This window comes from Cygnus olor, chromosome 1 (genome assembly GCF_009769625.2).
Source record: "Cygnus olor isolate bCygOlo1 chromosome 1, bCygOlo1.pri.v2, whole genome shotgun sequence".
Lineage (NCBI taxonomy): Eukaryota > Metazoa > Chordata > Aves > Anseriformes > Anatidae > Cygnus > Cygnus olor.
Genome location: NC_049169.1, coordinates 110,263,565 through 110,551,922, shown reverse-complemented (window position 1 = coordinate 110,551,922; position 288,358 = coordinate 110,263,565). Strand labels below are relative to the sequence as shown.

The window sequence follows — 288,358 nt, the reverse complement described above, 5'->3', positions numbered from 1 at the left end:
TTTTTTAGCAGTCTAAATGCCGCTACCCATTTCTCCTCGTTCTCTAAAAGTGTAACAAAGAGACAGTTTCAGCCCCAAATGTTTACAGTTGAGGTTTCAGATGAGGGATACTGAATACAACAGAAAAGGGGCACATGAGGTTACAGAGAGGGAGCACATGAGGTAAGGGAGACACTTGCGTACAGTAGTAAAGGCAAGGCTACTACGGTCCAAGGCACAACAGATGCCTAATCGTTATCTCTACCCTATGACCTGAAGGAGAGGTTAAAGGATGGTGAATGAGGGAGGAAAGGCTGTTGAGATGCAATTATCTTTCCACTAGTTTTAATTTGCGTAATTTAATCTGCATAGGCTTTCTAAGTAGTCCTCCATTGCCACTTTGCAAGGCACAGCAGCTGCAGGCAGGCTCAGACTTACTGGCTGGGTAGCACGACCTAATTAGAGGAAAGGAGAAGAGGGATTGTGTTGGAGCAGAGGCAGCACCCTATCTCCAGTGGCTCTAAGGTACAATATTTTACTTTCCCACTATCCTTGAGGATGCTGTACCATGAGAAGGTGTCTCTGGGGCCCTTGGGCAGCTACAATGCACACTTGCCTGCAAGGGCAGAGGAACAACAAGGGAGGTCAAACACCAGCAAGTACTAGACTAGGTGGCCAGTAAACCTAGTTTTCACGTTGAAACCATTTTGAGCAGCCATGGCTAAGGGACACAACTGGGCAGTGCCCTGCAGCAGGCTGGAGATGAGCTGTCTGGACAAAGGGCTGGGTCCTGTGCATGGGCTACTGTCTGAGCTTTCTGAATGCACAACAAAAACATGACACGGGGAAGATTTCTTCTTGGTGAAAACTGGTGTAGGAATACTAAGGTACCAGTTGCTAAATCAGCCACAGGACTCATCACTTGCTCTTCCTATGTTCACTGTTTTTATTTGACGGACTGTTTTCTGCCTCTATTCTTGTAGAAATTAGGACTGTGTGGTTGTGCTATCCATACAAACCTATCTGTTGGTCTCACATAAAAAATATTGTCCCTATTTCCCAGTTTCAAGTAAATTTAACAGAAAAGGGTTTTGAGTTTTATAAACCTGAGAAGCTGGGTGCAGAGGGCAAGTCCTGTTAAAACTGTTTTTTACGAGAAAGGTAGCAGCGTAAACTCAATTATTACACAACAGAATCCATATTAAAAGTGGCCTTATGAATACTCCAGCTGTGGGAAGCTTTTTGATGAGGGCCAGTACTTTTAAGTCCCAGGAAATACAACCACTTCACAGCGGTTCATCTGGAAGCAGGCTTCATTAAGTTGGCTGCTCAGAGAACTACTTTTCTTCGCTGACCCTCTGGTGCTCATAAAATAAGGAAGTGCTATGGTTTCAAATTGCCCTGGAACAGCAATGAATGACCTCTAAAGCCCTGGAAAGTCACAAACCTGGATGTATTAGGCATTCTGCAAAATTAACATGAATAGGACAGCCAGTGCATTGTGAAGTTGTGACCTGAGCAGAGAAATAGAAAGGATCCTAAACTTTGGCAGGTCAACTGTAAAAATGTCATAAAGAAGAATTGCAAAAAAGCGTGTTTTTTTCTTTTTTTTTTTCTTTTTTCTTTTTTCTTTCTCTTTTTTTCCAGACACGGCAGATGTAGGATATTTGCCAGAAAATATGAAGATCTAGTAAACAACAAAGGCACAAAAGGAATGAAAGCTCAAGGAAGATAAGGAAAAAGCAGAACATCAGAACAATGAAATGATGATTGTATGAGATCTTTCTGTATCTGTTTATCGTGGGGAAACACAAGGGTATTCCCATATTGAAAGGCTTCTTTAAAGGGGATGCACCAGAGGTTCTGCCTCAAATGAAAACTTTGGACAAAATCAGAAATAAGACTGATGAAATAAGGAGCCACAAATGTCTTGGACCAGCTGGAGTTTCTAAGGATCTTAATGATGAAAGTGTGATGAGAAACTGCTTGCATGAGACTGTCTCCATATCACAGAACTGCAGGGTGGTTAGAGAGACCTCATGTAAGAGAGAGTTGTGATCAAAAAGCCTGATACCTCCACTGGGCAGCCTGGTCATGCTAGACTAGAATGAAACAGTGGGTGAATAAATAAACATAGAGTATTGGGAAAAATCAGCAGAGCTTTGGCAAAGGGAAGTCAGGCCTTACAAATCTTTTGGCCTCAGAAAGAGCTGGTGAGCACATATACCAAGAACAGCCTGCTGATGAGGCTGGCACAGATTTACAAAGGGAAAAAGTTGCCTTGCCAGCAGCTTTTTGAGAAGCCAAGCAGCTACAGAATGGGAGGCAAAGACTGTATGTCTGGAGATCAGCTGAAAAATAGAGGAAACAAAAGGTAGGAATAAGTGGCTGGTTTCACTCTTGCAGAAGGTCATTTATAAAGCCCTTCTTAAAGGAAAGGATTTCTTTTCCTAGGAATTCCTTTCCTATAGGAAAGAAATGAAGAGGCAGGTGGCAAAGGTTGCTGATGCTACTAGTTAACATGATACTAATGATACAAGCATTTGCACCTCCAGGGAAATTGCTACAACATGTACTTCCATAATGCTAAGTTGCAATGGGCATCCTTGGATGTCCCAAGAACTAGATGCCAACACAAGGGCTTTTGAAGTACGTTTTGTCTTTCTTTCTTCCAAAGCATAGCACAGTTTCAGTCAGAGAAGGAGGAATATAAATAAGAGCTATGTAAGAATGGTAAATTGCATGAAAGAGTGTGAAATTAAGATCAGTCTTGTCCTGTCTGATCAATTCCCTAGCTAATCCAACTAAATATCTGGAAATTTACAAAGGTCTCTCATCTGCAGTGACATTATTTGGACACCTAATTCTTCAGTTTCTAGAGACGAAGAAATAGTGATTTTTAGTATGTGGGAAACCTCAAGGTTATAACAATTGTGAAGTTGACTTTCAAATCATAACATTTTAGGAATGTTGGCTGGAATGGACCTCCAGAGGCCAGCTAGTACAGCTTCCCACTCAACACAGGACTAGATGAGGTCAGGGGGCTTTCTCTGACCATGTCTTGAAGGATGGATATGACGGATATTCTACAGCTTCTCTTTGTAACCCAGTTCAGTGCTGTGCCACTTCTGGAGGGAAAGAAATAACAAAACTAAAAGAAAGATGCACATATCAAGTTATTTTGACTCTCTTTTATTATTATTATTATTATTATGATCCCTGAGAGATTTCATATTAAAGCATTTATTTGTAATGCTGATGGCTAGAACAAGAATTCTTCTTCAGAAAATTAAACAAACGAACAAACAAATAAAAAACAAAAACAAACAAACAAACAAAAACCACCACCAACAACAACAACAAAAAAACAACTCAGCTTTTCCTACAGACAGGTGACTTCAAAAGCTAAGCCTCTGAGAAGCACATATATGACCATATGACTTGTGAAAATTTTCCAGACTTTGCAACCCCACTGTTATCAACAGTTATTTTTATTCATTCCTAACTGAGGCTAATACAAGCCTGACAGAAACCTGTGCTGTTCTGAAACATTCTAAGCTAGAATTTCACTTCTACAATCTCACCAGCCAGGCAGATAATGAATGACTGACAGATATCTCATGTCACAAATAACACAGTGTCGGTATTGTATTAAAATAGTCTTATGAATTTTAAAGAGTCTTTTCCAAGCTTCAAGACAGTGGTTTATAGCTAAAAATATATCAATGCAAATTAAATATTTGCATGACAAGGGTGACTTTAATTAAAAACCCTTGGTATAATTTAAATCACATCCATGAAAATAGTCATTGAATAATGAAATGTCTTATAGCAATTGACTCTTATAGTTGAACATAATTGGAAGGGAATGTCTTGGGCATCACTCACTGTACTGATTTCATACCTCTGCAGAAAAGCAGATTGCAAGATTGTTTTAATAAACAGTAAAGTATCTGAGGCAAAACTAAAATATAATTCTGAAATGTAATTTTATATTTGCTCAAAATGAAAGTGATTTTCATACAGTACAGGTGGGGTTTTTGCACTTCAAATAAAAAGCCCACAAGTACAATGGAGGTTGCCATATTCCCAAGAGGTTTCCAGGGTATTCAGAAACTCGGTTGGATGAAACTCTTGAATATGCAGAAGTTCCCTTCTCTTCAGTCACATTCCCCAAGGAAAAAGAATTTGAACATTCTGGGTTTCCTAACTGTCTCTTCCAATGCTGTATCTTCTCTGTATCATTGCATTTATAGATGATATGGTAATGCCTTGGTGTGTGCACACCACTTTTCTTTCCTAGAACTAATCAAGATCTGTCAGACCTATTCAAGAATGTGGAGAGGGGGAATGATCCTAGGTTGCACTCAGGGGCTGACCTAGACTTGTTTGCCATAATTTTGCTTTATAGCTAACAAACATCCTTCTGAGAGATAACATATATTCCCCTTTAATTCTGGGGCTTAAGGCCTGCATTTTTAAAGCTATTTTTCATCAGTATATTCCCCCACTGCCATCTGCAAAACCTCTGCAGTGAGTGTGCGTGGAATTGAGGAACAGCCGTGGAACTGGTGGTAAAATCATTACACACACAATCGTAGAATGTGTTAGAGATCTGAAAAGGCTCTGTTCAAGCTCAGTATGTCTTGAGAATAAATTTAATGGCTAGATATCTTTCAGATACTCACGAGGAGAGTATAATTTGCCCTTTACTCCTGCCTGACGAGCTACTGAATACTCAGGGAGAAGCAGGCTGTGGGAACCTGGACCATGCACCATCACTGTGAAGAGGTGGTTCCTCTTAGTTTTCCTTTCTCCCCTGTGACCGCAGCATTATCTTGCCATCTCTGGCCTTCTACAGCTTGATAAGCAGCTCAGAAGAACCTGCACCCTGTCATTGGTGATGGCAAGGCAGGAAACGCTGCAGTATACCGAGGCAGAAAACAAAGCAAAGCACGTTACTGCGTCGCAGGGAATAACCTAGACTGCTCAGGATACAAATCAGGGAAGAAAAGGATGATATGTTGCTGTCAGAACTCTGTCTGCAGAGTGTATGACTGCAAGAGGTTATAATTATTTAACATTTTGATTTTCACTTTCCTCAAGCGGTAAAGCCCTCACTGTCTAACTGACTGCCGCAGCTCCTCAGCAGATTCACGGCAGCAAATTTCAAGCATTTCCAAGTAAGCAAAAGCTGAGAATTTATGGTTATCATAAAATTTATTAATCTGTTTGCAAGTCTCTGCATGCACTCAGAAATATGAGCATATGGTTTGTGTGGAGACTGTTAACATACAAGCTTGTAGATACCCCAGTTTTCCAAAGCAGGTAACACTATACATGTGATTCCCAGAGGTGAGGAGCAGTCCTGAATCCTGCTGAAGTTGATGGAAACTGCAGCCTTTCAGGCCCTGGAGCAGGAGTCTGTGCTACATGGGGAGCAGCAGCCACTCTTTAGGACAGGTGCTTCAGACCTGGAGGGTCAGATTCAGACAGACCCCTGTTCATCTGCTGAGCTCATAGGCAGTGTTAGGCAGGTTGCAGATATCTACCTCCACAAAAGGGCTAACTTCAAAGGCAAGAGGTGTTTGATTTTAGACTGGGATGTTAGTGCTATGAGGATAAAGGTACTGAAGAATAGGAGGTGCTCAAATACAAGGACGAGATAAAAACTTGAAGCTGTCAGCATGCTGGTATCTAAAAGGGGTACTGGGTCATCAGGCTGTAGTCTGCAAGCCACCTTGGAGAGCTGGAGGAAACTATTACATACAAATGAACACAAGGATCCTTTGCATTTTGGGAGAAAACGGAGCAATAGCTGTTACCTAAAGCAGTGAGGCAAATCAGTACAGCTTAAAAATGAAAGTCTCTGTTCATCTGAACAATCAAAGAGCCAGTCCTGTTAAAACAACTCACAACTGCACTACATGCCAGTTAGACGCCTATTTAGTTCATATGGCCCATAGTTTCTGTGCTGTTCTGCAGTGCAGTTCCTGGCTTTAACCGAGCCCTGCTCAGACCAGGTAGCTGATGGAAGGGACGTGCAGAATTGCTGAAGTCTTATTTCCTAGAGCCTTGGGTAAAACAGCTCCTTTGCCTCCTTTGGAAAAACTGAATTTCACAACTTAACACTCAGCAGGGCAGTCTTGGAGTAAATCTCAGTCTTTCTTGTTTTGGATTTTCTACGGTTAATAATTAACTGCAATTGTTAACAATGGTTTCTACCTGTGTCCTACAAGGGACAAGTGAAATCTTACAGGAGGTGTCCCCAACCCCTGGACAGCCAGTGCCAACCCACATGTCATTGTTCTCTTTGATCTTGTTAATTATACTGCACCTTCCATATAGTCCAAATGAAATGGGAAAAAAAAAAACCACAAAACCACAAAACATACATCAACAGCAAAAAAACACCGTCTCCCAAAACCCAGCAGCAAATTGAAAACTTCTTCTTAACCTAAGCTTTTTTTTTTTCTTCCTTCTTTGCTTTCTTCTTTTCTCTACCTACCTCTCTTGCTTTCTTTTCCCTGCAACTTAGCTAGTTAGACTACAAACACAGTTAAAAAGCAGAAAAATACTCGCATCTACTGTGCCCACTCTTACTAGCAGTACTAAGATGCTTTTTGGACTAGTCTCTCTTCACCAAGCTAATCACCTGCCTCAATACATATGCCTTTTCATTGAGGTATAAGTACAGCCTACTTCTGACCATTATTCCCAGCCAGCTGCCCCAGTTACAGACCTGGCACTAATTATGAGGCGAACAACACTAGGTTTAGCCTGTGCACAACAGCTTCAAGTCACAAGCAGGGCAGGCTAAGGCCATAAACACGGACAATTACTGCTTATCACCTGATGGGTAGTGAGCAGAAAACTGTTGTAACCCAAGGATGTTAGAATGGCTCTAAAGGTTTCAGAAGCACTAACGAGCTATATCACCAAGCATACCAAAAGGCTCGATAAAATCCTGATTCCTCACACAGGCCATAACATTAACTGAATTATCTGCCAATGTGCAGAACCTGCATTTCACGATGATAACAATCCAGTTGTCTTTGCTGAACACCGATAATCTGCTCTCTGAGGTCAACACTGGAGAATAAGGCAGCACACTCTGTCCATCCAGGAAAGATCTGGTGGGGTTAGAATGCACCTGCTCAGACCATCACCTTCTTGTAGTGTCCACTGAAGACAACGCCTAGGAAATTAGAAACATACTAAGCAAATAAGCAAAAGTAGGCTTAGCCTGAGAGAGAAGACCTTTTGGTTTAATGCAATTTACACCTTTGTAAACATGTGGATTAATGGTGATTAAAGCTTTATTTTGTCCTCAATCATTTTTGAGGCAAGCTATTTATCTTCCTCTTGTGACGCATTGTCTTGGTTACTAGCTTATTACCAAATTTTCATTCAGAGCGTGCAGAAAAACAGGAGTGTTTTGTGAAGGCAGAAATGAGAAATGAACACAAACTGGAAATCTTCATAGTGGCGTAACAAGCATGCACTATTGAAAGACCATCCAGAGTTAAATAACCAAACATAACCGGGCAACATTAGGCTAATCTGCAGATCAGGTGACATGACATGATACTTTTGGAAATAGAATGAATGTATCACATGGTCACCTAACAACTTCCAAGATAAGATTTTACAGCTGGCAAAAACCTGTTCTAGAGCCAGGTGATTTTAACCATTGCTTAGTACTAGAGTAAATAAAAGTTCTGGAGAGAAACACCTTTTCACAGATTAAAGCAGCTGGGAGACGGAACTGGGGAAGAAAATCCCTGCAAAAAACATCCCTTGAAAAAGTCCTCTGTTAGCAACCAAGAGAGCAAAACTACTGAGAGATCTTTGTTAAAATATCTAGAGGACTACCAGCAAGATGGTTAAAACTGGAAGCTTTTATATGTCTTCTGGAGTTGTTTATATGCAATTGTAAATTACCTGGAAAGTGTTCATCTACAGCAGCTATGGGTAGCAGGCAGTAGACAAGACAGGCTGATTTGGGTAAGGAGACACTAAGCGGTTGAGGGATGCCAAGTGGTGCTTCAAAACTGTTTTGTCCTTTTCAGCAGAACACCGGTGGGAGGTATCGCTGTGCCCCTGCAACACATGGTGGATTTTGGACTGCGACGTTCCTCCTAGCATGGTGCTGCAGAGCCAGGATTTGGCTAACTGTTTGGTAACTGTTCACTAATGTGTGGGCCTCCAGAGACCCTTCTCACTGGTGCCTATGGAAAAGTGTTGCTAATTGTATGCTACTGGCTCTTGTATCGTGATAGAAGAACTTCATTAATTGCATCCACACTTGTGGCCAGTGCTTCCTTTCCATATGCTCTCACCACAGAGTGATGTGCTTGTCGGTTGTGTTGTTACCAAAGGATGAGCTGTTCTCTGTAGTTACCTTTAAACAGGGAAGTGGAAAGTTTGTTTTTTCCTTCAAACAAAATGAATTGTTTTTCCTAATGCATAAATGGTATTCACACGTGTATGTATTTATTTATTTCAATTTACACAAGCCTCTCACTTTTTAATAAAAAGAGGGTAAAACCTAAAAAGAGACATCTTCCCTTCTGTATAGCTGTCAGATCCCCTCCACAGCCACCAGTTGCCCACCAACTGTCCCTCCTTGCTCCTTTTACTCTTTGTGCAGCCCCAATTTCTTACGGAGAGGAATGAGTCAAAGCTACCACACGTAACTTCAGGATGCGGCAAGAAGGAGGGACAAAATGAGAATTGAAAACAGCATGTATTTAAAAGCACTGTCTGTAAAGATGCCCGGAAAACAAATGCTGCCAGATTTTCCTAGAAGTGAACAAAGTGAACAAATTTTTCATTATGCATTTCATAATGTTGTTCATTAAATGAATTTTCCTGCAATTGAAAACAAAACTGAATGGAATGACTTTTACTGTTTTGAACCTTCATAGCACCCTGCAGATGGGCAACTGGAGCCCCATCTGGGGACACTGGCTGCTGTTGTAGTGAAGCCAATAATGTCATCACCAAGGTTTCTGTTGTCACACATGTAGCAGAAGCAAAACCAATCGAGTGGTCTAGGTCACAAAGGAAATTTTACATCCTTTGAACATGACAAAAAGGTGATAATGTTGAAATTACCACTCTATCATTTATTTCTCTAAAACTGGTAGTTTATAATTGTAGGTTATCCCTTCATTTCCCTGAAGTGTCTTTCCACTTTTAAATTCACATCCTTATGTATGTTTTGCTCTGTCTTCCCTTGTTGGGCAGTAGAAAACTTCAGATGTGGCTGCATACCAAGATTAGGTGTTCTATTACCAGTATACACAAAAAAAGCCTCATAGGCTTGCTGAAGACCTAATATTTTCAAAAGAAGGACAACAAATTTTCCATTTTTGCTAAATGCTGATCATGGGATGTGACAAATCTGTCTTTTCTCAGGGAGTGGTTAGCGATGAGGAAAAATCATGTTCCTTCTCAGAGACAAGCCATTACTTAAAGAAAGCAATATAAATCCTTATGCAGATTATGCAGCAATTCTGGCCCATACTAGCTGCTGGATTTGCTGATCCAGCCACCCACTTATTTTAAGCAACTTCTACTCATTTTGCAAGTTTTCCACTTTCTCATTACCTGCTTAGATTTTTTTTTTTGTGTTAGATATGTCCTTGAAAGCTACTGCTAGACAGAAAGAAAACATGACTCAGGAAATAAAAAGTTTTTCTGTTGCTTGATTAACTCTATTTTCTTTTTGCATATGCATAGATGTGTTGCAGTTCTGCAATCTTGCTTACATGGAAAAGTAAATGCTTATTAATGGAAAAATGTTGCTAATTTTAGACAGAAAACTCTTGATATCTCCAGGATCAGCAATATCAAACTAGTTCTGCCTGTTAAGAAGAAACCATGAATATTACCAGAAAGAACTGGGTGCAGTCTTGAGCCAAAGGCACGTGTGGTGAGTCCATGGGGCTGGCATTCCCTACGTCATCAAAATCCAAGCAAATACGCACATATGTGCACATGCACAGGGTGACAATAGCTTTGCCTCCCGGCTGAGCTCTGTGATAAACTACCTGAAACTAAAAAACAAGAGACCTGCGAGAGCCAAGAGTTCTGCGCTGCCTGTTGGTGAGCTCGCCATGTCGCTGGATCCGAGCAGCTCAACACTGACATCCGATGGCTGGTCCCCAAAACCCCAGCTGCTCCCACTCCCTGGAGGGACAGTGATCTGCTGCACCGAAATTAAGAAAGCACTTAGACTGTAAATGCCAGAACAGGTGATTTTTTTCCCCGTATAGATTACTATGGATAACTTTTCTCTTTTGGCTGCTATTTCAATAGGCCAGGCTTGCCGCAAAATAGTGATAGGTTCTATAATTAAGGCAGTGGAAACTTTGGCCCCATTTGAGCAAAGAGAATTTTTGCCATGAAAAGACTGAGACGAAGAGGATATCCTCCTTTACACATTTTCGTATATATTGCACCCAGAGTTTAGCTGAAGGTATTTGTTTTAAATACCACCTTTGGTACCTAAACAATAGATACAACATTTTAAAAACCAAAATGAAAGAGTAGTCAGCTTGAAGCAGCTTTCAAAAAGTAATATCCTACTACGTTTTTCACCTCTGATTATGTAGTATACCAAAGACTGAACTTACTTGAAATGGAATGGGGCAGTATCCATCTTTTTACTTCCTTTTTATGCAATTAGTTGCTCTGGTTTGTCTAAGGAATATTTATAGATATATAAGGGTAAAATGATAAGGAGAATTTTAGGAAGAACACAAACGCAGATGTAAAAAAAATCATTGGCTAATTCAGAGTTTTGAAAAAAAGTCTGCTTTTTTTTTTTTTTTCTTTCTTTCTTTTGTATTATATGTTACATTTGCAAAGGAATTCTGAAAGCAAATGGATCTGACAATAGGCTGGAGATCTTTATCAGCCATTGTCAGATTAACTCCTTTTTCCAGTTGTTAATTAAATGTCTACAATTTCATGCAGTAGGACAAAACTTTGACCCAGAAAATAAGGACACAGTCTAAATCAGACTCAATAAAATTGAGATACAAATCTGAAAGGAATCCATTCATTTCCTAAAGAAGTTAGGAGACAGTCAGAAGTGGTATCTTGGGCTGATTTCAGGAATCAAATTTGCAGCATTTAACCCAATTTTCTGAGGTCATATTTTTAATAGTTTTATAGAACGTGCTGAGTGCTGCTGGGTACAGAAGTGCCCGGGTCTTTGATTTTGATGCATATTGGTGACATGTTAATGCAACTGTAGAGTTTAAAGCAACAAGGTCTTGCATATATGTTAGGGATTTTTGAGAGCCTTCACTTACATGGTGCATGATCTTACCTGAATCCACTAATGGAAGAGTAACAGTGCACCTAGACCTAAGAACTGCACTCCAGCATGATTTCTTATTCAAACCAGCCCATAGCTGGCATTTTCTATTTAAAAGCCTGAGACGCAGTTACAAATATAATGTCTGACAAATCAGTACTTATCTGTTATTTTAAAAGAGAAGTCGTATGGTTATGAGTGAGCAAGCAGTCCTTCTCACTGTAATGGAGATTACATATACATCATATCTTGAAAGCAAAAAGTACAGTTGGCCCTATCTCAGGCAATCTTAGTGAGGATACATTACACCTATTGGGACAAACATAGAAATTTTGTATTTCCTTCTTTTCTGTATCTTTTCAGATATGAAAATCCAGACATTCTGTAGCCTGGATCTCCCAAAACTCCAATTAATTTTGTGCAGACCATGGGTATTTTTTCCACCTCTGAAAATCAGATACTGCCAAGAGATTGGCAGTGAGGTACCCTGTTTTTAGGCCATATTTGAAGATATTGGTCTTAATAGGCAAAATATTTTGATTGCAGTGTCTCCTACATCACATTTCTTTTGTAGATTAATAAAAGACTTTTGTCTTCAGGAACTTCTCATCGATCAGAGTCAATAAGATATGGGTGCCCAGTTCTCTTTCCTCCTTAGTGAATTTTCACATTGTTAGTTTTTAGGTACTTAATATATTATGTGTTATATAACACTGATAGGGCAGAGAGGATCAGGGGAAAGTAAAACACATATAATCCAAAACAGCACCTCAGAACTTTGTTATTTTCTCCAAAACCAGATGAAATAAAGGGAGGGTCTTAAACCAAGAATAAAAACAAACAAACAAGCAAACAAACAAAAAAACAAAACAAAGCACAAAAAAAAAGAAGACTTTTTAAAAAAAATAATGGAGAAATCTAGAGGGGTTTGGCTATACTCAGGGTAAGCAATACTTGGAAAAAGAAATCTGAGCTGCCTAAATGACATTCAGGGCTGCCAAAAAGGAATCGATTGTGTTAACCACTTTGAACAAGTAAATTGATTCCTTTGCAGTTTCACCTTGGGCTGGTCAGGAGCGTGCAAGGTTGCCTCCTGCAGCGAGCTCTTCCCATGGGGCGTGCTTGTCTGGAGGGAGTGGTACCCAAATTACTCATCTTAAATTGTCTCACACCTATTTCCAGAGCTTATCCCTTGCTAACCTTGGCTTTCAGGCAGAGTGCCTTTGTCTACCAGACATTCCCTGGCCATGAACACTAGAGATAGCAACGGCTCCTTTCTGAGAGGGCTTGGAACCTTGCAGGACCAGACTGCTCATGCCCTTCGTACATTGATAATTTGAATGGCATTCTGGAATATTACTGTCAGGTACAAGATCAGTGAAATGAATCTTCCAGAGTGCTAATTTTTTTAAGAGTCTTATGGCCTTTTTAGATCTATATAACACCACATGTTTCATGCCAGAGTGGATTATCTCTTCTACCTGAATAAAAGGGAACTGAGATAATTTTAAAAACAACTTTAAATCAAAGTAAACACTGAGTCATTAAAATGCTATGATGAATTAAGTAATTGTTAACTTAAATGTATTGAATTTTGTGGTTTACTAAATCAAGAGTTGTTGTAGTCTCCATGGAAAAGCAAGATCCATTTGCCAACCCTTATATTTATGTGCAAAAATATTGGAGAGGGACCAAAACATTCTCTGGCTGTAATTTAAATTTTTCTCATTTTAAACTTTTACAAATGAAATACATTATTTTGACACCTTTTGTATTTATTGTGGTAACGATTCCTGCAAATTCCTTATGCAGTCATAAATTCAGGATACAACAGCTAGAAGGCAAATGCATCTCAAACAAGTAGTGCTTAGGCTCCTTAGACCTGAGACAAGCAAATATCTATTCAGAACAGACAGAGTTTATGCCACAGTCAAAGACATTGTCACTGTCAACCTGCTTCAGGAATTTTGGTGGAAGGAAGACACTTTTTCAGTTTTGGTTGATCTTCTAACAGACCCACCTAACTCGAGAGGTGGTATCCCTCAGGAATCAAAAGCATATTCTCCCCTAGGAATATAAGAACAAGCTGCTCAAGCATGCATGGAGGGAAAACCCTGTTTTGCACTGTGTAATCTCTTCAACAGCAGAACTCCTGCCACTGGGACCACGAAGGAATTTGGGCTGATGTCTCATTTTAAATCACTCTATCATGCTCAACACTGACTAGGGATTTTTTTTCCTCTTCTCCCCGTTCTTTTTGTTTTTATATATCAGTCCATGTATGACTACATTTGTCATATCAAAGCAACTACAGAGGGAGTCCTAAGGCAGGGCCTAAGGCTATTCCTCAAAGTTTGAGTCTGCAATCTGAAATGATGTTGTCTGCATGTACATATTGGTCTGGTCACAGGTATAGACTGTGTATTTCACAGCTTTATCAGTCATAGCCCTAGAATAAGCAGGCAGTACTCTAGGGAAGCAGAAAGGCATTTAGTACAGTTTTTCTTATAATGTACTACAAAGGGAAATATTCTTAAAACACAAAGTAAAAATGTGATCCAGACATTATTTCGATTTCAGGTTGCAATGTTCCTTTCTTCTTACACAGACCTGGTCACTGATGACTGACACATATATATATACAGTTTGCTGCGGATGCATATTGCATTCAACATCAAGCATTGACAGAAGAGAAACTTGAAACTGTCTAACGTGCTTGCTGAGAAATTGAATGGTTGCAAAGCCAGTCTATTCCTTCAATTGCCAAAGCGTATTTTCTTCTTACTGCTCTGCCGATAGAGGCATTCTCTTCATTTACAGGGAAGATTTCTCTAATCAGCATTAGTGATTTGTTACACGGTAGGCTTAGTAGTCCAAATAGACTTAGAAAGAAAAGAGGAAAAGGACAGGCACCTATTTTCTGCTTTTAAAAGTATTGGAAGATTTTTTTGCACAGCTGGCGATGGTACTGTGATGTGGAGTAAGTGCAGATATTACTAACCGCATGTAAGTGGTGAAAATAGAGAGCTGAGAATGATTACAGTGATACCTTCCTTGGCACAAGGCCTGCCTTTGCATGCACATGAATATTTGGCAACTAGCATGGAAGAGCTCCCTTTTTATAAATGACATTGTGTATCATTGTGAGCATTTCCTAAATAATATGAGATAGAAGACAGAAAATACTGAGCTCAAGGTTCATTAGCTTGGCTAAAGCTGTCAAGCTAACAATTTCCATATTTAAATTCTAATATCATGCAGGAGTTTTGGGTAGAGACAGAGATGTTTTAAATTTAAAATTACATGCTACAGCATTTGAAGCAGTAGAAGAAAGATGACAGTGGGAATGCTGCCGTAGGTAAGTGGAGACTGGGGAGACTGCAGGTGAATGGTGAACTAGAGATGCAAGGGACTTCTAAAGTAACCTGCAGCCTTTGAGATCTTAATTGTAACTCTTTGGGGCTCTTTTCAGCACCTGATTTGTCTGAGTTTCTCCAACTGAAAAACAAAACAAAACAAAACAAAAAAGTCCCAAATTCAATTCTCCAAACATCCAAATACAGAATCTCTAAAAAAGCATGTTGGAAGAGTTAGACTGTGGCTTTTAGGAGGGTGAAAGAAAGAAAATCAACCAGTTCCTTTAGAACTAGCTAGAAGGAAAACAAGCCACAGCAAAGTCAGAAAATTTCTTTCAGGCATGTTAGTAAAAAGCAACTAACAGTCTTTCAGCAGTGATCAAAGTGAACTCAAAGTGTTGATCACACCATTTTCACATTTGCCCACAACTTCCACTATAGTAATGACTAAAACCCATCATTAGGCTGTTTAAATTCAGACCAAAAAAAGCATATAGTTGTGCTTGATGTAAGTTACAAGATGGCACTCCGGGGAAAAGATGTCACTCAGCATTCTGTGACAAAAATATTGGTATCTTCTGTAGCACTAATTGCAAGCAAAAGACAGTAACTGATAGAAATAGTCATTGGCAAGAAAACTGAAATCTGTTTCAGAATACAGCCTTTCCTACCTGTTAGCCTGAAGGAATATGGACATTGTGCATAAGAACACTTGAGTCAATGCATTTTTATTAATTGTATCTTTTATATGAGCACTTAGACAATGCATTAAAGTAATTGCTTTCAGTGAAGCAGCATTTAACTGTTAGCTTTTGTTTCTGAGCTAGAAAAAGTCACACAGCTCACTGACAGCAGGTAATCAGAGCTCTTCGTAGCATCATTTCCCTAAAAGCATGCAAAATAGTAGATTAAATTATTTAAATAAGGGTAGTTAGAAGAGGAAACTATATCCATTTTTTTGTGCTTTGAAGCCCACTTCAGCAAACATTTAAGCGCATGCTTAACTCTAAGTACATGCTTGTATACATTACTGAGCAGGCACAGGTTGTTTGCAGAGTGTGAAATGGAGCAGCCAGGCTGTCAGCTGGGGTAAACCCATGCATTGCCACTGCCTGAAGTCAATCTGGGAGCCTGCCACGAGGTGACTCGCAGCACAAAACTGCCAGTAAAATCCTGCCTGTAGCCATTTAACAGTACAATACTCATTGGCTTCAACAGGCAAGAGTTTTGTCAGGTTGTCTATCTAACTCCTGAAAGTGCATTTTAGTCTTGGGGAGAACTACACAAAACAATAAATAGTTTGCCTGAGTCAGTCAATTTTTGTTGATATTTTCATGCTAATAAATGTATCATTAAACTATACACATGAGATCCAGAGGAATCTAGCTGGCTGCATACATTTGAAAGGAATAATTAAATTTGTCGTGAGGCATTCAGGCAAGTCAAGGAGGGTACCAAATACCATACAAAAGAAAAAAACAGACCTTACACAAAATACATCCTTGGACAAGGCTGCCAAGAAATTCACCAGCTGCTTCATCAACTGGGAATTTCAAATCCTGATTTAAAAACTCCAAACTACGAAGAAACAAGCTTTAGGGGGCTCGTATTTAATGAAACCCCAAAGAGAAGGTAATTCCGTTTATAAAAAAAAAATAAATCAGTGGGAACACAGCTCTGTCTATTGTACATGGTTTGTTTTTTCTTCCAGGGATATTATTTTTGGGCTGTCTTTTTTTTCTTTGTTGAATGAGGAACTAATATTGGCATTAACTTAAGCTTCATTACTAGAGAGCAATGCAGAGCACTGGTGGCTCTGCTGCTTTATTGACAAGATACAAATTGAACTGGCAGCTGCAGTGCAGACTTTGGTTTGCAGATGGACACCTTGCCCATCAGAGACCGTTGTAGAGTGTGCATCGGGGGAGATTAGCATGCACAGACCCTCTGCACTGCCTCCCAAAAACAAGGCATTGCCATACTTGCAGGCCTTCACTGCTGGTACATCGATGCATTTATTAACTCGTGGTGGGCACTGACAACTGACTGGACCCTATGGATTCCCCTTGTTCAAGGCAAGCCCCAAGGGTGTGCTTGGAGATAAAACTGCTCACCAGAGATGTGGCAGTAAGGGCCCATGTGCAGTAGTGGAGTATATCTGAGGTTTCTACAAGGTGTGTTTGTGACTAGGCCTGTGACCTACCAGGAAGCAAATCCCAGTCTAACCTCATGTCTGTTTTATCAGGTTCTTCTAGCCGCATCCTGCTGGTTCCCAAAATCCCAGAGGAGGTTTCTGCTTCTCCAGCTGTGCAAAGCCATTGTCTCCTCTCCTTGTGCAGCTCTTTCATTTTAACTGTTAATCAGTTTGTTTTCCAGCTTGACTTCAACAGTACCTTCCCAGACAAAATTAACAGCTCCCAGTTTGGACACAGTATAGTGGAAAACAAACTCAATCAATCTGTTGCAGCCCAATTTTCTCATTTCCAAACTGTGATACAGTTAACAGCTGAAAAACAAACAAACAAACAAGCAAATAAACAACCACCACCACCACCAAAACAAAAAAAAAAAAAAAACACCAAAACCAAAACCAAACCAAAACAAACAAAACCCCCCTGCATATGTATTTTAAACAAAATGGAAGATTAAAGTTCCTTTTCTTTCCTTTTCTACATGTGAAATGGAATATATGGAATATTTTATGAACTATAAGGGACCTAGCAGAGAAGATGAATGACAGTCAGGAGAGCAGCATCAGTGCCAGCAAGCTTACTGTTGCAGTGAATTTAAACAACTTGCAAGCCCTACTCAGCTCAGAGGCACCTAAAATATTTTACAAACCAGATTTACTAGAAGAAATAAGGAGACTGTAATCTTGTTTTAGCACTGTGGGGTCTTGCATCAGGGGGATAAACCCATATAGGTGGGTTAGTCACATTAGAAAACTAATGTCAGTAACATGGCTAAAATCCCAGGTGGGGTGAATTCAAAGGGAATATTAGCTCCTGGAAGGGGAAGGTACTGCTCGGTGTGTTCTTGCTAGCTTGAGTACAGCTGCTATTTCTCAAAGAATTTAATTTCAGAAAAAAAAAATCTTTAATATTTTTCCCTTTTCAAAAAATGTATCTCTTCATTTTCTCACATGTGTATAAAGAAGGCTGTAAAACTCGTTTTTATTTTAAAACTTTTTTTTTTTTTTTAATGAAATACTTTCTTTGGAGGTATTGTGTTTGTTCTAGGTAACAACGTTTTTAAAAAATACATATTTTTAGCTAGTTTCAGATAGAAAAGTATAGTTTTAAATGGGTAACAGGATACCTGACCATCATTTAAATGTTCAGGTGTGCTTGTTTTCTAAATGTTCTGAACTCCAGAATTACCAATGGGCTCTGAGACACACTTAGCAGGTACTAGTGTGCTATCAAGATAGATAAGTAGTGCCTAGCATTGCTTGATGATACTTGTGTTGCTGGGGAGAGCTGGTAACCTCTAGCCTGCTCCAGCTCCAAATAGCTCCACCATGCTGGTAATGATGGGAAATTGTCACACTGCATCCCTGGACAAACAGTGGGAGTTCTGCAGCCAGGGAAAACTGGTATACTTCTTTAAGGCTGATGGAGTTGTGCTAATTTTCCAGCAAAGTACAGAATTTTTCTGAAGGAGCATTCATTCCTTCAGTCAGTGTCCAAGGACTTCATATATGATCACATTACATGCAAGCTTAGCTGCCATAGCTGATAAGAGCAACTGTTAGCATAAATAACTCATGATCAAAGCTTCCAAAATAATGTGAATAGCAGCTTCCATTAGGACTTAGGACTCCCTAAGCAGAGCAGAAAAGGAGATGGAAAGCAAATGCATGCCAGTTTCAGAAATGATGCCAAGTGAACGGGCACAGAGATCAAGGTATTCCTTTACTCCCAGGAGTAATTGTGAGGACAATCACTGAAAAAAAGATGTAGCAACACCTCCTAAAGAGTCTTTCATATGCCCACTACCTCCTGCTCTATGACAATTCCCAACTGTATTTTTACTTTTACATTAAGTGTTTGTGCTCATTTCTTACCTAATAGCAACTTATTTTTTGTAGCCTTTTGCTCTGAAATCTTGAAGGGGTCCCTTTGCATTTCTGCTTTTCCATTCACAGCCTATGGTTGTGTTTATAACCCCAAATTTCATGAAGCCACATATTGTTTCTGTGTTGCCCCTCTGCTCTAGGAACACAAGTCATTCTACTCTGCTTTAATCTTACTCTGCGTTGGTCTTGACGATGCCATGAATCACAGAATCACAGAATAGCTGAGGTTGGAAGGGACCTCTGGAGGTGATCTGGTCTAACCCCTGCTGACTCAAGCAGGGAAACATACAGCAGAATGCCCAGGACCACATCCAGTTAACTTTTGAATGTGTCCCAGGAGGAAGACTCCACAACCTCTATGGGCAACCTGTGACAGTGCTCCATCGTCTTCACAGTAGAAAAGTGTTTCCTGATGTTCAGATGGAGCCTCCTTTGTTCCAGTTTGTGCCCGTTGCCTCTTGTCCTGTCATCTGGAACCACTGAAAAAAGCCTGGCTCCATCTTCTCTGTACTCTCCTTTCAGTTATTTCATAAAATCATATTGATCATATAATGGCTTGGGTTGGAAGAGACTTTAAAGATCATCTAGTTCCATCAGTAAATCTCCCCTGAGCCTGCTCTTTGGGCTAAAGAGCCCCAGCTCTCTCAGGCTTTCCTCATAGGGCTGATGTTCCAGTCCCTTCATCACCTTTGTGGCCCTTCCCTGGACTCTCTCTAGTAGCCCCACGTCTCTCTTGTACTGGGGGTCCCAGAACTGGACCCAGCACTCCATGTGTGTCCTCATTAGTGTTGAGTAGAAGGGAAGGATCACCTTCCTCACCCAGATAGCAACACTTTGGCTAATGCAGCTTAGGACACCATTTGCCTTCTTTGTGGCAAAGGCACATTGCTGGCTCATGTTCAGCTTGATGTGTGCCAGGACCCCCAGGCCCTTTTCTGCCAAGTTGAAATTCTCCTGAGCTTTGGAACTTTAATATCCCCTTTCTGTTATAATCAAACTTCAAGGCATCATAATTTCTCCTCCCTGTTAAATTTAAGAATCCCTTCTTGATCTAGTGCTCTTGAAATATATAGTATTCTTGTCTATATTTTCAGTATGCAAGCTGACTAGTTCTTAGCACATGGCTTCTCAGAGTTCCCTCCACATTTACATGTACAATTTATATATATCTGTACTTTGTGTAACTGCAACAAGAGATTAATCAAAAGTATATAAAAATTGGTTTCAGGTCAATTTTAACCATTTCAGGAACACACTTTTGATTCAGATATTGCAAACAAGTCCACAAAAATACTGTACAATCTTTTCCATCTCATGTTATGCCTTTTTTGTTATTTATGGTTCGTTGTGGGTAGAACACATTGCATTCCTCTTTGTCTCAACTGCATATCCGACAAATACATTTGGTAGTTGATTGCAAGTATGGTATAATCTTAAATCACTTGTTTCAATCACGTAAAGTTGTGTCTATAGCAGCAACATCTACAAGAGAAAGATTTACACACAGGATATTTCTTCTATCTAGAATATTAAAACTCATTTCCAGATGGAAAATATTTTTGTCATAAAAGCTGTAATCTGTACAAACAGTTAGAAGCTTGTTTACTACTTGTGTTGTCATAGAATAATACTGTAGTGTATAGAAAGTAGTGAAAGGAAAACAATAAAACCCAAGTGCATTTGGCCAGCATTATAATAGAGAGATGCCAAGATCTGGATCCTCAATTTCAATGTTCATTCCTCTGGATGGCTTCAGTCTTAAAGGACCTTATAAGACCAACTGTACCGCATCAGACCAAAAATCTTTCTACCCCTTCTGTTGTTTCTGATGTGATCAGAAGTACTTGCTCAAGGAAATAATATTATAGCAAGTGGAGAGTGTTATTCCCTGCAGTTTGCGCTCTCTGTTTTCAGCAATCTGCATTTTAGGGATTTCTTCAGCCAGAGGTTGTCATTTGAGCTTCATGTTTGACATTGCTGCCACTTCCTCTCTGAATTTGCCCAGTCATAACCCGTGAATGCCTGCCACAGTTTGTGCATTTTGTGGAAAAGTGATTTTTTTTTTGTCTTAACATGCCACCTGGTAATTTTCTTTGGTGAGTGATAGCTTCCATGTTTATGGAAGTAAGAGAAGATTATCCCCCATTTACCTTCTTCCTGCTGTTCATGTTTTCTGCTCTCTTTGCTATTGCCTCTTTTCTGAACTAAAATGTCCTACCCTGTTCAGCCTCTCCTTCTTCAGAAGTCCTTCCCTACTCTACCTCCTTTCACCTCAAGTTGTCTAGTCTTGTTTCATACTCCTGAGGTGACAGGCCTGACAGGGTTGGCACACAATATTCAAGATATCGGGTGAACTGTTTATATTTTCAGTGACACAATGATGTTGTCTATTTTCTTCATCTTTTTAAACAGTTCTTAAAGACCACAGCTGAGCAGAAAATTGACTTTTTCAACATATTTCCAACAGTGATTCCAAGATCATTTCCTGGCTATTTTGAATCTGATTACTTTGTGTACTTGCATTTATAGTCACATAGGTATGTGAAAACACATGGGAAGAAACTGTCCCTGTTAAAGCTGCTTTTACTTTGCATTTGCCTCATTTGGACTGTCATACAACTTTTCAGTATCTGGTGAATAGTATGAAGGGTTGCAATTATCTGACATATAAATATCTAATCTTGTGGTCACTATAATGGCTCTTACATAAAGAGAAGACCCACTTTCATCTGTCAAGGACAAAAGTGGCAGACCTCTTGAAGCACATAACTGATCTCTTCAAAAACAGTAGGGATAAATGTCAACAGTGTTGTGATGGTCAGAAGAGATGTGGAGACGAAATCTAAGCGTAGGTAGGAAGAGAAGTTCAAGCTTAGCAAGCCCACACATGGCAGCAGATGGAGAGGTAGAGACTCATTGCTTCATTGAAAACACGCTGCAGGGAAAGACAGCTAAGATTTATTACTGTCTGATTTATTACTCTGCGGACAGAGTCTGTGTAATCCAAATCTGAACCTGATAACTGATAACTAAAATTAAAAAGGTAAGGGGGAATTTTTAAGCTAAGACTGGAAGAAAGTCAAGAAATGTGAAAAGAGCACGTAGTTCAGGATGGTGTATTTCACAGGGATGAAGTACAAAACTGTTATATCCTCAAATAAAGGATAGAATGGAAATGTAAAACGCAGAAAAACAATAGCAAAGTGCATCTTTAACAAGCAAATCCCCATTTCAGAACATACACAGAAATTGGTGAGCCAGCTAAGACTGAATAAATGTGTTTGCTTGTATTAGTGTTAGGGCTCTGAACCAGTAAAGATGGAGAAACTGGGAAACTAAGTATTCTATCTGTGTGAACCATTATTACAGACTCCCTCTGGGCTTTAGTTCTTTGCCACTGCAGAAAGAATACAGTCATACTGAGCATTCCACCAAGGTGGGACAAAGGCGATAGTGTGGTAAGAAGACCAAGAGGCTACCAGATTAGAAATCCCAAAGACTTCATGTCTTCCAGATAGACTGTCATAATAAGACAAGTAGCAGAAAATATTATTTTAAACATTGTAAATGTTTGCTTCTTTAATTAATTGGTCAGAAAATCCACAAAGAAAAAAATATTCTTGATTTAGTTTCAAGCAGACCATATAACCTGTTTAAGATGCAGCCACTGAAGTTCTCCTTGGTAAAAGAGCCTTAAAGTATGCAAATTTGACTTCTTCTAGGTCTGAAAAGTCAAAACACAAATTCGCAGTAATAACATAAGGTGTGAAACTATAATCAAGTAAAGAATTTTACTGAGAGGAAATTAAAAGGAACTGCTAACTGGGTAAAATGTTTACAGGTAACCTGAAGACTGCTTCAGGACATTACCATATTCCACGCTGGGAATAAAAATTTAAAATGATTTTCAGAGAAAAAAAGCAAACTAACAAAAACCCAACCAACAAACCAAACAACCAAAACAAAACAAGCAAAATTAACCCCCTAAAGCAAGAATGATTAACAATTCAGTGTAAGAGTAAAATAAATATATTTTCAGAAGTGGGAGTTGTATCTGTATTGGGGAAATAGGCAAGTTAATTGTTGGCATCAGGAATTATACATTCTGGAGAAGCTTTCAGAGATTTGCAACCTTCTCATGAGGGCCACTGTATTAGCAGTCTGAGGTAATAAAGGCCTTCATCTATGAGGAAAAAAATGCTAAAGGAATTTAGATATGAAACTGCTAACCTGCTAACTGTTGTAGGTAGCGTGTTCCCTAAAGTAGTCTTGATACCAGTGTGAGAGGGAGTGATACATGATTAAATACAGGGTTTGTTTGTTTGTTTTTGTTAAAAGACATCCCAGGAAGGAGAAATTCAGAAATCACAAACAAATAGCCCCAATTTCCTTACTAGTAAATTAGTCATAACGGTGGTAAAACCTAAGTTAGTACACGTATAAAGAGATAATGAGAATGTATTAATATGACTTCTGTGGAGGAACGAAATGTCTTGTGAATCATTTAGATTCATTTCAAATTAACAATGAGGCTAATACCTGGTTAATAAAAGATGGATGAGTTTTTTTTCCTTTTTATTGTTATTTTAAATTGCCTTTCAGAGAAGCTGAATCTCTGTACGTCTCTGATTTAATTTGGAACTGTTTCTAAAACAGCTCAGCATTTTAGAACTGCCCCAGAGCACATCAAGTTGGCAATAAAATACTGACACATCACAAGCGAACATGTGTCTTCTCTGAAAAACTGTGTTGAGTGTCTGGATACAACCTACATTTTCTAAGATGCAGCACTGAAATAATGTTAATGTTTATTGGGAAACACAAATCACACACACACAAAAAAAACATTTTAAAAATTTGAAATTTTGAAGGTTTTTTAGTGATAAATTTAGAATTCATCACGAACATCAACTTTTTTGTTTGTTTTGTTTGTTTACCAACTATGGTATGTAACTGTCCACTTGTGCTATTCTATATCATTGACATTGACTAAATTTTCTTTGTATGTCTGGAGTTATCTTCTGGCCTTTGTTTAGACCAGGTCTTGAAAAATTTCCATCATTGTTGAACTTCCTTGAAGTTGTTTTCATTTCCCCCAGAAGACTGCAGATTTTTACTCATTGTTTTAATTTGCATTTTCTGTAATTCCAGTTCAAACCTAACTAGACGATTTCATCAGGAAAAACAAGAACACTACTCAAAAAGTAAAACGAATAATGGCAAAAGCAACAAATTGTTTTGTAAGGGGCTTTAAATGTTTATTCCAATGTATGCTGATTGTGCCTAAGAGCAACAAAATGTAAATTGAATTAGTAGTCAAGTATATCATTAGGAAACAAGCCTTTTCTTTAAAAAGGAGAAAACCCCCTAAATTAAACCCAATGTGGGTTAGACCCACCCGTTACATAAGCCACTAATCTACATCAAACCCTTTTAGTAACATATGGGCCATAATAATTTCCGGTGCTCTTTACTTCTTAAGCGTAACAAGCTGTTAACTGAGAGGGACTTATATTTGCATTTGTAGTTACTAAAGAGATCAAAACTGGAATTTTCCCATAAGGGTCATTAGAGCCCATTAAAAAGTCTGAGATTCATGGCTAAGGTTATTAGTTAGCAAAGAACAGTGTTAATGCATCAGGAATAAGCAATCCAAATCACAGTCCCTCATGGAAATGCAATGGCAGAGGCACAGTTTGTGAGCAGGATGTTTTGGGGGTCCTTGTAAAATACATGTAGACTGTCTGCATTAACATCTGTCGGAAAAGTTCAGTGGAGACAGAGAAATGGTGGATATACTTTGTTCCTTTTGTTTTCAAAATGCGAATGCACTGCACGAGAGCATTTTTGTAGCATCTAATAAGTTTAGATTTATTTTCTTTAGAATACAACCTTTGTATTACAAACAATACTTGATGATAGAGTATCCAATTAATTGCTAGCTTTATATGCATACAGCACATAATGAATTTACATGAGTGTAGAAAAACAAAGCAATATTCATCCTGAGTGTAATCCCACTAATTATGGATGTATGTCTCAGTTTTCATCTGTTCCATTATTCAGAGCACCCATTCTCCTTCCATTCATTCTTTTGCACCTCTCAAACCTTCCTCCACGGCCATGCTGCCTCTTAAAATAGCCTCTCATTAAGACATCTTGTAGCCTAGATGAATGAAGTAACCACAATTCCTCATGAATGCCTAGAATTTATTTTAAATTGTGAGATATCTGCAAGTGCAGTTTGAACGTGTCACTTTTCTCTCAAGCTGTTCAAGAAAATATAGGGAAATCACTGCAACATATAATATATCTCTGCAGGAAAGAGAGTCCATGGTCACCTCTTTGCTCTGCATGGTATAATACTGGTCTGAAAATAAGAATTGGAGATTTGAACTTAAATGTTAAGCTCTGAAGAGAATGAGATGGTTTTTCATTTGCCTGCAAAGGGCCATGCTCACCTACGGTGCTACAGGAACCAGAATAATAGTCACACACAAAAAAAAAAAAAAAAAAAAAAAGTAGATGTAGGCAAAAAACTGGCATTAACTAAACTCTAATAGCTACTGCATTGACTACACTCGAGACAAAAAAGATAGAAATTAGTCACCCTAGTGAAGAAAGGGGGAGGACCTCCAATTACAAAGCTGATTTTGTCCTCTATTAGTATTTAGGTCATTTAAAGGTAAGCCAAAGATATAAAAGCCATTTTAAAATGATTTTATTTATTTATTATTTTTTTTTTTACAATCTGTTCTAATCTTGTTCAATTTACTAAACAGCACAGGTGAAAAATTAGGAACAACTGTATGGCAATGACTTTCCTGAATGGAAAGAAAATGTCAAATAGGATTGCTCTGCATGTGTGTGTACCAAAGAGAGGTGGTGGATCAGCCTCTGTGCCCTCTTCCAATAGGTGCAAGAAACTCCCATGTGACAGTCTTGGTCACATCCTCCGAGGACCTGCTGGGTTTCCCTAGCATCACCTTGGCAGGGAGCTTCTCTTACTGCTTTCCAAAGTATAAACAAACCCAGCTGAGTTATAATTCTGGCTAGAAGGTCTTCATTTATCAGATAGGATTAATACACACATACACAAAAACCAACCAACCAACCAAAAGAAACCTGAAGCCTTTTATTGCTTTATATTTCACCTCTCATTTGGAGTACCCAGTATTCCTCCTACCTTTTTGTCACCTTAGGACTCCCCTGTGGCAACCATAGCACTGTCTGAATAAATATCAGCACAGCAGAGTGTGGAAGTTTAGGAAGAAAGAAGGATATGTGCAGCCAGAGAGCACACTCCCTTTAAAACACCACTTAGTTCAGCCAGGTGTTGTCAGTAACATTTATTTCCTGATTTTCCCCACGGCTTCTGTCCTCTCTTTCAAGGCAGTGTTCCTTCCTGAGGAAAGTGAACCAAACATTAAAGGCCCTTCTTCGAGTCAGTTCTCAGAGCAGACAGCATCCTTTTCCAGTCAGAAAGCGTGAAGATTGATGGCCAGACAGAGCTGGTTCCTGCAGAGTTGATGGATAGGATTTCCATGGCCCTTTCACAGATTCTGTCACTGGCATGGAACAATGCATATTTTATGTAAAAGATGAGGAGTTTGAGTCAGGGAGAAAAAAAGTGCTTGGCCTGCAGAAACTAAAATCAATGGAGGTGAAACACAGTGCCACAGAATGGTCCCTATGTATTGTAAAAATTACCTTCCATTCTGGGATTAAGATTACTGAACTGTAACAATCCACCAAATCTGAGCAGAATGAACATTTTGTGATGGAAAGTGAGCCAGTATATCCTTACGAAAGTCCAGGTAATTGCTATGAGGTTACTGAAGCTGTTATTTAGAGATATAGGAAGAGAATTTTCTCTACATTTTACACAAAATTGAGAGAAGTCAGCCTTACAGAAGTAAACCTAGCAGAGACATTACCAGCCTTATTGTCTATCAATAGGCATCATCCTTCACTATTGCAGTTATCACATCCTTTTCCCTTTTCCCAAAATGAAAACGTCCCACGAGGCACTGCCCAATGTCTAATGGAAGTACTCTTTCTGTTCTAAATTCTCTGCTTGGGAATGGAGTTGGGTTTTGTTCTCCCATTTCATTTCTTGGTAGTTAAACCTGTATTTCTGAAAGCTATTATTTTTAACTAGGAAACATCACTTTCAAAAAGTAAGCCTGCAATGAATTTACCAGCAGACAGTCAGGCTGTGGACTGAGTACCCAGTTCATTGAATTAATGGGATCAGTGTTCTTGTTCAAGCTGAAACTGAAAGCAGTGACTGTAGCCCTTTGCAGCCATGACATACAGTGGAGAGTAAAAAACAGATGCTCACGCTGAAGTGAAATAGGAAGAAAGAAAATGTGACCATTGAAACTCACTTTCTAGGTCACAGGTACCACAGAACAGTTACAAACTCTGTAAAAACCCTATTCTGCTTTTCATTCCACCTATGCTGGTATCTGAGAGACCCTCTAGAACTAATATGAATGGAGCAAGGTTTTGACACTGCATGGCCAAGTGATGATCACATGCTACAGAAATAAGACACTGTGAATACAAGTAGGATAAAACCTAAGGAGAAAAATAAGTCAAAATCAAGCTCCAGCAAACGTATTCTCCAAAAGAAGGCAATCCCAAACTGCTAGTTACTGTCCATTTTGGAAGCTATTTATTGAGCACATGCTAAGTATTCTAATATATGTTTCTCAGCATATGAAGAAAAGAGGCTAGATACAGCAATGCAATATTGTCTGTTCCCTGAAAGAAAATGCTGGGGAAGCAAAGTTCTAGACTTGTGTAGCTTACAGTCTGGCTCAGGAGTTTTTTAGCTACCAATACATTATCTGGCCTATATACCCTCTTTTCAAATTACTTTGGAGTGAATGAGTGAAATAGCAGGTTTTAAGTGCCCAAGGTACACTGGGAGCTACACATATGGATGAGGACCTCTTCCCTATGTGCTTAAGCTATTACATACATAGTTTTGTGTTCCTGCCCTAAAAATATATATATCTGTTAGGACCAACTGAATTCATTTGCTATAGACTCCTGCGTAATTAAAAGCCTGATTGGCTATTAAGCAGAAGGCTTAATTTCTTCCATCTAGCTATTTAAAAGTTATATATTTATACTATTAGGTATTGGTATCTTCTTCATGGTAAAGTGACTACATCAGCAAACAGTTAACACAACTTAATTACACGTCCCCAGATATTCAGTAGAATAGAACCCCAGCAGATATATCTAGCTGAGCCCATATAGGCCTAGGAGAAGTCAGCAAAAACAGCTTCATTCAAATCTGTTTGGATTTTGGTCTAAGTCAGAAGCTAACACTGCAGAGGGCACAATGCCATTTTAACACTTCAAAAGAACATAATTGAAATGAAAGCAAGTAATTATGACATGCAGATAAAATGCATTTTAATGCATACAAATCTACTGAAGTTCAGCTTTAAAGAATGTCATCGACTGAAACAAATTCTGGTAATATCTGACTGTGACAGTATTCCCTTCTGCCTTTTCCTCTGTCTTCTACTCTTCCCCCCTTTACAAATTCAAACTGAGAAAAACTATAATGAGTAAAATATACCAAATCATTACAATAACATGGTTCATCAGGAATAATAGATTTCATTGATTTTTCTGCTTTCATTTTAAGAATTACTGTGCAAGAATTCAGAGGAGCAGCAAAAAGGGACATGTAATGCGAAATTGTGTGTACTTCAGACACTTAGTGAATTTGTTTCTCATGATAAAGTAAATGGACTCATTACACTTTATTCTTCAGAAATTTATTATAATATAATTATATTTTAATTATAATATTTATTATATATTATTATATATATTATATAATAATATTATAATTATAAATATTTTCATTCCTTGTGAAAATACCTGATTTCTAACAGTGAAGATATGAATTCATAACAGCGATACTACTAACAATTCACACGTTTTTTCCCTCAGAGAAATATCGTTCATCATGCTACACCTGAAAAGCTTTAAGTGTTTATGAAAATTGTTTTAAGGGTGGACTTTGAAAAGGCAATAGCTATAAATCATGTATTTTAAGAGTAGAGACACATGATATGGCAATTAAGGTTGTGCTGATGCTAGAGAAATTTGCTTCCCCAAAGTAAAAAGCACTATGCAGTGTTTGACATGATGCCAGCTAGTCATGTACAAGAGAAAGAGTTAAATCACTAATGTGGAGTCAGATGTTTGGTTTGGATTTTGGCTTTCCTGTTGGGTTCCTTCCAATTTGGTGCCAGGTATATATACTTAATCCCTGTATGCACTGTTTTCTGTTAGAGAAAACTAAAATAAAAGTACCCTTTATTATGATAAGTCTTTCTTGCCCCACTCCGTAAGCTCTTTTGGACAGGTATTGTTTCTTAACACATATTTATGTGGAGCCTGAACATGGGACTCTGAATTTGACTGACATCTTAGTAATAATAAAATAACACTTTCTATTGATGCTTCTCTGTAGAGGGTGCTCCTGGCAATAAGATCTGAGGATCTGAGTCAATTCATCCTAATTTACGTCATTCTGTGCAGTATTAGCATAACATCTTGCAGTGGCTGACTTTAAATAAACATGTTCAGAGGTATTACAATGCATGTATATTATCTCGAATGCTGACTCCACAAGGACAGATGAACATCGCGTATGCATGCTGAAGAGGAATATGTAAGTTTAATTTGTGACTGTGCTCTTTCATGTAAAACAGGGCTTAAGGATGACGAAGATCCACTGGACCAAGAGCGCATGGCTGTGCTCGTGCAGATGTTATTTCTTCTGATTGTCGTTTTGGTGATAGGCTGAAGTAGAATTAATGGCTTAACTTAAACCAGTAGGCACACTTTGTGGCTGCTGGTCCTGACTAACTTTAGGTGCTTATTTACTAAGCTCATATCCTAGGCTCCTCCTTTGGTGAGAACAGTCTCCTGCTTTAAACTGTCCCCTGGAAGAATATGTTTCTGTTGACTGCAGAGGGAAACTACTTCGTTCAGACTTTTTAAGGTCAATGACACGTGTTGTTCAGTATGAAAGACACACTATAGTCCTGCCTCAGCTCCATGCTTTTTTTTTAATTCTACTTCAGTCCAAAGATCCACTCTCAGCCAAAATCTTCACAGTGGTAAATTAACTTGTCATCAATCTGATTACAAGATATGACAATATCTATTAAAAATACTAAAAGACTCAAATATCAAGAGACTTAATTAGAACAACTTTTGTTCTTGCAGTTGAAGTGTGGCATCAACTTTTCTGGTGTATTATAACAATTTTATGCAGAACACATGATGTTAAATGGCAGGTATTCCCTGCACAGCCAGCTGCTGGTGGCAGGAAGCAGCACAGAGCACAGGTGGCATCCCAAGGAGTACCTCTCTGACCTCAAGTCATCTCTGTCTTCTCTTCTGCCATGGCCACCTCAGCCAAAGTCAGGTTTGACCAGTACCATTTATGACACTTGAATGATTCAGCTACCATAAATATGCAACCGTTCTGTGGCTCCTCCTTGCTCTTACTTTCTCAGTGGGACAGCCGTCCTGATAGCATTATTTCTGTGGAGTACTACCCACCACTGGGATGCTTTCCTGGCTTTTAGCAAGGCTGTTTCTGTGAATACAGCACTGCTGTTGACATTTGACCCTCTTTTTCCTATAGTTTTTCTATGGTTTAGATTTTTCAAGATTATATTAATTTTGCTAAATGTCAGTAAAGATTCAGTTCTCTTTTGGAAACATTGTAAGAAAGGCCTAACACCATTTGAGCATAATTCACTATTATAAATGACCACTTTATGAAGGGCCATGGTTTTCCATCCAGGAGGAGAGTGCAAAATAAATTGCAGAATGCAATATTTTACTGAGGTTATATGGTAAATGCCAACATTTCTTCATTGTCTTAATTTCTTACAATGCCAGCTGCCGCTGGCATCTAAGTGCTCTGCAATAAATACTATAACATAGTACTTTGAACCTTTTCCTCCTGCAATGGGAATTTCGCTTGGCTAACAAAACATGAATTACCTCTTATCTCTAGTACTTCTATGGCATATAGCAAGTGATAACTTTTGAGAAATAAAATACTTCTTTTGACGTTTAGATGAAAGTAACATATTCTGTTTTGTTCTAAAGGTATTTTCATAAGGGCAAAGTACTGTTATATTCACAAAGACAGAGTTCAATGTTGGTTTACAAGTACCTTTTATATCTGAGAAGACAACAAGTCAATTGCAATAGCATCCAGATTCAAAGGGGACAGTCTTGCCGCCACAAGCAAAACAGGGTTTTTTTGTGTGTGTGTCAGAAAACTTTGTTTTCTTATATAGTTTGGGATTAAAATAGGCTTATTTATTTAAAAAGTCATAGGTTATTTTAATTGGCAGGTTATTCAGACAAGAACATGAAATGTCCTGTAGTGTTTTCACTGGGAAAAGGTAAGGGCTAGTTTTTGAGACAAGACAATGGAGTTACCACTCCAAACTTCCTTTGGATGGACCAAGAAAATGAGAAATGGGGTTTACAACTGAATCAAGATAGCAGCCTCTAACTCCAGTGCCAATGAAGGTAGCTCTCAGGATGTTAAGTGTGAATATAATGGGTTTGACAAAAGCTAAACTGGGACTCTGGGCATGCTTAGATTTCTTTCATTAAGAAGTCAGGCTGCAAATAATGTTTGACTAATCATAAGGCCATGTCAAAAACAGTACCAGCCTTGGGGGTGAATATGAAAACATTGCGTAGGTGGTGCTTCAAAAATTGATAGCAAAAAATATGAATTCTGGCCACACATTCTACTGCTCAGTTCTAAAAAATTGTCAAAACTGTGAAACTGAGAATAGATTAGGATATCTGAACCTTCAGAATTTAAGAAAAGAGATTAAACAGTAATACTTTCTGTTAAGGAAACAACACACCCTTAGTAACAAGATGTAAAGTGTCTTAGTAACTAGCCCTAGAAAAGCCAGAATAATCACATATACTGGAGCAGCACAGCAAGAATAGGCAGTGGGGTGGTCTCTCAGCACGATGGACAGAAAACAGCAGTCTGTGAATACATTTACTTGAACTTTGCATTTAGCCAAGCTGCCATACAGGTAGCATTTTCATAGCTATTTGACTTTCCTACAGAAAATGCTTAACAGCATATTACAGAATGGCCGATCTTTGTGAGCAATAAATGGTAGAATATGAGTAGCTTTCATCAGAAAAGTGGCTAAGTAGTTAAGTAAACAGGAGATAAACCATTAATGCAATGGTTTCCCATCAGCTTTTGTGTTAGACACCATGTGCAGAGCAAGTGAGGCAGAAGAGGGAACTTTATACTTTCCTCGAGGACTGTGGTTGTACTACCTGGAAAAGTGGGGATAGGATTTAAAATAGAGTAGCAGAAAATCTAATTCACCTTTTGGATCCAATGTACCTTGTCCTGTATCTGATACAGAAAACAGCTTCCTGAACAGCCCTGATAAGAGTCCTGATCCTGACAAGAGCCCGTATATATAGACAAACAGCAAATTTTCTCATGCAAAAGAGATTCTAACCTCCCAGCAATTTTGGAGGTCCATTTCTCTTCTGCTGATACTCACATCAGAGTGGCCCAGTATTTTATTTTGAAGTTCAATATCCAAACGCTTTTTTTTTCCACCTAAAACTTCAGTTTGTCTCCCATTTATCTACAACTTGTTGGTGAAAAACAACATCAGATTATTAGGGCTTATCTAAAGGTCATGAGATCATGGACATTATAGGTCTGCATGCAAAATCAGTGCCTTCCCTCTTTTTCCGTGGTAGATAGATGAGACTAAGTTTTATTTCAGTGCTGCAAAATTTGTCCTCTGAAACATGAAGCTCTTCAAAGAAAGATTTGTGATGTTTGTCTGTTGTTTTATAACATCAGGAAATATATTGTTTGTTTGTTTGTTCTCTCTTGGAAATAGCCAGACTGCTTCTTGCTAACTTTTCAGAAAATGTGTTGGAAAACAAACAAATAGACAAACAACAACAACAACAACAAAACAAGCATGGCATCTTTTGAAATTTAGTCAAGTCCTAAGAATTAACATTCAGAGAATTATTATAGAAAATATTAATCAATACAACTATTAGTATCAGTACTGGACCATCATTAGTGCTAAAATCAATTTTCAGGGTTCACTGAATTCCTGTTTAAAGTTATGGAAATTGATTTGAAAAATAAAAGTAAAATTTTGCATAGATGTTATACAATAAGTTATATATTTAATAAGGGATATGCCAAGCCAGAATCTGAGCTGTAGTTCTTTTCTTTAATTTAAAATAGAGAATCACCACACTACAATGAATTTTAAAATCACATGTCTTCCTGGAAAACTTTTAACTAAAATTACTATGATTAGAAAAGATTAAAGGAGATAAATATTTTATACTTATTTTGTGTATTCTGCACTATTTTATGCAGTGAATTTCTTTGGTATATGTGTTATCTTATTGCTTTTTTTTCCCCATGTCCTTGTCAACCAGTCTGTTTTTCCTTTTTATGTGTTTATAAGGAGGTTGGCAAGCCTTAGGCACCATGAGGAGTACTCTTCTTTCTCAGATTGTTCCTCTGAGTTCAGTTTTCTTCACCACCTAAATAATGAACAGATTTTGGAGTTTGCTATTGCACTACATTTGGGAGAAAAGTCAGGAGACTGGTGGTCTTTGAAATACAAACCTATTTCTTTGTAACAGGCTTAATGAAGTTAAAACCTGTTAATTTAGGTGGACTTCTGATGTGCTTGGGCTGGGGGTGAGATGAAAGATACATCTCTGCCTTTTTTTCCAGAACTAAAGTATTAACAGGATGATCTGAGGCTGTATACAACATTCAGACAGCCTACTCCTCCAAGGCAGAAAGTTTTTACACCTACATTTTTTTTCTAGAAAACATCATGACCCTTGACTTGTTTCTGTAGCTGTGATAGAAGTAACATACCTGTGTGAAGCATACATATGGACAGTGTCAAAGAGTTGGCTTCACACTGGATTAAATCTTCACAAGTCCACTGAGTTTGGCACAGCTGCAGTGAGAAGTCCCTGGTCCACACGTGGGAAGAGCTGGGATGGGGGGTGAGGGAATGCACGGGCCAACATCCTCCTCATGTGTGCCTCCTCTCACATTTCTCCCCTGTGATTCTGCTGTGGTCTTGCTGAGATACAGGCAGGATATAGGGCTCACGAACCTGCAGTCCAACCCTTGGCAGCTGTTCTCATAATCATTTCCTTAATTTGATTTCAAAAGCATGTCAAACTCTTGTGTTCACATTCAAAGTCTCTAAATTTGTCTCGGTGTATGCTTAGGACAGGGAATTGCTGTTCCTTGTAATTCTCTGTAGTTAACAGAGGAACAGAAGTCCCTAAAAGTCAAATTTTACACAAGAGAGTTGGTCTGCAAAGATAAGAATAGACATTGCTCCAGTTTTAGTCTTTTAATATAACTGCTTTCCATGATTTTTTTTTTGGTTAAACCGAGAGCAATAACCGGTCAATATGGATTAACGCAAACATGTAAGAAAATCACAGAGAATGAACCAGTTATGAGATGGGAGCAAAGGTTCTGAGCTCAACAAAGCTCAAAAAATATACATATTTTAAGGTTTTGAGGTTTACGAGATTTGCATGGGCCCACCTCTCAAACCTGCCATGCCTTCCCTCCCTCCAGCTTGTTGACAGCACCACACAGCTTGGTGTCATCGGCACCAAGATGAGGTGAGCATGCACTCGATTTCACCATCTATGCTACTGACAAATATGTCAAATGGCACTAGTCCCAATACTGACTCCTGAGAAATGCCACTCATTGCTGGTCTCCACCTGGACATTGAGCTGTTGACAGCATCTCTTTAAGTGGAACCATCCAGCCAATTTGTTGTCCACCAACTGGTCCATCTGTCTAATTCATGTCTCTCTGATTTAGAGACAAAGATGTTGTGCAGGACAGTGTTAAACACTTTGCACAAGTCTAGGAAGGTGATGTCATCTGCTTTTCCCTTATCCACCAACACTGTAACCCCATTGAAGAAGGCCACCAAATTTCTCAGGCAAATTTGCCTTTATTGTAAAAGCCATGTTGGCTGTCCCCAGTCACTTCTTTATTTTCCGTGTGCTTTAGCATAGTTTCCTCCTAGAACAGGAAAATAAAGCACAGTTTCCTCCTAGAATATAAAGCATAGTTTACTCCTAGAAGAGGAAAATAAGAGGCTCCATGATCTTGCAGGGCACAGAGGTGAGACTGACTGACCTGTAGTTCCCTGGGTCTTCCTTTTTTCCTTTTTTAAACATGGGGGTTATGTTTCCCCTTCTCCAGTCAGTGGGAACTTCACCTGACAGCCATGATTTCTCAATATGATATGATAGATAATGGCTTAGCAATGTTATCATCCAGATTCCCAGACCCTTGGATGCATCTCATCAGGTCTCATGGACTTGTGCACCTACAGGTTCCTTAGATTGGTCTCAAACCTGATCTTCTGCAGTGGGCGGTTTTTCATTCTCCTAGTTTCTGTTTCTGCCTTTGCCTTCTGTGACTCAGTTAGAGTTCGTGCTAGTGAAGACTGAAGTAAACAGTCATTGAGTACTTCAGTGTTTTCCATACCCCATGTAGCCAGGTCTCTCATTTCCTTCTGAAGAGGGTCCACATTTTCCCTTAGTCTTCCTTTTATCACTGACATAGTTATAGAAGTCTTTCTTGGTGCACTTGATGTCCCAGGCCAGATTTAATTCTGCTGGGGCTTTGGCTTTCCTAGCCTGACCCTTGGCTGCCTGGACAATTTCCATTTTCCTCCTCCAGGCTACCTGTCCTTGCTTCCACTCTGTAGGCTCCCTTTTTCTGCTTGAATTTGGCCAAGAGCTCCTTGCTCATCCATGCAGGCCTCCTGGTGTTTGCTTGAATTCTTCTTTGTTGGGATGCATTGCTCCTGAGTTTGAAAGCGGTCATCCTTGAATATTAACTAGCTTTCTTGGGCTCGCTCTCCTGCTGAACCATGACCCTTCTCCAAGCTCTGGGCACCTGTTATTTTCACTGGCATCAAACTGCTAATAGTGGATGGATTGAGGTTCCCCTTTCCCCTCCCCTGGCACCTTTAGTTTAAAGCCCTCTTCACCAGCTTGGCAACCCTATGATCAAAGATGCTCTTCCCCTTCTCTGACAGGTGGACCCCAGCAGACTGAGTTTCTCAAAGCAAGTCCCATAGTCTAAGTAGCTGGAGCCCTGTCTGTGGCACCAGTCCTGTAACCATCTGTCGATTCACTGGATTTGAATGGCCCTTTCAATCCCCTTCCCTTTGGCTGGCAGGACAGATGAAAAAGCTACCTGTGCTCCTGAGTCCCTTACTGCCTCTCCCAGTGCTCTGTAACACCTCTTGATACTCCTCAGACTGCTCCTGGCTTCATCATTGGTGTCCACATGAAACAACAGCAGTGGATAATAGTCAGTGGGCTGTACAAGGCTTGGTAGTCTCTTACAACCCTGATACAAGTCTCTGGTAAGCAGAACACCTTTCTAGAGAGTGTGTCAGGCTGGCAAATGGGTGCCTCCATACGTCTCAGAAGAAAGTCAGCTACCACTATCACATGGCTTCAGATGGCTTCTCATTTGCAATATGGCTTCTGAACATAAGAAAAGACCTCTTTTACTGTAAGGGTGGTCCAATACCAGCACAGGTTGCCCAGAGAGCTTCTGAAGTTTCCATTCCTGGAGGTGACCCTGCTCGAGCAGTTGTGTTGGGCCAGGTCATGCCAAGAGCCTTCCAGCCTCAGCGATCCTCTGATTTAGAGGTACAGATGCTACACTGCTATGAATGGGAAACCCACACCCTAAAATTTGTTTCAATTTTTCTTAATTATGCAATTAAAATAAAAACTTTTGAAAGTCAGAAGGAAACAAACATGGAAACACGGAAGTAAGACAGTATGTTATTTAAGTACTTCTTTTTTTTTTTTTTTTGACTAACATTTCTCTGAAGGAAAGTTTTCAATTAAAAGCTCTGAAAATTCCACATGTGGAAAAAAAAAAAACACTGATCTGCTTTTATGTGGTATAAGTCTACCTGGGATACAAGCAGTCTTAATGATGAAGACCTGACACTTTTACAGATTTGCTTGTGCCCTGGAACACTGGAAAACTTGCAGGTGCTTTTTCTTGGAGAGGTAATGCTTTGGGACTGAAAGACTCCAACAACATCAGGAACCACACATGTTCTGTGCTTTGGTTCTAGGGATGGCCACAAAGGTTAGCCTTGATCTATTAGTCTGCCCCCCTTCTTCCAAAGCTGCTTTTATTCCTTCAGGAAATTCAAGGTGATTGTCATAAGTGGACACTTGGAGGACATGTTAGAATAGGTTAACCATGCCATTTTTTTCATTCCCTTTTGTGGATGTTTTCAGTCAGTTTTCCATAAGACATCTACACATGAAGATAGTGCAGCAAAGTTATAAAAAATTAGTAAAGCTAATAAAAACTATGTACTGGAGATGCAGCCCATATAGTATCAGGGAATATGTGTGCTTAATGAGCCACTCTCAGAATAAAGCCAGCTCCACTGAAGTTAAAATATACTTTAGTAAACACCCTGAGGATCCTGATTATAAAAATATCAAAAGAATAAGTGAAGATTTTGGCCTCTGCATGCTTTCCGCACTATATCTAATCTGAGAAAATGAGATTTTTTGAGCCCAGTGCCACCAATTTAATCCCAAATCCACAAAAGCAAATACCTCATTGGTAGTGGTAAGATGTATTTACTCAGGCTGTTTTTTGCTCCATGGATATTTCTGCTAAACTTTAGTATATATTAAGGAGCCTGAAAATACTCCTCACTGCAGCAAGGGGATAACACTAGCTCAGTATTTTTAATGGCACTTCTCCAGTGAGAGAGTAGGATTTTTGGGTCCCCGGACTGTAGTGTTTTAGGATAAAAATCTGATTGGTTTCAAGTCATTATGCCTGGATTTCAAACTGTTTTGGCTTGTAACACTAAAGTCTTAAATCAAATGGGAAAACTTCATTAATTTGGAAGATTTAATATTCCCTTGCTGTCATTTAATACAACTCCAGATACACACTGTTTTAAAATGCAGTTGGGTGGTAGCTGGTCTGTGTCCTCATTGGCATAAGTTGGCATAGTACCAATAAAGACATATGGAGCTATACTGAATTATCTTGTCCTAAGTTCTATATAGAATTTTAATACTGCCAATGTGGATAGTCAGGGAGGCTTGCAAATATATCCACTTAGGGGTGCAAAATAATGAGCCTTTCCCTAGTGTTTTCTTCAATATTTTGTTTAGTGTCTTCTTTCCATTGTTTATAAGTCTTCTTTCCTCTTTGGTCAAATAGGTAAAGCCAGAATTAACAGAAAAAAAAGAAGGAAAAAAAAAAAAAAGAAAAAACTATCATGGTGAGAAAATCAGCATATTCACAGCAGTGCTTAGATTGCATAAGGAAAAAATCAGGAATTAGCGTGAAGGAAGCCTTAAATAATCCAAAGCAGTAAAAATAACTATTTTGGTTAATTTGTCAGCTTGTCTAAGTGTATTCATTCCTAAAAACACTACACTACGTATCATGGTCACAGATATAGAAGCTGCCCTACATCAACTGGACTGTTTCAATTACCTATAGTTCAGGCTAATTAAGAACCACAAGTCAAAAGAGATCTCGGAAGGCTGACAGAGAATTTCTCAATTACAACATCATTGTTTCAGATATGATCATCTTCTCCTGACCCTGGCTTTGATTTACATAGCTAGCAACGTCATAGCTAGAGAGGGAAAAAAAAAGTATGCTTAGAGCCAATTTGAGTCTTGTTATATATAGTTTCTCCAAAGGGACATTTTAGCAACCGGCGATGCCAGCCCTAATTTTTTGACAGAACACAGAAAACCAAGGATTTTGGTTGAGATGTATTATCCTCTTCTGTTTCCTACAGAAAAGGCAGTAAAGTGCTTCTACTAGGTCAAATAATGGGATAGTCATCAGCTAGTTGCAGAGAGCATTCATGCAGCAACACAATAGAGTGGACAGAATGTGAATTAGTCAGGAGTCAGGACAAAACAACCCAGACAGCAGTGGAGAATGTGGAAAATGTGACTGTTTTTAGCTCACAGTGTAGTGCCAATACCAAGGTCTTCAGCATCATTAGCTATATGAGAGACAAAAAGCAAAACATGCAAGAAATTGGTTTACAGATGCAATCCAGCAGTTTAATTTGAACACTGCAAAGGAGAATGACTTAAAAAATATATCCAAGTTGTTTTTGGAAATGCAATTTGTGTAGGCTTTGGGTTATTAAAACAACCGTAAAAGAATATCGTATTAAGGCATAGGTTTTCAAGTAATGCAATTTCTTCGTACATAGGAACTTCAGGCTAACTCTGAAAGAACGTTTCTCCTTAACTTGATTGCATTTAATACTGGAATTGTTTTCATGCATAATTCCTTTAGTAATTATAGGAAGTATATTATATGAGGCTTACTTCAAACACCAGAATATGAAAGAACTTGATCCAAACCCCAAAGTCAATGGAATGGGCAGCCCCCCAAGGAGCTGGACACAGCTGGAAATGAAATGTTCAATCTCAATCCCAGCAAGACCAATGTGATGTTAGCTGCAAGGGGAGGACCAGTCAAAAGCAAGCTCCAGTCATTGTCTGTTCAATTTACTGTCAGCATTAGGGTAAATATCTGCACTGTACAATCTATCAACAACGAGACATATGGGCCAGCTCACACAACTCATTATCAGACACATGGATATGAGGTACTGGCCACACTGCACTGCCCCAGGTTTTATGCACTAATAAGAAATGCAGAAATTGGCCTGAGCAGAGCACTGTGTTAGTGATATTCCACATCGGAATGACACAAAGGTGTCTTTACATGGAACAGCCTCAGTGACAAAGGAGCCACAGAGGCATGTTAGCTTGCTTTTCCCATACATCTTGCCCAGAGACATGTCCTCCCCATTGCACACTGCACCTACAGCACCCTCCAGGCCAGATCTCTGCAATGCTGTGGGGTGAGAGGTGGGAGCTGGGAGCAGCACTGGGTCATATCATCTAAGGGCAAGCCTGAGGTGGCTGCAGGGTGCTCATCTCATATGCCTGTGTATAAGTATAAAAGTACACATACACAAGTACATGCTGATAAGCCTGGTCTGAACTGGAGGAATCAAAAAAAAAAAAAATTCTCCAGGACCACTCAAGACTCAGTGCTGCAGCAGTGCTGCCTGTCTGTAGACACTTGTCTTAAAGTGGAAATCTGGCCTTGCTGAAAACCCAGCAATGGGCAGTATTTATCAATACTAACAAAGTTCTTGAGGGATATATTGTAGAGAGGCCCAGGTGGGTTCTCACATTTCAGCACAGAGCTGTGCCATGGAAAATACAAATGGGGACTGCTAATGAAAACTCCCTCTTCAGCCCCCAAATAACAAAATCCTTCCCCTCCATCTGCCACATGCCAGCCTCTTTGTGCCTATTTCAGGGTCTACTTGATCCTTGGATTGCATCCATCAGAGAATACTGTTTCCAAGATATATGAGACTCTAAATATTTCTTGTCTGCTTCTTAATGTCTCCACTCCAGCCTCACTTGCCTTTCGTTCTTTCTTCATCTTTCCTTCCAGGACTTCCATTTCTCCCCTCCATCTTTCATTCTTAATAGGCTTCCTTCTACTTTTCCCTTCCCTTGATACTTGTACTCATAATTCATTTTTCCAGTATTGCCACTAACTCTCTACACCCATAATAAAAATTAAACATGATCAACATAAAAAAAAAAAAAGATGCTTTTTCGTGTTTGCCTTGACCATAGCTGTCTTGCTGTTGAAGTACGGTGCTTGCCTTCCTGCTCATCTGTCTACTTTTTCTAATATAAGCTCTTCATAGAGGGAGAGGAATCTCCCTGTGGATAGTGATTGAAGAGGGGAAGCAGCAGAAGCAATCCTGTATTCAACCAATTCCTCGCACACACAGGGAGAGGAGATGAAAGTCTGCTATACATGGTTGCAGAGTTCTGAGCAGTGCTGGCATGGGCACAGAGCTGCACACTGCTTCATTTCCAGCACTGCCTGCATGTGTGCACTGTGACAGTGGAACCCCCATCTGGGCTGAAAGTGCTGCGCATTGCCACCAAAGAAACTTTAAAATATAAATAAAGAAGACCCAGTGACTTAGATGAGTAAGTATATATCTGTATAACATATATGCATGTATTATCATGTATAGATACCAAGCATGTCTATACAGATATTAAAATCTTCTAAGTAGGTTTTAAAATTGTCCTGATAAGTAGGTGTATATAAAGCTATTTATCTACACACAGTCAAAATCCTTTACATATATATATATATGTAGTTAATCACACATACCATGCCATTTTTATTATTTGTGGATATATAAAATAGATCATACAATGTCAAGTAAATGACAAAATATTCACAGAATAACACAACATCTGTGATCCTTAGGGTGTAGAGCTTTAAAAGCAAAACCCTGCATCTCTGATTTAATTTTGCCAGGTGCTGCATAAATTATGATATGAGTGATCACAATATAAATCATACATGTTTAAAATGAAACTTTCTTGTTATAGACAAACTTACATTATTTCTTAAGCAGCGGAGAATCTTTTCCAAAATCCTGATTCATATCTGTGGATGAGTGGAAAAAGGCCTACAAATGCCAGAACTGCTCTTGGCATTCCTTGCTACTACTCCAGCTGCCCTGGGAATAGGAAGCATCTGGGTCTGGAATGGGACTGAGGTGTACAATGGAGACAGTGACTTGTGGAAAGCATCAAGGCATTTCTGAGGGACACCAGAAGTTTGCATTCTCTAGGATCTGCTGAGCAGGGAGGTAACTCACATACCAGTGCTGCCCCAGCTGGTAGAAGGAGGTGAAATGTCTGCTGGAGTCCCTGGGAGGGCAAGGAGAAGCCATTCTGTCCATTCTTGTGTTGCTGATTGTGTTGGAGCAGGAAAAATACATCTCTGGAGAATCCAGGGAACTCATTCTCCTGCTCTTGTCAATCCAAGAAGAAAGGGCAGAAAATAGAAGGATCATAATATTCTTCCTCCCTCAGGTCCCAGTCGATTTAATCAGTGCTAGGGTACTACAATATTAAAGTGAAATACTCTCTTTTTGACATTTAAACCACTCTTTGAAATAAATGTGGAAAATGTGAGTCAAGACATATTTTAATAATACTAGGTAGAGATTTGGAACAGTCATTAATTTACGCCCATCAACTTACTCATAATTAATATTAACTCAATGGCAGAAAAGAGAAATATACACTGGGGAAACTGTAAATATGACACAATGCAGTTTAATAAAAAATAGTATTAACTCTTCTCCCCTTGGCACTATCTGCTGAAAGTTTTTTTTTTCTTCTGTGAAAAAGAAATATGAAAAGAACATTTTCAATAGCTTCTTAGGGTAGAAGTATTGCTCTTGGTCAAATATTGGAAGCTCACACATTGACTCCATTCATTTTAGTGTAAATTTCTATATTTCTGTTAATGCAATGAAGCAGAGTTTGATAAAAGTCTCTTCTTCCAGGGAAGATGTGCCACCACTCTTTAAATATATACAGCAGAAGCTTTCTTTTTCAAGATGTCTCTAGTATATCATTTATTGGAGAAAAAATGTAATAAGTCTTTGGCTGAGAAAGATTTTCAGTGGGTTGCATTTGAGTTTCAGCTTATTTATGTCTTTTAGCTAAATAGTATGGTGGATAAAAGTATCTACTGCTCAGGGAAAAGCAGTTTTGCAGATTAATGTTGGGCCAGTTCAATGGAGTGGATCAAAGTTAGTTTGTTAAGAGATTCTCTCTAGTGTTTTTAACGAAAAGAGTTTGGAAAGGGGAGAACTGCATTTATGGGTTTGGAAACATAAATAAAGAAAACACTTGAACTAAAAGGAGCTTTTAAAGTGTGATGCATTAACTTGCTGTAATCATGGTGCTATTTTCATTGGGGGGAATAATTTATATTAACTGTCCTATGTATTATGATGCTTCAGCACAGATACTCATGCCTTGATGTTTTTAAGTTTAAAAAGTAATTTAACCCCCTCCCTTATGTGAATTCAGTGGTGGTTTGGTAACATTGTTAAAGAGGGAGGAAAAAAGATTGTAAAAAATCATCTCTGTTGACTTCACCTGAAGCAAAATTGAGGGCAGGCCAGGGGGATCTGGAATGATTCCCCTCAAACAGCTCTCTCCCTCCTGCCCACACCTGCACAGTGTTCCATTACTCATATCCACCAGCCCTGCTCTACAGATCAAATGTGTCTCATCGTGCCTCCTTCCTCAGGTCTCAGCAGCAGCTTCCCTGCTATAGCTGTTCTTTACGGGAAATGGCACCCTCAGAGGCCATAAAGGTTATTTGTGTTGCCTCTGGCTGCAGGGGTGCCCGGGGCGTGCTCTTTGTGTGTTCCCAGTCAGTCAAGAGGTGGAAATGTTTCTCCTCTCCTCTCCTCTCCTCTCCTCTCCTCTCCTCTCCTCTCCTCTCCTCTCCTCTCCTCTCCTCTCCTCTCCTCTCCTCTCCTCTCCTCTCCAACTTCTCAGGCACATGGCACAGTTTCACTGTGATGACAGCAGCTCAGTGAGGCGAGGTCTCTGTGAAGGGGCAGCTCTGATGCTGGCCTGATGGTCAGACATGAAAGAACATGCAAAGAGGCAGGGAACATCAAAACGACATCGGAGCAGCCAGGCCCAAGCCTGTCACGGAAGGAGACTCAACAGATGACGGGGCTCCAAAGATGAATAACTTGACAAATCATTTAGGTTTTCAGATCCTGTCTCCTTCGGAGTGATATTTATTTTGCAAATGATTTTGAAAGAAAATGTTTGAGCAAGTGGAAAGAGAAAGGACAAGAAAGGAATGTTCTTGTCTCTCTTTTACCCTTCTGCTTCAGCCTTGTTCTAAGGCACACTCAAAGTGAATATTTTTGAAGATCACAGCTATTTGTTTGAAAAGCAGAATGCTGATTTGCTGGGTTATTTTTTAGATGATGCCATCAATTTTTGTGTTATCAGGTGTTGCATGTAGTTTGTGAAAGATTGGGGAAGTCTGATTTATTTGTTTCCATTTGGAGCTTTTACTACTGTGATATTCTACAATCTATTTTCGAATCTTGAACTGCATGATGGTAGAGGGGTATTGGGAGACAAATGAGGAAAACACAGCTTCCCCACAATGATTGCTAACTGCAGTCTGTGGTCTGCACTCAGAAAGAAAGTAGTATAGACTGGATAAGGTCTGCTTGAAGTACTGAGGGAACAGGACTGTAACACAACGCTGCCAAAATTCCTCAGGACTTGACCAAGAAATTGAGAAATTTTCCAGGTGAGCCTTTCCTACAAGTTGCACACAGATATTTTGAGTACTGATATTTTGACTGACATCCAAATTCAAAACTAGAATTCTAAAATGGATGCAAAATGTGAAGGGGATGGTTTACATTCTCAGATTCAGTCTTGAGACCCTGACATTAGAAGTGGTTTTAGCTATCGGCCACGCTGTATTATTTGAACAGCAAATTGCATAATAATCACACATTATATCAATCTGGAATTTGAAGTTGTGAACAGGAATAAAGCCCCCAAATTCCTGTGTAAAGGACTCCATCTTACTATTTATAATATGCTATGCGATCAGAACAGACCCTGATTACACAAGGCATATTTCACTTTCAAGGTGTTCCAACACATCTTACTAATAAATTCATCTAAACATTGGCAATGCAATGAATGAGTAAGCAAATGTGGTAGCTGAGTAACCGCTCACATGCTAATGCTCTGAGCTTTCAAATCTGCTTAACTGGGGAAAAAAGGTTGGCCAAAGACTTAGGATCCCCTGTCCTACTCTCTCTGAATAAAGTCCAAAAAAGAGATTAATGATCCTGTGATATCAATAACTGGAGACCTGCAAAATGAACTCTATCGAGACTTCTAATTTTAAAATATCATCCAGAAATAAAACAACATTCCCTGTAAAGCATGCCATGATTTTGTTGGATAGAATTTACTGGGTGGCTTACTACTTGGCAAGCAACAGAAGAGATGTATGGGCTAGAAATTAGAAACCTGAATGATATTTCCAGGGCAATTTCAGTTAGTTTAAAACTTTTTCTGTCCTTTTGCATTTCAAAATGGTCCCTTTCTCAATCTAATATATATATATATATGTAGAGCTATTTTGGGAAGAGGAAATATTTTAAATCTCAAAAAGGGAGGCTCAAGACCCTGCCCCTGCCCCTCAGCTTTCCTGTCAATAATTCTGGAAATACAACCTTCCATTTCACATCTGCTCAGGCCAACACAGGACTCAGGGGTCATATACACAAATAAAAACAGAAAACTGGGCAGGAAAGGTATTTCACAATAACAAACAGACTATTTCTCATTTTAAAATTTGGCTGGTGTTTGCCGAATAAGAGCCAATTTGATTTTTTTTTTCCGTATTTGTTGGCATCTTTTTAAAGGCAATCGCTCCTTTTGTATGAAGTCGTGGAAAACAATCCAGGTAATGTTGAACTGCACCCTGAAGTAGAAACTAGCGCCTATTTCCAGTTCACTATGAGCCCCTCCTGCCTCAAGGGGTTATCAGACTTTGAGCTGTTTATGTTTCTCCCACTGGCAACCACACATCAGCAAACCTCTGCCACCCTTTCACAGTCATTATCACGCTCTTATTTTCCTATTCTGTTCAGCTTGTGCTCTTAGGAACTTCAACAACAGTCTAAACCAGTGGTATTTTCAAAACCATATGGTTCTAGTTGACTTCTTATCTCACTGCAATGAATGCTGAGTTGTCTTTGACTTTTTGCAGGAACCTATTTACACTGAGGACAAGCGATTTGGGAAGTATCAGTACGTACACGTTCCTTACGAAATAATTTATTTGTTTTCCTTCAGAAAAGTACCATTTCTTAGTAAACTGGAATTAGTATGATTTCCCTCTGGAACTGGCACCTGCTTTTATATCCCTGTTATTAGCCATGCCATTGTGACTAAAAATCAAACTTGCCAGTCCAGTCAGTGCTACCTCTACTGGCTGGTTTTGTAGTGGGTGGATGTGTACCTGATGTGCAGCTGTTGTCACCCACTTCTCAGCCACTGAGATTTTCCCAGATTAGGTGATGTGCTCCTTCTCTTGTGAATAGCAATTTGAAAGGGGATGATAGATTATAAAATAGTGCCGAAAAATTACAGAGCCATTCAGTGCAGCCCAGAGTGGTCTGATGGGTTCCCTTTCTGTTGCCTACATGACAGCCTATGCTATAGTTATTAACTACATGAGTGATTTAATATAATTGTCACCTTTAGCTGGTGTGATGGGTGCTAGACAGGAAAGGGTGCAGGCTGAGCCCCTCTCTCATCCTATGTTAGGGCACATCCTGCATCTTGGAGATGTGTGTAAAAAGAAATGCAAAGTGGTGCACTAGCTAGTATCCTGGCTGGGCATCTCAGTGGTGAGAAGTTCTGAACAAGCACCGAGTTACTCTGCAAACGGTAGAGGCAGGCTTTTCAGGAAACCTTTGAGGCTGACAGGGAGGTGGAACGCAGACGCTTGCATTTCCATTGCAGTTCAGCATGTGCTGCGACTCCTCTGAGGAGTTAATTTCTGGAACAATTGTTAGACAGACTGGAGAGGAATACAAAATAAACAAATTTAATCATTTCAATTTTGGATCTCAGCTATGCAGTTTTAGTTCTGTTGCTAGGTGGGAGTCATTCTCATATTATGATTTTTTTTTTTTTTTTTTTTTTGTTTTAAGATTAGCTCAGGACCCATATGTTTATTTCGCAGTGAAGCATTTTGACTTTAAACCTTTAAAGCAGACCTCAAAAACAACTTGAGAACATCGAGTCGCAGTGGAGAAGTGATCTGCCGGCTAAGTCAAGCATGGGAAGCGTTATGAGCCCTGTGCCCAGCCGTTCAAACCGGCCTTGTCTTCACAGGTGGGACTTTGCCAAGTCCCGACCCCGGGTGCGCAGCCCCGCAGCCCCCTTGCTGAGGCTCCTGCCACACTGGGGGAGATGCGCTGAGAGGATGTGTCCTTCTAATGGTCTTGCAAGCGACCGCCATACATTGCGCTCCATCCCCTTATCCCACACCCGGACCCCAAAAGGGAGCTGCGCGCACACAGGATGCCTCCCGCCTCCATCCGTGTGTCCGTGCGTCCGTGTGTCCGCGTCCCCGCGTGTCCCCTCCGGTGCCGCCCCGCCCCGCGGGAGGAGCCTCCCCCTCCCTTCCCCTCTCTTCCCAGCCCTTCCCCTCCCCTCCCGGCGGCGGCGGGGGGCGAGGGCAGCGGCGGGAGCGCGGGCGAGGAGCCTCCGCACCATGGGCGGGCGGCGAGGAGCGGCGGCGGCGGCGCGCAGCCGGCCCCGCCGGGGGTATCAGGGGGTAACCGGGGGTGGCCGGGGGTGGCAGGGGGTGGCCGCCCTCGCCCCGCACCCGCGGAGCCCGGCATGAACTGAGGCGGGCGCGGAGGATGGCGAGAGCCCTCGGCCCGCGGTGGCCCCGGCGCCCGGCCCCGAGTGGCGGTGGCGGTGGCGGCGGCGGGGGGCTCCTCTTCGTGCTGCTGTGCGCCTCGGCGGGGCTGCCCCGGAGCGGCCAGCAAGTGCTGCGGATCGGTGAGTGCCGCCCGGGGGCTGCCAGCCCCTTCCCCTGCGCGTCCCCTCCCTCCCCAGTGCCTCCCTGCATCTCCCGCGGGGTGCCCCCCGTCCGGCCCCGGGGGGTGCCCCCACGGACCCCCCTAATCGGGGCTCGGCCGCTTCGGAAAGTTTTGCGGCGCGGAGGGGAGCGGGGGGACGGCCGGGAACGGGGCTGGGGCTGGGGGCGAGGCGGGGCCGCTGCCCACCCGCTCGGGACGGCGGGGAGAGAGCCGGCGGTGCGCTTCGGCGGCCCCAAAACGTGCCCCGAAAAGGGAAACGGGGATCCCCGGCTCGGGTCGGCAGCCGGGAGAGGCGAATCGCGACCTGGCGGCGTTTTCCCCAGCCCCCGTCCCGCTCTGGGGATGTGGGTTTGCCCTCCTTTGGTCCCGGCCCCTAACCCTGGCGCGGGGGGGGAGCGCTCCAGAAGTGCTGTACATACGTGTGAGCCCCAGAAAACAGGGATTTATTTTTAAGTTGAAAACCCCGCACCATGGAAACAAGGCTTGGTTCACAGGAAGCCTCTCTCCCGACAGTGGGTTTCTTGTGTCAGTCAAGTGAGACGGTGAATGCAAAGTATCGCCGGAGTTAGGGGTTAGGGAAAACTGCGGAAAAGCTGTGGGCAGAAGCTGTCGCGCTTCTGTTGCCCTGCCTGCCCCTCTCCGGCTTGGCGAGCACCGAGCACGGAGCTAGTAAAGAGAGGAGAAGCCACCCGGGAAGATGCACCGGTGAAGGCAGAGTCCTTCGCGAAGCAGGAGATTGATGCCTGTTGACCTGCAAGCGTTAACCCTGCTCGGCTTTCCTCACGAGTGCTCCTTTAGAAATCAAGTGGGAGACGACTCCTAGACTTAGAGAGCAAGGGAGCTGATCACGGAAGCTTTTAGAAAAATTAAGGGGCACAGTCCCTCAAAGTGCTGAGCAAAGGCAAGGGGGGAGGAAAAAAAAAAAAAAGAAAAAGAAGGAAAATCTGAAGGCACTCTGCAACTTGCAGCTGAAAAGCTGTATGTACCCAGCTGCTCACATTCAGCATGCTCTCACTTCTTATTTTTTTCTCATGGGGTGCAGCTGAACTTTGCTGCTTTCTCCGCTCACTGCTGCCCATGGAGCTGTGCCCCATTTGGAGCTGGGGGGGAATGGCTGCGTACATGCACGCAGCACATGAAACGCCGAGCTGTGTGCTCTCACTGAGGAGGAGATTCAGGGCCAGTGAAACTTGGGGGAGAAAGTAAAACCTGCTCAGATAACTTGGACGCATGCTGTAGCAGGATGCTTTGGCAATACGCTTGGCATGATTGCTGCTGCTAGGCTGCCTTAACTCACTTGGCTTTACCAGGAGTAGCCTCTGAAGAAAGTGGAGCATTGCAGAGTTTAAAGAGAAACATGTTTGCCTGAACGTAGCCTGAATGCTTCACTCCATGCAGGGTGAAACCTCGGCTTCCCAGCTGGCGTCGGCATCGCAGGGACCCAGGCAGAGATTTAGGGTGTGCACTCTTCCCTCTGTCAACCTCCCCACTGCATAACTTGCATTGCCGCTTATGTTCGGTCTAGCGAGGCGCCCAGGCAGTTGCCCACATTGCTTTCCCCGAAAATTGCTCTGCACGGCTTGCAGGCTCTCTCCTGCGAGATGTGTGTGTCACTCCAGTGCAGATTCACTCCGACAGGGCGTGCGGTGGTGGTACCCTGATACTGATTATGGTCTGCTACTTCTGCTACACTATAAACAATAACAAGAGTGGCAAGCTGCTCAGCTTTCACTCACAGCAACAAATACACAACAAAGAGATGCTGCCAGAGAATGAATCCTCCTTGTGTTACGTGGATGTGAATGCATAAAATATGAAATGTACTCTTATTACTATAGTTACTCTGCCTATAAAGTAATGGTGTCATAAAATATTAATCCTTCACATCCGTTAACAGGGGCAAGTTTCTCCATGGAGTGTGTCACTCTTCGAGGTGACAAACAGAAGTACTGGAAATAACTCCCGCAGCGCTCTCGGTGATAACATAATAAAATCATCCCAAAGCATTTCTGAGTGAAGAAAATGCTATTAAGCCATCAGATTTTCTTCGTCGTGTTTTAGTTAATTAAGGAAAGGAAAGCACTGCTTTACAATGGTGCTGCAGTTTGCTGCCTGAATTAATACACTGGTAGTTTAATTGCATTTTCCACTGTTAGGGAGCGTTTGGATTTTTGTGATTTTGTTGGCTTATAATACAAATGAATGGATTCTTTTGCTGGTATTTAATTAGTTGGGAAGGGACATGCAAGCGATAGAAATTCTGGCTATTTCTCAGCATCTAGGTGATGATTACTTTTCTAGTCCTCTAAACAAGAAAATGAGGGGCGGCAATATGAACAGTAAAACTGATTCACTAGGACAAAATAGTGGAATTTGAGATAAGATAGAGTTTTCAGTTTCTGGTAATACAGTACTTGAATTTTAGTGTCTTACTGAATATTTCTTTCACGTTAATGCTAAAAAGCTTTTTCCTTGATATATGAACTAATTGAGCTGTCCAAGGAAATACCATCTTTATCTACCCATAACCCACTAGACTACATTATATAAAGGTATATTTAAAGTTCATGACCCTAATATTTTTCATTTAATACCAAGGAATTTCTGTTTTTTCACATTGAGTCAACCTAACCTTCTGGCCTATCCTACTTGTACCACTTGCTTAAAATGAACGAGCTCAAATAAGAGAAGGGAGAATACAAATTAAGACAAGCAGGCACTGAGTTGCAGAAACAGCCTCAAAAGCACTGAAATCTCAACAGCTACAAAATCTGATGTTAATGCTGGATGCAGAGCTTTCTCGTTTCTTAGCGTATGTCCTTTGGGCCATTACAACTTAACCTTCTAACTAGGCTATAGGAATATACTTCAGCGCTATCGCATGGTAATTTATAAATAGTAGTCATTTAAGTTGTGCTCTGGATTAGACGTCAAGAATAGTTGAGAAACTATACAAGTTATTAATATATCACTGAAGTTAATTAGAAAGAGAATGTGGCACTTTTCAACAGATACATGTAGGAAGTTACACTTGGATAGATCTTAGAATTAATCTCTAAAACGAACAATTCCTGAAAATGAACAAATGAGTAATTCTTAGGTTTCATAGAAATAGCATTAGTTGGTATCAACTGAAGAGTATCTATTTCATTAGAAGTAATTTGCCATAATATTTTGTGTGTTTCTGTAGTTAAATGGAATATTTGAATACAGGTTCATGCTCTGCACTGATTTATTCCTTACTTCAGCAAAATTCCCAGTGGCTTAGCGAGTTGTGTTTTCAAAGATGCAAGTCGAGCCCCACAATATTTCTCTCCAATTGAGAAATATAGATTTAAAACAGAAACAGAAATCAACCTAACCTGCAAAATAGGGTTTTTCTAATAAGTTGAAATTTTCAATATAGATTTGAAAATATCTGTCTATATTTCCCCAAGCAGGGCTAGAGCTGGGAGGTTTTTTCCTATGTGAGTTAAGCATTCCAACACTGTGAGAATGATAAAGACAAAAACCTAATTAATTTCACTGCGAATTTGCTACATTTTGTCAACCCTTTTCAAGATTTTATTTGTGCAGGGTTGTGAAGGGAATGATATTAATACATATTTGGGCTTCCTCAGTGTGACATGACAAAAACTATATTTAGAAAGTTCTGTCATATTTTACCATCATTAAAAATGCTAATTAAACAAACAAAGAAACAAAAAATTTAACAGGTGTGTAGAAGTTATTCTGTTCCATAATGTTGTAGGAAGTGTGACTGCATTTTATATCATAAGAAGGCATTAACCTCATCTTGTTCACCAGATCCCAAATGCTCAGAGGCTCATCATTTCACTACAGTATGATTTGCTTGAATTTCCTCATTCTGCACTTAACAGAAGACTGCTGTGCTACAAGTGCTTCTAAAGGATTGCTACCAAAATGTCCAAACATCAGTCTTTATGCATCTCTCTCCTTGCTGGATTTGACAGTACTCCACAAAGTGTGAGACAGTGCAACACTTTGCTCATGTGCTCTAAATGGTTAATCAAGTCAAAAATAGCCAACAAGAGGTGGAAGAAAAATGTATTGCTAGCACCTTAGCAGGGCACTCCAGCAAAGCTGTACTTGGGCACAGAAATGTCAATGGAGCTCGGTGGCCTCGATGCATAAGGTGATCTCAGGGAAAATACTTGACTGCATTATGATTTGCATGGTTGCAACCTAAATTTTTAAAATCAAAATCCCATTGGCAATTTCTTTGTGTTCTGCCATTTAGGTTTGATGATGCAGAGGGGTGAATTACTTTGGGTTCTGTACAATTGTCTTTCCAGGCTTTTGTATCATGAAAAATGTTGGCCATACTGGGTTGCTCCACTGGGGAATATTAAAAAGTCATGAAGCCAGTGCTCAGCTGATGTAAATTGGCATCCTTTTATTGAACTCAGGGGAGCTATGCTGGTTTAAATTGCCTGGAGAGCTGTTTGGACATACTTAATATATTAGAGGGATGAAACACTCATAATTCCCCAACTGCCCTGCCTGCTTACCACCCATCCTATTGATAGGTAGGATCAGACAAAATCAGGTCTACATGTCTTGTTATCCTTGTTTTCTGACAATCTGTTCTCCAGAGCATTATTGGATGGAGCTGGGCAATGGTGGTCACTGAGTGTGTGCAACTTACTGGTGTTAGGGTGAGAAATGTGGTGTAACTGTGGGTGTTAAACCACCAGCTCCTGGTACCTCAACAGCAGCACTTGCTGGATGCCTGTGGCATTGCTAGAAAATTGTTATTGCTGGGATGGAGTGAAGTGCTGTTCAATATGTGAAGAAGACTGTAGAAGAGAGGTTCATTTTCCAGAAAACTGGCAGTATGTTTCTCTGTTGTCAGAGTATACCTAAGTCCTACATATCTGCTTTAGCATGAAATAGATGAGCTGTAAAAGCATAAATTATAGTCTTCAAATAGCATAGAATGCTGCGGCTTGATGATTATGCAGCAGGCAGCCAACCACTCACAGCTGTATTAACAAAAACTCCGAACATGAGTTGCTTCTGTCCTGGAACACTTGTCAGTAGAGGATGAAGGAGAAAAGCAAAAAAAAATGGTCCTGAGACCAGAGCTAGGAGGCTTCAGATAGTACCGAGGGAGATGAAAAACAATAAAAAAAATATGCCACAAAGGTGCGTTACTGCTGCATTTCACATCTCGGAAGATAGGTGATTAGCTATGGCACATTTGATGTAGCTATCTTTGTCAAAAGTCAAGTGGGTTACAGGAAAATGAAATGGAAAACAGCCAGGTCATTGATATCTCTGCTGTAATAATTTGTTATATTCTCTTAACTTATGCAAGGTGTATTCTAACGGACAAAGTATGTCTGTAGTGCTGCAGTGAACTCTGTGTGGGCGGATAATAGGACATCCTGCTGCGGTTCACCAAGGCTTCAAATGCATTTATATAGCACATGTGCAGACATGTTCAGACAGTTAGGACTTCAGTAAAATAAAGGATGAAATCTTCACAGCAATGAAATTGATGAAATTTTGCCAAAGGATAAGTATTTTTCATCAAATATTTTGTTTATGCAAAATGATTGACACTTAGCCTAGTAATTCTTCACATTCATGCACAGTGCAGTGACCACTGGAAGAAGAACAATCCTTGTAAATAAAAAAAAATTTATTTTCCTTTCCTGCCTAAGAGCTTATTTCTCTTCAGATGTAATCGATTTTTTGATTACACCTGCATCCTTCCCACAACCTAATTTTACATATTCAGGGGACATTTGCCTTAGCATCAGTTCTTGCTGTAGCTATAAGCTCCTCCATATGGCCCTGTCTTCACTTAACATTTTCTATTCAGACCACAAGTACAATCTCAATACTGTTTTTTCATTATAGTCTGTTTTGTATATCCTGGTCAGTAATAAAGCTTAAATCCTGTCTGTCCGTCTTCCCCCTCTTCTGACAATATTTTAAACAACTGCCTCTAATCTTCTTTTCTCAGAAGGGCTTGATTTGACCAACTAGACTATAGATTGTACTGCAATAAAAAAAAAAAAATCCTATCCAAGAACTGATTAGTTTTACTCTACAGCTTTGGATCTGTAACCTGCAAGCCCAGTTTGTCCTAGTTTTTGTTGACTTTAGGTTTTAGTTTACAATAATGAGTTTATGATTACGGGAAAGCTTTACAGTGGGAATGTTATTACCCTTACCTCTCTCTTTCTTCCTCTTTCTGCTCAAGGTGATTCAGTATTACCTAGAAAATAATTAGCTTTTGAGTGATATATTTGTTCTCACTGAGAAAAATCACAATTCAAAATTAAAACTGTTTCATTATTCCAAATAAGCATCCTTTTCATTTCAACCAGAAGAGTGTGTATCTGATTGGGCTGTTAAAATATCTTCTTTTTGTTTTTCTCTGGCAGTGCAGAAGGTTCCTTGTATTATTTTTACAGCATCCCCTGTACCTGCACGCTAAATTAGGGTGGCACAAAAATTGGGAAACATGAATGAATGATACAGCATGGCAGTATGGTCAAAGAACAGGAAATGGTCTCAAAGGCTTAGTTTTGAGCTTCTTTTCTTTGGTCCATCATCCTCTTCGCAATCACACCTTCTAGTTGCTTGTGTCTGTGAGCTTTCAGATTGTAACACCAAAAATTTAAAAGATGAGTGTTATAAATTCTGGTAGCATTGAAACTGCTCCCACATGCTGCCATTGGATCTGCCCATGCAAACTTTGTCTATTTCAAGGAAAATTATGTTTCCAGCACATTGATTCTGGCTAGGGTTCAAGACCAGCTATCCTTCCATATTGCTAACTGGCATGGAGGCCCTGGTGAAATGCTGAGTAGGTGGAAGTGACAGTCAGAGGAGTATTTCAGGAAATAAGGAGCAGAACTTGTTTAGAGTGAGCAAGTGTGAAAAACTCATTGTTCTACATAAATATGAAGGGACAGCAAAATTTCCCTTATCTGTTACACCCAAACAATACTTTTGCTAGAAGTATTATCACAGATGTGAGGCTTTGCTTTGTCTGTCAGATGGAGAAAGAACAGAGCCCTTTCTGAATTCAGTGGTACACCACTGAGACCTTAAAATCACTGTGATTTTGTGTCACAGTGATTTTAGCATACAAAGAACATTTTTTAAAGCACACTTTTAAAAAGATCAGACATGCTAAAGTATAAAAACATTCACTGCCCTGTAAGTAATACAGGCTTTTCAGTTCTAAATGGTTTGGATAGAATAAGCAGGAGAGATGCTAGTGTATGCTGTGGATCAAAGGATTTGGGGAAAAAAACAAACAAACAAACTATTTTAAAAGAACGACATTAGGTAGCTATAAGAAAAGAAGAAACAATATTTGAAGATACAAGTTTATTTTCCACTTCCCCTGGGATGTGTGATGGAGCAGAGTCCTGCCGGGATGTTTATACTGCCCTTGCTGCCACTCATTTCTACTAAAGATCACCTCCCCTTCACCTCCCAGGGAGAGATGTGTCATTAATGTCCTCAGCGTGCAGGCCAGATTCCCAGGTGATTAATTAGGCTTGCCTAATCTGCTACTGCTGTTTCTGCAGTTAATGGCAGTCTGTACGTCAGCCTAACATATTGTAAGTATTACTTTAGCTGCATATTTCTTTAATGCCAAGTATCTTCTCCTGTCTGAGAGCTTTGGCCTTCGTGGTCCATGAAAGCACATGCAGAAGCCAGTAGGTTTCTAACTCTCTGCTCTCCAACAGTGAATAGCAAGAGCAACCCATGTATCTGGTCTCACAGCTATGCCTCTAAACAAAGAGGCTAAGAAAGGCTACTTCTCTTTACAGACTTTGTCTTACTTATATCTTCAGACCATTATAGCTACTTTAACACTACTGCAGTATATTGTAGTGTAATAGAACAATTAAATGATGAACAACTTCTATGAATTGTGCTATTCTTAGGGAAAGGGGTATTATATAAATTGGGTTTAGCATGATTCTGCAAGATGGTACTGAGAAGAAAAGCTGCATGTACCTTATATTTTGGGCTCATATAATTTGGAGGCAAATCCATGGAAATTGATGTTTATGGGGTCTACCATGCAATGAAAGGTGGAATTGGGCTAGTTTCATTACTGCCATAATTCATGTAGTATTAACAGTATTGCATTTCAACAAGTATTGTCATGAATAATAATAACCTTGAGATCTTCCAGGCACTAGAGTTCAGAGTACCTCACAGAGCTTATACAGGTAGTTTGATTTCATGGTTGGGGAAGTCAAGGCCAGACAACTGAAGTGTTTTGCTGGCAAACTTGTGGCAAAGCTGGGAGTGAATCCAGGTCTCTTGAGTGCCACCACCTTAGACCTTCGTCCACTGCATTACAGCTTCGACATTTTCTTAAAGTTTGTGTATTAGGTGAATGTATGCATAGATCTCTGGAAATTAGTGGTACAAAGTGCTAAGTGTTGCTATGGAGGCCTAAGTGTATTTAACTAAAAAAATTATAGGTAGCAATGAGAAGTCGCGTCTCATGTCCTGTCCTGTTAGCATACACTTGGAGCTTAGCCCTGGATATGCAGTATAAAGTAGACAGCACAGACCACCCTGACACCGGTGGATTCTCTGAAGAAGCAGAGCATTTGTTGACTTGTCCCAGTTTAGGTAGAGACCAAATATTAGGTGCTGTATCTGACCTTAACCAGAAGCCCCTCAGAGGTCACCAGTGTCCATATCCCTCTTAAGTGCCTTTTCACTGGTTACATTTCTTAGCATCTTTTCAGCATGGTTTGTCATATCCTCTCCACCCTCTGCCTTTGCATCTGCTCAGCAGAGTGGTGTTCTGAAAATAAGGTATGATAAGTATTAGCAAAGGATGGACGCTTTTAGGACACAGTACAATTTCAATTTTTCACCCCCTTATATGGCATTTGAGCCGTATACAGTGATATAGACCCAAACCATTCTATGATCAAAACTGGTCAATCCTTTATCAAATATTCAGATATTCTTATAAAATCTACAGCCATTCTAGCAAGGGATTACATCTGGCTTCAGGAAATACACATCTCAGTGCTTACAGTTTTTTGCTTTTATTTTCTTGATCTCATCCCTGACAAAGACATGAAGAACTGAAAATTAGATGCATTAAGATGTTAACATTGGGAAGAAAAAGAAAAAAAAACACCAAAAAGTGCAGCTTTTGCTTTCTGAAAAATAACCTTTTCTCTCCTTACCTTCCAGAAATATACAAGAGAAGCCAAAGCCATTTCAATCCTCCTTCCTGCCACACAAACTGCTTTCTCCTAAATGTCTTGGGGGCGCTGTGCCAAACTAGTCATTTTTATAAAGGTTATGAATAGGAAGCTCAGACTTGATGGAATGTGAAAAGTAGTTTATGTGAAATAGTTACTTCATTTCTGAGGAACTGCAAATTAATCTGTATTTCTCTGGAATGGTCCCAAGAGATTAGTCTCAAGACATCTGAGGCCATATCAAGCTTAGAGACTCCTATCAGTAGTCAGAGGAGAGGAGGCCAGGTTGCTGCAGCAACAGCATGACATATGTAAAACTCTATTTGATTATGTTGGTATCACAGAGAAAGCTGTTTAAAAGTTAGGTCAGGTTTTTAGCTGTACTATACTTTTCCAGAGACTGTCAGTCACTGTCAGATTGGCCAATGAATCAAAATGCATGATGAATAACTTAAGCAATCTCTTGTGTATAGCATGTTTGCTGTCCACATAAAATAATTTAGTAATAAGATATTGGAGAGCTATTAAAGAAACTAGTAAGAGGCCACATAAGAATTCTTCACTGCAATTTGGAGACAAATACAATTATAATTTCTGTTTAAAATATTCTCATGTTTTGCTTTTGAATGCTTTTATTCATCTTAGGCTTCAGAGAAAGCATAGGAAATTACTTAAATTGAACAGATGATCTTTGATACTCTGTTAGAATGGGAGAAAAATGAGTAAATATACAGGCTTCAAGAAGGACATAGACTCACTGCTGTTCCTTTATGATTGTTCAAATGTATTTTGCATGATAAGCAGTGCTCATGCTAAACAAAATTGTTTAGCTAATAGAATTTTATGCCCCCAATTCATTCATCCATGTTTAAAAATATTAAATGTAAAAGACTTTAGTAAAAGAATGTAGTAAATGAGGCAGAAATCCTGTAGAATAAAGTATGTAGTTAGGTAACAAAAGATGGGGTTTTGAAGTTGTTCAATATTTCTCATCTTCTTGGTTTTCACCTTATAATTTTATATGTTTATATAAAAAAAGCTTCTGGTATAATTTTCTACGACTATAAAAAACAAGCAGAAAACCCAGAAACATTCCCTTGATGCCCAGTGGGCATGGCAAACACGACTGGTGGTGCTGGAGCTCTGTGACGCTCTATAGAGACCTGTGCCACCCATCGCCAGTAGAGGTGGCTGTTCTACAGACCCAGCCCTAGAGAAGAACAAGACAGGCTTCTTCTAGTGTTTTTCCAGAAGTGTCTGTTGACGAGAAGCCAAGAGGCTGGCAGGCAGCACTGCAAAGGGGCAGCACAGTCTTCTGGCTCATAGGTCTCCAGGCACCATAAGAGAAAAGGGACAGGTTCATTCCTGCAAATGAGGGCAAAATGCTCACAGTGCAGACAGGTAAGGTCTGTCCATTGGTAAAACACCACCACTGACTGTGTCTGCATTAATAGCACTAGACCATCAAATTTTAAGTCCCTGCATGAAGATATTCTCAGTGAAATGATTATCAGAATATTTGTAAATCAGAAGAAAAATGAAAACAAAAAAAAATTGTTTACTCTCAAGAACAGCTAAAACCTCCTGTGTTCAGACTGATGCAGGATATGGGAAATGTCACTTGATGACATGACTAATATTTGACAGTGTTATAAACAGCTAGAGACACAGTTGTGTAGTGGACAATATCAGGAGTCCTTTCTTATTGACAAATGCTACAAGGTCTTATTGGCAATGCTTACAAAAGGTGAGACAGAGCTCCCCTCTGGGAAAGGTCTTTCGCTTTTGCTGGGTATGAAGCACTTACAGTGCCTAAACGATCAGCCAGCATCATCCTGGCCAGCCATGTAGGTCTGGTCTGGATGGTCAAAGTTTCAGGTCTGCTGTCTGGTTAAGGACCTTGGAAATTTGAGGTGTGGTGAGAGGATGGTGGCAGCAGCAGTACTGACAGCTGTGGGAGTGCAGTCTGGTTGTCTAAAACAGACCTGCTTGGACAAGCCAACATGGGCAATTCTTATCCTGACATTTTACACGGTGAAATACTGTGATCATTACAGCAATATGCCTTTCCTTCATGAGAGCTCTGTGTGCTCAAGTAAGACCACTAAAGAGGGGCATTTGTTCTTCCTCGAACAATTTTCCAGTTGTTTGCCTGCTAATGGCCAAGTAGTGCAGAAAGGAGAAGTACAAGGTTTCCTCCTTCTCCATTTGGAAGCAGTTCAAGGAAAGTCCCTGTAAGGACACACAGCATCCTTGTCTGTAACACACATCCCTAAGCCCAGTGGCAGAGATCTGGGCAGAGAGGGAGCTTGCTTCAAAGAAAAGCGTAGTATTCAAGTATATGAGCCAGCATGTAGGGGGACTTTGAAAAGAAACCATTTGGTCTGGGCCTGCGCCGAACTTTACTCGGGATGATTTGCTATTTTGTGATCTATGCTAAGCTGTCACAGTGGTGGTATAAGGATGACTTCGGCACTCACTCGCAGCTTGCTGCCATACACAAAGCCCCACGGAGCAGAGCAGAAACAAACACAAAGTTCACCATGCACACGACTAAAGGTTTTGTCCACAAAGCCAAGGGAGCCTGTGGTTGTAAGGAAGCCAAATGTCAATGCAGTTCAGTGCAAGTGGATTGCTTGTCCGTGCAGGAGCCTTTAAACTTCCAAGCCTTGCTCCTTTTGTTTCTGCTTCCCCTCTGTTTGACAGCTTTACCCTGGCCACATGCTCCAGGTTATGGTTCAATCCTGCCGCCAAGGCCACTTTCAGAATTTTGATGTAAATGATGTCTTTTTTTTTTTTCTCTCTATCTCTGATCCAACAACTTGTACACAAAAGGCTTTTTATTCTTCCAAAGCTGCTTGCTTTTAACTATGCCAAACCACCTCAAAAACTTATCAGTGGGACACTGTAGCTGAAGTCTAATATGAGTTGATGCTTTTTTGACTGTAACTATCTTAAAAATTTTCATTTCACGTCCAAATTGTTTACTTATCTGCTAGAAACATATGTTACGAGAAGTTAAAGCTCTGTTGCTCAAGGTGCATTTTAATACAGGAGAAGAACTGCTTCGGATATTTCACATTACATCTTCTAGCTTTATCTGCTGCTGTAAATTATAAAGCTGCTCCATTGAACTGAATGAAGGTTAAATTTTTGAACACTTTTTTCTGAAGAATGCAGATTTTTCTTTTTGAAATTAAGAATCTGTCCTGCATCAGTGTGGCTCACTTCACACTTTACTGCCCAAGCCTTTCTATTTTTCTACTAGGGTGCCAGGCTGTTCCCTGGGGACCAAGTCCTGTTGGTGATCCGTGTACTGACATTAGAAAGCATCTGCAGATGGAGTGAGTGTGGGATGTGCCCTGAACAGCAATTGTTCTGGGAAACTAATCCTTTTGCTGTCATCTTGACACCAGATCGGTCATGAAGGAAAATCAGCTAGAGATGTTTATCCTCTCATCTACACCATCTCATCTAGACCTTCTGTAGTTGCACAATGTAGGTATGATATACAGACGTGTTTAAAAAAAAAAAAACAACAATGGTTGCCTGCACCTTCTAAGTGAAATACTTTTGGACTGCTGTTTTACTTAGACAGATGCCTCTATCAGGCTGAATTCCTGGCTTCAAGCCCTCTTCTTTCTCTTAGCTCTTCCGAAGTGGGGAGATCTCATGTATTTCCTTCCTTCTGTGCCTTACACAGCCCCCTGGCAGGAAGATGAGTGTGTGCCTCCTTTAAAGCAGCATAGTACCAACAGGATCAAGTATTGAAAACAGTTCTGTTGCCTTTGTATAAAAGGGTGAATTTAGTCCCGTTTCCTCTTATGAATTGTGTCGCATGCATGCACACATGCACACAAAAGCCAGACATTGCAGCTGCCCCAAATGCTGTTCGCTCAAAATTGCTACATGATTATTAGACACTACATGGGGCCAGAGGACATTAACCAATGCAGGAAGAACAGTACCACCAGCATCATGGTTCCCCATGGCCTCTCTTATATGTTGCCCTGGTCACCTTCATGGAGGGGAGACACACTAGTTTGGCACCTCTCTTCTTTCCCCTATGGCAGCTGCACTCCCCTCCTTTCAGGAGCAGTACATGGAGGAGCACCAGCATTTTCCTTAGGCTGAAAAGAAAAGAGTGGTCACAAGCATGCCTGGGACTACTGCAGGCAGCATCGTCCAAGTGAGTGTGTCGAGGCCCCGTCCACCATGTCAAACCCTCCATTGACAGAGACAGACAGGGTGGCAGCATAGGTCTCACTCAGCCTTTCTAGGAGCGCTGCAATTTAGCATGGAGTCAGAGGAAAGAAAGGAAAGTGTTTTCTACTAATTAGACAGCTATATGCTTTATGCCCTCTGGTTCTTTGCATTAGATGGGGGTGTTTCCCTGTGCAGATTACTTCTTCTGTATTAATCAGGGTGTTTCACAGACTGCTTTATGTAAGCAAAAGTCAGCCCAGGTTTCCATAGTGTATTGAAATACTTCGCACAGCAAGATAATGAGAAAGAGTGATGAGGGAAAAGATAATTCTTGTTTATAAATCCAGAATAATTAATACACCAACTACTGTCCTATGATCACTTATGTATTAATTCATTTCTGCAAGTCCATAAGCACCCATAAGGGTGCTGAGATCACACTTTTTCTTTCTTTTCACAAAGTTAATTCCAGGAAGCCATTGCATGAGTCTTTATCCTGAGTATTTCTATGAGTGCTAAATTTTTATTATGCGTGGTCAGCACAGCAGCCAAGATGATGGCACCTTGGGGACAGCCTGGGGAAGAGAGGGCAAACACCGCATGACAGGGGGTGGTGAGGGGAGCAGTGTGAGGAATGGCCCTGCAGACACCCAGGGGAGAGCAGGAGGAGAAAGAGGAGGACAGGAGGTGTCCCAGGTACCCAAGCAGAGATGCCCCTGCAGCCTGTGGAGAGCCCACGCTGGAGAAAGGAGAAGTTAGGGGAAAGGTGTTGTTTTAATTTGTGTTTCTCACTGTCCAAATCTACTGGCAATAAATTAAATTAATCTTCCCCAAGTTGAGTCTGTTTTGCCTGTGATGGTAACTGGTATTTGATATCCCTGTCTTTATCTCGACCCGTGAACTTTTTTGTCTTGTCCTCCTGTGCTGTTGAGGAGAGGGAGTGAGAAAGCATCTGGGTGGGCAACTTGCAACTGGCCCAGGTCAGCCCACCACAACTGGTAGGGAGAAAAACTGGTAAGTATTATTTCCATGACATATATATTGGAATTGCTCATTTTTAGCGGCATCTAAAATGAGTGTTGTGAAGCTATTTCTGTCCAGTGGCTTTTAACTGCTGTTGTAAGGGCTGGAGTTTCTTAGGTGGGAGACTGAGCTGCTCATTGATACCAGTTGACTGTGTGTTTGCACAGCAAGAAATGGGATTTTTAAATAATTTAAATAACTAAGTTTAAAAGATGCAGAACTGTATTTCCTAGGAAGCTGTAATCAATGCTGGAATTTCTGGCTTTTGTATTTGCAGCTCAGCTATTTGCAATATCAAGAGCATATTTTATTAAAATTCTTAGAATGACGCAGTGATTTATGTTATTTTATAATTAACATGAATATACATTTCAATTAATGCTTCACTGGTTGTTGACCAATAATTCCAAATACACAGGAAAAAATCCTACAGTTACTGCTCATGTCAAATTGTCACTTTTTTACATCTTCTTATCACTGCTGAATTAATCTGTACTGCAGAATTAACAAAAATCAAAGAAGCATTTTAGGGGAAATATTTAACATATTCACTTTCACATTTTGGAATATTAATATGTGCAAGTCTGTTCCTTCATTATTTCTGTAAGTTAAAACAGGCAGGATGCAAAAAGATGATGGTCAGCCATACTTCGAATTTAACCCGTTGGAAAAAAAGCTTATCATTAAAATATTGATTCCTAGTAAGTAAAGTAGTGATGACAAGCTCCTTTAGCATATGGCACATTTAAAATCACTTCCTACTTTTGGCTGTGCCTGAAGGAAGAGGGCACAACCTTTCTCAAAGATTCAAAACTCAATCCTTCTGCCATAGTAGTCAATTTATTATGAACTTCATGGGCAACAGGTAAAGCCCAGTGAGTGCACAGACAGCTTCTCCAGGAAGTTTGATTTGACATGAGCTTTAAGCTACCTATCTTCAGCAGATAAAACTGTGAAACTTCTTTGAAAACCAAGCTTTTATCTATGAGTTCTTATGAAAAATCTATGAGAAAACAGGGTACAAAATTATCTCTCCTGATCCTCAGTCCTTTAAGTGAGAGATCACTTGGTCTCAGAAAAAATATGACCCAGAAGCTATTTTAGCTCTGTTTCTCCCAAAGTCAATGAAACTGTTCCAGTTTATACTGATGAAATTCTGGCAAGTGTATGATTCTGACAGGAGAGAACAGTTGGACAATTTACTATCGTTCATCCAAATTGCAAATGAAGTTCTGGATTTCATTAGTTTGAGGAAATCAATGGTAAAAGTCCTCCTCCTATTTCCTTTTCCTCCAGCTGCTGATTTTACTGAGATCTCCCACTTTTGCAAAGGTTTCCATCTCTGCCCTGCTTGATCTCACCAAGGCAGAGGCATAGAAAGAATGTCAAAAATCACTGGTTTATAGTAAAAAGAGATGTAGTCAGGTGTACATTATTCCAGCTACTGATGTGCTATAAACAGGCTTGAATAAGAAGAGACCTGGAATGTCTTCTAGCCACCATTTCTAGAAATAGCATAATTATTTACATACAGTTATGTGACTGGAGCTAGCACAGCAAACACTAAAAGCACAAACCTCAATTTATATAGAAGAATGTCTTAGAAAGATCCTTCCCTTCTCTGTACAGCTTAGCTTCTGAATCAGTACACGAATATATCAAATAAGGTCAAGTATGATACAGTTCTGGTGTCATGCTGAATTCATGGTAGAGCTAATATTGTTACAGTCCTGTCGTGACTGACATAAACCTGTCACATTTTCAATAGGATGATTCATCAAAAATACAGAAGAATCAATGGAGATAAAAATCGGTAATGTAATAACGGCATCCATCTTATAATCTTGCTTGTAGTGTACTGAGTAACCTGATTAAAAGAGTTGCATTTAATCGTAATCTGGCAAAACTGTTCATAAAAAGTGATTTAGGGAGAAGGAACCCAAACTGATCAGCTTTGCAGGTAAGCCATGGGGTAATATATCCGTCTCCACAGGACACATGGTCCCTGTTGCTGTCACTGAGCTCTCTGTGAATGGGGGCAACAGGCAACTCCCATATCTGTGAAACCTCCTCTTGACTTGAGAACTGCAGGCAGCCTGGCAGGTTTCCGTTGATGAAATTTCCATTTGGTGAAATAGAAGGACCATGAATAGTGTGCTGCAAAGTTAAAATTCTGGTCTGTATTCACACATAGGATCTTACGGGGGTTTCTGTGTCCTCCTTGGACTGTGATTCTGCCTGAGTATTTAAAGGTGAAAAAAGGTCATCCTGTGCCTCCTACAGCTACTAGGAATTGTGCATTCTGTATGTTTGGATGAATTAGCTCCTGCCAGTCTCCATGATGTACTTGATGGACTCTGGAATGTGTTGCTCAAAGAAATGAGAGATAACTGTGAACAAATAAAATACAAGGTTGCAACATAGGAGACATTTCTTCTCAGAAAGAATAATCAGGCATTGGAACGGGTTGCCCAAGGAAGTGGTGGAGTCACTGTGCCTGGGGATGTTCAAGGAAAGGTTGTACCTGGTGCTTAGGGACATGGTTTAGTAGGTGACATTGGTAGTAGGGTGATGGTTGGACCAGATGATCTTGAAGGTCTTTTCTAATCTTAATGATTCTATGTTTCTATGTTTCTATAGTTATCGTTTACTGATTTTATTTTTTTTCCTACACATTATTCATCTCAAAATATACAGCAGTACTTTGGGTGCAGTCTGATAAAAATCTGAAGAGTTCCCTGACCTCCAAAAGCCACATAGACTTATATCATCCAAGGATCTGGGTCTGTTCAGTTTGTTTGTATTCCATACTAAAGAATGAAATGTAACTGCTAGATCCCTTTTGCTAGATAATGATGCTGCAATTATTCTGAGACACACTAATTGTATAAAGCAAGTAAAAGAAGGGAGAAGGAAGAGAAAAATAGAAAAAGAAGAAGAAAGAAAGAGGAGAAAAAGAGAGAAAGAGAAAAGAGATAGAAAGAGAGAAAGTGAAGGAAAAGAAAAGGAGAAAGAGAAAGAAGGAAAAAAGAAAAGAAAAAGAGAAAGGAAAAGAAAAAGAAAGAAAAAAAATAGAGAGAAAAGAAAGAAAGACACTTATTTAGAAGGATCAGGAAAAAATGTGTTTGATGATCTAATGAACCCCAGAATTGTCTTCTGCTTCTCCCCATCCTGTAGTCACTATAACTTCAGTTGCCTTTCTTGTTCCTTCTTGAGAGCCTCCCCACAGCAGCACCCGTAGTTCTTTTTCTTCTCCATGTCCAGACACCTATCCCCCAAACTACTAGCTGCCAAGAGGCAGTAGAGCTGTCTCCAAGAGACACACAGTCATCAGACCAAACCTTCAGGTAATTGTTGAGCTCCACTCTCAGTGAGGCCACTTCCAGCAGTCCTCAAACTGTTTGTCACAAAATTTGTAGGAACTGCATAACTTTGAGACCTCTCTCAACTGTCAAACTTAGCCAGAGCTGGCCAGTGGTTTAGTTATTGGTGTTAGCAAGACTGAAACAGAAGAGCAGAGAGCATCATTTTGCAAACCTCGTTTCCTTAGAAAATCTGGCTGGAAAAGGGACTTAGATTTTTTGGCTTAAGGAATCAGATACATCTTATTTCTGAACCCACAAACAAGATTATAGCTGAGATAGCAAAAATGCAGATTTCTCCATTCTACACTCTGTGAAGCTGTGTAATCAAAACCAAATTGACGCTGCTATTGGAGCGAAGCCTGTGCTTTTGTGAAAGGTTAGATCTGGGGAGATTTGTTTTCCTTGTGGGGCAAGAGTAGATTAAGATGCTATGCTAATTCCATTCAAGCCATGCAGCTTTATGCCATCAGTATCCTTCCTTCCTCTCTAGCCTGGGAGACAGTGCAATCAGGATGCAGACAGACATCAAAGGCAAAAGCTTTGATAGCAATTTTTGGAATATCAGGCCCATCAGTATAGCTCAGCTTTCTCTCCATTACAGGAAAACATGTTTCAAGAAATCAAGCAGCGCAGGAAGTTCAGAAGTACACTGATGTTTATTATTAAAAAAGTGTGATCTACATCCTTCACACATCTCAAAATTTACCCCATTCTGTTATGGTATGGATAGTGAGTAAAGCACAAAATCAAAGAGAATTTTTCGTCTTACTGTAAAAGCCCTTTACAATGCTGAATATTCACAGGTATCTTCATAAACATTCCTTCAAACGTTCATATGTTTGAATCAGAAGGAAGTAAAAAAGGCTTTGCAAAGACAGCAGAGAGCCACTGCAGGAGATGATGTCCTTTAAGGTGGTGGTGGAAGAGGAGCTGGGGCTTGTGTGCTGTTTTCTCAGTGACTCAGACTGCTACAATATGCAGGAAGGACACAGAAATGTTAGGAAAGCAGGCGATAATTTGTATGGTGATTCCTGTGTATGGTGATAGAGTTTATACTTATGGACCATATATGATAACAGGGATGGCAGACCTTCTGAAGCAGTACCATACTGTTTCACTGTAGACTTTTGCTGACATAGTAAGGTAGCTTATAGCCCTCCAAATTCCTACCTGTCACCTGTTATTCAATGTGTGCTCCTTTCCTCTGCCCTCACAGCCCTCAAAATTGAAGCTGGAGACTGCTTCAGAAGCTAACAGACTTGCCTTATAAAGGTGATCGCTTTTATGAGATTCAGTGATTGGAGTTCTGCTACAATAGCTCTTTACTGCAGTCCTGCTATCTCCTGTCATCACGAGCTCAAGCACCGAAGACACAAGGAGGATAAAGAAAAGGAAATGGAATGAAAGAATCTTATCTAAGATAAGAGTGAATTGGCAGGTTGATGATAATCTTAAGTATGTGGAACTGCATTTAGGCATGTTTTCTAGTTAAACTGAAGTACTTTCCGGCATGCAACATTCTTAAGAGATTATAGAATGCAGGGTTTATTGCAAAAACTGCCATGAAATTCCCAAATACACTTCTCTTATCCTCGTATATTGTGCTGTGCCCCAAACTAGAAGGAGCACTGCAGTATGAACTAAGAAATCTAGCTAGTCATATGCACGTGCTTATAAAACTACCAAGACAGTATAAGAATGTATTTGCAGCTAATGGGCAATAAGGATTTATTCTTTTTTCTTTCATTAGGGATGCCTTTGTATTAAGTTAAGACACAAAATGTTCAGTATTTCTGGCAGGATAAGAAAAATCAAGCAAGTTGGGAGAAGGGCAGCAAGTTTCCTGGCTGTGTAAGTCTTAAAAATTCAAATATCTGGCAGTGACAAAACAATGACAACTCTGACTGCTGCTGACAGCCTGTTACTTTTACAGTCACCTTCCAGAGCTTTATTGCTTATCGTCAGACAGCACAGTTGGCCCCAATGGAAAAGACAGGTTGCTGCAGATGACAGGATTTTTACAACGGGCAATCATGATGGCATTAGTGTTTATCCACTGCAGTAAGTATATAAATCACAGCAAATGGGCTTCCCCTCGGAGTCAGAATCTGTTGTTTTATTTTTGCCCAGGCACAAGTATTTATCCACCAAATTGTGAAATTGCCAGACATAGTTTATGCCCGGTCCAGTGAGCAGTTGGAGTTTACTTTCCACAGATCACAAATCCGATATTACAATGCCACTCGGAGACCCAGATGTTAAATTAAAGGAGGTTTGTGGATTTATTAGAGAGCTCTCCCTACTCTGTGTGAGCTAGAGGTGTTTTGTAATTTATCAGTGTACATGAAGAGAAGGTTTAAGCAGGTGTTGTTCCTGTTAGGGGGTCTTTGGTGGGAGAGTGAGGTAAGGTAGTATGGACTCAGGGCTGCACACTGTCCCCGAGTCTTGTGAAACTCATGGATGTAAGCAGCTTGGAAACAGAAGGTTAATTTTACCTAGGTAAACACAGATATACAGTTTTAGCTCAACAATTGGACCGTTTATTGCTGTAGAACAGGCACTTCCCAGAAATCATTACATAAATGAGAGGAATTACAATATAAGCATGTTTGGAGCTTTTTCATTCTGGTTTTCAATGTCAGGCAGTGTCTGGTGTTACAGGTTTGAAAAGGAGAAATCAGAAACCCCGTAAAGGAGAATTATGGAATGTTATCCCTCAAGAAAACTCTCTCCCAGCTTCTTATCCTCTTGTGTTTCACCTACTACTACCATGCATGAATTCTGCATTTAATCTTATTTAATGTAATCACAGCTGTTCTCATTCTCCATGTGTTTCATCTTTTCTTGAATCCCACTGACCTCTCTGTTCTCAGTATCACCTTGTAGCAACACATTCTGCAAGTTAATTATTCTTTGTATCAAGCAGCATTTTCTTTTCTCCATTTCAAATTTTACTGAGTATGTTCTTTTATCCATAAACATGAAAAGGATAAACTGGAGAGGATAATCATCTGCCTGTAGCACTCTTGCTGTTTGCTGTATCTGCATCCCATTTTCTCTGTGCAGTTCCATCTGTTAGGAGTCCCATCCCCAAAGGTAGAGCCTGAGTGGTGAGACAGTCTTTATTCCCCTTAGTATTAGCAGTCAAATCCAAATTTTAGTTGCAGTTAAACAAGGTGCTGTTTGTTGAGGGAAAAGGAAAGAAACGGCTAAGAGAAGGGAGAGTGATTGCTTTTCCCTCTGGAGGCATCCTGCTGGGAAATTTTGGTCCTGAGAGGAAAGTTGTGAAGGTTAAGCAACAGTAGTAGGAATTTCACAGCTTGGAGCATGCATCTGTGCTTTTGCTTCTGCCCTCTCCCTTTTGTCAGAAAAGGATTCCCTGAGAAGATCAGCATCTTCTGATCTCCCAAAAAAAGCCATCCTATTTCCCAAACTGCCCTGCAGAGGTGAGCTCTCTCCTGTAAAACCCTGCTGTGGCATTGTATTTTTTTTTGACATGGCACTCTGAGGTCACCCAAGCACGATTTTTATAGCACTCTGCCCTCTGCCTCTGGAGGGCATTTTCTTGTACAGATCAAAGCTTAACTTTTCTCATATAGAAAGCCTATGATGTTAGCCTCCAGTGGTACAGTTATAGATAGGTATTGACTTGTGTGTAGGCACTGGTATAAAGGAAATGGTAATATCCCATATGTAGATTCTAACATCAAGTATAACATCAGGCTTTCCATCCTACATAAAGTTAACTTTTCTGAAAGTGGGCTATGCCCCCTGCTAGACAAGAATTTCTTTGAAAACAACCTCCCACCTTTTATTCAGCACCTTATTGTCTGGAGTTATCTCAATTGTCCCATGCTGTAGAATGGTTTTGGTCACGCTATGAGACAGAAAAGAAAGACCCTTGCTAGCTATATTTGTCCATGGGTAATGGTATGTATTTTATGCAACAGCAAAATAAGCACCCGTATAGACACAGGGACATGCTCTCTGATCTTGTCTGGAAAGGCTAGGATGTTTCCCTGGGGCTGTGTTCAGATCTGGAAGTAAAACACACACTGATCTAAATGATCTTGTGGGCTTTTAAACAGAGACATGGCTTACTGCACCAAGGATGCAAATGCCAGTTTTCTTTAAGTTCAGAAATTGTGTGTGTGTGTACAAGTCAGAGATACACATGAGCAACCGCAGAGAGCAGGGTCCACTGTCTTATTTGAAATAGGAAAGCTATCTGTGAAACTAAGAAAGCGAAAGGTGTCTTACATGTCATCTTGGTGTCTTACATGTCATCTAATTTTTGTGCTGCAAAAAACAGGGGTCTAGTTATTTGTGCCCACATTGCTGTCACCCTTGTCTGTTCCCATTTGTGTTATATATCTCATGCCCATTGAAATGGGTTTTCTGCTTGCAAGCAGCAACTGTTTTCATCATCTTCTTTAAAACAGGTGTTGTGCTTCATTGCATTACAAACCAGGGAGCTGCTATGCTGGGCACAGTATAACCAAGTACTTGTATCTTCAGTGTGGGATTTACAAAAGTGCTGTAATTTGGCTTGATTGCACCAAATGTTCTTGACGGTAAAGCCTCAAACTTCATTGGAGTAGGGTTAGGCTCATGTCAAGCACTTCTAAATATTTCTCTCTGCTAGTTCTCTGTCCTCAGTGCATCAGCAGATGCAAAGCAAGACTCTGTACTGGAAAAGTGAGTTTTTTCCAGGTATGTGTTACTGCAAAGGACGAAAGATAAGTTCCATATCTGACCAGGTGCTTGGAGATGTGCCAGAGGTCTTTCCTGGTTGTCCAGCCCTATTAGTGCATACAGCAATGTTTATTTTTACTAGTCCCATTGTTTTTCCTTCCAGTTCAGAAATTCTAGCAACTACAGCTCTGCTGAGAATCCATTTTTTATTTAAAAAAAAAAGAAAAAGAAAAAAGCAATCCTATAAATATATAAATTTATCTAAAGCTGTGTCAAGAAGAGCTAATTGGATTTAGGTTTTTTTTGGGGGGGGTTAATAGCAGGACAGAAAGATGTACGCTGTAGGACTCCTGAGATCATGACAATAGATTACGTGCCTGTTCCCAAGAGAGAGACACCCCCGCAGAGACGAAGAGTCTTTAAAACGCTTTTTACAGCCACATTGCACCTGCCAATACTCCTTCTTTCTTTTCTCAAAGAGAAAAGGAAAAATACAGTCATAGGTAGGCACCAGTAGTTGAGTAAGAGGTTTTTTTCTTATTTTTGCCCAGACTGAAAGTTACACATTTCACCAAGAAGCAACCCTGAGGAATACGAACAAACTGGAGAAATTCACTGTTGTGTGCCAAATTCAAATAACCCAGGATTACTTGAATGAAAATTACCTTTGCTATTCCTGCTTTTCATTTTCCTGGAAATCTAGTTTTTCAGAACTCTGAGAAGTATGCAGTATGCGACATTTACCCATGGGAGTCCCCAGAGGCTTGTAAGGACATACGTACTTGGATGTCTACAGGCAAGCGGAGCCAGCTCAGTCCAAAGAAGGCTTAAATGAATCATTGGAGAACACAGCCCAGCGTAACGTGCTGTGTCAAGGGAGCACTAGCATGGCTCCACAGGTTTGACTCCAGTCCTTGCTTTTATTCAGCTGTCTTGGAAAGCCAATAGAGATGCTTAATATCTATGTAGACGTGCCCTGACAGGATGTCTATAGTGCAAGTTGCTATACAAGTACACTTTTTCCCGAAGAAGCAAATGTGAAATGGGATTTGAAATAGGAGTGAAATTCTAAAGCATCAAGTTTATATGCACTTGATAGTATAAAAACTACAAATCAATATAAATTGAGAGGATCACTTATCACTAAGTGGCCTCGACCCATGATATCATGGAGTATCTGTTATAGGGAAGAACATTGTGAAGTTGCTTGGTTTATAACTATAGTAAATAGCAATAACCTTTTATGACCTAGGTCAAGCAGTTCATTTTGCATGGAAAAAACAAAAATGCAAAATCTTTTTTCTGTGATGAGCATCTTGTCCTCATAATCAGGTAAAAATAATACAGGTCTGATAACATAGACATTTAGCGCTGAGAGGTTATTCTATCTTTCAGTATGGTGTCTTTAGATGTGTCTGGGCATGAGGTTCTCCCAACATTAGCAGTAGATCCATTGACTACAACAGTAGACAGCCCCACTCGAGTGGCTGCAGGCATCTATGGTGGCTGAGCTCCAGTGCTCTCACAAGATGCCTGCTAGTGGTAGGCTTGCATTAGGCTTCACTTCTGGACCATGCCTTCTGGTTTGGCTTCATCCAGATGCAATGCAGCTTGTGTGGCCCAGAACTGCTCAAGGATGCAAGCAAAAATCTGGTGACTGGGGACAATCAGGATATTAAGTCCAAAAACATGCTCTGAGCTGTAGCATACCTGCTCCCTACAAATCTTTTCACTCAACACCTAACAGCAGCAGCAGCGCCGTCACTACTGAACAAAGTATGTATACACACAGTGTGCCCTCTCTTGTAAATAGGATATATTATAGGCTTGTGTACTCCAAATTTTCATTTCATAGTGGATCTGTCACTCACAGGCTCTGTGCCGAACATTTTATTTGGCAACTATCCTTCCTTGGTAATCCAACAAACCCCAGTTGTGCTAATAACAGAACAAAAACAAGGCCAGTTGTGACATTTCAAAACTCAACTTTTAATGGAAGCTTGGGCAAAAATTATAGGAGTGCAAACATCATCAGCATCATCCTAACAGCTGGTCCTGAAGAGGAGGATGCATGACTGTATGTTATGGATGAGGACAAAAGTGACAGTAAAAGCAGTCAAAGGAAAGGTGAAAAGTTGCACACTGGTTGTGATAAAGTCAGATGCAGAAAGAAAATACATCGTTGGGGAGTCATGTTGTACATAGTGCCATAAAGCAGGGATGGGCTGGAGCCCCAGGACGGGCTCCAATCCCCAGGGGACTGGAGGGTAGTTCAGCAGGTAGGATTTAGATTTAGTTCAGCCTTGTCTGCTATAATGGGAACCAGTAACAATAACCTGTAATCTCTTAGATGTTTCTGTCAAGTTTGGTAGGAGGTAAATGAAGGCCAAAATAGAAAGAAGACATTTTTTATTTTCATTTTAGATTCCTTGAGTTGATTATAATACTACATAGTGGAAGAACAGTGAGCCAGAGACCAGACTCTGAATCCAATATAGCCCTCCTTTCTGTAAAATGCGTAGAAGAGATTTGTCATAAATGAGTCAAAAGAGACAGAAATGTGTAACTTAGCATCACATTGGTTCTTAAAATGGTTACTTAATCATCAGGCTCTAAATAAAAGCCCTGTCAGTGACAATCATATTTTTGGATGTGAACAGGAAGCAGAAAGAAAAAAAAATCCTAGACAGAGTACACATCCTTAAAAGTGTTACTGAGAGCGCCAAATTCTCCCTGCGCTTACTTGTTAAAGCAAGTACAAAATTGGACTGCCCCAGGGTGGTGCAGAGTCGTCACACTCAGCCCCTCCAAAATGGGAAAATTCTTGGGAATGTGCAGCTGAGTGGGATGCATCCGGGAGCCCAGCGTGCCCTGTAGTGCAGCCGCTGCTCAGCAGCTAGGCAGATGTCAGGGCCTCTGCAGCGGAGCGTGCACGAGAGCATCCATGGTGCCATACAACTTCAGATTAATTTCTCCCCTAACCTGTTCCTACAGGGAGTTCTTGGTGGAAGGGAGGACATAAACCATTCTGTCTGCCTTCATTCATGCCACTGGTCTGAGAGGCTTTTCATAGGTTTTCAAGTTTAGGGGGTTATAAAAGAAAAAACAAACCACCTCCTTTGTCCTTTTTTTTGACACAATGTGAAATGCTGTTTGGACACTTTGTGCTTCCTTACTTTATGTATTTCCTAAGATATGTTCAGAATTCACTGGGAGCCCTTGCATATTGAAAATTTAGCGAAATTTGAGTATCAGAGCAGTTTTTCCCCAGGTGATGTGATCTTAATTGTCCCAGGAAGCTAATTTTAAGTGCCATCTCCCAGTGTGCCGTTTCCTGCTCCCTTCCTACTTGCTTTCATTTAGCCATACAGAAGCTGAAGAAATGATCCAGTTGGAAGTTTTACTTATGCTTAAAAGATTAAACCTTTTTATATGTGTATTTCAATCTTGTGGGTTATACAGCCCTTTATAGCTTTTTTCTTATCAGCTTTGTTTTCATTCTATTTTGTGTGGGAAGGTACATGGATGGAAAACTAAAGGTTTTCAGGAGGTGTCAGTCATTCAGGCTTGGAACGATGTGCACCACTTGCTTGGTGCACAAACGAGACCATTGTGCAGAAACTATGAGATGAGAAACTTCAGAGAAGCATGCTGTCAGTGCTTTTCCAGTGTGCAAATGCATGTCCCCCAGAACCTGTCTATATACTGAGCAACAAAATTCTCTCAAATTATGAATAAATAAATGAATAAACAAACAGTCTTACAAATAAAATATTTACTGGGCCTACAGAGAATATCTTCCTTCCCTCCTCTAATTAGATGAAACTTCACTGCAATACAGAAGAGCCATTTAAATATTTGTTCACTGTGGTTTAAGGGAGTGAAACAACTTCTGTCTGAAGGACGCAGACATGGTTCCAAGGTAATGCTTGCTTACAGAGAAACTCAAGCCAGACTTGCCAGAAAAAAAAAAAAAAAAAAGGTGTTTTTAAGAATGGCTTGAGTATTATGAAGCAGACAAATGTATCACATAGCAGATATACTAAATTCTTCCAAGTCTTCCCCTGGCCAGCATCCCAGAGATTTGGGCCCGAGATTTCCTCAGGCACTGGGAAAAACATGAAGTCTGCGCTGGATGGCTCAGCAACATCTAGCCTGTCACATGTTTACACGCTGAAATAGCAATTCTTTTTAAGTTGACTGTGATAAGGTTAATAATTTTTCAAAGAAAAATCCGTGGAGTGGCAAGAAGAACGAGCTCACATGAGAGCTGTGTGCAAATCAGGTAATTTGGTGACTGTTTCCTGTTAATGAGAATAGCATAGGGAAGAAGTGGATCCCAAAACAAGCTCTGCCTGTGCCCCAGTCCTAGCTGTCTACTTTTTAAAAGTTCCTGTAGGAGCCATAAATGACTATTTGTGACGGTTTATTAAGAAGGAAGAGTGGGACATTGTGATTTTCCTGAAAAATGGCAACCTAGGTGGGTTGATAGCTGACCCATTGCCATCTGTCTCGATGCTAAAGTCTGTGTGGTCATAAAAATTCACTCCACGAGGTGGAATTTTTCCTTTTTTTTTAAATTTTTGTTGTTGTGTGCTTAGAGGTGAACACAAATCTACTGTCCTCGGATTAAAATAAGCTTTTTCACAGATACAGATATTCTGCCCTGGGAGCATTTATCTGATAAAAGCAGAATTTGTTGTGTGTTTTATTTCCAAAGAAATAAATTGTGCCTTTGCTAGTTTGGTTTCCATTTTACCTCTTTTTTTTTTTTTTTCTTTGATTCACGGATCAAGGGAAATTTAAGGATAAACTACACTATTATCTGATGGGGATAACTGTGATCCAGTGGGGCATTTTCTTAGGGACTGGACCAGCCTCAAGAGCAAAACTGGTCACAAAGTTTATGGGAAAAAAGACAATTTGACAGGATTCATTTGTCAAGATCAATGCTGTGAAACCCTGATGAAAAAATTGTAACTGCATATTGTCCATGGAGAATTGTAGTCATTTTTTTTCCTTCTTGCATGAGAAATATGAAGAATGCCACCAGACTAGACTGAGTTGTTTTAAGTAGCCAATACAACTTAATTCTCTGTAGAGCTGTTTTTTTTGTTTGTTTGTTGTTGTTGTTTTTTATATAAGTATGCATTTGACTTAATAGCTCGCACATTGGAAAATGACTTCAAGTTGTGTTTTGTGCTTATATTCAAGTCTGGATTTTTCTAAACAGATGTGGTGTTTGAGCAGAAATTAAGCTGTTTACTCTTTACTGTGTTTGGTTTTATTTGTTGTTGTTGCATTTTGGCTACATACACTGTTACACAGAACTAGCATTTTTACATGGGTGAAAATTCTTCTCAGATACACAGAATGAAGTTAGTCACTTCACTCCAAGCAAACTTCTGAGTAGACTCAGCGGGTTAAAAAAAAAACAACCTCTGGCCAAAGATTCTTTTTACTTCTTTTTTTGGGCGAGCTGAGCATCATAGGAAAGTGAGTCTGGTAAAATCAATGGTTTCCAGAGTTGCTCACATTCAAAAGCACCAACTCTTAACTGGAATAAGCTGAGATGGCCATGGTGGTCCCTCCGACATCCTGATCAGCTTCAGGGACGTTGGTAGCTCCTTTGGTTTCCTCTGCCAGCCATACTCACCTTGTCCCTGGAGAGGGTGTGCCTGACAGAAGGGTCCCTTAAAACTGTTGTCTAAGAGAAAACAATAAAGCAGTCTTGTGGATTACTGCCACAACTCTCTTGAGATGCAGCATATTTATAATAGCTGTTGAATATTTGTGGCGTGTTCACACACATGGCAATGTAGGATGAAGAAATGGATTTTTATTTTTATTTTCGAATGGAGAATAATACATTTTGTGGCTATGCTTGAAGCTATGCAAAGATATGTTGCTGTGAATGAATGAGAATGAAATTTTCTGTCACATTTGAGATTTACATTTCCTTGGTATCATGATGGGATTTCTAAGGGATGCATGATTTTGCTTGGGGTTGTGGGTTGTATCCTGCTTCTGCTTGAAGTTGTCTAACTGATCCATAGATTGAATCTTACAAATTGTTTGGTTTCCTTGGCATGTCTCATATTTCAGATTATGAAAGCTTCAGGCTTCCCGTAGTAGGCAGCAAACCCAAGTTAATATTCGGCAAAATGATATTTACGTATAAATAGGACATGTGAAAACATTAATTGTTTTCTGCTAATGAGCTGCTCTGGAGAGCTATGCAAGGAACCCAGAGTGTCATGGAAATTCTGTATCGGTGAGCTGGGTAACTTCCTAGGTCTATCAAAACCACCTCAGTAGTGTGTTCCCCTTTTTTCTTGCCCCAGCACACCTGGACACCATGGTATTTTATGTATGAAATGTTATTTAATATATTTTTATCCTCAGTTGGAAAACCATTTTGTTTTTGTATGAGAGAGTTGTATAATAAATTTTGCCATATTCTCCTGATCTTGCTTTTCTTTAGGCACAAAGCCTTTGTAAACCTGGCAGCTTACTTAACTAGCAGTGGAGGTAATGGCATCGTTGACATATTCTGTGATGTGTGTCCAGTTCTTTCCAAAGGTGCAATCTATTTTAAGGAATTAATTTTCCTTTGGGATAGTCAGTAGATTTTTAGTGCTATTTAATTACACCCACTTGCCTGTTAGACAGTGCTCTGTGATCACTGTAGCATGGTCCTTTGTATAAGAATTAGATGTGCTGCTTAGAGAAAGGATTTAATATCCTTTTTCCAGCTTCACTTCTCTATTTTCTTTGCTTTTGTTTCTTCCATCTCACCTATCATGACACTTTCATTACAATGACTCTTCGTTATTGTATTCATTTCCTCGTTTTCCAATTCTGGTTGAATTTTACTTCCTCATGTACAATTGTAGTACTCTCCCCATCTCAGCACCACAGACCCATTTCTGCCTGCTCAGTCTGTTGGCTTCCAAGTGCCATTTAATAGAGTTCTAATCACTGCCCTAAGTGCTCAAGATAATAAATTTCCTTTACCCGCCAAAACAATCCATCCAGAGCGGTGCAGAAGAAAAAGGTGCACCAGGCCTTACAGCTGGCAGGGCCTCCTGTCCCTCGCAGCCACCTCTGCAGAGCTGGGAGCCCACTGCCCGTCCTGCGGCCGATGCCTCCAGTGCACAGCGGAGCAGAGTGGAGCTGCCAGAGGGAGCATATCAGGGATATTATAGAGGGAGCTGGTGCAGAAAGGCAAGGCTGTGTAGGCCAAAGTCCCTCTCATTTTTGAGCGAGGCATTTTGTAAAGACGTTTTCTATCATTTAACAGTTATTAGTATGGAGCTGGTGAACAACTGGGGAAAAAGCTTGAATCCAGAATATAATTATATAAATGCGTATCTAACATAAAAGAGCCCTTCTGAGAAATCAGACTTTTCCTCAATTTCAGTGTGCATACTTGCAAAAACATGAGAAACTTAGTGTATGAAAGTACCTGAAGATACATAAAACCTCTCTTAGTTTTTTTTCCAGAGATGTAATATTATTAATTCAGGGAAATTGGAATAATAACATGGCTAAGAAATGATTATGCAGAGCGAATACCCATGCTCACTCTGTCTTTCTTTGTACACTGTACACACTTCTTTCAAAATTGACTCTTCCACATGTTAGTGAATTTCTTCTGAGTCCAAATTAAGGGAAATGTGATTAGTACTCTAAGGAGTCACTCTCCTTTAGGGTGACCCTGTGCACTGCTGCAGCTGTGTAGCTTTAAGCCCTGTACCCTAGCAGGAGCAAAGGTGCAGGGAAGAGTGCTCACAGCATCCCCTTGTATGGGCCATAGCCACATCATTACAAGCCAGATGAGATGTGAATCACAGTGCCATCCAACAAATGCATTTGACAGGTCTCTTTGTTTGTGCATCCATGGGAGATCCCCTCTGAAATATGGATGGATCATGTGCTTCTTGGAGGCTTAAAATTCAGCAAAGTAAAAACATGTGCAGCATGTCTAGAGGAAATGTGAGCATCACAGTGTATGCAACTGGAATGCCTTATTGGGGCCAAACTCACCATCCTGCTGTGGGAAGTTGGGATTTGATTACACTACTGCAGCTCACTGAAAAAATCTTTGGAATGTTTTTTACCAGCTCTACCTGCAAGACAGAGTTGAAAATGTATTCATTTCAGTAGGCACCATTCATCTATTAGCAGCACCACTGCCTCTGCTTTAAGTGGACCGCCATGAAAAACATTGATAAAAGTAACAAGTAATATAATTCTTCCTTAACGTATTATCCTGTAGTATTTTGCCATGATTGCTGCCTTAGAGAGATGAAATATTCACATTAGTTAACTTTGAGCACTGAACTTTGGTGTCTAGATTAGGGACCCACGGAATGCAGTGCCAGTGGAGACATTTCTCCAGAGGGCAATTCCCTCTTCTCCAGTTAGGTACCTACCTCTTTCCATTGACTTTATTACAGTACTAATTTAAATACCTTAATTAGATGCCTAAAATTCAACGCTGCGAATTCTCCACTTGCTTAATGTGAACCTATTTCTGCATCTAAAATTTTGGCTGATGCTTTGTTGTTCTGATCTGGTTTTGTGAAACCTGCAGCAGAAATGCAAAATCACCGGGAATCTGCTCTGTATTTTTTTGAACAAAAATGAAAATAGTGACCAAATGATTTTTTTTTCTCATATGTAATTCTTATCTGATTTTATTCCTTTCTCTAAGGAACATGAAAAAATGAATAAGCCACAAATTCAGTCTTATATTCTTATCACAGGCATCTCAATATGTTGCAGTTTTTCTTACCCTGTGTTTACTACAAAAAGTGGAAAATTGAAATGTACAATATCAGATCTGTCTGTATTCAAAAATCCTATTGACCCCCAAAATACAAATTAAATCTAAAAAATCAATTGTTTACTGTAATGTCAAGATAAGGAATATTTCTGGGTTAATAAATTCATGATTTGACATCATACTTAAAAATAAAAGAAAAATTAGAAACAACTTCTGAATTACCAGAATTAATTAAAACGTAATTATTTTTAACTACCTTAAACTCGTGTTCGTGATCTGAACTATTCCTGCACCACTTCAAATGTGAATGGAATTGAAATGTAAAAGTCAGGACTCTAGAAAGCTGAATATGTGGAGAATTTTGAGTAGATGCAAACTCTGAAATGATTAAACATTTCCTGGAGTGTTATGGGCCTAACCAAAAGGCCACAGAAATCTTTGCACCTAATAACTCTAATGTTATTTTCTGAACACTTAAAAGTGCAAATCATTTTTGTTCTGAAACCATATGTGACTTTGTTAGGTGGAAAGTAACTATGTCAATATACTTGAGAAGAATTTGGGTATGAATCTAAGCTCCTGCTTTGGAATCATTGATGTGTTTTCATTAACAATTCTCTGAGGGACAGCATTCAGTAATCACTCTTTTCTTTGCATCCTTCCATTGTGGCAGTGAAAGTCTTTGTGGACAAGAGTGTATACAGAATATAAATTTTGTTTCCAGAATTGGTTTGTTTGTGTTGTGGTTTTTTTTTTTTTTTTTCCTCACAATCCTGGAGTGAATAGGAGAGGTAGCGATAGAGTCCAAGCCAAACTAATTATATCCTTAAACAGTGATGGATAGATATCCTCATGCAGAAGCTGCTCTTTTCTATGTAGGAAGTCCCTTCTAAACCTTTGTGTTACTTTATCGAGATTTTCAGATTGATCCAATTTTAGGTGGATTGATAGAGGAAAATTGATCATTAATCCTGGCTTAACATCTCATTCAGGAATTTGTGGCAGCATGCCTGATAAGTATTTTGGATCCTCTCTTGAGTGTGAAGGTGAAGACACAAAAGATTGGCTGAGAAATGTAACATCCTGAAGCAAAAAATAGGCAGATTACTTTTCAGTGTCTATTCTTTTCTGAAGAACAATGCACTGTGTTACAGTCACATAATGACACTGCTGATATGCAACATTTCTGTTCTGATTAATTTACTGCATGGATGAGATCACTCTGTACTGCAAGATGTCTTAAATGATGGTTCTGAATGTTTGGCAGGGCTGTTACAAAACATTGTTCTGGAAAGCAGTATATTCAAAATTCACAACATGTTGTTTTTTTCACTTTTGCTAGACCATATGCAAGTAGACAGTTTGCATCAGGCCCCAAGTGCCTACTTCTGAATTATTACCTAAATAGGGATATTTTGATAAAAGCAAAAAGCTTTCTGATGGCATTTCATGCCCCATTAGAAACTAGAGGACCAACTACTAATAAGGTTATACCAAATGTGTACTTATTCATGTTCCTTTTCCTCACTATGCAAACGTTTCCAGCCTTTGCCCATTATGAACGTTACAGTGTATGATGTGTGAATCAATCCTATCTGTGCACACACAGCAGAATGAAAGGTATAATGATGTGGGAGTGAAGTGTCAATGCATAATTCATATCTGACAGCGTACTCTGTGGAGTGCTACCCGGCAGCCTTCCATGGCAGAGAGGTCCTCACGCGCTTCGGAAATTCATCTGCATCAGCTCATTGTATTTCTGCTTGGGTGGCAAACTCATCATTTAGGCCGAGTGAAATGCCATTCAGTGGTACTGCTGTAGTGGAGAATAAGGACAATGTAGCTCTGCAATACCCAGTTTAGACCTTGTAGTCCAAAGAACTAGTCTGGTAGACAGTTCCTCCTCTAGCTCAAAAAAAACCACTTGCCTCCACCAAAGATCCAAACCCTTCAAACCAGTAATTTAGTGTTACCAAATCATAAATCAGTAAACACCCTGACAGCTCTGTCCTGCAAGTGCTAGCAGCCTGACCTGCTGGGGTCAAAGGCATTACCTAAGTGAAGACGTGCAGTTGGCTCTGGGAGTAGTTGCTGTCTGCAAGCTGCAGCAAAGCAGAAAACTGTTGAGTTAAAGCTGTTTGCTTGGGTCACCCGATCATGTTTATATCTTACAAGACTTAGGACCATCAGACTGTCAGTGCATTTAAATTCCAACGTACACCTTGGTGTTGATCTCCCACACAGTCATTACATATTGGTGTAAGATAAGGACCGAGGGCTTGGGCTCACAGTAGGAGGCCATAGGAACAGATCCCAGTTTTGACCCGAAAGACTCATTTGCTGGAAAATGCATTTTCTGAGTCTCTCATTTCATTTGAAATTTCATTTTAATCTATGTATTTTTTAAACCTTCACTTTTTTGAATGAATGCTTTTGCGCACCATGCTTTGTGATTCGTTGCTATTCCCAGATCATAATAACAAGGCTTATTATATTCTAACCCAGTGTGCTGTGACAATATTGCAAAATTATTGTTTTGTTTCTCCTAAACTCAAGTGTTGTTTTTTTTTTTTTTGGTAACAGTAATAATAATAAAAGACATACAGGCTGGTGAAGTATCTACCATATCAGACTGCAGCACAATGGAATCTGAAATAGCTGAGAAAGTAAAACTGAAAAATACCTCAATTTACAAGTGAAACACTAACATGCTAAAACTTTTGCTGCAGTATTCCTCATCTGATTTTAGTTTTGTCTTCTCAAGAAGACAAGACTCATGCTGCTCAGGTGATGAATTTTAAACAGATTGTAGGGATGTTCAGTGTAGGCTTTCTCTGGAATGCGTAAATTGCCTTCTTTGTGCAGGCTCCAGCTCAGGGAAAAGCAGTACTTTTCAGTCTGGGAAGAGATGTATTTCCAAATGAATAAATAATCACTATTGGTGCGCAGCTAGATAATGGCTAACTTCTCACATAATATATCAGGTAGAATAATTTGAAATGGAATTGGTACTGCTGACTGTGTGAGTTACCTTTTCTCAATGTATAATTCTTGTGAAGTTTATAACTAACATAGTTTTATGGTTAACCATAATTTTTTTCAGTTTCATTGAAGCATAGAGTAGAATCATAGAGTCATCTAGTTTTGAAAAGACCTTCAAAATCATGAAGTCCATCAACATGACCTACCAAGTCCCATCACCAGACTATGTGCTGCAGTTCCATGACCCTACCTCTCTTAAATACCTCCAAGGATGAGGACTCCAGAGGTTCCCTCAGCCACCCCTCATAAATTTTATTTTTTAGTCCCTTCATCAGCTTCATTGCTCTTCTCTGCACACTCTTGAGCACCTCAATGTCCTTCCTGTAGTGAGGGCCCCAAAACTGAACACAGTACTTGAGGTGCAGTCTCACTGGTGTTGTGTACAAGGGGATGATCACTTCCCTGGTCCTGCTGGCCACACTATTTCTGATACAAGCCAGGGTGCCATTGGCCTTCTTGGTCACCTGGGCACACTGCTGGCTCATGTTCAGCCAGCTGTTGACCAGCACCCCCAGGTCCTTTTCTGCTGGGCAGCTTCCCAGATGCTCTGCCCCAAGCCCCTACCACTGTGTGGGGTTGTTATGACCCAGATGCAGGAGCTGGCATTTACCTGTCTTGAATGTCGTGCAATTGGACTTGGCCCATTGATCCAGCCTATCCAGATCCCTCTGTGGAGCCTTCCTTCCCTCAAGCAGATTTATGCCAGTGGGTAGCTGGATCATGTGAAGGCATAACAAGAAATGTACACCAGGGTCTGTTTTTCACACAAGTTAAAGCTTGTTTCATCCTGAGGCCATAGGAAGGTAGAACAGGTAAAGTGGTATGACAGAGAGAGGCACAGTGCTCCAAGCCTGAACCTGCTCTGGTTTTTGTAGACGTGGATGCTGCTATGTCTGGTGTACTGTGGCCTCTGTTGTTGGCAATTCATTACCTGGTACCCCAATGCTTCTTGAGGAGGAACCCCAGCTTTTTGGGGATTTTCACAAGCAGAATCTGCCAACTGTGTGCAGTTTTGAGGGATGACTAGCCTCAAACCTTTGACATCTTTCCTACTAGTGGGAGGAGTTAAATCTGGGTCTCCATCCTAGCCTCCATGTTATAGGGCATAATCTGCCTTCTCTCAAGAACATGAAGAGAACAGGTGAATGACAGATATCTGAAGAAATTCCTGGGTAAAGGCAGTAATAATTAATTATCTTTCACTGTAACAAATATTTATGTCTTGCAAAGGTTGTATCTATTCTCAGAGAAAAGACATGCTATTTAACATCTGTTAGGCTCACCGAACTCTTTTGTATTAAATTCTACACAGCCTTTAAATGTCACCAGTTCTAGGGCATGTTAAAGATAGGATACTTTGTTTGCCCTATATTTGGAGGCAGTTGCCACATTCTGGCATACTGTGCTATTTGAAATAATGTACAGAACAAAACATAAAGCCTCAAAATAGGACCCTGGTGGGATTTTGGATGTGCGTGGGGCCTTTGTGGGCCCTCTGTGTGGAGATGAACTCCAAGCAAAGCCGGGATGGGGTGGCTACCTACCTCTCAGTTCTGCACAGTCCAATGTGCCAACAGAGTGTACTTTTAATGCTAGGCTCTGATTTCCATTTCAGCAAGCAATTATAGAGAAAATGGGATTAAGTGCATTGTAAGTGAAAAAGAAATTGAAGGACTGTTCTGATTTTTCAGAGAAAGTGTTGCATGTGTTAAGATTTGAGATGCTCTATAAAGGCTGGTCATTTAGTTTTGTTATTCACTTTTGTCTACTCAGGATACAAGTTTTGGGGGCAGAAACAACTTCTCTGTGTGCACTTGCACAACATAAAGGAAATACTGATTTTTCCTGTACCTCTGACTGACCTTCAGAACTGCTCAAACTACTTGATTGGTTGAAGTGAAAAAGTCTTTTCATGGGAAACTAGTAAAGAAGAGACTGAATGAGGATAAGTGTGTTTCAGATGCTAGACTACGGTACAGGATTTCTGAGCTAGAGAAGTAGTTTTTGAGGAGATGGTGCCCGATCATGATTAAAGCTCTTAGTAGCATCTCAAACTGTCTCCTAAGGAATGATGCAGACCACCAGACTGTACCACCTATGTACACTGAAAAGCTTAAAATGGCAAGGGGTGGAGAGAGCAGTGTTGCTTCTTGAACATAGAGAGAGCAAGTTTTGTGGAGGAGACCTGGTAAGAGTGACCTCTAGACACCTTGATGGGAGTCATAATGTGATAAATACTATTTTCAAGGGAATTAAGATGTACACTATTGTATATAGCAATTACCTAGTATGGTTTCTGAGAAGTATACATCTGGAGACAGTGAGCAACTCAGCTCTACTAGCATTTGTGGGACCATCACTGTCTGAGGAGATGGCTGCTACTAGTTTGCATCAGGCAAAGGAAGAAAGCAGAACATTAAATAGGAAAGAAAAATAGCAGTAGAGTTGGTCAATGGACATTTTAAAAACTGCACCCCTCCTGCCCCTGTCCATAAATAAATAACACACATTTCTGTTTGGTTTTTCTTGCTGCCATATGCTTTGTATCCTTATTGGTTTCTCTTCATGCTTTCACATGCAAAGATTTAATGAGTCCTCATTTTGTGCTGCAAATTTGTGTAGACAATTTTGCTTTGATTAATTCTAGTTGCAAGTGAATGCGAAACATGCATGAGGGACAATTACCCTTTAATCTCTGCTAAACCCTAAACTTGCTGGTATGAAAATATTAATCAGTATCATCCCAATTGCATATGATAAAATGCAGTGCTCACTGGTTATCCAGGAAATCATTTTATCAGTTGCAACTGAGAAAGTAATGCTTAATGTTCTTACACTGCAGATATCTGGAATGAAAACACAGTTTTCTGTGCAAACACCCTTGAGGACTGTAAGAGAAAAAGGCCAGGAAAACCTGCAGGATTTTTCTTCCATTCATCCTCTCCTCTTTCCAGCTCAATTGGTCTCACTGGCTGTGAGAGGTGGTATCATTGATTATATCTGCTGATGTTTGTGAAAAAAAAAAAAAGGCTGGGCTCTTAGATGCATAGTCTTTTCCACATATTTTCTAGTGGGTACACCTCTGCTGTGTCCTCCACACACATCCTCCTTGTAAGTTTGAGAGATAAGGGTTTCTTTCCTTAATAAAGATGATTGCAGTTAATTTGATTATAAATTAAATTGTTATTAATTCTCTGATAACATAAGTAGACTCAAAATGAAGCTTTGCCCAAAGAAGACGTGACCAAGATTCACTGTAGGGAGATGTACTTACTGTGCCACCCTGATGCTGTGTCAGAGGTACCCAGAATAAAACTGCAGTTTCCTGTCCTAACCTCTGGTCCTCTGTGGATTCTGAGACTTAAGGGGGTTTCTTTCCTCTCACTCATCATCATTATAAGTAGCCAAATTATGCCCTCAGGTCACTTTGTGCAACCCTATTACCTTCAAAGGGAATCCAGTGATGTACAGCCTCATTAGATTTGAGGGAGTTTGCATAGGTTTCTCCAAAGGCACAGTCTGAAAGTAATGGAGTTACAGGATATTACATTACCTGCAGAATATCTTTCTGCTGATGCTGGGAAGGACCCAGCTACACTCTCAGAGACTTGGCTGAGCTTTCTGGTAGAAGAAAATATTTTGAAGAAAAATACAATATGAAGTAAGGGGGATACAACAATTACACGCTTTTGGTCCATTTTCATATCCCATTTGGAACAGATTCACATTTTCTTACTAACATTTATATTAAACTAAGGTTTCAGTAAAATAAGTATTTTAGTTACTAGAGCTTCTGGTGATTTACTTTCACATGCTGAATCTCTTATATGTCTCTACTAAAGAAGGAATTCTGAAGCATAGCATCCCAAATGATTCAGGCATTGGATTAAAGAGCTATTCAGAAGCACTAAGCAAAAGTAAACATCAGAAATCACGTCACAGTCAAAGGAAAATGAAGGATGTATTAAAGGCAACTTACTTTTTAGTAGGAGTTCTAATTACTTTTTCTTACGTTATGTCAACATTACCACAAGAGATCGAATGCCTTATCACCTTATGTGTCCTTTCAAAAAGTGCACTTTTTGCTTTGCCTTTTGAAACATTTTCTGGACAATAAATGCTAAGTTCTTCAACCTGGTAACATTGCAGTCATATTCTATTACAAAATTTGGAACATCTGTGTTGAGGAGCTGCAGTTATGGCTCTATAGCCATGAGATCCAGCAGAACCAGACACTAGTCAGTGTCTCAGGAGAATCGCATCTAAGCCAAGCTGAAAGAAATGCCATTTGATTTCAGTAATTCCTTTGGTCATTGGGTTTTCATTATGTGCCATACCTCCTACTTTTTCTCTGACTGGATTATAAAGTTGTTGGTTTCTCTCAAACAATTCATGCAGTGAGTAGTGCAGGGGAGCCTAGAGGTTCAGCTGGATCACTAAGGTCATAGTGACACTTCAGAGCCAAATACTGGCAAAGTTTGGAGTTAACCATAGTTGTGTACATGCAGATTTAAATTTTAGTGAACACTAATGTTTATTCAATTTCATCTAATTTCTAAGTAGAATTTAAATATACATTTCAATTTATCGTTGTCTATTTTTTTTACAGAGTGATGCAAAATGTGATACGAAGAAAGGCAGTACTAGCCTAATAGCTGTTTTTCAGATTTAGACCATATGCGATTTAATAAGAGCTACAAAGAAGCATTCGTCCCTTTTGTGGGAACAGAGTAAATACCGATGAAATTCAGTAAAACTTGTCTCTAAGGAGACTGAAATAATTTTTCCAAATGGCTCTATAAATTAAAATATTTGGTCTGTCTTGAGCAGCAGGAGAAGACAGATAGTAGCATGTTCACCATAAAAGGTCAGGAGACCCAAATGAAAATGCGGAAGCAGCAATTGTTTCCATTCACTAATCATATGTAATTGGTCTGGCTCACCTGAACTAGAACACATTTGTTATTATAATGCATAATTAAAGTTCTTTTCATTTTTCTGCTTTCCAGTTGCAATTATCTTTCTTTTAACAAATGTTTGAAAAGGAAACTTCTTGTAAAAATGAAGATATATTTGACAAATTAGTATAATTAAGAAAATGTCCCTGAAAGGGGAAAAAGTCTGCAAGTGTGTACATTTTCAGTTCCAAATTACTTATTGACTGTCCTCTGTAGATTCCATGAGACAGAAGAAATTCTGATTGTGTCTTGTGTGTATGCATTCAATCTTCTGTTTCATTTTAATATTCAGCCAGGCATACTGAGAACCAAAATTCTGATGTAAATCATGAAAGCATAGGGCTAATTCTGATTTTGATTGGGAAGTTTAGCATTGAAATGACAAGTAAAGACAGCAATAAACAGCAAACAGTATATAAACATGATTCCTGTGAGTAACTCGAGGAGCTATCATAAAGCAACCAAGCAGTAAATGTTTTTGTGTTCCACAGTCTTAAGGAGGTCTCTTACATAATGTGCTGTGAATAGGACTTCTTATATTGTCTGCTGCTGTGTGATGTCTTCTTGATGCTACACTGCTCATCAGGAAGGCTACAAAACTGGACCTTGCCCAATCTTCTTTTTTTCTTTATCAGTAGATAATTATGAGAATAAAACCATGGAATTTCCATAGTTCTACTAGCACAGCAAAGTGGCAAAACAGCAAATGAGGGGATGAAACTGTGCAAATCAGAATGGCTGAAACATTCACATCTTTATTTCGCTTTTCACATTTAAATCTACTAATGCTTTGATTTTGCTCTTAGGAAAATAGGTTTTGCCCATTCTTCTTCCTATTCCTCTTGTACTAAAATGTCCCTCAGGCACATATCATTCTCTGCTTTTCCTGAGTTTTCTCACTCCCACATGCTCCTCTCCAGTTCCCTCACTGAGGTGTGTGCACAGTGTCAGGGGCTTTCTTCTTACATGTAAGCACCTAGACGAAACAGATTAAAGTAGCATATGAGGAAATGCATTTTGGGAAACCAGACAAAATTATCCTTACAAACTGAAGCTCTGAAGTGAGATAATATTTTAAGGCAAAGCTAAAGCTATTGCTTTCCGGAGGAACATAGTGCTGGTGAGAGATACTGAAATTTAGCCTTGGAGACACAACTCTTCAGAGCAGTCCCAGCCCCCTGTAACAAGACAAACTTCCCAGCACGCCTCCAGGCTGCCTTAGACTTCAGGATTAAGAAGATTAGGGCAGTCAGTGTTACAGCTTTGAATCTGGCTTTTGAGGGTACATGAGGCTGGTACACCTGCTGGTAACAGCTTTTAACATGAGCTGGTCTTTAACTGCTGAACCAAAGGCTCTTGGTCCAAATCACATACCCCAGGGTATTTAGTTCCTCTGAAGGAGTGCTCTGGAGTCTTGCTCATGGGTTGGATACAATAGGTTAAATAATCTATTAAATATGTAAATCTCAGCCCATGGGCTCAGATGAGCCAGAAAGAGCCACTGTATCCCGTATCACTGCAATGCTCTGCTGGTGAGCTACAGCAAGAACTGGAGTGAAACTGTGAAAATGAGATCTTCCATAAGGCACTTGTCTATCGAAGGTGAAAGCTTAGATGTGTCCCTGTGAAAGTGAATGGTTTGGGGGAATGTCTCTGGGGTATGGTGTGCCATGGTAATACTGACATCTCTCTCCAAAACCTGACACTGAAGTGAAGATCAAAGATGAAGATCTCTGATTCACTTAGGCTGTGCTAGTCTCAGTCTGTGAGAAACAACTAGTAACTGATACTCCCATACACATCTTTCCGTTCTTCTTGTGCTACTTCAGCTCTAGCCTTTCTGGGCATGAATGAAGAAATCCCAATGTCAAAATGGTGGCCATGCACCCATCGCAAGCTCTGCCATCACTTGAATGTGTGTAACTGAATTATTTTACCTTGTTTGTTTGCGTGTTATCACCACAAGCTTCTTTCAAGGCAGTGTGTTCTGCAAATTTGAAGTGATGACATGGCACTAACAGCTACCTAGCTCTGCCAAGCCCATCTTTTGGGGGAGAATAAGCTAAATTTGAACAAAGCAGTCTTTTAAGTTAAATCAAAAAAGAAACCATTGTGGCTGGTCCTAGTTAATCATTAATGCAAAACAGACGCTTCATTAATCCAAAAGTTTAAAGGAAATCTCACATTCTGAACTATACGTATTTTGTCTTTTCCTGATATATAGCAACTTCCTGTGTCATACAGTTAAATTTAAAATCTTAGAAGTGATTATGATTTTTAATAGGAATGTTAAAGTCACTGATGGGTTAGAGAATTATTAGTATCTTAAGGGATCTAAGATTAAAGATTATAATATTAATAAAATGTATGCAGTCATTAATGTAATGTTGAAATGTTAAGCTTGTCTAATCTAATTTACTATATTACAGCATGATATATAATTTAGACTAATTAAATGTCTCTAATCTTTTTGCAAGCTTAAACTTCAATTAACCAATATTTACTTTCTCAGAATAAGATTAAGTACCTCAGTTTTCAAGAAAAATCTTTTAAAAATCTAGTGTTCCAATTTCAGTTGAAGCAATGTACTGCAGAGATACCAAGAGCTGTTTCAGAGAATCAAAATGCATTCAACGACTGAGTTCAGCATTTACTTAAGGAGGACTATTAAACTGGTAAAGTGAATTTAATAGAATGGAATTACAGGGATATTGTATGTGCAATACTTTGGTAGCACTGTTATCCAGAAAGGTAGGATGTAGAAAAAAAGAAAGGCTTTATTCTTGCCTGTGCAGCGCACAAAGTAAGGCAGGTCTCAGCTCATTAGCAGGGTGCTTTAAGATTCACCTTCCCCAGGTTTACGCTGCAAAACAGAATGTGTAATAAGTACTTCTGTGTGCAGAAGAGAGGGCTGACTCTGCAGAAGGAAAATGCAGCATGACTGGAAGGCAATTTATTAAAATCCACAAGACTGTTAACTGCAGAATGAAAGTTGTATTTACGAGCCATTGAATGCATCAGGCAAGACGAGATATAATAATGATAAACAAACTAGAGAGGGAAAACTTCTCAGCAGAAACAAGCACAGGCATCACAGCAAAACACTGTTTAGAAATGTGTCTGCTATCAGATATTTCATGCAGCACAGCAGCAATTCATATTTAAGGCTTGTCAAATATACCTATTCTCTGTATAATAAAATACCCCCAAACCAACACAAACAGTTTTTAAACAGTCACCAAAAGGAGAGGGAAGAGCCTGAAAATCATTGCCTGTCATTTCCAGCTGAATGATGAGACCATATAAATGCAGCTTCTCTTCCCCTGAAGAGTGGCTGGGAATCCTGAGCAGTCACTCCTTTCTTCTCCCTCTCTACCTCACCCTATCTTAACCAAAATCTTTTTATGGGGGAGGAGGTGAGAGTTTTTCTTTCCCTTGCTTTTTTTTTTTTTTTTCTCCACAACCCTCTAAGAACTTGTCATTTAATCTGTGAGCAAGAGCGAGCCTGTCAGGATGAGAGCCTGCTCCACAACCTCATTTCCTTTGCTGTCTTTGATTTATTCATGACTGCTTCATATTCACTTGTCTGTGTGCCAGTTGTGTCCTTCAGCCTTTCCCTCCCTGTATTTTCGACGTCTTCATGCCACCAAAATTTTGTTTTAGAAAGAGAAACATTATTCCTTTGCTGCTATTATTTTGGTCTGTGATCCAGCCTTTCTCATCTATTCTCCACTCAGAAGATGGATTTTCCACTTCCTGAGCATTCTGGTGGGAAAACTCTGCACATCCTTTTGGAATATAGGCGATGAGAACTGTGTGCTGTCTTCCTGATGGACCCTCACCAATACATAGTGCAAGGACATCAATATGTTACTCTCTAGGGGATAGAGCTTAACAGATGCATCCAAAGATTTCATTTTCCTTGCTTATGGAAGTATAGTCAAGTAAAAAAAAAGAAGATGTATTTCTCCATAAACGCCTATCTACAGCAAGTTTGCCACTTTATTGTGAGCCCCACAAACCACACTTCATTCAAAAGGGAATGCTCTCTCTCAGTAGCAGCTGGGGAAGTTTAGTACCACGCTGAGGTAAATCAGGCTGCTTCTTGTCCAGCCACCATCTGGCTACTGATTGCATAAAACAGAATTAGAGGTTCATTTTGTAAGAGCTGCAGACAAAGGACAAGATTGTCAGGAGGAAGGAAGGAAAGGATGAATTACTTACTCACTGGAAAACAAAGCTTCAGAAAAAAATAATAAAAAAAATTGTTAGTACATTCAGGTCAATGGTTTTGGCAGAGAAGAGGTTTGAAGAATGTTCATTTTAGCGTTTTCAAAACTGAGGCAGACTCATAAATTATGACAGCACTGACAAAAGAGGAAGGCAGGAGCTCTCCTCAGGCTCTCCAAAACTTGCACTTTGGCATGGTGCAGGGCCATGTCTCAGCTCTACCTCTGAGGGCAGGGACTCAGCTTGCTTCTGCCCAGCCCTGCTCTAGCATCTCCGCAGGGTCCCCTCAGAAGAATCTCTCAGCTGTTGTACTTGATGCTTGCACACCTCCCATTAAAAAGCAAATAAGCAAATAGTTCTGGTCTACCAGTCAGATCCTAGGTTTCCAGAGATACTTTGCTTTAAATAACATTTTTTGGTTTAAAAATCAGTCCTGGTTTGGTTTCAAATCAGTCTTCCCAGTGTTTGTTTTGTTTCAGTGTTGTCTTTGCAGGTAGTCCTATCCCCAAAAGACATATAGTGAGAAACATTTAAATGCAACCTATGTGAATAAAACCTCTTTTGAAACCTACTACAGAATAACACTTTATTTATTTTTAAAGCTCAGTAACATCATATATTCCTTACAATTTTGACTTACAAATGAAATTCAGGCTATGAAGCACAGAACAAGTACAAACAAAACATAAGGAACCATTTTTTACCTTGACAATACTCTACTTTAAAAGCTTTTTCATAACGCTTTGCAGCATAAAATGTATCATTTCATGTATCATGTGTTTACAACAATTACATTTATTTGGATGCCTGATTTAGTAAGGTGTAACGGATGGTAACATGAAGTAGTAGGCTGCCTGTTTTGATCACTGCAGTGGAACATAAATGATAAAATTAGATGGATATGATTGCACTTAATATTACTATGATAGAAATAGAAGTTACAGCAATTATCATAAAGTGAAATGAAACCAGAAATAGAATAATTTCTTTAGCACAATTACAAAATAGAGTTGTGTAAAGTAACCCAAATCTTACATAATGCTCATGCATCACTTGCAATGGTTGTACCTTACTTTAAGAATATTGTTTTCACTCCAAAGTACTTTGTAAGAGGAAATATCTTTGTTCATTGCTGAGTTAAAGCAATACCTGTCATAATACACAATAATTTTTAACAGTGGCTTGGGCTGTGGAGAGCAAAAAGAAGCCGTATCTAATAGAAATGACACAGAAAGGTGTGGGTGGAGAGAAAACATCTTTCATGAATTGGATCCGGCCCTGGGTTTGGATGTAACAGTCCTGCACTGAAAAGAAGTGACAGGTGGCCTTTATTTTCCTCAAACCATCAGAAGTACTGTTATTTTCTGTTTTATCCAAGAACTAGCACTGCAGAAAATTGATTCCGTGCTGAATGAGAGCAGTGCTGGTTCCTGAGTCATCACCATGCTCTGGGTTTCTCCTGGAAACCTGCCAGTTGAGAAGTGGCCAGAGTTGACCTTCCTCGACCTGAATGGAAGTGAGGTAGGCACCGGTTGTTTAAGGGAATTTTTGGACATTGCGTAGACCAAATGTTTCCTGTTGGTAGAAAGCTTAGAGAAAACGTGCTGTTGTTGATGAAGCATACATTTGGGGGAGTTATCACTTAGTAGTAATAATGCATGAAGAAGTTAAGTCCATGTATAATAACATTGGGGATATTTATAAATATATTTAGAAAGCAGGAGGGGAAGTAGCAGGCAATTTTGCTTCCAGAACATAAGTCAAGTATGTATTATTAAGCCTAAATAGACTGGATTAATCAAATGTCATACTGGCACTTCTAATAATGATTATACATTGCAAATTCCATTACCTAGCTTTACCAGCCAGGAGAAAAGTTACAGAAGATCAATTAAACAAACAGGAAATTACCTTTTCTCTTTATAGTCCATGACTTCCAGCACTTACAAGAGTGCCAAGATCCCTGAAAATTAAACAGGCATTTGCATAAGCCTGCTTTCTACTCACCTGCTTTCTACCTAAAGCACTGAAGCTTGTTTAGGACCCCAGAGTTATCTCATGCCTACTAGAGAGTCTGGAGATGATGAGAGCAAATTAAAAATGGCTTAATGTGTCAGAAAGGATCACAGCATTTGAACATGGGGCTCTTGCATTAATAAATGCACCTGCAGCATGCCAGAGATTAATGAGCAAGATCTCGGCAGAATTAATTTCAGTGGGAAGCTGCTGGCAGGAATTCACCAGTCAACTTGACTGCTCTGAAGCAGGCGGTGAGGTCCCGTGCGTGCGTGGGCAGGAGCCATGCAGAGGCAGCACCCGGACAGCCATGGAGCATTATTCCATTTGTCCCCAGCTGCCACGTCTAGTTTTAGGGGGAACCCAAGACTTGCTGTGATTAAGGACAACGCACCCTGATCACTAAAAATAATCACTATAGGTAGGAAAAAAAAAAAAAAAGAAAGAAAAGACAAAGAAAGTACGCTGGCTTGATAGTTGCAGGGGATGGGAATAAAAATTCCCGGTAGCTTATTTGAGAGTGGTGGCTGCTTGTCCACGCCCCAGAAGGGGCTGGGGGATGTGTCCAGCCGCAGGTCGGCGCAGAAGAAGGCATCAATGGCTCGGTTGTTCCTACTTGAGCTGCTTAGCAACGGCCTGGGGGAAGAGAGAGCTTCCTTCTCCGCTCAGCGGCTGACTCCTAGCAGGATGTTTAGCCAGATGGTGTACATAAGATTACTGAAAAATGTTTTTCAGATAAAACAAGAGCCCGAACAAACTAATGTAGTTCCAGGTGCATTAGCTGGTAATCCGCGGCAGCAGATCATTTCAGAGGAAAGCGCTACTGAATCTGTCCCTGAAAAAAAACTACAAGTTTTTTGTGAATCTCGATCCGTCTTCAAAGTCCCAGCAGCAACCTTATTTGTTTGAGAAGTGAGTGTAGAGGGAGCTGAACAGAGACAAAAAGTTTTCATTAAGGACGGTTCATTGAAAGGAGGCACAGAATGAGGAAGGAAGGCAGGCTGTGCAGGGATGGAGGGGAGAGGGCAGTGATCCTCTTGATCCAATCTGAATGAAAAATAATTTTCACTTAGGGTGGAGAATTGTGGGTAGCTTCATTGAAAAACAACAACAACAACAACAACAAACAACCTCATTCCTAGTCTCAGTACATGAAATGAATATATTAAAAAAATAAAAAAATAAAACAAAACAGGATTTGGCAGTTAATTCTTTTGTGATTAAAGGATGCAGAAACATATGAGGCAAAAACCAGCTTTTGTGGGTGATTAAATGCTGAAATGAATCCAAAGACATTTGATAACTGCAGAAGTGATTTATTGAGAATGTTCCTGTTTTTGACAGTAGCCGTAGCCTTCGTTGAAAGAAAACAGACTAAAGAAACCACAAAGCATAGACCACATACACATATATGTATATAGTAGTTATTTCAAGTAAGAGTTTAAGAGTTTGTAACACTTCTGGGGTTTGGTTTTGGTTTGTTTGCATTCTGCGCATTTGCCACAGTGAGATCAGACTCAACCGAGTATTTATGTGACTGGAGCTCACCAAATGGGTGACTCTTGGGAGCAGGATTAACAAGCCAAATAACGTTCAGAGAGCAGTGTTGGAAATATGCAAGCAACTGTATTGGCAAGCCACATTTACAAAGGTCATTTGATCCGAGCATGTGCAAAATGTATGCACATACTAATTGAGAGGCATATTTGAAAGTCTGACAGCCTGTTATTTGTGAGAGCATTGCCTCCTTTTTTCAGGAATAGGGCAGGTTCAGATGAGGGCAATAAAAATATCTTGAAGCATGACAGGAAAGCGTATAGAGCCTGCATGAAAAGATGCTCAGGCTGAGACAAAGGGCTGTGAAATCATCAGTGCAGTGGGGAAGGTGAATCAGGAATGAGCGTTCACAGCCTTTCTGAACATAAGGACTAAGGGGCATGAAATGAAACTAGCAAAGGCCAAAATTATAACAGCAATGTGAAGTGGTTCCTGGCACAACTTGTAGTTAAACTGTGAAACTGCTTGCCACAGGGCATAGAGGAAGCCAATGGCCTTTCATAGGTTCAAAAAGGCATTGGAAAAATCCTGGTAGAGTACTCCAGTGAAGCCTACTAAAGCCCAGACATCACCTCTGGCTCTAGAACTGAGTGAGCTAAAGACACATAGACACTGACTATTCAGGGAATAAAGCTGTTATATGCTTCCCTCATACTTCGTGCTGTTTCCTAAATAACCAGTTTGCCACTGTTGGTGATGAGATAGCAGAAGAGCCTGCTCTTTGGTCGGAGCCAGCACAGCTGTCCCTGTGTTTCTCTTCTCTATATTGCTCTCATTAACAGTCTACTAAACCACCATGAGATTAGTGCATCAGCATAACTGGTTGCAATCAAACCAGGTCTCAGCCCCGAGCTGGTCGGTCCCTTTGCTGAAGTTGGGGATAAGCTGAGGGGCGGTAGGGAAGCCTACACCCTCTGGTGCAGGATAACCACACCAAAGAATAACTGTCCATGGGGTGATATACTGAGCACCAGGTGAATCATGCCTAAACATATCCGTAGCAACTTAGCAGCAAAGAGAGATCAAGCAGGGAACGAAGGCATCTGAAATAATCAATAGGAGAAAGGCCAGTCTAGAGTCCCTATTCATTCCTTTTGCATAAAGTTCCTTTTACTTCATCATGCCGTTGATCAGATCCCAATGTTGTCATAAAACAAAGATGCTGCAGGGTCTGCCAGTCTGATAGATCTGATTAAACAGTGGGAAGGAAGGTCAGAAACACCACATTTCACCAGAAGCTTTCTTAGGACTAGGTTTTCTCCTAACATTGCTTGTACTATGCTTTCCAGCTGTACTGGAGCATTATATAGGATAATGCAACATTATACAGATGTACAGAAGTACAATAATATTTTCATCATCAGTTGTATTTTAAAACTCCCCTACTTTCCTTTGAACCATTTGAACCATGTGACATTGGTTAGTGTTTGAAAAGGTTTTCAGTGCAGGCTAACTGCTCATACTTTCTGAAATACATTATTACCAATGAAATCATAGAATATCCGGAGTTGGAAGGGACCCATAAGGATCAATCTGGCCTTCTCTCTCCAAAGCTGTTTATACATCCATTTGTGCATTTGTTCTACACAGAACCTGCACATCTGAACTGAAACCATGTAGCTTACCACTGATTTTATACATGAAAACTTTCTAAAGCCACCCTGCCAGCACACGTGGATATCACTGTGTGAAGACCGGCTCTGCAGCAGCACTCTAGTTCAGCTTAGCAGTTTTGCAGCCCTCTATGCTTTCCACTCAAATTGGCAGAGGAAGGAGTCAACTGCAAGGAGTTTTGTAGTACAAAGCCTATCTGTGACCCACCAACACACTCCATGTAGACGTGTGAAAAGCTGCAGATGACGGGGCCTCTAATAATGTGGTCTGAAGTCAAGAGGTTCTTGATCCATCCAGACTTTTTTTGATCCAGTACAGACTTTACTGTACTGCTTCTGATTCATTTCTTTTGCTGCTGGAGGTCTGGATGAATAAAAGGAATTTCACTATACACATTGTGAATATGTTTACATTTTTAATGTTGTTATTTTCCTTAGCAAATTTAATCTTATTTTTGAGCTATACAAGATTCAACAGACAAAATACCCCAACGACATGTATGAAAACATATATTTGTGATGTGGAGTTAAACCAAAAAGCCTTATCAAACTGCAATTACCTTGAATAATACCTGCTTGTGAGACACCCCAGTGCAGATAGGCCAGAAAAGATTCTTCATTTATTTATATTAGTGCAAATACTCTGCACTCTCTCAAAGCAATCCAGGAGCATGTCAACTACTACACTGGAAAATTAACTAATAAAATAGCTGTATACACACAGGTACTCAAGGACTTAAGGGAAAATCTTAGTTTGATTGTTCAGTAGAAGAAAGACCAAATTCTTAACAAATTTGTAGAAAATGAGCTGCATGCATGCTAGGATTTTGTTGAAGGTTAAATCTACTTGGAAATGAACGAAGCCAGTTTCCAATTTCTCACATGTATCTCATGGCTATAAATGACTGTTTGCAGATTCTGCAAACTGGTAGCAGACACGAACATATCATAATGGCTTGCTTTGATAGATGGAGAATGGAAAGAAAGTAAAACCAAGCAAATAAAAAAACACTCCACCCCCCAAAAAAACAACAACCAACCAAACAAAAAACCCTTACACCCAGACTCAACAAGACTGAAAAACTTACTTAGAACTTTTGTTTGATGAGCAACTTAAACACTGGACTTCCAGATAACCTTGTTTCTTTCAGCTCACTCTGCATCGGTTACTGAAGGTGTATAGATTACATTGCACACACTCAACACCAATACATAGAGGTAAGACCTGTATTAGATCTTGTGTATCAGTACCAGTAACACACAGAAACATGTACCATGTAACATGCGAGAACAACTCATATATATGTACCTCCAGCACTTATATATATCAGTTCCATAAAAGAACAACTTGGGGGGAGAGGGGTAGACCTCTCTTGGTACTATGCATTTGAAATCTATTGCATTCAGAATTGAGACTGCATTCTAAAAGAATCTTAAAATGTTCATATTTCGAAATGTTCAGTTAAGACATTATAATTAACATCTAGTCTGTCTTTAAATTAATATGTATGCACAACTTTTATGCCATCTTAATATACTTTGTCCTAGTGTCTCCTTGGTTTTATTAAAATTTTAATAACTTTTTAAGCAAGGGAATTATGTCTGATATTGATTAAATTATGGCTAAATTAGAATCCACCAGTCTACATCAATAGCTGAAATTATGCCCTTGAAATCGAACAGTTAGTCTAATTCAGGATTTGAGAAATAGATAGAACATAGATGTTCCATGCCCTCCTTAAAGGTTATCTATTTTTAGGAGAGACTATATATCTATAGTTGCTTATTAAAATAATATTGGATAAGAATGCCATCTGATTCTAGTTGTGGTCATGTTTTCAAGATCTAATACAAGCCCCTAGAAACGAGACCCAAAACTACCAACATAACCCCAGGTGCAGTGTGGTAATAGTGGTGTTGCAGTAATTTTGAAGTTATTAATAAATGCTTCTTAAGAAGCTCAATGTATTGCTGATAGCAAAGAAACATCTTTTTGTATCTTCAGAATCTCTCAGTGCTATCAGTCTTCACACAGTATTTCTTTTATATAATCTTTACATCTTTGTGTGGAAATCTGAGACAATGAAGGAGGAAAACTGTCTGAGAGCAGTGTTGATAGAGATGTACTTGTTTAGCTTCTGATGACCAATTCATACCAAACTTTGTTAGTCCCGCATCTGAAAGAATACTGTGATGGGAGCAGATATTTAACTGCAATGCTCTCCATGCTGTATATTCCTATCCCAGGTACCTGCTAATTGAATCTCTTTAGAGATTTCTTTACTGGGCAACAGTCATTTAGTTTTAATCTGAGACCAAATCAATCCATTTGCTTCCTTTTCACCAAACAAAAACAAACAACTGCTTGGTAAGCAAGGGAGGGGAAATCACTGATGGATGCAGGGAACAAAACAACCGATTGCTGCAGGTGTTTTTTTGTTGTTGTTGTTGTTGTTGTTTTTCCTTTTTTTCTTTTTTTTTCTTTTCTTTTTTTTTCTGCTGGCAATTATTGCTGAGGCCAGCCTGAACCCTCTGTGCCCTCCTCACCCACTGGCACCCCAGGCCAACCCTTTGTTGCTCCTGCACAGTTGTTTGTGTGGTTCCACAGAGAACTGGGTGGAGGACTGATTTGTCCTGAAGGATCGCAGTTTGAAGAAATAGTTAGTTCTCTTGCTGGGTCTGTTTCCTCATCTGATTCACCATGTGGCTGCACACCCAGCTGCGCTGAGCACAAGGCAGTCTGTGAGTGGAAACGAGCAAGAAGGGCCAGAGCTTGCTTAGGCACTGAAAATTGCATGGTGAGGGGGCTGGACAGTGTCTTGGAGATATAATAGCCCTCTTTTGAATCAGTGTTTCTCAGAGAATTTAGAATTTACAGAAATACTTGTTCATCTTAATTGGGAACAGGCAATTTTCAGCAGTATGTGTAGAGGCCATCTAGAAGGGAGGTCATAGGGGGTAGAAGAAGAAAGGTCTGAAAGATGAGAGAAATACTAATAAAAAGATCAAATCTTGTGTTTCTGTACTATCATCACAAGTGCCTACTGTTTTTGGATACTATGATAAGGATCTCTTCATCTGTATTAAAACATAACTGCACCAGGAAAGAAAGAGTCAGCACAGGAGAACAATGGGTACTCACGACAAGGGGGAGGAGACAAGTGGGACTGAAACAGGGACTATGTTAGAAAATATAAAACTGTTTGCATGGCTGAGGAATAGAAACTTAAAGACAGGAACTTGGAATTGGCTTTCAGCTCTTGCAAAACTAGGCAGGATCACACTCGTGATTTCCCAGGAAAGGTTCAATAGTTTGTTATCTACATGAGTGCTTGTATTACACCTCTGAGAATAAGGTTTCCTTTCCAGAAAGATAAGGCTGCTAAATCAGCTTCTGACCTTCCTGAAGTTTACACAGACAAGATTATCTAATGCCTGGAAGCAGACAGACACAGAAAATCCTGATCTACCGTATCTTGTTGAACTCCCATTAAATAAAACTCAGTAGTCATTAACACCATGTTTTGGTCCATGCACAAGTTCACGCAAGTGTTTTGTGAGATGTGGTATCCACTAGCTGTTCCAAGATTCCAGCACTGAACTTTGGTCTTCTCCTTCTCTTCATAACACTGTAAGTCATATGTGAAATTATAATGTATGAAACTATCTCAGACTAATGTGGCAAACTTTCTTCCATGTATATTACATGGGTAAACTGAAGACAAGTGTGCTTTGATCCATTACAAGCACTACTCAGTAAAGGTAGGTGGAGCATGTTAATTGCAACATTCGTCCGTAGGCCACAGGGCCACATCTTTCTTACTTTCTCCATCCATCTATGAAAGCAGAAAATGGACTAGTAACCACAAAATACACAGTCAGATATACTAGCACTCATTTAATCCCTCTCTTTATGAAAACATGAGCCTTTATCACATGCTTATTGTGAGGAGATGTCAGTGTGACCTGTCACACATTTTCACGTATAGCATACATTCATAGCATAGTCCCTGGAGTGACATGGTTTAGCTGTTCAGGTGGCTTACACAAACTGCATTGGTCTTACTTATTTTAAGAGCAGATGAGGCTTTACCCTCTTATATGTTAACTGTTCTGACTGAACAGTCTGTCTGAAATCATCTTTCCTCACTTTCAGGACATGTCCCCACTTTCAGGACATGTCCTGTTCAGGTGCAGAGACCCACCCCCCCCAAAGCTTTTTCCCTGTTGCACAATGCACTTGTCATTGTCAATATGTTTGTTTAAATATTAGTGAAGGGTTAAACTGATTTAGGGGAGAGATTTTATTTTACTGCTGTTATTTATGTTGCTACTCCACTGATAGTCCAGTGGTGTAAATGGTGTTTAGTGGTTTCTGTCTCCTTGGCATAGGGATGTCTTTATATGTGTGAAGAATGTCGGGAAAATTATCATAATAGTAATAATAAAAAACCCTAACTGGGACACTGTTAGTTTGCCTGTTAGTTTGCATAGGAACATCTCTCTGATAAATGGGGCTAGAAGTAATGTTTATGAGAAAATAACCAGCAGAATTTGTTATTGTGGAAAGTTCTCAGCAGAATGTTGTTACTGTTGTTCATTTAGATATTAATGTAAAACAGCATTACCTAGTTTCACTGTAATTATATAACACAGTCTACACCATTGCTAGAACAAAAAAAGCATCAATTTCCTTCATTTTTTTTTGTCACTAGAATTTTACAGTTTGTTAATATTCCACAGTTCTCCTCATGTGCTTTTCCCATAACTAGAACGGCTGCCCTGTCAGGGAGTAAAAAGCAGGCAATGATTATGTGACAGCTTTAGCATATTTGCAAAAATAAAATATTTTATGTGTGCTTTATGACCTTTGCGGGGAAAGACTGAAGTTACAAGAATAAAACCTGCTGTTAAAAGCCTTACCCCTGCCCTACTTCACAGCAGAAAGCTAGCACCTTCACTCAGCATGCTACGGCTATGCAGAAAATAGAGCAGCAACCTCACTGCAGAGAGACATATGCCTGCCACACGGCTATTATGGCCATAAACACAATCTGACAGGGTAAAACGTAGAAGCCTTCACCTAGAAGCCCAAGGATCTCATTCCCCAGCTACTTTGAGCCAGCTGTTTTGCCTTGTGCTAGGGGCTTGTGAAAGGAAGGAGTTCATTTTTCGCTGCTCGCAGCCACCTTCTCATCCCTCACATGGCTGAGAATGACTTCCAGAAAGATTTGTTCTGTAACCTTCCCAGAGACTAAGGTGAAGCTGACCAGCTTGCAGTTCCTTCTGGATCCTTCTTGCCCTTCTCAGAGATGTGTGTGACGTTTACCTTCTTCCCACTTATTGGAAACCTTCCCAATCACCACAACCTTTTCAGGATAGCAGAAGGAGGCCTTGCAACAGCATCATGCAGCTCTCCTAGCACAATGAGATGTAGCCCATCTGGGCACATGGGCTTATGTATGCCCCATCAACCTAAGTGATGCCTAACTCCTTCTTCTTTTGCAAAGGGTAATGCTACCTCCCCACACGTTCTGACTAGGCTCGGGGAACTGCAGGTCTGGTGCCACAGGTGAGCTGCCAAAGCCACCCCCAATTAGTCTGGAAATGAGTTCAAAGGACACAAGTCAGAGAGAGCACACAAGAAAAGGGTGGCTACAATTTTTGCAGGGGAAACATGGCAGTCTGCTGCCTTGGCTTCATCTTGTCTTCTGAAGCTATAGTCAGTCACACCTGCTTCTGGGGGAGATGAGGAGTGTGTCCTATTCCTCTTTCTCCCACCAGTCTTACTCTCTTCAGCTTTAGGAATAGGAAGGAGCATCTGGCCACTACATGAGCCAACAGAATGTGACTGAGTTCATGAGTTGCCTCTGTGAGACTGCTACACGCTGTTTGTTGGGGTGTTCCAGTATTGCTTTTTTAAAGTGCTTATAGCTTTTGTTGTCAATAACTGTCAGGTTTCAAGACGTGCTCTTTGTTACGGTGCTTCATCTCATTACATTACCAAGGGGTACATCCTGCTCTCTTTGAGCTCATCCTGCCTTTGGGGGAGGTTTGGGTAAAAGTGTACAAAATTAGATCCAACGTGAATTTATGAAAAATTGGATTTCAAAGCAAGGGTTCACACATGCCTTGGAAAACTCTTTCCTTTTTCTCATGTTCTGTCCAGTCTAAATTTAGAACAGCTGAAAGAAGAGCATTAATTTCTATTTAACAAGCTGACTTTGAGACATTATGGGATAAGAGCTACTTTCCACCATGGCAGAGGCTTATATGACCACATCACCTCTGTGAGGTTCTCAGTTTTTGCCTTCATTAGAGACAGAGAGGCAGAGTTCATAGCCATCAAAAAGACTAAAGACATTGTCTGTCAGTCATCTCCTACTGAAGTCAGATTTTCTTCACCTTTTCAAGAGATGGCAACAGTGCTTCTGGACCACAGTGGCACACTATTTTCTTGCTCACAGGAGTAGGCAACCCTGCAGTAGGAACTGTAACTTCACCATATTTGCATGTTCTCATATGTACTCTCCATTTACTTTCTCAGTTAGTATGAGCTTTCTGGAACTTTTACTTTGAAGAAAGTTTAGACTGTGATTTAATTTTTATTTTATTTCTTTTTTAAGTTTGAATAAAACATTAATTCCTTCTCCTTTCTAGATGGAATTTCCACTTATTTCACACATTTTATATTGATTTCAGAACTGATTCCCAGAAGTTTCTACTGTCTGGCATTCTGTAGATGTACCAAATGGAAGACATGGTGAAAAATGTCAGCTAAGTCCCACTCCAAATATTCCGTACAGATACTGCAGTTAGAATTCATTCACTAAATCCTGAACTATGATAACTTGTCTTAGCAAATGGATGGTACGTCTGTGGTATGTGCCATTATGCAAGCTTGTGTATATGTATGCTACAATCTCTTTATCATTACCATGATATTTGCATTAAATTTCATGGTAGCTGCAAAGCTCTCTGGAGAAATGAAGTCACCCAATTCGAAAGCAAAGACAGAAGCCAAGTTTCAGAATGGAAGTTCAGTAGGAAATAAATTTATTATTTTTATAAGTTAGTGCTCCATAAAGCTGGTTCCTGGACATTATGAGAAGTTCACAGACATCAGTAAAGGGGAGCTGTCAGAAAATAAAGGGTGATTTTGACCAGGGAACCTTTTTCCAAATCTGACCGAATGCTGCATTGCTCTGTGTAGGCAATATCTCAGCTCTTCAGTGTTTCTTAGGAAGCATCCTCTTGCTACCTGAGTAACTCACTGGCTGCATACTTACTCATCAGCATGATTAAGAACGTAACAATTTACATTTAAAAAAAAATCACCTTTCATTTTTCTCCAAGAGAATTAACAGCTCTGGCAAGTTTTCCAGCTATATGGTGGCTGCACAGTGCAGAGAAAAAAGCATTAACTTTGTGTTTCAGTTTCCTTGGCACGTGAAACATTGTCACTTTGAAGTAGGTGCAAACTGTCTCTCCTCGTATGCAGAAAGAGAGCATGGGCATTTCCAGGTGAGTAACATGGTCAGGGCAGCAGGCACTAAACCTGGTTGGCTCATAAGATAGGGTGGGATGTCTGGTTGCCCTAATCACTTACCTGGGAGTGTTCAAGGTTACAAAAATGGTCAACCATGAAATATTCTTTATCTACTACCAAAACCAAACAAACACAAAGGACAAATCTATGAGCAGAACTGGGAATAGCCCTGGTCCAGTGGGTCATGACCAAGAAATCTGAATCTTGTCATTTCTTGAATTGCCAGATGGTTATAATTTTGGTGGCAGAGATAAACATTTTGTTTCAGAAGTTCTTGACAAAACCTTTTCTTGTGAAACTTTATGATGAAACCGGCACTGGTAGGAGCATTTAGTACAGAGGGGTAAGTCTAGAGTTGTAGGCCCTGCTCCATCTGCTGAAGACACCAGAGCCTCACTCTCATGGTGAATAAGTCTCCGAACTACCAGGCACACTTTTTCTAATTCTGTCTTTCCCCACCTGCTATCATCTATTAAAATCTCTGTCAAATTGGTGTTTTTTTCACTGGTACACAGGAACATTTTTTCACCGAGGCTGGCTTTAGATGGCATTTCAGAAAAATATGCTAGGTTCACAGGTTTTGTACTGCTGAGGTGCGTGCCGTGACTGCCAAGGTAGAATTAGTCACTCTTTCTTTCAGCAGATATTTAACTTCCAGTTCTAAACGAAATGATTTCCTCACCAAAATCGTTAGAAATCTGACCAGAGCTCAAAATTGCAGTAATGGGCATCTGAAGCAAAGATCAAATAACCACGCTTTTAATAACCAGTTGAAGGGAGGGAGGTAACACACTAAAGTAGTAACAGATAATAAAAATTACTTGCAGATTTTTGTATATAAGACTCTCAGCTTTATTAGTTCAGAAACTCTGCCGCAACATCTGCTCACATACACATGCCCACAGGTTCCAGAGGGCACACTGCTTTAGACATGGCTCAGTGTAAGCAGATATTTGGAATTAATCTAAATAACCTATTCACCCTAATACTTGTGGTATTTAGATGTAAGCTGTTTCAAGTCTGTGGAGAAGAGTGGAAATGAAGCCTTATAAAATCCCTGACGCTTTGCCTCCTTTAACATCATTCCTTTTATTTATATTTTTTACTTAATAGTAGCCCTATTTACTTTCCGAAGTCTACTACTTTAAAAAAATGTATAACACATATACACTGTGCTTCATAAATCCAAATGCTGGAACATGAAAATAGTTTTTATAACAACATTAAGGAAGATCTATCTTTCTTATGTGTACCGAAGGCATCACACTGACATTTTTAGGTGATGGAACGTAAGTTTTCCAGTGCAGCAGACCCCAGGGAAATGATGATAACTATAAAGCACATCTTTAAAGAAAGATTTTAAAGATTTTTAAAGCTGTTCCCCACAAAGATATACAGTAATTGTATAATTACTTTCAAACTTCGGGTTTTTGAGGGGACTTCAGCTCAGGCTTCAATTTCATGGAAGCAATTTGCCAGAGTCAGATTACTCTGGGAACATTTGATAACACATAGACATCCTTTTGTGGGGTAATCATTTAGTCAGAGGTCCACATATCAAAAAATGCCCTTGCATCTGTTTGCTATAAGTTATACCTGTAATTATTTGCGGGTACAGAATTGGAGGCTAATTCTGAAAATTGGGGCCTTAATGTCTTGAATAATTTAAAGAAAATGGGTTTGGGTAATTTGCAAGTTGTAAAGCATCATAAAATCTAAGGCATTTCCTGTATCCGTGTGGCATATTGGTTAATATGGGCCAACTTATGGTATAAAAGCAATTTCAGCACTAAAGAGGCAAAGGGACTTTCTCCTGTTTGTATCAAAGCTGCACCGAGTCCCCTAAGACTGCTTTTCTCTGGCACTGGATTTCCATAGCATTTAACTTCTGTAATAATGGATGACATGCATAAATATTATTGAAGGTTAGTTCCTGCTTTGTGCCTAAAACGATTCCCTTGGGAGCGTATCGCAGCTTCAGTTTCATCATTACTCTTGTCAGTCAGTTGTATATGGTGGGATTTCAGATACAGTGGCTTATTAATATCAGAAAATATTCTGTACATATGCACACAGTACCAGGACAGCCAGTTACCCAGCAATTTTAAGGAGTTTAATTATAATGAGTTTTAGTCATCAGTATTTCTGTAAAACTGTAGGCCCTTTAAAGGAAAGCAAAGCAATGTCTGTTGGCAATGCTTTAAATAAATAAGTGGGGGAACTAGCCATGGATAAGCACTGACTTGCTGTGAGTAGTTTTATGCAGGATACGAGGATAAGACCTTGGAAGGCTTCTTGGATGTGTACGGTGAGTCCAAGCCTGGGCAGCCTGTCTGCACTACACTGGCGCACCACAGGGCTGCTCCAGGACAGTTTGCTGCTACAGAAAAACACCCACTTAAATGCAAAGCTCACAATTTTTGTCCAAAAATGCAATGCAAATAGATGGAGCAGACAAATATGGAGGTCAGTATTTGAATCTGTAAATGGAAATGAGTCGCTGCAGTCCTTCCCACTTTCCTACACTCTTCCTCATATTAGAAACGAGAAGCTCAGCCTTCATGAAAATCAAAAGCTAGCCACAATGCAAAAGAAAAAGATGGAATAAATGAAATATGCAAAATATATATTGCCTTTTCAGAGCTGAGATGTGCATTGGGACAGATCCTCAAAGAATATATTTGCAAGTAACTAATCTGCAAAAACTATTTTGCTCTTTCTGCTTACTCCTTACATGCTACCAGTTTCAAAGGGGAGGTGCTGAGTACTACAGAGAAATGCAGAGGCAGCTTCCCAGCACAGGTCAGACAAAATTTGGCATAAATGCTCTCATATTAAGAGACCAGTCAAACACCCCTTTTTAGCACCAGAAGGATGTGTGTACATGTAAAAATCAGAGAAGAGCCTATGCAATACTCTGGAAGTGGATAACTGCATTTTTTCAGATAAAGGACACCTCTGAAAACTGTGCTGGCTAGCTTCTGTCCCACGGAAAAAAAAAAAAAAAAAGAAAAAAAAAGAAAAAAAAAACTATACAGATTTTCATAGGATTATAGGATAATTCAGGTCAAAAGAGCCCCCAGAACTCCAGTCCAGCCCCCTGCCCCAAGCAGGGTCAGCTCTGAGATCAGAACAGGTGGCTTGGGGTGTTCTCCAAGAGGTCCTGAAACCCCGAGGAGGGAGGTTGGATGCCTCTCTCATGGATACACATTACTTGCCCACAGGCATCTTGTCTGTGGGTGCTCCCCACAGCCACGACAGGACAGCTAGGCACTGGGCTGCTTGGGTCCACCAGGTGCAAGCTGGGTCTCCACTGCCTGCCCCCAAACCTTGTGGAACCTTCTCCCTCTGACTCATGGGCTGAGGAGCTGGTATGGACCCTGCAGGACTGTGGCAGTACTCACCTTCTTTTTGCATGGACGTTATTTAATTCAGTCTTGTCATCTCAGGTAAAAAGATAAAAAGAACACAAAGCCTTGACTTACTGATTTCCTCTTTTTTCCAAATGTTTCTCATAATCTTGCTGCTTGATACAGAACAAGCAACCAGCAAATCCTGGAACACTTAAGAATACATAGTTTTTTATATCTATAGCCAGCTCTGAAATGTAGGTCTGATCCCCATAAGTGAAACTGATTCTTCTTTTCTTTTCTGCCCAGTTTGCTGGAGGAGAATACAAAACCAGTCTTTTTGGGAGAATTTCTGAATGCTAATTTGCAACAAGTTTTAACTTCAATATAATACTCACAATGCCATCTACAGGTCCTCACCCTGGTGAAATGGTTCTGTTCACTGCTATGAACATATGTAGATCATAGCTTACCCCATGTAGGGCAGAGCTTGCATATCCCTATATTTACTGGAGCTTAGGAGTAACTTCTAATGTTGTTTGAAAATAAAAAGAAAAGGGAAGTATCAAACTCTGTGTCCATGTTAGCAAAGTCTGTTGAAGATTTACTAGATTCTTACATTCCTAATACCTTTTTATTATCTGCAGTTTTTAAAAAAGTCTTCCCATCTCTCATCCATGAACTTTGAATGATTTTAGCACTCTTGTGGAAGAAACGCTTTCTCTAAGAGAGTTATCGTGAGATATCAGTGGCAGTCAGCTGCTACTGCCTATTAAATTCTGCTGAAGATGAAAGGCCTCCTGCTGCCTTCTGCCCCCCCTTGCTGGAAGGGGAAGGGGAATTCAGCATGTGGTGCCCTGTGTCTCTACACCATTTCAGCACAATGGAAATATTGCACATGATGTGCTATTCTGGACTTGGGAATTTTCAATTAATTATCACCAGGTCTGAATAATGCAAAGGAATAACTTTCTTAACAAAAATCCTGAAATGAAAAAATAAATAAAAAATATTGCTTTCTTTAAAAAAAAAAATTTAATCAAGAAACCCCAGTTGTTTCTAGCAGATGATCTAGCTACAAGAAACCATCTCCAACACATGCATGATTCAAATATTCTTTTCAAAGAAAGCCTTTTGATGAAATAAGGGAATTAAACATCAAAAACAATGGCTACCAATTGCAAAAGACAGTTCTCAGTGTGACAGCTGGTCATCTGAGTAACAAAGAGCTGACAGCTGTATCACTCAATTCATTATCCAAATGTTTCAGAACGTGAGATAATTTTATTAAAGCAGTGAAGTCAAAGAGTTATGAAGAAAAACAGCAGAAAATTGTCCTGAAAATAGAAATATGTACACATATATATGTGGTTACCAGTTCAGATGGAGCCTTCAGACCCACGGAGCGCTTCAAGCAAAGGACCAACAGAAGTGTGTTGGCACCAGCCGCAGCAGAGCCCCTTGAGCACTTGAAGCTGACAGTGAAGGAAGAACAGTCAAGAAGAAACCAGGAATATTGGAAGAAAGTAATATTCATAGCTGTCCTCCCAGATGTTGTTCTGTGAGCATCTGAGATAATGAACCCTGGCTACCTGCAGGCACACAGCTGATTTCTGCTGAAGCCTTCCTTCTCTTTGCTCCACATCTGAATCACCTCTGCTTGGCCAGCTTCATTTATTTGTGAGGATGGATGGAAATGAATGAAAGGTGGACAGAGGGCTTGTTTGAGCCTCCTTGTCCTCAGAGAGAAGCTCAAGTGTCTTGTTTCACCTGGATTGTGCAAAGGATGTAATGCCAAGTGGTCTGCTGGCGAAACTACTCTAGCCAGGTGGATTTATACCAGCAGGGCATGTAGCTCTTGGTTACTGACTGCAGCACCCAAAGCTGTATCACACTGGGTGCTGGAGACAGGGCTGAGAAGGGCAGCTGGAAGTGCTCTCCTGGGCAAGAGCAAAGAGGGCAGATGCTGCTGCGCCCTTTGCCCCATGCCCGCACGCTCAGCGTTGTGCCTTGCATATTTCTGGAAGATCTCGCATCACACTAACAGCAGCAAAAACAGATGAAGGGGAAGGAAAAAGGGATTCAGTGTGATCTGTCAGCAAGATGATTGCAGCCTAGTGGTCAGCCGCACAGGCTGGTTTCTCACATTTTTACATCTGTGAGCAGTTAGCACCAGCCCTATTGCCAAGAGATGAGTTTTATTTTTGTTTTTCATTTTATGTTGACATAAATTGAATAGAGTTGCAGCTTGATCTGCAAAGGCTTTCTTGTACCCTTTCAAACTATTTTGGCTAGTTAGGCCATGCTGAGGCTGAGTGTGCCCTTTGCCAAATGCCCACTGAGTGGGGCACACATGCATGCACAGCAGCAGGGCACAAGGAGGGTGGCAAAGGCACAGTAGTTAAAAACACAAAACAGTGCGGTCAGGAAAAGTCAGGGAAAGCTACCTGTGTGACTGTGGGTCATCATGTAAGGACATATGCCCCATGATGAAGCACACATGGCCTGAGCTAATGCCAGGAGGGCAGGCTCTGGGATGTGGTGCTGCCAAACCAGCATCCCTGCTGGCATGCATATGCTGTACCTCCGGAAAACGAAGTCATCCAGATCTATCTGCATTTTCTCTCTGTGTTTTTTGTTGTTTTGTGTTGTTGTTTTTTTTAGTACCAATAATAAAATTTCATGTGCTAAGGGGAGAAAGCAGTGTCACTAACAGGACATCAAAGCAAACCAATGCTGTGTTTTAAATAAAAAGCAGCGCAGTAGTTTCTCCATGTCATTTTCCTCTTTGGTGTGAATTTGCATCAGCAATATTCATAAGGTGGGAAACTGGAAAACTCTCTTTTGAAAAAAATCATAATGCTGCTATAATGGTAAGTTATACGGAAATATGGAAAATATGATGCCCTCAAGGAGATTAAGACACTGCCTGCATTTCTGGTAGTATTATACCTTCTGGACACAGCAAGAAGTGCAGCAAATCCCCAGAAAGGTTGCTTTACCCCTTAAAAGCCCCATATGGTTTACCTCAGTGTGAACTTGCTTTCTTGGTGTTCCACTTTGTTGTTGTTTTTAAAGATCTTACTGGTGACTGTAAATTTCTGTCAAAGCAGCTGCCTTCTTTAGTGAAATGTTCTTATTTTGTACAAGCACCCTTTGATCACTGAGGCATCAAGAGAACATATGCAGTCCAAAAAAATAAAAAAAATGCTTGTAATACTAAAAGCTTTGCTATGATTTAAAAATAGAAAACAAACAACCAAGCAAACATCCAGCCTCTCTGCTTTTTCTTCCAGACAGCAGCGGCTCAAAACTGAGACTCTGGGCAAAGTGTAGTGAGCGAGTGTCATTGCATATGCATGGCAAGGAGGACAGTCTCCAATTGAACCTATCACTGCATTTTCAGGTGTATTTGCAACCCTTCTTGTCCAGTTATCATCTGTATTTGAAAAACCTAATTCCAAAACTCTTATTGTCTCTTTTGGGTTCCCTTTTCTGTTTCGAATGAAGTAGTTGTTTTCTTTAACAATCTCCTTCCTAATCTCACATCTGCAGTCAGTGTTCTGCAAAGTGTAATCTCCTGCAGTGAAGCTACAGTCAGATATAACTTTCCAAATGCTCACTTTTTAATGTAAATTATTATTTCCATTGAACTGGAAGCCTCGTCAGGTTCTTGTTAATAACCCCTTATAAAGATTTTCTCAAGCGCAGACCTGAAATAAAAAGTAAGAAAACTGTTTTTCTTCTATTTAGAAAAAAAAAAAAAAGATTTTACACATGCATATACTTCTGAGGTTTGGAGACCCACGCTGTGTATCCATCTGCATGAAATCTCTTATACCAGGATTAGAATATTTTAGCTCTATAACACCTACGGAGGAAAGAAGCATGCACTGGCTTAGTGTTAACCTTAGTCCTGTTGAGCTCAGTAGGATCAGTCATGTGCATGGGTTTATACATCTTAGCATAATGAGACAAAGACAACATTTCTTCAGAAACTACATATAAACTTTTTACTCATTCGAATGTCAATAACAAAACCTCCATGAGCCAGGACTTCAACCGTTAAGTTTAGGTGTTGAGTAAAGTGTGATTCAGGCTTATTTTGTAAGTAAGTTTGTATTTTCTTACTAAAAAGTAGTTCTGATAACATAAAAAGAGCACCCCACAGATTTTCAGATAGTTCTCACATCTCTCCATTTTCAGTGAAAAACAAAAAAATAAAAAGAGTAAAAAAATGAATTCATGTTCACACTGCTTTTGAAAAAAAAATAATTTTTTTTAAATTGGATTTGAGGAGTGCCATAGAGGAATTTAGATAAAATTTATGTCAACATTTTCTGAACTCATTTTGCTTTATGTAGGGTGTATTGTAAGATTTCTTCCAAAACAAAAACACTATGAAATTAATTTTAGCCTTTTTTTTTCTAACAAATGCACAACCTCCACACTAAAACATTTACAAACATTACGTAGGACCTTCAGAGAGTTTCCTTCCTTCCTTCCTTCCTTCCTTCCTTCCTTCCTTCCTTCCTTCCTTCCTTCCTTCCTTCCTTCCTTCCTTTTTATTACAAAAAAATGCCTTAAACAAGGAAGCTGGTCATTCAGAGGGTACACAGCCTTAGAAGAGTTAAAAAGAGCTGAAATAAAGCACTTGCCACATTAGGCAAGTAGAAATAGGTTTTCTCACATCCTGATGAGATGGACATGATGAAACGTGTGGACTCCACACACAGCTTTCAAGAGGAGCTATTTGCAGTAATAAGAACTCTTAGGCAGCAACAAGTGTGACCCATTCACACCCAAAAATGGGAAAGAGGGCTTGTGCAGCTCTGTCCTCCTCAGGACAAGGCTTCTGAGGATGTCTTTTCCCTTTCCCTTTCCCTTTCCCTTTCCCTTTCCCTTTCCCTTTCCCTTTCCCTTTCCCTTTCCCTTTCCCTTTCCCTTTCCCTTTCCCTTTCCCTTTCCCTTTCCCTTTCCCTTTCCCTTTCCCTTTCCCTTCTTCATCTCCCTATGACCTCTTCCTCCTCCTCCTCTTTTTCCCTTTCCCTCTGCCTTTGGGGTATGTGTGTTGGTGGGAGGTGCGGCCGCAGCACCTCGGCAGCTGGCAAAGAGCCCACCCATTTGTTTCCAGCTGGCAGGCATCCCCACAGCCCCTGTGCCCACAGTGCAGAGTTGGAGATGCCACACGCTTCATGCCTCCCCCAGCCACATTTCCCCAGCTGCAGGGGTACAGGGCAGAATAAAAGCAACCTCTAACATAGGAAGACCCCGAGTCTCAAAGCCAAGAAAAGGCTTGTTATCACTTCCCAGGTCTGTCCAACAAGCAGGTGCAGAGAATCTCAGCCAAATAGGGAGGAACTTCCATTTTTGCTGCTCAGCACAGGGCTCGCAGCATCGCGGCTGAGTGCGCAGCACTCCTCTGGGCACCACAGCATGAATGTATGCCCTGCTGGGAGACTGCTGTCTGGTTTGGTCTTTATTGCCTCTCTAAAACTCTTCACACTACTTGCCTTTTAGATCTTTGCTGCATGCTGCACCAGTGTTTTCAGAGAAGTGTTCACAATGGCTTTGAGGTGCCTTTTCTGAATAGCAAGAATTAATTTAATTAATTTAATTAGTAAAAAAAAAAATTAAATATGCATAACTCAGGTTATTTCCATCAGCCATTTTATAATTTCCATATTGTAATTTATCATTTCAATCGGTGTTCCAGGAAGCAAATTTGTCAGTGATCCTCAAAATCAGTCCCAAGCACCTTCTTCTAAAAACTAGTACAGCAGCATTTGCTACCCCTGAGTCTTTTGGTGATGATTCCTACACTAATGAGAAACTGCATATTTTGTTAGCGGCTCAACTACTTTTCCTTTCTGCTGTTTTATCCCCCCAGACTTCTTGAGTACATGCTATCTGTGATAATTTGGTATTTAAAAAATGTCTAGTTACCACACAAGATTTTAAAGGTATAGGCACATCTACAATTATCTAACTCGTGCTCTAATAAACCAATCAGATCACACTTGAAAAATAAACAAAACAAAACAAAACCCACTAAGTATTAAGGAAACAGAAATTTCTCAGACAGAAAAATTCCAGTGATCTTTTTAATTTTCTTCCATTTTCTCTTGCTTTTCATTTTTGCAAATGCTCACACATTGAATGAAATGTAGCATGGACCAACAGCAATTTTTTATAATAATAAGCTTATTCAGCCAACTGCTGAAACTTTATTGAATAAAAATGAATTCTAAATAACTAATAGCACATTTTTACTGCCTTTTCTAGAATTCATACCTTTAATCTACCTTTGCTCACAAAATAATGTATACGACAAAAATATAGCTGCAATATAGAAAAAATATCTGTTAGAGTTCATGAAGGACAAATTTAAGAAATAATTTCTTGGCATGCTAAAACCACATGTTGAAATCCTGTCAAGCTCAACTGGTATTATTTTTTGGCAGAATTAACTGTATGAGCACAGAGATTAAAAAGTAGAATATCCCATGATTATGGGCAATGTATGTGCTGTCTCAACAGACTAGCAGCTGCATTCCTGACATGGCAATTTTGTGTTTGTTGTACATCCTTCATCCTCCAAACAATCTGAAGAGAAGCAATGATAAAAAATAAAATAAAAGTCCTTTTCATACACAGTTATATATCCTTATACCTTCTTTTCAATTCACATCTATGCTCAGATCCGAGTCTGTACCTGAACTTTGCTCCTAGGTAAAAGAAGTCAGAACTCCACTATGAATAGGAGAAGTAAGATTCAGATTTTCATATCCACATCCAAACACAAACCTCTTTTCTATAGTTTGTGTTTGGTCTGGTTTAGGGAGCTGGAGTTTGGATTCAGCGCTACTGATTTGCATACATATTTAATAATAGTCTGGAGGCTAGCATGTTTGTGGTTTATGTATTCAGCAAAATGATCTGAGAAAGATATCTTCTGATTTTAATGGGATAATTTATTATACACTTGCAATTTATATGCAATTGACACTTCAGTTTTACAGACTTGCAGTATTACTTCCTGAGACTTCTATTTTCTTCATACACATCAGAAGTCTGTGGCTGTGCCCAAGTAACTACAGGTTACTTTTCTAGGAACAGGACTGAGCAGAACAGCATCACTTACACAGGTGTCTCCAGACTCCCCAGCAGGGTGTTTCTGCAAATGGCTGTCCTGGAGGTGCCATGATGAATGCAAGCCCACTGAGGCCAGCAGGCTCTTTTCTCCTATCAGTGATGTTTGAACCACAGCATGGTCACTTCCCTTCTGGTAAATCAAACCTAACACACAGACCTGATATACTGCAGTTCTTCCTTCCTTGACCCAGACTTAAAGAGAGCTATGCATCACAGCTTCATGTCCTTGTAAAATAAAAGGAGTTTGGGTTTTCCTAAGAAATTAAAGATTTTTGCTTATTTAACTGATTAGGAAAGCTAATTAATTGAACAATCCCCCCCCCCCCCCCCCTTTTTTTTTGATTGATAGTTAACACCATAAAGCTATAGACTGTCATTCAACTACATAAAGCAATTTAATATTTCAAAGATTGTATTTGCTACAGTGAATATAAATTCAAGGGTGTGAGTCAGGAAATACTCCATATTTTGGGAAAGGGAAATGTAATCATAATTAGGGAGCAAAGAAAAATCAAAATGTAGGTATACAAGATATCCACACACTGAAAAGTGTAGAATTTCACATGCAGTGTGAAAATTATTTAGCAAATTATTCTAACTCATCTCCTTAAAAATGCGTAGTGTTTTCTCTCCTCCCAAACTTATTTAGTGAATTTCTATTTAATACTCTCCTAAATCACAGTCTTTCTCTTAAGGTTTCACTGAGTATTCAACCCATATTTTAAATGTGCCGGACATACCTGCACTGCCTTTAAGAAATGAAATATGCCCAGAAGACATGTATACCTAGCTTCCAGCCAGGAGAGAAGTGTCCTAGTTCTTCATTTAGTGGAACATTTATTGGTACATGGGCTCAGATTCTGGTGATGGCTTTAGCAATGGGAATTGTACTTCTCTGAAATGGGCTAGTGCCAGTCCTGCAAACTATCTTTAGAGGCTTTACATGATGCACAGGGCTTGAGTTTGCTCTAATACACATTTTCTGTGGAAAAGGATATTTTCAGAATCTTTCTGGGCTAGAAAGTTGTGCAGATATTCTCTTTATGGACCAGGTATTAAAGGAAACAGGCTTTCTGGCACAAAAAACGCACAGTTGAGATGTAAAGTGTTCCAAGCATTATGGCCATTATTTGGTCAAGACTGTGCAGTGCAGCTGATTGAGTTTCTGTACTGCATTGTCCCCTGTGCCATCACTGTACTGTACACCCTAACAGGTTCTTTGAATACAAGTAGACATCAACTGGATTTTTTCTGATGCATTAAAAGATTTTACACATCCAGATGTCCTTGGGTGTTTTGAGACCCTGCACGAGAGAGTCCTGAAGGACTAATCCACTCCTCCACACAGAGATCCTAGAAACCAGAGCCGAATAGCCAACTACCTGACAAATCAGAACAGTATCATCAGACATCCAGTTTTCAAGCAGTAATGAAATAACCATTGCTTCAGTTGTCCTCTGCCTTTTCTAAGCCAGCTGGCATTGTGCTACAGGGAAATTACACATCCATTTTGATTATTTACTCTCATCTGCAGTCTGCATTCCCCACCCTCCCCCCGGATTTAACAATCATTACTGTTAATAAGGGCCAGGCAAGTGAGTGCTGAGGGTCCAATACAAAGGCCAAAAAAGTTAATGGAAGGCCTTTACATTTTGAATCAAAATCATGCTTTCACACCCAAACAACTTCAGTGAAAGCTGTGCACTCATCTCCCATGTCACTCCAGCAAGAGACGTACATGTGCATCTGCAGATGTTCAATGGAGAGCACATGGTTGCAATACACTGATCAGTAGAGTTTATCAACCTGGGGAGATAATATGTCAGTGCACAGGGATGGTTAGTGGTAACTGCATACCACAGATTAAGTTTAAACTGCTATCAAACTTGATGGTGGCAGTTCTGAATCCAAAGGTTCCTACGGTCAGCGGTTCATTGATGATCAATGATACAGATAGACAGAAAAGTGGAGGCTTTAAAAGCCTGTTGAGGAGTTGGATGACCAATTCTTGCCAATTTTAATGGGAAACAGAACACCTTAAAACCTGTTGCCAAGGGAAATAGATGAGGAAGACTTAAAAACTGCATTTAAAAAAAAATCAAATAGAAGAGTTCAGCAATTTTGTTCTCACATCTGATTTTACAACAATGGCTGATAGTGCTGGAAACTGGTTAAGCAATACATATGGAAAGAGCAAAGTGTGGCAAAACCCCACAGTTTAGATCCTGCAAGAGATAAATGAAATGTACTCAGTGGATGATCCTTAGCTGAACACAAGCTGCAGGGTAAAACATAAGCTTCAATCAACTCTTGCAAATAATTTGAGCCCAATACCATAAGTACCTTAAATTAAATCCCTCTCAACAGGAGCCAATCTAAATCATTAAACATATGTCACATAGAGAGCTATAATCACTACAAGTGTCATCTACATAGCATTTAATTTACATAGAAAATGTATTGAGGTTGTTAATTTGACCATTTTTCAATGTTCAGTATCTCACAGAAAACATACATAGTTAGAAGGAACATTTGCCTTGTCACCAAGCAAAAACCACACGTGCACACAATTCTGTTATCCAGTTTGTTGTGGCATATGTAACTGTGAAAGAAAGCTTTCCTGCCACATACAAACAACCCACCTCTTGTTCGAGATCTCCACTATGATTTAATACTACCTTCAGAATTTCACAAAGTTTCATGCCAGGTGGGATCATTAGATAATCCACACCTAATTCCACCGTAAAAAGGAGCAGAATTTCATACTCTTACCTCAGAATGGAGCCCATTAACTTCTACAGGACTGTGCCACATCTTTCAGAAAGGCACTCAGTGTTGATCTGAATAAATTACAACCTGCCAAAGAGTAAGTGTTCTGACTTATGGTCTTTAAAACTGTCTCTGTTTTCTAAAATCATACACCCTGTCAATTGTCACATCCCTGGGGGGGTGGGGAGAAGAAAAGAGAAGGAAAAAAAAAAAAAAGAAAAAAAAAGAAACCAATCTCCCTCTGCCTCTGTGATTCATATCATATGAAACTTCCTATGGGCACTCTGGCCTTTGGAGACTTGTCCATCCCCAGGTAGCACATGGACTGGGGATATTTCAGGTGTGAGTGTTAGGGAAAAGAATAACTGGAGACTTCTCTATGATTGCACCAAATGCATCTTTAAATACAATAATCAATGAGCCTGGTTCACTTATTATCTTTAGTGTATGTTGAAAGAAAGTCATTTGGGAATGTGAACAGAAGTAGCCTGAGACACTTCATAGATACTGATATCAGAGTCATGCCCAGCAGGCACCAGCATTTTGTAGGCACAAAATAACTAAACAAAGCATAAAGGAAAAGAAGTATGTCAATACAATAAGCCAAAGGAACCTCTTTGACACATCTGCACCAGCCAGCAAGAGTTTAAATAGCAGGGTTTGGCCTTAGTATTTTATTTCTTTAGTTACTAAAACCAACACGATAATACAAAGGAATGGGCATATTGATTAAATACTGGTTTCATTGAATACGGGCAAAAAAGTTGCATTCACATCAGTGGGACAAGAATCACATACACTGAGAGAGTATTCAGTGTCTCCCTGAATCTGAAGAGTGTATGTGACAATCTGCAGGACAAGGATGCCCTATATCCAAAGCCCTTTTACTCAGCCACTGCTTTCTACCCTGCTTTCCTCGAGATCTGTTGTATTCCCCTTAGAAATCCTTCTTAAATTAAATTAATTTTCTGAAAACCTTAGCTCAATATTTCTTTTAGAGACAGCTCATGCCTAACAAGAGCTGGTGGAGTTGCCTGTTCAGGCAGTTCTCTTTCACCAGCTCCAGCAGGCGTGAAACAGCTCCAGCAACCTGAAACAATCTCAGGTCTGTTGTTATGGAAATCCACCCAGGGGTTTGTAAATGCGCGACATGAGGAGCTCAGTGTTTGATTTTAAGGGAAAGACTAGCCTCGATGTCACTTTGAAACAGGTCTAACATATAACTTCTAAAAAATGGAAGACCTTTCAGATGTAGAAAATGCCAAGAAAACTCCAAATAACACAATGTATAGGAAGTTTTATATGCAGAAAGGAAAACTGAATCACCTAGCAAGGAAAAATAAATCTAATCTCTCCTGAGCTGAAGTTGTAATTTTACTTTGAAACTTAAGTTTTTCTTCTGATTGATGGTAATGGGTTTCAAGCCATACTTTACACACTGTGCTAATTATAAGTAATTACAGTTTCTTCTTCATAGCAAGGTTATTTTATGGACTTTTCATCATAATTTCTAACAATGAAATTATGAGTCTAAAAAAACCCACATAATAGCTATACCTAGTAGCCTCAGCTTTTATATAGTGAGCATCTGAGGAATGATTTAGTAACCATGATATTCACTTCAGGAGCCCAGAGATGTAGTTTCCAGTTTTTCAGTGAATAGTCTTTTTCTTTCCTTTATTTTTTTTTCTAGATCATTTAATATTATACTTCAATTTTAATGTGACTAATGCATTTGTAAAATTCTCCACAACCAAATTTCCCCCCACCTTTCAAAAAGTGCATATCTAACTTTTCTATCAATAACTGATAATTGCAACCAAGTATAATACAACTACAAGTAATAACTGTATTATCTATAATAACTAACATATCTAACTAACAAGTTAATAATTTCCGATGAAGCTGTTCCCATTGAATCTTACTGAGTGGTTATCCATGAGGACATGGAGTACGTAATGCCTTACCAGTGCCTATAAGAAATTTTCTGGAAAACTTTGGGCTTAATCCGTGGCTTAGAGAAGTCAATGGACTTTGGCTTCAGTCATATTGTTTGCCTACAATAGGTAATGCTAGATCAGGAAAAGAAATTAAAAAAAAATATATAGTCCTGCACAGACCCAATGTTGGATGGAACAACCAATGAGAGGTAGAATCTAAAAGTGTATTTTCAGAGCGGCACAATTTTAAGTGTGCATAACTGCTAACATACTCATTGCACATAACAAGCAAATCTGTTCAAGATAGAAAAATCTGCATAAAGATTACATCTCTTTTACAGGAAACCAATAATGCCCAATGCACTTCTCATGTCTTCATGTTATTTCAGCCAAATTATTGCTACTGAAATCTTTTCTAATGCAAGAGCAGACTACTTCAGCTTGTGGTAAAAATCCAAGGATCATTGTGTGCAGTCATGCTACAGCAATTTCATTTGCAACTAAGTATAAAGTAGAATACGTTCTGAATTTTCATTTAAAACTTGTTGATAAGCACAGATGTAAACACATTTGAGGTTTTTTTTTTTAAGTTGTTTGGTTTTTGTTTGGTTTGTTTTTTAGGAATTTTAGGAGCGTTTCACAGACTCCATTCATACAAATCATGTTCATTGCACATAGTTCTTGAAACACAGAGAAAAATTCAAAACACTGTGGATAAGAAACAAGAAAGAGAAACATATGTAGCTGCTACAGTCTTTTCCACTCAGTTTTATACTGAATTCATCCCTAAGAATCAGCTAGTAAGTCTCAGCACTGGAATGCCTGAGAATGATTGCTGGTGTAATAGGCATTTCTATGTATGCAATTGATGCAATTGCTAAGCATTTCATGTTAGGGTTTTATCTAGTTAGAAGATTGCTGGGTTAGGTATCCTGAAATTTGCCAACACATCGTGAATTTGGTTTACATAAAAGATACCACTTTAACAGCTTTTGTGACTAATTTGAGTGGGGGCCTCTGAAATTCACAGATTGATGTACAAATGAAATCATAGAAATGAAAAGTTTGAATTCAAAGAACATATCTGGACATTCAGTATTGAGAAAAGTGGTGATACAACATGGAAAGTTCCCTAGTGCAAGAATTTCTGGAGTTAAGGCTCTTATATTCCGTTTAATTTAGGCCCCATTATGCACAGAAATTTCAAAAACATATATTTCAAACCCATCTCCATCTGAAGGCTCAACACTACTGGGAATGCTTAGTTTCCTCCGCACATTCTAAGCATTTTCAAATCAGTCTTGTGAGAACAGGGGTTTTTGAAGAATATAAGTTCTGAGGGAAAAAAAAAAAAAAAAAAAGGCCTTACAAGAAATCAGTGTTCCTCTAATTGTTAGTAGCTCCAGTTCAGGTTCCCATTCCAAATTTCCACCGAAGTTGCATAATTTAACATTTCGTAAAGTTGTGATCAGGTGCAGATGTACTCTGTTTACACTTATTATTTTAACATTTGCAAATGTAGATGAGAATAAGATATTTTTCAGACACAAATGGCCCTCAGTAGTTTCATGAATAGAAATGTTCCAGATTGATAATTACCAAGAAAGCTTTAAATTGCAGGTACCTCAACTAAGTGTCTTTTCAAGAGCCAACCATCATTATTATAAAGAAATATGGCAACTCAAAGCACAGGTGCTGATTAAACATTATATGTAAGAGCGGATTGGTTACAAAATCTGCAACTCCATCCTTAAAGATGTAATCCTAGATGAGCCTACTTAGACGTTTCACTTTACAAGACTGAAAATGTATCCTGATATTTTTCTTTAAATTACCTGCTATGCTGAGGCTGCAATATAATAATATCTTGTTGAGAAAACTGTCAGCTCATTTTCTATGTGTTCCTTTTGATACTTGGGTATTTAAAGATGAAACTACATTAATGTTAGTAAGAGAGAGACTGAATAACCCAGAAGGATGGAGAAAAAATATATTTCTGTAAAGTTTAAGGAATAATAGATAAACCCTGAGTAAAATCTGCTCATTTCATCTCTCTGGCATCTCACAAAGCATGGGGGACAGTCAGGGAAGGGCCCCATCCCAGTGTGTGATTGGAGCTCCAAGAGGGTCAAAACAATTTATGCTGTGGGAAACCTGGTGACATTTGGTTTTATATTTGGTCCTCTACTTCAATAAAAGACTAAGGGATGGAAGGTCTTATTTATTTTACTGAAAATCATTTTAATCATGTCTTTTTTTTTTTTTTTAATGTTATAGTTTTAAACCTTACATTCATATTTTCTTAATTAAATACATAATGTGGTCTGAATAGCTGATTGCAGTCTTACCTGTATTTTTCCACTCTTTCTAGAAGAATGCAAGTTTTCCAGTCCTATTGCAAAAGTCTCATTTGTATGAAAGATCAGTAAAAGAGGCTTGGGAAAACTCTTCTAGGCTAGCCATGGCCTGAACATACTCTGTTCACAGAGGGGCTTTATGGGCTGGAGTTCCTTAACCATTATTTTTTTTTCTGTCAGAGGAGTTCAAAAGCTTTTCCACAGTATAATCTCTTCCTAACAGACGTTACATAGTTCCCCTATAAGCCAAGACGAGCTCAGCAAGCAGTGTGCCAAGCTGGCTATGTTTTATTAATGCATGTCTTCTGGATTCTCAGCATCTACCTTTATCCAATAGCTATAAAACATAGCTGATGCTTCCCTTTGCTGAAGTGTTACAAGAAATGCCATCATTTCTGTCTGATCAGGACTGAGCATACTTGGCTCAATTCTCCATCTCTGGAACAGTGGTATTTAAATGGCTGTTGGGCCAACAGCTGTTTGCACCTAAATAGTGCTCAAGCAGACCATAGGGAAAAACAGCAGCAATCCTGGGGCCACAGTTTATGATGTTGCAAGTGAGAGGCTGTGCTGGGGGATAAGTGAGGGAACAGCAGCTTTTCCGCACTGACCCCCTTCCTACTCTGCTAGGGACCTGCATCTTACAGGATCAAAGATGTGGCCAGAAGAATACAGTGTCAAGAAGTTCCCAAATGCTGCCTCTGATGTGCTTTTGAAGCTGAATCAGGAAGACGTGAAGGATAAAGGAAGGATAAACACACCAGAACTGCAGCAGGTTTCTTGTTTTCTGGCTGGTGTTACCCCATTGACCACATTGACTGCCTGAACTGGTGGGGCCACGGGCTCCAGTCATGGGCTGAGATTTTGGCAGGGTTAGTGAAAAGTCCCAGTGGACCTTTGGCCACCATGGGAGAAGGGAAAGGTGCTGACTGTCACAAGTAAAGTCCTCTCCATTTTAGAGTAATTATTTTAATTCTCATCTCCAGAGTGAGAGAACCAACTTCAGCCTCAGACTAGTCTACCCCAGACAGTTGTTGTGTATCAGAAGGAAACAAAGCCAAAATTCACTGTTACTGAATGTGCAGTGTGTAACAACAAAAGCTAATGTAATCTTTGTGTCTTTAACATTTAAATTCTTGATCCACTGTGTTAGGATGTTCTTTTTAAAAACACAGTGTCCATAATAGCCTCCAAGGGGATATCTCTGCTGTAGCTTGCTAAGCTGTGGGCTCCTTGACATACCCCACCAGAGAAACCCATGTCAGTCATTTCGGGATCAATAGCTAGCACTGCCTTTAGGGGAATTTTAACAGCTGTATTTCAGAAAGAGAAGAGCGATTAACTGAAGTTAGAGTGCAAAATATTTTCCCCACTAACTTTAACCTCCCTCCACCACCACTTCCGTTCTGGAAAAGATGTACTTTTGGACAGTCCGTGATCTGAGTTTATCCATGCTTTTTCAGGATAAGCTCAGATTTCTTCAGCTTTGTTAAAGACCTTACTTTCATAAGCATCTTACAAATAATAGTGCTTAATGGGCACTCACAAAAAGAAAAAAAATATTTTTTTAAAGATATAAACCTGATGTTTATACATAAAGGGCTGTTTACTGAACAACACTTATTTCAAAGAACAGTCTAGGATTTTGAAATCTGATTTTCTATTTCTGTTTAAGAGCTTGAGAAAAAATGGCTAATCCTTAAGTAGTGTCACTGCATATACAAACTCACAATTTCTTCATGGCAAAACTATATCCTCACAGCTCAGGATTGCTCTCCAGCTAGTGTAACTAAACTCTTCAGGGATTCAGCCAAATGAAGCTATACATCTTTCTATGGGTCAGCTGCTGTCAGAGTGCAGAAAAATAAAGTGAAGTGGCAGTACATGCTGTATTGATTGCTGCTTTCTGGGAAGTGCAAGATCTTGTAGCAAATGCAAAGGAAGGTGGTAAAGCACATTTTACACAGATGTGCTTCCTGTTATTAGCAGGTACCTACATGAAAGCATGTGGCAAAAACCCTCTGAAATCAATTTTCTTTGCCATTGTTTTAGATAGGGTCTCTGTTGCTCTATTTGGAGCAGTTACTCCTGGTTTTCTTCAAACATAAAGTACAATTACTTTGTATTTGCAACAAATCTGACTATAGTTTTTAAGCTTTCTAATAGTTTTAAGGTAGATCCAACTAAAATCAGTAAGGAAAAACTTCCAGCAAGTTCTGCAGCTCAAGGCCATCAGTCTTTTAGCCCTTCTTTCAGTCAGCTTTCTTCCCATTATCCTCATCTACTTATATTTCTGTGAAATTATTTCCATCTTCTTCTATTCTTTAATATAAACTTTTTTTTTCCTCTTTGTAATTGGTCTCTCCTCTCTACTTTCACGTTGTCTTTCCACCCCTTTTCATTTTCAGAAGCATTTTGTAGTCCAACACATGATCAGCAATTAATGTGACAGGATATCTGAAAGGGAAATCCTCTGACCCAGGCAAATATGTAGGAAAACCATATCTGTGAACTAGTGCTCTGAAAAATTTAAAGAGACACCAGAAAGTAAGTTTCTCTTCCATTGGGAGTATTTAAATTGTTACAGCCTAGTGGGAGAGATGCTCAGCCGTGAGAGAATTTGATCAAAACCTATTGAAATTGGTAGAAACATTTACTTTCTTCAGCAAAGTCTTATTTTTGCTGAACAAATGACAGAGGGAAAGACTAACAGTTTGCTACTTTTCTGCTGGGAGCCTTAAAAAAATAAAAAATAAAAAAAGATCACAGTTTCTGTAGAGTCCTAGAGTCCTGGAGTGTTTTGTTTTGTTTGTTTTGTTTTGTTTTTTTTCCCCACAAAAATCAGGAAGCAGAAGGATGACAGCAAAAACTATGAATGGATCCAGCTACAGAGCTATGGTCAATGCATAGTTAACAAACCCATCATCTCATCTCATTAATTTAAGGGAATTAATTACAGGAATCTTCATTACTTTATATTCCGAATCATCATTACAAGCATTTTGGCCATGATCACACTGAGCTAAAACATCCACTTGAAGCACCCACCTTGCTGGGTGAGGCCTTCTTCATTGTCCTGCTGTCAGCACATCTCCCTGCAGCATGACTCTGGCAGATATCAGGGAGTCCTGAAAAGAGCAGCCCAATTCATAACATACTTCATGATTAAAATATGTCTCTGTTGAAGGTGGAGGCTTGATTTTCTGTGTACTTTCACAACATGCAGCATACCACCTGTGCTCAGCACAGCAGACTTGATGGTGCACATGTGCAGCGGGAAAGTGGGGTGCTATAAACCTGCACGCACTTCTTTCTGTGCCCTTTCCAGGTGCACTGCTCCTGGGGAAAACATCTCACACAAAATCAAGCCCGTTCTTTGCGAGGCTCATCTGCCTAATTCTAGCTCCAAGAAGAGAAGGGAAACAATTCTTACTCCCTTCCCCTTGCTGCAAGACCAAAAATAGCATCAGGTGGGACCCAATGTTGCATGTGCAACTGGGTAATTAGAACCAATTTTCTCCCTCTCCTGTTTTTCTCTCATTCAAAATTAATGCTGCAATGCACGGATAGCTAGTTCACCCAGGCAGGTATGGTTCTGTGGGAGGAAGAATAACAAACAATGTGAATAACATATGTATTATCCTGCATTTTTAGTGCCTGCTGACTAGCCTCTGCATCAAGTAAAAACAATAAAATACAGGCAGCAAGACAATCATTTTTAAACTACCATCAAATAAAGAATTTGCACTTCTGAAATGATCCTTTGGTTTCTCGCTAGTACTGCTGCTGTCTTGCAAGAGATGCGTAAATCAGGTCAACCAGTTGTTTCCCTGTAAAAATAGAAAAAGTTCATTACTTTGAAATTCTTTAACATGAATCATTCCAATTGAGCCTTTGGGAAATATCTCCACACTCACAAGCTGAACTCAGACACATCCCATTGGAAAAGGCAGATCTTTGTATCTTAATAAGCTCAACTTTTTATATATGTACATACACATATACATATATTTATCCCTTTGCTTTCCAAAGGATAAAAGCATAGCTGAATGCAGTAGCTCACTAGTATGAGGACAATTATAAAAACCTGTCCCCATCTCTTGTAGAGAATGTCTTGGATAGAGGAATGTTTTAGCATTATCTATTTAAGATCCTTTCCCTTCTTTGCAGCCTTCATCTCAGTCTTTAATCAGGTCTTGTTTGCTGGGAGTTCTGCATCTCGACCTGACGTGAGTGTTGGTGGCTCTGCTGCACTCACAGCACTTGCACCTGTCTGTGCAAGGGCTGAAACTGAAATGTGGTTTCTACCACTTTAATCGCCATGCAACTAAAGCACTAACCATGTTGCATGAATATAACAGAAAGGCTGAGTCTCTGTGAGGGTTCAGTCTAAATCAATCCAATTTTGAATCAGACTTCAAAGCCTGACAAACTATACCCCACCTCTTGTTAAAGCCGGTAGCAAAGTCTCCACAGAAGCTGCAGGAATTCACTCAGGTCCTAAACATGGGCCCAGAAGTGGATTTCAGTTGTGCAGTTTTGAACCTAGGACCGTCAATTTGTCAAATATTCAGTGACCTTTTTAAAAAAATAATAATATCTAACCTCAAAAGACAAATCTGATCCTCACATTTGCTGACTTTGACACTTTGGTTGCTCCTTTTTCCTTCTTTCTTCACAAGGCTGCAGGTCATGAACTTGTCCCAAGTTTCAGTTTCTCAGTCCTGCATCACAGACCTGGAAAGGAAAATATAACCTTCACCCCCACCACCAAAAACCATCCCTGCTCCAATTTATTCTGCTGAGTTGAAGATTTTTTGTAGTCTGGAGATGCTTGCCATCTACAGAGACAGCAGAGAAAATAAACACAGAGGTGAGGGTAAGGGACGCAAGTAATCCTGGTGAAGACCAGAGCGTGGTATTTGCCTTTTGTGCCCACTGTCTCTTCTTTTATTTTTGATTTGGATCGCTGGAAACAATGGAGGTGGAGTGGGGAAAAGGTATGGGCTTCAAGTGTTTGAAGTGCATTCCAAAAGGAGGAGGCTATGGAAGGATGAAAGGTTTCAGAGATCGTGTTCCAAATCCAGGATCAGGCACAGGCAGTGAGATGGCCGTGACATTTGGCAGGGTACAGAAAGAAATCAAAGGCATGATGGGCAGAAAAACAAGCTGGGTGAATGCAAAGATAGCAAATATTGAGGTAAGGACTGGGGCTTCCAAAAGGGAGGGAAGAGGCTGAAGGAAAGAGCAATGCATGGAGGACTTCCAAGGCAGTGTTTGAACAGATTGAAGAGGGAGTGATGGCAGAAAAGTCACTCAAGCTCTCAGCTTCACTGTCTGTAAAATGAGGATGATAATAGCTGCCTAACTCAAAGGTCCCTGTTGCAAGGCTAAATTCACCCGTGCGAAGAATGCTAATGTGTTTAGTTTATATTCTGTGAGCTGAATGCAAAACGCATGCATTTAATTCCATTAAAACCTAAGGGAGTAAGCCCATTTCAGCCTGGATTTGTGAACATAAAATGCAATTATTGTTGGTTATAGGATTGTGATTGTTGATGATTATTCCTGAGAAACTTTTTTTCTGTTTTTAATTTGCACATATAACAGAGCAGTTTTTAGGTCGTGTAAATTGGAGGTAATATCCAATTTCTGGACTAATCTTACACAGTTGGTGAGCTAACTTTAAAAAGAAAGATACTGTTAAACTGTCTGCTAAAGGTAACCCTGCAAGTAATAACCCATTTGGCTATTCTTTCTGTGTAAGATGAATGCCCAGACTTAGCTCTGTGATGAGCACACTTGCACTGGCTCTCAGTCAGGCTCCTTGTGGCATAGGAGAAGTCCTCTGGTAAAAGGCAAGGATGGAGAAAAACACTTGGGGTGTTCTCTAGCAGCAAGTGCTTTCAGTCCCAGCAGCACCCTCTTTAACTGTGTAAGTGGACATTATTTGCAGGAAAATTCTTTATAAGTACTGTTTTGCCTAGCTCTATTTTGGGATAGCGTCTATAGCCCTACCACTCCACCAGCCCCACTGTGAGTCAGAGGTGTGTGTGAGCCCATAGCCATTCAGACAGCAGAGTGGTGTGAGTCCGTGTCCGTATCGACTGAGAGCAAGGGCAAGCTGTATGTTAATTTGGCTTTATGAATCTCCTACGTTAACCTGGCATCAGCAACAGCTTCTCTTTCAGGAAGCCAGTGACATGTAGCTGCACAGTTATTAGGATTTTAACTCTCATTTCTCTTCAGTGGCAGACAGGTGGGTTTTAATGAGGTCTCATGGACCTCATGGTGTTCAGACGGTGCTGAGAAAAAGAGGGGAGGCTTCTCAAAGCATTAGTCCCTCTGGGAGATAGGTGTTCAGATGTTTCTGGAAATCCTGCTACCAAACCACCTGCACGTCGTGGCACTAGGACGCCGTTGAAAGCTGTCAGTGTCTCAAAGCCTCAGGGATGGAGCAGTGACTTCCAGTGGGCCATGTGCCTCAACATCGCTGATTCGGTGTGTCCTCTTGTGCAACAAACATCTCCCCAGGCAGACGAGAAGGTGCACGTCATGCTCAGTCTATGAAACTAGGATATTCTCTGAGTAAGGAAAGGACACTTGGATATCAGCCATGTAGAAATGTAGTTTTATACTTAATTGGAGAGAACTATACAATAAAAAAACTTTTTTTTTTTTTTATTTCCTAGGGAAGAGAAAAATTCCTGTGTCTTTATAAAGAAAATCTTAGTTGCTAACTATATTTTTCCTTTCTTATTTAATTGTACCTTTTAATATTTCAAACACTTTTCACTGCATGGTCAGCATGTTTGTTTTCAAATAGCCTTCTTTTCCCATTTGAACGTAGAACCTGAATAAGAACATAAACTACATACGGCTTCTGAGGTTTTTAAACTCCTGTCTCTCACTTTAATTTGTCATAATATCCAGATACTTTGAATTAGTATTAATATGCTTACTACTGGAATCATTTATGTATGAGTAGCTGTGCTACTCTCCTTAAGTTGCTGGAACTGCTGGATGTAGGACAGAGGTGGTATGCTAAGGGATGAAAAGCTGTCAGCAGATAAAAATCCCAGTGATATATTTTTTAAATCTCATTGTGTCTGGTAGCTTTACCTATGGTCCTTGAATATTGTATCTAGTGTTCAGCAGCTCTCTCTTTTCTCAGTTTTAACAATACAAACACGACTTACGTCCAATGCCAGCATTTTTCACTGGTCAAAAAGCAGAAGGAATTACTTTAGTGATAAAGAATTAAAAAATATCTGGAGGGTGGTTCAATAGCTGATACATGCTGTGCAAAGGAGGTTAACTACTGTGTGGAAATAAACAGAGGTAAGGGTAAGGGACGCAAGGAGGTTACTACACCACAGTGTGTAAGCATGGGCAGAGACCTGCCATAAACTTGCCTCATGCAGCCACCAGTGAGCTGGAGAGACTCACAGAAAATTTAATTGGGAAATCTGAAGTTTTTCTAACAAAATAATGAACATAAGAATGTTCCAGAGAAAGATCTAAATTTGAAAAGTAACTGCTCTTTTGGCATGTCCATGGCAACCGCTGGGTTTCAGGCTGGTTTAAGGGCAGAACATGTTTTTCCTCTTTATTCTCCCTTAGGTGTCAGAGGGTAACATGGACCACCTTCAAAAAGCAGTTGTATTTTCACACCTCTGTTTTGCAGGCTATTAGGACTGTTTTTCTCTGCAAGCCTACCTCCAATCCAAGTGGCTTTCTGCAGTAATTTAATAGGGAGTACAAAATTAAAAAAAAAAAAAAAAAAAAAAAAAAGCGTTCTTATGTTAGCTATGGAATAGGTAAGGAAAATCTCTACAAGCAGGATACAGCTATAAAAAATATATGTTTTGAGAAGTTAGCATTTAACTTTGAAAGCATCAAATAATACCATTGACTGAAATCACAGAATTTCCTTTATGTCTACTCAGGCAATTCTGTGTTCATGCAGCTAAAAGAGTATACTAGATCCCTGGTATTGGGACTGAAATTTGTTAGTGAGATATTCTGCATTGAGGAAACCCAGCTAAAAAAAGACTAGGTTGATAACTGACATCAGAAAGGTCAACAATTTTTAGCTGTTGCTGTTTATGACTGGTTTTAAAGTGGGGATAGAGATTTTTTCCCAATAACAATCTTTTGAGCTGTGCCTTGTCTTGAAGCAAAATGTTGATACCCATTCAGAGAGATGGAAATTGATTCAGCCATGACCTTTTCTAAAACTCTTTCAGTCCGTGATGACCCTGTTAAATGGAAACATTTGCTTGCTCAGAAGGACTGAAGCTGCTTTTTCAGGTGCCTACTGAGGTGTGCTTTTATATTTTTGACATTTTACTTGCTCTAGGTTTTTTTTTGTTTGTTTGTTTTGTTTTTTTCAAAGGATGAATGGGGCTGACGCTTTGTCATATTTGTCAGTTTGACTTGCATCCCTTGCTGTTTTCTGAAGAGGAGTCACTCATGTGGCTCAGATCTCATTTCTGTCAGAGCAACATTAGCAAAGTAGTAATTTTTCTCTTACTCTCCACGGCTAAATTAAAAGTAGGGGAAAAAATAGCTCTTTTCTTCAGCCTCTGAGACGTCACTTTGTAAAGTAAATGCAGAAAGGAAAAGGTTTTTTTTCACACATGTTGTGCACTGAAACAGGATTACCTGTTAAATGAACATGACTGCTGGGTTCTCCCACTGATGTGCTCGCATGTGGCTGATGGAGAGTTACTCCCTGCATGCAGTAGGATTGGATAATGTACATCTGGCTTTGCCACTCTGCAGCCTGCAAGCAACAGGGCATGTGGGACCAGAGCACAGGAACACTCCTCAGCCATATCTACTGGCCCAGCCCCTGGGAGGTTTTAACATAAGAACCAGAGCAGCCCCTATAGATCCTGCACTCACCTGATGTGGGGTACTCAGCTTTCAGCTGATTCAATAGTCTGAAACTGCACATCATGGCAGCAAACATGGCACTGCTGCAGAACCATCAAATCATAGAATAACCCAAGTTGGAAGGGATCCACAAGGATCATTGAGTCCAACACCTGGCTCTTCACAGGACCACCCAAAAATGAGACCATGTGTCTGAGAGCATTGTCCAAACACTTCTTGAACTCTTTCAGGCTTGGGGAGGAGCCTGGGGAGCCTGTTCCAGTGCCCAACTACCCTTGAAGAAAGGATAGGCCTGCCACTGCCTGGGGCTAAGCAGCCTTCATTTGGCCGAAGCTGCAGCAGAGCACATCCTGGGGAGCTACTGGGGAGGAGAGGAGGGAGGTGGAAGGGAGGACTCAAAACCCAAGCTTTGTCCAATGTATGTGCTACCAGTGGCCTACCATGAAAACCGGTGCTTGTTTTTGTGCTTAGCAGTAATAGCCTCATTTCTGGAACATCATTTATATCTTGAGTTAACATTGATTTTTTTTCCCTTCCCTTGTAGAACCCTTTGGTTAATTTGTTTTTAAAGTGTTGTACAGTAATTACTTGATTTAAATGAATCATCTGACAAATGGGTTCTTCGTCAAACTTGTCACTTACTCTGCTATTTCTCTTTTAACCTGGACCTTACAATATATTCTGAGCTTGACTGTAAGTCATCAGCAGAACATGAGAGAAAAGAAACTATTTACTAAATTGCTGGATTTCATTAAGAGTACATGGATGAAAACACAACAGAATGAAACAGCCAGATTGTATTTGCTGCTTTGTTTGTGATGCAAACTTTTAGATTGATTCAGCTCTTTTTATACCCATAGGTCCCAACAGAAAAATCAGGCTCAAATACGTAGTAGTTCAAGGTTTTCCCAGACTTAACTCACAACAAACAATGATTTCCTCCATAAACTATCTCACGGACTTTGTTCATGGGCAGCAGGGCCTCTCTCTTTGTGCTTACTTCAGGGATTAACCAAGAGAACATATAGTCAAATAAACATTTATTGGCTTGGAGAATGATGCTAGTGGTCTCAAAATTTCCCTGTCATAGGGGTGGAGAAGGGGAGCACTATCTTTCAGAGACTCTAAATGGCACCTTGTTTAACATCTCTAGCTCAGCTAAAAGAATGGCTGAAGGAGAGCCCTGTGGGAAAGGATATGGGCATATTAGTGGATGAAAAACTGAATATGAGCCAGCCATGTGCATTTTTCAGCCCAGAAAACCAACTATATCCTGGGCTCCATCAAAAGAAGTGGAGCTGGCAGGTCGAGGGAGGTGACTCTCTCCCTCTGCTCTTATGGAGTAGGGGAGTACTGTATCCAGCTCTGGGGCACACAGCACAAGAAGGACATGGAAGTATTAGAATGAGTCCAGAGGGGGCCACAAAGATGATCAGGGGGCTGGAGCACCTCTCCTATGAAGACAGGCTGAGGGAGCTGAGGTTGTTTGGTGTGGAGAAGAGAAGGCTCTGGGGAGACCTTACAGCGGCCTGCCAGTACCTAAAGGGGGCCTACAGGAAAGCCAGGGAAGGACTCTTTGTCAGGGAGTGTAGTGAGAAGACAGGGAGTAATGGCTTTAAACTGAAAGAGCATGTATTTAGATTAGATACTAGGAAGAAACCTGTTACTGTGAGGGCAGTGAGGCACTGGCACAGGTTGCATTATAACATGAAACCGAAGTTCTCTGCAAGTGCGTTATTGATATGTTAACATGCACAAAAGAAACCTGGAAAATGTGTTGAAAAGGTACCAACATATTGATTGTACAGCTGACTGTCAGAGAGACATATCTGAATACATTTGAAGTATACACAATGGTGCATATGCTGTTTTGATTAGTTTGCTTAGCAAAACTTTCACTCTATCCATCACTCCTCCTTTCCTTCCACTTCTTCCCTCTGCCCAGTGAATTTCAACTCTTTTTTTAAGGGGACCAAGCAAAAATTCTGCAAATTTCTGCTAATGAAGTATAAATAGCTCCTGCATATACATCAATTAAAATTAATCTCAATTTAATAGACAACTGATTAGAGGTCTGGAAAAAGTCCTAGTCCTAAAATGAGAAAATGTTTGCATTTATGCGTATGCATAGGACATGAAGACTATCTCATGGTATTTGAAAAAAGATATTTTAAGCTAAACAAGCAAACAAGCAAGCAAGAAAACAAAACGAAAAAGCACAGCACAGTAATAGTTTCCATGATGGAAAAGATTTTTTGCTAACATCAACTGTCTAATTAAAAAGTTATCTCAGGCTATTGATTATACTCGGTGGATTCCACCTTGCCTTATGAAACAATGTTCTGCTAATCCTAGTAGGGTTCCAAGCAAAACACAACAGGTGTATCTTGCTGGCCTAAGAACAAACTGACATTATTGCCAACTGAAAACACTTGTCTTCCATAGATGAAAGGGAGGAAAGTAAATTTTATTGAATCAGAAAAGAAGTAAGCTTGTTGGGATCATCATTGTCATGAGGAATTATAGGCTCTGAAAGTTCTATCTAACTAAAATGAAAGTCTGAAATCCATTTAGTAAATGAGAAAATTGGTTAAGTTGGTAGAATTGCTTAAGTCATGTTAAGGTGCTGTTACATATGGTTTTGAGAAATAATGCTGCGTATTCAAGAGTAGCTAGAGATTACATTGCCAACTTGGGTTTGATAGTCTCCAGTGTTTTCGTTGCTGAGTTAAAATTCAAAACAGGTTTTAATTCCACTGTGTTTCCATTTCCTGATTATCAGCTAATGACTGCACTATTCCTACACTGGTGACATCAAAATTGCAAGAGATTGCAGCACATTAGCTGAATACATTCTGATGCTCGGAAAATATAAAGCGATATCTAGGGCTCAAATTTCACATGGGGAAATGTGAAAATATGTAACTGAGAAATCCAAAGTATTCTCTAGTGACTTGCACTAAATGAGTAAATTATACTTGCAAAATCAAGTACTGAAGCTGGAGATTGCTGTTTAAAGGAGCTATTTTTTTTCAAATTAGCTGTGTTTGTTATGCATTCATCAAATCCCAGTGCTCCTAGATAGGCTGAATATGTTGTTGGCATAATATAGTCTCTAGAGGCTAGAGGGAGTAGACATCCCAGTATAAGTGGGATGGTCTGTTGACTTGAAACACAGGCAGGCACCTTTCCCATCTCAGAATACATGCCAAAGTAATTCATAGTGCCTCCAAAACTAAAATTCATTCTTTACAGGTCCTTTTCTGGAAAACTTACTTCCATGTTAAAGTTCTTATTGATATCACTTGTTTTAACAAGGAGCAAGAAATATATATAATCTCAGTTTGAAAGGTAGAAAATAAGTTTTGACAAATTGAGCAGAGCTCAAATAGCAGTTACCCAACTGAAACTGCACAGAAGGGCTGGGACACCTCATTGTTCAAATAGTTCAGAACAGATGTTAAAGGAAGAGTTTAGAGGAACAATAGTAAGTTGAGAGCAATTTTGCTAGATGCAGCACTGCCCTTGCAAGGGGACTTCTAAAGCAGTGTCATGATGGTACTGGTAGGCACTACATCACTGGAGACATCACTTATCACTTTGGCACAGAGGCAGAATCTTCTGTGGGAGCAGCATGTGGCTCAGCTGTTTTATATCAACAAGTTCAACTTGTACAGCAATGAACTTTGATAAAGCAAAAATACTCACCTGTCTCCAAGAAAACTGAAAAATGGCCAACATTTGTTGGTAACATGTAAATAATAATAAAAAAGCCTTCTTAAGGCAAAGACCTCGAGAGGAAATTTTCGGTCCATTTCTACTCAAACTACATATCACTTTTGAATGTGGAACTTGTACTGTCAAGATTTGTAGAAACACTTCAGAAAATATCTCCAACACATCCAAGTTTCATCTCTAAACATAGATTACACTGAGCAGGGGGAACAAGACCAATAAATATGACTACTGCTTTTAGTTGGGAACTTGACAGAAGTTTTTGCAAGCATTTAAACATTTTACTACAGAAAGCCTGAATGATAAACATGTATCCTCTTTCACAGATGTTTGTCTAACCAGCATTCATAATATTGAGTTAACCTACAGTGACATTGTAGATAAAAACTAATGGTCCAACATGCTTTTGCTTTTAACAGCGATTTAAACTGTTTTCCTTTATGAACAGTCAGCTTATTGTTGCTCATAATTTATTTTTCTCTTTTTTATGTACAGTGATGAAGAGGTGAATAATACTTCTCATTTATCTCTGTATCAACAGGAGGGATCTTTGAAACTGTGGAAAATGAACCTGTTAATATTGAAGAATTGGCTTTCAAGTTTGCAGTCACCAACATTAATAGAAACAGAACTCTGATGCCTAATACGACATTAACCTATGACATTCAGAGAATTAACCTTTTTGATAGTTTTGAAGCCTCGAGAAGAGGTAATTATCTCAATTACTGTGTCAGTAACATACATATTCTATACTACCTTGCCACTGCCTGATCTTCTGTTCCAATTGTAATATGTGTATACAAACAGTAACATAAAAATTATATTTCAAAGAGAATCAAGCTGGAGTTGGTCTTGTCATCTAGTTCTGATAAAACACCTACATCCTGTCTGCATGCTAAGAGCCCCAGATTGAAGGAGGCAGGTCCAACCAGTTTTTCATTCCAAAAAATAGATTTGCCACCTGGAATTCTGCAGAAAATGATCACTGCCTAACAGGGAGCACAGTGGGATGTCACAACCCATAATTAGCACATGCACACAGTTATCCATTATTCATAACAAATGATTTCTATTGTACCTTAAAGAACAGAGGCCAGTAGTGCCCCAGTCCTGAAATATTAACACTTCAGTGGATTAGACAGAAGTACAATTTCTCTGTTATAAATAAGACATGGAGTGGACAAGTTTGGAATTTTTTGCGTATTATTTATTTTTCCTGGAGGAAAAAGTATGGTCCAATTATTTGCATCTAATTTACTTGCAAATGTAAACAGAAAGGGGGAAAAACACACAGCTTTTCTTAGGCACAGTGTATTTCTTCACCTTTAGGAGGCAAGATTGAAGTTTGCTAAAATTTTATATTCAGCAGTCTGGTTCCTGGAATTATATGGTGTGCACACAACCTATGCAAACAAGTTTGGGAAAAGACCCATAAGTCACCAAGACTTTGCAGATGTGTTTTGCAGTTCATTATAACATCTCTTTCTGTAAAAAGTACAAGATATGTTTGGTCTAAGTTAAAAGATATGTTTGCTATAAGGCAAATGAAGGCTGAAAATTAATGTGCTTCACATCATGAATCATGTTAGAACACTATTAAGCTTTTGTTTTTTAAATGTCTAAGTTACTAAATTCTCCTCACAGTACTTTAGTTTCTTACCGAAGATTGTTAAAAAAAAAAAATTTTCAAAGAACATCAAGGATAGCTTTAAATTCTGTTTATTGCTTTTTTTGGCTTTTTTTTTTTTCAGATATCAAATATATGCTGGAACTATATGCTATCAAAAATCAAATACTCTGCATTTTTAATCCGTATAATCCAGACCTCCAGAGAGGATTTTAGATTCCCTCTATAGTGAGAATCTCTTCTGTGACTATTGTGAAAATACTTCAGTGTCTTCACCATTTAATCTGTAGGAAGGAGTTAATTACAAATATTTTTGTAATTCTACACACTAAAGCACAAGGGATCCATGCAGACAATAGTAATTTCTTCTCTGCATGAATTATTGATATTATTTATGCAATTTCACATTAAAACCTGTTATCCTTTCAGAAAGCTTCTGAATTAAACCTTGAAAGCCTGTGCATTTTATGCTGTCTGTAAAAGTAGACTGAAAACAGAAAATAATTGATTTTCTGTCATATTCTATTACTATCAGAGACTAAATATTAATTTAAAATATCTCTGCTCATTGTGGGTGTTCAGATACTTAGTATTTCATCCAACAGCAGTAATTTCTAGATTTTCCACAAAGAACTACCTTACAAAGAGTACAGCATTGCAACTCTGTGCAGAGGTTTGTCCCAGTCCATAAATACCTTATTAGAAACGTTTGCGGTACATTTTACGAATGGACAAAGGTAATTAAAATTACTTCATCTTACGTCAGTTAGCCTGAAAAGACATGGGAGGGGAAGAAAAATAAAAAGACGCCTACAGAAGGGATTCTTTTGCTGGAAATACTAACCATGTTGGATGAGATACAGGCACAATGGGAAAGAAGCCTTTGTTGATACTAGCATTTGACTGATTTGGAAAGGTATTAAAATATCAGTGATGTTGGCTCTTTATTTCTCTGTGTTGTTACTGAGGCCTTTAGGCTTTACCGCTTCTTCTGTAAACACCGATTATGGAGCGCCATGAATCATATTGGCGTTTACTGTTTATATTACTTCAGTAGCCTGAAATTAAAGCAACTCACATTGATAGTAGTTTGCCAGTCATGGGGGGAATCTGTATGGTGTCTGTTGTGATTCCATGAACATATTCCCTGACACACTGCCATGAAACTTAATTCATGTGACATCCCTTTGGCAAGCCCATAGTCAGAAAGCTCCTGGTTTCTCCAGGATAATGCCGTTCAGAGAAAGGCAATTTGGGAATCAATGCAATTTGAAGGCAATAGACAGAGAAGGTTTTTGTTTGTTTGTTTGTTTGTTTGTTTTTTTATAAGTAGGAAACTGGTTCTAAGATATATTGCTAATCAGTAACACCATTTTCAGGGACCATTTCCAAGTGGGTCTTGGAGCAACACGGTTACCCGTTGCCACTTTCAAATCATAAGAATGGATGGAGAATAAACTATCTTGGCAAATGCCATGCAAGTTTCCTGCTTTTGCTGACCAGCAGCTTCTTCCTCCCCTCCCTCTTCTCCCCACAGCATGTGATCAGCTCGCTCTTGGTGTAGCTGCCCTCTTTGGACCTTCCCACAGCTCCTCCGTCAGCGCTGTGCAGTCCATTTGTAATGCACTCGAAGTCCCACATATTCAGACCCGATGGAAACACCCTACGGTGGATCACAAGGACGCTTTTTATATCAACCTCTACCCAGACTATGCAGCCATCAGCAGAGCAGTTTTGGATCTTGTACTATACTACAACTGGAAAATAGTAACAGTAGTATATGAAGACAGCACAGGTAAGTAGTACTGGTGTGCTGCAAGTCATGTGCTATGTGCTTCTGCTAATGTAAGTACATGGATAAATTCTGTGAGAGAGTGCCTGTGATAGTTCAGTTTGGCATTCTTACAGCAGCTTTCCCCAGAATATAGAAGAGAAAGATCTCTTAAGGCGCAGTTGTGCTTCCACACCTATGGCTTTTGGAAAGCTGTTCACTTCATCAGAAGTTAAGAAGTCACCAAGAGGTAGCTTCTCAGTTCTTGGTACTGAGTCACATTTCGCTTCCTGTTTGTGGAACCAGTAACACAGCTTGAAACTGGTAAGTATTCTAGTGTGGGGCTGATTAGGGATTCCCTGTCTCAGTGAGGGGTTGATCTTTAAAAGAATGCATTTACAAACTAAAAGTTCAAACTGTAGCATTTTTAATGCAGAGACTCTCTTCTTCCTTGGAACTGTCTCAGAAAAAAACAAACCCAGTTGTCAGCTGGATACTGAATGCTGAATCTAAAAGGTGCAATTCATGTAAATGTTTCCATCCTGGGACTCTTAACTAAGAAGTCATAATGCTTAATATTCTGTATTGATTGTTGATACTTGAAGACCTCCAAAGAACAGACCCAGTATTGCAGGCAAAGACTGTTTTTTTCAAAAACCATTGCCAATAAATTGAGTGAAAATCAACAGTGAAAGCCAACGGCCAATAGCCAACATAGCAATAACTCGCTAACCTCAGAAAAAAATAGTGATCCTTCATCTTGCCTTATATGTACCATTGGGTCATTCCGGCAAGGACATTCATGCACAAGACAAATATATACCCACACCCAGCAAGAGAGCAATGACTTTTTTCATATTAAACATTTGTTTGATTTTTGTTTAAGAAGTGCTTCTTGCTCGTATTCTCTCTCCCTATAGAGATTTTTAAGGCAGTCTTTTACTTTCACTCAGCAGGAGATCATGGGCATTTTTTTATTTTTTTGGGGGGGAAAATTAAGTTCATGGGTAATGAGAAAGAAATCGTAATCACACACCTCAAAGAACTCTTAACTGTCTTACTTTGTTTTTGGAGGCAGTACAAATTACATAGGAGTGCTGAATTAGCTAGTAGAATTGCACTGTGTTTAAATACTTGGACAAATCTTCAGCTGGTTGAGCTCCACTGACTTCAAATAAGCCCTGTAGATTTCTACCAGCTGAAGACATAGTCTTAGAAATCATGTTCTTGTGTTTACAGATATAGAGTTAGATCTCAAAGTATTTCAATTCTTTAGAAGATCTCAGACTTGCTGAGTGACCTTAAGCAAGTCATTTAATTTCACTATGTCCTCGAGCTTTTTGTCTCTAAACTGATGATAAGGACAAAATAAAGTTCCCCTCTCTAGGGTATTGCAACGTATGCTGAAATGAGGACAATGAAAGCCATATGGATGCCTATTAAGAATAATTATTGTTAAGTGGCACTCAGGTTAATCACTAGCTCAGGTTAACAACTTGTTGCTCAGTTAGAGCAACATTGCCTTTTTCTCCCTCAGTCTCTCCTCATTTGCTCATGCCTTATATGAGCCAGGAAAGATAGTAAGGAGGTTTTCTCAATTCTATGTTCTTGTTTAATATTGAAATAATAATTAGCTGCCAGCAAAGAAGAATTATATCATTTTTTGCAATGTACAGTATCAATATTGCATCAATACAAACATATCCTAGAGTCAACAAATTCCAAACACATTTCAGAGTATTTAGATGCTGAGGCGAAGTGTAATCATGAAAAGGAAAATCTATAACTATATCAGTCAGAATCTGGAAAATATGAGGTTAACAACTTATCCTTTAGATATGTGAAACATGTTAGGACTGATAAGAGACCCTTTTAAAGTGACAATAAATACTCACTGCGCATAATGGTTAGTTGTATAATTGCATATCATTTTTCAGGTCTAATTCGACTGCAAGAGCTCATCAAAGCCCCTTCTAGATACAACATTAAAATCAAAATCCGTCAGCTGCCCTCTGGGAATAAAGATGCCAGGCCTTTACTCAAGGAGATGAAGAAGGGCAAGGAGTTCTACGTGATATTTGATTGCTCACACGAAACAGCAGCAGAAATCCTTAAGCAGGTAAGGGGAAGGGAGTGAAAACACACAACATTCATTTTGTATCCTGAAAGTCATCAGCCTATCTGGTTTTCATTTGGTGGGAAACACTAAAATTGAATCAGTTTTCAGTTCAGCCATAGACTAGTTAATATCAGGGACAGAAGCTGCTAGAAAATGTGCAGCAATTTCTGAGCACTCAACAAGATTTCAGGGCTTCACAGAACCACAAGAACCAGAAGCAGTATTGATGTCTGAAGAGAAGCCCGTAAATACCCAGCAGAAGGAAATATGCATTTCTGTTTCATACTTCAGGTTCTGCTTGACTAGGAAGATTGTTGCATTTATTTTAGGTTGCCTTAGTTTAATCAATACAGTTTATATGCCTTCCCCCACAAAAAAAAAAAAGAAAAAGAAAGAGACCCATTTGGAGTGCTTAGAGAGTGGCTCACATCGAGCTATTGCCTCTTCAGAGGCTGCACATCAAGTTCAGTGCTGACTACTGTAACAACAGGGCATTAATCCACTGCAGAGAATAGCACAGCTCTGAATTCACATGCCCGTAACAAAGCAATATGTGGTCTACTGGCACCACCTCATTACGTTTCAAACTCTGGTACAACAAGAAGATGGAGTGGAGACATTAACGGAGGAAAAATGTGTACTTTAAAACAGGAAGGAGGCTATTGTTCAAGGTTTCCATAGCCCTGACCTAAATGCTAGAGCTGGATAGTCACACAAGGCAAGGACAAGCACCACAAAGCCTGATGTTAATGGGTTGGGACATTACCAGGGGCACACAAAGAGTGGTGCAAATTAGTATTTGCTGTTGTCACTTACTATATTTTTCCAGACAATCAAAGTCTAAAGCACCAGCTTCTGCAATTCATTGACCTATAGACAATAATACCAAGCAAGTAATGTATTGGGAATAGTGGTTCCCTTTTTTGCTGCAGTTGTAGATTTGGATTTTTTTTAATTTATTTTTTGGTTGTTATTGTCAGTTGGTCTAATGGGAAACACTGATCACAGGAGACCATCAGGAGAAGTTCCACTGGTCTAAATGCTCAAGATGCACTGTCCCATAAAAGTTGGGACCTAATGCTTCCATCCCATTGCTGAAATATTTATGTTATGTAGAGTAGCATTATGTGTCAAAGTGGGTAAGCCAACTTACTGGATGTGTTTGTCTCCAGAGCCTGAAACCATCGTCTCCATGCTGGAGACTCTTGGTGCTGTCAATACAGACTTGCAGGGTGGTGTCCTAAGTCAGCTGAGCAACACAGCTGAGAGCAGGTACACAAGTTCCTGTGAGCCGGTAGGGCTGAATTTATTGCAGTCAGGAAAGTTGATCTGTACTATGTTTTAGGGTTTTCTCCGTGCAAGTTATATATTTACAACAGGGCTGGATGTAGGCATGATGTTGGAAACCTGAGGAAAGAGCAAGGGCAGGGTGTGCAATCACATAGCTGCTCTCTCACCTGACGGGGAGCACACTGCAACATGCAGCACTATGTGAGAAGAGGGGTGGGCAGGAGAGCTGCTGTCCCCTCGCTCTGCTCGCTGGAGGGACATCCAAAAGCATTAAAACATGACAGCAGGAACAAGCTGCTCCCAAATGTGATTTGTGGGGGAAGGGTTAAACTGACAGCATGGATTTTCAGGGATCTGCAAGAAGAAAGTGCAGATGTCTGGCACACTGCGGGAGGCACAGAGCTTCAAATGTACCAGACTGAGAAAAAAAAAAAAGAAAAGAAAAGAAAAAAAAATATTAAAATAACCTTAGTGTCAAAAGAAGAAGAGGAAGTGCTAAAAGATGCACTAAGACAGGGCAAAGTGGCAGAACAGTTTGTGTGGGAAATGGATCAGGGGAGACAACTGACAGGCTGCAAATACAGATAATGCTCTCCAATGCCTTAAGAGCCCAGAGAAGGATGGTGAATGGCAATGTGGAAGAAAACAGGAAAATTAAGGGAGGTACACCTGTAGGTCAAAGCTGCAGGAAAGGAAGCATCATAAATATAGGCGAGAAAGAAAGGGAAAATGTCTTTCGTATGAGATACTTCTGTGGCTGTATCTAGTTGATGGCAGCAGTAACTCAGGTGTTGATGTTCCTCACTGCCAAAGGCAACTGTGAAATGCAAAGGTGCGGAGGGCTCTGAATTCATGTGTGGATCATCTGTTTGTAGGTCAGCCACCTGAAGTACCATGGTTCATATTCTCATCACTGCACACAGAAACCTCTATATAATTTTACCCTGAATGAGAACAATATATTAAAGAGAATACTACAGAAAATGTTTTAAGAAAACTCTTTAATGTTAGCAGCAAAAAACACATACCATCATTAAATTCTGTAAGATTCCTGATAGGAGTAGAAATCAAAGCCAACAGTCACCTAAAGCAGTCCCCAAAGCAACAATTTCTTGTCTGACCACTGTATTTACAGTAATGTAGTAAATGCTTGGTAGCCCATACAGAAGATAAATTAGGGTGGTGGAAATGTGTAGCTGGTTGGGGTGGGAATGATATTTCACAGATTAAAACTGCACCAGGGTCACACTGGCACGTGACCCCCCATCATTTATGAAATGCAAGACTCCTGCATCCTGCTCACCCTCCAAGTCTGCCCAGCTTCACCCCAGAGCTTTGCACAAGGGGCTGCATCTCCCCCCTTCAAGCCCAAGGGTTCCAAGCCTCATTACCAGCATTGGCTCCATCTCCTTCGGGCACCCCCCACCCCAGGTAGGCAGCATCCCTCACCTCCTCCAAGCCTCACCTAGGCTGGGGAAAAGGCAAAAGGCCACCTCTTCCCTGCCTCCAAGCTAGAGCTCAGCACCAAGTGCTCTCCAAGGAGGGGCTGCTCACACCAGTGTGTGTGAGCACCAGCTGTGGCACAGCTTGTTTGCTGGGACAGGGGGGCAAGGGATACACAAAAGGTCTTCCTGGGAGTGAAAGGATTAGCATATCAGAAATTTATGTCCTCAAAGTGTCAGCTTATGGAGCTGCGTTTGGCAGCATGGAGCTGCCTGGACCAGTTGCATTACCAGGTTTGAGACGTGGGGAGGTGACCACTTGCCTCCTTTGAGTTTTGTTTACAAACCAGCACAAAAGACAGATTTCTTCTCTTAAATGGGGCTATCTTTTGCTTATTTATAGCTTCAACTAAAATGCCACCGAACCACACTTCTTCCTTGTGCACAAGGACAGGAGAATCAATAACCTAATTTAAACAAAATACAAAGCCTGCAAGCCGCTGAATAACCTATTCCCTAATCTCACACATTTTCCCTTCTCTCTGACTTGCTGCAGAGAGCCCAGGCTTTCACAGTCCCTGACCAGCTTAATGAGACCTGGCCCTTCCATCATCCACATCTGGAAGGAGTAAGCAGAAATGGTGATTATTAATTACTGACTTTTTCAATAGTTACTTTTTTTTTTTCCCTACATATTCCCTCTTGGGGGCTAGTAACTTCATGTGACTGGTGCACAGTGGCTAAAGGAGGTTTCCATCTCTGTTGCTGGTACCAGGCAGACAGGTAACCTCCCAAACCAGCACATCTGCTGCCCAAAGTGACCCATCCCACAGGCATCAAGGTATCTGAAATTACTTGAGCCAAAACGTTACACCAGCAGAGTTTTCAAACAAGATGCACTGCACCAGCAGAGCTGATGGAAAAAGTTTTAGCTGGTCTGTCACTCCCATAGCCTATTTGAAAATATTGGTTGCTGGAGCTTTAAAATTCATAAAGATTGAACAAATGTTCTGACAAGCAGCAAGATCTAGTAGGGAGTCAGGTGCTGAAAGCAGGAGCTAAGTGCAGCTGAGGTTTCTAAGGGTAGAATTTTGATCTCCAAAGACCCAGCTCAGGATCTGCTCAAGCTCTGTAGGAGCCACCCAGGTTGTTTTAAACTGTGCCTGTCCTACCCTGCTGCAAGGGTGCATAGCATCTCCTGCCTTTCCAAGCCTCATAACAGGCATCACTGAGAATGTGAGGTAATAAGGCACTCTCCAATTATGTCTAAGACCAACAGGACTGAATCAATTACACGAGGAATTTAGAAACAATTTCTTAGGGAAAAACCTGGTGTTTGCAACACTCACCTGAAATATTCTGTGGACAGAGATCTAGTGCTGTTCTAGACTAGGTAAGCAATCGCACAAGTCAGTTAATTCTAGTTATTGCAAACAGCGATCTGTCCTGTGTGCAAATCTTCCAGTATGTTGTGCACTTACTGTATTTGGGTTGATTTGGTCTTTTTGTATGAGGAACTTTGTTCAAGAGGTTAAATTGTTAAGGTTAACCTTCAATTTACTCTTCTAATGCACCAATAGTTGGCATAGATTTTACTGTTAGGCAAATGCATGTCTCATAAATTATGTTGCTACTAGCTTTAAATTATCTGCTCCTTCCTCCACACCTTTAAAATAAATTTTATGAAATGTGAAGTATATTTAATCAGGTTTAAGACACTCATAAAACATTTTATAAAGACTTCTGTGTTCACTTTCTCTGCGTGACAAAGAGCAAAATAGCTAATTTGGTTCTTACAGTAGTGCAAAAACTGTGTCATCATAGTATACATTCCATGTACAATAATAAATGTGAGAATATAAAATTTCAGTTCTTGAGTATGCTCCTTCCTGTAGCTTGTCAGGGGGGCTGAAGCCTACTATCTGCTATGAAAAGGCAGGATTATCTCTGTTGTCACTGCTGCTGGAGAAATACTTGTGGCAGATCCTCCCAGATGACCCCCCACGCCCCAGTGTGAGAAGCAGAGAGATATTCATCTCACCGGTTCTCCTCTCTCTCACATCATCTTTTCTGAAACTTCTGTTTCTCTGTTCTTGTTAGCCATGCTATCTAGATGAAAGCTAAACTATTTGCAGTACCACCCATACTTCTTGCACATGTAGTTCTTTGTTGCCTTGTAAGCTTCAATGGGTGATGCAAATTCAAGTGGATTTTCAAAGTGATGGGGTGTTTTCAGTCTGTACTGTGAGACTACGTCCACGCCGAAGCTTCAAAGGCAGCGTCACTGCCCTGGCTCTCCAGGATCTCTTCAGGAAGCATAAGGAGACAGCCACAGCTTTTTGGGCCCCTGGGCCAACACTTTCACTCTGTCCTATTGCTATGGGCCTTTTTTTACACCTGGTCTCCAATACTAGTAAATGTATGTCTTGTTTCTTGACATGACTCATGTCCGTGTTGAAGGAACTTTTTACCACTTCAAGCTGGATTGCTGCTGTGGATGAGTGTGACATAGGTTCCATGAAAGGTTTCCAGTGAGCTAAGTCATGAACAATTAAAGCTGCCTGTGTGAAGTCCAGGAAAGCACAGTAAGCGCAGTGCTTTTATGTTGAACATTTTAGAGGCTAGGAGGCAGAGCAACTTTTATTCATCATGGCGTATCTTGCTGATCCTAGAAAATAGTGGTGGTACTAATTAATTGGATAATGAAATGCATTCATTTAATGTTCGTGAAATTGAATAATAGCATGAGTGAGGAAAATGCTAAGTGAAAGTAAGTGGAGTATCTGATGCGGTTCCATTAGTCTGGTTACAGCCCGCCTTGAAGGAAGACTGAGACTAGCTCTAAATGAGCAGATTTTTTTTTTTTTTTTTTCACAAGATGAATGAACAGACGTTAGAGCTGAGATATAATGCAAGCCAAGAACAAGGAACCCAAAGAAATTTACAGACCTATGAGATTATATTTTGATACAGCCTCTGTCCACTTGACATATATATTTTGATCACTGATGCTTGTTCAGATTCACGGTGCAGTTCATGAACTACAGCTAAAAGCACAGGTCTGCTACACATAAGTGCAAACACCCTATTTGAAATGGATAGTTAGAGATGGAAGTCTCTTTATCTCATTTGCCACAATACCCCATATCTGGGTTTGGCTGAAGAACAGATTTTATACAGGGCTGGATGGGAAGGAGATCTGCAAGGAGAATGCAGAGTATTTTATCCTGGTTTCACTAATTTACATTCATCTAAGTTCCACAGCAAGTAAAAGCTGTTATTATTTAAATAAGACATTTATATCAGATGCATAATTATTTAACTAATTGCACACAACGTTACTTAAATAGGAATATGTAATGAAATTCCATTCTAGTTTCTTATGGACAGCTGTATACACAAAACCCAATCTCGTTGACTTCCCTTTTCTCCTCTGGGCTGTTCACATTTTCTGCAGTGGGGAGGGCGCTTGCTCTGTGGTAATAGCCTGTGCAGCTGCTTTGCCAGGTTATTCAGGTGTCCCAACCTGAAAGGGATCTTTGCTCCTACCATGCTTTTACTACTGTCTGTCTCACGGTAGTTCCTACAAGCTGCAGTCCCTGTATCTGCTGTGTTGCAGAGAGCAGAAAATGAGTCCTTGCTGCTGAGAGCACACAAGTGCAACTTTTCTAATTACACTAATGGGAGCATCTGAGTCATTAAGGCACTGCTTTGGGGTCTTCTGCACGATACCCAACATTTCTCTTGCTGTTGCTTTAACTTGCCTTCATTTTCTGTCTTCCTAATACCATCTTTTAGAGTGGGCATTTGACACTATTATAAAATCCATCCATTCACTGGAAATTTTACTTAGCAATGATGCTACCCTAGAAGAGAAATAAATTATTATTGCAAATCCTTTCATATCTGTGAATAAAAAGCACCCTACTTAGGTCAGTCTACAAATCTAATTCGCAAGTCACAGTAAAGTGCTATATACCTGTTAACTAATTATCATTGTTAACGAGTGTTAGAGGGGAGGACAACCAGTGAAGCCTGTTCATGTGACCAGTGCTAAATGAGAGGCCAGAGATCAGTGGCAAATCAGAGGCCAGCCTGGGACAGATCCAGCATCAGTGCTGATTCCTTAGCCAGAAAAGGACATTATTACTGCATGTGTGCCACTTATGAGCTCCCTTCCAGCTATCTGTAGTTTTACATCTTAATTGAGTCATTATTAATACAGAAAGTACAAAAATGGCATGTTGGTTAAGCTTTTCTGGGTGGTTGCAATACTTTCTTTAGAAGGAAGAGCTTCAGCAAGCTTCTCTCACGGCACTCTTGGTGTCAGGTCCATGCCAAATCCAGGACACCCTTCCACCACTGGTCACCGTGAAGCTGCATCTTAGTTATGGCAGGTAACATTGCTGGTCAAATCCCATTTTTTACATGCAGTTGCCCTTGTTTTTCAAGTGTTCTGGTTCTGTTTTGTTTTCAAATGCAGTCCTGTAGCATGATTTTTGAAATCATTATTATTCACAGGCATGTGTGTGTGTCCTGCCAGCTCAGTTTATCTTGCATTATTTGGGAATCAATATTTTCAAAAAATGTTTTAATCAAAAATGTGTTCAGGAGACAAACACTCCTCTATCTCAGGCTACTGCCCTTAGCTGTATGAGGCAAGTAATAACTGGGCTACCTTGGATTAACTAGCTGCATACCCAGGAGCAGTGTAGCTGCAGCAGCACAAGCTAAGCAATGCTTCTGAAACCCCCCTGCTACACACTTCATAATCTTTCTAGCTAATATATACTTCTAGTTAACTTAAAATTGTATTTTAGGGCATTATATCGCTTGGCATTGTCCTGGTCCTCTGTTGTCTTACTATTTCTACACAGGCAGATTGGAGATTACACATTCTGATAACAGAAGTGCAATGACTTGATGTCAGATTTTGTATCTCAGGTTAGAATTAAAACTCTAATGAATCAATAATTTAAATTGGTGTATTTGTATCCTCCCTTGTTACATTTATTAATATAATCTTGCTTTCATGATAATGTAACACCATGAACTATGAACTTCCTGTAGAGGACCAGCTAAATTTGGGTATCCAGAGGTTTACCTGGGTTCAAACCACACGTGAATCATTATTACCGAGCGGCTGCTCTGTGCCCCATATGAAGTAATTGGGTTATTTCAGTACAGTTTCAGCTAAAAAGAAACCTGCATCATAAAAATCCTGCCTGACACCTCCTTCCCACAGCAGGGACCATAGTCACAGAAATCTAGCTGCTTCAGGGAGCAGAACTGAGTCCAGTCAAATCAGCTGGGAAACACAGCATGCAGAAGTTTATGTTGATGCTACCATATATCATTTTCTGTGCATAAATAGGGAAGGAACATCACTCTTCATGATTGCTAGAGTGCTCATTTTTACAGGTAATAAAATAACTCTAAGAAATGGAAGAGAAGAGGATTAATAAAATAAGAAATAAAAAAGGCAATTTTGACATGTAAATTCAATGGAGTATTTCAATAAAATACTTGCCTTCTGGCTTGATTTTTAGTGGCTGGAAATGGATTGGTTGTTTGTGATTAACACTGATTATTATCTTCTGCAGCTTAGAAGGTTCAGGTTCTTCCCTTTCTTTATGTGAGGAATTTCCATACACAATCACACAACTGATTTTCAGAGGCTTTTGCTATGAAAGAATATTGGCAAGCCAAATCATATTATTTTCCCCTGTCTTTCAAGTAGCTATTCAGGCACTGCTGGATGTGTTCTAAAACACTATTAATAGTACGTGCTTACCTTACTCTGATCCAGACTGAATAACACTTAACCTTTGCCCATGTTTCTGTCACGACGATGAATTTTCCACTAGTTTCCTAGTTCACAGTTGTTCCTCCACTTCACACAATCCCAGAGAAGGCAAAATGTTTACGTCACAGTAACAGCGTGCGTGGATGTGGCGACAAGCATAGGTGATGCTGTGCTGGAACTGTAGAGCATCCCGGTACATGTGATCAGAGGTGTCTTATGTAAGCATTTTCAACAATTTTTGAGAGGGGCTGAAGCAAAAACATAGCCCTCTAGAAGTTTCCTTAAAGCACTACTGCAATGTGAGGGCTGGGAAGAAAATATTCCTCCTTTTCTGCCCAGGGTGGTCAGTCAGTTTGTATTTAAATGCCATCCTTACCACCTTACCTTGCAGAGCTTAAAAACATCTGACTCTGGAAAATTATTCTGGAACAGAAATCCTTTCCTACTAGCTATTTTGACAACTTCCTGCAGACCTGAATTCCCCAGGTGGAACAAAAGGCATTTAAAGAAGTTTTCTTCTTTTCTTTGTTTCTGGTTTACTTCAGTGAGCACTCACCAAGTGTCTTGTTCTCACATGGTAATGTAGAATAAAAATAATGCACATAAGCACTTTTCCATATAAATTCCATTGTCTGCTAGTAAATTTCCTTTTAACACTTCTAAAATGCGGACTAAAGAATTTCACTTTTAAAAAATCAGCTCCTCATTATCACCAGTCATTTTTCTTGTCCTAGAAGTTTTGCAATCTTTAATCTCTTTCCTGAGCAGAGGTGATAAAAACATCATTAACATACAAATATGTTATTTTTTGCTCCTGAAGAAAAATGTAGTTATAATCAAGATTTATAACCTGTAATGTATTGTTCCAGATTAATCCATGCTTTTCAGAAGACAGTGGAGTGTACTGAAAGCATCTAGTGTAAAGTACACTCACCTTTTAATCTTTCTCAACAGATTCTCTCCATGGGAATGATGACTGAATACTACCACTACTTTTTCACAACACTGGTAAGAAACACTGAAAATTTTGGGGGGAAATTTCTATGTTGCAGAAAAGCCAACTAAAGCCTTTCCCTCGGTGTTTTTATTGCAATTACTCAAGGAATCCTCTGGAAAATGAGTACTAACACTCCTCAGGCGTCACAAGTTTAAAGTTTTGAGGTGGTGCTGAGGTCAAAGCTTCTGCAGGCAGTGGGGTACAGCCCCCATCCAGCACAGCATGTGAGCTAGCCCTTCAGTCTCTCTCTACCTAGCTTAAAAAGCATCACCTAATTATTAGCTAGTTGAAGACCACCACAGTCTACTGCATTGACCCCGTCCCTCCAAGCTATTTTTGTTGAGTACAATGTAAAAAGAAGACAGTAATTCAGGGGTTAAGATGTGTACTTTGTCTTAGCACATGTCGGACAAATACAGGTTCATAGCTAAATTGTTGACTTTACTCATATATATAGAAAACAAAAAACATCAAAAAAAATCCATATTTATAATTTCACTTGGGAAATTTGATAAGAAAAGAAAAACATTAAATTGTCTTTTACGGTACAAATCTATGGATATTAATTTCAGACACATTATTCCTGTATTTTAACATATATACCACGTATAACTTAATCCATGCTTAAGATCTATTCGCATGGCAGACTAGAAAGACAGCCAAGAGCCAATATTGCTAGAACAATCCTAGTTTGGATTATGTCAGTTCATGTGCATCAGCTTAATCTTTATTTCCATTCCATATAAAATTTTATGTGGAAGTGAAAATTTATTCTGAATCCAAGAGTCAATTCATTAGTCAGAAAAGACTCTCAAACTGTTTGGAACTTGAAGTAGTAGTTTGAAAGAGCTCTCTTTTGAGCCCATTTTAACACCAAGGAAAATGTGAAAATTTAGTGTTTACTGTGGACCATACTGTTTTATACAATAGCAATGAATCTAAAATAAAACGGTGACCAAGAAAAACAATATACATGAGGTAGCATGGAGCATACATTAGAACAAGCAGTAAGCAATGTTGATGGTATCTCAGCATTGTGGTATTGTAAATGCTGACATTTTCATGGCTACTGTGGTATTAAACCATGACCACCACATTTGTCATTTTACTGGCTTGCCGGGCTCAACAAAAATTTGTTTTGAAAAACCAGCCTTCAGGCTTTGAAAAGCAGTTAGCATCTTCCCACTGCTTGATAAATCTAGCAGCAGTATGTGCCACACAATTATGCCATTTAGAATATTCATTATTTCCCAGCCCTGTAAACACCAAGCGCTGCAGCGCACGGAGTTACTGCGCGCTGGCCCGACATATCCATTAGGCATACTGGCAGCGAGTCACCTGAAGCAGGCAAGGCAGGAGAAAAATGGGGTTCATAAGCAGAAAAAGTCTATTGCTCTCAACATCTCTTGGAATTTTCCTTCCCCGAGTTGAGAAATAAGCCCGACGTTAGCCAACTAATTCCTCGTGTTGGTTTGACAGAGCTGTAGTGCTGCTGGAGGACTTTTATAAATTAAAATTAGATAGCGTTGTGCAGGTTGGTTGCAAAATAATGTTGTTGTGGGGGACTGATTTTTACATTCCAACAAAGCAGATACGTGGTTTGTCATAAATTTCACACAGCTTTGGTTTATTCAGATTTATAACTGAAGCGGTCTTGACTAGGTTTTGAGGGCAAGCAGAGAGTCCACATGGGAAAAAAAAAACAGCACTTAAGCTTTGGATTGAAAAATCAAATACAGTTTTGGCCTAATTGTACCTTCCAAACATCTTGCTTTAAAAATGCTACATCTGGTTTTGTTTGTTTTCTTAATGATGATTTAGGATCTATTTGCATTAGACCTGGAACCCTACAGATACAGTGGAGTAAATATGACAGGGTTTCGCCTGCTCAACATTGAGAATCCGCAGGTTTCATCAGTCATTGAGAAATGGTCAATGGAGCGTCTGCAGGCACCACCAAAACCAGAGACTGGACTGCTTGATGGCATGATGACAGTAAGTGAATGACTGCTATGATGCAGTGGTGTCTACAGCACACTTTACAACTCTGTACTAGCGGAGGTGAACCAATCCCACCAGCATTTCCATTCATAATGCAAATGTTGAAAAACAGAATCCCCAAAACAGATCTCTTTTCATGTGCTTCTACACAGGAGTGCATTTGCCCCATTAACCAGAGTTGTACTTCCCCATGTGGCAAGCCACTGCTGGGAAGCTCTGGAGATGAATAACAGTTCTCCATCACAGGGCTGTCCAGCTTACACCATTCATCTTTTTGTTGTTGAATATATATACTGCCGCCTCATTTCTCCATTAATGTTCTGGATGGAGTGTAGAACATAACAGGAAATAAAAACTTTCAGAGCAGGTATAGGATTTATGACCTGCAGGGAAAGATATTGTACGTGTGGACAGTTAATAGCATTTCTAAATTGGAAAAGTGCCCTTTCCCTTCATTTCCATCATCTACAGCAACTCTGTCTTTTAAGATATAATTTAAATGAAAGGTATCGTCAAGCCAGGAAATCAGGATTTCCTCCCTACCACTCCCCTATGAACCAAAGGAGAGAATAGGAACAATTACACAGACTGTGTGACTCCATCCTGGTTTGTGGGGTAAGGGGTTGCCATCTTTTTGCAGTGTAAGATAATGTGTCTTATATACTGGATAGTATTAGAGGTGATATGAAGTAGACTTTATTGCAGATGATTGCAGGGGAAATTCTGAAGCGTCCTGACATCCTGAAGAGAAATACATTATGTGTGCGATCTAGCATTTCAAAAAAAAAAAAAAAAGAGCTTTTTCAGTAGTGTTATTTTGCTCACTGGTATCTAAAGCAGGGGAGGAAAGTTTCTCTGGGAACTTCTGATGTAAATAGACAGACATGAAAGAGTAGCTATTCACATCTAGCTATTCACCTGCATTCACCTAGCTATAAAACTAGGATTTTAGGAAAAACGAAGTCCTTGCTAGTCTTAACCCCTCCTTTGCATCTCTATAATACCTTAGTGTCCTTGATGCTCTGAAACAGCATGAATACCAAGGAAAGCATCTTCGTAGTTGGATGTGATCGTTTAAATATTCATAGCAAGTTCTGCTTATTCAGTTTGATGGAGAGCTGCAGTACTGCTATATTTCATTAGACAATAAGGCTATGACAAGCTGCACATTATAAGGAGATCAGGATTACATGTCCTAGTGTAATTTCAGATTTTCTTCGTTCAGGTTCATGCTATATTTTTCACCCTGATCTCAGTTTGTGGGAGGTCAGCAGAGCATGACCCAGGCAGTCTTGAGTTCGTGTCCCTCTTTATGCACAAATTACACACAGAGGCATAGTTGTTCTAAGAAGACCTTTGAATTTCTTTGCAATAAGTTAAACAGAATATGAAATTCAGGAAGACAAATTCCTAGCTCTTAGTGCCTTTCTTCTTAAGTACAACCACAGGTGTCAACATATAGGCACTTTGCTTCAGAAAATGGGGTGACCTTTTGTTCCTCAATGCTACCCCAAGCCCTAAAACATAAAAAGAATGAGAGCAGAAACAAATGAGTGCTGGAGGTAACATAACCTAACCTCCCAGTTGCTGCTTGGCAGGATGGATAACTAACAAGTCGTATGAAATTCCAACTGCCAACTCCGGCAGTGCTGACCAACATACCAACCATACAGGATGCACCATGTCATCAAATAACAGCAACGGTGATCCCAGATGGTAATGCAAAGTGAGGTATGCACTGAAACGTTTTCAACAAGCATCTCCAGAGCCACTAGGCCTTGGACACAGACCAACATGGACTTCCGCACCCATGTGATATTCAATCCTGAATGAACAACTCTCCCATCTACCAAAAAAAAATGATCTCAAGTCCACTGACATTAATAGAAATCTTCCCACTGACTTGGAGGGATTTTGGATCAGGCCTTTAATCACTATGTCTGTTTGCATCAAGAATCTGTTTTAAGATTCTTGACACTGAGAACAACTGTTGCTATCTCTTCCTGCTTGCCTCGCCATTTATAAGATTTTCAATTAGCTTGGGTTGTGGGAGCATTGTTCCGGGCAGATCCTGACTGGTGTTTCAAGAGCGATTCCTCATCTTCAGTACATTAAGATTAGTTGATAAATTCAGATCACATTTGATTGCCAGCAAAATCTTCCAATGCTGATAAGACTGATGCTGTCGTAATGTACTTAGGTAAATGAAACAGACAAAGAATCAAATCTATTAATTTCCCAAGGGAATTGCAGGGGAAAGGAATAAAAAATGGATTAGCTTTGCAGTTCATATAAATGAGTCCAGTTTTTCTCATCTCCAGTTACTGCCTTTTTTTTAAGATCCTTCCTTAATTATTCAGTAGCTTTTCAAGAAATGTAAGCACTTCATTTTTACAGTCCCTGTGCATTAAGTTAAACACAGACATTTCCACCTCACACACCAGAGCACTGAAATGCAATGCAGGTGAAGGTGAGATTTTTCTAAAACTTCCCAGTGACAAAGGCTGATAAGGTGAGTGATATTAGTCTGAGGCTTACTGGGCATGATTTTAAACCACTAAAACCATTCTAAAAAAAAACACAAAAAACAAACAAAACAAACAAACAAAAAAAAACCATAACAAGCATCTGGTGATTGTAGTAATATTTTGGTATCTTAGGGGTGTATTCATCTGCCCTGTCTTAGACAACTGTAAGTTAGATGTAGAAGTTCAACTTTATTACCAAGGCACCTCAAAATGAAAAGTCACCTCCCTCTAAGGTGTCATGGCAGGTGTGGCAGAGGAATTGCTATAGCCAAAGCTCAGTAGGGCCATTTCACCCATTTGACCCAAAAGCTGGGATCCCTGAGGGCAGTAGACACTTAGAAATGATAGATACCTTTGGAATACTTACCTGGTGCTTGGTGGGACTGATTTCCCTGGAAAGGCAGGACCTGGGCTATGTATCACATTAGGCTTGTTAAAAATGCTCACCATGACACACAGCTATCTGCAGGCTCCTTCTTGTGTTTTCCTCCCTGTGTGCATCTGGAAATACTGTTAAATTAATATGAGCTGGAAAAAACAAAAAACAACCAAAAAACCAAAACGAAACAAACAAAAAATCACCAAGTTTTGTTATAGCTCAGATCTCCATGGAGCACCCAGGAATGAAACAAGGAAACAGAGGCCTCTTCCATACTATCAGCCCAGGAGAACGGTTATCAGTAGAGAAAAGCAGGGACTGGACACAAAGACGTACTTTAAAGAAAGCCTTTCTGTTTCTTTCTTTTTCTTTCTTTCTTTCTTTCTTTCTTTCTTTCTTTCTTTCTTTCTTTCTTTCTTTCTTTCTTTCTTTCTTTCTTTCTTTCTTTCTTTTTTTTTTTTTTTTTTTTCCACACAGACTGAAGCAGCTCTGATGTACGATGCTGTTTACATGGTAGCAGTGGCCTCCCAGCGTGCCTCCCAAATGACTGTCAGCTCCCTACAGTGTCACAGACACAAGCCGTGGCGTTTTGGACCCAGATTTATGAATCTGATAAAAGAGGTAAGTGTAGACCATCTGCTTATGGCCATCATAATCCTTCCTCTGTTCTTTAACCACACTGGCTTGTGTTACTGCTCCTGTGCCTTTGTCATATGATATCCTCTGATTTCTGGCACCCAGACACTCAATTTTTCTTGACCTTCCTAGCAGAGAAATGTTGACTTACAGAAACAAGGTTGTGACCTGCATTTTAGTGGCAACTCTGGTCTTTCAAAAAAACAAGCTACTAAACCCTAAAATGATAAAATCTCAGACTAATATGATGTAAGAGTTCACATAGATTTTGCTTGGTTAATGTTTATTATGGATGTCTTACTTCTAAAACTAACAACAAGCATTATAGAAATTGAAAGAAAAGTGAGTTGGTTCACCACTTAAGCCTGGCTGTTCTGCAGACTGCTTGATCAGTACACCCAATAACACAATATCCAGTCTTTATTATGAGTCTTAAATGGAAACTTTTCCTTTAGAGCACAGTGTAGAAATGAAAATGAGAAATTATCTGAAGTTTCCTAGACCTGTTTAATCTTTCCCCTCTTCTTTTGTCCATGACAATGGGATTCCTGTCAAAGCCAAATTCATTAGCATGTGGGTAGGTAGAACAGGACCTGTAGGTTGCGGCACAAGGTAAGTGGTGGCAGCATGTCAGGACATATGACTTAACCTAGGAATATTATTGAACAATCTGAAAGGCAGGACATGTGGCAATTACAGAACATGTAGAAGAACTGTTGTCACTTTCTCCAAAACCAAGAAAAAAATTTATAATTGCCATAGGCAGGCTACAATGTGGGCATTCACCTACACAGAAAGCAGTGAAACCTACTGACACAGTACTCTCCACACACAGTTTTATGGATTTTAAGTTTTACTTGTAAGCTTCTCTTCTTGAAAGTACAAAGAAAAAAAAAACAAGTGTCACCCCAGTGCTCAGACACCTGACAAGAATTAAGGAAAGTTTGAAATACTTCCCAGCCTGTGACACATATCGAGGGAACAGTCACAGGAGACAGGGAGACAGCACTGGTAAAGCTCATTCCCTCACACTGATCTCAGCCATGCCGTATCCAGCTCACCCTCTGGGGAGGAGGAGGGATGACTGTAAGCAGGAGCAGAAGATGAGAAAAAGATCTCAGAGGATGAACTTCTCTCTCCCTTCCTCCCTCCCTTATGATTTGATCTAAGCAGCTGCTCTTGTACTTCTTAATCTCAAGCTAAATGAGGTAGCAGTGCTATTCATACAATTTCTGGTACATTGAAAAAACAAACAACAACAAAAAAAACAATCATATTGAAAATCAGCAAAAGATTTTGTAAACAGTGAATACACCTGTATATTTCTACAGTGGTGTCCTACCTGTTTTGGGTGAGGTTGAAAATATAGTATAAGGGTCCTGAATCCTAAACCAGAAGTGCTTTGACCAAAAACACTGGATGAATCTCAGCAGATCCAATTCAAAGCTTAATGTTAAATGGTTATATAGTTCACATTTATCATGTACAGCTGGCTTCTCTTGCATGGAGTGAGATATGTAAGCTAATTAGTGATTGTTGTGCAGATAGTGTCTTTCATGGTCAGTAAAACACTGATTTAAACACTCCAAGGGTCTTATCTTCGTGTTTCTGTTCTAGTCCAAAAGATGGTTATTAAAATTACATGATAAGGTTTAATAACATAATATTACATTTCCCTTAAAGGCTATAACAGGTGTTGGAAACTAAATAGCAAATGCAATGTTGTTCATGTTAGGATACGGTTTGCTCAACAAGGAGGGATGAACTGTATAAATTAGGAATCAAGTGAATAGGCATGGAGAAAAACATCAAGCAGGCGGAAGAATGGTTTGGGCCCACATAAATACAATTTAATTATATTATTTTGTTATGTGGCACTGACAGTAGTTGAAGCCATTTCACAGACTGGCCTAAAGACAAATGTTCCATGCCGCAGTCCCAGTAAATAACATTCAGACAACGAAGTTCCATGCAAGGAGTAGTTCAGGTGTTAGAGCTTAGCAAGAACTTCAGTGGCTCCCTGGTGTGATTTGTTTTTGTTTTGTTTTATTTTGTTTTGTTTGTTTCATTATGACTTGGTGGTGATAAGCACTGCAGTCATCTCATTTGCTTTATGATCCCATGCTATAAAATGCTAGGCTGATGGTAACAGAGAGGACCTCAGAACCCTTCAGGACACAAGCAGAAAATAAGCTGGAAAGCATCTGTCTTGTATAAGAGCTGGTAAGATGCTTCTCTCTTCACTGCCCAGAGGACAAATTAAATTTTTTAAGGTTGTCACTGTCCTGTTGGGTAATCAAAGCACATGTCATACCTGGTCTTCAGGTACACAAGTTATCTTCTTCCAGAAAGCAGTAGGAAAGTGGATATCCTAGGGCAAAATATCTTCTTCTGATTGGTGTTGGTCAGAGTGCATGCCCATTGGAGTCCATTTCTGAATTTTCAGAGTACATAAAATCAAAAGACAGCTAATTTAACATGATAATAGTCCTCTTGGCCTTAGGACTTCAGGCAAGTATACCAGGCAAGAGCAGTACCAGAACCACTGCCTATTTTCCCTAATGACCAAGAGTTCCAGTGCTACTAGTAGGACTATAGGAGAAAAGCACTAGAAAAAAATGTCTGAAACTACAGGATAATCAATTACAGTGACAGAAAGACTATTCTTCTACTCTTTAAAGATCTTATGAGCTAATGCTGATTGTAGGAACAATTTGGAAAATTGCATGGAAAAGTAAGCCTGCTCAAAGTCACCCAGCCCTGAAGATGGCTTTGAGGTCAGAAAGGTTATCAGCTAGTTCCCATGAAGGAGGCTGTTACACATAAAATACCGTCTGGGATCAAGACTGTTCTACAATAGCTCATGAAGGTCTTTTTAATGAAAAGTAAATCCTTGTCAGAAGCTTGTCTCCCTCAGTGACCTAATGTCATTGATATATATATGATATTTTAATATTTTAGCCCTTGTGGAAGTGTTTGCAGGGAGTACCATCTTTTGCAAGCCCAGAAAGAAAAATGAGGTTATTCTCTCTTCATGGAGGGAAGAAAAAGAGAAAGCATGATTCCACCTTTCCTAAGCGACCATGTGTGTAAACATGAAACAAGTGTTCATAATTAAATGATCAGTTCCCCTTTAAATCATGAGATAAGCTCCAGAATAACAACTGCCTATTGATTTTTATTCAATTATCATGTAAACCAATGTGCATTCCCTTCACTCAAATGCAGTAACAATTACAAGAACAACTGTATTGAGAAGAATTTCAGAACATACAGATGCAGACTTTATCTTGAATGACTTTATTAAATGCCTTCAAACAGAATCACACACACAAATCTCAAAGATTAAAAGAAATCTGAAGCATTTACATCTACATTTGAGCTTATGTTATGCTGTTGACAAGACATGTTTCAAGCACGTCTGGTCAGTAGATACCAGGAGTGAGAGAAATCCATCTATATTATAAATAAAACAGTTAAAAACAGACTTCTTTTGGTGGTATTACATTATTAAAAACACCACCGTCACCAATAACACATTGTAAAAAGACGATTCTTGCCAATCTTCTCAGCTCAATGAATTCATTATGTAGGCTAGCATAATGATCACAGAAAGAAACAAGATAGTTAGACTTGGTCATAGAAGGACTACCATAACTGTATGATTTTCAAGCCTATGGATAAACTTATTTATAATAATTTTCCTGAACAAAGATGTCCCAACTAGATTGGAAAACCAATATAACTCAAATGGTTTTAAGCTCAATAAACTTTGTCATTGCAATTTATAAGTTTTTCTTCTAGATGATTCTTGTTTCTTCAGGTAATATGTGGTATGTCTCACAGACAGTCTCTGATCTGCAGCAAAGACAAAGATTAATAACATTAAGTCCCTGAAGAAGCTTGCATCGCTTTTCCTTCTTAAAAACCTATAATGAGGGCTTAATTTAAGTTATTTTTACAGAGAAAAGATACTGTAAATGTTGAACACATTGTATAGTTTTTAAAGTATCTAGCATTATGAGACTCTGGTCTGTGGATGACACTGCTTCAACAGTAAAATTAATAAATAATAGTAATGTATCCAGTCCTTCCCTGTACAAGAGGACAGTAACTGGCTCAGCATCAAGAAATGAAGCTATCCAACAAGACCATCTTTACCTACTTAGGTTGTAATTTTGCCTGTTTTTTGAAACCATGACAATAATTCAGAGTGTGGTACTCTGCATTCTGGTTACATTGGCTGTAAATATTTTAATTTTCTTCTTCTTCCTTACAAAAAGAAGAAAAAAGTACTTATGTATAGAAAAATATCACTCCTGTAATCCAAACTCAAGGCATTTAAGCAAATGATAGCCTTGGTCTGCAGAGAGAGAGGCCTTTCCATCAGCATAGTTAGGAAGCTAGTAACAAGCAGGCATTATACTTCCCAGCCACCACAAAATGAGCTGTGGAGCAGCTGAGTCCTGCACCACAAGTAAAAGAGGATTCTTGAGCTAAACCAATTCTTCATGTAAAGTTATGTCCGTGGAAATCAAAAAGATAGGAGGACTTGGTCATACGAGGACTACCACGTCAAAGTATCTTGCAAGCCTCTGGCTAAAGTTGTTTGTAATAATTCTTCTGAGTGAAGATGTTTCAGAACGTTAGCCACTAGCCCATACTTCCCTACAAAATCAGCTGCATATCTACCTCACCTATGCTGAGATTGTACAAAAAAAAAAATAGTAACTTCCTTCTGTTCCAAGCTATCTGTTATATACATGCTTATTCTACACAAGACTGATCTACGACCAAAAAAAGCAGCAGTAAGCCTATTTTCTCACATATTTAGTGCAGTTTTGCAGGTCTGAGATATTGTGTTTTTTAGTCAGCACATGGATATTTGAAAGTTTATCTCCTTGGGATCTCCGAACTCTACAATGTTTACCTAGCACTATAGATAGGTGGCAACTGTGCACTATGAGGCAACTATGCACTCATTCTGATCCGCCAGTGCAGATGACATCCTGTTGGTTTGTTTTTCTCTTGGTAAGGGGGAAGGAAACATCCTTGGGACTACTAGATTTTCTTGGAAGTTTCTATGGCTGGAACTGAAGCCAAAACTAAGTGAATTGAAGATGGCACCACCACATGCAGATTGATTTTGCCCAAGTCTGATGAGCCGACCAGCATTTTGAGAGGACTGGAACAGTCAGAGTCTTGATTAATTGGTATCAAATCACAGGATGTAATTTTCAGGGAATTCTTGATAATAACTAACTAAATCTAAAACAAATGTTGAACATCATTGGAAGAAGAAATTGAAGATTTTTCATTACAGAAATAGTATGACTTTAAGACAGAAAGGAAAGCAATCCCTTTGGGGAAATATTCATCATTATTTTTGGCTAAAATTTGAAGCATCTCCAAACAAAGAAACACAAAACATTTTACAAGAGAAGAAAATACTGATTTTTTTTTTATTAACATTTATTGCTATGAAATTCAACATGTGGGAGCATTTTCATGTTGCTAAAAATCTATAGTCAGGCACCACAAGACTGTGGGTGTTAGGAGACCCAAGAACCCAACATCTCCCCTACTGCCTGAAGAAGGGTCTGTGTGTCAGTCACCTGACCTTTCTGATGCACAGAAATCTCTATTCACATGACTTAGGAAAGACAACAATATTTCAACTCCAAAACATAAAATAGTATCTGTTCTGTTGCATTTTTTTCATTGTGTTTCATCTCTAACATATGGGTGGCAGTTATCTCTGGGCTCTGATGCTCCAATATTTAGTTAATCCAAAGAAAAGCAGTTATTTAGTTTAGCAGGACACCAGACAATTTGGTGTTAGGATTTGATCCACTCTCATTAAAATAAATATTTTTCTTTTGTTTACTTTTTAAAAACTTACATCTTGCCCATAAATTAAGTTATGCATTTCTGATATAAGCCTACTGCTGTCTGTTACTTTGAACTGGAAACTCTTAATTGAAAGAGCAAACAAAACAACTGCTAGACTTTCATCCCATGATGATTTATGAGAAAATAAAGGTCAGCTTTCCATGAAGATAATGTATGGCTGAGATTAATGCCAACAGAGATTCATATTCTGAAATCAAATTTCAAGTTTAAAATTTATGCAGTGATCTGTGCACACATAAATAGCAAAATAATGGTCCTACAACCTGCATAGTAAGAATAAATGCATATTGAATAGATAAAAATTATTGGCAAGGCTCTGATACTACAATGTTTAGAATGAAAACAAGAAATCTGACAAAAAGATTATGTATATTCTCTTCCATTCAATTTTTACTTTGTCAAATATTATGTAGAAAGTAGATTTGTTTAAAAACAGTGAGAAAGAATTCCTACAAAGTGTTTTTATCTGAATATATGGAGTGTATTTTTATATTTGCTACACAAAATCTTTTTTTTCAGAACATATTTTATATGTTCTAGCTTACTAAAAATACACTTCATTTATTCCACACTGATATTTGCATTTAAGTGTTAGTGCATGGCCTAAACTTGATTATAATTATTTGTATTGGAAAAGCTCCCAAGAACCCTAGCCATGCCACCATTGAGCAATTCACTATGCACAGTCTTTACTCCAATGACTTTACAAGAAAACTGTTAAATGCAGATGGTTTAGATTTTGGAGCAGTGTACACTCATTAAAATGATCTGTTCCTCAACCACGCATACTCCTACTCACTCATTCACATATTTGCCAGCACTCGTGTGCTGTTATCCCAGGTGGAAATGACACAGAGCTTTGCACCACGTGAAGTCCCCATGGGTTCCTTGTCATCTCTGTAGTCCAGTGGATTAATGTCACTGTAATAGTACAACAGTGCAGTCAGGGAGGATGTTTCCCACACAAGATGTTGGGTGGGAACACTGAAGCTCTGGCTTTGTTTCCTGACTCTGCTGTGGCCTCTGCAACCATGAACAAATCTTTTCTGGCCAGTTCCAAAACTGTGCCTCCATTACCTGAGAGGGCAAAGCAGGTCACTGCTTTGTAGGCTGACATGATCAGGCTGTTCACTATCTGCACTTGTAGCTATCACCTCATTCCAAAACAAAAGTGACAGGGCCTGAAATCTAGGTGAAGAAGCCCTCTAGCTGGAAATGCTGAGATTCTACTCTGTACAAGATGGATGACAGCTCTTGTCTAGTTAATGTATTTAGTCTGTTAGCTATGTGGAACATGATGTCTCTATACTGTCTTGCTTATACAAACATTATCTATTACAATGCAGTCCCATTCCCCATTAAAAGAATAGTGTAAAGCTGTTTTCCAAGTTCATAACCCACCCAGCTATTTCAGTAGCAGTCATATTTGTGTAGCATAAAATACACTAGGAAGAATACATGACAAGGTTTAACCTTTCCTTCTGATCCTTCAACACCACTCCCTCACCTCTGTTATTGTAAAGCAATCTGGTAAGTGTAAGCTTTAAAGGAACTCAAAGGCGTTTCAAACATATGCTCTGAAATGAATCCACCTGAACTGTCATCTTCAAGTATTCAGGGTTTATTTATCAAATCTGTAACACCAAAAGCCTTTAGTGTGATTACCTGAAAGTCATTAAGCTCAACCACTGCTCTGGAAACAAGCACTCTTGAGCAGTTCACAGAAAAGCCTTTCTTCCCTAAGAAATTCTCCTTCTCTATTCACCCACTATTTCTCTTTCCTGTTTCAAGACAGGGGTGTGCTCAATCTTATAATAGCTGCCTAAACTCCTTCCTAAGAACAAGCCTCCCTACACCTCCTCTTTTTCATCAGTGCTGTTTATTAGAAGCCCAGGATAGTATCAGTCCTGGAGTAATGAGACTATGAAACATCATGATTTTCAGTGGGGCAGATAAAACCCTGTAATGGTGAATGCTGAAACTCTTTTTATTACATCTGTTATGCTGGATTTGGAAATAGAAAAGTCATACACTAACTCACTATATTCCTTAATCCTTAAGAATCTCTTTTAAAAAGAGGATTAATTGTAAGAGCTGATAAGTTGATGTGTGGCTCAGAGCACATTTATTATGATTTCCACTGTAACTAGCAGCAGTAGCACAATCTCTTAAATCTATCAACTGTTTCTGCAATTCTAATAAAGCAGAAGCTTTCTCCTCCAAAAGGAAAGAAACAACAAGAGAATTAAAGGAATTTTTTCCTTGTCATTAGCATTTTGATTAGGACATTGTGGCTATGTTATTTACTGAGTTGGAAGATTTAGTTGTAGAAAAGCGAGCTGTAGTATTGTCAGTACATGGCCACAATTTAGATGTACTTAAACCTACTGTTTTACAAATTTTTCAGATATCTGATTTTGTAGTCCAGAAGCGTAAGTTTAGAGTAGGGAAAAAACATAAGAAAAGGAGCTCACTCACGACCTCGTCTCTTGCCATCAAGCAACACAATTCATATCCTATGTGTATGTGCATTAGTCATCAACAATGATTCTGTAATGATCAGAATCCGCTCTGTTAATAAGTCTAAGACCCATTGGAGGAGACACCATCATCCACCTCTGCATTTGGATGGCAGTTAGCACAATAGTCCTCGTCAGACATTTTGGATTAGCAGTTCATAGCTGAAGTAGTTGTTCACTTTCTTTATAAACAAGTAATACTGACCAAGCACAACAGGTCTATCACTCCAGTAATCTTGATATGTCTTTGAGATCCCTGTATGTACTCATCTGCCACCTGTTGTTAAAAGCTGAAGGATGCCGTACCTGAAACAGCATGGTGTCACTACGTACAGAGGCTGCTACACCCTCATTCACTATACTTTGATAATGTTTATCTGAGGTAAAATGTTCTAGTGAGATGGTGGCTAAAGGAAATTATAATATAATATAAAGTTCTGTGTCTTTTCAACACAGAACTGATTTGCTTTCAAGAGCCTCATTTTGGTAGACTAGCACAGAACTGAAAAGAATTTCCTAATTTTAGTCCAAACACCTTACACAGTTATTCTGGAGTATGTATAGGTCCAAAAAGACTAAGTTGCTAGCACGTCTCTGCCACTGTGCAAAGGTAAATGAGCAAACATAATTTGTGGAGTTGAAAACAAATATATTCTCTTCCTGAATTCCAGGCCAGATGATTGCCAGTAAGTTGTTATTGTTTTCTAAACAATTACATGATAGTGAATTCAGCTAATACCTTCTACTTCATAACTGCAGTTATTTAGAAATGTACATTAAATCAGTAACAGATATTAATTTTTGCCTAGAAACTTATAATAATAAATATACACCAAACAATGCCAACATTTATAAAAATACAAGTATTCCTGGACTATATATTCAGCAAAAAATGCAGTTCAATTATTTGCCTTTGTAGGTTACTTTTAAGATAGTTGGGAAAGCTACCAACAGAGGGTCAAGGTAATTCCATTGACAAAACTAAGTAGATAGGGTAATATCCGTATCTTTTACTGGACTTCACTCTGGCTTCTGAATGTACTTCTCTGATACTGAGGAGTCCAACTAATCAATTCCTGTTCCAAGCTCCCATTAAATGCATAGAAAAACTCTACTGATTGCATGCCTTTAAGATAAGGTTTCAAAAAGCTTGTTATACAGGAACAGCAAGAGGAGAGAGAGAGGGAGAATACAGAGGCTGTTTTGGATAATAAATACCTAAATACCTAAATATGGTCCATTGTCTACTGTGGGAATTTCTCAAGTCAATTACTTGAGAAATAATAAAATACTTGAGAAATAAAAAGTAGTCTTTTTATGTGCCTGGATGAATCAGTAAGTCTTTTGAATGAAAAAGGCTGTCATTTAGCACCACATTTGTATCCAAAGACAGTGTTCACATAAGATGTTATTTATCGTATATTTAATGTAATTTCATATTAAACAATAATTCAGGTTTCAGTGGCAGATGCAAAGTGTCAGAATATTTTGCACAAAGGCAACTTTGAGCCCGGAATTACACAGTTTTTTTGGAGCTGAAAAACAGAACAGATAATTTTCTGCAGTAATACTGTGCTAAAATAGCTTTTCACTCAGAAGTTTTATCAACTTCCTTACATAGTTCAACTTCCTCTACATAGTTCAAAATTTGTTATAATTGTTTCTCCTTATACAATTCATTGTACATGTATTATGTACACATATTTTGTAAGTGATATAGTCACAGTTTTATTTGCATTTGTGGGGTGCATATATGTGTCTCAGATACTTTCTTCTAACATTAGTTCCAGACATATCTTTGAAATGGGGGGGAATCTTATTTTCTGAACAGTTTGAGTATTTAAACTTGAAATTAAATCATATTAAAAGGTTAGAACTTGAGTCTGAAACTCAAAAGAGATTGCTTGATTAATTACAAAAGAACAGGTTCAGAAAAACTGTTTTATTTCACAGGTCATAGGAATAAATGGATTATTAATAGAAAGGAAAAAATGGATGCACATTATTAAACATTATTAAACATAATAGTTTAAAAAGTTAAAACAATATCATGCCTTTGCATTTTTGTATTATCAGGATGCTTTGAACACTTTAAAATGACCTTGAAAAAAATCAAAATTATCTAATCTGAAATATAATTAACCAGTAGCTATTATTTCAACACTGGACTTGGAAAGAGTAAATATGCCATAGGCAGATAAACAGTTAACTAAAATATTTGGATAAACATCTATTGAGTAGGAAAAAAACAAATAGATAATAAAAAGGCAATCAATTTGTCTGAGAAAGATTGATATTTATTGTGTGCAGTACTGCAATACAGTATCTGCTATAAAAAATTGGCGATGTCCCATTATGGCTGTATCATAAAGCTGGATATTTATTCAGTCCATGCATTATACACACTATGCATTATGATATAGGCTGATATAGTCATTAACTCAAGATGATGAAGGGTAAATTGATATAAAGACCATATGACGGTAGTGTGAATAGATAGCAAGCTTCTGGAGTGTTTGCTCTTAGAAGCTGAGTCAGCTTCATTTTACAGTTATTATAATTTTCCATCAGTATATTTATATAGAAACCAATACTGTGATTTGTACACTTAACCCAGATGTTGTTTCGTAGTTAACCTGCAATCTTAATCTTTTAAAGTAAATAAATAGAAATAGAAAGTTTCACAGTTTTAGTTAGGTTTCTTTGTGTAGTTTTGCCGTATCAGGTACCTGACAGCCTTCAGAGAGGACTGAAGATTTATCAGTAATCTCTTCTATCTACTGGCTTTTCAATGTTTAGAAAGAAAGTGTCTGAATAGCTGAAGGTCCTGTACAATTTGCTTCTCAATGGATAGTTGAAACTAGTATATTGGATTAAGTCCCCATTTTGTTTAATAAGCAGGAAGAAGTCATCAAATATTTACATCTCAGCAGTAGGAATTATAATTATCTGATAAAATACAGTATTGAAGACAGAGAGGTCTTATTTTGAATCTCAGCTAAACATTGTACTGGTCTACTCCTGCAAACCAAACTGCTGAATGAGCAACATCTCATCACCGTTCTCTTGTCAGAGGCAGCCTGCAACCTTTACAAAGCAGGATAAAGACAAGCAAAAGGATGTTACAGATGAAGCTACTGAAAATCACATTTTTTAATTAAGCTGGAGGGTATACTCAAAATTATACTAACAAAACAAAAATACATTCTCTCTGTAAGAGTATCAAATTGTGCCCTTAGTTCCTCCAATATTAAAGCAAGGACAGAGTGCAAAAAAGCAATTTCTTTTGATGAATTACATGATTAGGTTCCGATTCAATTTTTATTATATCCTGTAACATTTAACATGGAGTGACACTAGAAACATTAAAATTGCTATAAATCTTGCATATAAAAGTATGAATTCTCATTGCTGTGTTCAATAGTCATGTGGTTTCTGACTATTCAGAAAGTTCTGCTTCATTTCTGGTCATTAATTGCATCTGAGAACTGTGCAACTGCTGCTCATTCTGTTTGCCAGAACATGATGACTAATAGGCACTCGTAGTCTCAATTTACCTGACAGGCACCTAGAAGTAGCATACAAATATATTTTCCTAGCAATGATACATTTCAGTTCGTTTGCATACATCAGGCAAGTGTGCTATAGGAGGCAAACCATATTAACAGCTGGGAAGTTTTGTCATAGACTGCAGAAGGCCTAGAATCTACTGCAAGTTCTTAGCTCATCCTTCCCAGCAGCTCTTGGAGAAAACTTGATTTTCTGGTCAGGGAAGAAACATCACCTATCTATCTGGACATGTACATAGAGGCACCACAGCTGTCTCAAAGTCTGAAACTAAATTATGCTAAATGGACTCAAAGCCAAATGTCTTGCTTTTATTTAGAATAAATAAAATAAATGCACTTTTAAAAAGAATAGAATTTAAATGCTATTTGAGACCTGTACCTCACAAACAGGGTCTGAAGAACACCTTCAACATTGAAGATTAACTCTTCTGAGAAAAACTCTCTGACTCCTGTTTATAATTTAGGTCACATCTGTGTCATTATTTAATGACATAACTGGCACTTAAGGTAGACGAAGGCTATATGCACTTACCTACTACCTTGAAATTTAAGCATACATCTATGCAGCTTGTAACATCTTTTGATTCCATTTGTTTTATACGGGGATAGAACTATGTAAAAACAGAATCACAGAATCACAGAATCACAGAATCATCTAGGTTGGAAGAGATCTCCAAGATCACCGAGTCCAACCTCTGACCTAACACTAACAAGTCCTCCACTAAACCATATCACTAAGTTCAACATCTAAACGTCTCTTAAAGACCTCCAGGGATGGTGACTCAACCACTTCCCTGGGCAGCCCATTCCAATGCCTAACAACCCTTTCAGTAAAGAAGTTCTTCCTAATATCCAACCTAAACCTCCCCTGGCGCAACTTTAGCCCATTCCCCCTCGTCCTGTCACCAGGCACATGGGAGAATAGACCAATCCCCACCTCGCTACAGCCTCCTTTAAGGTACCTGTAGAGAGCGATAAGGTCGCCCCTGAGTCTCCTCTTCTCCAGGCTAAACAATCCCAGCTCCCTGAGCCGCTCCTCGTAAGACTTGTTCTCCAGACCCCTCACCAGCTTCGTTGTCCTTCTCTGGACTCTCTCGAGCACCTCAATGTCCTTCTTGTAGCAAGGGGCCCAAAACTGAACACAGTACTTGAGGTGCGGCCTCACCAGAGCCGAGTACAGGGGGACAATCACTTCCCTAGACCTGCTGGCCACGCTGCTTCTTATACAAGCCAGGATGCTGTTGGCCTTCTTGGCCACCTGACACCTTTTTCAAAAGTCACATTTCACCATATAGAACTGAGATTTAGGCTTCTGATACCATTTCCAAATATAATGTATTAGCTACTTTATTCCTTTATTCATGATCATATCACGTTAGCAGAGAAGCGGAGCATCTGATATGTAATCAATAAGTATGAGCATTTCACAGAAGCAAATTGCCCTCCGAGGAGGAATTGATCACTAAAGACCATATTTTTTAAAACGTTCCATCTTTGCGAATAGGAGATGAGGGCCATGTCAGAGTAATAAAGAGTGGAGAAGAGATATTGTATAACAAAATGCATTCCTATGTCTACCCTCCTGGTATCTTTATCATAACAGCATACAAAATCCACAAGTGTTTCACTGTTTATAGCTGAGATTTTCATGTTCCCGTGTCATTAGGGTGGAAAGTCTCATAGAAAGTTCATTCCCCTCATGGTTTTGTACTCTTACATTACTTAACCACATCTAGAAATCCTACCTATTTACACAAAATTCTAGATTTGTCTAGGTTCAAGACTTGTCTGAGACAAGTACATATAGTACTTCAGCCTCTGAGATTAAATCTTAGAAACTCAGAACTAGAATTTAGATTTAACAAGAAGAGGAGACGCTGTTCTGTAAATCTGATGATTTTTATTGCATCTTTCCTTATGTCACTTCTCTGTAACAAATTAAATGAAGCAAATAACAATATGCAGTGGAAAAAACTTGTAATTTAAGAATTATATAGTTGACACACATGAAGAAATTATCTCATCGTTTATTATCAGCTTTTCTTTTACCTTTGAGGAATTTAATCTAACATAGGACGTCCCAAAAATAGATTATAAAAATAATCTTGAGTTTGAAATCCATCACTTTCTTTCCTTTATAGATAAGCATCAGCTCTGGGGAAAAAGGGGGACTATGTGAGAGACAGATAGATCTCACTTAAAAGAAAGTGAGCTTGCTGGGAAGCCTACAAGATAACAGAAAACTTCAATTGCAGAAGAAGTTAGTTCTGGACCAATCTTGCCACACTGAAGAAGCATTCCACAGCACAGGGAATCATCATAGCTTTACAGGCTGAAGTAAAGACCACCAATTTAATTTACTCCTGATGCTAATGTTTAAAATAAGGAAAATATAAATTCACTTTGTTATGACAGAACAGTAAAATGCAGTCTGGACTAGTCATGTGCAATTCCTATGCTATAATTCAAATCCATACATAAGACTTGTGTGTATGTTACACTACAAAGTGTTTATTAGCTCTCCGTGACTGTGTGAATTTTTCCTGAAAGCCTGCTTTTCGAGTCATCCTCTTCATGCCATCAGCATCTGTGAGCACAGGCAGTGGCAGTATTCCTATTAGAAATGATACGCCTCATTTGCTTACTTGGGAACTTGGGCCTTCTTCGTTGGTAATGCCAACTGAGTAGGGATTAGTGAAACAATTCAGCAGTCCAAGGATATTAGGAGTCCACTGCTGATGGGGGAGATTTAACCATAAACTGTCCAAGAAACCAAAGAAGAATGACAAAAGCCCTCCGTTCATTTATCTCTTCCAGGAAAAATGCAAGTTTCTGGACTCTCTGAGTAGCAGAGGCAACATCAAGACTATGAAATGCATAACTAAAGTATTTAGAAAGCTTTGGTGATTTGGGATGTTTACCAGCCTTCCTTCATGGAAGACCTCCCAGGGATCCCATTCAGCAGCAGTCGCCATTGATTAACCCTTCCTCATAGAAAACTTAAAAGATCCTGGGCTGGGGTAAGCAGGATCATTTCAGAGAGGCTGGTAGATTTAGACTGCTTTACTCCAAGATTCAGCCCCAAAGTTTGGACAAACATCTCTAACTTTCTTGGTGAACTCTTATGCAATGCAAAACTGCTCTGTCATCAGGCACATGTAATACATACTTCATTCTTTCTTTTCGGTGGATTTTTTTTTATCTACAGTATACAATACATATACAAATCAATAAATATAAACTGTCATAAACTTGTGCCTGATTATAAAATATAAAATATATTGAAGAGAAACTGGGTGAAAAAAAATTGAAGAAGCTATTTTTAATCAAAGTAACAAAGCAGCATATTTTTTAAAAAAGCATTTATAAGTGATTGAATGCTATGACTAATTTGAAATACAATATTTGTCATGGTTTTCAAGTAGTTCTTACTAGCCATTACATGGAAAGGTGTTTTTTTGTATTTACACAGGCACGGTGGGATGGCCTGACAGGGCGCATAACCTTCAACAAAACTGATGGCTTACGAAAGGATTTTGATTTGGACATTATTAGTCTCAAGGAAGAAGGAACAGAAAAGGTAACCAGATCTTTTGTAACATAATGATGGGAAGCTGATTTGGCAGAGGCATGGGAAAGTCTATTCTCCTCAGCTTGTATTTCCTGTGGTTGAGCTAAAATATACTGTCAAGATTACTTAAACAGAGCTACTAAGATTGTTTTACAATGTCTATCTTGCATTTTGAGACATTGGATAGGAATTTGAGACTGGTGCTAATTATCTAAATGGCTTCTAAGTGCACGTTATCTTCTCTTTTTGCCACTGTAACTTAGTGTGGTAAGATTATATACATGTATGCATATATGTATATATGTATAAAGCTTAGATTTACGTGTACTGCTTTTAACAGGTGTGACACAAGGGAGAGAGAAGAGCAGATGTTTGACTAATAGCCTCAAAAAGAGTTGAGATGTTAAAAGTCCTTCATGTTTTTGAACATGACCGGTTCTTTTGCCCTCACATCCCTAACTGCTTATCATAAGTTGTGCTGAACAGGAGACTAAATTAGTTGCATTATCTTTGTTTAAAAATAGTAAGTTCTGCACGATGCCATCTCAGAAACTGGTTCTGCTTTCAAACAAAAGACAAAAAAAGTTCACATTCCTTAAGGAAGTCCAGGAAAGCATGCCCCAACACCGCCAGCCAGGGACCGTGTTGGACAACAGGGGGGCTCGGGGTGTCCTGAAGGGAAGTGGGATGGCCTTGCCCCAGCTCTCAGCCAGCCAGCACAGGCTCCGACAGGCATTGCAGGAGGAGGCTGCTGTGGGTGTCCGAAAATCCCCAACGTGGGTAACATCACCAGCTTGTGTCAGCCCAAGGCTGTGTTGTCCCATGCTCTGTGTACACTGGCTTGACTCTGCATAATAATTGCTGACAGGTTAATTGAGACTGTAAATGCAATTGCTCCCACACAGCTCTCCAGACCGGTTCTCTTCATTTTTAATGAAGCACTTTGTTTATTTTTCTCTATACCAAGGCTGCTGGCGAGGTTTCTAATCATTTATATAAAGTGTGGAAGAAGGTTTGTACACAGACAGGTGATGCAAAAACCTTTGGGTTGGGTCATCAGACTCATCCTTTGGGTTTTGATGGTAACTCTCAAATTGCAGTTTAGAGACAATAGTCTATCCGAGAATGTGAGTTTCTGTAGTAGGCTAAGTATTGTCCCAACTTTAAACACTATAACTCTAAATAATCCTTGGCAGGATTCAGCTTTTTCATCAAAATCTTTTTTCATCATAATTGTTATGCTATTTCTTGGGAGCTGTGCCTTTTCCCTCTTTGAGCAGAGGCTCCTGGCTGCAGCAAAATCTCTCCTTTTCTCATTTGCTATCCTTCCTGATTCACCTAAGATTTACCATGACTGGTAAATTTGTACCATTTCAAATGTCTATGAGCATCAGCAGCAGGACTGTTTTAATGTGCAGGCTTTTTTTTTTAATTTCTTTCCTTTTTTTTTTTTTTCCTCCCACAGAATGCATACTGTGCGGGCAATGTTCTAGCATCGTTGACTCAAAATTTTGACGGGTGTGTTATTAGCTCCTTACAGAAAATAATATAGTTGATTAAGTGGATGCTGTCATTCACTAACATATGGAAATTGGAACTAAGCTTGTTTATAAAGCACCTCAGGAATCTCAGTCCTCTTTTAACATAGGATGTCTCTGTCTGGTGGATAAGGCACCAAAGTGGGAATCAGACCAGCTCCATGTGCTGTTCCCTGCTGGAGGTACAACCCACAATTTTCTGTACTACTTGCTATTCTGTAAGGAGAAGATAACAACTGCATTTACCATGTTGAAAGTGTTTTGGATTCACAAGTTGAAAATTTCTTATAGCACTTAGAATCATATTTTTGTATATCTTTTGCACAGCTCTTATTATTTCCCACCCCTCCCACACACACAATTAAAAAGGTTCTGGTTTTGTGTTTTTTAATGCTACAGAGTAGACCAGTGTAAAGCATCCTACAGCACTCTTCTTGTTCTTATAAAGGACGTACTTAATAACCTTGTTTTAATATCAGTGAATCAGGCAAAGGCACAAAGGGCTCAATTTCCCTCATTACTGGTGAATAGATCATCCTACCTGACGTGCAGAACGCGATTGAACTGATCTGGCTTTTGATTCTAGGCACTTCGTGTTATGCTGAATTGATTTAAACCAAATTACAATTGGTTCAAAACACAGGCTTGCTGAGAAGGGCATGTGACACCTCTCAGACTTGTCACTAAACTGCAATAAATCTCCTGGATTCACCATAGTGATGTACTACCTTGACCTCATTCTTCCAGTGCCCCTCCGACCTCTTCCATTGCTCTAATCAAGGTTGACCTGTAGTGTCATCCTTATCTTCAGATGTAGAGTGGTCTCCTGGTGTATTTTGTATGCCCTGTGACTGTGTTGTTACATGTTCTTCATGGTTGTTCTCCTCTTCCATGCTGCCAGCTGATAAAAGTGAATCAAGTCAGTAACAATGAGCAGAACGGCTTTTGATTAACTCGGCCACCATGGTGCAAATTCAAGGACACTGGTTATTTACTATATTCCTGGCACAGACTATCATAATATCCAACATCTTATTCTGTGTATACTTTCCAGATCAGTTTCTCAACCTGATCTAATTTTGGAAACAAAGGGAATGCCTGATAAACTCTTCAAAAAGTAAAAATAAAAAAAATAAAAAAATGGCACGACTATCCCCATTAAGCATATTTTGGAGAAAACGTATATGAAACACAAGAGCAATGGCACCCATGGACACAAACCCAAAATTTGTATGACATTATACAGTTATTACCCTGAATTAACTATCAGCAGGCACAAATTAATCTGCTGGGTTTGGTACAAAGGTGGGTCTGTCTCTGCATCAGTTAACAGCCACAGAAAAAGGGTCCTGCATGGGTCTGATGACTGAGAATCTGATGGCGGTTACAGACCTTCAGTACACAGGACAAGTCAACAGGTTTTTTCTTAGACTCACTTGGCAGCTTTGCTGGCAATCCTAGAAAGGAGGATCTGAAAGTTGATCCCTCCCAGGTAGAGCTGAAACCTGCTGGCAGAGTAGGTCAGCAATGCAGACAGTTCTGTGGATGGATGATACCAGTCCCCCAAGCCATCCGTCTGGTGCTCTCCACAAATGTCCAAAATACAAACCAAACTGAGCAAGCTACTTGCCTGAGGTTTTCTCACACCAGCCCTCAACCACACAGTATGTGTAAACCAAATTAAAAAAAAAAAATGCCTTCAGACTGCATTTATGTTAAGTAGATATTTATTTGAATAGATCAGCTCCATGGTTGTAATTTCTGCCATCATAAGGTATAGATCCAGATCCACTGAAATCATGCCTTTAGGCTTCAGATCTGGCACTAAATGCCACAATTCTTCACTATCTTTGGAGCTAGAAAAGAATCAAAAATTGGTTTTGCCTTTGGTCGCTTATATTTACTGAGCAAATACTGATCAGTAGGTGAAATGATTTCACCTTGTTCACTCTGTCATATATAGTAATAAGAAATGACAGAATAATCTTTGCTAAACCTGGTGAAGGCACAGCAGAACCAAAAGGCCAGTGCATCCATCAATCTGCTTCAACATATTTATTCAAGCTTTTGATCTGTTGCATTGGAAAAGAGAGGTCTAGGTTTATGTTTCAACTCTACCATTTACAAAAGCAAAAAATCCATAAAAATAGACATTTGACATTTTTTAGCAGGAAAGGAAGTCAACATATTCCACTTCTGTAGCAAATTGGCTAGTACACCACTGTATTGACATGCCTTATACTCTTACAGCTAAACAATTTCAGCCTGCTTTTGAAAGAGCAGTACGTTCCCTGTGTTTTCTAAATGTGACAATCAACCATTCGATGTCGTTGCCTTATTCAGCTCTACAGCTGTTTCCCTTCTCTAGCATCTTGTACTTCTGGTGTCTCTTTTTGTGGTGACTAGAGCCAATGCACACTTCCCAGGCTGTGAGCATTTAGGGAAACCCTGTATTTCCCCCAGCCAGCGTGCCGTGGACAGGCAGGCTCTCACCCACTCTGTTCTGTGTAGATCGGTGTCTGGAACTCCTACAGCGGCCTTAACATGACAGACAGCAACAAGGACAGGTCGACCAACATCACCGACTCCTTGGCTAACCGGACGCTGATTGTCACAACCATTTTGGTAAGTCTAGGTGGGTCACCATCCATGCTGCAGGTTGCAGGCATGGCTGATGTGTCTTCACTGCTGATTTCCTCCATACTAAGACATGTTTTGGTAAACTACTCTGTTTTCAAACTAATTTCTGGGTATAGACTCAGAACCAGGATAATTTTTTATCCATCCATAAGGTGGACTCAAAATACCCCCACTGCCAATGAAAGACTCTGGGGAACATTTGTCTCCAAAACTGTTTTGCTTACGTCAAAATTCCAGAGGTACACCCTGCATACTATTCTTCCCAAAAGAATTAACATACACAAATGCTCGGTTTTGTAGTCACTATTTATACATCTTTTCTGTTTACTGAAAGTGAGATGAAGAGGAATGAAAGAAAGCAGCAAACAGTAGACAGACAGATTGAGGTATGTCCTTCCTACGACGAACAGAAAATGTGGAAATGGGTGTTCACCCAGTTGTTTTGCTCATATTTTCTCCCTGGCCAATAATGACCCCACCCCACCCCCCTTTTTTTTTTTTTCTTTTTTCAATTATTCTGCCTAACTCCTCAGGGGAAGGGAGAGAGCTCAAAGGCTCCCTCTACCCTCCTCTTCTGTTGCCAGAGGTCTTTTGCTGCACTAAATTGCAGCAATGTGCTTGCCCAGACTGTCTTCTACACAAAATCCTTTAAAAAGAAAAGCAACGAAGTAATTTGCAATCTACCTATTCTGTTCTTCATTTTCTCCTGTAAGTGCCTGTTCAGCTCACAGCTATATTACACATTAGAGATTTTTTCAATAGAGATTTATTTCTTGTAGAATATAAAATTTTAGGTTCTGCTTATGATTATTTTCCTGGTATTTAGGCTTCTTCTCCAATATTCCTTCCTGTCCCTCAGGGTGGGACAACCTAGAGTACAAATCTTGGATCTTATTTTGAGGCTGCTAAGCACTACCTTAATTAAAGCCCACGGGAGCTGTGAATGGTCTGTTCCACTGACAATTAGGGCCCTTATGGTTATCACTAATTGATTCGGTGAATTTGTTAACACACCTAGAGCAGCTTTTAATGGACATCATAAATTACTGGTATCCAACTAATTGCAATCCATTAATAAAATATTCACGTAATTTAGAGAAACTGATATAATCTGAAACAAACTTCATTTCTGTTGCTACATCTGCTGTGTTTTTCTGTAGGAAGATCCCTATGTTATGTACAAGAAGTCTGACAAGCCTTTGTACGGAAATGACAGATTCGAGGGTTATTGCCTGGATTTGCTAAAGGAGCTGTCAAATATTTTGGGCTTCATCTATGAGGTCAAACTAGTTTCTGACGGTAAATATGGAGCCCAGAATGACAAAGGAGAGTGGAATGGGATGGTCAAAGAGCTCATAGATCATGTAAGATTGAATCATTCTTTATTCTCCTTTCACCTACAGTGTTTTATGTGAAGCCAGCCCACATGAAATGTTTGCACTAGTCTACAGTTTTTTAGAGCCACTGCTCCGTCTTATCACCTCTTGCTAGAGTAGGAGGTCACGGCATTACGTCTGAACTAGCCGTGCCCGGGTGTTGGGGGGCAGTGGGCACCGAGCTCACACGGACCCTGTCACCCCTGGCCACAAGCTCCAGATGCAAAGGCAAAACTCAACTCTGCCCTGCGGCAGCCTCTGGTCTGTGAATGTAGTCCTCCTTGGGGACAGAGCCCCACAGGGATGAGCCCCTCCAAGGACTGAGCCCCCCAACCCTGGTCAGACCTTCCACACACAAAAGCCACAAGGATCCCTCACCTGCAGAAAAAGGATGTCAGGTACCCAGTAATATCCTAGCACTGTTAAGTTTTGTTGTGCAGTTTGTATTTATAGTCAGTTTGGGTTTAGCTTTATTACTCAGGGGAAGAAATGGAAGGAATAGTATTGTGTATGCACGAAAACATGACAAAGAACGAGTATTTTCCCCTTTGTGTTTTCAGAAAGCTGATCTGGCAGTTGCTCCTCTCACTATTACCTATGTAAGAGAGAAAGTAATTGATTTTTCCAAGCCCTTCATGACGCTGGGAATCAGTATCTTGTACCGGAAGCCCAATGGCACAAACCCTGGTGTTTTCTCATTTTTAAACCCTCTTTCTCCTGATATTTGGATGTATGTTCTCCTAGCCTGCCTTGGAGTCAGTTGTGTCCTCTTTGTCATTGCAAGGTAAGACAAACACATAGTTTCAGATGCATCCACTACCTCTCATCTCACAGGTGTTACATTGGTTTTGCAAAGTAACTATAGCATAATACTGTTCTAAGGATTTTATCCAGCCCTAAAACATAATGTTCTAGAAGGTCTCTTGGTATTTTCACATCAGCACTGCTATCACTTTTATATATTGCAATGTGATGAGATTTAACTTTCCTTAAGGGCATGTTGTGGTTTAGCCCGGCTGGCAGCCAAACACCACACAGCCGTTCGCTCACCCTCCCCCCTCCCTCTCCAGGATGGGGAGAGAAACGGGAAAGTGAAGTCTGTGAGTTGAGATAAAGACAGTTTATTAAGACAGGGAAAAGAATAACAACAACAATAATAATAATAATAATAATAGTATTAATAGTAATAATGTGTACGAAATAAGTGATGCACAATGCAATTGCTCACCACCCGTTGACCGATGCCCAGCCTATCCCCGAGCAGCCGGCCCCCCCTCCACCCCGGCTAGCCACCCCTATATATTGTTCAGCATGACATCAGATGGTATGGAATACCCCTTTGGCCAGTTTGGGTCAGCTGTCCTGGGTCTGTCCCCTCCCAGCTCCTGCTGCATCCCTAGCCTGCTCGCTAGCAGGACAGAGCGAGAAGCTGAAAAGTCCTTGGCTTGGTGTAAGCACTGCTCTACAACAATTAAAACATCAGCATGTTATCAGCGCTCTTCTCATTCTAATCCAAAACATAGCACCCTGCCAGCTCCTAGGAGGAAAATTAACTCTGTCCTACCTGAAACTAGGACAGGGCAGAATGGAGAGAAATATCTGATGAAATGTGTCAGCCTTCCTCTGTCAGAGCACAGCACCTCAGCACACTAACTACATGTTGAAAAACAGTTGATATTACTCGTATGTAAACACTTCTTTTTTTTTTTTTTTTTTTTTTTCTCCCTACTAATAGTACATATAAAAGGTAGGAGAGAAGTTGTGAGCATATTGTTGCTGATGGATGCTAATTAGTTCAGCTCACTTCCCTTTGGAAACACAAGATACCATGCCTGGGATCCCGAGGGGACAATCTGCAAGGTGGTGCATAACCAAGGCTCTCTCCCAGCACTGTCCTGAGGTGCAGCCTGACTGTCAGTGTCAGGTTCCCAGTGAAGTCCCAATGCCAAAACAGTAGGAAATAAGCACACACACACTACTTTTCCAAAAGATCCTAAAGTTCATGATGATCTCAAAAGCAGGTGTGCCACATTTTCTCAACAAGTGGACCACAGCAGAGCACTCTTCACCCTTAACATCAAACTTTACCTTAAAAATTCTAGACAGCTGATATGGTCTCACAAGCCAGCTACAAGCCACATGTCTTGGCCTCAGAGACCATGGACCATGGTTTTGGAGTCAGTTGCTGTGTTATTTTGAGCAAGGGAAAACCAAGCATGAAAGAAGATGAACTGAGAAACTTGTCAGAGGAAATTGGTCATTTGAGGCATATTTTTTTTCTATACTCTTCAATAACTGTGGGCTCTGTGAACTGGCATAGTTATTGTCACTTTCTTCAAATAATGGCATCGGAATTTCATTTCCAACTCTGTTTATTTGATCTCATCATATCCTTCATTTTTTTCCTTTTCACAATTTAAAACATAGATATTTTTATTAGTACTTCACAGAGATTCATGTTTTGGAGCATTTTACTAAGGATCACTAATGCTTCCTCCACTTCCATTATGCATTGTTTCGCATATACAGCAATGTATTACACGTTAAATGGGAAAATGGTCTGAGAAAATATTTATACTATGAAATATAAGAACTGTAGTCGTGTATCATTGAAATAGCACCCTTTCCCATCACAGCAAAGGTAACATGGAAATGCTACAGTTTTTATTGCAAATGATGACATTCTACTTTAAAGAATCAGCAATAATGTATATTTTCCAAAATATGCGTCCATAACCCTGATTCAAACATGACAAAAATCATAGTAATCTGAATCATTAATTCTGATACATTCTGCCTGACTTCCACATGCGTGTGAGCCAAGTCAAGTGGAGCTCTTGCTACTTTTTCTACAGTTTACTCCTTTTTTTTTTTTTTTCTAATCAAAAGACACACCCTTTAAAACCTTTATTCACAGGAGCAGCTGAGAGCGGTTGGCCTCAGGCATACATTTCTGTGTGGTCTACTGAACAAACCTAGCTCCAGGAGGTCAACCTATGTGAAAGCTTCACTTGTTTTCATGCTTCTATACCAGTGCCAAAGTACAGAAGTTTGTGGGATTTACTTTTTCCTTTAAGTTTCTGAGAACATGAAGAGGGAGGAGGGAATTTGAGGAGGAGAGGTCATACGTTAACTTATTAGTGTTGGCCCCTGGTAAAAGAGAGAGTTCATCCCTCCCTAGCAGTGACGAGACTGTACACAATTAGCCATGGCTTCCCACAAGCTCTCGCAGTGGCTCACTGTACCATAAATAACTGCTCTTACTGTACGCAAATCATGATCTCACTCATGACTAATATTAAATCTGCTCAACCATGACAGATTGACTTTTCTGCAGTAGTGTGCCAAGACTGAAAACATACCACAGTCCTCTCCACTTCAGAACAGGCAGAAGGGAAAACAAAACCCAAGTTATTCTCAGCTCTTCTCTTTTCTTTTTTTTTTTTTTTTTAGTAAAAAAATAAAAAATAAAAATAAAAAACGGCATCAAGGCTGCAAGAGTAAATAAGCATCGGGGTCCCTCGCCTGCTTGCAGAGCTGCCTACACACAGATGCATGGCCAGGAATAAACCGAATGGAACTGCACAGTGCTCACAGATCATCAGCTGTGAAACCTGTTTGCCTTATTCTCCTGGCTGCTAAATATTGCTCTAAACCACAGTGCAGTGTTTGGGTAAATCCGTAGCTTTGGCCTGTGTAACTGTGCTATGTTTTGTTTCCTAAACCTTTCTAAAAGGCAGTAGTTCCAGGAGCCGTGTAACTAATGAAGCCTGATTTCCCTACAGATCTGTGTCTCATGGTGGATCGTGATCACCAATTGAAGTGTGTTTGTTTGCTTGTTTACTTTCCCTGCAGCTGAAGGATTTGTAGGAGATCTTTCCTATGTGCATTAATTGCTGTGGAACATGCTGGGAGATCATCCTGCAGCTTCTCCCCTAGTGGGGCTACCACTGCAACCTTTCACAAAACTTGCAGGAGCATAATAACCTTTAAGGCCTCTACCTATTTGTCAAATGTGGCTAAAAGGCTTAGATGTCATAAAAGGTATAGACCCACAAACATTTATAGTACACAGCTGACTTGCAACAATACACAAAACCCAACTTGCAACAACTTAAATATATCAAGCTTGTTTATCACCCTCTTAACTTACCCCTATTCTAGGGAAAGAGAAGAACATGCTAGTTAAGCAAAATAGTTAAGATAATTTTCTGAATTTATGCACTTTTCTGAAATAAATGTTTTTTGTTTTTTGTTTTTTTTAACTTATGCTGAAAACCAGTGCCTAGTTAGATCATGACTATATAGGCTGAAGAAGTACATGAAACTGTGCTCACATGTGGTCTTAATTTACTCCAGACTTTATACATTTTAATTTACTCCAAGAAGCTAAGCCATCCTTAATGTCCACATCTAGGACTGTTCATGTCTTCAGATATGCCATGATTTCTGTAAGATTTGCCAAATGTGTCAGTAAGTATTTGGCAATCTGGTTTTCAGTAAAAAACAAAAGATATATATTTTTAAGAATCTCTGGAATCAACCACTTTAACAATGCCATAGCAAATTAAACAGTTATTGGTATTTTGACATAATTTTGCAGAAGAGAAAAACTTGGAATAATTTTCATGGACTGGGGTAATTTTTCTGTTATTTTTCTTCAGATTTTTCAGCAGCTGAACCATTTCTTGTTTCTCTTTGAGAATCATGCAGCCTTGTCATTGTTACATTAATTCTGAAACTCAAACACTGAAGTTTTTATCACTGCTAAAGGTTACAGACTGACAAAGCTCTTTTCCCAAGTATACTGGCAGTGAATGAAGAAGGCATTTACCGCCAAAATTTCTGCTTATTGCTAATGTCATACCCACTGTGCTGTTGATGTCAATGATGTTAGAACTAGGCAGCTGAGATAACTATCAGTCATACAAGGTGAATAAGTTTGCACATGACCTATAGAAAAAGGTGCTTAGGTAAGCTTGAACATCTCACCCATAGCAGAAACCTCAGTGTAGCTACCACTGAAAACTGGAGAAAACTGAAGGTAAATGACCAGGTAAACAGAAGACCTCAGTGAGCGCTGACACAGAGCGGAACTGTAACCCATTCTCTTCTTCGAGCTTAGCACAGCAATAGAAACACAAGAAAACCAGCTTTTATTTTAAGGTGGAAAAGTAATATAAGCCCTAGTGCCACATTAAAATATATATCCGTTGTGATAAAAAATCTTTCCAGTCTGGCAGAAAGTGTTTTGCTGCCAGAATTTCATTGCCACTTTCCAACAACTGCAGTTTGGCTGTTTCAGTGGCTGTAGTATCATAGAATCATAGACATACTGAGTTGGAAGGGATCCATGGGGATCATCAAGTCCAGCTCCTGGCTCCACACAGGACCACCCAAAAATCAAACCATGTGTGATGGAGATGTTTGTCCCATCCCAGCTTTGGGCTTCCCAGTCAGGTCCCACAGAGCTGTTTGTACATCTTCTTACTGTCCCATAGTAGCACTCCCATACCTGTGGTTGAACTCACAGCGTGGGACTGCTTCACTTTCCTGTCCGTTCGGTGTCCAGGCCGTGTACATTTCTTAACGCTGAGTCTCTTGTTCAGGATGTGTTTACCCTCATGTGCACAAACTGTGCTGGGAACCATTTCATTGCTACTCAAAGACTTTCTGAAACATATAACTTGGTGATTGATTTTCTTCTAACTGGTATATGCAGAACTGTTGTATCTTGAATCCGAAAACTGCGTCTTTTGTTATAATTTTTAACCACTGTGGTACTAGTAATGGTAATATTGTTCAGCTAATGGCATCCTAAGCTACATACTGTTTCAATTAGCGGGTTCATTACTATCAGAGTTCATTACTTCAGCTGAGCAAGGCACTCTGCTTGCAACCGTGCGTAAATTCAGTGCTTAATTATATTGTTGAAACAGTAATTAAAATGTATTGGCATGACATTGTCAATTAAAACTATATTCATAAACTTCATGAGAAAGTATGTAGCAAGCCATGCAGCAGTGGGAAGCAACAGCAGGCAAGGTACCTTGGGGAGGAACGGTCTTTGAAGTAACTCTGCCAAGTGTTTTGCAGACCAGAAGGGGTACGATTTCCATTTGCGGCACGGTGCATGGGGAATAGAGCAGAATTCTTCTGTTCAAGGCAATCGCCTGCGTAATTCTTCCCACAGACTGCTGACAGCATGGCCCTGTGGCTTTCAGGCGCTGCAGCCGCTCCCCCATGTCCTCCAGCCACCGCCAGCTTTTTTCCCTGCTGCCAGGGCAGCTTCGTGAAGGGTGAAGGCATTCAGCATCGAGTGTCTTGACCACCGGCAGCTAAAAGGGGTTGCCTTGAGAGGGTGCTCCTCCTTCATTGTTCTCCAAATGCCTTGCCATGCAGCAGCAAGAGGGCTTCAGCCGTCCCCACCCCTTCAAACGTCTGCCTGGGAGTGGCACAGGCAGCAAAGCCCTGGGGGATTTGGGCCGTTCCAGCAGCCCCAGCCATGAGGGCAGTAACCAAAGAGCAGCAGGAGTAAGGACGCAGTCCCTGTGCTAGCAGCAAGGCTGTGGAAACTGCTCCTGGCATGGCAGTGCTGCTCCACAGCTTGCATGAGGCAGCTGCTAGACGTCCCGCGGACAGCCTTTCCACTAAGGTTTCCTTTTCTTGTGTTTTCTTCATTAATCTCCTCATTTTGTGTGTTGTTCAGCAGGTCTGCTGCCACTGTGTGTACTCTACTTGATGTTTACAGATTGTTTCTGTTAACTGCCACAGGTTTACACCCTATGAATGGTATAACCCCCACCCGTGCAACCCAGACTCAGATGTGGTGGAAAACAATTTTACTTTACTAAATAGTTTCTGGTTTGGAGTTGGAGCTCTCATGCAGCAAGGTACACCGGTTACACTTCGTTATTGCACACGTCCCACAGTCTGCTCAAGGGCTTCTGTGCTGGTAAACTCCACCCTCTGTAATTACAACTTATACTGTAAAACCCTATCTCAGAACCCAGATGATGTAGGAAAGGAAGAAAGCAACAAGTCTCTGGAGCTGGAAGAAGGCAGAGGAGGGGAACCTGCAGAGTCCACAAATAGGGCTGCAGCAGGAGCAAGGAGAGGAAACATCCGGGAGAGAGGCAATCGGAGCTGCTGGAGCTAAAATAGAAAATATTCACTAGAAGGATATGATGTTCTTTGTGCTGAAGTTGAGTCTGTTGATTTTAGAGGTTTGGCAACAGGAAAATATCTTCTCAATTGGGCTCCATCCCAGTAGAAACAGTAACAGCCTACGAAAATTATTTTCACTGCCAAACCAAAAAGATGATGCTCTTTCTTCAGAAGGATTGTTAAGTTTGTTGGCACTTGTCAAACGCTTTGTTTAAAACCAAAACCAAACATTTTTTTTATGGCTTTTCTGCAGGTATGAGTCCCATCCTTCTGTAAACGCATCCAACCCTAGAAGCATTAACTTAACACAGTCACAAGTCCCTGTTGCTGATGATTTTGGAAACAGCTGACATTATACTCAATTGACAAGGAAGGGCAGTGAAGCTCACTCCATATGCGAAGTAAAACAGATATGCGTACTAATCACATTTGGTTATGGCATGTATATTCCAAGGTTTCCAATTAAATCACTGTTCACCAAAACTGGGGTCCACTGAAAGGGATGAAAATATTTTCTGACAAACATTTCCAGTTGAATCAATGCTGAACAAAAAAACCCACCCCACGACAACAACCAAAAAGGCAATCCAGAAGAAATCCCAGATTGCTTCGGTATTAAATTCCTAAACATTTAAGTAAGGAATGTAAAACCATCTCTACACTCATCCAGGTACAGTTTATTCTTCCCTCTTTAACAGACGTGAGTAGCAGTAAAAGAACCATTAGCAGGATTTACTAGACATGGTAGAGAGTAAAGTTTGTCTTATACCTAGGATACCCTTGCTTTTATTGGTGCACCAATGCATTGACTGGTTATAGAGCTTCCTCACAGACATGTCTTTGAAGGTGGCTGCGTGAAGGAGGAGCTCTTCTGTTTTGCTTTTTTGTTTTATTGTCCTTCCAAGTGATCAGTGAAACACAGGCTGAGGTTTTACAGTATCAGGCAGGTGTGTGTACCTAACTGTGACTGCCGTGTGTGTGAAAGTGCCCCAGGATTTTGTGTTTCAATGTACTGCCTTTTTTTGGAGTTTACCATCATCCACAGCAAACTGTGGGATGCAGTGTCTGCTTGTTACCACTACCTTGGGTACATGACAGTCAGCCCCAACCAGACTCTGCTTGTCTTTCAAGAAGCCTAAAAACAAAACAAACGAGAGAAAGAAAGAAAGAAAGAAAGAAAAAACATTTGTAAGGCAACACAAATGTTTCCATGTACAAACTTGTGGTGCGTGTGACTGTAAGTGCATCATTGTTAATGTGAAGAGCTTGAACATGAAGTGAATGGTTGTGAGACTCTGCATCTACTGTTACACTCTTTCTTGTAGACAGCAGCTGCTTGCTATGCTTGATTGGAAGCCACTTGTTATTAAATTTTAAAATGTGATGATCAGACTTTCTCTTTTCTACAGAGCGTGAGCAAAGTCTGGATCAGGATTGGCTGTCATGTCTGCCATAAAAAGGCACTAGAGAGACTTCAGCAAGTATTGTCCCCGACCCTCAGTCTTGCTAGCAACATTTCTATTTAGATGTTTTTTCCACTGTTTTTCCCCCCTGAAAGTCACAGACATGTTATGCATACTCTGAAAGCATCCAAACAGGCACATTCCATCAAATTCATTCAGAGAAACCACTGCTTTCAGGAAGGCAAATTATCTGCCAGAGCCCCTCTCCAGCCAGATGATGGGCAGAGCAGCAGCACCCAGTTCAGGAGAGCGCTTTGGGTGAAGGGGTCGTGAAGCATATACTAATGCTCTTTGCTGCAGTCAGGGCCCTCAGAAAGGTGAACACTGAAATAATCATGGGACTGATCAAAAGAGATGCCAGGCCTGATTGGTTCAGCTGGGAGCAGAGCGTGCTCAGCACCTCCCAGAAACAAAATCGAAGCACACTGCATAATTAATAGGCTTAATTGAACTGAATGTATTTTGCTGCTTTTACACAAATAACATTTTGGTAGGGAAAATCACAGGAGGTTTGGCATCTCTCGCCACAGATTCAACATACAGGGCTTCTCCGCCTACCCACTTGTGCTGCCATATGGCTGCACATGGTGGCAGATTTCGTGGTTGCTTATTAGGATCTCTGCAAGGTAGCTGGCTATTATGCATAATGTGTCTGTATACATTGGAGCTAGGTGTTGCATCAGGGCCCAAGTGTAGAATTTGCATGTGAGTAGCTGCATAAGCTTTAAAAAAATTAAACCTTCAGGATAACCTGGATCAGCTCTCCTAGAAGCCAGCCTTTGCAGGTCAACCCCAGCTTATAAGTAAACACACACTTTTCCTGAAAGCAGCAATGCAAAAAGAAAAAGATTTCATGGTTTAAAAAAAAAAAAAAAAAAAGACTTATCTGAAAAACAAGGAAAGTACACAAACATAAACCCAGACAGTGCTACAGCTTTTGAAATGGGTAGATTTGGCCTCAAATTTTAAGTGAGAGCTTTTGCTTTTAGAATGCTGGCCTAATTTGAAATCCGTGCAGCACCAGGGCTGCACAGGCAGAGCATCTGCTCTTGCAGTTTGGCAATTCTGTCAGCCTACTGAAACCCTAGGGCTATGCTCAGCATTGACCTTTAAGAGACATGTCTACTTGTTTACAAAGCTGAGTTAAATCTGTTTGCTAGCTGTTTGGAAAGTTGTTACGCTTTCAGTCTTTGCCCCAGAAGTCACATTCAGAGTTTCAGCAAAGTCTGAAAATATTCTCTGTAACCTGCTTAAATTTCTTACAGAAATCATCTATTAGTCGTAGAGAGATAACATATTATCAACATGTTTTTCCAGTAGTAGAAGTGTTTGTTACGTCAAACACTGGAGTAATTTTTTAAGTCCATCCTTCATCAACAAAATAATTATGCCAATGCTTAACTTTGAAGTCAAAAGTATTCATGTGGATGTCTAAGTGAACTATATCCCAAATCCCACCATAACAAGCTAAGTTCAGTGAAGAGACCTCTAGAGAAAAAAAAAAAAGCAAAAAAAAAAAAGCATAAAGCTTACACAAGAATGTTTGGAAATCTGAGTACCTATGTTGCTTACATTTGGTTTGAGCTGCTATGAAGCCATTTAAGTGCACATAACACCCAGTCTGGGAACATGCTCTTCTGTGAGATTTTTATGACTATGGCAGATCACTTTGGTACTTGTTGGCGTGACATGCAGGCAGATCTGCTAAAACCTTTTCAGCCATAATTAGTGTTAAATACAGTGTCCAAAACTTTGCATTGCCCCGTACATCCAAAGGGTAGTTCCATTCACCCTCTGAATTTTAAAACGTAAATCACATGTTTGTAGCAAACCGTGTTCTGCATTTTGAGCTCAGGTTCGCACAGGCTTATAAATTCACTGGAACCATATTGATTGCCCTGTTTCTATTTAGGTATGTGGATAGGAGGAACACCAGACATCTGTCTCTTGTAAGGCATTTTTCCTAGACAGCTTATAAGTAGAACAGGTTTCTGCTAAAGAGCTCGGGTTGAAAATATCAATCGCAGTATTCTGGCAAAGAGGAATTCAGGAAGCAGATAAAAAATACTAATACAACTTGTTAGGGATGTAAGAGGTTAATGACCCATTGCACATTAGCTCAGAGAGGTAATGGGGTTTAGACCCAAGGATAATTCCATTTGTCGTGTATCATGGCATACATCCCCTTCACAGTGTGTTATCATTATAAATGTTAGATGTGCATCTGTGAGATTACTGTTTAAATCATTTTATTGTATTATGGCTCATAAAAGCATTCTGTGCCTAAAAATAGTCTTTCGTATCAGGAAAGGTATCTCTAAGCATCATTTTAACATGATTGTTTTGATAATATTGTAACAGGATCAGAGCTGATGCCCAAAGCTCTTTCCACCAGAATAGTTGGAGGAATATGGTGGTTTTTCACCTTAATCATAATCTCATCTTATACTGCCAACCTGGCTGCCTTCCTGACAGTAGAGAGGATGGAATCCCCCATCGATTCAGCTGACGATCTGGCAAAACAAACCAAGATAGAGTATGGGGCTGTTAGAGATGGATCCACAATGACCTTCTTCAAGGTAAGATGACATCAGCCATCTCTGAGTGGTCAGACCAACTTGTGGCCGATTAGTGGCCTTTGCTGTGAGGGGTAGACCTATGCCTTTGATGGGAGAATCTGAAGGGAACCAGGGCACGGTCCTGGGGATGTTATCCCCTGGGTTGTTTGTCAAGGCAGGACCTCAGCTTCTTACAAGCGCTTGGCTAAGATCGATTCCGACGGTCACATATGCACTGGAAAAATACTGCAGGTAGTCAAAATGCAAGCTGTTTTTTCCCTTTCTTAAAATGGTTCATGGTCAACATGTATAATATTAATATACAGGCCACCTATGCACATAAACAAATCGTAAGTAAAAGGTCATTTTCTGTGGCTAATTGCTTTAAAGATAAATGTTTTTTTTTTTTCTCATTATTAGTATTAATTACATACAAAATGGGTTAATCTCATAAAATGTCAACGTAAAAGCCAACAAGCTATAAATATAGGATATATGCACAAAAATCCTGTGACAATTAGAATTAATTAGCAGCTTCATGGGTAGTCTCAGCAGGGAAGTTAAACACTGAATGAATTGGTATCATGCTTTTCACTGTAACATCTGAGATTGATGTTTATAGACAGTCAAATATGTGGTGCCTTTGAGAATGAGACACCCCAGTAAGAAGCATGTGGGACAAAATAACACTTGTGTCTGCATGAGAAGCCTCAACCCCTGAGCTGAGAGCCCTCTCCCCTGGTGCTCCAGTCTGCATCTCCCTGCCCTGCTTTAACTGCAACCCCTCATGTTCCCACCTGAGGCAAAGTGAGTATTTCCACACACCCAAAATGGATCTTGGCTACAGTATTTGGGTCATCTCTCAAAACTAGCAGTGTTCACCGAGGTCGTTTCAATTATGTAGTAGAGCTGATGGTAGGCTATCCCTGACGGAGCTGTCAGGGGTGAACTCCTCCTGTAATGGCTCTCCGTGCTGAGCAGAAATGTTCTGTGCTGAAAGAAAGGCACAAAATACAGTACTTTTCAGAGCCTCATTACAGTCAGTTCTTGAAAGGATGGGCTGACATTTCTGTTAAGATATGCTGGGAAACCCATCTTGAGATATTCCTGGAAAATACATAAGGCAAGAACAGGACCCCAGTAAAGAATGCAAGGCAGCAGGAAGCAGCCTGTGGAGTGCTCTGGGCCATTCCCTTGGTCTAAGAGCTCCTCACTGCCTAAAGACACACAACATCATTGCTATTCTGAAGTCAGATTCAGCACCAAAGACAGAAATCTTCAAAACCTGTTGCTTCCATGATCTTTCAGTGGAAATAATTTGTAATTTCATTACAAGAAGTTCAAAACAAATTTCTAGAGCTTTTTCTAACACTCTTGTGTTTTGTTTTGTTTTGTTTCACAATTAATGCTTATGAGTAATATATGTAGGCTTAAAAGAATGCAAACCCCTTAAATTTAATAACAATAACATTTCAGACAAGGTGATTAAATATTTATAGGCAATACATGCTAGTTTATTTGTGCCTGAAATATGTGTGTACACAAACACAAGTGAAAGGACGCTATTTTTTTTTACAGAATAGAGATGGATAAGCTGGCAAAGTGAAGGTGACATAGTGAAAGATGCATGGAAAATACAGTTTAACACACTTGTAAACCGGTGACACACTTGTGAACATACAATGATATATAAAAATGTTGTTATTTTTATTACAGAAGCCTTTCAAGACCCTCACAATATTATGATTTCCTTACACTGGCCAAAACTTCAAAAATATCAGTGTGGGCCTTTGAACAATAAATACTATGGATACTTATGTATGCAAAAGGAAGACTGTGCCCTGTGAGGGCATGACTTTGCCTCCTTTGTCCTGTAAAATAATGCACATACTTCTGGAGCTAAGCAAGCACACACACACAGCAGTGAGAGACCTGGGAAGATGTAAAACCCAATATTCAGAATGAGGAAATGGCAGGAGTAAGGGTTTCTGTGGGAAAGGGAAGGGGAAAGGGAGAGGGAAAGGGAAAGGGAGAGGGAAAGGGAGAGGAAGCAGCACTGCCGCCAGGTTAATGGCAGCAAAGATGTCCCATAGAAGTGGAGTGCTTCCTATATTCCAGGATTTGACTCATCCCTGAGCTTTACCTAGTACTTAAGGCATGTAATGAGAAACAACGGACCCCTTCAGAACAACGCTTTTTTTAAAGCAAAACCATTACACGCTGTCAGCACCTCACCACAGAGGGGAGAGAAAGGACACAGTGCCTGACATGTAGTACATGATCAGATGGGGCTGATTTTCAAGTCTGCACATGACACACACAGAAAAGGGATTTCTGAAAGCATCAAGTGATCCAGGCACAAAGTAAACTCTGAAGAACTTTGGTCTAAGATTTTCTGCTTGAAGTGGCAGAGGCAAGCCCCTGCAACGTGACTTCACGCAAGGTGTTTACTGGATGGGATGCAGATTAGCAGTCATGTGAGAAAAGCAAAGTATTTCCATGGCTTTTTTGAAAACTCTGCTTGTGTTTATACAAACTCGCATGGCTCTTTTTATTTAGTCTTGCTTATAATGCCAATACAAACAGTTGTGGTTTTCTACTAATTCTAAATGCCTTACACTAGTATCCCTGTTGTGAATAGTCTCCCTAGACAACATCTTACTAGAGAGGCAATAGTTTCAAGAAAGTTGCTGCAGTGGCTATGCCTTCTAACCAGGTAGTAGTAGGAATGAAAACAAAACCAACTGAAATTACTTCTGGAAGACAAGAGTCCTGGCTTTGAAGGAGCCCTGGGGTCAGCTTCCTCCCTGTACGCAAATCCTGGAGCCACTGGTCTGACAAACCTGACCATAGCAGAGGAAAATACCCTGAAAACAGGGCATGGAGAGCTAAGGAGCACCCCAGAGAGGTGATGGGGCTCCAGGCAGACAAAGCAGTGAGAGCTCAGGTGGCATTCACCACGTGTGAATGTCCAAATTTAGGCAAAATCTAAATGGAGGCAAGATGTTTCACGCCTGCAAATCACGACAAGAACATATTTCTCCAGAGTGCTGTCCTGCTCTGTTTCCAACACGTCTATATATCTTCCATTGCTTTCTTGCCCTTCTGTGATAATAGATCTTAATCTCACATTGCAAGTCTTGCCAGCTCCTACCTGCTGATGTGCAGACATGTTTCCGCTGAAATCAATGAGAATCCAAAGGCCAGAGTACAGCATATTATATGTCCTGAAAAAAAAAGCAAGTCAGTAAGTTGAGAAGCTGAGATCTTTCTTTCAAACTCATCTGAATAAGGAATACATCTTTCCAGTAAATTCAATATTGGATTCAATCTACTGCATAAATGTATCATTAATTTCAAAAAGTGTTCCCAGCTGAGCAGTACAAATGGCTTCTTCTTGTAAAGGGCCACTTAACTATATTCAAAGTTTAGTGGTATCCAGTGGCTTAACAAACTTGGGTGAAATGTAGGTGAAATTCACAGGTATTGAATTCACAGGAAAAGCGAGTTAACATTTAAAGCTCAGAGAACCAGAAAATCAGCTTCTCACAGGAATCCCCCAGACACCTGTCTGTAATGAGCACTTAGGGTCTCCACATTGTGAGCCTAAAATCAGCTCTGATGGCTACAAACCAGAGATAGGGCCCATGAAGGAGGGGAGAATATGCTGCCCTAGCACTGGGAGAGTGTAAGTGTGTAGGGGCTTGTATGTACATCTCAAAGTTGTTTTGTGGGTGGCTGGCTCATGCTAGGTTGTGGCACAGTGTAGTTCAGCAATGGTTGACTGTGCCATCTTGAGACAAACAGTGCCTGATGGTCCAACTGCCGTAGGCCTAACATGGTATTTCATCCAAAAGTGGCATTGTGTGCTCAGAGGTTTTGGACAGCGCACAGGGGAAGAGGGAGGCTTAATTGTGTTAGCACTAGCTTGAAGGTTTTTGGGTTGTAGATAGCACATCTTGAGGGCAGCAGGCACAGTGCCCCTGAGAAGTCCCTAAGCAGGTTCAGTTTGTCTTTCCATCCCCTTCAACAGTCCTTCCCTGCAGGGTGCTCACACAGCAGAGGGAGAGGAGTGGGGAAAGGGATGCACAGCACTGCGTGGAGGTGGCTGGGGCTGCTGGCCTCCCTCTTCCCTCTCCAGCTGGGTATTGACACAGGCCACGTGTACGCTCCTACTGAGGCCAGTGGCAAAAATCCTCCTAAACTTCAGTGGGAGAAGGATTAGGTCCTTAAGGCTGATTGCAGTGGGAAGCTGAAAGCAGAAATTTACTCAGAAGTCACTTTGGGTTTGTTTCTCAGGCTTTATCCTTGAAGTACATGATTTCTAGGCAAATAATATCAATACAAAAGAGCCAGTACTTTATTAATCATCAGGCTTTTGGAACAGTGCATTCGCCCTGACAGGCAGAAACACTGCTTCTGAGTGCAACAGTATCCAGCTGCACTAATTTAGCTGGGCTCTGTGTAGTCATTTGCTGTAATCCATGTAACAGCATTAGCCCAAAAAACTTCAAAGCACTTCATAGTTGTGCCAGTAATGAAGTTCCTGGCACTGCAAAGGAAGCGCGCAAAAAAAAAAAAAAAAGAGATTTCTCAGCATAAAACACAGCAAGAGAAAAAGGCTGCAGGAAGGAAAACCATTCTACAAATTCCCTTTCATTCAAGATATGCTATTGGCATCATTCACAACAAAAGGCAGAGGAAAATTTTACAAGTGTAATTTGGGTGCTGGTATGATTCTATGTCCTCGTTTTCCCTCCTTAGAAATCCAAGATATCCACATATGAGAAGATGTGGGCGTTCATGAGCAGCAGGCAGCAGACAGCGCTGGTGAAGAACAACGACGAGGGAATCCAGCGTGTGCTCACAACGGACTACGCGCTGCTGATGGAGTCAACCAGCATTGAGTACGTGACCCAGAGAAACTGCAACCTCACCCAGATTGGGGGGCTTATCGACTCGAAAGGCTACGGCGTGGGAACCCCTATTGGTAAGATGCTTTCCAGCACAGGTGCTGTGGAACACACCCAGCAATGTCCTATTCAAATGCATTGATGGCCATCTGAATGATACCCTAGTACCTTAAAAAATTTTCTCATCAAAAGAGGCCCCAGGAGCTTCCTTTAAGGCAAAAGACCTCCTCTTGCCTCCACTTGTCTGCAAGCAGACTCTGCAGGCAGGAGAGAACATAGCAGTGCAGGCTACATCTGCAGAGCAAAGTTAAGTAGCCTGCTTGCCTTATGGAGCATCCCACGTGTAACAAACGGTGTTCCTGTGCTGCTCGAGGTCCAAGTTTTTCTACCGAATTTCATCTTACTTTGAGGAGTCAGGTAGTGTCTCTGGGAAAATGGTAGTGGGCAGAATAAATGTTACATCCAACATATGCATCTGCAAGAAAGCTACATGATGGGAGACTGAGTTCTGTTCCATTTTGTGAATCAATATATGAGTGCAATGAAAAGCAATTGAAAAGTTCTGCATCTGCATCAGGGACTTCAGTGTTTCAAACTAAGCAGAGATTCTCAGTCTCTGGGAACTCTTTCCAGCAGACCTTTTCTAGCATATCCAGTGTCCTTTTCAAGAATTTTCCAACTGTAGAGAATTAGAAAGTGTCAGGTTTGTGTTTTGTTTTGTTTGTTTTGTTTTGTTTTTAGATTGTTTTGTATTGTTTTTATTTTACTCTAGGTTCTTGTGAATAATTGGTACTATGCAGACGGATCTTTTTCTAGTATGATATACCTCTCCATACTGCTCATATATACATTTACCATGCCACACTCTGCTAATAGCTATGCAATTCTATTGGCTTCAGGAGAATTTACTATGTTATGCAGGTATAACAGGTGAAGTATTTGGTCCATCAGTTGCTTGGCAGATCAGATATAAATAAGAGAAGAAAAACACTGCACTTTGAAATGTGGTTCCTTATGCTGCTGGGCACCTCAGATTATCATACAGATAATATTTTAAGTATATTCTTCCACGCTTTCTGTGTGAGAACAGCCTTTCTCCCTGAAAAAAATAGTACAAAAGCTAAAATATCCCCAAATAAAGACAAATGCATGGCAAGAGTTTCATTGCAGATATAAAGCTGCCACACTTTAAACCAAGAACAATGACAGAATAATTGGAACAGATGGTAATCCTAAGAGAGAGTGCATCCATTGGAAATACAGCTGTGAAATATATTTATAAGATGTTTCTTGTATGATAAATGTGCCTTGATTTTTTTTTTTCTTAAGGAAAACCAGCAAAAAATCAGGGCAATAGATACCTCCAAGCACTTTGGAATAGTGCAGTATCATCAGGCATTTTAAAATTTTAAAAAGTTAATTTCATAGACAAATGAAGCTGTGGAGACCTTTCTACTATTCACATAGACCCCAAAGCCTCTGTTATTCTCCCATAGCATGAAGCTGTATGGAAAACAAGACTTGTCTGTGATCCTTAACACCAAAGTTTCAGCAAGTCTGAGTCTACATTCGTTCCTTCAGGAGAATATGCAACCACGTGGCTATAGTTTGCAGCAGCCAAAGTATGCCTTACACTCCAAAATTTCCAGTGAATGAGCTGAATACCATCAACACTTGGTTCCCAAGGAAACAATTCGTCTATGAATCCACAGGGAATTTCACCTTATTTATCAGAGCAACCTCTGCAAGTGAAAAAAAATAATACAGATATATTCTGTCTTCCTTCTCCATTTTGCAGAGGTAGGATGATCAAGATTCAGCTGTATCAACAAACATCTCCATTTATGTTTATTACTGAGCACATGGGTCACAGGGAGGAGGGTTTTCTTTAGGTCCTTGGCAAAGAACATTACTGATGAAAAATCTGCAGTGATGGTTGATGGTGAGCCTGGAAGCATGGCTGTAACAGAGGCACCTCTAAGCAAAAGCTGTGCAAAATGTCACCCTGGGAGGAAGCTGGATGAAGAAAGCAATGCTGTTATAGGTATCAGGACAGGTATTACTTCCAGCATCACTCCAAGTGCTGATGCAAGTAATTCTGACACGAAAGCTATTACTAGTTACTTGGGAGCCTGCTAAGAAAGTAGATGGATGTATTTCTTGGCCCGAGAGGTAGGTTTTTAATAGCTCAGTGGCCATAAATGATGTGCTGAATATTCAAAGAGGTGTTGAGATGGATTTGTGTGCAGTTTTAGTGCTCACTGATAAAACACCACCAATCCAGCACTTCAGGCACACTTGACAAACTTTAAAAGCACGCATAGAAATATAGATGTACCTGTTACCCTCAGGATGAATTGTGATAGTCCTGCTGGCAACAAAAACATCACAAGGAAGAATGAACATCCCCACAAATCCTGTGCCGTGACTCAGGATGCTTCACTTTGCCTAACAGCTCTGTCCTTTCAGTCGAGGGAAAATAGATGAGTCCTACAATATAACAAACTTCAGCCGTCAGGGCAACAAACCACTCCTAAGGTAGAAACAATTCTGCTTTTCCTTCTGGGAGGCATTCCTGTTTTCAGTGGTAATAATTCACTTCTCTGTGTTAAAGACATTTTTGAAGGTGTTTCTGTTTCGTTTTCTGTTGCGCTTATTTTTGGTTCTTTAGTAGCATGCATAGAAGTCATCCATTCTTACAGCCAGTATAATTTCCTTTCAAAGCTGGCTACCCAAAGCAGTGGCTGCTGAGTGCTGGCTTCCCAGATGGACTTTGTATAATCTGACACATGTCTCTTGGCATCTGTGATCACAGCATGTCCTATTGTTGGCAGTGGGATACACTGAAAAATAGCTGAGTGTTGGCGCAACAACTGAGGAGCTGCCATGTTTTTCACACTGACTCTCCTCAGACAATGCTGCGGGCTAGAGGAAATGGAAAGAGAGACAGAGACTTGCATTCATGGTACAATTATTGTTAATAGTGACCTGCACAACAGTGTAGGAAAGGTGAAGCTGAGGCCAAATTTCCAAGGCTATTTAGATGCATGAAGACACAAAAGTGGTGCCTCGTGAGATTTTCCACACTTTCCACAAATGTCCACATCTACATGCACCCTGCTACCACTGAAACCCTGGCAAGCCTTCTGCCTTAAAGTTTGTTTATCTTGATCAGATCAAGAATTGCAACGGCTTTAATATGCACCTAAATTTGACTCCCTGGGAAATTGCAGCTACAAGGAATAGTCTCATTAATGTGCTAAAGGAGAGGAAAAGGTGGATGGCAGTTAGGTACATGGATGAGAGATTGGCCACATTGCCTGTATTTCAGCCCAGACACTAAAACATTCCAATTTCAGTGAATACAGCATGGCAGGGGTTGGGTGCATGTGTGTGTATATATGTGTATATATATATATATATATTTAGAACCAAACTGCCTTTCTTGTAACCCTCTCCTGCTTGCTATCATAATATCCTTGCCCCGTAAACAAAAGTCTTCCTCACAATGCAAAAACCAACTTTTGCTTATCTATTATAATTAATAAAGGATTGCTGCTATCGTTGTTGATAACTTCAGCTACTGGCAGCACGGAAAAAGTTAATTGGTAGCAATTTCCCCTTAACTACGCTCTGCTGCAAAAGCAGGTTGAAGGGAAAATCTCTCCCTTTTTCCCCCTTTGGGGCTACAGACTTGTGCATCTGAAAGAGCTTCTGGCTGAAATGAATCAGAGGCAACAGAGATTTCGGAAGCTGGACAGCCAGAACAGTGCATGAGAAGCAAACCTAAACAGATTGAACTACCCAATGTGACCCTGCCATTTGCCAGATACTGTACAGAGCCATTAATGCTGTTGAGCCTGAAGATGCATCATTTAGCAAGCTGTTGGCCTGAAAATAAAAAGCATTAAATAGTTGCTATTTTCAGCTTTCAATGCCAATATTGTTGCAAGTCACAGAAATAAAAGACCGGGCCAGCTTGTGTTCTTATAAGCTGAAGTGGAGTTGTGGGCGTGTGCGGGTATAAATGAGAAGAGAATATATGTGACTGGTTGTGTGTTTTCTTAGACAGCTACTCATTTTACATGCAGTAGGAAAAATAAACAGATGTTGAGGTAAATAGAAGAGATACAAAGTGGAAAGTCTCAAAGGATGCTCAAAGCAATATTCAAACATGATATAGAGGGATTATTTAGCAAGAAAACCCACTGCCAAGGCTTGAATAAACCTCAGCAGGAGACCCTAGAAAATATCATGAATTCCCAAACAAACAACCACACCAAAGGAGCCTTCTGTTTTCCAGTCCCTGGGGCAGATACCAACACATAGTTCTCTTTCCCCTTCCAGCTAAAGAGAAACCAAGACCTTCTAGCTGGAATAATCAGTCTTGTGATAAGGAAGCTGTTTTGCTGCAGATAGATAGCAGCAACATGCTTCCTCCCTGCCTTCCTCCCCTTGCTGCAACCAGCACTGACAGGTCTTGCTCTTACCTTGCAGGGTCTCCTTACAGGGACAAGATCACCATTGCCATCCTCCAGCTCCAGGAGGAGGGGAAGCTCCACATGATGAAAGAAAAATGGTGGCGAGGCAATGGCTGCCCCGAGGAGGACAGCAAAGAAGCCAGTGCTCTCGGGGTGGAGAATATTGGGGGCATCTTCATAGTGCTCGCTGCAGGGCTTGTTCTTTCAGTGTTCGTAGCCATTGGTGAATTTATATATAAATCAAGGAAAAACAGTGATATTGAGCAGGTGAGTCATCCTTTTCCAGTTTGCTTATGTTTCTGGGAGGCTGGGGTTTGCAGATGTGGAGGTGACTGCATTATGAGTCTCTTTGCGGGAGTGCAGTTCTTGTATTGCTGAACTCTCACCATGTGTTTCTAGCACTAAAGACAAATAATTTATTAATAAGAATAGGGAAGTACCTCATCCATAGTCCAATTAATTCTGCTTAGTATGGCAATGTAGAACAAGAGCAATTAATTTATCAAGCAGTTTCTGCATGATCTTTAAGATTTCAAGTATAAATTACCTTGGAAAGGAATAAAATGCAAGTGGATTTTTTTATTTATGTTATTTTTTTATTTTTTAGCATTAGCATCAGCCCTTTGAGTAACAACAGGAATGTACTTCCAAATCCCCAGTGTAATTTTTCTCTTGCTCTAGAAAGCATTTCTTTCACAGCCAGAGGTTTACACACTCTGTGCATACACTTCAGAGCAGGGAAACCTGCTGAAAGGTGATGGATGCCACAGCAAGGTAAGATTATGGAGCGAAAGAAATTCTGGATATAGCTCCACTGAAGTGTAACAAGCAATTTGAAAGGTCAGAGGGAAAACAAAGAAAGTGTTGTGTATAAATTGTGCTTTGAATATTACAGCAGTTTGGGAAACAGAATCAATCATTAAAATAATATGTAAACACCCATTTTCTGAGCCGCCAAACACTGTAAAAGAAACAAGACATGGGCAGTCACTCACAGTCTATTCTGCTAACCCTTTCCCTCTGGCTGCCTTCCCCAGTCCTGGTATGCTGCTGGCCATGTCCTAGACCCTATTTTAGTCCTGTTTGGCTCAACTGCTAAAGACGTTAATATCCTATTCATTTCAACTCGACATATCATAGGGATGAGGGTCACATTGCACTGCAGGCTTGGTGGCCCCTGTGGCAGTCACCAAGAGGTGGGTTCATATCCCCTAACTTCAGGTTTCTAGATATCAGTCATCTACTTCTAAATGAGTTGTTTAAGCTCAGTTTCCACTCAGATGGGAAAGGCATGACCTTTTCAGTGGGCAGTTCATCCTCTCCATCCAAGGTGTAGTCCTACAAGGATGATAATATAAAAGCCAGAAATGTCTGTCAAGAAAAGTAATCTTAACGAAGGCAGCAGGGATGAGAAGGAGAACACTTTGAACTCAGTCTCAGAGATGTGATTTACATTGTTTTGATGCTGGGCCATGAGAGGGGTTGACACCAGAGTCACAGCAAGCAGCCAGGGCTGAGGGCCTTGAGAGGACAGTGCCTCACTTGCAGACATCAGGTTCTGGGTGGAATGAAGCACTGTACAGCCATGCCGCTATCTCCTTGCTGCCGCTATGGGGTCACACAAAGCTAAGTTTACATGCCTGCTGTTCAGACAGCTGGAAAGAAGTGAGCTGAATCCTATCAGGCATCTTCACTTTCCAACTGACACAGACTGAGGGTCCTTGGGACCTAATGCCAGTGTCAGTGGACTTGGTCTTCACAGTATGCTGCAAAAGAAGGAAGCTCCTGGCTGTGCAGACTTCTCTGTGTGCACCTGAGTAAGCCCTCACCAAAGGCAATGGCACCATATAATGAACAGCAGAAGCAGCACATGGGGCAATTCTTCAGGCCTTAGTAATCAAGGTGTTCCTGTTTTGAAGTAAATCAGATAGAAATGATGAATGCTTTTTGCACGTATTGTAGCTTTCTGATTAACACATTAGCTCTATAGAACAGTTTTACCACAAAATGTGTAAAAAATATATTGAGATCTTGGTTTGATTCAAGACTACGGAGCTTTTTTATTATTCAAATAAGTTTTGGAGAACTATTGCAGTTAAAATGTTTAGTATAAGTATTAATATAGTGCAGAATACTTTAGAAAATCTTGAGGAGTCTGGAAAAGGCAATGTATACCTGAAGTCATAATTAAAATAGACCTAAAGCTTTACATCATGCTGGACTGTTAATTTAATTAGCAATTTGTTGGGTGAATAAAAAAATGTTCATGGATACATGAGTACATGTACAGTTTCTGTATACGGTGGAACTCTACTACTGTTTCACAGCAATGTGTCACTGATTACAATAACAAAAAACTTTAAGTGAGTTAACATGACAACATCATATGACTTTCACAGATTTATCCTGGGGAACAGGAGGAGAATACTGTGAATTTCAGTGTTACTTTTTGATTTCTCTCACTTTGTCTTATTTTTATTCTGGTGATATAAGAAGCTTATATGGAAAATTCTATACAGTGTATGTTATCACTAAGCTAATCCACAGCATGAGTTGCATACAATCTATGACTTTTCTGTTTCCATAAATAGAATCTCTTTTGATTTAAACAGTTTTGAATCTCATTCTCATGTCTGTTTTTAATTTTACTTCTTTCATTTATTCATTTTCTCCATTTTTTTTCTTGCATGCAAGGCCTTTTGTTTCTTTTACGGACTACAGTGTAAGCAAACCCATCCGTCCAACTCCACCTCTGGCACCACCTTATCTACGGAGTTAGACTGTGGCAAGTTAATCCGAGAGGAACGAGGGATTCGAACTCAGCCCTCAATTCACACTGTATAGTCAGGAAAGAAAAAAGGTGTGTCCAATGAAAACATTAAACTTAAACAGTGCACATAATGACAAAGGTTGTACTCACCAACATGTAGTTAATGTCTTCAAAGTGCCTCTCACTTCAGCAGGAGATAAGCTTATCTAATGCAAATTGTCAGAGTCCTGGAAATTTGGGCAGTTTAAATGCATATCACAGAAAATAATTACACCTACAAAGAAGGGTGAGAGCAACAGACTGTAGCAGTTTTTAAGAAATATGACAATTGTCATCTTGTCATTTCATGGGGTAATTTGCCTTTTTCAGGTAAGAAAAATTATTTACCTCTTTCATTTTCAACAGAACTTGAGTAAACTCATGACAGTCTCATTACTGAAAGCATGGAGAAATGTTTTCCTTGGTCTGTGCTGAAGTGTTCAGCAAGTGGGACAGACACTTCTCTATAAACCTCAGAAAATAACCTGCAGGCTCCATTAACTTCCTGAACCCCTATTATAAACAGCCGGAGATTTTTAGTTGGCATATATTTTTTCCAGTGTCAATATTTAATGAATTTTAATTCATCCATTTAAAATTCATTAGACAAAACCTCCTAGTAACTATCGTAGCACAAGATCATATCTATCAGTTAAATTTTATGCCATGTAACCATTAACATTTAAGAACATATTCAGCAAAAGCACCCTCAGGCACTTCTAGCATATACCTTTCATAGCATAACTGTTGACTTGGCTTGAGCAATTCGTGATGTTCATTGTTGTAAGGCTTTGTGACATAGGGAAGTCCTTTACGACATAACTGCCAGTAAAAATCATGATAACAATTTATATTGAACTGTATAGCCTTGGCATTGTTTTGCATATTGAAACAGAGAAGGAAGCTGTTTTATAGGAAGCTGGTACTGGATGTTTTACTATATCCTGGAAGGATATCAATTTGATTTCCTCCAGTCCTCCGCTTGTCTGGGGACTGTCCCAGCAGGAGGAGATCTGCTGGAAACTGGATCTGTTTTTGCCACAGAAAAATATATGACAACAATTTGGGATAGATACACAAAATATATATAGAAATGCCAGCTTGTAGGATGTCATGAACCATGGCAAACAACCACATTTTCAAAACTCAATTACCTTTTATCTGAATTTCATTAAATCCTGGCTTACCTCTAGTTTCATGAATTCATTTTCTACCCCTCACACCTACTTTATGTTTTCTTGCACACTGCAGTTCCTCCTCATCAAACAACTTAATGATCTGTTTTATTGAGGGACCATTTCTGGGCTCTGCTGCAATTAGAAAACTTGTTTGAGTGGATGCCTTCATGCTCAATCACCAAAGTGCTCCAGCAAAGCTCTGCTCTCCTCTTGAATCTTGCACCTGGCTCCTGAGAAAATCTGGTGCATACAGTGACCTGTGTTTTCCTTCCATTCATTTTACAATTTTTAGTCAGCATTATTTATAGTGGCAGTAGGCTCAAGGTTTTTTTTTTTTTGATTGTTTGTTTTTTGATGAAGATGCTCATGGCTAGGCTATACCACCTCTTCTCTGCCAGTGTTCATCTGTGTATATGGGTATTTATGTTCTACTCCAGATGCTGCAAGACTTTGTCTTGCTCAATCTGGAATTTTAACTTGTTTGAATAGAGCCTTGAAAACTTTGGCTCTTCATAAAATGAACCTTCCTAGAACTGAAGACCTGAATTAGATCTTCCTTATCCCTGATTAAAAAAAAAAAATGCACTCTTGTCTGCAGTTTCCCAGTTGAAGAAGCTTAAAACTAATTTAAACCCGTTTCTCTGAACTCTCAGGAAGGAAAATTACTAATGGGCTTATCTTCATCATTGCTCTGCACAAAAAATCCTCAGTGTTGCAGTTTCTACTATTTTTCTAATCACTGTTTAGATGTATGCAGAATTCTGAAACTTTCTGTCACTTTTTGGGTAAATATTTTCACACCTGTCAAGGAAATAGTCACATTGTTAGTAAAAGTGATCATTTTCCCCATTTAGGTGTCCCCACAGGCAACCTCACAGACTTCAGCTTGCTGGTGGGCACTACAAAGCAACTCCTCCTTTCCCAAATAGGGCTTCATATCTAACTACCATAAAGTTATTAAAAAGCCTGACTTGCTCCTTAGCAGTTACACCAGCAGTTGAGGTGGTGAAGAGGAGGCATGCCACCTGGGAACTAATAAATCTACACTTGTAAATACAGCTTTTGCAAGGTTTGCCATGGCTCTAGAAAAAGTTAGGTGCCTTCACGTTAACAGTGAGGTTCAATGAAGCCACAGCCCATGGCATCTCCTGTGAAGTGCATGGCACCTGTGGGCAGAGATGTAACAAGTTTTGAAAAGTGATGAAGCCTTAAAAAACTCAGCATCTACAGCTGTTAAACTTTGAAATCTGGCCACAAAACAGTACTCCTTTTACAAACACAGATTGTTACCATTGCATCTTCCTCATTTGCAACCTTGCAACTGCTCCCAGGACCTGATGGTCAGACCAGATCCTCCCCTGGGTGGGTGTCAACACTGAGTTAACAGCTCTGCCTGTGATGCATGAGCCACAGCAGACTCCGTCAGCTCTGGCACTGCAGTACCAGGAAAGCTTAAACCAGAGATATATGGGGAGAAAAATGGCTATAAACATATACCCTTATGTTGTTTTATAGTATTTTTTATTTTGCTTTTGCTGCAATTTGCTCAGAGCTCCCAGAATATTCAAAATAATGTCTGAAAAGAAAATCATAGAATCATAGAATCATAGAATATCCCGAGTTGGAAGGGACCCATAAGGATCATCAAGTCCAACTTCTGGCACCGCACAGGTCTGCCCAAAAGTTTAGACCATGTGACTAAGTGCACAGTCTCTTCTTACATTCAGACAGGTTTGGTGCAGGGACTACTTCACTGGGGAGCCTGTTCCAGTGTGCAACCACCCTTTCAGTGAAGAACCTCTTCCTGATGTCCAGCCTAAACTTCCCCTGCCTCAGCTTAACACCGTTCCCACGGGTCCTGTCACTGGTGATAACGGAGAATAGGTCACCTGCCTCTCCGCTCCCCCTCGCGAGGAAGTTGTAGACTGCGATGAGGTCCCCCCTCAGCCTCCTCTTCTCCAGGCTGAACAGGCCCAGTGACCTCAGCCGCTCCTCCTATGTCTTCCCCTCTAGGCCCTTCACCATCTTCATCGCCCTCCTCTGGACACTCTCCAATAGTTTAGTGTCCTTTTTTGTACTGTGGTGCCCAGAACTGCAGACAGTACTCGAGGTGAGGCCGCACCAGCGCAGAGTAGAGCGGGACAATCACTTCCCTCGACTGACTAGCAATGCCGTGCTTGATGCACCCCAGGATATGGTTGGCCCTCCTGGCTGCCAGGGCACGCTGCTTGCTCACATTCAACTTGCTGTCAACCACAACCCCCAGATCCCTCTTTGCGGGGCTGCTCTCCAGCGTCTCGTCGCCCAGTCTGTACACATAGCCAGGGTTGCCCCATCCCAGGTGCAGGACCCGGCACTTGCTTTTGTTAAACTTCATGCGGTTGGTGTTCGCCCGGCTCTCCAAAAAAAAAAAAAAAAAAAAAAAAAAAAAAAGAAAAGCAGCACACGCTTTGACACATAGAAGCCACCAACCTTTGAAAGCAAAGAGGCCATGAATAAGCGAGTCCCAGTCCATTGCCAGGTTGATTTGGCTGGGATCAATGTGCCTACCTTTATTTAGTGCCAGTTGCTGCCCTCATCACACAGTCTGCAATCCAATTAGACAAAGATACAGGGAGACAGGAGGGAGAAAGGATGAGACAGGAGAAGAAAGAGAAACAAAGGCAGTGGGATGTATGATCACCATTTCAGAGAGCTAGGATCAGGGTGGATTAGTAATGTGCCTGCACCGCAGAGCTAGAACAAGAAGACCAGTAGTGCTTTACACATCTGGATTGATATTTCCTCAAAGTACTGCCATGGTTTCATGTCCTTGTTCCATCTCTCTTGGATCAAAGCTTTGAAGCTTCAAATCTTTAGCTTTTTTGGAACAAAGGGGGAGAAGGGGGAGAAGGAAAAAAATCCCTATCTAGGTTCTTGCAAAAAATAATTTTTTGTGCAGTTGTTAGGTCTATAAATACTCTCTCCTCTTCAAACACCAACCTGAGCCCATCCATTTGCAGGCTGTAACCCCACCTCCAAACACAACTGTGGCCAGCTGTGCCTTCACTCGGCAGCCCTGTTTGCATAAGACAGTTTCTGATATCAGCAAGCAGCTTTACTGATTTTTTTCTTGTAAACAGGAAACTGATGAGCAGTTTATGTAACTGAGGAACAGTTAAAATAATCCATGGATTATTGTGATATTGTTCTGACAGTCATTGTTCAATGAACTCTGACAGTTCAAAATCCTTCATTTAGCAATCTCCTCATGCAATTAGCCATCAGTGATAGAATACTCAAACAGATTCTTAATGTGCTGCAACAGCAGTTTACTCACTAGGAGAAACTATTTTGGATATTTTTTCTTCGGTGCACTAGGAAAAAACAAATCACTTTTCCTTCAGCAGAAGACATATGCCAGTGTCCCAGGTATAGGTGTTTCATGCTGGGGAAGGCACAGCAGGAGAAAAATCCTGTTCTTCTTCCTCTGTGTCTGAGCTGGTCAGGTGCTCTCCCAAAATAAAATTTAGGCTACATCCTTTGATATCCATAGTTTTCAGATCTCCAGCACAGCACACTGTTTTTTGTTTGTTTGGTTGGTTATTTTGTTTTGCTTTTTTTGTTTGTTTTTGTTTTTTTGCCACAAGGTGTTAAAAAGCAATAGAAAAGTTTTGTCCCCAGCGGTAGCCCCGCAACATAAGCAGCAGACTGATAAAGCCTAACTACAGAACTTTTTTCAGTCATTTCTAGCTTATTTTATGTTATTCTTTAAATAATGAATTTAGAATTATCCTGACACTTAATACAGTCTTCTGTATGGGAGTGGAAGGAAAGATTTGAGACCTTCTTGAACAAGCTATTACATCCTGCTGAAAATGACCAAGGGGCAAAAAGGAAGAGTCTCAAAGCACAAAGAGGCCAAAATTCATTCTGTTTTTAAAGGATTTTCTTTAACCCTCACAAGCCATGTACTGCAGCATTTTGGCACTGCTAGAATAAGAAAGTCAAGCTGACAAAAAGCATAATGTTAAACATATTACTCTGTTGGTAAATGTATTGCTCTGTTCCTACTTCACCCTCATTCTCAGAGAGATCTCTAAAGTGGACTTAACAGCATGTATTAAAAAAAAAAAAAAAAAAAAAAAAAGCTCTTTAAAGAAGCCCTTTTGGTCTGGCTATCTGAATATGAGATTAAAAGAACAATATATTACCCTTTCAAATGAAATTTGAATGTCACCGTCCCCTTTTTAAAGGCTACTGCAATTGTACAGCAGACACGGTGTTGTTCAGAGGGCCGTCTTGGGAGTCCCTACAGATAGCGTTTCTTGTCCATAATTTTCAAGTCACTCCTAAGGCATTTTGGCTGAGTTTGTACTCACTCTGTATCACAGTTCTCTGCTGCTTGAAGAGTTCAGGGCAATCCTGGTTTTCAAACATCTGTTCGGTTTCCTGATTGTATGAACAAGCTTGGAGATAAACATGATTTTGAGCTCTGTTTCCAGGCTCAAAAGAAAGCTCATGTTATACCTGCCCTTCTGAACGATTAACCAAACCCCTGAAAGTTCAAAGTATTGTCTCAGATTGCTCTTTTAGATGGCCCTGTGTATCCCAGACTTTTAATTCTCTTTGCCACCTCCAGCAGGTTTACTCAAAGGTGGCAGGATTTCAGGTAGGAGAATATGCATAAAGTTGATCAGACTTGTAATTATGACTATAACCTTTGGAATACCTTTGATAGATCAGTACAAGATCTTAAATCTATATTTAATTCATTGCTTCAGCTTGACAAAACTCATATCAATGGTGTTTTAAGTCCCTCAAAACTAAGTGTAATATAACAGTAAAAGTAAATCTGCTTTTGTGCTTTTATGAAACCAGGAAGAGGATCGACAAGATGTAAGACTCAGGGAGCTGTCACTGTAAACTGTCCTCCTTCCCCTCTCCCAGACTGCTGTTTCTGTAGGATGCCTGAGCCCATTCCTACGTGTGTTGAGCATGTGTTTTGACTTCTCTTTTGGACAGTGGGATCGGCCCACTGGGGACTTGTACTGTCAAGACAGGAGAGGAGAGAGTCTCAACAGACAGAGCCTTTCAGATTTTTAAATGACCTAGTTCCATACTTTGTTGGGTGAATAAACATGATCAGTTTGCAGGAAACACAAGAGTAGTAATGTTTTTACATTCAGTTTTAAGTGTAGCTGGTGCCAATGAACCTTTAGGCAAAAGTTCAATTCTTAGAGACACAATCTAAACATCAGACCTAGTCCTAAAAATGAACTTGAACTATTGAACTATTTCTAGTAATATTTCTATTAAAAAGCTTATATCTCGAAAATAATTTTTAGAATTTCAAAGCAGAGTTGAAAGTGGAACCAGTTGAGCACTTCACAGTTCATATCCTCAGAAGTTAAAAACTTCATATATAGAATGTCAGTTATATGTTTCAAATATCTATGTGCAAATGTAAAATGATCTTCACGGGACTATTTTGTTGATATGAAATTAAAAGACGTTATGATCATTACATAGTCTGAATAATACAAATCCATTTGGAAAATTCAAATATAGGCATATTAACAAGGCAGTAAAGTGTATTCTTTCTTCTACAGAAACAATCCCTGCATGCACAATGCAGCAGCACATACACAGCATACAACTTGGTAAGAACAACATGAAAAGAAAATAAAAATCAGCCTGATCAATCCTACAAATTATTAATATGGTCCCTTCCTCATTTGCCATGGAGTTCTGGAATCGCTTCGTAATTTAGATGTTGAAAGCTCAGTTAAAACTAAGACAGTAGAGATAAATTATACATGCTAAATCATCTAGTTAGAGCATATACTTTATTTAGTTTGGAAATAAGTGGTGCTATTCTCTAAAGAAAGCCTGAAGCAATATACAAATAATTCTGTATTAGGATGATACCTGCTTCATTCACCTGCTGCTTCCAGAGGGCATGAGGCTGCAGCAGACACTTGTCTCTAACTCCAGTAACACTGGAATTCGTATATTACATTGCCAAAGGAGCTATTTAAATGATAATTGCACCAGTAAAGTCCTGTCTATTACCAGATGTTAATATGAAATATATATATATAAATAAAGTAGCACAGTGTCCCAGACCATGCCTTTTACACTTTGGGTCTGGCATGAATCTATAGTAGTTTGATTCTTGTATACTTAAGAACTTCAGATGAGCAAATATTAAGCATCTCAAAGAAAAAGCATATTAAACTCTTGGTGTCACACTCTATGGGATCTTAGTCTGTATGCAGCTCATCCCACAAATGGACATGATGATGCCTGCATGATCATGTACATTTAAACCACAGACACACTGATGCACAGAAGTTTTGGTCTCGTGCAGAATCAAGGATACACACTCTACCTGGAGGGTTTCTACTTGACAGGAAGAAGCGCAGTGTGTGGAGTTCACTACTCAGGAATCCCTTTGCTACCTTACACAAATGACCTAACCTTTATCCAGGTTACCCTCATACTCTCTTTTGCATTTGCAAATATTCCACTGGAATTCAGCTGGATGGTAGAAAGCCTGGATCTTCTCCTCTTCGATAACATACCAATTTTTAACTCTTTTCTCTCTCTTCTCCTGCCTTTTTTTTTTTTTTTTTAAATCAGCCTGCATAGCTGAAATCACCATTGAGTTATTAGTGGTTAAGGACTGAACACTGCTCTCCTTGCATTGGTATCATCGTAGAAGGGAATTTGTATTTGATGCAAAGAACCGTGTCTGTGTGCTGTTGCTCTCATTTGTTGACAAGAACTGTTGAACTGTTTTTTTAGCCAGCTGTGTTAAAACTGAGCAGTTCTACTGTTCTAGAAAGGGTCTGGTAGGAGGATTTATTTAGTGTGGTGGAGGTAAGGTGGTTATAGCTTTGTTTCACACTGCTACCATCACTTCATTTTATGTATAAATAATCTATTTATACATATTTGCATGGAACAATCTTTTGCCTTACTAGATACTTCCACTTAAAAGATTCTTTGTGCTTTTTGTGTTACAAGTAATTATCCCAGCAATAGATTTTAACTGATTTTTCCATTTATCCAAAATGTTTTTGTTAATGTTGTGATAGTGGAAAGAAAAAAAGATTTCTCTTTGCTTTCTAAACTATTCAGCTACCTCATTCTTGTGGTAATTTCTCTTCTTTCTCTGATACACAATATTTGAAAAAGATTCTTTCCAAAGAGGAAAAAGTATTGTGGAGTGTGCTGTATTTTGGAATTGCTTATTAATTTCACGAAGGGAAAGTAATTAAACCACAAGGAAATATTTGTTTTTCTTCTTTAGTATTCATAATCTAGGGGTGGCTAAGGATTTTAAAAAGAAACTCTTTTTGCTTTTAAGGTCAGGAGGAAATTTACCTGCTGAAAAAAAGGATAAGTTTTATGATGTGAAGCCACCGAAATATAACAAAGGTGTCTGTGTAGTATTTCAGCAGCATTCGTAATCAGCTTTAGTTAAACCAAAGTTAAATTAATTTCAGTGGAAGTCAAGTTAGGCAAGAAAACTGACTTATAGACTTCACCTACTATACATTAGAGACCAACAAAAGGCTGGCAGAATTCACCAGAGAAGCTTTCTGATCCTGCCTTTAAGAGATGAGGTCCTTGTTTCTAAGAGCCACAATTTGGTTAGAGGGTATGGTCAAACTCTGTCTTCAATGAAAAGTGTCTAATGCAATTTTCATGTTCCACCAGTGTCTTTCTTTCAATGCTATAATGGAGGAGCTTGGCATTTCACTCAAGCATCAGAAGAAGTTAAAGAAAAGGTCAAGAACTAAGGGGAAGTCTTCATTCACAAGTATCCTTACTTGTCACCAGAGGAGGACACTGAGGAAAGAAACCATAGCGTGAGCAGGAGAGACCCTTCGGAGGAAAAATCAGGAACAAAAACAGAACAAAAACTTTGTTGCCTACAAGTTGATTGTGGTGGGATTTCTAAAATATAGACATTTACCTTGTTCTTCAGAAATTCTCTGTGGTTTCTTTTTTTAATCTAGAGGTACAACAGTTTAAATGCTCACATAGACTGATGTACTACTAATCACCTGGGAAGTGTCTCACTCTTTCTTCTGAGATGGATTTGTATGCTCACCTGTTTTGCATCTCTCTTCCCCTCCCCATGCATCGCTGTATGTGCTTTCTAAATAAATAAACAAACAAGAGACAGGGATCTTTTTTCCAATAATCTGGGAGTGGTTTCTTTTTATTTCTTTTGAAGAAAAGATTGCAGTTCTACTAAGCACACTTGTTTAGAAACTGGGGTCTAGACAACCAAAATAAAAATTCATACAATTAACTCATAAACAATGAGTACAAAAATGTATTTAATACTAAGGCATATACAATGAGTTATTTTTACTTTTAAATGATATTGTAAAGAACACTCTTCAGGTTCTCATCTGTGACAAACTTGTTTTTCCCTTATCTTCTTCCTTTTTCATTTATTTTAAAATGAGATTATTTGGTAATGCTGTGTCTCCGGGTGCTAGACGTTCAAAAGGCAAAAATAAAATCACGAAGGTAATTATCAGTGAACAGGTGAAGGCAACACTGACATTGTCATGGTGCCGTATTTTCCAGCTCCAATACCAATAAATTGATTCTTGACTTCAAAATAAAAATCACTTTAGAAATTAGAGCCCACAATATTCAATTTCTAACAAACCTTGACCAGAAAGATAACACATCTGACTGAGATACAGCCAATGCTCAGGACTTGAAGCCATTTTTGCAGCTTGGGGCACCAGCAAAACGTTTTAGCTGGGAAGAAGAAATTAAGTCTTCTTTTTTTTTTTTTTTAATGAAAAAAATCTGTCTTAAGAGCACTGATGCATTAGCAGCAGGGTCCCCCATCCTTCCTCCATATAGCAGTGCCTTTATATTAGAGTAAGGTGAAGTACATTTATATTTATTACGTTTTCCTTGTGATTAATTCTGTTGCTCCTGGGGCTTTTATTGGTGCCAGCTGCTTAGCTCTGAGGCTGCCTGCAGAAGAAAACCTGAGAAATTCAGGTACTCCCATACATGCCCTGCAAGGGATGAGGGTGGGTGTAGGGGATGGGCCCCCTTGTGCCTGGGCAGCGGAACCTTACCATCCTACATGCTGGGCTGAGTAAGGGTATGGTCTGCCCAGGGTGGTCCCAACACTACGACCATCCCTAGTCATAATGCAAGGCTGGAAAAGGGAAACCAGAGAACCGGAGCCACTGACTGCTTTTCTGCACAGCATGTGGGACTGGGTGAGACCCAGTCATGTCAACAGTGCTTGCTTCTAATTGTGGTGATGTTCATTGCGCAGGTGCTTCGGCAAAGTGTTAAGTTTTATTGTCCTTCTTGTATTACCCCAGGTAACATACTGCTTACCACTGATTACTTTTGCCTTGTATCCATGGCCATTTACTCTGCAAAAGCAGAAAGTAATGTGGAAACTGTTGAGTGCAGAAATCCTTCTTCCACCTTTGCCTCACACCATTGCCCTGTGCAGCCCCTGGTGATCTTGCATGGCAAAGTCAATCTGAAAGAAAATGGTATTTCTTACTAAAGCCCTACTTCAGAAGTGATACATTTTGATATTATTACTATAGGCTAGAAGACACCTCTGTTCACTTAGCCTTTTCACAGGGGTCAGTTTTTCTAAAACTCACACTATTACCATTGCTTTGCCCAATGCTCTGTTATTAGTCCATATCCTTCTCAAAACAGAATGCACAAAACTAGATGTGCTCTTCCACCTAAAGTCTTACCTGTGTGAAGCTGGGCAGAAAAACTCTTTCATGTTCCTTGAAGGCAGCACCATTGCTCATACACCTTGTGATGAGGTTTGCCTTGCTTGAACTGGGTAAAGCAAGTGAGTCCTCTGCAATACAGGCAGTGATGATTTCAGCACAAGTTTAGGGCCATGCCCATTTGCAATTGCACTTAAAAAAAAAAAAAAAAAAGAAAAAAAAGAAAAAAAAAGAAGTTTCCCCACTGTTTCAGTTTGTCAAGATCAGTTTGTCCCCAGCCATGCTTTTTGCCTTAACCAGCTTGGTGGTACCTGCAGATTTAGCAAATACACTCACTAAAGACCAGCCTTAAAGAAGACCCAGATGCTGGACAGACGCCTGAAGATCCCCCTCCTATTTTGACAGGGAGGCTCTGACAGTTAATAGGACAGTTTTGTACTCCTGGCTACCAGACAGAATATGTCATCTGGCCTATTGCCCTACTTGTTTATGAAAATGTCACACAGGACAGGATCAAAGGCTTATTAAAATTGAGGTGGAGAAGCCCTTCCCTCACCCACAGGGCCCCTTAGGCTGCTAAAGGAAATTCATCAGATTAACAAGATTTAGGATTGACACATTCATATTAACTCTTGCTCATTTCCAACCAATTATTTATGAAGTATATGCCAGTGTTTGCCAGGCACCTGGAGTTAAGCTGCCTGGCCCCAAACTCCTTAGATTATTCTTCTCCTTCTGCTGAAGACAGAAATTATTATTGTTGTTTTCCAGCATTTCCTCTGGACTGTATCTGTCCTCCCTGAGTTTGTCTCAGAGGGTTCAGAGCAGTCAGCCCCTGAGAAAGCAAGGAGAATAGTCTCTTTTTCAGTGACGACAGTAGAAAACTCTCAATGTTACTTACTACAGTAACATGTTGGGTTGATAAGCAATAGTTAAGAAAAACAGCCCCTGGCCCTGAGAGCTCATAGAGGATCTTATGATAAGGTGTCTTCATCCTTCTGAAGGTAGTTTCTTTTATTTATGTCACCTTCAGGTTACAAACAGGCTCTTCAGACCACCAGTAATGTCCTAATAACATGATTGAAAAGCAAGTTATTATTTTTCAGTCTGAGTAACTCTATCACTCCGCCATCCACAGCCTTTAGCTAAGATATTTTTAAATGAATAGGTTCAAAGTGGTAACAGATTTATGATCAGGCCTTTTTCTTTTTTTTTTTTTTTTTTTAAAGGAACACTCTTCTGTGCCTTAGATCTTGAGGTTAAAGAATTCCAAGTTCCATTAAAAAAAAAAAAAAACTAATGTTTTCTTGAAACCAAGAGCCAGTATTTTGGTTAGTTGCTTTTAAATTTTTTCACTTGTGGCCCACCCCTTAAAAAAAGATGGTGGGGAAAAAAAAAAAAAAGAGACTGTCTTTGCTGTCTGCAAAGAAATATGTGGTAGTGGGGAAACAATAAATAGAGCATATTTAATTCTTCTTTAATTTCCTTTTTTTCCTTTTTAGTAGCTTGAAAGAGTCACAGTGTATCAGGAAGTTTCTGTGTTAATCTCGGATGGCAGCTTAACAAACTATAGTTACAGTAAAGGAGCTAACTAGCCTGCCATGATTTCATGAAGCAACACATCACTATGTGTGCCTGTGCCCTTCCCTTCCATCTCCTGGAATGCAGGTTTATGATGGGTTATAAAATCTCCTCCAGTATAAGTTTTCCTCAAAGCCTGGGTGGATTTGAGGTGTGAACTACCTGATGAGATGTGGGCTCCCCCAAACCTCCAAGCAGTTACAGACCACTCACACAACCCCTTGCTCTGTTTCCTCTCTTGACCTTCTTATGGCACTACTGTCATGGCCTGTGACTCCATCACTAATTGGCTTTCTTTTGAGAAACTACAGAAAGGATTAACATGAGGCAGTGAAGGAATTTGAGGGACACCTGCTCTCAGTGTTTGCTCCTGCCTCAGGCCAGTGGTGATCTTGTCCTGGCTCCACCTCTGGACCTGAAGGACACATGCACGAGAGCTTGAGACCACCACGTCTCTCACCTTGATTCAACAGAATATTTGATATTTCAGCTAGTTAAAATTGCAGCTGGGGAAGAGGCTTAGGGATCTGTTTAAATCCCAGTGGTATTTAAGGATTCAGCCAAGTGCTCTTCTCATTTGGAGCTGTGACCTTTTCCACCCTTCTCAAAAACATCTTCAGGTCATTGGTTAGGCTGCTCGAATGCCACTCACAAACAGGTCCCAGCTCCACATACAGGCTCAAACAGTCCATTCACAGCCATACTGCTCTTGTCGTTTTCCGTATAAAACAAACAAACAAAAAATACCTTTTTAAAGAACCTGTGTCACTAGAAACATTTTCCTTGGCTTCAGATGCTGCTTGTAAATTCATGCCATGACTGAGAAAGTTATTTTGTCCTGAGGGAGAGGGGACGAGCACAGGGCAATCTTAAATATCAACATGGTAGCAAATATGATTACTGTGACCTTTTCACCATATCCCAACAAATACTTTTTCCTGCCTATTTTCCTGCATGGCAGCATGCAGTACAAGGGAAGCCTGATTAGAGATTATCCACTAGGAAAGCAAATATCCTCATCAGATCTCTGTCTTGGCAGCAGCCGGCATACATCCTCATTGTTTATAAAAGAGAAATACAATATTGACTGATGCTGTTGAATAGCTTTAATGTGTTTCACTCCAGAAATGGCCTTGTTTTAATGTCAAGTGATCTTTCCCATATCACTACCCACCACCAGTCTGTGGTCTTAGTAAGGGTAATTTAACATCCATCAACTTTCTTGAGAAAGTGGGAAGGCATGCTCAGTGGAAAAGAAATAATATTGGAAATATGTAAGCAACTGTTTAAGGTGTGTGCACAGGACCCAGCCCAATACTATGATTAATAAGCTACTGCAAAACAGATGAGGATCAGCTTATTACCTTTTGAACCCTTTATCAGAGGACTGCATCTTGTGGGTCTGCTGTGAACGTGTAATCCCATGGGGCATTTATTGACTGCTGAGCTTGTCCCCTAATTACTCTCTGCCAGGCTTGCAGGAGTCACGATTTCTCAGGGATCAGAGCTGCTGCTATTTAAAGATAAATCACTTACAGCTGTCAAACAACTGCAATTTTATTTCAACTCGATTGATAGAGATGCATATTTTTTTCCTGCTGATGCATTCTGATTCCCATTTGCCTCTTGTAACCTCCCCCAAATCAAGCTTTGTTATCATTAGCACAATCGTTATCTAGCTATCAGTGTGAAAACACAAAGCTCACCCTTGCATTTCTAGATTTTGACAGCAGTTGCACAGCGTGGGAGATGAGACCCATGCCTGGGCCACCCATTCACGATGTGCCCAGCCCCTTGGAGCTGGTAACATGGGGCAACCTCACACATGTAGCAGCTTTCAGCTCAGACAAGCTGAGGTGTGGGGGAAAGCTGGGTTTCCAGTCTGACTCTGAATAATGAAAACCACAGATATAAAGACCTCAAATTCCACAAATTGCCCATTGAGCCCTGGGGACTGCATCTGCTCTTGCAGGTAGCTGTGAATACAGCAAATAAGGATGCTCACCCACAGTGTGTAACACCGAACACATATCAGTCCTACAAGTGCCAAGAGAAGGGACAGGCACCTCACTCCTCCATCCTCCCTATAGGAGGCTTTCAAACACAGCAAGCCACCTTAAAAAATGTCTAGCCCTTATGCACCTTTTATAGTTGTCACCCTGTGGCAAGCTGGGCTGACTGCCCTTATTTCTCCCCTTCCCTCACAGTGGAGGAGAAATGGCTCCTCAGTAAGAGAGGGACAGTCATGTGCCATTGGGAGCATGTGGGCAATCCCTCTCTGGGAGGATGGACAAAACTCAGCACCCTGCTTATGCTCCTGGGTCATTTAAAAGCTACTTGCAACCACACCTTCAGAGCGGCAGAGGTGAAGAAATACATTGAAAAGAGACTACTAGAGGAGAAAAATATCTTGAACTAGCCAGTAGAGCCGTACATTTCATATCACAGCAGAGAGCACTGACATCAGCCCAGCAGGAGCACACAGGTGCTAGACACTGAATGCTGTGTGTTATCCTAATGAATCACAATTACAGAAACACCTGAACCAGATAACGCTGTGCTCGTCCTCTCTGAAACGCATACAAGTGTGCAGCAGCCCAAAACACTTCTCCACTCCCTAGTGGTTTCAGATAAGGTACTGCTTGGAAGCAGTTATTTTTTTTGCTTCAGAAAGACCCACATTGCTTTATGCGTTACTCATCTTTAGCCAAGATTTTCAAAAGCAAAGGGGGGCTTGGGTATATTTTCCAGAAGCCAGATTCTCAGGAAGCCTGGAGCTCTCCTCAGCTTAACACAGCTCAGGACAGAGGCCCTCCAAGGGGACAGCACCCACAAACTTTAGCCAATTTGGGGCAATGCAATCAGCAAACTGCCTTTATACAAACTACAGCTGGAGAAAATCCTGCTACAGGAACCATAGAGTCATTAAGGTGGGAAAAGACCTCCAAGATCAAATGAGAATTTTTCTATCAATAGCCCAAAAATATTTACAGTAGGGGGGACTCCTCATCTTGAAAACTATAAGGGGAATTACCAGGAATGGATAAAGTGCTAAAAGCTGGGATGTTACTGAGCTTTGCAGGATAAGATGGCACATATTTACAAGGCTAGCTGGTCTGCCGTCTACTTGCAAGTGAGCTCCAGCCTGGTGAGGTGTTATCCAGACTGATGAACAATTCACATAACCCAGTTACTCATAAGTTGACTCATTATACCTCCTTTGTGTTCTGCCCACAACTGACATCATACTCCTTTACTTACAAAATATATACTAAAGGAGACACTGTAAGAGGCCTGGATTTATTATTATTATTTTTTTTTTCCAATGTTGAGTTTTCTACAAAGCAACAGCATGCAAAGCTGCCACATCCTTTTTTGTGGTTTTGGTGCTTGGTTTTCTGCTGAAAATCTTGTACCCCCAGCAAAAGCACCATATTGTTTCTGAAAATTGTGAGAAAAAGCAACGCTGCTGCAAAAGTGTTCAGGTGTTTTCAAGTGATTAATTAAGATATCCTAAAAGCAAACATGGATTTTTATATTTGAGCTGCCTACCATCTCTTCCTGGAAACTACAAGGCTAAAGAAATATTCTGATCTAAAAAACAGCGAGGCAGGACCAGATGAGACCACTGTGGATATTTTAACCTTCTGAAGGGATGCAGCAAACTAGCACAAGTGGAGGGAGAAAAAACATGTTGCAGGGAGATGGGTTTCTGTTCGGTGCAGGATGACAATGGAAGTGACAAAGACTTTGAAAGCTTTGTTCTGGCAAGCTGGTAGTGAGGTCCTTCATTCCCAAGCAGCAAGAGTGGAAAATTTTTAATGAATTATCCACAGATGGGGTTGAAACTTCCTCCCATGGGTTTTTACTCATGCACAAAGCACCAGACTGCTGAAAATACCGACTAGAGAAACTACTCTGAGCGTTGTCCAGAGGGCTTTAGTCACACTGTATGAAACGTTAAGTCTTCCTGTTTGCGCAGGGGAAAAGATGTGTTAGTTTCAGCGGGTCTGAGCATGGAAGGTAATCTAGTGAGTCTCCCTTCATTGCATCAAGTATGAGCCACATTTTTTAAAGGATTTGGATGCCCAAAGATGCAGTTTGATCCTAGCAGAATATTCAAAAGCAGTTGCTTAAATCAAGATATTTATTTATTTATTTATTTATTTTAACCCCAAAAGGACACCTCTTTGTATGATTTAGCTTAACTCTAATTATTTCCCTATCATGTCTCTGGAAAGGGAGAAATGTGAGAGATCACATTTAAAGCTACCTGTTAAATGTATCCGTAATACATTTCCTATGTTTTTTTCCTGATCTGCATTTCCTCTTTTCATTTTTAATCATCTTTATTCTGCGAAGAAAGGGAATTTGATATAAACACTAGTATCCCCAAAAGCTTTCATTTCAGGTTTTGACAAAATACTGGTATTCCCTTTCCATTTGTTAGTTATCAGATTTTCAGGTTTTACGCAGATGTGCTTAGAGCAGAAGAGCACTGGACTCTCCACTGACACTTAGAAAGAGATGCAGCACTGTTGAAAAAAAAAAGTATAGTATGTTTTGTAAAGCTCCTGCTTGCCATCTCAAAGCATAAACTAAATATCATGTCCATATTGAATTAAACTAGCCGACTAACTTAATGGTGCCTATTAAAGTGCATATCATATTTCAATGATTATTTTTTAAATTATAGAGTTTGCAAGTGTCACTAGGGGAGATCACTGTAACCTTTAGTGTCCGGTGGTAGATTTCCAGGAGGCAGCTCAGAAAATTGTGGGGAAGCCTTTGATCTTTGCAGCCATTTGCACGTCCTTGCTTTAAAGCTGTTGTCCCATACCTAACAAAACAAACCTAATGACAAAAAGAATGAATTCTGCTCGTTGTAGCCAACACTGAATCACATTCTCTTCAAAGAAAACAGTGTCTCTTGAGAGGACACAGCTTTAAATGCCCAGAGGAAGAAAAATGGGGTGCCTAACAAGCAAACAGCAAGAAATACTGCTACCAAAGTTACCTTAGGTTTCATTCACCCTTCTGCAGGTCAGCACGTTTACAGTTTCTTAATTGCTAGCACAGTAGTTTTTCATGGACTACCAACTCTAAATGAAAATGGAGGCTTTACATCTGAAAGAATGATGTCTTTAGCAGTTAATCTCTCTAATCACAAGGTTTGCTAACTGCTAATCTAGCATTTTGTTATCCAACAGGGATTTACCCCGTTTCATTCAATCAGATTGCATGTCAGATTAATAGCCTGCTCACGGAGGTTGGGTATCAGTCCCTCACAGGCGGGGGCAGAAGGATGGAGAGGACATCTGTATCCTGCAAATCCTCCCAGAGGATTTCCCACTCGGAGGAGTTGAGTAGGCTGCCATTCATTTAAAAAGTCATTGTGTACACTGGTGAATTTGCATCTTCACAAGAACGACAACAAGAGTGATGTGGTTTTTGCTTTTTCTGAGACGGAAGAGAAAGTACAAGGATCAAGTTTCCCATACATTTGACTGATGCTTCTCTTGTCAAAAAGATGTCACCCAGAAAAGATAGCTTTCTTTACAGACATGCTTGTTTTCTGCTTTCCCAACTCCTCTTTCAAAATAAATGGATTGCTTATTTTTTAAAAACTTAAACCCAGGTTAATGATAGATTAAGTAATCTTCCTGTGATGATTAAATCAGAGTCTGAGAGTCTCTAGGGGATGCTCTGAAGCATGAGAAAAGCTTTTCCAGAATGCTGTTACTGTTCCTTCTCTTCCCAAACTATTATCTCTCTTTCTTACTATAAAAAACATCACCCCAGTCAGAGACTGAACCCTGCAAGGTAATCTTCGTTATCCTCTAGATGTCTAAGTTATCTACTCATTTCAGGGTATATCTGGAGCACAGTAACTGCAATCCATTTAGAAGGCCCCCCAGATAGTGCAGTGATATAAAGTCAGATATAAAGCTTTATCTGACTGTTTAATTAAAGACAGCAAACTTGTCCAATTATTGATGTCTAAATTATCTTTTCCAGTTTCTGTTCTTAGCATGCGAAGTACCCACATCTCTACAAACCCACACAAAGCTTGGCTGTACACCTAAGAGCCAGCACAGTGGTATTTTTAATGTTGAGACATGCTTGCCTGTAAAGAAAAATGAGCTGGAAGACAATCCCTGACAACAGCCCTTAGTGACAGTTGCCATAATCAAAATTGTCTTAATGCAACACCTAATTAGCATGACCTATTTGACAGTTATCTAAAGGCTAAATTCAGTAAATGTAACTCATTCTGTTCTGTATCCCTTCTATTGGTTTTAATGACAGCTAATGCTAAGTAAGAGACATTCAACAGGAGAAAAACATTAATTATTTATATTGCTTTCAGCTTTATCTCTGCAGATAGTTACCAGCGTATCACCAATATACCCAGCTTACACAAGTGACTTTTTAAAAAAATTAAAAGCTGGAAAAACCTGGAAAAACAGTGGAAAACACACTGGTCTAGCTCAGGAGGAAATACCATCCTGAAAACAAATATTCATAACAGCAGTTTAGGGTACTTCCTGCTGCAAAGTAGAGAGTAGTGAGGCTGAAGAGGCTTTTGCTCTTGGACTGTCCTTTGGGGGTATGGACACAAGAAGGCAAACTTAAGGCATTCAGCAGGGCCACTGGAGAAGGATGCGCATGCCACTATAAAACTTACTAGCACCACAACTGGAGGCAATTTCAAATCTTTATACTACTGCTAGGGCTAACATATCTAAACTGTGCTGAATTATGCAGAGACACCAGCTTAGCTTGTTTGTTTCTACATGTGACTATTTTGCAGGATAGACATATACCTTTCCCACCCAGTACTGATTTCCAGCAAGGCTTAGCCAACTTTAATTACTTGAAATACATCTTATAGGATTGAAATTCAATAGACTTCTGGGAGGTGGACTGTTAAGTCTGATAAGTAAAATATAAATTGTTTCTACACTATGCAGACTGCCTGGATGGCACATATTCAGCTGTTCTACAAAAATGCTTGAAGATAAAGTAGCTGATAATGGGTCCAAAATTTTTTATATTGACATGATGTGATTTTAAGAAAGACGGTAAACTTACACCAACACATTCATTTTGTAAGTTCATCAGCATTATCCTAGTAAGATGACACACATTACTGAACCACTTTTGTATGCCACAGTGGCACAGCAGGCAAAATGCTTATGGATAAATTATTTTTAGTCATTGAAGAACAAACTCATTCATACACCTAATGGGTTATATGTCTGATACAAGACTGGTTGCATCTCCTTTGCAATCCCAAGGAACCAGTTCTTTGGGAATGTATGATGCTGAACAAAATGTCAAAACAGATATTCAGCATTTTATTATCAATTCACCTTTTCCATAAATAATGTGAATGGTGAAAGATAATAAACTTATTTGCAGAGTAGCCCAACTCTGGAGTATCAACAAACTCTCTGGAGGGCACAGTCATAATTCAGAGAGATCTTGCTAGGTTGGAAAGTTCCTATGACACCGGTTGAATGCAATTCATTAAGGACAAATGTAAAGCACCACCCTAGCACATGAATAACCAGTTGCCTACAGAGAACAAATGTGTGTGCAGTGTTCCCTCAGCAGAGGATCAGGGGATTACAACTGACTGTGCTCATACTGCTGTGTGAGAAGGCAAACATACCGGGCTGGATACGTGGCAGTGCACGTGCAAGAGAGACACTGGCACCTCTCTAGTTAGTGTGCTTGGCTCCAGTAAGAGCCCAGCTGGAGTATTGTACCTGGCCGGGGGGGCTTGTGCTTCAAGATTAACGGGGGCAGAAATTAGAGGAGAGCAGAAAAAAACTGCCCCAAAAGAGTCATCTGGGTGGGCAGATGAAAGAACTAAAGTTATTTAGTCCAGCAATGACTGAGGGGAAATAAGATGATATTCAAATATATCCAAGGTTCCTCTAGAGAGGAAATACTGTCCTCTGCCTGCAGCACAGGGACAGGAAGGAAGACAGTCAGACTTCATCAAGGAGGAGGATATTACTGACACAGAGGCACTGGTATAGGTGGCCTGGAAAGGACAGAACAGGCCTAAGCTAAACAGGCCAGACCTCTCAGGATTGCCTTGGTCAAGGTGAACCTGCCTTGAGGAGGACAAATGGCCTCTAAACACACCACTCACATGACACATTTCCCGAGCTGACAGCTCTGCCTGGCACACAGCTAGGACCAACTTTCCCCTGTCAGCCTGGGATGGCATGCAGCCCCCCAGGGCATTGCTGCACCCAGCTACCTCCTGAGCCCCTCTGCTTCTGCTTTTACTAATGTCTGTCACTCTGAAATGCCACTATGGTAGTGAAGTGATCCCCTCTCAAACACAGACACCTGAACAGCCCCCAGCTGGGCACCAGGCCTCCTCACTCCCAGCACCCAGACGAAGGGCCTGGCTCAGCCCCACCACGGGTCCCTCACCTGACCTCTACAGAGGGGAAGGAGACCTCATCCAAGGGCTGAGCAAGCCAGGCAAAGGGAAAGGGCAAGTGATGTGGACAACCAGAGACATGCCAGAACTTATTTAGTTAGTTGTACACAGCTCATAGCACACTGCAAGTTCCTACAATCAACAAGAAGAGATGAACTGTATCTCAAGTGCTAGAAAGCATGGATAATGTACCTCAGCAACACTTCGATCCTGACCACTTACATCACAGAGCCATGGTCTGACGTAAAAGTGGCTCATGCTGATAGCTAACTAATGACCATAAATTAGGGCATGTATAAATCATGGTAGAGGTTCACAGTGCAGATACGGGGCACAACTGTGACAGGAAAAATGGACTGAAAAGACGTTATGACTCCAAACCCCAAAAGAGCGCAAGGGAATTTTCCTTAAAATGGTGAGAAACAAGCTTGCCATGGAGAATTGGAGACACATAGCACTGGGCAGGGCTGCCAAGCAAAGAAAGGCATGAAGCAAGTTGGCTTGAGAGAGCAGAATATCTGTCAGAGAAAGAACAAGCACCATGAGTGCATCAAGGCGAGTCCATGCTCCGCTGCCTTTGCACCAGAAAGCAATGGGCATTTCCAGTAACTGAGCTCCAAGCCTATTCTTAAGCTTTCTTTCTCCCTCAGAAAAAAATCCAGTCATGAGAAAAGAAATGGGACACGGTCTGTGGGTAAAGATGGCTCGGCACCATACTTTTCATCCAGCCTTCATCACGCATCCTTGAAGAGGAGGGGTGGCTGGATTTCCCTTTACATGTCTCTTCAGCCCTGGGCTGAATTGGGCTGGGATGGGGGGGCAACTGGCTATAAAGAAAACTGAGTGAAAATGAAGTGGCCTTGACATAACCGATGTGGTAGGGAAGTGAAGGAGAAGGGAGCTGACACACTGGCAAGAAAAAGGGAAGAAGGAAAAGGGACAGGTGGCACAACAGCTAATCTCAGTGCAAATGGGAGGAAAGCTGGTCTTGTCAAGAGCTTAAGGGCTGTTTTGAAGTAACCAGAGAATCTGTCAACTCCTTTGTATGTCATTCTGCCTACAGTGAAATATGGGGGAAAATCCAGGCTTATGGTCATTACACAAATACTTTCTCTTTAAAGGTTTGACCCAAAGTATTCTCTAAACTCATGACATAGATCTGTGAAGAGGCTGCTTTTATGCAGTAAGAAACTCCCAGACAGAGGATAGAAGGTACAGTTATGTTAATAAGATCAAACATGTCTTTTCAGTATAACCCACATTTCTGAAATGATTTACAGCAGAGCTATGCCCAGACTAAATCAGCCAAGGCAAGTGTATGAAGTGACTTCCGTGAAAAATATTATCTACATTTAGCTGAGGTTAACAATTTTCCCAAAGTTTACATGAGAATCTGCATGCCATTTATACTTGATTAACTATTATTTGGCAGACTATTTGTGCAATGAATTGCTGACATTTTGAAAGCAGCTATTTGATGATTTAACATAGACTCAAAGTGTGACCTTTGATTTATACAAAATGCATATAAAGTAGGTAAAATGAGTTGCTGAACTTGCTGCACAAGTCTCGTCTTATAGCTCTTCATTCTTTCTTTTTCTGTTTTCCTCACCCCTGAAGTTCTCTGCAGAAAGATTATGGTGGGTTTTTCAGATACAGATTTGAGCATCATCCATTCTGCAATGCTGTTTCGAAATGTGAGTAAACAATGATGCCAATCCATAGCCAAAACATTAGCAAGACACGTTATTCTTAATATTAATAGATGATCAACGTTTATTCAATTTAGCCAGTGTTTTTTTAATAAATGAATGGACTTCTATATTTATTTAAGAAATCTATCATCTCTGTAGGTAGCTACATACCATGATAGTTAAGGGCTAATATTATTTTTCATTTGAAACTAGGAAAAAAATATTAAAAAATGGGCATTTCTGAGATTAAGGTTAACCACTGAGATGAAAGAGCAGATGGAGACAACCAATTCTGCAGTGCCTGCTAGACTTACTCCCAGCTATACCATCTGAAGAAATATTATAGCATGCAGCACTGGTTGAAAGGAGAGAAACTTTTGCTTTGTATGCACACAAGAAATTGTATGCATTTGTTCTTTTGCATGTTTGGCTTTATGACCATTGACCCACACCTGTTATCCTTACTTCAGTGGTTCCATGTACTTCCAGGTGATTCCAAGCATAAATAGAGTTTTCCTGTCTATGAAGTACTTCTACAGGGTAAGACTTTTTTTTTTCAAAATCCTTAAATTTCTGCCCTTGGTTAAACATATTTCCAAGGTTCCTCCTGCAACTATTGTACACCTGCTTTTTTTTTTTTCTGCTTTTTCTTTGTTGTTATCTTTTAAAAAATATATAGGAGATTAATGTATCAATAGCAACACAGTAGTTACATGTTGCATGGGGATTTTCCCTTCAAATCTGACCTTTCAAGTGTTATTGAAAAAAGAGTACTGTAATGGGATATTTATATGCAGGATCTTTTCTGCTCTTTCTAGACATATTGCAATGCTATGTAGTGGAGACAGAAAATTGAACTAGAAAGAGTCTTGAGAGGTCATTTAGTTCCCCTGCACCAAAGCAGAGCTACAGACATCCTCATATTCCTGACAAATGTTGATCTTTAATTCCTCCAGACAAAGAGAAACCTAAATGCCTCAGGGCAGTCCCCTTTCTGGGGAGAATTATGAACATTAAGGGTTTTCTAAGGGTTTTCTTTAGGATATAACAACAAGAAAATTTTGTTGTTGTTGTTATTATAATTATTATGTTGATTAGTTCAATAGCTGATGAAATCATAGGTAAAGGAATAGGGTGCCTGGGTCAGAAATCTAATCCCATAAAATAAGGAAGGTCCATGGGAACAAAGGAAGATAACATCAACCTCAAGCTGCTTATGAAAAGCAATATATGGAAGCAGTTATCACTGCTTTCCTTCCCCCCCCACCCCACAAAAAAAAAAAAAAAAAAGCATTTCAGCCTTATTTTTGATTGCAAAATGTATTGCAGATAGAAGCACAGATGCATGCAGTAAATTTCTGAACAAGACAAGAAATCTTCGTTATTACTCAAATCCTGCCCTTTCCATGTCTAGCTCCACATGTCAAAGTGACCTTTGAGCTCTTCACTATTGAGCAACTGAGGATACTAAACAAGTCTGCAACACCATCATGTAGGAAAAAGAAAAGGAGGGTTCAAGTATTTTTTTTCCAGTAATATAAACACATAAAGTGACTGCAAAAAACTATATGATTTCACAACTCAACTAATGACCCAAGACAGACCCTAAACTATTCCTAAAATAGCAAATGGGGCACTGTGAGTTCCTGCAGTTATATAAAAGTCTCAGAGGTAATAGTTATTGCTAGACATGCAGTTTCCCATAACCTCTTAGAGGCTGAAAAACTGGTCTACAAATTTCATGAAAGAGGGGTTACTCCTGAGATTTTCTGTCTGGCTTTGGCAAGATCAGAAAGGCTGTGATTGATAATAGCCTCTTAGAAATTTGGCACTTCAAACCCGAATATTTCTCCAGCTTAGGCAGATGCATGAATTTACAATTTTTTGTTAAAATAGGTGTGCATAAAAAAAATCCTTCTCAAAGAGAATTAAAATGTAATTGTCACTCATAACAAATTTTCAAGCACTTGTCATTTACATCATTTAAACTGAACTGACTAGTCCCCAGTCTTAGTAGCGTAAGACTACCAAAGACTTCAGCTGAAGTCAGGTCACATTACTCTAAACACTGCTTCTGAGTAAAATACAGAACCAAAGTAAGCAGAGGACACTTCCCATCCAATTAATATAGAAGTTGAAAGTGAAAGCAGAGATAAATCTATTATCACTAATTTACAGAGAGTAACCCATTTCAGAGGTGTTAAGCAATTTGATCAAGGTCACATAAGAGATCTGTGGCAGAGCCAAGAAACAAAGTTAAGAACAGGAAAGTCTCACAGGACTGTCCAAACTCATTTGTGTTCTCATTTAAATCCTTAAATAAAGAGAAGAGCATAGCTAACATGCCCAAAGAAAATAGATATACGCTAAATAAAGTCTGTATCATATATAATTTGTATCATATAGACAGGCATGGTTGTGCTACATCCATCAGTGAAGTCCTCTAGTTTAGATTGATGCTTCTGTAAACAAATAGATGAGCAGCACAGGTCTGAAAAAAACATCTACCATCACTCTTACTTACACTAAGCAGCACCCTCTTCTTCAAAAGTGATGGAGTACATGAATCCCTCCTAAAGAGTATCGTATCTGTTAGCAGATCTCCTTACTTAAAATTATGAAGTGCCCATTCGACAAGACAGACTAGGCACGCAGAACCAGAGTGGGGATGCTCGCAGAGCGATGTGCCTGACAAGTGGATCCGCTCCCCCTGCCAGGATGGAAGATGAGAGATGGCAGCACACATGTGCGTGGGTGTTTTAGTGCATGCACATGGTGTGAAGATGTGTCCCCCTGGTGCTGCCATGGCACTGTGCAGGGCTATGTCCGCAGCCCCCAGCCTGCCTGGTTGCTGGGGTCACTGCAGCAGCAAGGGACAGGGGGACTGCTGTCATTTGGACAGACTAACCAGTCTGGGGGAGAAATTTCCTGTAGGCTTTACCATATATAATTGTCATTTCACCTTCCAATAAAAGAACAGCCCCCAGAAGAAAGGTGAATTAAATGCAGCCCCACATGTGAGTGATCTGTGCTGGAACATGATGGTGATGAGTCAGATGTGAGACACACAGCCAGTGTGCACATATGTGGCTCTAAACATGCATGTGCTTCTCTTTGCTATCAGTGCCTTTAACTCCCTACTTCTACTTTTATAGCAGCATTAGCTTAGCTCTTAAAACCAACTATTTTGATTATATATTTTTCCAGCTGCTAAAAAGAAAAAAACTATTCAAAGAAATTTAATTTAAAAACGACTCTCTCTCTCTCTCTCTTTTCCAAATTTCTACCTTGTGCCAATAATGTTTCTGGGAACAGAGAGTTTTTAAAGAGGTACGGGTGAGAAAGAGGTAGGAAGGGATAAGAACTTTTCCAAACACCGGGGAGAATTTGTAGGCATCGTTCATTTTCGGTACTTTGAAAGGCCTGACAGAAGTGAAGGAAAGCTAAGGAAAGGCAGAAAACAGAAGAAAAAGAAATCCAAAAATGTAAAAAAAAAATAAAAAATCAATAGTTTCTTGTAGTTTCTTGTAAGATAAAAGTATTTGATTCCTTGAGAGACCACTCTATTGCTGTGATTTCAGAAAACATTAGAGCTCAGCAGTCACTCCTTAGCCCCTCTGGGCTCTACAAGTGATAATTCCTTCCTCCTCCTCTGTCCTTAGCTGCCTTTCCTAGTACCAAAATCCTCCCTTACTCCTTGCTTCTTACCTTCTCTCTCAGACAGCCTAACCACCAAGACAACCAGTTAAACTCAGAGCAACTGTTCCCACTCTGTATTTCACTTTGAAACTTGCTGCTTTCATTTCAGCCAGTGTGTGCCAGAAAACAGTTTTATTTTTCCCAACTGTACCAGTTTGTCTAATAAAAGATATCATGTCTGTTCCCAAGCCCCACCTGGCTAATGTTCTTAGCTCATGATATCCAAAAAAACCACTAACTCTCCTCCCAAAATATTAATGGGGAGTCCTTTATGTTAAAATTGAGCAGCACTTGAGAGGACACTTCACCATTTGGGAGGATAAATCTCCTGTTTATGGGTACAAAGATGCTGGGAAAAGAGAGGTTTCATCCTATAACTCAGTGACTGAAACTCTGCTTCAAAAATTAGAAGGTAATGTGTCTCTTAAAGACCAATCTGTCTACATTATTCATATGAGACTCCTTATCCTACCATCTGAATCCTTTTAATGGATCACTCTCCATTTTCCTGTGTGGAGTTTGGTCATCAAAAATGCATTTTGGATTCAAATGAATATTTCTTTAACTTTGGCTAGTGTAGGAAAGGGAATTTCAAGAAGCAAAGTCATTTAGACACCTTCCAAATTATTTTTTGCTTTCTTTATAAGATGACTTTAAAAAGGTATCTGAGTTGATTTTTGTAAAGGGACACAAAATATTTTGCTTCATACATATGAAATTCTTATTTTGGTAAGAAAAACAAAACAAAACAAAAAAAACAACAGTGGAATTGAGAGCACTCAACTTTTTTTTTTTTTTTTTTTCCTCCTTTGCTTTGGGATGTGGTGGGACAGAGGAATTTAGGATACAAAATGGCTCCTGCCATAGTGCTCCCATGAAATGCAGGTTGATCTTCACCTTTTTTTCAGGTGGAAAACAGAAGAACAAAGAAGAGCTTGAGGCCACAAACCATCCATTGCAGGGCAGACACCTTGACCAGACCCTTGCCTTCACCTTCTGCTTCTTTTGAGGGTCATCATCTTCAGAAGCTTCTGCCACAACATGTCCCCATGATGATGTCCTCTCACAGCTTGTCTTTTCAGTCCCAACCATCTTTGCACAGTGACTCGTAATTCATCAGTGGTGCAGAAGGACTGGTTGCAGGTATGCCACAACCCCACGGCAAACGCCTTGTAAAATGCCTTTGCCCAGCCTTAAATCATTACACAAACAGCAACAACAACAACAACAACAACAACAAAAGAGGGAGAGACAGATTTTGTCATCCTGCAATGAGAAAAACTTTTTTTCTTCCCCATCTTTCTTGCAGCTTTATGTCTGTGAGCAGCAGCATGGATGGTAGTAGCATTTCATCTCCTATAATGTCGAGCATTCTTTTTGCTAGACAGTTGCACATCTGGTGTATGGCACGGCCTTCAGACTCATCAGCCCATGCTCTGTCGATAGAGCATGAGCCAGCAGTGTGCCCTGGCAGCCAGGAGGGCCAACCGTATCCTGGGGTGCATCAAGCACGGCATTGCTAGTCGGTCGAGGAAAGTGATTGTCCCGCTCTACTCTGCGCTGGTGCGGCCTCACCTCGAGTACTGTCTGCAGTTCTGGGCACCACAGTACAAAAAAGGACACTAAACTATTGGAGAGTGTCCAGAGGAGGGCGATGAAGATGGTGAAGGGCCTAGAGGGGAAGACATAGGAGGAGCGGCTGAGGTCACTGGGCCTGTTCAGCCTGGAGAAGAGGAGGCTGAGGGGGGACCTCATCGCAGTCTACAACTTCCTCGCGAGGGGGAGTGGAGAGGCAGGTGACCTATTCTCCGTTATCACCAGTGACAGGACCCGTGGGAACGGTGTTAAGCTGAGGCAGGGGAAGTTTAGGCTGGACATCAGGAAGAGGTTCTTCACTGAAAGGGTGGTTGCACACTGGAACAGGCTCCCCAGTGAAGTAGTCCCTGCACCAAGCCTGTCTGAATTTAAGAAGCATTTGGACTGTGCTCTTAGTCACATGCCCTAAAATTTTGGGTAGACCTGTGTGGTGCCAGGAGTTGGACTCAATGATCCGTATGGGTCCCTTCCAACTTGGGATATTCTATGATTCTATGGTAGCTACCAGAAAGAAAAACCTTCCTTAACCTAAAAATAACAAAACTGGCAGGGAGCTCAGGTTCTGGCCTGTATGTTACTCATGGAGGTGACTGCAGGTGGTCAGAGCAGAGCAATCGGCCGGCGCTTCTGAGGAGGAGAGCAGCAGAGGTGGCTTCCCTCTTACTTGGGACTACTTTAGCCAGGCTCGGGCAATGCTGTCGGTGGGGTTTGCTAGTATTTCCCTAGTCTCGGCAGAGCTTTTTCATGCAATGAAAACAAAAATGACTAGAAATTATTATGTTGGAAAAACAACTCTTTCTGGCCTGTGATAGTTTCAATAGAAGTAAGTGATGGAAAACAGAGTGTATTTCCCAATGGAAATCCTTGCGTGTTGTCTGCCAGCTCTTGCCTTTCTACTTTCCACACTTTTTTAGGACCAAGATCATTCTCAGTGGCTGCTACAGCTATAATCTGGGACATGTTAAACTTCACACAGCCAATAAATATAAATGTGCATGAAGGCAATAGCTTGTATTTACAGACTCTATACTATTATAAAATAAATCATGAATATACTTTTCCTCTCTAGTTTCAAAACATACAGATTGCCACCAAGTAAAACAAACAAACAAACAAACAAAAAAAAAAGGCAAAGAAAAAGGTTATTGTGAAAAGCTGAAAATCACATGATAGATTTGGATTGAACAGCAAGCTATACCACATGTTTTCCAAGTGACACTGGGCAAGTGATGTTTTCTTCCTGTGACATCTGATAGCAACGATAGCTTGTTTTTGCTGTTCTGCATTCTTTTCCCCATTTAAATTTTATGGTTTTAAGAAAAAGAATGTCTCCCCCAAGGTGAACATCTATGGCTTCTGTTGATAAAATGGGGACTGGGGACAAAAAAAAAGATTAAAATATCTAATCTCAGCATAGGGATTCGGGGAGACAATGCAGACAATAAATCTTCCAGATTTAATCTACAACTAGTAGAACAGTGTTATGTTTATGTAAAATACAAAATATCCACAAAATATAGCAGCTTTTCAGGCAGCCAGACGGTGATCCAGACCCCATAGTTCGGTACAGCACTGCAGGTCCCTGAACCAACTTGGAGGCAGCCTGGCCCCATAGCACCCCACGGCAATGTTGTCACAGGATGCTGCTCTGTGGCCATTCAGCAAGGCAGAAATGCCCTCAGCATGTTTTCATGAGAGGGAATGAGCCTGGATAAGCACTACAGAACAATTAGAGATGTCTTGTTCAGACGAATTGATTTTGGTGCCCATATTCCTCAGTTCTTCAATACTGCCTAGTAAGACAGAAAAAAAAACAACAGCAGAACAGGCTGAAAGCTTATAAGGAGACGTAGCAATTGCCTTCATTCCTCAACAGGAACAAATGAACAGTAGAAAATTCAATTTTTTAACAAGTTGAGAAAAAAGGGAACATTGCAAAGCCCTGCATTTGGAGATGTTCATCCACGACCTAGCTACCAACCCTGCCAACACAGCTCAGATCAGAACAATCCCCGTGAGGTTTGTCTGGCTGCAGCCCTGTCCTGGCCATGCTCTCAGGCACACAGCCTACACGATGTAGCGATGAGCAGCCCCACTACCAGGCTGCAGGCAGGGACACCCCAGCCCAGCCACATCTGGACCATATTCCCAGCAGAGCAGCCCCCCTCGATGTGTGCTCGCACTCTGGCTGATTTCTAACTAGTCACTGCCATTACTGTGAATAAAATGATGTAGCTTGGGATTCGGACTGACAAATCTGCTGCCTCTGGAGGTGCTTTTCAGGCTAGGACTGCTTTCAGCCTGGCTTTTGACCTGGCCACAAACAGGGAGCCACAGGAGACAGGCGTAGTGTACGTGATGGGGAAAGACTGCCAGCAGCACTTTGGGCAGCCTGGAGAAGTCTATTGATTTACCGTAGGGTAAAATGTAGTTCAGTGTCCTTGACCATTATAATCCCATTCTGTCTTTGCCATTGCTTTCAACCTTCCTCTCTGTTTCTCACTCTTATTTGTTTTTTTCTTTTCCTTTTCTTCCTTTATTTTTATTTTTATTTTTTAATTTTCTTTAAGCAGGAATATTTGTATTCTAAACACTGGACTAAGCTGCACCCTCAGGATCTGTGTCCCAGGTCTCTGCAACCTAGTGGAAAGGGAACCCCAAACCTCTTCCATTGTACTGTTACTCCTGACCAGGTAAGGGCATGTGCTAGAATACCTTGTGTCCCAAATGTCTGTCAACTCTCTACGGCATTCCACACACACAAAGTGAATTCAGGTGTTTCTTACATGAAAGACTATTAAAATAAAGATGGTTTTGGAGAAATGATTACAAAACACTTAGGGACCAGCTTTTGGATGTGCTCCAATGGCACTTTTGGCAAAGTAAATTCTTTGTTATTCAAGATATTTAACTTACCTTGGGGGAACTGAACACAGGTATCAGAAATCAAAGTAATCAGCCTATATCTGTATTCTCTGTCTGTTGCTGGGCATGAGCTTGTTTTGCCTATGTCTTCTCAGAGGCTTAAAAAGAAAGTAGAAGAGGGAAAATAAAAAGCTGAGAAATGCAGATGTGATCTGAATTTCTAGGGAACTAAACCTCTTGATAAAATGCTACAAGAAATCCACATAATCTTCTTTTCTTGTCACATATGGTTTCGGTTTGGGATTAAAGTTTCACATCCAATTTGAACTGCACATTTCTTTTAAAACAATAATTAAAATATTAAGAAAAGTCATCAAAAAAATAGATTTTAAGGCAACTTTTCCTATTTACAGTGGTAGTAGTAGTTAAAAAAATTGACTATTCCCAGTTAAAAGACTTTACACTACAGCATATTACTGACATTTATCTAGCTATAAACAAACAGCCACTGAAGAGCAGCATGTTATGGTTAATTAAACAACAACAGCCGGGTGGGGGAGGGAGGAGGAGGAAATAATAGTCATTTAGTTTAACTGGAAAAACGTGAAGAGACTTGTAATGCAGCTACAAACTCAGCGAATCAAGAACGTGAGCCTCTGAAGTTATCGCTCCGAGTAGTACAAATAGCGGATAACATCAGCATCCCAGCGTGCAGCCTTGGCTCATTGATCAGTTATCTTTCACGTGGGGCGCCACACAGAGATTTGCCACATCTGTAATTTTAAGGAAAGAGAAAAGGGTCTAATCAGCGTTGGTATCCCATTCTGTTGTTTCCACATGCTGCCGGATGGGCATCCTGGTCCTTCGCTCCACTTCTGCCCTACCGCACAGTGGTCAGCAGCCTGGGAGGAGTGCTCAGCCTCGCTCAGGGACGCGTGATATAGATTCACGTTCAAACTTGTCCCCAGACACTGGTAGGGAGCCCTGCATGTGCAGATTAGCATCCAGCCCTCTTGCTGTGCCGTCAGCCTGGTCTCCTTTCTGATGTGGTTGAGCGCCCATAGTCTGGATGCCTTCAGTACTGGGCTTTCTGGCGGGATCCTGTCCCAGCAGGATTTGAGGTGGCACCACCAGGCTATTTGGAAAGCCCCAGGCTCAGGGTTCCTGTGCTGGTAGCTCTCATTTTCTCAGTGTCAGTTGGCTTTGATGTCGACAGGCGAAAACACAAATATTTGTGGGATGGAGTAAACACTCCTACCCTGCTTTTATGTTGAGCTTATCTCTGCCCTTCTTTTTAAATATCTCATTAAAGATACATTATATAGCAATTTAATAATAACTCTTCAGTTCTAATGCAGGCAAGTATAATTTATCAGTCTTTTATAGACCAATAAATAGAGACAGAGGGCAAATATAGCCCAGTGTTGGAAAATCATCCCAGGTTGCCCTGCCCTGGGCTATGCCTATCAGTTGAAGGACAACTGCACTTGAGATAAAATGCCTTAGGAATCAACTCATCTCTTTTCCGCAGCACCCAGCCAGCTCTGTCCCCACCACAGCTAGGTGCAGGAGCAGCCTCCACTGCCATCCTTGGCACTCAGAAAAGCTCTCAGAGCACCGTGGATAATTTAGGTGGCAGGTAAACCTGGGATATCTCCAGTCCAAGCCCTTGCCCAAGGCAGGGCCAGCTCTGGGATCAGAGCAGCCTGTTCAGGCCTTTCCTTGGGTCTTGGAAACCCTCAGGGGTGAAGGTTGTGCTCTTGGGTTGGACTGAGCTGCTGCTGGGCACTGGACTTCAAGAAGGTTCCTGGTGAGTCAGTCAAAGCTGTTAGAAATGAGAAATCTTAACTGGGATCTCTTCATGACAAGGGACTTAGATCACAACCCTACCTTTGCCAAAGACTCCCTGCACAGGAGCAAGGGTCTTGGTTTTGTGTGCCTCAGAAGCTTCCACTATAAAAGAGAGAAATAATCACTCAAGTGACAATTTAAACTTTGCTGCTTCAGTCCTTAATGCTTGCAAGAAGTTATTGGGCTTCACAATGGAAGGAGCCACAGACTAGATGCAAGAATTTTATCCTGCGAAAATCAGGAAAAATTTGCATCTGAGCATTTCTATTTTCAGAGTCCCTCTGCAGACTGTAGCCAGCATGCATTTCATTCGTGGTTTTATGGAAAACGTATATTTCAGCACTTTTTCCAAAACTCATTAGCTCAATCAATTTTAATCCATTTTCTATCTTCCCCTGGGGTGAACAGAGGAGGAAAATACAGATAAAGAGAAGAAATGTAAGCAATATCTGCAGATGACATCTTCCAGCAGTAGCACTTCTAGCATCTGATAACCTCCCACTGACAATCTTTCTTGCGGTAAAGGCTCTAACAAACTGTTGCTGGGCAGAAGGAAAATGTCAAATGCATGATAAAAGTCATAGCAAATATATACTTCAAATGCCTGAGGATTTATTACAAGTGTGTTTCTCCTTTGTATTACTGCATTTTGAGTGCTCTAGACCTTTCAAGCACAAAAATTAAATGGAGGCATATTTATGAGACAAAATATATGCTTTTATGGATAAATTCTTCAATTATTCTTTTGCTATCAATGTACCAGAAAGAATAGCTACATAGTCAATTACCTAAAAAAAGTCAATCCAGGCTCAAATTCTCAACACTCTGTTGCCAGTTAAGGAGAACTTCAGACTCCCCCTTCCCAAAGGCATAGTAAATAACAAAAACTGCCTTGTCTTTTAACTCTCTCTCTCTCTCTCTCTCTCTCTCTCTCTCTTTTTTCCTTAAGAAAAATAAGAGATTTTTATGCTTTGTTCCTGCTAGTGAAGCTGTGCTGCTGCTTGTATAGGAAAGAACAATATTCAGTAACTAGGACTTCTAATTGGTGCTAATATTTTTTGGTCTGCGGCACATGATGTACCTCTAATAATAAAGTAGCAATCAAGTGCAACATGATGAGCTCTGTATTCAGCATACAAATGAACTGTAGTCTTTTCAAAAAGTGTAAATAAGAGACCTCTAGTGCCCAATAAGATTGAGGGCTCTAATGCACTCACAAGAACTAACACAATGCAATACAATGTATTGTATGTATCACACAATTGTTAAAACAATGAAATGTAACTAAAAGCTTAATGTTACTACGTTTTTCTAATATTAAAAATATACTAAGAAGAACTACACCAGGAAGTTGATTTTTCCAAAATGCAACTCAAAGCCTTTTCTTTCATCACTCAAGTGCCCCACTGAGCCCCACCAGCACCCCCTACAGTGGAGGAGAGCTCAGAGGAAAACAACAACAAAAAAGCAATAAGCTCAGGGAAGAATATATCCTGAAGAAAGTTGCACATTCTTGCAGCTGGAGGGTAACCTTGGTTTCGATAAGTCAGCTGCACCAGTGAGTCATCACGTTTCAGAGACAGTTAACAAAGAGCAATGTCTTCCTGAGCCAGCCAGACCACCATGTGGGGGGAGTGCCCATGTGGCTCAGCCCAGCATAATGTATTATACCAGCCAACAAATAAAACACATTTTGAAGAAAGCAAACATTTGTGCTGATCTCAACCCACATGTGCCTTGTCAGTGACTGGGGACACCCAGCACAGTGATGGTGAACATACAGAGTCTGGTAATGGGAATTACGTCTGTATTGTGATTCAACTGTACATTGCAGTTGTTATATTATGCTTGTGATTTCCATACATTTCTGTATCATTCTGCTAAATCAAATCCCATGTAACACCAAATAAACCAAATAAGTTATTTGATATTAAATACATTCGGTAATAAGTAACATTTGATGATAAGTAGATTTGATATTATACCTTCCTTACGTGGAACATCTGAAAGAATCTGGTCAGAGAATATTGTGACATCCACCGACCAAGTTCATTCTGTAGAACTGTAAGCTGTAACTTTTGTTTCTTTGTATTCATCTTCGTAGCTGAAGTTTTGTGATGATCCAATGTAGCTCATAATGCTCAAACACATGGATTCCAAAACATGATTATTACTATCAGAAGTATCAAGATGCGTGAGTGAAGAGAGCTATATAAATTATAGCAATTTCTGAATAGACATGGTAATCATGCTCCTACATTTCTTGGTAATTCAGATTAATTAATTTACTTTATTCTTAAATTCAAACTTCATATTTAGAAACAGTTCCTTAAAAAAAGATTGATGATTTTAAAGCTTTGGTAAAGCTTAAGTAAAGCTTATGTAAACATCTTAGGTAAAGCTTAGATAAATCTCTCTTTCTGTAGCAGAGAACTGCACACTAGTTTATAACTTCTCCATCTGAAATGTTGTCCATTCCTCATTTTATCACACATTCAGCTCCAGTCTTGACTTATGTTGCTTGGGGGCATACCTATGCACTGAGCATGGACACATGCAACTTCTTTTCTCGTGCTTTTCTGCAGCAGTACCTCCCAGATTTGCTGCAGTTTTTTCTCCACGTACCTGTTCAACCTCTCTTTCAACCTATGTAATATTTTAGCACCTAAACATATCTTTGTGTATGAAGTCCAAGCCATCCATTAAGTGAAGCCCCACCTCTTGTTTGGTTTGAACCAGGCTCCTGCTAGCTTCATTTAATGGTCCACAGAGGAGATGTTGAACCGTTGGTCCCTCTCTGCCCTCCCCTTCTGGTCACAACCCTGCATGGCCTCTGTCACATCTCCCACATCACCTCTGGACCTCCTCACCAAGTCCTCGTGCAGGAGCCATTCCCACTTTTGATCCTCACAAGCAAGGCTCAGGGATAATGGGTCAATTTATGCTATTCTCTGTCAATTAGCTCTTAATTGCAGTTTGTATTCTCTGGGGCCCCTCAACTATTTGCCTTAATTTTCAGATGATTAAATTGAATGTCCTTGTCACAGTGGTGACATTGATTGTTCAAGGAAAACCAATAGAGCTAAGCAGCGACATCCCCTGACTCCTCTCCAGTCTCCCAAGAAGCTGCAGGAATCCTCAGTCTCTCCCTATCAATACAGTAAAGATTTTACATAACAAAACCACAGAACATTTCAGAAACTTGCTTGTTCTGAATCGTGATTCCTCAGCTCAGCAAGCATAGACAACAAGCCACAGTCAGATTACTTTCCATGGGTTATTCCATTTTCCATCCTCATTTCTAACCATTGAATTTCTCACACATATGAAAAACTGTAGAAATAGCCCATGTCCTGGACCCTTTTTTAGAAACTGTAACACCTCCTGACGTTATGACACTCTCTTAGCAAGGCCTTGGGAACGCCATTTTCACCTGACCAGGCCAGGACAGAAGCCTGTCAGCGGTGGGAGGCCTCAGGGGCATCCTCTGCAGATGCTGCCCAACCCTCCAAATGGGGGAAGAGCCACCTCAGCTGAAGCATAAGCAGAAAAGAAGGCCTCTAAACTAAACTAAACTGAACAAAAGCCTGTGGACACCCTTCTTAGAGGGCAGCCCTCCCTTCAGTGGGTCAACATGACGGGTCCATCCGTTGCTCTGTCAGGCCTACAGGCATTCCTTCAGCACCCAGCAGGACCACAGTGTCAGAGTTCATTGAACGCGTGTGTTGCTGGTAACAGGCAGGGCCCAACCCAAATAACAACACGATCCTGATTTTGCCAACAGTTCAGAGTTTAACCTCACACAGACTGATTTGCTGATCTTTGCTCATCTGTTTGTTTCAACTGCTATGTAAAATTTTTACCTGTTCATACTGAAACCACACAGGCCTGAAAAAGGAAATAATGTACTGGAAACAATATGTCACACAGATATAACACTAAAATCAGCACCTAAATGACCAAAATCCTTGCAGGTGATTTGAGAGTATATGAAGACAGTATAGCAGAGGCTTAGATCATGCTTTGTACTAAAAATGACTTTCAAGTGATTGCTGAAAATGCTGTAATGGTCAAGCAGGAGAATAAAGAAAGCTATTAATAGCAAAAAGGCATCTGTCCAGAAGTAGAAGCCATGTCCAAACAAGGAAAATAGAAAAGTGCATTAATGCTAGCTAAAGATAAAGCCATATTAAAAATACACTGCAGACAAGTTTTTTGGACTTTCTTCAAATTTCTCAGACGTAGAAAATCAACCAGTCTGTAGAACCTGAAAATGAAATAGGTGCAAGAAAAAGAAATTTACACGAGAAATTTAAAGCCATAGCAGAAATGCTAAATCAATGCTTTACTTCTACTTCCATCATGGGGAAGAACATGGAGTTGCCTGTTTTGGCACCTAGCCATTCAATCAACTGGAGAATCTGCTAAATAGAAGCGTCAGTAGAAGAAATGTAGAACAAATAGATAAAATAAAGAGTAATAATTCATGAGGACCAAATGGTTTTCATTCATTAATTCTTAAGTATCTCAAATATTAATTCTAGAAGTAGTTAGGTGTGATGTCTCCTATGGCACGAGCACTCAGAGAAAAGGAAAGTGATACCAACTTCTGAAAAGAGCTATGGAAGGATCTATCGAGCAGCTGTTTAGTAATTCTGCTGCCCGTAGAGACCAGACTGATTAAGATTATAACAGGGGAAGAATTAAAAGACACATCAGTGCAACAATGAGAAGGGTCAATATGACCACAGGAGGGAAGTCACAAACCTATTAAAGTTCCCTGAAGGGATCACCAAGCATGTGGCCATGAGTGAACCATATTAGGGTTTCTAAAACGGGCTTGTATAGTACTACCTGAACAAGGTTCTTTGTGAAATATAGGTCCTGTTATGGATTAATAATAGGTTAAGAGATGGGAAATAAAAGGCAGGAATAAACGATTAGCCTTCAACCTATAGAGGAAGCTACCACATGGGTCCAGTAATGATCTCTGTGTAGAACATGGTCATAAATTATGTGAAAAAGAAAGTGAACTATATAATAAAGATTGCTGATGGTAATAATCCAGCACAGTAAAAGAATAAAATGCACTGTGAAGAGTTGCAGGAGGAGACTGAGCAGCTGGATGGTAAAATAGGCAGATTAAATTCAATGTTGTTAAAGCACAGTGATCCATATAGGGAAAAACAACCTTATTTAGACATGCACACTAATGAGTTTTAAACTACCTGTCTATGAATAAGAAACAAAAAAATCAAGAGCCATAGTGAATAAGTTTTTTGGAAATAGATCACTTCTGGTCAAAGAAAAATAAATATTAGCAAAGATTAGGAATAGAGAATAAAACAGAAAGCATTCTTTACCAGTATATAAATAAGTCTCTTAAACAAGGCATGCAGTTCTGCTCACTATATCTAAAAATGGATATAGCAGAACTTAAGAGAGAAAGACAAAGACGAAGAGAAAAACAGAAGAAGGCTCTAGAGAATTACTCATCATGGAAAAAAGAGGTAACAGGTCAGTGCTGTACAAAATTCTGCGCAGTAAGGAAAATGTGAATAGAATTGTTATTCCCCATTTTTCATAACACCAGCACTTAAAAGCATCGAAAGAATTGGTCAGGTAAAAAAACATAAAAAGAAAATAATTAGAATGATGTTTTTTGCATACTTAAAATGTGTCACTCGCCAGCACGTGAAATGTACTTTTTCTCAAAAAGGAAAAAAAAAAAAGGCCACTAGGCCATTAAAGAGAAAAATCCAATGCAATCTTGGGCTTAGGAAGCCCATAACCTGTGGATCACCAGGAGGAAATGCCAGGTGAAGAATATCACTGTATTTGTCCAAAGTGCCTACAGAGCCAGGTGGACCTGTGTACAGACAGCACGACTGTTTCTACACTATAAATACTGAAAAAGAAGTTAATCAAACTGCAGGAACAAATTTGCACAATATGGTAGAAGTCAGCTGCATCCCAGCTTTACCAACTCATGAACAAGTTTACGCAAACTCTACCTAATCTGTATCTGCTTACCCCTAAAATGAATTTGCCAATACCGTTTCCTGGAGATAGTGTTTTTTGTGAATTCCTTACTTACCATGATTGCTGTGGGTTGGAAATCGTACTCTCATATTTCCATTTCTATCTGCAACCTGAATACTAGCAAATGAAAACAGAACCAAGAGAAACTCAGATATAAAATAACTGCAAATCTGCCAGGAGTACGATGCCAAGAGCCTCATAAGAAGTACCTGTATTTCCTTCTTCATGGTCCTCCTTGTTCTTCGGCAGTCGATTTTTTTTGGCCTTTAATCAAAATGCACAAATGTAGTTCTTTCAGAAAACCTAGCTAATTCGAATTTTATTTGCTGACTAAAAGCTTTTTCAGGCTTTATGTAGTATACCCAAAATAAATTAGATAGTATGTAGTTTCAAAAAAGTGGGTGAAAAAACATTACAAGAAAAAACTTTTTTGAAAGGCCAAGAATTTATCCCTTGTCTTCCATGATCCTGAAGAACTTTCTGAAAGATACTATGTGCTGACTACAGCCCCATATACTACACAACAGTAATTTGTAAGGTCTTTCACATCAAGTCAGTTCTCAGAAATGACTGCAAGAGTCAGAACAGACCATGAAGATCTCTCATTAATATAGAGATGCAGATACTACAGTTCAATAAAGAACATGAATTTTAATTAATTAATTTATTTATTTTAAAAAAGACATAGTTTAGCATATGAGTTTGGTATTTTGGATAAGACATGATTCTCCACAGGCATGTTAAAATGTGTCTGTGTTCAATAAGCTGAATTATTGTTCTTAACTGTTACCAAGCAAACAAACAAACAAAAAGTAAGTCTTTAGATTAAAATGTTGAAATATTTCACTTGGCGCACAATCTTACCGGGGGAATAACTTCAAATTAAAGATTTAATTAGTGTGGTGCTTGGTAACATTAGTGAGTTATCTTTTGTGGTTATAATCCTGGAAAGCGTAATGTTAACATAGCTGAGACATCCCAAACTCTATAAATAAAATATGGAAAGGAACCAAATTACTATATTGAAAACCAGAGGAACATTCACTTTAATGCGTTACAGCCTGAGCTTTAAACAACATTTATGACAGTTTGTAAAATTTATTACCAAAGTAGTTATTTGCATTAGCAGATTCCTAGATCTAATCATTCTCCAGTCTTCCGTTCTCACTGTCCTAAGTTTTCACAAATTTCCGCTGAAATGATTCATGGTTTCATAAAGGTCGGAACATCGATTACAGACTGTTAAAACTGATTCTCAGGTAGCTGATGATCACCATGCTAGACTCATTTCATTCTAGGAACTCATTACATTTTCCCCTCTTCCTTTATTTTTAGAATCAATTGTCTGAAATATACAGAGGATGCAGAAAGTATTTACTCCTTAGGACTCATAGGAACAGTTTATAATTACCCGAGTGACTAAGACCTTTTTTTTAAAACAGTCAGATTTACTGAGCTTGAATGCATTTTGTGACAATGCATAATATGGAACAGTGCACTGCTAAACCACAAGTCACAAAACAATAGGGTTCTTAGATTAACTGGGCCACAGGTAGAAAAACAGAAAAAGTCAAAGAAGGATCTAGGTGAGATGAGCTCTAAATACAAGACAATAGCTGGTTTTATGCCGAGAGCACAAACTGCAGGGAGAATAACGTTGACTGAAGGACATCAAATCAGGGTTCTGGGAAGCTTTGCACTAATCCTGTGTTGTAATGACAGCTTAAAAATTTGGTACTTTGATGAGTTCTGAGATTGACTTAAACCTCTTTAATTTGGCTTGCTGGTATTTAATCTTTTAACTTTGCATTCTTAATCAAAACTCAAAGCAGATCTTTAATCTTGTATGTAGAAAATGGAAGATTAGAGGCCTCTGACCTGCCTCTGGGAGACAGCTGTTTGCTTCCCCTTCTCATGCTCACTGTCACAGCAAGTGAGAGCCATTTCAAACCTATAAGAAGGTCCCAGGAAAAAAAAGGAAAAACACACTACCAAGTGTGTCTAGTTTTATTGTAAATTCTTTGGGGAAGGGATAGTTTTTTCCAAACAAGAAATGCATTCAGCAACTCCTTTAAGACATTTAGGCATTCTTATTCACCAAGCCTGCTTAAACCTAATTAGTACTTGAAGAAGATCATGGTGGAGTGAGTCAAGATCCCTTAAGCAGCTCCAGCCACAGGCACCTCATTTTGGTAATTTAGGGTTGCCAACAGAGAGGACTTCGGTAGGAACGACACCTTGCAACACCTCCTCCATGGATGTTTTTAGCCACCTGTAGCATCTCTGCAGCCTTCACTATCAGTGTTTGAGGAGGTGATTTTGTGAAACTGTTGCTTCCCATCTCCACATGCACACAACAAAACACTGCAATACAAAGACTGGGCCCACATCCTTGGGGGACCCAGGCTAGCACCCAGGCCACCAGGCTGTTTTTCCCTGTGACCAATCTAGTAATTCATCTCACCTCACCCCAGCGAGACAGCCCCACCCAGGGGTCTTGCCTTGAACTCAGCAAGAGAAGGATCATTACAGTATAAATGATTTAATTAATTCAAAAGCAAGTGCATACATGGCATTGCTAATTGCAGAAGAAATCTGGGATAGGAGGGAAAGTCACCTCTCTTTTGTGAGCTTCATTTATTCCTCCTGCGTTGAGTTCCTTGTCTTGTACATAAATCTCCAAGCATCTGAGCTGCCTCACAAAACAACAGTTGATTTTCTCTGCATGTAGCTGAGCTGAAGTCATTTAATGTCATGAAAATCTTAATCAGCCATATTAGGAGAACAACAATCTTGATTTCACAATTCATTTTAAATTCATTGCACTTTTCATCATAGTTCTGGAAGCACTTTATTTTACATCATTGTTAGCGATGGCTATCCTAGTTTATCAGTTCCTGAATTATTCAAATTCCTTAAAGAGAGGAAAAGTCCACGGAAAAATCATTCCCTGAAGCTCAATAAGAGTTTTGAACCGTCTTCAACTTAGTTTGATGATAGTAAGCTAGAATTAAACTTTTCTTAATCTCAATCATTTCCTTAAAGAGCATATAGAGATGGATAGAATAACAAAAATATTTGGAGATTTATTTAAAGGAGGAGGAAATTCAAAAGGAAAAAAGGCATTTTTGATACAGACCAATAAAAACACAGACCAGGAAAAAAAATCCTCAGTGAATAAAAGGAACATTTCTTGTAAGGCTTCTGACACCATAATTTTTATGCAGTGCACTTGTAAGCATAAAGGGTATTCACATAATCCAAGGATTATGACAAGATCTTCCTCCCTCCCTTTGGGAAGATAGCTCAAGATTAAGAAGCTTTTTAGAAACAGCCCTGACCAACATAGGTAAGATCTTTCTTCATCACCTTCCCTAATAAAAACAAATACAGCTGCCCCTAATAATCTCTAAATTTAGCAAGAGGTCTGTCATTGTCATCAAAAATGGAAGAAACTTTTTCTTGCAGCTGCTACTGTCTTATTACTCATGGTCTTTGAAAGGAACAAGAAAAACTGGTGTGAATAAAAAGGAAGATCTCCAATCCTCAAGTTTTCTCTTGAAATGGAAAAGGAATTCGGTGAAACAGAAGTTGGTCCTTCGGCTTTGTGGAAGTTACAGTTGCTGTTTGACTGTGTCAGAAATCAAGAAGTTGAAGTGGTCTGTAAATATTTAGAAGTGTTCTCACATCTTCCCTGTGATTTCTGAAAGCATTATTAGTGAAGTCAGTGAATCACCATGTGATCAGACGGTCAGAAATAGGACCAAACAACAGCTAGTACTAAAAGTATGCATTTATTAGCTGTTTGAACACCATTATTTTCTGCTTTTTTTTTTTCCCATGAATTCAGATGAAAAGTATAGCTTGTCATGCCAAATTTTAGTACGTTTCCTCAGCACCATTATCCTTGCACAAAGTACTATTTTATAAAAAAATTCAGTTGCTGTACAAACACAAGTTGATGCAAACACATGCAATGGCTACAGTGTTCTGCAGCAAAACAGACCAGCCAACGGGAAATTTCTGGAGAACAAGAAGGTGCCCACCCAACAGGAAACCAGCGTATTACTAGCCATCCCCATCCTCCCTCCACAGTCAGAGTTAGCAGGGTCCTTTCACTTGATTTCCAAAGCAAGATGTTCTCTTGTATTCAAGTTCTGCTATTACAAACATTTTCAATAGCCAGTAATTCTTCCTGGCTGTCATCTACACTTCTACATTACCCGTGGCACTCCCTCTTGAGGATCTTGTTTCACTAAGTAGGTTCCTTTGCAAAAGAGGAGGGAGGAATGAGTGAGAAGCCAGATCTTTGTTTTATTCCCTCTTAATCCTTTATTCCCTGCAAATCAAATAACAATTGGAATTAGTCTTCCAGTGATATTTACAGTTAGCCTCCAATCCTTTACTCATCCATTTTAAACAACTGCATGAGGTTTCCTTCCTTCCATCTGTTTCTTATCTGAAAGCCTGTGCTGAAATATCAAATCATAATCACTGTCTTGGTGATTTTTCTTTTTTTTTTTTTTTTTGCTTGTTTTTGTATAACTTTGTCTCTTCCTCCAGATGATATTACACATAGCTAACAATGTGTAGAAGGAAGTTAAGAACACTGAACTATGGAATTGCTCCCCTTGCTTCCCAGAGTCTTGCTATGCTCAAATTCAACCAAACAGGTTGTAGATGTGGATGGCAAGGGATCAAACTTAGAGCTTCAGCACAGCATCTAGACTCAGCTGGCAATAATTAAGGTATATTGGATATGTGAACACCGTCTAGACACTACAGCAGCCTCAACCACTCAATCAGCCTACTATTAAGACATACAACAGAGCTAATACTGCTCCTGCGATACTGTTAAAATCTATTTACTAACATTTGAAATGTATACAGCTAGTAACATTAAAATAATTTTTTGATAAGTTGCTATCCAAAATCCCCAGTTGGAACAAGACTTTTTTTTTTTTTTAATTTTTAATTCAGTGTAGAACATCTAGGAAATATAAAAGCAGGAGACAATCTGATCTTCACATTAGGTTTTATCTCATTATCTAATACCAAAAAATTGTCAAAATATTTGACATCAATGGTTGTTATCACGTATAAAGCTTTAATTAAAATATCTCCCTACAATTATTTTTTATTTATTTTTTTTGTCGTCATACCTGTGCCAAGAAGACCTGCTTTTGAAGGACTCGGGGTGACCTTAAGCTCAGACGACTTCCTGTCCATTCACCTCATTCAACTAACACAGACATCCATGGGCTGGCTGGACATACCTAATATTTCCACTTCGTCTGGTGCTGAACTATCAGTGTAGTAACCAATCATACCTGTGGGTGTACACTTGGATGAAAGCACTGCAGAAGACACCATCCAGTATCTACTGAGACCTGTTTCCAACCTCATCTCCTGGATAGACCTGCAAGAAGTCTTGTCTCAAAGACAGCATTAAAATAACCTTTTAAATGCAACGCCAAAACAGTCCATAGAAGATTATACAACACAGGAAGAACTACTTGTTTTTAGCAATTTGTAGACTCCCCTAATTTACCCCCCCCCTTTTTTTTTTGATTCCCTTTTTGTCTTCTGAATTAAGGATTCTTGTTTCCCCTCACAAACTTGTTTTGATTCTTCTGGTTTATTTACAGACTACAATATTGTTTCCTACCTATCCTCTTCACTAGTATTATAATTCCCAATTTTGCTTGGTTAGCTACTGGCTTTCTCTTAAAACTTAAAAGGTGCTTTATCATCCAGTGCTTTAAAATGCTTTGTTTAGTCATACACCTAAACTGGGAAGTTCCCATCGCCTAAGTCACTCTGATTCCTGGAATGAAAAGCCTTCCGTGAAAAACCACTACCAAGCCTTAAACTACACATTCACTAAACTACATTCACTTTTCAAACTTTTTCCCTGAGTGAAGTTGCGTCCTGGTTTTGGCTAGGATAGAGCTGACCTTCCTCCTGGTAGCTGCTATGGTGCTGTGTTTTGGATTTAGTATCAGAATAATACCAGTAACACACCAATATTGAAGCCATTGCTGAGCAGTGTTTACACTAAGCCAAGGACTTTCCAGCTTCTCATACCACACTGCCAGTGAGGAGGCTGGGGTGTAGCAGGAGCTGGGAGGGGACAGATATGGATCTTCCATACCATATGACGACATAATGAACAATTAATATGGGCTGGCTGGCCAGGGTGGGGAGACCATTGCTCAGGGATGGGATGGGCATCAATCAGCAGCTGGTAAGCAATTGCTTTGTGCATCACTTCTTTTGTACACATTATTATTACTATTATAGTTATTATTTTTCCTTATTTTCTGTCCTAATAAACTGTCTATCTCAACCCACGTGCTTTTACATTTTTTTTCCCCTCAATTCTCTCCCCCATTGCACTGGGGGGGAGGGTGAGCAAACAGCTATGTGGTGCTTAGCTGCCAGCAAGGTTATACCACAGGTCGGAGAGCTGCCAAAGCTTTCAGTATCATCATTTAAAGCTATCTTCCCCAATTTTGGTTGACTAGTGGCTTTCCATTATGATGTCCAATGTGTGCCTTGACGTCCAGTGTTATAAAAACTCTTCTTTTGATCACACATCCGCTTCAAGTATAATAGAAAGTGCTATTAAGCATACAAGACATCACACGAGCCTAACAGATAACTTATGAGAGATCCACACACCTGAAATGGCACTAATCACCTATTTTTAGGCAACCCAATTCCTCTACCAGTGTCAGCAATGACAGTAGCAAAATTAATCACAATCACTGATACTTTACTTTGCCTTGGAGTTTATCTAGCCAGATAGGAATATTTCTGCGCAGCAATGAAACTATTTATTGCAATTACCACTGTAGCAGTGAGCCCCATTCCCCTGAGCTTCTTCATTCTTGGAAGAACACAGAATTAGAAAGCATATCCACTGAGCTTTTTAAGCTAGCCTCAGCTCATTCAGTACATCTCAACAACAGAAATCCTTGTCAGTTAGCAAAATACTTCAATTTGTCTCAATACTTCTTTTGCAGTTTCATTACAAAGCCTTGTTATAACCTACATTTTTGTGTCCCCCTGCCAGATTTGCCAAAGTTTCAGATACCTTACAGCACATAGCCATGAGACAGCCCCAGCCTCAGAGCAGAGCTAAAGAAACTTCCTGGCCTTGTGATTTCCATGCTGGCATCCTCCTACAAAACAGAGCTAAAACTCACACATCACATGCACTGAAGAACCAGATGAGGGGTGACAACAGCTGTCATTACAGAGCAGATATGGCCTTGACACACAGATAGACTATAAAATAGCTCATAAATTTAGGAAAGCCAGTATCGATTGCTGTGGACAATTTCAGATCACCTGCAAGCCTTGCCACTAAGGAGCTGAAGGCTGGGGATCCATATTGAAAGAAGGTGTAGCTCTTGAGCTATACTTCATATTCCCCCTCTCACAGTAGATTACTCATTTAGATCCCTGACTTCTCAGGGCTAATGTTGAAGACAGTAGGAGTAATGCTATGTAACACACAGGCACTTAGTTTGATAGCAGCATTTTGTAAAAATAAGGGCTAATTTACAGCTTTGGGTTACAGTTGTAAAAACCTACAATGATTAAACCTTCATTTTAAAAACTGTGTGGGAAGAGTCATGACTAATCTTACATCTCACTTTCATGTGCTTTACTTCCTATCTGAATAGCGCACAGTAGGTTCTGGAGGGGATAGAAGTTAGAGGAAGAAAATCAGCAACAGCAGGACTTCTCTCAAGTCTTACACAATTTTCTGATTCTCAAAATAGCCAAATCATAAATCACACTCAAATGAACAGTGAGGAAAACAGAGTCTTGGGTCCTACTATTTCATGGACTTGACTGGTGACGATGCAGTGTGATGGTCCCACAGCACGTGCAGAGTTACAATTCCTATATTTTACAACAAGTCACAAACTGGGAGGAATGGAAAGGCAGAGAGGACATTATTAAAAACAGGAAGCCTTTGCAAATGACTTTTTTTCCTTCGTTAGCTAGCTTAGCTAGCTAATGACACTGAAGCAAGATTTCTGTTCTGGCTGACTTCTGTCAGTATCCAGTCAGCAATTCTGAACATACAGGATGGTGTGGTGCTGACAAACATCAAGTTTATTCATCAGTATTGCTCAGTCTGATTTGAGATTTCAAGGGAAAGTTAAAACTAACATTGGTTAAGAATTGATTGACTTAAAATGTTTTTTTTAAACATTCATGAAAGTAGCTGTTGGAGTGACTATCTCCGATTGCTACAACTTGTTCTATAATGGCAGAAAAATCCAATAATTCTTGAGATATAAACAACATACATAACTGCAGTGCATGCAGCACTAGTATGGCTATTTTCAAGCAATATATTTTCAAGCACCTATAGAAGATTGCTACGAAAATTACTACGGAAAACTTTCAACGCAATTCCTCCTGCAACTGTATGGCAGATCACATTTCTCCGAGGTATTTTCACTGCAGGAATTCGCACATTAGAAAGTTGTAGCACCAGAGTGCCAACCCCAAACATCAGCTGTTGGATGTCTAAGCCCCCAGCCCGAAATCACAGCTCCTTTGGGAAACAAAGCAAAACATCCAACAACACACAGCTGCTGGCTTCTTGGCATAACGGTTTGATTGATAGATTTCCTAAATTTGTGAGCATGCAAACAAGATTTCAGCCATAAGAACATCTCCAAAAAGCACTGGAATGACTGCAGGGCAAGTGCCTCAGTTGCAGCAGTCTTCCTCCCCTCAGTTTACTTTTTCCCCTATTAAGAACTCCATAATGTAATCCAGTCAAAGAATATTTCTAGGATCAGATGCTAGATCTTCAGATCAACATCAGAGGAAAAGACTAAAGGATTAATGCTGCTGTATTTTATTGCTTAGTTTCTTCAATGCTTCATTGTAAGCCTGTATTTTCAGAGCATTTTCAGAGTCCAGTGTTAAAAAAAAGTATTGAGCTGAAATAACCATTTGATTTTAAGAGCGGGCAGAAATATTTTTTGACAGCTCAAAGGATTTTTTTTTAATTTACTTATTTTAATTATTTTTGAGACGGGAATTATACGCAGGTCATTTTCTGTCACTAACAAAACCACTTGAAATATTTGGAAATTTTTCATAACTGCAAAACAAAAGGGAATGTACCAGCTTGAAAAATGGGGATTTTCATTTTATGACATCTGTACATTTTTGCTTTTAATATTTGCATTCCAATACATTAGAAAAGTCTTTGTCATCACATTGTTACAACAAAAAGCTGTTTTCTGGTTAAGCTTGTCATTTTTCAAGCAAATTAACAATATCCCTAAAGGCACTTTTATGACTGTCTCTATAAGACTTACATAATAAGAATTTTATTTTCAGTGTTATGGTAGAAAATTTTGCCATATGCACATGGATCTACCTTTTTATTTTTTAAGCTGATGAGGGAAAAAGGGAAATTTGAGAAGTTAACTGCTAGGATTTGTGTATTAAGTGTTTTATCTAGCTACGCAATTAAGAATTACATAAAGTTTTAGTCTATGATTGAAATACTATTTTTCAAATTCATTCTTTTACATACACCCTAAGGCTTGATCTGGCAACATCTGACATCAGCATGTAGGACACTACAGTTTCTCAGCAGAACTAAATGCAGGCATCTACTTTATCTCAGCTAATTCCTTCTCCTTCACAGGCATGTGTTAGATGGCATCAGCTGAGAGCTACAGCTTGTGCTAGGTAAAGCCTGTGTCAGCCAATATCTTCTTCCAAAGTGTGGTTTGTTCTGTGTGTTCAAACCAAACACTTGGTATCACCTGGTACCTTTCAGGCTGTCAGAAAGCAGCATTTGTCTTCTTCAGCAGCATCCAAGAAGATGGTCCAGGAAGAAGGTGTTTTACCAGGAAGGTGGAAAAGGGGAACAAACATCCTCAGCTTTGTGGGAATTACCTCCTCTTACTGCACAGTACACACAAAGTGGCAAGATCATATTTTCTTAGACCACAGACTGATGCTATCAGTGATAGTTTGACGACAAAATAATTCGAAAGCTGTATCTTCATTTTTAAACCAAAATCTACATCTGTCCCTATTTATATTTAGAAGACTCAATGCTAGCACAATTTAAAGACCTCTCCTTTCTTAGAAAATGAGTAATATAAAGTCCTTTGTACTAACAGCAGTAATAATAGCACTAAAAAGGTACACAGATTATGCCAGGCCCCAAGGCAAACTGTAATGTACTCTGCCACTTAGTTAAATTAACAAAGAGGAAAGCATTGGGAAGTGTTTTATTAAATTTTTTTTTTCTGTTGTTCTAATTTTTATCCTGAAATCAAGCCAATGAGATACTATACACTTGAGGAATGAAAAGTTGCAAGCAAAATAAATGCTGTTGCAATTCACACCCGAGTACAACATCAGTAACCAGTAGGCTGCATTCACATCACTGATCTGCTGAAATGAGTAGTAAGCATAGTTTACAGGATGAAGTGCTAGATATTGAAGTTCATATTCTAAGTTTTTTTTTAATAATCTAAATTCACTCTTCCAGTAGATTTTTTTTAACCAACAAATATTTCGCCCTCACTGATACACCTAGTGATGCATGCAGTACGCAGTATTATGCTGCCATCTACAGTTTAAAGAAGAAAATAGACTGCACAGTTCAAATTATAATGTAAACCACTGGATTAAGTAGCATTTATATAATACAAATCTGAGCTTCTCAAGAAATGAGCGATCAAGATGCACAGACATTTTTTGTGCTTACATTCTAGCCCAGTAAGCAAGACTTGTAGCCTTACTGAAAGCATCAGCAAGACTTCCTTGAGGAGTCCTAGCTTGGACTAGAATAAAAAGTTACAGTACATTAGCACCGAAAAAAATAATAATCAAATTTCAATCAATTGTATGAAATACAGATTTGGGAATCTTGATTACAAATGTGAGATCACCTACTAGCACTTACTTTCAAAGTAGGTATTAGCAGCTTGGAAATAGTTATGGGAAACTTCACATTCCAAAATATTTGGACACCATGGTTTTTCTGTTCTCAGGGTGGCTCTTCATAAAATTATATGCTTTTGCAGGTGGTTTTTTTTTTTTTAGAGAGTCTTTCCATGAAAACAAATAAACCCATTTTCTTGTTAAGAAAATAACGGAAGTCTTGTGGATGTGGAAATCCTGCAAGTTACCAGTTCGTCTTCCAGAATCTGACACCTGGCTTTATTTCCTTTGATTTTTGTATTTTTTTTTTTAAATCATGAACTAAGAAAAAAGTTCCTTATTTAATTTGAGTGACTGAAATTCCAAAAGCAGATGACCGTATTCTGATTGTCTCTCTAGTCATTACAAATATGTTCATTTTGACCTTCTAGTTTTGTAACACAACCAAATCACTGCTAAGTGATTTTTATTTTTTTATTTTTTTGGTAATCGAAAATGTGCAAGTTATAAGTGGTACTAAATTACTACTAAAACACATAAAAGCTTGCTTTTTTTTTATTTGTATCCTCATTCTTTTCTATGTCTGTGGATACATAGAAAGCTGGAAGTTTTTCACCAGCTATAGTGCTCAGAAAATGCTTCTTATGAACTGAAAAGGGAAGAAGCCACTACGTGCACACAAAGAATACTCTTATCTGATGATAACTGGAGTTTCAGACCATCTACAATCGAGCATTCAGCTTCTACTGAACATTATAAACAACCTTAAGGCTTCCTAGTGAATACTGACCGTACTATGCAGTTTGCTCTGCCTGACGTTGCCAGAATGAAGTATTGTATGAGGTGCCCCACACCTCCATTTCCTCTCAAATGCAGATCCAAATACAGGAAGGAAATGGATGGCACGTGTTCTATCCATAAGTTACTATATAGATTGCATGGCCCAAACAACTCCAGGTACTCCAAGACATTTGTCAGTCCAGCTAACAGGTATTCAGATTTCTGATGAGTTCAGGGAATTTTTTTTTATATGTACATGCACATTTACTATATATTTACTACTCAGTACACTATCCTGTAGTAAGAACATATGAGTCAACATTAGCAATATATTATAGAAGCCTAATATAACCCTCCACAGAACAAATTCACATTCATTCATAGTCTAAAACTATTTTTACCCTCCTACAGTCGTACCATACCTTCTCTTCTCAGAGCCCAGAAAGCCTAGAAGTCCTAGAAGTTTTATAGGTAGCAAGCCAAAACACTGTCCTAGAACTGAGATTTTAGTTTATCTTGTGCTTTGCAGACCGTATTATTAGGTTCTCTCATCTCTTAACCAATAACTCTTTGAATAGGGACTATTTGTATGTGTGCCTACAACATCTAGTAGGTATAAAAGCTTTTATATATATATATATATATATACACATATATACACACACCTATATTTTAGACAGCATCCTTAGAAAACTATACTATATACTGAATAAGCATTACTGTAAATGGTTTTATTTCTTCCACTTTTCTTTGAAACAGTGGAAAAGGGATAGAAAAGTCAACCTGACCTTTCTGTAACTCACCTTCTCTTAACGAGAAAAAAATGGGTTCTGGCATCACAAATTTCACCTGAATCTTTCTTGGCTCAACAGAAAAATAAACATTTGTTTTTGAACCCATGAAATGGAAAAATGCTTCTCAGCAACAAATGCCATTACCTGGACCTTCATACACAACCATTCCCAGAAGTGTTTGTTTAAACACCCCGCTCATTTCTAAAGCTTAAAACTGAGGTGAACAGTGCTTTCCCTGCCCCATGCCGGTTATCTAGAACTGGAAAAAAAAGATTGCTCTGTTAGCAAGATTTGCATCCACATGTTGTCAGATTAACATTTGCAAATCAAAAAGATTAAAAATAATAATAAAAAGCTTGTATAGTGTATACAAATTTAAGAGGCCACAGGAGTATAATGCATGCTTAAATACTTTGCTTAAACCTCTTTTTAAAAAAGGTTCGTTCTCCCCTTTTCCCTTAAGTCCTGTCCACAAAAATTCAACTGACATGAAGTCTGGTATTAAAAATCCCCATGATCCATGTTACTAAATCCCAACTGTGTGCATTTTTTTTGAAAAAATGCAATCAAGAGGAAATCAATGTGCAAACAATGTAACAGCAAACCACCACAAAGGTCCAGCTTGTCCAGCTTCTATTTCTGTGCCAAAAAGGGATAAAATTCACTTTGTTTGCTATAGATCAACTACTTCGTTTATCCTGAAACCTTTATCAGAATAAGATTAAAGAAATTTGTTCCAAAACTGCTAGTTAGAGTGGGTACGTTTTCACTATTTCAACATTGGAAGATTTTTTGCTGCTTCAAACAAATTTCTTACTAATTTGACTTGCTGTCATACTCAGACAAAAAACGACGTGCTACTTAGAGTACCAGTTATCAGCAGTTCCTCATTTCTTACTTCCTAAAAAAAAGATCCAGAGGCAGAACTAAATGTACAGTCCTGATCTCTGGTGCATGTACCCTTTAGCTTTCATTGCAGTTGTTTCTTTCTGAATACTAAGAGGAGTTTTAAACATCACAGAACCTTGCACTGAGATTTTACTTTCCTCAAAGACGAACCACGGTAACTTTTTTGTGAAAGATGACATCTTGACTCTTAAAGCCAAGAAATGCACGAAACACCTACAGACTAAATCCAAGTGACTATGAATTTCAAGGACAAAACTACCCTTGAGAAAAACAGTCTGCTGCTCTACCCATTATAGGCAGCAAGTTAAGCCTTATAATCCATCATCTTACTTTCCAGCTTTTTCTCCTAAAATGACTGCTTTCACTTTTAATGACGCATCTGCTGTAGGATCAAACAACTTAGGACTTAAGTGCCAAATGCACAAGTTACAAAAACTTCTAAAGAAAAGCTTTCTGAATAAGGTGAGTCACAGTACTGAAAGGTCAGATCCTGTATTACAGTTAACTGTTTAGGAGGTACAGAGGGAGATACAGATAAATGTAGTTTCTCAAAGGAGAGCTCTTCTTCAATCCTAATTACTTAACAGGACCTACCTTATCTAGGGTTGCAAAGATGCTTCTACCTCTACCTCATGCGCTTATCTGGACTATACGCACAGTCATTTGTGTTTTTTCTTGAACCAACAAACCTATACAGTATCCTATTAACCAGCTATTTACCTCTTTTCTCTCTCCAAATCAAAAACTCAAAGTTTCCCGGAGCAGAAAACGCACTCAAACAGAACAAGACACAAACATCAAATAAACTTACAGGAAATTTATTCCAACTTAGTAATATTTGCTATTGTGTGTATTATTCAGGAATTTATAGACCATATAAATTATTTTGCTACTACTTTCAGAAATGTTTTAGTAGTACTACAGAAGTTAATAATACACCAATAAACATTGTCACTGTACAAAAAAAAGAAAAGCCTTTGTAGAAAGGATAGTGGTTTTTATTGTAGTCTTAGAAAATATTTATGAAAGATACAAAATCAACTGTTGTAATTATCTGTTTATTTTACAACCTGTATGCCACCATACTCTTATGGCTTTTAGATATTCTGTCCAAAGTATTTTAAAACATGCTTTAACAAAGTATTTTACAATTTCAAAATTGACTATTTCTTTACTGGAAAAACTCCAAAACATTTACCTGAGAATTCGGTATCATAAAATTGTCATTCATTCTTAACTTTTGCAAGTTAATGATATAGCCTATAGAAGTCAACATGCAACTTGTATGTCTACTGTATTAAATAAATATTAAAAATTATTTGATGCAGCTGGTTAGGCAAAAACCTACCCTCAAACTTCAACAAGTTCATCATAGATTTAAATACATGACATGAATTTTATCCTAACCCAACGTGAAACGACAGCCATAACTTCTGCACTGGAAGCCCTGCGACATTTGCTAGATGGAATTCAGATGTGGCTGATCAGACCATGGCAGTGGAGCACAACTCTTTTCAGTGGATATTCCAGCCTCTGGACCTGGTCATCACAGACTTTGTTTCATTCACAGCCAGGTGAGTCAGGGTATGGGCCGCTGGATATATTTAAGTTCCCAGCCAGTCACTCTATATACGTGCTCCACCAGTTTATAACAAAACATATTTAACCCAAGAAATTCCATTTTAGAGTACATGTATTATAGGACGATGCTTTAATGTCATTATCCATGTCGTTTCAAATAACAACTTTAAAAAGTGATAGACAGAGGGTTTGGGACTTTGTTTTTATTTTTACTGTTTCTGTTGGCTTGCTTACTAATTAAAATGGACACTTCAGATAATATACTGCCCATGATGGCAGTACATGAGGGAGGCAGGATTAAATTAACCAGGAATATACAGATGCTGGAGAACAGACACAGAGAGCTTCACGAGTTATACATATACAGGATCAACATATATAAATCCTAGTACTTTAAAAGAATTTCAATTTGATTATCTGAAAATATTTCTGAAGCAGCAGAACTCTCATGATGTCTGCAATATAGTATTTATTTCTGAACTTCAGTTACTGCAAGCACTGATTTATACAAGCTATGCTCCTTTAACATATTTTTTCCCCTTAAAATATGATATATGATGAAAATCCAAGGATATCACTAGAGATTTGAATTAACTTTCAATTGTGTAAGTGAGGTAGTGTAGTCACTTGTATTAGGTGCTGGTTACGAGAAGTACTGTTGAAATCTGTCAATTTTGTTTTAAATAAGTGGCCTAATAGTCTTTATTTATTAATGCTATGTTACCTGCTAAGAGGAAAAGAATTAAAAAAAGTCCTTGCCAAATAGTTTCTTTAGCAAGTTTTGTCTCACTGCAAGAAAAAACTGCAAAGTAGTATTTACAATAGTCCTTTGCTCTAGTCGCTGCCTACTGTACATGCACACGAAGACACAAACAGCTAATATACACTCTGAGGTAGGAAACGAAGAATTCCACTGGCTTGTACAAGATTCTTCATGTTTTGTAAACCAGCAAAACCAAAGTTTTCTGTGGTGAGGTTCAATACTTAGTTCTGGTGTGAGAATAACATCTAAATAACAAAGCAATCATCAGTATACAATATGCATCTACTTCCACGTAAAAGTCTTTCTTAAAAGGGGGGGGATTACTTTCCATTTCTCTTATTTTAGTGGCTGAATTTCTCCTTCATAAAGTAAATAAAAGAAATCCCTCCAGCTCTTTTCCTTATTATACATTTTATACATCTATACTTATAACACAAGCCATTGAAAATGCACCACAGGTTTAGCCATAAAATTAACCTGAAGATTAAAATTCTGAAATAGATCTTTACTGGTCCCAGTGATCAGAGGGCAATTAGACTTAGAGATTACTTAAAATGCAATTAGGCACTCAAGTTATGAAGAATTTGGTGCCTGAATACCATAATTAAAAAAAACAAAGCCACTTGTCCATAAACTTTCACAATACTTCAATTCCAACTCATCACAAACAGCAGCGAGCTCAAAGGTGCTAGGATAGTAAGTTACTGTACATCAGTGAATTTTAACAAGCACCTGGGATTCAGATGCCAGAGGATCCAACGCACACTGTAAAAGCAAAGAACTGTATCAGTTTCAAGCTTCTGCCTTTCCAATACGTTATTTCTCCCACAAAAAATAAACAGAGGAAGAGCAGTATGCTGCAGCACCTCTGCTGTTCCCATCATCTTAACTACACATAGGAAAGCTAAGACAAAGGCAAATATTTAATAAAAGGTGGCTCTGGTACAGGGATGTGAACAGCAGGAAGCAGTTAGCTGTTCCAGAGAGTATTTGCCAAAATCTCCTCATAATGTCACGTTATCCTAACCCATCTATAAAATAAACATTTATAAAGCTATATACGCTTCTTAAAGTTTGTCTGCCAGAAGAAAAAAGACATCTTAAACAGATAAGCACTCCATGTACGGAAGTTATTGTGCATAAATATATGTTAGGAATCTTGAGATGTAGAGTGGCATTAGGTACTGTGGCATAAACCAGAGTGAAGGCTACTTGATACCTGAATGAAAGCTTCCTCACAAATACACATCTGTGCACAAAGTTTATACTTTCGAACAACTTAATTGAACATCCCTTGCCATCACCACACAAAAAATGCTCTAAGGCTGACACGTACAAATTACACTCTAGAACTACACAGAGCAAACCCAAAGCTTGCCAAGTAATATAATGACCATGTAATTGTCAATGTAGTTTTTGAAGAAAGTTTCCTCTTTACTTTCACTTTGTAAGTTACTTTAGGATAATGCTCAATCTCGCTTTAAATCGCAATGTTGAGGGGCTGGCAATAGGAAGAGAATAGATTTACTCATCTGTAGTGCATTTGTCAGTCATTTGCTGACAGAAGTCTGTGATAGCACCACTCTGTCCACACTGCTCTATGAGTGAAGTTTTCTCCAATGTTCTTACAGAAGCTGGATGCAGTTCTTGTACTTGATCATATGGTGCATCACACACACCTTTCACACACTGATAACAGGAACTCTGCTCATTTGTAGACGTAACACCTGAAAGGCCATCTGCTAGTTCTAGACCCGTTGGTATTGCGAGCTCGCTATCAGATGGCGCTGTTCGTTCTCTCTCCGGGAATAAAAATGAAAGCGGACAATCTGAGGAAGAATATTTCGCAAGTATTTGTATTTGCTCATGACTCAAGGCTGCTTCCTTACACACCTGCTGGCAAAGTCCAGTCAAATTCTGCTTTGTCTCACCCAGAGTTGACAAAATGTGATTTCTCTCCTTCAGCAAGTTTTCTCTCTCATTTTGCTGCAAAAAGAGAAATAGCTTTTTAGCGTACATTTTAACACAAAAAAAACTAAAACAAGTCTGTAAATAACATTGCCAAATTCCTTCTGTTTCAGCAGACTGTAAGATCAACAATGACACAACCAAATGCCTACTAAAAGCACAATCCCACCCTATCTTGAAGTGTCAACTCAGCTATTTGAAGTGTCTTTTCAAAACATAAAGCTTTTTCAAAACTAATGCTGACAGCCAAAAGAATAATGCTTACTTATTAAACGAAACCTAGCTCCACTTACTGTAAATATTCCCAAAACACTAATTCTACAGGATAACACATCTAAACTGTTACCACCCATTAGGTCGACCAAACATTAAGCAGAACAGTTTCCATGGAGATTTTACTTTGAAAATTTAAGTGTAAAAAACTAGACATCACATTTTCAGTATTGATACTACTCTGTTAGATGAAAATACATTAAATTCTCAAGAAGTGCTAAGTCCACCACAGAACAAACAATAGACTCCAGAATTGTTTCTAAAGTAGAATAGGAAAATTTATTTTACTTCAATATCAATCTTTTCTGAGACTTCTGGTACAACTGGTTGAAGATGCAAGGACATGGAAAACTGAGAGGCTAGTCTAATGATGTAAACAAGCAATGTCTGTAGGAAAGAAAATGAGGAAACAAAGACAGGAAATAAGACCCAAATGAAGTAGCTGAAAGAAAAAACACGTTTTTAGTTCTACAGTTAATTTTAAAAGGCAGAGTTTTGAAGACATACATTTCAGTTTCTGCACAAAGTTTTAAATAGCTTTTGAGAAATAAATCATCATGGGTTACATCAATTCATTCTTAGAAATATTACTTTTATTTCTTCTCACATTCCTTCTTGCAGGAGAAACTCGTACTGCAACCTCTACAATTTCTTTTTGAAAGAATTCACTAGTGTTAAGTGGCACTTTGCAAGGGAAGCAGTTTTTGCCAGCTTCTTTTGCCGAAAGCGATTAGAAAGAGTGCAGCTTTGCCAGATCTCTTAATCTGAAGTGTACATTTTGGGTATGCAGAGTCACTCAGCTGTGCAGCATGGACTGATGAAATAATCTGGACTGTTGCTTAACACAAACTTCAACACTCAGAAATATTTTTTCCCAGTGTAAGATGGGGACGGGGAATTTAAGTTGCTAAAAAGTTAATGCATTTCAATTTTAGCTGCATTATATTAATACTGCAAAGAAATGCTAACTAGTTGAGGTCAAAATTATCATCACATTAAGAACTCTCACTTCTGGTGAAGAATCTATTTAGGTCATGCATTTCTCCTTGCTATAGCATATATAACAAGATCTCAATTGCATTTTAGATCACAGCTACAGCCTGTCACGCAGTGACACATCCTCCTCCTGAGCCACGGGATCTCCAAGGAAGTAGTGTTTCTTGAGGCCAGCTGTCCTTTACTCTGCTCCCCCTCACGAGTACCCTCAGTCTAAAACTTTGATGTGAGAAAAGTACAAGGTAGGTGGATATGCATACACAGGTGTTCTGAAAGAGCCGTTTCTTTGAAGCTAACCTTTCCCTGAGAGGCCCACATGTATTCCCATATACAGAACAGGAGTGAACAACAGGAACACAAAGGCTCACCCGGAAGGTCAATAAGCAAAGACTATATGGACTATACGTCAGGGGGGTCTGTGGTGGTTTCACACCAATGGCCAACTGAAGTCCTCAAAGGAAGAGGTAGGGGGAGGAGAAAATATGACTGCAAACAAAGGCTTGCAGGTTGAGATAAGGATCGTTTAAAGGAAAGAGAAAAAAGGGAGGAGAGTCTTGATGCTGTGCCAACCCTGCTCAGCAATAGACAAAACACTGGTGCGATACCAGGGCTGTTCTAGCTGCAGTTGCGGAACACAACACTACATGGGCTGCTGTGTGGAAGTTAACTCCACCCCTGCCCGACTCAGGGTCAAAGATGATCTTCTGTACAGAGCTGGTCAAGAGAAACGACTCAACCTAATTCTCTCAGGGAGCAGTTCGATTCAACACAGAGTACTACTTTTGTTCGCATGTAAGTGGAGCTTAAGACTTTCAGATTCACTCGGATAGGAAGGTACACCTCAGGAGGTCTGTAGTCTGAGCAGTCACCTCTGGGTAAGATCAGTCTGCTCAGGGGTTTGTCCAGTGGTGTCATGAAAACCTCCTAAGACAGAGCCCACCCAACCTTTATGAACAACCTCCTCCATTGCCTGCCCATCCCCCTTGGTAAAAGGGTTTCCATATATCCAGTTGAAACCTCCTAACTCTTTTTAGGACAGGGTCTCCAGCTATTCTGCCATGAATAATGCTACCTGCTAGGAGGCAGGAGTACTCCCATTCCCAACATCATCTTGATGACTTCCCCACAGATGTGGGCAGGTGGCTATTAGCTCTCCCCACAGCCATCTCTTCCTGAGCAGAAGAGGCCCCATTTCATCTGCCTCTCCTCACGTAAGTACTTCAACCCTGACTGTCCTGGGGACCTCTCTCCTAACCTTATTCATTTGTCAAGGTCCTTCCAGCACAGGGAGGGCGGTGGTGAAACTGGGCACCATATTCTGGATTCAGTCTAACGAGTGCTAAGTATAGGAGTGCAATCACTGCCCTCAAACCACTGGCTGTGCTCCTGTTAATACAACCCAGGATGCTGACAGCCTTTTTTCAGCCCGGACGAGCTGTTGACTCATGCTCAGCTGTTGACTCATGCTCATGCCCAGAACAACCCCCCCAGGCCCTTTCAGCAAAGCTACTCCCCAGCCAGTCTCCAGCCTCTACTAATGCAAGGGGTTAATGTCTGCCCCAGATAGAGGGGTTTCTCAAGAATGCACCACAAACATGTTTTAATCTGAGAAAAACAAAGACCTGATAAACAACAGCTCAGACATCAATACAAGACAACACGCTGTACATACTGGAAACCAGTATGAGTAGTTTTGCCAAATAATATTTCCTAACAGTACACAGAGTATTATCTACCTGTCCAAAGTTTTCCAACTATAGCTATACCGCATTATCCTCTCTCAAAGCCACATCACAGAGAATACCATGAGAAGAGCAACCAGCTTCTGAGACCCAAGACTGACCCAGAAAAGCAGAAAGGAGGCAGGAGTTGCCATGCACAAAGCAGCCTGGGTGTGTACCATACACTCTTCAGATGTCTTCTTCCAGCCACCTAAAAATTATGCCTAGACAAGTCTCTCAGTTTCTGTATTTGTGCACAACTTACACAAGTTTGACGGCGCACAGCATCAGCTGCCCTAAGACACTCTCAACAGCTCCAAACAACGTTTTCTCAAGAAGTTCTGAAGAAACTTACCCGCTCAGGAAAAAAAAGTGACAGGAAACATTTGTGCCTAGAGCACAATTCAGAACTCAGGCCTCACCTCACAATTCTCAATGCTCATTGTCTAGCACTCGCACAATGATCTCTGTCAAACAGCAGACATTCATTCTGTTCTAGTGTAGGTCCACAGAAAAAAAGGATATTACACTATAATTATCGTTTAGTCAACTACAGGTCTAATCTTGCAGATGAATCATGTCTTTAAATTTTTCTCCCCAAACTGTTGCACAATATTGACAAAGTTACAAAACAAACAGAAATCGCATAAGACGACAGAAACAAACAAAGTTCTGAAATGTCAGAAACAGCTTCTTGCTATAGTAATATAATTATATAGTAATATAATTTTTTTTTATTAGCACAACCACCTGATTTCCCTCCCCACTCGAGTATCTTCATTCAGCACACTGAATGGACTTGCTCTGTCAACTCAGGGTTGTATGGCACTCTCAGCCTTCCCTCAAAGTCTCTCATTTACTGCAGAAAAAAATCTAATTTTGTGAAAGATGAAGCATTTCTGGAAAATAAGTTTCTAGCCTGTGGTCCTTTGCTCTAGTTTTATTTTCTTTTTCACTTCAAGGTCAGACGGAAAAAACGTGCTTACATGACTACATACGCTCCTGATGCAGATACTAAATTCACCTACATGGAGCACAAAGTCTTAATTACCAGACAAATTAAAAGTACAGTAAACCTAACTATTTAGTTCATCTGGTGTAATCAACAACAAAACTGAGATGAAAGGGTCAGAAACAAACATTAGAAAAAAGCCATTCACAATAACTTTCTTGCCAGAAGAACTTCAGATCATGCAAAGCTGTCTGAAGCTACACATTTATCACTTTAAATGAGTAGCAAATATGTAAACGGATGCCTGTAAAGAAATTTGGATGCATTAATTCCTCAGCTACAATCTTGATAAAACTGATAAGACTGCAAGCAGCTTCCTGAGTTCTGCTGTATCTTCTGCCTTTCTGCACGTGTCTCATTTTTAAGATTCAAGACTCAAGAAACTGTTTACCAGCCTGTGCTGATATGTTACAAGAACAAATACCAACAATACTGTAACAGTAAACTTGATCATGAACTATATGAGCCAAAGGAAAAAAAAAAAAGCAAAGCAGGAAAGTACAGAGAGGTAGAGAACTTGGCAGGATGAGATGACAGTGTGGGAATCGTTCTGTATAATTAAGCTCAATACTGATGGCAGTTCCTAAACAGCCTTCACCAAGAATTATGCTGTGATAAAATTTTACCACAGAAAAACACAGAGGAGAAGCGTGCATTTTAAAGTAGGCACAGAAAAATCTAGAACTGTTATCAAGAAGTCACCTGTTTAAGACTGAAAGTTCTCTGAGCTTAAGTGAATAAAATAATAATCCACCTCAAGCTACTGGCAGATATCCAAAGACGACATTTAAAGACAGACTCAAGTCAATATTAGTAATAAGTATTTATACATACCAGTTTTTCGATTTCAGATTCAAGATTCTGTATGCAGTCAAGTTTTCTCTTACGACATCGCTGTGCTGCGATTCTATTTTTACTTCGCCTTCGGATATCATGAATACAGTCCAACTGTTCAGGAGTTAATTTATGCATTTTCAGAAATGACTGGAAGTCATTTCTGGAAAGTGAGATAATCCTTTGTGCATTAAATGGCAGTTTTACCTAGAATGTAAGATACGGTTGTAAGTCAAAGGTGAAACTGGTTTACACATACTCCAACAGGTCAATTCAAGTCTTTAATTATAAGCATTCTTTATCACAACACTCATCTTTCTTCCTTAATCTCAGAAGCAAGACCAAAGTAATATAGCCATCAGATGAGGTGGATAAAATCCAGGCGTTTCAAACGGATGAGCTCAAGAATGGGAGAAATAATTGAGCACATTTACACTAGATCTTCAAAAGAATGTTGAGAGGAGGACCAAAAATTGATCCCTGTGTACAGCAAATCACTTAAGCGATACATTCTAAAACTAAGTTATGGTTAGGTGGTACATAAAATAGGTGTCAAGAATCATTATGCAGACTAAAGTTTCCTCTAACCTGCTACTAAGAGTGTATTCTGTATCCATTTTTATATTTTACCGTAGGAAAAGTTAATATGAAACAGGCATCTACTTAAAGTAGAGAAGTTACTGGCAGTTAGTCTTTGTTTTATAACTCTTAATGCTGGAGAAGAGAGAAAAATCAGGCTCTTGCTACTAAGTCAATGTACACAGTATGTACACCTGAGCTACGTACGGAAGCAGGTATCAGAAACACACAGATCATACAGTCCTGATAAATACTGAAAACCATCTTCACAAAGTAAGCGTCAGGTTTTATTAAGCATCCAACTAAAGACACTTTTAATCCCTCTATTTGAGTACATTAAACAGTAGACTGTTACCTTGCTGTGGTTAAAGATCTGGAATTCGTTTAAAAAGCAAATAAAAAACCACCACCCTTTTTGTGTTTGGCTATCACTGGTTAATAAGCAGACAAGCAAATGGGCAAAGTATTACCTCAAGCCATGATGCCATTTTCTTCTTTGTAATGTAAAGATGAGGAATGTTTTTAAGCCAATTCTGGCCCTTTTTGGCCTGTCAATGTTCTACAGGAATGGCAGCTTTCACTTATTTTAAGTCTCAGTAAGGTCCCACCATACACAGAGTTGCATTCCAATTCTACAATTCTAGGAACCGTGACAGAAGTCATTCTATGTACACTGTAAATCCTTTTGAGATTTGACTACTTACAGCATCTGTCTACAATGCTACCAAAGCAGTGACATGTAGGAAAGAAGCGCCAAATAGTTTCTGCATTTCAAGGGAACAAGGATAGCCAAAGTTTTGGAGAAGGTGACGCTATTAAAGCGGTCTTAAATGCACAGCTACTGTAGGCAGCTTGAAAACTTGATTTTCGTTTTGCAGGAAAACTGAAGTATTATTTCTCTCCCACCTTCTCACCTCAAAAGAAAACCAGGAACTTTTTAAGTTTCTATAACACAGACCATGAAATTTAGTTATGTTTAACTGAAGTAGACAAAAAAAGAGAATCCACATGCTGTGGTTTAAAATACTTCTAACATCTTTTGATCAAGTTGTTCCAGAGAAATACCTGAAGAGATCTAATACCTAAGCATCTATCACTTCAAAACTTTTTTTTACATCTCCCTGAATTAACAGTGATTTCCCATATAGATCTTCAAATGGTTATTTTAAATTTAATTCCCCAAGTTTTTAAAACAAGCAACCACAACAAAATAACAGGACTCGGGCTTCTGAGTAAGGCCTTAAAAGACATGGAAGCAAAGGATACGCAAGGATGTTCTTACCTCACATTCTTGTTCTCTTGCTGAACAGGATTCACTGTCTCCCTCAGTGTCAGTTTCTGAATCCTCTCCTAAACTTATCACATAATTATAGGGACATTGTTCTTGCTGTTGTCCCTGAACATAATCTCCACTGCTTATTTCAGAGCTGTTGGAGCATCCTTCGGTACTAAGGTTACTTATGAAGGGGCAGTTGACAGAATTCAATGTTGTAAAAGTTCGTTGAGAGCAAGGTTCAGGGCTTTCACTGATCCTGATTCCCAGCCACGGACACTCTGATTTCTTCCCTGAATATACAGGCTCCGAGCATTCTTTCAGAACTGCAGACTGTAAATGTATTTGGCAGGGCTCTGTACTGTAAATATCGCTCCAGAACCCTTTTGCTAGATGTTCTGCTATCTCTCTCTCCACACTGCTTCGATCACCAGCTGATGTAATGTTAATGGCTTCTCTAGTGCACAAATCAACCTTTAAAGGTACATCATCTTGACCTTCAATTTTGTCATTCCCAACTCCAGTACTTGTTACAGTTTTTTCAGCTAAGACTGTGTTGTTTTGCACACCACTGAAATTCAAGTTACCATATTGCTCACATGTATGCAAAAAAGACACAGAATTAAGTCCATGAGGTGCAGCAGTGTTTTGAGGGAAAGCAGCAACATCAGTTTTCTCCACAGGACATGAAACACTCTGAGTCACAGAATCCTTCTTTGACTCTTCCTTTTTCTCAGTGTCTTCCTCCCCTTCTTCCATTTTTACCTGAGTCTCTTCACATTTGGAGACCAGCTGCATAGGTACACACTCCTGAGCTTTTCGTGTGCCATCATTATCAGATATTTCCTTCCCAAGAAAGGGTGGCACCTGAGTGTCTTTAATACTGGAATTGGACTCTGTAGTATGAACCTTGTCATTTCCAAAAGCTTTCTGGAATTTCCTATACTTTGGACATTGGGAAGATGAGCTGGAGACATTACCCTTTTCTAAATGTGACGGATCACACGTTTGATTGGTGTTATCTTGGAGAGCAGGTGATGTTTTAGGATTTTCTTCATCTTTACAGAGCTTTGTGTGAGATGTTTGAATATATTCTTTTTCTATAAGTTCTTCTGCTTCATCATCTATTTCTAGGTCTCCATCATTCACGTTGCCAATTTTAGGGTTTGCTTTCTTACAATGTTGTGTACAACATTTCTTCCTAGGACATTCCTGCTGATCCGATTTACAGTCCAAAAATTTGAATTTGAGAAACTGGAAGCAGGACTCTTCAATGTTGTGTACGCCCAAGAATTCAGCACACTTGCAAACTTCAGACACATTGTCTTTATTTAAAATAAGTTTAGCTGTGTATGCAAACTGAAGCAAGGGACTAAATCCTTTAAGTGTTACCTATTAAAAAGAAAAAAGAGAGAATATTAGTAAGGCCAACTTCCTTCTTGGTGAAACCACAACCAAATCTCACTTGCCTCCTCTCAACCAGGACATACAGTATGAAAGAGAACAAGGTTCCGTGTTTCCAATTCCAGTACACCAGGCAGTTCGGTTGCCAAGTTTCCAGTTACAGCTCCAATGTTGTAAATGGGTTTAAACACGCAGAACTCACATTTACCAGTGAGCAAACCATGCCATCAAGATAGAGAACAAGAGAAAAGCAACAGATTTGTTCCGCAGGGGAAATCTGGCCACAGTCATTGTAAAATAAATCTTCTGACACAATTTTATCCTGTATATTTTATGGCGATTATCTTCTTCACTGTGATGAATCTTTTAAATAGTACTAACAAGTGAAAAATACTGGTTACTGGTTTTCAGTGTACAGCAAACTCCAATTTTGCAAAAACACCTTTCAAACTGAAGTTACGCATGAATTACCCTAGAATAAGATCAAGATGCTGCTGGCATTAATCATTCCTCTGAAAAGCAATTACTGCTATTTGCTCAGTTTAATGCATCACTGATATAACAGTTTTTGAAATAATGGAATTTGACCACATATTGTTACTGTATCCATCCTACTCCTTTCTTCTTCCCATGGATGCAAAAGAATGGTACCCAAAACCCTTCACCAACAGCAGTTATTCTCAGTTTAAAGCCTCTTTTGAGTACGTAGGTTTACTGGAACAGTTCCATCACCATCTCAGTTCCTACTGCAGAACAGTTACCTAAAAAGGGAACTCAAAGATGAGCGAAACTGTATCATCACAAACTGAACACCATCTACACAAGAAAAAAATTACTAAGGAATCAAGTAGGAAAGCGTAAACAGACCATCATATTACAAGTTACATGACACATTCACTAGCTTCTCTGCAAAGGCAAGATGAAGCAATATGTTCATTATTACTACTCAAACTCAAGCCCACACTCTGGTACCCTTCTTTATTTTAAAGAACAGGGCTTTATGCTGAACAAAGTGCCATATTAATGCAGGAACTATACTGAATTCTTCTGGCAGCAAGAAAGTTTACTATACAATACAGTTTGATTTAGGAATCAGTTGAGTTCCTTTTTTAAAAAAACATAAATACCACATGAAAGGCAGCTGAAGGGATCTGCACAGAGACAGTTCAGCAAAAAAACATTCTGAAATAAAATCTCATGACCTTATTGTAAAGAATACTTAAAATAGTGTTTCAAGTATTCTCTGGAGACAAGAATACTGATTACACCATCACATTAATTCATCCCTAACAATATGGACAGGGAAAAGACAGTTCATCCATATGTTGTCAAGTATTGAAACCTAGTACAGCCAACAAATCATTATAGTAGGTTTACAAACAAATTGCACTCATGCACATAACCAAACAAAACAAGGACAATGATATTTCAGAACTGTTTTTCCTACATAAGGTAGATATGTTTATCGCTAAAAAATGAAATAGTAAGAGAAAAAACACTATACCCCTTATACTTTCTCTTAGACATTTCTAGATGTCTATCCTCAGAGAAGATAGACTAGAATGACTCTTGGACTGATTGACCCTAAAAAGCAAGTCTTGCAGAAGCCATTAAATTTCATTTGCATTTTGGCTCAAATTCCAATTCTTAGTAAAAACATTAGTAGGAAAACAATAGAATGAACAGACAGCAACATGTCAGTGGTTTGTTTTGACAATATAATTTATATGAACCAATCTAAAGTCAAAAATATTTTGGCATTTCAGATTATGGACTGGTGTCTTTCATTTTAAATTTCAGATACTTTGGATGATTAAAAAGGTTAAGAATTTCTTAACCAAACCACATGATTAGTATTTGTCTCTCTCATATATGCAGCTTCATAAATTGACTCATTTCAAAGTATTCAGCAGTTCCCAGAAGACAAGCTCAAAAACATTTTCAGATTCAGCAACTTATCAAGTAAACGATGAGATCTAACAGTGAATCTTATCTCTTAATCACTGGTATTTTTGCTTCTTACTTCAGCATATTCAGTTCTTACATCAGTAATGCTAAATGATACTCTTAAGCTGTAGACTTGTGAGGACTCATCTCACTGGTGGTATCAGGATTATTAAAGTCTTCCATTTTGTTTACAAACTCTGGTTCCCTTTTAACTCAGGTTGAGTTCACAGGTCCATGGGAACGAACACCAGTGCTTTACAACAGACTGTTCCCCCCCCTCCAACTTTGATGTACATTTCTTATTCTTCTAATATCCTATTTTTCATCATTTCAAAAGTTTGACGTCACTAATCCTTCTCTTTTACTCCAAATGATGACTTTGTGTCCCCATCACCCTGATTCCCTTCCTTATCAGCTCCTTTCATTACTTTTATTTTAATAGGGACGATATTCAGGCTATCAAGAATAAAAAGGGGAAAAAGAACACACAGGCATGGTAAGGAAGTTGAGTAAAAGTGACGTAGTGGTACTATGATATGGTATAGGTTTGTAACAAAGTCATTGATCAGAGGATAGCAAAGATCACGGAAACTCTTTAAAGAGACCATCTGATCCTTTTTTTTTTTTTAATCAAATCAGAAAGATTCTGGATACAGTGAAGGGGTTATTTTAATGAGATACAGGCTTACTGTGAATGTATTAATACATTACGTTTAGCACTCGATTTACTCTTTTACGTGAACAAGTCACTAACGTTGTGTCACTATAAATATTCATTGGCATGCACCTTTCCTCCTGCTTTAATGATTTCAGTTGACATGCCAACAACTGGCATGTTATTTCTATCCCCCTCACCAAGTTGATTACCAAAAACCTCCTCCTGGAAAGCCATTGATCATGCACCAACCAACTCTTAAGCTTACTGTTACTTCCAGGCACAGAGCGCTTGGAGGCTCTTGACTTTTCATTTACAAGCACAGTGGTTAATATAAAATCCAATCATTTGTTTGCCTCATGCCTCTTAAATAAATACCATCTGAAATCTTTAAGTGCCTTGAATGCTATTAAGCAAATAGCATCTGAAATCTTTACGTGTCTTGAATGCTTTTAACTAAATACCAACTGAAATCTTTAAACGTCTTGGATGCTTCAGGTATCTAATAATCAATTTTCTTTCCAATGGATGACAGGTTCTGGCTCATTTCCACTGCATGCCTTTGAATTCAGTCTGATTTAAGAGTATAGATTTCAACTGAAAAAAGAAAGCAAGTTGTTGTAGTACATTTTCTCAGTCTTAAAAGTACAAAAATACAGTAGAAAAAAGATCGGGCTGCTAATTATGTGTGCAAAAAAGATGGGGAACTGAACAGAAGAAAAACAATGGTAAGCTGCAAGCAAGGAATATAAGCATGGTTGTATTTCTCAAACCTTCTTAAACAAAACCTCGATGATGCTGGTGTAAAGCTTGAAACAGTAATACCATTCATTTGTTGTTTACTGTTCCAGAAGCATTCCCTTTTCGTATAGGATGACTAGTTCTGCAGTGCCTCTTCAACAACTGAAGTCTATGTTAAACAGCTGTTTTTTGACAAGCTCATATGCTTTGAATCTGGTGCACAATTTTAAAAGTAATATACACTTAATTGAACAGCTCTACCCTACACATTCCCCAGCACAGTATTTACTTATCTTCAGTCTGTGATATACCCTCTGATTTGAGGTAAAGGCTAGACAGATCAATGGCAGCTTTACAACTCAGAAATTCCTTCCCCCTCAGTTCTCTTCCCTTAACTTCTAATCTCAGTTAAGCACCAGCCTACTGTAAAACAGATTTGAACAGAACAGATCAGAAGAACGGACTGGTAAAATACAGAAGCGACACTCACCTCCTCTGGTAAAGTGATGATAAGATCAGCATCCAACTGGCCCACAATTCTTGAAAGGAAGTAACTACTGCAAGCTGCAAGCACAGCTTTGTGAGCCCGAAATCGTTGGTCTTCCACTAAAATAGTAACATCACAAAGAATATCTTGCTTTCTCTGATCATCAAGACTGAGAAGTACATTGGTACTATGTACTGAAGACTCATATGCAAAAACCACACTATTCTTCTCACTTAGAGACATTCTGTATCACAAATGTTGGTGTAAGTCTCAGTGGAAAGCATGCTTCTATTCTTCCAATCTGGAGAGAGAAAAAAATAGCATACATAAAAATCATATCCAGTAGGAACATACTGATGATACTAGAACACAAAAAAGGAAACCGTTAAACATGCATTGCCTGTTCTGATTCGAAGACTGAGCTTAACACCTAATATTTCATTCATGATACCACAAATACATGATTATGAGCATTTAACATAACCAAACCTTGGTATGTACATCTTCGGTATTGGTTTAATAGTTGAACAGACTGCAAAAAACCTTTTCCCTTGACTTCAGTGATATAGAACAGTTTTTCCTCAGCAAGTCATTAATAATAACAACTTTACTGTAATGCCTAGAAATTATTTAAGCGTTAATTTTTAGTTATGGAGTTAGTAACTCCAACACTATGAAAATGTAAAGAGAAATAAAACCCAGATCTGTTAAGCTAAAATCCACCAAGATGCTACATAAACTACTTGTTTACTGATTCATCCAGTACAGAGTGAATTTTTTTCTATCTTCTTTAAGAAGTAGTTTAACAGTTCTTACTGTTTTAGCAGTCAAAAAAAACTTTCATTTTCACTCTAGCAAATACTTCACTTTTTAAGCACATTAGTTCTCTTATTTTCCACTTGCATTAATTCCCCAATGCAGCCTTCCTCCTGCCCTTCTGCTCATTGCTATTTGGATCATGCTTGTCAAGAGTTTTCTTTCATAATGGTACACTGATTCAGATCACCTGGCAATGGTGTGATAGAACAAAGTTCTGAAATAACAGTATTTATTGGATAATAACACTACGTGACATAATATCGAAATCTCAGAAATAAACTCTTAAGTGTCCTGAAGCTATTCCTGAACTCATGGTGTCTGAGAAATAAAGAGCTAGGAAAAGTCAGCCCTCCTACAGAGTGCAAAGTTTAACACTGCTTCCAAGTCCAATCTTTACACTGCATTTCTAACTTCCTACTTTCTTTGGATCGAGCCTTCTTTTAAGAAGAGAGAAAAAAGGCATAATAGAAAGCATCTTCACACCTAAAGCTCGATTGAGAATCTACGAAGTCAGATTTGGAACTAGCTAGTGATCTACAAGGAAAATATGTCACTGGGAATAGCGTTACATTAACAAACTAAGCACTTCCATTACACTGGACTACTCTACGCAAGGGTTACTGTAACTGCAGACAGTTGCTGACACAAAACTACCCAACCATGGTATTGCTCAACAGTTTGTTATGATATGCCAGCTCCCAACAACAATAAAATTGTAGCCAATATGAATCCTCAGTTTTCAGATATGGGAAGCTTTCACAAGTCAGGGAGGGAAGAGGGCAGGAGCATTTTTCAACACAGTGGGGAGAAAAAAACAGCTACCCTGCCAAGCTATACTTCTAGTTACTCATGACTCCAGTTATTTTCACAGGATACAGGCATTTTTAGTGATCTTTTGAAGTGTCCAGACTCCAGTAAAGCACAGCGTCAACATTATTCACACCTTCCACTCCCTAATGGAATACTGCACACTCAACTTCACTAACAAAACTACAGTTCACGACTTGACCAAGAAAGTAAGTCTATTTTGGGGTGTTTGCTTAAAACTACAAAGTTTTGTTTAGTCAAAATCTAAGTTCCAAGACAAAGTTACACAAACGAGAGCTTTCCCACTAAGCAAGTAGTTAATCCAGAAGAGCTTATTTTTGGAAGAAAAAAAACACACTTTAAATCTTTCTTCCATATACCTAATGAATGGCTACAAACTTTTGTTTAAATAAACATCACAGCTTAACTGTGAAAGTTAATATCCTACCATATTCCTCAGATATTACAGCACATGTTGTTCGTTACCAGAAGGTCTAACAACCAATGACATGAGGAACTAAGGACAAAACGGAGGACTAAATCCAAGGAGGTGGGGAGCACAGAGCAGTATTAAAGATAAGGGCCTATTTTAGGCTGAGCACCTAGGCACAATGCGTAAGAAGGAATTAGTTGCAACAAGTTAGGGGTTCTTTATTTTTCCTCAAGTCCTCCCAACTCTCAGACAGCCCATGCAAACATGCTGCCCTTGGGTTCTCCCTTATAAAATAATCCATTCCAATATCCTGTCCAGCTCATTACACTTTCATAGCATGGAAGGTTAAGACGAACAGTAGCATATGTATGCATGGAGGACAGCTGAACCTGTTCCACTTCATCTCCACAAGGCACACAACATGCTTTCAAAACCCTGTGCAGCCTACTTAAAGCACTGATAACGAATTTCCAATGTTGTTGCTGCCAAAAAAAAAAGTTTCTACATGGAAACACCACCTTCTGTTTCTTCAAGGGTGAAAGCATTTTATTTGAGTATAACCTGATTTAGTATTTTTAATCTGACAGAATATTGTACTTCCTAATGTGAAGATTTCCAAAGAACTAAGCCCCCACCTTTTTTTTTTTTTTTTTTAAACGGGAGACAAGTTTGAGATGTCCAAAATACAAGATGTGGCATTTCATTAAGCATTCAAAAATTTAAAAGAACCTTTAAAAAGCAAAAATCAAATACCAAAGCACTAAATCTGTCTTCTTTGTAAAAATCTAATAACCTTCATATATGGCAAAGAGAAATCAAAAGGAAAACAACCAAAAGACTGAAAATGCTCATGAGAACAAAGTATCAAACAGGAAAGGAAAAATGTAAGCACTGTAAGAAATCTGTCATACTTAAGAGAAGTACTAACAAAGGTCAAATCTGTGTCTTAATTCTGTTTTCCAGTTGTGTAATAAAGGCAAGGCCACACATTTATTATAACACGTCATGACAGCCAACTAGATTTTCCACTCTATGTTCAGAATACTGTTGGCCATAAAAGTGTCATTATATACACATCCACAAACACAATGCTAGCAGAAACTCTGTATTCTTGTTTCTAAAAGGGAAAAAAAAAACTTTTCTAAACTGTTTTGTGTCCCTCCTACTCTAACTATTCTTCTGGAGCACCCACAAATTATTTCCAATTAATACTACTTATGGATGGCCAAAGGGGGTAAGAGGTTTGAAGCAGACAAAGCAATTTGATAGCGCTTTTTAAGAAGGTGTATAACTTGCAAACTCGAGCTGCAACTGTTCCCCTAGCACAGACCTTCACAAGCTTTCCCTACCCCAATACAGCTTTGCAGCTTGCATCTCTTCATTTACTACAAACACCTGTCAGATTTCCGCCCCTCAGACAATTCAGATGCAAATAACCAAAAAAAGGAAGCAGGACACTCAAAACAGTGATAAACTACTTCCTTGAAAGTTATCAGTCTCTTAATCTACCATGCTATCTTCGTTTTCAAGTGAACACTTAAGGAAAGAAAACTAGAGGCAGGCACAGAAAACTTTTAGAAATACTCCAAGTCAGCCTATGGCTATATCTAAATCCCCGTTTACTCAGTCAGTATAACCTAACAATCATTTTGCTAAATGCAAAAGAAGCTAAGAAACAAAAACAGGCAAGAACACTGCTTAAGGTATTCAACAGAGCACTCACCATCAAAAATAAGAAGAACCCAAAGAGATCTTAAACTTAAAATAGTCCTTATAATGCCGGTTGAAAGGATTAAAGAAGAAACCGTAAGTCACTAAGTATGAATCCTCTGTCAGTGGAAGAAAACTAGTATTGTCAGTACAAAGGCATTCCTTAAATTCCTCTCGTGAAATTCTGGGCACCTAATAACCTCAGAGGCTTGAGGGGAGAGGAAAGAAACTAACACAAGTGCTAGTGTAAGAGCTACCTGGAGGAACACTTGCAGCTGAATGAATTGAGCTCTACTTTGAAAACACAGCGAGGCATGTGACTGTAAAGCTGCCATTCTTTATCAGGCAGCTACTGTGATCAAGAACATTCTGCTTAAGGGCAAAATTATTCTCTCTTAAATACTGGCTATAAAACCCTTTTCTGCTTCATAGCGAAGTTATACTGATTTCTTTCATCCCTTCTACCATAGGGCTCAACAGGAAAATTATGAATAATAGGTACCCGTAAAATTACTATGTCTTCAGGAGATTTAGACATCTCTGCTTTAATTGACTTAATATATACGTATTTATTTTCAAAGGGCATACAAAATACTTGTTATCTTAATGGAAATTAGCACTGCCAACAATGTTAAGAAAAGAAAGAAGTTTCTTTGGATACAGTGTAGAGCTTGGAGCAAGATGCCTGTCCAGATTTATCCGGAAATATGAGATCTCATCAGGACTCATTTTCTTCACATGATTGAAGTTATTCATTAATTTATATTACTAACATGGAGGTAACTGCACAGTATAGGAAGTGTAAGGTACTTTGAGTAAAATTAAAGCAGACTTGAGGTATGCTCATCTGATAGATTACAATTGGTAAAAGTAACTTCTCCTTAACTCCTTGTTGATGGCAGAATAAAGCAGGTTAAGTAATCCTCCAGAGCAGGTACTGGTAGGGAGGGAAGTAAAGAGTCACTTCAGTCCTGATGTTCAGGAAAACCTTAAGTTGTCCCCATTTGACTCTAATTACATGTGTTCCAAAGATGACGATCACTCTGGTCGAGTCCATGTCAAGCTATAAGGAACTGCAGTTGCTAAGTTACAGAAGGAACATAATAGATAATATTATCTTGGAACAGATAGCGTAAGAGCGGGAACATATTACCCGGATAAAACCTTGTAACAGTGCACATGATACAATTCTCCTCCACATGCAGAAATCTGGCCCAAGGTAAATTAACTGTAACTTTCACACTCAGCAGCACCACTACAACAGGTAGAAGCCCACGCGCAAATGAACACCCTCTGGTTGACAGCAGAGCCTTATGCCAGAGCTGAAGGACGCTCTGAAGCATCAAGTTATCAACGAAGCTGAAATATTTAATGCTAAGGAGTAACTTTCCCACTATGCAAAGGATAGCAAAACACAGTTTATGTACACTCAAAAGCATGGTTCAGCCCAAACTTCACGATATGCTCCAGTGATCAAGCCCTTTACAGTCGCACAACGAAGATAAACAGAAATCCTATTCCAAAGGGAAAGTGCTATTGCTAACCAAAAGCAACAGCACTAAGATGTGGATGTTAAGAAGGCATTTGAAACCTTAAAACAATAAAAATATCACCCAACAGCTCATTGCAAGTTTTAACATCGGCAGCAATTACCTCAAGTCATCGCCTCAACACTCACCCAGATGCCCGCCGAACAACTACCAAAAAAAATCCATCTTTCCTACTGAGAATTTCTAGAACTTCCATGCTCTGCCCAAAATATTTTATTTATAATGAATGCCAAACATACAGGATCATAAAAATCAACTGAACTGACTAAATAAATGAAACACACTATTTAATATTAAGAACTTCTTTGGACTCTGAAGCTTTAAAACAGAATAGCCTGCATTTTGCATCTATGTTGGAAAATCCCCCCAAGTCATATAGTTTACCACAAAGTTTTTCATTGACTCAGAAACAATCAAATAACACCAGTCATGTACGCTTATAGCTGTTTATTGTATACTTCCACCATTCTTTCTAACCAGAGAAGACAAAAACAACAGCTGGAAATGTCCCCGCCTGCCTATGACAGCTGCCAAGAACTTCACTACTAAGTAACTTAAAACAACAGCATGACAGCTCTCACACTGGTGAATAAATTCAGCATCCTTCAAGCAAGTTTGCTTTCAAACACCACAAACACTAAAAAGAAAAAAAGGTGAGAGATTTCAGCATACAAAGGGGCATGCTTTACAGCTAAAGCAAGTGTTTTTGCATGTGAGACCAGCTGAAGCTGGAAAGATCCACTGGCAGCATTAGAAGAAAACTCACAACCAGAAAAAATGAATGAGTCATAGAAGTCAGCTCCATAGGCTCTCAGACTCCTAAAGGAAAAACAGCCAAAAAATACTAAAATGGCACTTAGAACTGAGGTAGATGTTTGAGAATGGAAACTAATGCAAATAAAAGCAGAAATGACAGAAGGATACACCTATGATTTGTGTACATGTTTACTAAAATACTTTTTGGACATTCTGAGTTGAGTGCTTCAAGTGTCCTTAAAAATACCAAATCAGAGCATAAAAATCCATGGAAACCAACAATGGTCAGACCTTTCCTACTCAGGAGGCTTGCACTTTCAGGACAGAGATGGCTGATTTGCCAAACTGACAATTTAAACTCTGGGGGGCAAATCTAAAGACCCAGAAGAGAAACTCCAGTATCTAATTCTCAGCAAGATCAATGGGAACCCACAGGCACATGCATTTGAGCAAATCTCGTGAGCATCCTAGCTTAATGATCACCTGTGAAAGGCTGTCAAATAAAACACAGGACTGTACTTTGCTACCATCAACTGTAATACACTCAATAGCAAGAGGGGTAATAAACCAGCTCAAACTGACGTGGTTCTTAGGTCTTAAGCTCTACAAAGAGAGTAACGGTACTAGCAAGAGCCAAGGAAAAAAAAAGACTGCTATACAAGTTACAACCTACCAAGTCAATGCTTTCTTCTCAAGAGCAACAGCCTCTCATTTCCCATCAGTCAATAACTCCATTTCAGAAATTCCTGAGAGGAGCTAATCTATTCCTAGACTCAGGTATCAGTTATGTTGCTCTACCACCAATCTGTCAACAAGTACAGGGTTTTTGTTCCCCCCCCCGACCTTCCGCTACAATACATTTCCTGTAAATTATCCAACCCAAGAGTTACTTAATTTACTGAAAAAGTAAACAAAAACTTGTTCCTTATTCTTTAGTTAGTGAACAACCATCCTCCAAAGGCATGCTGGATATCTATACTCAGTAGTAATCACAGTAATTTCCAGTAGTACACGGGTAAAGTTCCTGAAATACAAGGAAGCAGCAAGTGCAGTTCATCTTCAGCAGCTCCAAAGCTCAGGCAGGCCACCACTCCTGAATCCACCACCTGAACTTGGACATCCAGATGAGCTTTCAGTTGTGATCATCATCACAACCAAACTGGCAAGATTTATTTCTCATGCAGCAGCCAGAAAACATCTGCTCAGCAATCACAATGCTCATAACTTATCTGTACTCTTAAAACCCCTTAAATACCTGAGCAGTTGAAAAAAGGTATTATAGACAAGAAAATAACTTGAAAAGCAAAACCCGAGTGCTATTCCTGCCTCTTATGCTGATGTATCAAGTAACTTTAAGCATGTCACTTATCTCCCTCTCAGTTCCCTTAGAGCAGACACGTTTATTTCATTCTATAAAAAACCTCTCATCCACAAATGTAAAGCACAAAGGGACAACTATTGTTTACTACTGCTAAAACGAGACGGTTTGGGTGAGAGACAGTTTATTTGAAATGCATGGCAAATGCTTTTTTCTAAGGCTTTGTAGCTGTCCTTGCCCCCAACTTCCTCGCCTTTTAAGGAAATGAAGTTATGTTACAGATGAATGCCTACAGCAGTTAATAGCTGCTGATTCACGTTATGCTGACAAGGGATGAACAAGCATTTCAGTGTTCATGTTTACTGCTTCTCCATCATCAGTCCGCCAATACTTTAAAAGAACAAAGTGATTAAAAAACCCTTTTGGTTACAGCAACTGGCATTGTTCATAAAAACAATACTTTCTCCTATAAAGAAAGTAGGTCTCATCTTCAGATGATTAGCACATTCATAACTGAAATTCTACGCTGTTCTTTATTAGTCTAAACACCTGGATGGTATTGTTCACAGCTTAATTACAAAACGAGCTTTAAAAAAATGATTAGGCTGCATTTCTGCGTAATTCTTACCGCAGCGTTTGGACTCTTGTCAAGTCACAAGTGAGAATTAAAAAGACTCATGGAAAGTCAGGCCACTGACAAGACTCACAGTCACAATTTGTTTTCCAGGTTTTAAGCCTAGAGATTCACTTTTTTAAATATTTGCAGGCTGTATGAGAACTCAGAGAGGAGAAAAGGAAAGAGAATTAAGAATCCTACTAGACATTATACTCCAGAGGCTGGGATTTTAAAGAAGAAAGAAGAAGACACGGATATTGTATAAACACAGAACTTTCACCAGAGTAAAGGTTTGAACAGCTTCCCTGAGAAGGTGATATAAAGCATTCCATATCAAAGCCAAAAAAACAGCGTTTTAATTTGCAGTTTAATATTACCTTACACCACTAAAATTTTGTATCAGGCATAAAAAAAAAAAATCACTTTGTGGGATTTGGTTTGTTCCAGTGCTGAAAACAAATAGGACTGAAGAGATTTCAGAGACTCTTTTGCAGCAAAATCCCACCATTTACAATCCTTCTATTCTGCTGATTCAACAGTTACTCTGGGAAGGTGGCTATGACTGAAAATATTCGTTTAGGATGAAAGGTAAACGGAATAACAAAGCATGCTCAACAAGTACTTACTGTCACCTCTTGCCTTAAAGGACAAATACCTTTGCATTTATATCTACATATTTCTACTCCTTGCCACAATTAAACCACATGAATTACATTTAAACAACAGTCAGAATCCATTCATAAGTATGTATGTCAAAATATTTATAACAAATAGTAAATTAACCATCTGTAGTTCTAATGCATCTTACCCTAACTTACAAAGGATCCAAGAAGCAACCCAGAAAGAACTGAGAAGCAAATATATTGGCAATTCAAAGTAACTATTTTTTTGAAAGTGATCTTGAAAGTAACATTGTTTGTGGTGTTAGCTTTCTAGCTCTTCTGATTTGCTTCCACAACCTTTCTTCACAGCACGTGAAACAAAGTTTTAAAATTTTAGGCATGAATAAGGAAGAACTTCAGACACACTGCTATGGAAACAGAAAAGCATATGGGAATTTGATCAGAATTCGCAATATTTATATTTCTGTTTAGAGAAGAAAACACAGAATACCAGACTTCAAATGGTACTAGGAATAACAAGTGCTATTTAATTTCTTATGAAAGCATTAGCTAATGGGCCAAGACTGGAATCTAAGCGTTATCTTGACAGTTAAAATGAAGTCACTCACAAACGCTATCTGAACAAGGTTCTGAAGATTACTTGGATATTCTTTAAGATGCAGTCAATCTAAAGGCATTTAAGCAGACCCTATGCTATGTCTTCCACTCTTCAGTGTGCATCTAATGCAGAAACTGAATTTGTGTTTCACTAGTGCTTCTAAAGCCAGTTTGCCCTCCATAACACATTTCACCCTTCTATGCAAAGTTTCAGTAGCTGACAGGTCAACTGAGCTTTACTCTGACCTGCTACTTCACATTTACACAAAACACTGAAGAACACTAGTTTCCCTTCACATTACCAAAGAACAAAACCTCTCTCCACCACAAAAAGGGCCTTAACTGAAAAATACAGCATGCTGCTGGAGATGGAAGTTGCTTTTGCGACACAGCCTATGACTTATTTCATTACAGTGAGCACCCCCTCCCAACATCACCCCACTGTTAACTTCTGAAACAAAGACAGGGAAAGCTGCAGGAAGCCCTCACAAATTATCCCCAGTTTGGGCATACTTGGCTGAATTCATACAACTTCATGGTTGTTTCAGCAGTTATTTTTTGCTCACTTAAGGTTTTGTTCCTACCCACATTTGCGTTAACCAACACGTTACCACTGTTTAACTATGGACTGCATATAAACAAGACTTAAGCTATAAATACCCCCAAGTTTTTTTTCAGCCCCTAAAACCTCCCTCACGAAACTTTCAGTGGCAAAACTCAAAGGGACAACTAAAACACCAGCACTCAGAGACACAAGTCCTTCAACTGGCCTACCAATCCTTCCCCTCACACCAGTCAGCCCAGTGAAGGGAGGAAGCCAGGTTGATGACTGAATGGAAACGTGAGAAATTTATCTGAACACCTTTTCTCACCTGATCAGATGGGGGAAGAGGGGAGAAAATAACAGAACAAGAAGACTTGGGCCCAAACCATTGGGCAGTTATTTGGGACTCAAATTACCACTCAAGTACAAAGATGTCTCTGTTCTACCCCCAACAATACCTTTTTTCTATGCCCAATGATAGTGCTAACTGATCAAAATGATCAGGTGAAGAGCATGGCCTCATATACCAGACAATTCTCACATTAACATCAAATTGCTATTGTTCAAATATCCTTAAGATACTAAGATCCTATCACACTAAGGTCTTGAACGTTTTTGAGTATAAGACACTCAATAACACAGCAGATGCAAGTTAAAGCGCTCATTTTAGCGTTTCGGTTACTTCATACACCAGTGAAGCAGAATTCCCAAACATCTCACCTACTGTGCCTCCATTCACCTCACAAGACAGATCCAGCCTACAAAAGCTGATTCCTTTTATATTAAGATGTACTCCAGAAGTACACCTAAAGAAGTCCAAATACTAAGGGATCTCGTAGAATCATCTCAAAACGATCCTTATGAAAGGCATGCAGTGTGGATACTCTGCTCTCAGCAACTGTTTCTCTCTGCACATCTGCTACCCTTGGGCCTCACCGCTTGGAAACGTGCACACCGCTTACTCACATGTGTCAGGACACGCAAGAGGAATTATGCCATGCAAGTCACCTTTAAAGGGGAAACTCGACTTTAAAGGGGAAACTCAACCCACAAAATAAGACGTCGTAGCTTAACTGCTTCTATTCACTCATGCTTGATAAGGAGATTCCCATTTGTTTTTCCTTCAGTGTGACTTTAAAGGACTATAAAGGATTTGTGGAGCTATGTAACTAACTTATGGTATTTCTTTCCAGATGGCAACTATTCCATTACTACAGTTAAGCATGTTTCTCCACACACCTTCCTGAAAGCGCCTCAACTCAACGCGTCTGTCAAAAGTCACTGCGTGACGGAACTGTACACAGAGCGTTATCTTTACTACCAGAACACTGCTTTTTATTCTCTTTAATTCTGACGAAAATTTAGAGGCTCCGGGTGGTTTAGAGGCTCCAGGACCGGGCTCCCATTGCGCCCCACAGCCCGCCCGGCGCCTCGCAACGAGCCGGACGGGCACTGCGCCTCCTTGTTTACGGCCCGCAGCGAGCCCTCCCGGAGGGCCGGCCCGCTGCCGCCGCCCCCCTCTCCCCCTCCCTCCCCCCCCTCCCCTCCACTCCCCTGCCGGGCACCCAAACCGCGCGGGGCAGCGGGGGGGGGAAACGAGGGGGGTTGCGGCTGCCCGAGCGCAGCGCGGTCAACGCGCCTCAGCCTCACCCCCCCCCTCCAGCTGAATTGGTGTTGCCCTCGCGCCCCCCCCCCCAGCCCAATGGGCGCCCAACGGGCACCCAACGGCCGCACCGCGCGCTCGCGCAGCGCAGCGCAGCGCACCTCACCTCAGCGCCTGCCGCCGCCGCCGCCGCGGCGCGGGCAGCAGCAGCGCGGCCACCGCCTGCGCGCGCCCTTCCTTGCCTCCTGCCGCTCCGCCCCGGCTGCTCCTGCCCCGGCGGCTGCGGCCCGACTGCGGCGGCTTGGCGGCGGTCAGGTGACCCCCGACAACACGGGCCGCCCCCGCGCGCACACCCCGCCCGCCCATTGGACGCCGCGCTCCCCGCCGACCGCCCGCGCACGGCGCATGCGCGCGGCCGCCGCCGGTGGCCGTTGCGGGCTCTCCGGCCTCTGAGGAGAGACCCCCCGTCGGGCGGCTGTGGCGCGGATTAGAGCTTTGCTCTGCTAATAAATAGCCAAAGGCTGTTTATTATATCTCTAGTTATCATCCTGAAGGCACTGCTGAGGGAATCTTAGGGTCACACAGAAAGAACTCACCTCTGTTATGTATTAAAAGGTTGGGGAAATGCCGTTGGCCACTTGGGAGCGGGGTAAACTCCATCTGCTTGTATGTTCAAGGATTCCACGGAGGGCAATCTCCTTCCAGAAGCTGCATATCCTGAATAAAACAAAACATCAATGATGGCAACTGTGAAAGGCACATTGTCAGTAATACCAGCTAGTAGGAACATGATTGTTGTGACATTCTAACACAGTCAACAATTTTCTTTACATACAAGTTACAGAATCCCATTTACGCTCCATAAAAATTACATTTTAAAAAAGCAAATATGAAATACACGATCTTACCCTGTATTTAAGTGCCACGTAACTTTCCCAAGCTATTTTACAGTAGAAGCTCTACTCCTCTTTTTGGCCTTCATGGGAATTTTGGGGGGAAGGTATGAGTAAAAATCTTACTGGTAAGGCGTAGTAGTGATAGGTATGTATGAAAGGGCAGGGAGTTCCCCTCGTGTCTGCACATAATGACTGACCTTGCATAATTCAGAAACAGATGAACCCGTGGGGAAAAAATGCTTATTGAAAAGCATTGGGTGTCAAAAACATACTTTTATATATTACTTTACTCCTACATGTATTAATACTCTCATTCTTCAGTTACCATTAGGATGATAATGAAACTCTTTTATTTTCAGTGGCAAAGCAGATAGAAATCACACAGATGGGAGGTCTGATGGGTCTACAGCTGATTCCAGCCCCCACCCAGTGAACTGGGGAGCCCTTGTACACCAAACAGTTTCGCTTCCACTGCAACCTAGAAAGGAATTTTTCAATAGCTTTCTTCAATAGTCATTATACCAAATTAAAACTGATAACAGACAGGAAATCCCTGCTGGTTTATTGACTTTTTTGCTGTTTTTGTTAGCTTTTGAATGGGACTTTTTATTTATTTATTTTTTTTAGGTGAGGAGTGGCTCTATTTCACAGGCAGGCTTCAATGTTTCCTTGGATCGTTTTTTAAGTCCCTTTAGTCTCCACTTTGAAAGGTGTATTTTGTTAGTATTTCTTTGGTCAGACATCTTCAACACTACCCAAAATAAAAATAACAACCTGAAGCACTGTGAAAGCAGATCTGCAACCAGACCCTGAGTAACAGTTCCAGGTTGTTTATTCAAGGGTTCCCGATTACCACAGCCCCTGAGGAACTGCTGTACTTACTTTGTAATCTCTGCATTCAGGTGGAAAAGTCTGCCAAATGCAAGCTGTCTTTTCCTCAGCTGACAACATTTGAGATAGATGTTAACACCTTGTCTAGGTTTCCACCAGGTGAAAGTTGGTTTGGCTTTTTGTTATGCCTGCTGTAGGCACGTAAACTTTAAACATCTTCCAAAGCGACACACCTTTCATTTTACTTTTACAAGTTCCTGGATTCTTTAAGAGTCATTAATGTGGGACGGGTAACAGTTGTCATTTGTAACTGACAATTATGCAGAACAAATAAAAGAACATGAATAAACAACCTACTATGTTGTCTGTACATGAGATTTAGTCAAGCAAGGCTTTCTCTGAAAGGCCTGGAGCAAACAGAATTATATACCCATGTGTTCGTCCGCGCTAATGGCCAAGATGAAAATGCTGCACGTGGGTTACACTGGAGCTAATGAAGCAGAGGGTATCGGGTCAAAAGAGATGGTTGAAAGTAGAGAACTGCAGCAGTGCAAAGTATGGTACTGAGCCACAAGCGGAAGACATGAAAATACTTGCTGACTGAAAAGCAAATTGGATATTCAATTACTAATATAATGCATATATGTGCATATATATAATTACAGCCTTTGTTTTACAACCTACAACCAAGGCTGTTTTACAGCCTTTGTTTTACAAATTGACTTTGTGAGCATTCCGTGAAGGAAGAACGATACCTTTTAGATGAGAAAAATCTTCCGATAGGAGGAAGGATTGCCTCTCCACTCCCTACTTTTCCCTGGAATTTCTCTTGACAAATTCACTCACGTGTATTTCTGCTAAAGGAACAAGTTATATCCAAGACTTTGTAAATGGAAATAATTCCTCTAACAGTTCCCTTCACGTGTAACAGAACTGTTAATCCTGTGCTTACACAGCTCCTGTATTTTGAGTAAGCAAGAATTTGGTGGTGGCCCCAATTTGCTAAATGCAACTGTATTGTAAAATGAAGATATGCAATGTTTGTGATCTCATGCGGGATTTAGCAAAATCACACATCGTGAAGGGAGGGTGTGGTTCTCCCTGCCATTCATACGAAGAGCGTATCGAGCAAAATTCTGAGACTTTCAGTTTTGCTAGAGGCTAATACCAATTTTCCTTCTTTGACTGTTCAATAACTGCTTTTCATGTCCTTAGGAGGGCATTCAGTTATTTTTAGTCCTTATTTTAGTTATTAATTAGTTGCCCAATATATTCCACGGGCACAACCAGGGTTTCATTACAAAATAGCATAAGCAATTTGTTGTCAAATATCCATAAGAACAACTATTTGGTTATGATATCCAAATAGTATCTTTATGCTTGAGATTTGGGTAATGCTTGTTCTTACATTTTTAATAATAACATATGTAACATATTCTGAATCTCAGTTTTTATAGTTGTTCTTTATGTTTTCTACCACCTCATGCCTTTACCCATGTTGACAATTCCCAATGCCCAAGTACTCAGACGTGAAACAAGCAGCTTAAAAAAAAATGTTTAAATGGTAAAAGTTGAGTTACAGAAATAGAGAATTAGTTCAGTTTTTAAGCATAAGCAGAAAATTTAAAATACCACTAGGGTAAGTGTTGGGGTTTTTTTGTTTGTTTGTTTTTCTTTTTTCTTTTTTTTTTTCTTTTCTGATCTTACACTTAAGATTTTTGTAGCGGAAGCAAGGGAAAGAAGGGAGAAGAAATAAATCAAAACAAAAAGAACTCTTACTTTGGCTTGAAGGTTGGCTACCAAACCTTGGACCGCACCCACCAAGAAGGGATCTTCATCTCTTGTTCTCGGTCCTAGGGATGATGCAATGCTGACTTCCCACACAATAGAGAAAGAAATTATGGTGTAATAGCTTGTTTCTCACTCATAGTCAGACTGAAGAACTGAGTAAGTACTTTCCTCGTTGAAATTAGACACAACTGGAGAGGGGAAAAATAATTAAAAAAAAAAAAAAAGTTAGTCCATTTTTTTTTTCCTAAAAAGGAGAAGTAAAACCAGCAAAAAGGAGATCTGGGAGCTAAGCTGAAAAATAAGGAAGTAGATCTTCCTGCAGATGAATAATGAATGTTTTAAAGATTAAACAGTTTATAAACTGGAATTATAAATCCTCACAGAATTAATGAGTATGAGAAGAAATAATAATAAAAGAATGCAATTAGAAGAAAATGAAGAATAATGCCCTTTTTTGCAATAGATTTTTTTTCTGATACATTGAAGACAATGGGATTTTAAGTCCCATTATATCATATGCTTTTATTTCCCTAAGAAGCATGAATATCATTATCTTTTTCTTAGTGTCATTTACTGCATCAGACACACTGGGTGCACCGGTCTCAGCTCGGTCTCAGCTCGTACTAATTTGTGGCTGGATTTCACTGAGCTCCAACTAGTCTGCATGAGGATAATGGCCCAGACGAATGAATATGGTGTAGTTTAGAATTTTTGTGTTAAATGGGCACAGCCTAAACCAAGGAACATTCGGGACATCTTTAATACTGTGTTTGATCTTTTCTGCCCTTGTCCTCAGTTCCTATGCTGGAGCTGGTTTCATACAGCAGAAACTTGGCTAATAAATTCTCCAGAGCTGAATTGCAACATATTCCAATGCTAAAGGTGAGACTCATCCCACCTATCTTTATCCATCTAAATATTAGCTGTCTAGTCTAAGCTACTTATTTAGGCTCCTGTGGAGTCAATGGAACCAGATAGGCATCTCCACAGGGTAATTTTCCCCTTCCTATGGTGGGTGTCTGAGACAGGTGTGATGAAACTCCTTTTGGAGATGCCTGTCTCACTCCTTTGTCTGTGGTGGGAACAGATAACTGGGTTAGGCTAAGTGGATAACTCTCAGAGGACTGTGGATGAGTTGAATCTGCACCTTCTGCGGGATGCTGGGATCAGAATATATCAAAAACATCAGCAAAAGTCGTTGAGAAAAGTAAACGCCAAGGCCCCATCTCCTTCCTTTTGTGCCCAGCTTTTTCTGGCTGGGCAGGACACTTACTGTCAGAAGAGGGTTTCTGCCCTTGGCCCCGTACCTACACTGTAGCAGACTGATGAGACATATGCAATGAATCTGGTACTTCTGGTCGCAAGCCAAATGAGCATACAGTAAACCAGGTGTAAAAGACTTGTCCTAGACACACCAGTTTCATATACATAGATTGAACACGGTACAGAGGGGGCAGGTCCAATGCTTTCCTGGAAGCACTCGCCGTACTATCATAAGCAGTAAAAAATATGGATGCACGCACAGCAATTCCAGTATCTCCTGCAGGAGTCTGCCACCCGGCCCTCATGGACCAGAGGCTGCGGACCCTGCTGCTCACTCATCCACGTCGTCACGCAGCAGACCAGTCCGTTTGCACTCTGGTAAATGAAAACTAAACTGCTCCCTCCTGTGAACTTGCAGACGCAAAACCTGGTTTTTAATCTACACTTAAATTGCATTTTCTTACTGTAAATCTAGCTATCAAGTAGCTAAGTAGTATGTAACGCATTTAAGTGACTTAAACCTCAGGGCTATGTCAATATGTATAAGCTGAATATCTGCCTCTTACTTTAAAATTATTTTTAGTCTTCAAACAAATTCTTCTAGAAAGCCTTTGAAGACTTTCTACATTTTCTTACAAGTACGTAAGCGAAGGAGCAAAGCAAATTTATTTCCATACCGTCTTTTGCCGTATGTGTGAGGTACTGTTCTAATTCTTAAGAACACACATGCTTATTTTTCATGGTTTTCTTGCTTACAAAAGTCTTTTGTTCATTCTGGGAAAGCATACTATTACTCACAGGAAAATATTTTTAAATTCCCTCTTTATATAAAAAAAAAAAAAGAGAGAGAGGAAAATGTTTTTCATCTAGAAGTGAATCCTATTCTATTAGACCGTCCTTTAAAAATGCAATTATAAAAGCAATCATTTCAAAGTTAATTTGGTCCAAATTCTTGTCAAAGCTTCTTAAAGTGAAAACTGGTCTCTCAGTTTAAACTTTTGTTTCTTTTTTTTTTTTTCAGATATTGTTTTTAAAAACAGCATCATTAAACTAAACAGTAATATTTCCACAGGGAAATGAAAGTGGGGGTTATTTTGTTTTGATTGAAAAGAATGATTTGGGGAGGAGGGAGAGGATTCTGTGAAAGGGGTTATAAACCGTATGTAAACAATGGCAAAAAAAGATGGGAAACATATTTAAAAGTTTCTACTTGTGGGACACCAGAGGTCTGCTTAGATAGGCTGAAGGAGGTGTATGAAGAGACCAATAAATGAGAACTGCAGCAGGACAACTAAAAAGACCCATCCAGGTACTTTGCTTGAAAGAGGACAACAATTGATTTATTCATGAAAAAATGGATTTGCTTTCCTGGAAACCTGGAGAAGAAAATGGTAAAAGTTGTAATTTTGTCTGGCAGAAATGGCTGATCTGAGGGACCTGAGAAAAGACCAGAAATGTCCGGGAGGTGAGGTGAGATTGCTGCAGTCAGACTGCCCAGGCCATGCATTATCACACAGTGGCTCTTTTGAAGCATGGGAGGAAACTTCGGTGTTTGTGGGAAAGCCACTGTATGCTGTCCGGAGCTTGATGAGCGTTTTCAGTCTCAAGTAATGCTGTGGGATAGCAGCTGTGTGGATTTTAAATGAATTAGTTCAGTGCAGCAGAAAACCACAAACCCTGAAAACAGCAGAAAGCTGTTTTCAGCCAGATACAGATTTGCTAACAGATTCGTGGAATTGCTGAGTATTTGGGAAGATGTAGGAAGACCTGGTGAAACACGTCGTGGTGGGGTGCTCCTTCACAAGCTAAAGGCATAACACTCTGTGTTGGTTATGTGTTCCCTTTTATATGAAAAGATTATGCTGGGAAAGGGAGCCACCACCTTAAAAAATACCCTTAGTGGCACTAGGGAAGGAAGAATCATAGAATCATAGTCACTAGGGTTGGAAGAGACCTTCAAGATCATCTGGTCTAACCATCACCCTACCACCAATGTCATCCACTAAACCATGTCCCTAGGCACCAGGTCCAACCTTTCCTCGAACAGCCCAAGAGCCCATCTGCTTCCTTTAACACATAATTAGGTCTATTGATAGTCTCCTGAATTAGCAACTTTGATGGCCCCTCCATGCACTCGTACTTTTGGGGGGGGGGGGTTGTTAACAGCTGGTAGGTCACTCACCCCATCTGTGTCAAGCTTGGGGTTCTTCTGTTGCTCTTGCTCTAAACTGCTCTAACTGAGGAGTCTGCTCGTTAGTGCTAGATTATTGGTGATATCTGGAACACTGGTTTGCTGCTCTTCTAGAGAAATGCACACTCTCTCCCTCAGATGAAAACCTGTGAAACATTCACTATATCTGTGGAAGGAGGTACCCTGAGTGTTCTTAATAAAAATACTTGTGGGTGAGATCCTTGACGGTAGGAAAGAAGTGGCTTCTCTCTCACAGCAGATTCAAAAATCTCTGCCATACTTGAAACATTAAAACTTTGGACTGATTCCCTAAAAACTGTAGTCATACCCCTGAGAGGAGAAGGATGTTGAGTCATAGTGAAGAAAGGAAAGAAAAGCTGAATGTTTTTTCTATTACAATCATTACAGAGGTCAGACACAACCAAGACAGACAGATGAACAACAAAAATACTGGTTAAATGATTCAAAAGGCTAGGTTTTCTGGCATCAGACAGAAACATTTCAAGGACTCTGAAAGAAAATATGGAAATGAATTGTCATTCCAGTCTATCTTAACATATTTGCCTTTTGAGTCTAATGCCTAAAGAAGGATTAATTTTGATGGCAGACTTTTGAAGGACATACACTTAGGCTATCTGAAGGCTATCAGAAATATATCAGGAGCAGAACAGTGAACAATGAAATTGCATTTGCTTTTGGAGATGTCTAACAGCGGCAAAAAGACTTGAAAGCATATGATCTTGTGCAGTATGGTATAACATTTTTTTTAAGTACCTAAGTACTGTTTTGCTTAAATAAGTTCTTCATTATGATCACCCAGCTTGCTTTTGTTACAGAGGATGATTGCAAAAGTGAATGATGCATTTGAAGGCTTGGCTAAGACTGGAAAGCATACCAAAATTAGGAAAGAATACCATACATTCAAATACTTGGCTAGGTTTTAATTTCACAACATAAGGTTCTTGTTGTAACCTACTGCTTCTATATTGATCCTAGAATGACTTGCCAGGAAAAGAGTTTGACCGTTCAGCATATTAACTGTACTGTTACTACAGCTTTCTGAAAAAAAAAAAAAAGGATTTATTTTTCTGAGGTTGTGTGTTTTCCCATTTGTCATAACAGAAGAAAAAATTTATTCAGAGCCTGCTTCTGTTTAGAACTGCAAATTAAATGCCCCACAACAGAAGCTGTTCAGTTTCTGGTACTGACTACCAAGCTGGAGCCTCAGTCAAGAAGCTGGAGTGATTACAAACATGTATGTCACTGCGGTGATCCAGCAAGAGGAGGCAGCCAATCTTAGCCCATCTGCCGTGCCTATCTGGATTTCCTCCTGTTCCCGAGCGATTGGCCAGTCCGTTCATCGTTCGCTTGGGTGTGACTGCGAGCCATGATGAGTCATGGTTCAAGCGAACAGCTCATACTGAAAGGAAAAGGAGGCCAATTTTAACTCTACTTTTAATTTTATGTCTAGCTTAGTTAATTCTGTGAAAGTCAAAAAGGGTCCAGAACGGCTACATGCAGCAAAAGGTAATCCAATGCATAAAAGATACAGAAGATATCACTATCAACATGGGAAAAAAAAAAAAAAAAAGAAAAAAAAAGATATATATATATAGAGAGAGAAATGTACCTGCAAGTCTCTGTGTTGGGTCTGGCTGGGATGGAGTTTCTTCCCAAAAACTAGAATGTCAGATGGTGCACAAATACTAGATGGTGCACAAAGTAGCGGTTATCTCCTGTTGGGAGGATGAAAGTTGCTGAAAACAGCAGGTTTAGATTGGAAAGGGTACTTGCAAACCTGGAACTGGTTATAGAAATGATGGGATTGATTATGTAGTGTCATTTCCTGATAACTCAGCTCTGCGTTAGTCTTTTGTCTTATGAGGTATTGCTTAGGATACAGTAATCTGCTTGATAGTTTCCTGTTGTTTCTGCTTTTCCTCTCCCTTCTTTGGACGGCTGATGATCCACAACTCACAGCTTTTTCCAGAAACATTTTGGAGCTGGGTTTCTCACACTGGAAAGTAGGAGCTTCTTGAATGCACTTTCAAAAAGAATTTGTCTCAGGAGCACACTGTTTCTTTTCCCCTTTTCCTTCACAGAATCACAGCATGGCTGAGACTGGAAGGGACCTCTGGAGGTCATCTGGTCAAACCCCTGGTCCCTGCTCAAGCAGGGACACCCAGTGCAAAAGCCTGCATTGCTGTTCCTGCTACTTTCTAATGATTACAATGCTTTTTGAGACATGCTTTCTCTCAGCCAAGTGTGTAAATTTTGCACTTTGTGACAGTGCAAATCTTGGGCATTGGGTGGAGTCTGGACACCATCCCAGCCAGTTTTCAAAACACTCTGCAAAAACACCTGAAAAAAGTCAGTGAATACTTATTTAGACATCCCAGACCACACGGCAGCCTACCATTCCCATATGCCTTGTGCCATCTGCAAAATCCAAGCTGTATAACTGTATCTGAGGCTTGGGCACGGTTGTGAAAAGCAGCATGTGAGTATGTTGGTGACGGGTTCTTTTGTACACGTTGTGTCTTTCCTGAAACAAGCC

The 288,358-nt window shown here is 39.7% G+C and overlaps 2 protein-coding genes and 1 long non-coding RNA gene across 8 annotated transcripts; 1 reads left to right on the top strand and 2 right to left on the bottom strand.

Annotated features, from left to right (window-relative positions):
* Nucleotides 1–47,283: 47,283 nt before the first annotated feature.
* GRIK1 (glutamate ionotropic receptor kainate type subunit 1) lies at nt 47,284–208,845 on the top strand. Of its 3 annotated transcripts, XM_040576718.1 has the most exons (18): nt 47,284–47,440; nt 134,508–134,675; nt 137,131–137,388; nt 139,302–139,483; nt 148,976–149,029; nt 150,840–151,013; nt 154,404–154,547; nt 170,036–170,143; nt 171,102–171,146; nt 174,184–174,297; nt 175,473–175,676; nt 176,249–176,472; nt 182,463–182,581; nt 186,680–186,897; nt 191,641–191,866; nt 196,287–196,537; nt 198,965–199,130; nt 207,965–208,845. In XM_040576718.1, the coding sequence occupies exons 1-17, from the start codon at nt 47,299–47,301 to the stop codon at nt 199,112–199,114; spliced, it is 2,781 nt and encodes a 926-aa protein (XP_040432652.1). In that variant the 5' UTR covers nt 47,284–47,298; the 3' UTR covers nt 199,115–199,130; nt 207,965–208,845. The 3 variants fall into 3 exon arrangements, with proteins under 3 accessions (XP_040432652.1, XP_040432642.1, XP_040432662.1); XM_040576708.1 differs by lacking the exon at nt 198,965–199,130; XM_040576728.1 differs by lacking the exons at nt 171,102–171,146; nt 198,965–199,130.
* Nucleotides 208,846–242,149: 33,304 nt separating this feature from the next.
* LOC121079436 lies at nt 242,150–244,435 on the bottom strand. Its single transcript, XR_005825033.1, has 3 exons — nt 243,814–244,435; nt 242,952–243,119; nt 242,150–242,256 (listed from the first exon to the last, which is right to left on the bottom strand). It is a non-coding gene; the product is annotated as an uncharacterized LOC121079436 (long non-coding RNA).
* A 7,582-nt stretch (nt 244,436–252,017) lies between these two features.
* BACH1 (BTB domain and CNC homolog 1) lies at nt 252,018–282,530 on the bottom strand. Of its 4 annotated transcripts, XM_040576665.1 has the most exons (6): nt 282,336–282,530; nt 279,426–279,546; nt 267,457–267,754; nt 262,229–263,611; nt 260,368–260,574; nt 252,018–255,549 (listed from the first exon to the last, which is right to left on the bottom strand). In XM_040576665.1, the coding sequence occupies exons 3-6, from the start codon at nt 267,694–267,696 to the stop codon at nt 255,088–255,090; spliced, it is 2,292 nt and encodes a 763-aa protein (XP_040432599.1). In that variant the 5' UTR covers nt 267,697–267,754; nt 279,426–279,546; nt 282,336–282,530; the 3' UTR covers nt 252,018–255,087. The 4 variants fall into 4 exon arrangements, with proteins under 4 accessions (XP_040432599.1, XP_040432618.1, XP_040432589.1 ...); XM_040576684.1 differs by lacking the exon at nt 282,336–282,530 and having other exon boundaries at nt 279,426–279,605; XM_040576655.1 differs by lacking the exons at nt 279,426–279,546; nt 282,336–282,530 and adding an exon at nt 278,996–279,148.
* Nucleotides 282,531–288,358: the final 5,828 nt, after the last annotated feature.

What these genes read in the sequence shown, in the direction of transcription:
- GRIK1 (XM_040576708.1), top strand. Translation starts at nt 47,299, where the DNA reads ATGGCGAGAGCCCTCGGCCCGCGGTGGCCCCGGCGCCCGGCCCCGAGT. An exon ending in TTTTGAAGCCTCGAGAAGAG is followed by an intron (nt 134,676 to 137,130) that starts GTAATTATCTCA and finishes TTCTCCCCACAG; the next exon opens with CATGTGATCAGCTCGCTCTT. An exon ending in GTCCTCTTTGTCATTGCAAG is followed by an intron (nt 176,473 to 182,462) that starts GTAAGACAAACA and finishes TAACTGCCACAG; the next exon opens with GTTTACACCCTATGAATGGT.
- BACH1 (XM_040576665.1), bottom strand. Translation starts at nt 267,696, where the DNA reads ATGTCTCTAAGTGAGAAGAATAGTGTGGTTTTTGCATATGAGTCTTCA. An exon ending in TCATCACTTTACCAGAGGAG is followed by an intron (nt 263,612 to 267,456) that starts GTGAGTGTCGCT and finishes TCTTTTTAATAG; the next exon opens with GTAACACTTAAAGGATTTAG. An exon ending in AATCTGAAATCGAAAAACTG is followed by an intron (nt 255,550 to 260,367) that starts GTATGTATAAAT and finishes CTCTTTTTGCAG; the next exon opens with CAAAATGAGAGAGAAAACTT.